The following is a 275,713-nucleotide window of genomic DNA, read 5'->3' as shown; positions in this document are numbered from 1 at the left end:
GCTCTCGGTAACTTCGCGGACACTGAACCGTTTAAGATTTAAAGACAGGTCATCGTGTATTTCGTGAATTTGATACATTCTTCCTTGTTAGCCTATGACTTTACTAAATTCATCGCTAGGTGAAAGCTGCAAGTAAGCAGATTGCCCACTAGATGGCTCCTGCGGTGCCTTCCATTTGAAAAATAACAGGAAAAATGCTGGAAGACTAAGGGACGATGACAATGACGATCACGGTAATCTCAATTTTTATCTTTCATTCTAGTCAACCTGGAAAATACTAGACTATATTAAATGTCTACCACAGTCATGTCAACGCTCTTTCAAACAAATGACTCGTTTTCCGTAACGACCTAACGTTATTGCTGCTATTTCGTTGCGATAACAGCTGCTAGATTTGTGCATGCAGCATTACGTTCGCTAGAAATGGCAGGAATGCCATAATATTCTTTGGCTTTATAAGAAAGTCACGCGTGCTTGAGAAATACTTCTAATTACATCTGTTATATCGGGCCGTTATAGGGCAGATTCGCAGCTTGGCCAATTTTTCCGACGCCCTCTTTTATTTCCCCATAGATCAACTGGTAGAGAATATCCGTGATTGTATCGCACATCGTGTCAGAATCGATTTCAATAAAGAGTCGTAAACGACTTGCCATATTTCGCAAGTTTTCCCTGAGATTGAAAGAACCTAGGGAAAGTAGAGGACGTTTTATTGGTGTCGGTCGCACCAAGACAAACGGTTGTGGCGCTAACGTCTCGCAGTGCAACGACAGCGGCAACGCGGAAACAAAAACCCAACGTAACGATGGCCGTCGGCCATTGAAATATCACCGAAAATAAATAAATTGAAGTAAAAGAAAAAAATAGGAAAAGAAACATCCACGCCGGCGCGAGCCACCTGAACTCAAACTTAAGCACAAGATTATTATTTTCTCAAATTTCTTTGCGGCTCGCTGTATTTTATTGATGACGGCCGACTGCGACATTGCTATATACGGCTGACGGGCAATCTGCCGCGGTTATATTCTCATCGGAATTCCGAGTAATACGACTATCTTTATATCTTTATTGGGCTAGAAAATATGTGGCGCGTGCGTAAATAACTTATACGCCCCTTTCCTCGCTCGTTCTCTCCCTGTCGTTCACTCTTATTTCATTTTATGGCATTATAATGACATGGTATATAATTCTGCGTTTCAAGGCATGGCTCGATGTCAAGCGTTGGCCCTAATTAGTCGAACCCTAGCGTTGCGCGCAGCCCCACGCAAAGAGAAAGAAGAAGAAATAAATGAATAACAATTGGGGAGCAAAGATTTGGCCATGAAGATTGTCCACCAAACTTATAGGGATGTTCATTATAAGCCATCAGTTGCAGCTTCAAATATTGTTATAACAACCGACAATGAATTTCTACACTTTGCTCATTAATTTGCATTCCACGTATACACCTGATGTATAGAGCCAATTTGCGGAGGGCTTAGTTGGACGCAGTGACTGCGTCAACGAGGAACCACCTTTTTTAAAAAAAAAGTTCCGTGTTGTTCCGGCTAAAAGTGGATCGACTACTTAGTTTTTATTTGTCTCACCACCTATAGATTTTCCTGTCCTTATTTATAAACAAACAAACAAACAAAAAATCACACACTTTGACAAAAGGGACATCTATATACCATGTTTGGCAGCCAATTATTTCTAGCTGGGTTTTTGTCCGTGCGACTCGTCTCATCCTCGATCAAACGGTGCATCAATCTTAATTGCTGCAAAACTGGTTTAGGCTGTCGTTTTCCGTGAAATGCAACACATTCAAACGTTCGCTCTAAGGCCGTTGGCATCACTCGTTGTTTTCAACGATTCCGGATAGATTTCTTGACCGTGTAATAATTCAACCATCGTTTGACGTCTGCTGTAATGGCCAGAACGAGGAATGTGTTACAGAACGAAGTGAAACAATCAGAACGAGAAAATGACAAAGCCCTCGGTGTGTATTGAGTTTTCGTTGAACGATGGACGATTATCGGGAATTCCATCGCCTAGGACTCAACGGTAATATGTAAAAAAGGAAAAGAAAAAAAGAAAAAGAAAAAGAAAAGGTTTCGTCTCCTGTCTGTTGTTATTCGAATCGATCACGACCCGTAGGGGTTGCATACGTCGCGCTGTTGGCGGAAAGATTTCAAATCTTTCAATCGTTCTTTTTTTTTTTTCCTTTCTGGTATGATGTTTGTGATTGCGATATACTTTGTTTTTTTGTTTTTTATTCAATATATATTCAACGACATAGTGTCATAGACCCTGCATCGGTGTTAAGTGCTACGCATCGATCATAGTTGCATGCCGAAGAAAATAACAGGATGAAATAACACGACGACGATGGCGTTTTAAAAAATGTTTATAGTTCTCTCCGATTGTGACGCATCTTAAGTTCCCTAAAGCAGCGATCACCAGTGTTCAGTTAAGCGCCTTATAAAGGGATATGTGCTGGGCATTGGCCGAGCCATTGTTGCCAACAAACGTCCAATAGTTTCCAGAATGGTATATTTGCTTTTATTGTTATACGAGTTGGAACTTGTAGATAACGAGGGAGAAAAAAAAAAATTGAGAAGTTAAGTAGATCATGTGTTTATGCAGGAGCAATATAATATCGAAGATGTGCATTATTTCTCGATTGCAGGAAAGAAAATTGGAAAGCAAAATGGCAAACATCAAGAGCTATTCAAATTTGTTTGGGAAGTCTGATACCATTATTCAACATGATCTTTGAATGAAAGGGCACTGAAAAGAATGGCCCATAAAACAAACACCGCACATAGCGAGCATGAAATTGTATTATCTACACTAAACGCCATCCACTATAAATACAGTATATACAAACGCAACACTTGAGCAATCGATCAAAACTAATCGCTAGATGAAGACAACTGATTGTCGCTTACTGCATTTTTGTTTTCTTCCTCTCCCTATATTTTGTTTGGCTATATTGTTTTCTTCCTTCCCCCTTTTTTTATTTTTTCCATCCGTTATCGTTTTATAATGCGCCCGGGCCAGCAGTTGTTTCGTGTTGATCTCACTAGTTTGAAGCAAACGCTCGCAAGGGAATTATAGATGTACAAAAATGACGTATACTCTACACACATACACACACACACACACACACACAAAATGAAACATAGATATATATATATATACGTATACACTGCTGTTTAAAAACTAAAAAAGATAACACAAGAGAGAGTGTGCATTAACGGCTGCAAGCCGAATCGTATTATAAGCGCCAGATAGACATCAAGAATTGTTGGCAGTGTGTGAACGCTTTTGACACGCTGTCTTCCTTTTATTTTTTATTCTTCTCTATACGCTTCTCCAGAGCGGATGCTGCGCCCCGGCTTTGCCTTTTCATCTTATACAGCGTTAGCAACGTATAGATATAGGCCTGTATATACGATGTGTGTGTGTGTGTATCTATCCACTGATCTGCGACCATTTCGCTGCTGCCGGGTCACGTGTGCGATAAATACGTAGCGGCCGTAAGGATATACCTTACGTCACACGTCGGTCGCGTGACCCCCCCAACGGGTGCCTGTCTCCTCCCCCTCTTCTTCATCTGTGATCCCCTCATTGTGTAAGTGTAATCGAATTGGAATCATTTCCTACCACCAACACCGTCCATTTCCCCCATCTCCCTTTTGTGTGAGGATGTTTGGTTCGGCAACAATGGCATAATAATGGCCATCAACTGTAGTGCGGTCGGCTTCTCTGTCGCCATTTTTCGCACTCTCAATCTCGTCTGTCTTGTTATATAAACTATAGGCCTAACCTTAAACAGAGAGGGAGGGAGGATGTGAGCACATCGTGAGCTAATAATGTTGAATTATAGTTGCTACAAACAAACAACTGAATCAACTTCTACAAGGTTGTTTTTTAATAAAGAGAATAGTAACAGGCATAAAAGACGAGTTCATTAGCGTCGTGAAGGAACAGCTGATTATTGTTATGTTATAGCGATGCTTAAATGGCTACCGGTCACAAATGTTGGAATAAACGGCATTTAATGATCTTATGTACATCTGTATCGATTTCATAGTCCATCTTTCTTCTGCTATGTAGCCATTCTCTCACGCCACTTTGATTTTGTTCTATCCTTTTTACTCATTTCTCACTTTTGGCTGTCTTCTGTTGCCTCGGTTTCTCATTGGTATTTAACGTCCGTGCTGCTGTGTGTATAGTCTATGTGTGTGTGTGTGTGTGTGTGCGCGCATAGCCTTAATCAGAGACTTTGATTGATAGGATTTCCGTGCGATTAGCTCACAGCTCGACTGGATATAATCCGTCAGTCTCCCTCTTTCTCTTTTGTCTGTTGTGTTCTCTCTAATACATCAGCCCGGCAGTGTGTGTGTCATGCTGCTGGTGTTTATATACATAAAAGCAGGCGCGACGAGTCCTTCGCCTCTTCGTTACGGTCTTGTCTGCGTGTACGCCGTGTTGACTCTTGACTCTCGCGGCTAAGAAAACGCTTAAAGAGCAGCTTATCAGTCGCTGTGCAGGCGCCGTCGGCATTTCGGCCAGCACATCCATCGCAACCGTCTCTAAAGCGCAGCAGTAGATTGACTTGCTAATTCACAGCAACGGGACACAGCAAGACGGTGACAGTCTGGACTTTGAGTAGTGGCCTCTCTGTTTTTTTAAATATAGGATGTATAACCCTATAGCAGCCTGTGTGTATACCAAAGGCTACTGTATATTATGCGCAAAGATAATGAATTTCTGCACGAATTATCGCTAGTAGGTCTACGTTGATTCCTAATAATCGAGGATTCGATAACAAATTATTTGAATCAATCGATGTGGTTGTATATGAGATCATCTTTAACGAAACAAAAACAAAAATGAAAGTATTTCTATTGTTATTATTATTATTATTTTTGATTTGATTTGATTTTTTTTTTCACTTTAACGCGGACGGTGATGCGGGGGCGAAACGGCGGATCTAATTGCGTTTTCCAGCTCAACGGAGCGAGTAGGTAACAAAGTTCGCACGCTCGGGATTTCATCTCATCTCGACTGACACCTCCGCCGCCCCCCTCCCATATATATATACGCATCCGCTTTATCCATCCAGCCTTTCCCCTCCTAGCCCCTCTCCCCCCACCCCCTATCAAACTATCATTTCCCTCCTCGTCCCCTTCAAACTTTTTTTTTCTTCTTCTTCTTTCTATTCCTGTATAGCTGGTGTCCATAACAAGCTTCCAGCGAATCCGTTCAACCTCTAAAAATGTATAACAGACGTGAAAAAAAAAGAAAAAGAGGCCCTTTTATTCGCTAGACAGCCTCGACAAAAACGCCAGAAATAATCATCGTAAAAAGATAACGGAGCAGAACAAAAGACATGTCGTCGTACAGCCCCCCAGTCGAAAGGGATGGCACCGTGCGATATATCCATTTAGAACGCTTGTTTACTGCCAACACCCAAATAGGAAACGATTCTGGTGACGTTGCGGCAAAGACACACGCGCATTTTTCCGTGTTATGTGGGAAACTGCTGATGGCTGGCCAAAATAAAAAAGAAACGTTCGATTTTGATTCCCTCCCAGCTAAAAAAAATATTTCAAGCAATAGATGGCACTGTATTTCTTTTTTCTATTTCCAAAAGCCCCCCAACAAAAAAAAAAAAATTATGGAAAATTCGATAAATAAAAATATGTTGGTGTTTCTCCCAACACATCGATGGAAAAGAAAAAAAGAAGAAAAAAAAATGTTTACCTTGTAAGCGTGAAAGTAGAGGCAGCTTTACAGCCCTGTATAGCCGGTCCAAACGACATTCCTTCGTTAGTGCTGGGCAAAACCTTCCGGGGTTAACAGATCGGGACCGAAGGTTTTTCTTTACACACAATGCCCCTCTTGTGCTGCTTGTATACACACCTGGACTATGTCTAGAAATGTCAAGGCACCTGTTAGACCCTTATTGCCTATTTAATATAAATAAGATTATATGCGTTGCCTATACTATAAGGGATAGGATTTTATTCTTTATATGCTGTTATGCCATCATTTGAAACCTACCGTCTTTTTCTATTTTATATGTGTATATATTCATGCGTCAACTTGGTGCTTTTACTGCCGATAGCAGGTAGACGTTCATTCCGTAAGAGTTAAACAATTTGAAGAATTCCCCGAATCTTGATGCAAATGCAGGATATATTTGTTGTGTTCCTTCCCAATAAATTACTTATACCGTAGGGTAAAAAAAAAAATAAAATGCTTGAAGTGTTTTCAGTGGTCGAACAGCAACAGTCGCACATGTTCTAATAGCGGAAACAGCTGTCGGCCCTATATATATATAGCTGTTGATATATAGCCCTCTCTTTTCTATTCTTTTCTATTTCAATTCTTATCCGAATATATTTTTTTGTGTTGTTTTACATTTTCATTCATGTTCATAGAGCTGATTTGCCGAAATTCTAACTATTTCCACGGCAATAATTCGTATTTTTCCCAATAAAAAAAAATATATAAATATATGTATCAAGAAGAACCGGGACTCTGGGGCCAGCGGCACGTCATGTGAATGTCGAGAATTTTTTTTTTTTTTCTGCGGCCCCACCAAATAACCAAAGCTCCACTACCTTAAAGTACTATACGCTGAAATGGATGAGGTATACGCAAAAGAGCCGTGAGAGAGGAAAAAAAAAAAAAAGAGGAATGTCATTCAAATTTGGAGGTCCACATTTCATTCGATGACAAAAAAAAGGACCACCAGCAGTTTCGCAGATGATGGGATTTTTTTTTTTTTTTTTAAAGTCCTTATGTAATATATAAACGTATACGTATATATATATGCTTTAAAGGGTGGTTGGGTGGGCGAGGGGTGGTGAGAAAATGAAATGGATGGGAAAAGCGGAGCCAAGTTCAACGGGAACAACGTCGAGATGGGCTCTCGGTTTGTTTTTATCCGTTGGACACACATTATAAGCAGCTTAAGTGTTATGATAGGGACACAATGGAGCTGACGTTCGCTTCGTGCTACCATCAGCCATAATGGTTGTCTCTCTCTCTCTCTCTCTCTCTTTCTCTCTCTTAGAGCTGCTGACTTTCGTTTTTCCAGCGTGCGCAGAGCAAAAGTTTTATATCCTCGGCCATTGGTGTGATGATGGCATCGGTCGAGCGACAAAAACAGGATTTGCAACAGCGAAATCTCTATTCTTGTCTCTGTGCCCTCCTCACCCTCCTTAACTACCCTCTGGCTTTTTCTCTTAGTTATTTTTCCACCATTTTCTTTCGACTGTGTGTGATGTCTGTGTATTTATTTCTTATATACGTACGTACTATGTTTTTCTTTTGGAACGCGGGCGCGTTAACTCGGGTCGTGTGCCCGTCGTTGATAAGCTTCCTATCTCTCACTCACCATCCTTCTCTTTCTCACTCGTCTCCATCAACTTGTGTACCGCATATATATAGGCCTATGTTATGTGTACACATAACAACCAACAACCACGTTCGTATCCCTTAAATCAAGGCATTTAGCATTGGGTCTATATAAGCCTATTTATGGTAACACAGAAGACCCTCGCCCTTTTTTTTTATTATTATTTATTTATATATCATTATTCAAAAAAATATGTTGATAAAACCTGACACGTGAACTCCGTCGTACCGATCTAAAGAAAAGCTAAAAAAAAATTAAAAAAATCATTATTTTTTCTTTCTCCTAAAGATTTGCGCTCGAAATATTTCGATCGATTGATTCGCCGCTTGAGCAGCTCCATATCGACCTGATTCTCAGCCGGGATCTTTAGGCCTAAATAGCCTCCCTATCTATCATATAGCTGCTGTGTAGTGTAGATATCGCATTTCTAGCGCCCCTTTTTATTCACCATTTTTTTTCTTTCCAATACAAACATAGGGCTATAGTGTACAGTGGCCGTATATTATATAGGCCAAGAGGGTTTTGATGTGAGAGCGTAGAGGAAATTCCGAGCCATGGTCGGAAAGGAGTTTGGCGCCCTGACGATGGCAAGCCCATGGCTGCGACGCGACTGATAAGAAACAGAGAGAGCAGCAAGTGCGGGCAAAAGCTTCGCAGCCATTTGGCTGCACGAATGGCTGCCACTTTGGCCGACCGACCAGAAACGATATAGTCTCTGCGACCGAACGCGTGAATATCACGCCCTTTTCCAACACCCTCCCCCTGCTCTTATAGTGTTTAGATACACAACAGCACCCTCCCACGCTATATGTATATATGCGATCTGGCCCAGCTTTTCTCATCATCACGTCGTTCCAAGTATTGTTGCCTCTATATAGATGTCAGATGCCTTTTGTGTGTGTGTGAATTCTAACATCACAGTCTAAAAAAGGGAGGGGCAGATTCACAAACATTTTCATGAGGGTATTGAGGAGTCGAGGAGACTGCTGATGTGCACTGCCTTTTTTTTAACATCATCGCGTATGTAGAAGAGCGAATTGTATTGTATATGCTCTTGATTGCACCTCACTTGATAAGGACCGATCGATACAACAGCGTTCAAGTCCATACTTTATTCATTGAAACATGTAAAATTACGATGATGTTGAACCCCTTTTTTTGTTTTGTTTTGTCTATTTTTTGATCGAACCCGCGTCTTCTCTGGGAATGAGCTGGTCTCAGAAAATAATTCGATCCTGGTGGGAAAAAAAATAGCCTCATGTTCCCTCATTAGGCATTTCTTGCAGCATATATAGACATTCTATCAGCTGTATATATAGTTTTCTTTTAATTCAAAATGATCTCGTACATTACGCATGTGTGTACACAGGCCTGTGCTTGTTGTGTAATACACAAAGAAACGCAATCAATATTTGTGTGTGAATAGCACGACGAAAACAAGAAGGAGAATAGCGAACCATTGTTCCGATCACGAACGGAAACTTGATGCAAGGGGGTTCAGAAAGGAGGGCTCTTATGTCAATATTTTATTGATTTAATTACGACAATAACCTTATTATATACTATGCAGTCTGCTGCGTTGATGTTGGGCGTGTGAAGTTGAAGAAAACTTGAATTTCATCCGCTTCATCTCAAGAGGTCAAACAACGTTTGATGATTCCATTTTTTAAAAATGAATTTTTTCTTTTTTTTCTTTTTCTTTTGTGTTATCGAGCTGCTGCTGCTGTTCTGCGCAAACATCGTCAAAGATGAAGAGACACGGCGCAGCAATAAGCGGTCGGGCTTTTATCGATCCTAGACGCGGGATTGGATATATAGCCCTGGCCAGGCAAACTATATGATAATACGAGTGGCAGGAACTCACGCATGTGCATCGCATATTCCCAAAATGGCCGTTTTTTCTTCTTCTTCTTTCTTTTCCTCCCCTTCCTGTGTGAGTCAGCTCACTCAATTTCACGAGATGCCGAATAAAAGAGAGCCCCCCAAAAAAAAAAAGAGCTAAAGAAGAAAAGGAGCCACATAAGATTCTAATCTGATTCCACTTGGCTACGCTATGTCCCGACATATAACCCCCTCGTCCAACCATATAGAATAAATAATTAAGTCTATATATATACATATAGATACGTTTTATGTACACGCATTTTTATTGCCAACATTCTCTTTCCCTGTGTCCTACTGTATTTATATACAAAGAAACACAAAGAAGAAGAAAAAAAAAATGGCGAGAAATATACACATTAGACGGTACGTACCGCTGTTTGTTATCTTGCGAGTTGGATGACTTTCATAGTTCATATATCTTATGGCGGACTCGACTTAAATGCACATTGTTTCTTCTCCCCATCGTGTTTATAGAACAGTGCAAAAGACAAAAACTTTGCCATATAATAAGATGGCGAACAGTGGGGGAATATAAGGGGAGTGAATTAAAGAGAGAGGATATATAGGTTTTCATTGTTCTTTTTACTTGGATGCGTTGCTTCCGGATGATACGCACCAAAAGGAAGGATAAATCCCGCCCTTAATGTGCATATTAGAATACATCCTCGTCTTGCTTATATATGACGATGTTGGTCGTATACACGTTATATTATATCAACACAGTTTATGCTGTTGCGTAATGAGTAGTCTACAGAATGTATATCTCTTTCGGCGATCTTTCTTCTTTTTCTTATACATATTTTCACGCTTTAGTAAATAGATGGATCGTTCCAACACGTATATTATGGCAGTGCCATAGTCTACGCCTACATCGTTGCCGTATACATCAACACTTCCTCTCGTGGGTGTGGCCACTAATACTTTTCATTAGGATACCACGGTGAAACGTGCTGTTGGCTGGCATCACGCAAGATTGCATCGCTTACGAAATGAACGGCCACGCAGAATATTATACACAACCAACCGTTTTACAAAAAAGAAAAGAAATAATATTTACACGTTCAGACGTTGTTACACCTCATTTACATTTTTGCATATAACTAAGCTAGTTAACTAACATAACCTTCATATCAGCTTTTTTTGGCTAGACATTTCTTGTCAACACAAGCAGAACTAATCCATATAGCATTCTCCTATATAATTTCTTTCTTTAATATCAGTTGTTTTTCTCTTGTGTTTCTCATTTGATTTTTTTTTTGTTTACAATACGCAACCGAACAACTGGTCAAATATAATTCAGATTCGAAAAACGATTGGCTCTGTAGATTCCAGCACACGATCAGTCGTTGTTTTCTGTTCGTTTTGTTTTTGTCTTTTGTTCTGTTTTGTTTTCGTTTTTTTTTTTTTATTTGGTTGTGTATAGCCAACAAACAGTGCAAAAGCCGGACTTGTTGACACAAATGAGATGCTGGACGCAGCTGCCTGTTTAGTGGTTTTTATTCATTAGCTCTTGTATATACAGAGAGCCGGTATATACTATGCTGTGGAATGACGTGAAACCTGGTGGGACTTATCGGCTATCCGCGTGTTGGCAGCCAACGGAGAGAACACGATAACGAAATAAAAACAAAAACATAACCAAGAAAACCTGCCGCTTATTTCGTAACGGCCACGTCCGCACTGATTGATGATTCCCGTTTGCCGTCCGTCTCTTACATATATACAATATAACGTTCATCGGCTATACAACCCAAGTTGGTAAAATGCTTAAATTGCTATTTGTTTCTTTTGACCGAAGCGTTTGTTTACAACATGCGCAAAAACTTCCGCTATCGTATCGGCCAAAACTATATTCAAATATATGCACACAAAGGATTCGTGATGAACATGCACATCAGAAATAAAGAAAACTTCATGATTTGTTTGTTCAATGGCTGTTGCCTCGCTATATAATATAGCTGCTACTGTATATGATTGTTTAAAAGATCGACGTATAGAACTTATAACTTAAGTCGAGGCCTATATAGTGACGTGATATAGAGAGCGTTTAGTATAAGACCTAATGCAGTTCGGGAATAATAAAATGTACATCATTCACGTTCCATTTTCCTGTTTGGAAGAACACTTTTCTCTGTATATATATGTCTAATCTATTTATCCTCCGTCAAGGAAAAATTTTCAAAGATTACCATCACCTGATTGTGTGCATATAAATGTGGGTCGGTACGTTCCGTCGTTATATCTCTCTCTTTTTTTTTTTTCTTCTCCGTTTATATATACATGCATCAGACATCGCGGGATACATATCGGCGGTGTGTGTATGAACGACATGCCGCCGCCCGGTTCACACGCATCAGTCAGCGATTCGGATCAAAGTCGATTTATTTCTTTTTTTTCAAACGTTTATTTCTTTTTTTTTTCTATAGTTGTTGTTATTGTTATACTCACGTTGTTGCTTTTCGAGTCACAAGTCTTTCTCTCTGTCTCTCTCTCTCTCCACGACAGTCATATAAGGTCGAATATGGAACCGCGACGGCTCGTTATCGAGCCATTGTGTCGGCAACACACACACACACTAGCATAGTCACAAACGGAATATAAATGCATCGGAAATCAAATGGAGAGGGGGTTGCATTTGAAAAACGAGGGGACTTTTCACCCATTTTTTTTTTCTCCTATTCTTCTTCATGTTTTAAATAGTACAACCATATTTGATTTTACAAGAAGAAAAAAAAAAACTGAGGCTGACACGTGCTTGTGCGAAGCGCGCGACTCAATCCGGTTTGAAAATGTATCGAAACTATTTGAAGGCGGAGTTTGGTCGTGGAAAGGAAATGATTTAAAAAAAAAAAAAATTGTATTTATTTATTTATTTTTTAAAACTTTCTATCGTGGATCTTGCGACATTTAAACAAATCGAATCGAAATAAATTAACAAGTCTCTTCTCCTCCCCCTCCTATTTTTTTTCCTATTTCCTATTCTCTCACGTATACACAAAGCTCACAAATTTATGTCACCGGTCCTCCCCCCCTCTTTCTTTCCTCTCCGGGCGGCACGCCGCTCGATGCCGCCCATTTTTTTTTTTTTTTCAAAAAAAAAAAAACAAAAAACAAAAAACACTAAAGCTTTAAAAATGTATATTTTTATTTATTTAATATTTCTATTTGGTTGTTGTTTGTTTGTTTTCCCCCCCGAAAGTCTTTCTTTAAAAGTTCCATTCTTATATAATACTATACACGGTAATATATCTATACACGTCTCATGTGTTTTGGCTTTTTTTTTTGCCTTTCTCGTAGGGCTGCGTACGTGTGTGTGTGTCTGTGTTTGAATTCAGTTTTTTTTTTTTTCGACCATTAAAAATAAAATTCAGGGAAAAAAAAGGGCAGAAGGGACGAAAAACTTTGGGGGGCTGTTTGTGTTGCGCAGCGGAGGTTGTTTGGACGAAGAAATAAATGACCAGTCAGAAGCTTCTAAAAAAATAATAAAAAAAAATAAAAAATAAGAAGCCCGAAAAGAAGGGAAAATGTCACCCCCCCTATTTATATACACACATACGTATATATATGTGTGTGTATGTTCGTTTTCCGAAAGAGAAGGGTCTTTTCTTTTCCTATAACATTAACGTAAGGTCGATGGTGAGCTTCTTCTTCTTGTGTTTCATAAGTTTTTTTCTTTTTTTTTTTTTTATTATTATATTTTAAAAATTTTTTCCTTTTTCTCCCGGTATTTATATCGCTTGTCACTTGGACTTCGAGACCGGTTTTTTTGTTTTTTGTCTTTTTTTTTATTTTTAATTTTATTTCTCTCCCCCCTACGCTCTTGCCTTTTGCTCGCCAGTGTTCCTCATTTCGTCCGTATATTAGCGTACACGTTGTTATTTTTGTTTTGTTTTTTACATCGATGTGCTGTGTCTTTCCTCTGCAATGGCCGCTCCTTCTCGTAAGAGCCTTTATAAGAAAAAAAAAAAAAAGGTATTTATTTTTATATATAGGACCTGTGTAGGTCTATATACTCTGTTGTCTCCTTGTTTTGAAGGCGCTTTTTTTTTACATTAGAAAGTGATGTGTGTTGGTTCTCTAATCTGAACGAGATTATGCAGACAAGTCAGTGCCTTTTTTTTTATTTTATTTTATTTTTTCAAATCAATTTCTGAGTTTTTTCGAATTAGTTATCGATATGTATATAGAAGAAGCCCGTGCTGGTTGTTTCCCCGCCTTTTGGATTCAATCTGGGGAAATGATGATAAGCTCCACCAGATGTTCACACACACACACATACACATTCCGTTATACGATAAAAGCTCTTATATACGCAATGTCGTAATCTCAATATAGAAAAGACAATACAAAAGGGGACGAGTTTATTATCGAAATGTTCCCACTTGTTTGTCTGTTTCTCTGTCCGCGTTTCCCTCCATAAAACAAAACAAAATGGAACATGTCGGACTAGAAGACAACGTCATAACGGGGCAACTTGCCAATGATGTGCCATATATTACAAAGAAAAAAGTAAAAGAAAGAAAGAAAACTATTGGCCACCACTTGACATATACCTGTCTTTCGCTGTCTATATTACCGGAGGGAAAGGGGACTGTATATTGCCGAGACGTGTTTTCTTTTTCTATATCTGCCTTTTCTTGCAAAAACGCAGTATACTTTCGCTCTAGGCATCTATAATATACATACAACATACATAAATATATATACGTGTGTGAAATGCGTATATAGGTCTCTCTGCGCGCTGATTGGGTACCTTTGATGTTATAGCCTTTTCCTTTTCTTTTTCTTTTTTTTTCTATACCTATTTTTTATTATTTTTCCTTTAAAAAGTCCTTCTTCTCTCACACATACAAAGTCACAGACAGTCTGGACCCCTTCGTCGCATTGCTGACCGGACAGGTTTTTCTTCTTTTTCTTTTCTTTTTTTCTTTGAGTTTCCCACACATTCCCTTGTCCTCCTCCTCCTCCACCCTGCGCATAGTTACACACGCACAAATGAATAAAGTAAAGAAAATAGAAGAAGAAGAAGAAGAAGAAGAAGAGAGAAGTCAACTAAAAACGAACATTTTGGCGCGACAGTTCATTTGGAACGGTGTCACAGTGTCGCAAGCACGCAGACGAAATGGATCACCTACCGTACATCATTCCAGGAACGCTCTTTTTTGTTTGTTTGTTTTTTTTTTTTCTTTTCTTTTGCTTCGTTTGGGAAGTTTTGCCTTTCTAATTCTTCTTCTATGAAAGTCAAACCATCTCCTTTTTGTTTTCATGTTCTCCTGGCTCTCTCTCTCTTTTTGAACTGTGTTCTCACCCGTGTTTGATTGTTTCATTTTGTCTTGTTTTGTTTAATCCTTTAGACGTTCAAAAAATTTGCATTCGTGATGACGACCGGTCCCAATGCGCCGGGAGAAATTACGACGCGCGTCGAAAGATTGAAATATATTATTTTCTTTTCTTTTTTTTTTAAATCCTTTCTCTTGACCGTTTTCTTCTTCTACCGCCCGCATGGGCCGGTTTCGACTCACCTTCTCCAATTATAAAAACGAGATTTCAATTTAAAAACAAAACAAAAACAAAACAAACAAATAAAAACAGAATTTTAATAATAATAATAAAAAAAATAAAATAAAAATAAACAATACGCCCCAGACCAAACAAATAGATATACTCGACAAAGTTTTTTTTTCTTGTTCTTTTTCTTTATTGTTCCATGAATTCTTAATCTCTTTTGTTCCCGATTTCCCCAAGACAGGCGACATAATATATAACTCAAGACATTTTCAAACATGATGTCTCTCTTTTTCTGTCCTCCATATATATATAACTGAACATATTTATACAACTTATCTATACAGGCTAAAACCAAAAAAAGTGTGGACTTTTTTTGTGTGTGTGTGTGTGTGTTATTGTTGCCTTTTTTTTTTCTTCTCTAGTTGCGGGACAATAGACGTGCGCTGAACCCAACGCCGGTATATATACGAAGAGTGGGGGATGTTTGTTTGCTGTTTGTTATGTATATGCAATGTAAATGGGCAAAGCTTATATAAAAGTTATGGGTCTATAATATACAGAGACGGGCAGACACACAAACCAATAGGTGAATCGAACACCCTTGGCTGAAAAGAAAGACACGGTGGCACAATATGTACATCAAAAACCGACAGTGGGTGTTGTGTATATATTTCTATAGGCTATGTGTGTTGTTTGTATATAACACATCAGCATCGCGTGGAGAATAGGCAAATATAATAGCGACCGACGAACAAAACGAAATGTCACCTAAACTATTATTACATCGGGGGAAAAAAAAAGAGCTCTCCATTTTTTTTTTTTGCACCCTTTGTGTGTATATGATGTAATTTGTCAAGTGACCACCGAACGGCTTAACTTGATATAAATACGTGTCTATAATTATAAGGCAATAACAATCATAAACATTTTTCGTTTCTCAAATGTTCTTACAAATGTTGCCACGTGTCCTGTATTCAAACAGCAGTTTAGCACCGCACAAGCCAATGTTGTTGCGCAATTAGAGACTTAAAAATGAAACAATAAAACCTGTCATAAAAAGAAGTCCATCCACATTTCCCGACCATCCAAAAACACAACAACAACAACAACAACAACAAAAAACGAGTTGTTGAAAATAATAAGTCATTGCCGTCGCAACAATGCCAAGTATTTGTTGTCCCCCGCATTTTTATAAACCATTTACAACCCAGTTGATATATACTGTATAAATATATACACACACACAACAGTTGTATCTATATGTATGTAAACTACTCCCGATTGCCAGCTGTTATCTTTCTGCCCACACTATATATACACATTGGACTGTCTCCACGGCCGTTTTTGCTGTGACACGATGGCTCCCTCAACTCCTTTTCCCCTCCCATCACCTATATGGTGGCCATATCTAAAAGTCCGTATAGTAGCCTACACAGTCGTCAACCTGAAAAAACCGCAGATGCTGTAATCTAAACGGCAGAAACTATATGTCAACGTATATAGGTCTATATATATATATCGTCCGCTTGAAAAGGTATATATATGATGCAGCAGGAGTTTTAAACGATTGGCTGTATCTCTTTTGCCCCTCTGTGTGACCTGTGTGTGTGTGTCTATATATCCTTTTTTGTTATTGACACAATATATATATATATAAGTACATGCATTTATGCAGCAGAGATTGGCTTTTTAAGCAAATGTTTTTCGGGATGCTGCGGCTGTGGCACCCGTGGGGCCATCGGTCGGGGAGGGCACAGTTTTGCTATTCAGCCAGCATTGGGGAGGAAAGAAAAAGAAGAGTCCTCTTGTATTTATTTGATAGTGTCTATATAAATTGAGTTGCGATGGGTATAATATAAGTATATACATCTCTCTCTTGAGAGAGAGAGAGCGTGATGGTGAATTGCGTCATTGTTCAACTCATTTGCATTGGCATTGCTCGTCGCCAAAATCGAAAAGAGTCGACAAAAACAAAAATCTTTTGTTCGATTCATTTTATTTTCTTCTTCTTTTCTTGTTTTTCTCACCATCATTTATTATATAGACGCAGCATTCTTGTTGCCAGTTTTTACACAGTAGAACCGGTAGCCCTAACATGGTGTCAGAGTGCGAAAACACAAGACGAAATGAATATATTAAAAAAAAAAGGGCGGAAAAAAGGGGAGAAACATGCGAAAATTGACTGCCTCTATTATGGAAATTTTATTTTTTTTTTAAAATGTGGGGGAGTGAAATGAAATAGAAAAAAAAAACAGGAGTGTCGTCAGAGTATAGAAGCTATGACTGTACAGGCCTACTGGAGAAGCAACCCCCCTCCTCTCATTCCTCTGCTACACACACACACAAAAAAAGAAAAGAATTGGGGGTGGTGCCCACAGCTCAGTGGGCGGTATAGGCCTGTGTTTAGAAAAAAAAAAAAAATAGGGAGACCCTTTTTATTTTCTTGCCCATAAGTCCCACTATTTTATTTCATTTTATTTGCTTATTTTATTTCGTTCTGTGTGTTGTTGTTGGGTCGTTGGCGCAGATTAGTATAGGCCCATACGTATACACGTATATAGCAGCAGCTCTGAATTGTTCAGCTGCTCATCGGAACAATAGGAATTTATATACAGGCGCGTGGCTTGATGGCCACTTCTTTTTATTATTTCTTTTATAAAGCAATTTTCTTTTTTTTTTCCTTTTTTCGTTTTTGTTTGTTGTGTTCCTCCTCCTTCACAGAGCGACAAGACCCACCAAAAAAAAGGTGAAGGCACATAACCTATGTGCGTTCGATTCTTTAAACTATCGTGCTGTGGAATTGTTATTCTTTTTTTTCTTTTTCTTCTTCAAAGTGTAACAATAGGCACCTCTGACCTCTAACCGATTTGAAGGGGGGGGTAAACAAAAAATGGGTAGTGCTCAGTGGGCGCCATCATTTTGACGCCAACCCGAAAAAGAAAAAAAAAGACTTTGAATAGAAGAAAAAAGCCTTTCCTTATATTCTTGTTTTGTGTATAGTTTGTTTATTTTGTGTTTGTATACGTATATATAACTGTTTGAAGGACCCCTGTCTATGATGTTTTGATTATTGATCAATGACTGAACTTGTGGCCCTTCTTATTTCTTTTCTTTCTCCCTATCCTATTCATAGTGGAATTTTGTGTGTGTTCAACAATTTGTTTGCCGTGTCAACTCGACTGAATACAATGATTATTACACACTGTTCATGTATAGATTCCTGCAAACATCACACACACACATAAAACTAAAATATTATCGAACAGGTTATAGACTTATCGCTTATATAATACGGGAGAATGGCGGAGCAGACCTTGTTGTTTGCCATTTTTATACATGTACAGACATGTTCACTTGATTATAGAACACTGGCCTCTGATATATGCGAACTCGGGCTGCGAGCCGCACGGAACCGTTACGACACGTTAAAAGCCTACAAATAAAATAAGATAACGCTGTATAATCTTGATGCGCTTATAGAGCGTTAAATAATATAATCGGGCATGTATATATAGACTGTATATTATGTTTGTCGCTATTTTACCATTGAGGTCCAAAACGCGTATCGATTTCCGCCGGAGTCTTATACATTTAGAATCCCCCTGTTTTTATATACATACGTATTGAACAAAGTGTATCTTAGACGCACGTATGGGCTATATAATTGAAGGAATGAAACCAGCGAGAGCATCGGAGCGCATCTAAACCCATTACTTTCAAGTCTGTGATCTCATATATATATAGTGTATACGTAAGGATTTGATTTTATTTGTGTTACTTACTGGAGACCTGGTCCTTTTTAACCAGCTTTCTTTTTATTCGGCGTCTTATCGAGCACGGGCTGGATCCTATACGGTGTCCGAGAAAACGGGGGCAAAAACAAGTGAGCCGCTTTAATATTTTTTCTACAAGTTCGTTCGGCTGTATGATAATATAACAATCCCCATCGAGTGAGGATATATGGCTAACGAGCTCGCATTAGTGTGTAACATAGAAAATGTGATACCTCCACTATACTCTTGTATAGAGGGATGTTTTTAAATATATACAACAGAAGCGCACAAGTTTGTCGGCTCATTGATCCGCACGGGCTCTCCGTTTACGCAAAAAGGCAGAGGGTCTCTAAAGCTTTGGTCTATTATATCTAACTAAAAAAGACAAATCTTTTTTTTTCTTTCTTTTCCAGCGATTTGCATTTGAATAAATGAAAGATTGCCAAAATCGGCGAAGAGAAGCAATGGAAGCGCAATAGGAAAAACATCGACCTGACAATGTGTTTACATCATTTATGTAAGACCCAACAATAGCAAAAAGAGAAATTTTCAGCCACTATAAGTTGCTTCCCTGACGTCCTCCTCTTGTTGTGCTCTCCTACATTTGTTTCGATGAATATTATAATAATCATAAGCAGCTATACATGGCCCTATACACTCTGAAGGTGTGCATACGTGTACACATCCATAATTCTATCGTGTACATACATGTATATAGTGTGTGCGTGTCATTGTCGAGTGTAATCGCCGTTCGATCGCATCTTTTGAAACCCCCTACAAGTTCGTCTATTGTCGAGTTTCTTTCATATTTTCTTCCTTTTTTTTCTTCTCCAACGTCAGAGAGAGAAAGAGAGGCCGAGAAAAATAGATGGAACGCGGTGAGACTGGAGAGCTGATCGAGGTAGATGGGAGCGACGATCCAAAGAAGAGCAAAGGCCAGTAGTTCATCTATCAGAGATCGTCACTACTGATACATTCACGCATATGGTCCACAATCCTATATATGTGCTACAGTCTTTATCTACTTCATTTTTTCTTTTTCCCTTCTTCTTCTTCCACTTCTTATACATTTCGATCATATTCAAAAGGCGTGTGTTTCTTTATTCTTCCATCAGCCTAAGAGGGGTAAAAAATCGAATATAATAGAGTGACAACACAGCAGCAGTAAATTGAAAATATAAAAAAAAAACGGATAAGAAGGAATAAATATATATATATAGAGCGTCCATCTGTCGCGATGCGATAGGCTCTGCTATTTTCCATGTAAGTCTTCCTTTTTTTTCTCTCTCTTTCGATAAGAGAAATTCAAATGTATATATTCGTCATTGTATGGGTGGCAACAGCAGCAGGATCTTATTATATTTGGGACTGTGATACACAATGAAAGAGACCTATACACGGTAAAAAGACACCACAATCTGATTGCCATCCAACTGGTCGCGCGCCCGCTTCATGTACTTTTTTTTTTCTCTTTTACTTAATGCACACACCAACGAACGGCTGCATATATTTATCAAGAATCTGATGTATTATCTTCCTTTTTTTTTTTTTAGATTTTTTTACTAAGCGCTTCCCCCATTGGCTGCTATTTGTAGGCCTATATAGGAAACGCTCTATAAAGAGCCTATACGTAACGACCATACGACACTCTGTTATCATTTCGTTTTCCTATTGGAATTTCAGTTTTATTTTGGAAGGCCTATAAAAATAAAAAAAATAAAAATTCTTTCTATGTAGCGGTCGCAGCATCTGCCATCTTCATTTTGTAATGACAAATGATTATCTCTGGAATGTTGTTATATATAGAAAAAAACAAATATGTATAATAAGATCCACACACAAAAATGCGCGTCTCTCGAGTCCCATATGTTGAAACGAGAAATGATTCTAAATGGATCACCAAGCGAGACTGAGTCTAACTTGACAACCGGCAAATTTCATTTGACTGCTGCTATGATGGGATTTGATTGTCATATATATATATATCACGGATATACATAGTCAAATGTGTATACATCATTTAAAACCAAAAAAAGGCAGTGGTTTAAGTAAAAATAAAGAATATTCCCAAAACTATTTACAAAAATAAAGATGCAACCTTCGTTTAGAGGCGCAACATTTCGTGCGGGACCGACAGGAAGGACGGAAAGGAATGATTGAAAAAAGACAAACGGAGAAGAACGCGCTATGCGCAACGGAGCGCATCCGGTTTCCGTCCGTGTGTCTATATGTACAGTCGTTGTGTGTGTGTATATAGAGCCTATACAGACACATCATCATCATCATCCAGTCGCGGTATATTGTTCGGCATTATTACGCATGGCGAGAGAGCGACGTCTCGCGTCGCTGGACTTTCGCAATGCGCCACACAATCCCACGAACGACGTTTGGCCCAACCAAATAGATATCCCATGTTAGTCTGCAATGTATATATATGTTGCATACCCCCATATCCAGCGAAATTTCATTTATAAGAATTTTTTTTTTCTTTCGAAAAGTAAAACAAATAAAAATGAATATTTTTTATTCGAAAATATTATTATGCATTTTTGGGAAACAAAAAAAAAAAAAAAAAAAAGAAATGAAATGAAAGGAGAAAATAAAAAGAAGAATCAAATGGAATGAAATAAAAGAAACAAAACAAAAGAGAAGTAAAAAAAAAAAAGATGGAGAAAGGAAGGTTTGATAGCATCGCTATTTTAGCTTAAGCTATTGGCCCATAAGACAAGAGGGAGTGCTGCTGCTGGGAAAAATATATAAAATAAAAGGACGCAGAACAACACACACACACATATATATCGCTCGTCGTCCCCCCCTTCTTCTTCCTGCGGAATAGCCTTCAAGTCTGGCCGTCGCGTCGAGCAGAGCAGCCTCAACAACACACGTACTAGACAGCTAAGGAGAGGAAGAAAAAAAAGAGCAGCTTCTATGCGCTTTGGTTTTAAATCCCCCGTCGAGAGTGTCTTTCTTTTTCTTTATTTTCGCCAAGAAAAAAAAACCACCACGTACACATACTATAACGCCCATTGTCCCGTCCCTGTCTCTTTATTGATGGGCTATATGCACAGCCAAAAAAAAAAAAAAAGGGAAAAAGAAAAGAAAAAGAGCCAACAGCTCAACTTATTCTTAAAACAATCAATGGAATTGCTGGCCATCACCGCAGACTGGCGACGGACCTTCTGTTTTTTTTGTTTTAAATAATAAAAGAATTTTTATTTTTCAATCCTCTTTCTTCACCACTTCCCGTCCGACTTCCGAATTTTTTAAAATCATATCCCCTTTTTTTTTGTGTTTCCCTCATCAACGTCGGAATCGCTCGAGACCAAAAAAAAAATGCCACTTATTAAGATTGCAGTCTATATGGACTTGTGCGTGTGTCCATCATCCCGCTGACAGTTTCTCTCCTTCTTCACTGACTGGCACAGTTTTGTTTTATTTGCCCACGACCCCCAATCGCGAAGAAAAATGGCTATAGTAGACTAGATATATTTGCCTATATCAATCGCAGGCTTTTTGTTTTTTGTTTTTCCTATATGTATAGACATTTAAACTGGGCATCGTATAAATGTAAAACAAACAAAAAAAGATGACTGCCTTATCGTATGATTGTCTCTTTGTCCTTAATAGTATCACATATATAGACATGTTGATGCTATTGGTCGGCAAGATGGATATCGCTACCTCTTTTTGTTTTGATATTTTTTTTGTTATTTTTCATAGGTTAATAAAAATGAATTGATGTTGAGAAAGATGGCCAAAACATTGGAAGAAAAGAGAGAGAGGAAAAAAAAAATCATCCGAGTTTCATGGTCGACTATATTAGCGTTAGCAGATAGCCGCACTTGGTTATATGTTACATATAAAAAGGACAAATTGAGTTGTTTTTTTGAATGGAAACAACGGACATTTTTCCGCGCTCAATTTTGCGCGCGCCAGATAACGCCGGAATGTGATGCAATCTGCAGAGCTTGAACTGCTGTTTTTGTTGATTAAAAGAATTTTTTAAAAAAAAAAAAAAAGGTAAAAAGAGCGAACGATTTTATATAAAAGTCCTCCATTATGCGGGTACGATCAAAACGTATACGACAGTTGACACGAATGTTCTTTGTTTTGTTTTTTGTTTCGCCTCTTGTCATCATTCTTTTGATTATATATATACGCAGACATTCGAAAGATATACACACGTACATCGGACGAAAGCGTTATATATATACATTGATTACTTAATAGAAATAGCTGATGCAGAAGTGCTGGTGGAACACCGTATAGTTGACACATCCTCCGTTTGGTCGACCGCGGTTTTGAAGAGACACGGCGCCGTACTGTCTCTGTATATACCGTCGCTGATGTCACGAAAGGACATAGAAACAATAGCCCCGACAAACATCAGGAAAAAAAAAAAGGGATCGAACTCTGCATAGAAAAAAATGCCAAACTGTAAAAACAAAAACTGAACGACTTACACACAAAAAAAAGGAAAGAGAATTCTTGATCTTGTTGTTCATTCTTCATTCTTCTATATCGAGTTTTCGTGATCAATTGAAGACCACACGCGAAGCTCCCGAAACAATTTTTTGTTGTTGTGGTTTCCTTTATATACAACGAACCACTCGCTTTCCCGTTTCAGCTCAACATCAAGAAGATCGATATACCACGAACTTGTATTTCATTCCACTCCAATGGGCCCGCGCTGTCAATGGCGTACCGGTACAACCAACATATCTCGACAGTTTCGAGGAGCTCTTCTTTTTTTTTCTTTTTCTAATATTCCAAGAATTGATTATTATTTGATTTGATTTTTTAAATTCGATCCAAAGTTTTATTTTATTTTATTTTATTTTTTTGCTTTTGTATTGCGTCAAGTTTAACACAAGACACAAGAGAAAGGAGAGCGCGCCATGTTGTCTCATTTTCAATTCTATTTTGGCCTCTCTCTCTTATTTCTTATACGTACAGTACATACACACACAACTCATTGGGCTTTATTTATTATAATATTATTTTTTTCAATGTTCAATTTTCTATTCTATGCCAACAACATTGTTCGGGTCACGAAGTAGGACGTGCTCTATCACATGATCGACCCGGACCAAACAAGCGCGTCCGTGCCCCTCTCCAAAACATCTCGCCCTTTGACTATTATATTATTCTCTTCTGTGTTTCTTCTTCTATCACTTGTTAATAACTTTTGATTGTGTCTGCCAGTGGGAGTTTTTTTTTAGGGGGGGGGGGGTGCTTCTATAGTTGATATATATTGGGTCCCCCCCCCACTCCTAAAAAGAAAATAGATTTACTACATAGGGGTGGGCGATGTCGTTTTTTCTTATTCAAGTGGCAACGCAGATGATTCACGTCTTCCAACCGCATTGAATTCTCTTTCCAAAAACAAAAAACAAAAATGAAGATTCAATCCCGACACAAAATAGACCATGACTATAAGAGATGAAGAGCACGCGATTGTCTTTCTTTTGTGATTCAAATTTTGTTCTTATTCAAGGAGAGTTATATTATATGATTTTGCATCTATATAGCGTTGCGTAAGAAAGAGAACAACGCAAACACAACCCACACACAGGTGAGGTGATGAAGAGGGAAATGATTAAAGATGAAAGTTGCACGATGATTTCAATTGACTTTGCAAGTCCCCCCCTTTTTTTGTGTGAGCACAAGTGCCAGTGTGTTTGTGGAAAGCCCTTTATCCTTTGGCTGTCTCGTCAATTGTGTGCCATTGTACGTCCGTTTTTGTGTGTGTTTAGTTTAAAAAAAAAAAAAAAAAAAATGGCTGAGGACTCCACAGAAAAGAAAGGTCTACTACATACAGAACAATATAATAAAAAAGTTGTGAGCGTGCCCGGTGGTTTCTTTCCTTATTTTCCTCCTCATATACTTTCAAGCCTTCTTGCCAGGCTCTTTATGTCTACCAATATATATAGCCGTGCCGTATGTGACAAGAATTGTGTATATAGTAGGAAAAATCGAAAAAAAGAATAGGGGGTTGGAGGTTGGACTATACAGACGAGCTTTCTCACCAAGGGGGGGGCTGGCTCCTTGTCACAATTCGCCCTCCCTCTTCTCTACACCCCCATCAAGTCGAATGTTATATAGTTTTGGCTGACAACGTCCTTCCACATAGCCTACCATTGGTTATACAAATGTTTAACTCAAAGAAAAAAACTCGCAAAGGTCGGTGCGGGCTGATGTAACACAGAAAACAAGAGAACAAAAAAAATAAAAGAGAAAGAGAGAAAACAATGGGTCAGGGGAAACGCTTGACCAAACAGTGCCATTAGTCACTATGGTTACCTCATGTGGTGGGTCAGTGAAAAAAAAGGGAGTGGGAAATCGGTGTAGGAACAAGAGACACCGCTGCACTTACAAAAATGGCCGCCGCTCTTTTGAATTAAAATTAGAGAAACAACTTTAGTTTGAAACATTTTTTGTTTGAAATCGTTTTAGCTTGTATATATAGATCGATTGTTTTGCACGTTGCATCGTCCCTGTTGATTACAGTCAATAAGGCAGGTGTATATTGCGATGGACAAGATTCTATTCAAATCGTTTTCCCCTTCATCTCCTTATCCGCCTTCCCCCTCCCCGCCATTGAATTCTTGTGAATATTTTTTTTACTTTTATCAGGGACAACTCATCATCGTGTTTCGTTGGAGGCCCATAGAGAGAAAGGTGGAGGATGTATTATAGCCTTTAAACAAAAAAACAAAAAAAGATGAACATCGCACGTTGGCACACATCGAAAGGTGTGAGAGATGATGAGGAAAAAGAAAGAAGGAGGAAGAAAACAACGTTGGTCGTCACACATAATCAAAACAGCCATCGCGTTAAGGGATTATAGGAACACGATGATTGGCCTCTAATTGAATGAAGATACGCCTCCCCTCTTGATATTTTCTTTTTTTTTTCTTCTTCTTCTTTTCTAATCTCGAGTCTCGTAAATCAAAAGCATCAAGATCGTCCGAGTCCGTCAAAATATTGGATTTACGACAGTGTCGTATAAACGCGGGGAGAGATAGAGAGCTGGATATCAACTTGGATATCCACCTCGAGTTTGTGTGATGAACGCAGCTGCAGCATGCGATTTATAATTACAAGGTGGACGGGGGGGTATTCATTAGTGTGTGGCTTGCATGTGTTTATATTCCAATCAAATAAGAAACAAATTTCAATTGCAAATGACAAGAACAGCAGACGTGCGAAACAGTTGCAATTTGAAGTCTGAGTGGTCAGCAGCCTTGATCGATTGCAACAGCAGCTAGTCGTGATTAATTCATTTCTATATCTCTTGAATCCAATCTGAAATGAAATAGAGTCGCGGTTCTCGAGCGCTGCGGTCGGTTCTTCTGGGAAGTGTAGACTCTTATTGCCAAACTTCTGTTTATACATGCAGAGTAGATAATATACGTGACTGGAAAGCCAACCACAGGCGCAAATGACGTAACGGTAGCCGCGTCATGTGATGAATTCAATTCAATTTGATCACAGTCAATCTACAATATAAAATAGGAGGAAAACGAATGAAAATATCAAATCAGCTGATTTAGAATGTGCCACCCATGACTGATTTGAGCGAATATTTCTCGCATTTTTCCTCACATTGCGCCTGTGAATCTTGGACACGGCGATGACGTGCGGATGTGATAAGATTTAATTGATATACACTGTGCCGACAGCAACAACGGAAAAAGGGAGATGCAGCATCCCCCCCAACCCCCAAAAAAATGAATGTGTAAAAGACACAAGGCCGCGTTCGCCTACTGTTTATTTACATATGCGTATACAGCCGTACACGAAAAAAAATATATTTATACATGTATTCAACGGTTAGAACGACAGGGTCCATTTTGGTCAGCATTATTGGCACGTTTGCATCTTGATAACGTTTGAAACGCGCATCAACCACTAAAGTCCCGGAGCTGACACTTGAAGCGCCGCTCCCTTTGCTTTTTGCTGCAGTGGCTCTCGGCCAACCAAATAATAAGCCATTCTTTTTGCCTTCCTTTCTTGTTAGTAAAATAGGCTACACAGAAAGACCTGGAAAAATGTAGAGAACATCATTGGGAATTCATCGTGATGCTCACGAGGGCATGACAGAGCCAGCTGAGCGGAATATTTCAATCCGGTTGGTGGCTATTCGAACCAGTAGCCGGAACACTAGTCATCATTATAAGTCGTCTCCTGCAGCGCCATTTTTTCCAAAAATTTATTTATTTTTTTAATTACAAAAATCTATAATGCCTCACTGTCTGCTGTACATAGTCCCCCCCTCCCCCACCATTTTTAAAAGCTCTTGTTTTCTAGAGAAGAGATCCCCGGGGTCGCTTGCTTGTCTTCAACACCTTTGCACTCCAAATATTGACAGTAGAGAAGACAAAGGGGATATGGTCCTGGCAGTCCGCACGTCCAATGCTGCCCAGCCATCGTATATATAAGAAACTGCATTATAACTGTAAAGATTAACAGACCCTATATACAGCTCAACAATCTGTGCTTTTTTCATTTTCTTTCAATTGAAAGAGCACGGGCGCGACGAGACGAGACGGAAGTGAATGGATGAATCTCTTCTTCTTTTTTCCCTCTTCATAGGCCATCGAGTTAAGCACACAACCACCAAAGGGTTATACACACACACACACACAAGCTTCTGAATAGCCTTTTTTTTTTTTTTTTCAGGCCTCATTCAGCAGCCAAGTAGCAGCCAGCAAGATCCCATCATCATCTTTTGGTCCTTTTTTTTTTCTTCGTCTTGGTGGGGGGCTAATGCCCAGTGTCGCCGTGCTTATATTTTTGTACACACCCCCCTCCTCTATATTCACCTGGAAAAAAAAAAAATGGTGAGTTTTAGGCCTATGAATGTGGATAGGAGACCCTGGAGACTTGAGGTCCCATTTATTTTGTGCTGGAACAAAAAGTGTTTTTAAAATATAGTTTTTTATTTTGTGTTTCTTTCTTTGTGGTCTATTGGGCTGTGTATAGGCCACTGTGTGTTTGATAGGCTATGGGGTCATATACACATCTATGCGCAGTCCCATCAATTTATATACCTATAGAGCCTTTATTATGGTCAATGCGTATGTGTACATCAGCCAACTGAAGCGCTTGTTGGTTTTCCATGACTGACTTAAATCTGACTCTAATCCTCTTGTTTGGACTGTTGGTGAACAACAGGAAACAATGTAGTCTATATACATTTTGGATATATATATGGCTATAATAAATGGGCAGTATATTGTATACGATCTCTGATGGAACTGGGCGGATGGCACAAGTAATGGAGTCACGTCTAAAGAACAATGCCATGTGCGCTGTCTATAGCTGAGAGTACGATGACATTTATGTTGAAACTGTATAGAAGGAAACAGACTGGAAGGTTACAAACTGTGTTAATAATGGATGCCTCTGATTGATCGACGCAGTCTTAGATCTTATGCCGACGCGATATGCAATCGTGTTTTTTATTTAAAAAAAAAAGGCGTTGGCTCAATATTTCGTCCCAATCTTCATCGCGATTCGTCAAAGCAAAAAAAAAAACATGTTTATTATGGATGCAAATACATCATTTAGCGTACAGCAATTTATGCAGTATATAGAAGAATGTAAACATAAATTCATTTTTGTTTTTTAAATAGATAAATTGATTCGAAAAGTCACTCACCCCACTCGCCAAAAGGAAAGGAAAGGACAAGCTTACATATATACACGAAGGCCAACGAATCGTGCTGTTCTATATAGGATGCGAGATGACGGGGCTAGAGCAAACGTTATCTCTCTCCCAGGACCTATATAATAGAAGTTGGAGAGACAAGAGACAACGAAGAGAAGGGGGGAGAAGGAAAAACAAAACAAAAGAATTGTCACAGTTTTATAGATCCATGGTGGCTTGGTCTTTACTACATTCAGGAGTAATAGCCGCACGGCTGGTGCTCTACTCCGTCCGGCCCCAAAAACTGTTGAAAATTCAAAAAAGAAAAAAGGGGGACACATACAGTTTGATAGTTGTAGACGCATTTCATGCATACATAGCCGCCGTTTGATGTTATCTGACGACGGTCACTATATATATATCTTAATACGCATTCAAACTGTGTATATATATAGAGCCTAAATAAAATATAGGCCTACATGCAGTTCTTCGTTTCCCTTTTATTTTTTTTTATTCTCTTTTGTTCAAACGTGCTGCACGCAGGGCCGTGAAACATACGACCATACTGTGCTGTATATGTATTTATTATTATTATTTACTAAATGCACCACCAACATAGGTAGGCTATATAGTAGCACCAGCTGTCTGTTTATACATATAGTGTGCCCAACACTATCAAATAGAGCAGCCTATTATAGGCTATATCTAAATAGATATATAAATATGTGTTTTAATTCGAAGGAGACTTCAACTTGACTGAGGCAGTTTAACACAAATAGACACACATGTATACAATATATTACTATGGCGTCTAGTATAGTCTAGTATAGTATATATAAAAGAGAAGAAAGAAAGAAAAAGAAAAATTAAAGAATATAAGATGAGGGAAAGAAGAACGGGCGAGAAAATCGAGAAAGGTATAAGGGGAAAAAAAAAAACGGGGAACTTTATCAAGGTTCGGGATCGGTGCTGCTCCGTCTTTTTCTCTTTTGGACAGACGGGCCAGCAAGCTAGAGCTGGAACGCGAGACAGAAAAAAAAAAAAAAAACGTGGAACATGTGCCATCTTTCTCCCTTATTCACCCACCACCCTCTTTCTTTTAGTCTTCAACAGTAAACAGCTATACGTGTGTACGTTCCGTATAGGACATGTGATAAATGTTTTCTCTGTAACGTTCGAAATAACATTCGAGTTCTTCTTTTCTTTTTTTTTTTTTGACATATACTGCCCTTTTGCCTTTTTTTTTTTCCTTCCTTCTTCTTGTGTTTCCTTCACTGTGGGCCCCCCTCTCTTCTTATATATATAATACATATATATATACTGTGCTGTATTCGATCTACAACTTTCTCTTCCGCCTGGCCGCTAATATTAATCGATTGCAATTGGGTTCAAACTGCTGATTACCTTTGCGATTAGATTAGCCCTTCGTCGTAGATCAATCTGTCTCCGACTTCGGGTCCACACTATATATAACAACGATATAGTAGCCCAGTATACTATAGTATATACGTATAACTTATATATATACGTTTACAATGTCCCCATTTAAAAACAATAATAAAATCTATTAGAGTCGTCCATACAACTGCGCAGTTTCTATTGCAACACGTTGCATCAATTGGAAAGCCCCAAAAAATGTAAATGTTTCAAAACTATGATTGCCGCCATTTTTAAAAAAATGAAATTCAAAAATGTTGAATTGAAGCCTTCATGATTTCGGTGTGTGACTGGCCGTGTGAAATGCACGCATGCTAATAGTGATGAGGGGGGTTGTGTCAGAGAGAAGGATGGACCAAAAACGAATAGATGGATGAAAGAAAAAATAATAATTCTAGAAGTGAAATGCCGCTGCCTTAGGGTTGACGTCACTCTCTTGTCTCGCCATCTCTCTTTGATGCATAGTCCTCCTCGGCTTACCGGATAAAATATTCTTCTTTTCCCTTTTCTTAATGGACGTTTAACCTTCTTTTCTTCTGCTTCTCTTTTTCCCGAACTATTTTTTTTTTTTGTTGTTGAAGAAAATCAAATAGCAGCCATTTGCCGAGAGCTGCTAGAATATAAGAGTGTGTTTATTATCATACATCCACCAACGACGCGTACATTTAAGAAAGAAAAAGAAAAAAAAAGAAAAGAGGAGGAGGGTATATAATACAATAGAAGGAGATGGCCACTTTGTGCTGCCACTGCGTCCGCATAAGCGATGGCAGTCAGCAAGACGAGTGAACTTATAAATGGTGGCATGTACACACACACACACATTGACCTTAAACTGACCTGGCGGCATTGGATAGAGAAAACAGTCGGGCCGTTTAAGAGCGGAAAAAAAAATGTATTTAAGGCGAGGCAGAGGTTATATATTGTATATGTACAGAAAGGCAAATGATGGGGAAAGAGCACTTACTTGCCAATCATTGCTGCGGTGCAACATGTCAAAAGGCATGAAATACTTTCTTATATACATTCACTTGCTGTCCATCCCTTTTCATCCTGCGTATAGACCCTTTACATACCGCCAACATTTTTGTCTTTCTCTCTTTTTGACAAGAGAAAATAACTCGCATCTTTATCCGTCTATAATATAAACTTCCCCCTCCGAAGTTGATTTCCCGGTTGAGATTAAGACGTTATATATATCTTCCGTACTGATCAACTATCTTTCCCCCCCCCCACACACACACATGACCTTTCTCCCAATTTCTTCTATACTTTTCCAACTACTCGCCGCGTCTTTTAAAAACAGTAAAAAAAATAAAAAAAATTAAAAAAATAAGAATGTATTCATCATTTTATAGACTGGCATATTGAGAGGTATAAATCGATTGGCTGCGAAACGATTCGATTCGGCAAATTTCCACACACGATGCCGCAGCACGCGAAACACAAAGGGCTTTATGTAATAATATCTATCAAAGTCTTTTGTATATATATGTACTGTATACCCATTCTGACTGTGTGTATGCATCATACATATATAATCCATGCCGTGTATAGGCCATAGAGAGTTTTGGGAATGAGCTGCTGGGTGCTGGAATATATACGGAACTTGCATTCTTTGCGGGATCTCTTGCCGCGCGCGGCCACTATAACGCAATGACATTTACTGCCCTCATAGGCGAGCGGGGATATCATCATGATGGATGTCAACTCTTCATCGTCCCTTCCTCCATGTATATTATATATACTGTATACGCCATTTATGCATAAGCTATAGCTCGGACCTTATAGGCTATATATATACGAGTAAACATCCAACCCCGACTGATTTTGATTACAGATAATGCCGGCCATAGAAGACGACCCGACTGTTTGTTGCATTTTTGTTTTTAAACATATAATGCACGAGCATATATATATATATCTAAGACTATATGGAAAAGAGGCTTCTATATACACACAAGAGTTTGATTTTTGCTGCGTGAGAAGGACGAAGAAAGGAGGCCCTGGCGATATGCGATTTCTACCGCTAGATAAGAGATAATATAACATCCGTATTAAATTTTATGTGATGTTGTCGTTTCCTCCTATATAACCTCAACTCCCCCCGTCTTCTGTATGTATGTATATGTTTGCCCATCTTCCTCTTTTTGTCTGTTTTCTCTGTTGGATATATGCGTTTTGCTGGCTCCTGCTGCTGCCGTTGTTTTCTTGCTCTCGCTGTTGCAGCTTCTGCTATGTCGCCTGATGGAACGTTGACATGATGCATGAGCTAGAAGTTCGTCTTTTCCCCTTCGTTATCAAGACGAGATATCACCGTTTGTGCTATAGAGTTTCTTCTTCTTCTTCTTTCTCTTTTACTTCCCAGAGTTTTCAGCCATCACATCGCTGCTGTGGACATTTTTTTTTGTTTTCCTGCTTTCCTTTTCCTCTCGCCCTCTTCTTTTTTTTTGTTTCCCTCTTTCTTCGTCGTCTCTTTTTTTTTAAGGGGTGGTTAGTTTTCTTTCTCGCGTTCTGGAACTCCGTGACACGGTGGTTGGTTAGTGAGCGGCCAGCACGCAAATCAACAGAGCGACAGTTTGATTGTATCCGATATGGCATCAGAGATGAGACAAGAACAAAAAACAAACAAAAAAAAAAGGATAATGAAATACAAATCTAAATATTAAAAAAAAAAAAAAACAAACAACAGATACACACACACAAACATACAGAAAAAGAAAAGAGAAAAATATATAACCGTCACCCCCCTCTGACGCTACCGAAGCGACCGCAACACACGACGACACACGAAGATGGAATAAATAAGGAATTAAACTATACAGGGTAAATAGACTGATGTATACGCAGAACCAGAATAGGACAAGAAAAAAAAACAAATCAAGCAAAGAAATTCTTTTATTTTGAAAGAGACAAAACAAAAGGGGAAGAGAAAACGCGGACAGCCACTCGACATAGTTTGTTCTCACGATCGAATCTAACTATATATAATAGATGAAGCCAAAAAGATTGTGTATACAAGCGACAAGAACCTTTGACAATCCACCAAACCACGAATTAAAAAGAAAAGACTTGGCATTCTCAAGGATATAAGCAATGGATGTACAATAAACACGTCGAATAATGAGCAAACACGCGCACGACCGCAAGAGTTCCAAACGCAGCGTCTATATAGTCTACCTATAGACTATATCAAACAAAACAAAATGCTAGAAACAAGTTTTTTTTTGTTTTTTTTTTCCTTTTCCCGTTGATCCCGTTTGTATATATATAGTCTACTCAATTATATTTACTTTGTATAGTTTATACATTTTAAGGGTCGCATATATACACCACTTTATATTATTTATGTGGTAGGCCCTATATAATACACGATTGGCTTTGTTGCTATATAGCCTACGCCGGCCTTTTGTATTATAGCATCAGGTTGGTTTTGCTTTTGTTTTTTGTTTTTTGTTGTTGCTCTTTAACATTTCAGATTTTTCCGATCGATATTATGTTGACCAAAGTCGTGCGTTCCACTATATACATGTACAGCCTATCTGCTATATAGCCTATATATAGGTCTATAGTCTATATATATAACAAACAGGAATAGATGGCGTTTAACGACTAATCACTCGACCGCTTTGAAGTCTATATCTCTTGAAGAACATCAACATGACTTTGATTAATCTCTCGGTGTAAATGTATACTATACACATCGCTCTTGTACACATTTCACACGCGTCCTTTTATCGCCGTGCGCGTAGGCCTCTTTTGTTGTAGTGAATCTGACGTTATCATTAATGTCTCTGCTTGTTGCCGGAATTTTCTTATTCCCTTTCCGTATAGAGTGCCCGATTTAGTCATCAGATATAGACGTGTCTAAACGGAGATTCTTCCACAATTTTGTTGTTGTGTTGTTCATAATTGAATCGAATGTCCAATCATTTCTATATACTGAACCTTAAAACAGTTTTTTTTTTTTTTAAATTCTATCGGATTGTGCGCTGTTCTTGTTTGATGTGTCTGTATATATATATTTGGTGCTGCTCTTCGTATTGATCGACACGTCGGTGTATAGGGCAAAGGATCACGAGAATATAGCGCGCTAGAATAAAACGCGGAGAAAGAGAAAAAGAAAAAATCAGATGTGTTTGTATGAATCTTCCGGGAAAACCCGGCGGAATCGAATGGCAGAATCTGTAACGATGCAGATAAGAACGTTCGCTTGATGCTATAGTTCCCTCTCGATCTCTGCGCCCCTCGACACGACTTTTCTTTTTTCTTTTTAGCTTTTCCCTCTCTCTCTTTCTCTCTATACCAACCCATCGCTGTGTATACAGTTCAAAACTTATTTTTTCTCGGGATGAAGGATGGATAATATCCGTCCCGCTCTATAAGAAGAAGAACGAAAGGCAAACGAAAGGGAAAAAGAAGAGGAAAAAAAAAGTAACATGATGGGTCCCTCTTGTGTATCGCGAGAATAAAAGAAGAGGGAGAAAAATAAAGAAGAAGAAGAAGAAAGAAAAAAAAAAAGGGACGTGTGCCTTCTAGGATTGGCTGCAAGCGGAGCGGACGGGCGTGACTTGGAGACTGATTGGGAGCCGGTAGGAGATAGTGGGGTTGGTTGTCGACCGAAATCAGCCCCGCCTGGTGGTCAGGGTTGGAGCCAATGACAAGAGGAGCGACCGTGGCCGTGCCATGGAGGCCGACTTGGTCCGATGGAGGCTGATCCGAGCTGGTCTCATCAGTTCGGCCATCGCTTCCGACAGCCGAGGAACACACTCAACGGAGCTCTCTTATAATATATACACTCGTCTGTCTCTCTGTTCCAGTACGATTCAACAGCAACCCTATCTCTATCTCGTATACTCGTTACATCGTTTGACTCATTCCATCTTCAGATCTTAACCAGCACTCACGGCTGCCAAATCTATTTGGTTGACACTACACAGTTATTCATTCGTTTGGTTTTTGGGTTTGGGTTTTGGTTTTTTTTGCGCGCGTGTGTGTGTTTGTGTGTGCGTGTAACTCTTTTTTCAAATCTGTGGTGACTTGATCTTATTAGTGACTCGCCATTCGTCGTAGTGATCATATTTTGGTTTGAAATTGTATGCGAATTTTGAATCGTTCGTCTGAGTTCGTCGTCCGCCATGGAGATGAACGCGGTCGATCAGCGTTCGTGGTACGAATTGGCCGCTTCGCAATCCCGCCACCACCAGCAGGACGGTGGGCCCAACGGAGGCGGAAGTCTGCAACAACAACAGCAACAGGAACAGCAGGAAGTGCAGGATATGTTTTTCCCTGTCGGTCTGGATTCGACCGGAGCGGCCGCCTCGTCCAGTGCTAACAACGGCTCGCCGCAGCAGCGCGCACGCCAGCAATATTACCAGCAAGTCCATCATCACGCCGCTCAGATGCATTCGGCTTACAACACGGCCGCTGCCGCTTCTCACGGTACTTCATTTAATTTTCTCTCTATATAGACCTATATAGGCTAATAGCGTTCGCATCATTTGAATGATGCATATATTTTTTTCTCTCTCCTGATGGCCTTTTTTATTTATTTATTTGTGTTGGGCCCATCCAATGATCGATGTGATCTTGACGTGATTGATGCGCCCGTGAGCTTAGCCCCACCCTACACCCCTATCTCATTACTATGATGAGTTACATATTGAAATATGTAGACCATAGGTCTATATAATATATTTTTTGAAAAATAACAGATTAGGGGGAGTCATGACATTTGCCTTTATAATTCCACTTTTTTTTTTTTCAAATCCCTTAAGGATTTTGGGAAGACATAGTTCTATCACTGGGTATTAGATTATAGTTGGTTTATATAGTCTACCCTTATGGTCTCACCCATCTTTTTTCTTTTCATTAGTGAATGGCATAAAAGAAATGAAATAGATTTTCCAACAGCTATTATATAGAGATGTTGCGTGCCGTTCGACATTCAACAACACACAGCACACACAAAAAAGGGAGAGGACAAACTCAAATGAAAAATGAAACGAAAAATCCTCTAACAGAATACAACTGGACTGTGTGGGTAATATGTCCGCGAGCTTTTAAGCAGCCAACGCTGGCTCACGCACTCATAAAAACCGTGGCACCGTGTCTATGCTCTTCGACTTTGAGGTCCCATCGTCAGCACTATATAGCGTATATATATATAAGCCATCGCCGCATGATAACCAGGAGTTTATGTATATGTATAAGGAAAGAAAAACTCGACCAACAACGAGACAATAGTTATACAACGAAACGATATATAAGAAATAGCGGGCATATAAATATTATATATATACATTTTTTTTTTCTTAAGAAAGAAGCGAATGTATAGAATAAGAGTCTAAGGTATGGAGCGATGTCATATAAGTGTTTTTTGTTTTGTTTTTCCTTCAAAGAAAATATATATATATTACGATGGCGGACGAGAGCAATTCCGTCTAAGCGCCGCCGGCGGCCGGTCTGTCCTTCTTGCGTCTCATCTAGCCTATAAAAACATTATAAAAAAAAAATAAATTCTCTGTTCACCGCCGCGCTCTGTTGTTGACATGGGAGAGCGAAGAGCAATCCTCCTGAGTGAGGAAAAGAGGAACAAATATAAAAATGGGCTTAGGTACATAGGGTCCGCTTGTTTCTCTTTCTCTAAAGACCTGTACGCATACAGACAGGTTGAAAATGTGTAGCAAATGATATCGGAATTCCATTTTGGCCGACTTTATTATACATTTTTGTGACCACTAAATAATTTGGCAATGTAGCCTTGAACATTTCGAACGCTCAGACACTTGAATTTTGGAGAAGAAAAAAATGGCGGATAGATAAGACTATGGAACGCGAAACAAAAAACAAATACATAAAACAAGCGAAACCTGACCAAACTCGTTTATCGTTCAATACGTACATTTTAACTGAGGGCGTCAAAGAAAAGGAAAAAACAAAACAAAAAAATTCACTATAGAGGAAACGCGTGTGCACTGGTGTCGATCGTGTACAATCGATTCGGGTGTATGACGATGAAGAATAATCGAATGTCGCCCATTGGTGTTCAGTCAATTCGTCAATTGGCGATACAAATCATCATACCATAACTGCGGCGTCAGACGGTCGCCAAGGCGTCGTCTCAACAAACAAAAGAACGTGAAAAAAAAAACAGGGGAAAAGAACATGTTCCTTATTTTTGACTTCCACCCGGCTTTTTTATTTGTTTTGTTTTGTTTCTTGTGAGACACACACACACACACACAAAAAGAATTTTGTATACAAGAGCGGGGGAAAAAAAAATAGACTTTACAGACGTAAGGATGAGAGGAAAAGAAAGAAAAAAAAAAAAGAAATTGAGATCGAGGGAAATGCGGGCGCCTGTTGGTTCCGGCGGCGTCGTCATCGTCCGCTGCCCGCCGTCAGTGTCACGACAGCATTTCAACTAGCGAAGGGTGTGAGAGTATATAAGACGTATGTTTCCCGGATAGAAGGGTGGATTGTCCTTCATTGTGACTACGTGTATGTGACATAATGTGAGGCCGGCGTTAAAAGTGCGCAACAACAACGAAAAAATACAAACAAATCAACGTTGTTTTAGGTTGTTTTAGCTCTTCGAATGGACATTGTTGTTGTGCTCACAGTTTAGACAGCAATAGAAGAAGTAGCAGCCTGCTGTATATATATAGGATGTTGTGTAATCGTCATCGTATAAGCAAAGGAAGAAGAGGAAATCAAAGTTCATTTCCCGAAAGCGGAGGTTCCATTTCCGCCTTGTGAGGCGGGAAACGGATCGCGTCTCTTCCTTCAATCCTCGTCGTATTCTCTTATAATATAAATGCCGACACAAGAGCCAATCTCTCGTGAAGGTTATCTTAAATGACGTTACAAGATTAGGTCCAACGTTTTTCCAGCTGACTGCATATCCATTTACAAAGTAATAGTATAGATCGTCATATAATCTTAAAGCGTTTGGCGTTAATTACTGGACGATTAGATCATTTTAAAAAAAAGGTGTTTGTTTTGTTCTTTATTTTCTAATTTGTTGTTGTTGTGTCTTCGTGTGCATAAATTAAAAAACAAAAAAACAAAAAAAAAACAATAAACAAAAAACAAAATTCTTATGTAATACTCATCATCATTTATATTAAACCTCCAGCCGCCCGGATGTCGAGCAGCCAGATGTGCCGGCCACACTTTGGCGTGCCGGTGCCGACCCTGCCGTGGCTGACGCCACACCCGACGCAGGCCGACGCCAAGTCGATGATGGCGCCACACCATGCGCATCACGCCCATCATCATCACCACCATCCAGCGCACCATCCGTCGGCTTGGTCTCCTTTCGCCGCCAGCGCCGTGGCCGCTCAGGCCGCGCAGCAACAAGCGTCAGCCACCGGTGGATCGTCGTCGTCATCGTCCAGCGCAAAAGCCACTCATCCGCATTCTAGTCCACACTTGCTGACCTTCCCGCCCACTCCGCCGGAGGATGCGGCCACGGAATCGGCCGCGGCAGCCGCTGCGGCCGCTGCGGCCGCCACCGCCGCCGCCAACCAGGAATTCCAGCACCAGCAACAGCAGCAGCAGCAGCAACAGCAGCAACAACAACAACAACAGCAACAACAAGAGCGAAATAATCTGTCCGGAGCTGTGGCCATGGACTTGGCCGGCGGGTCGTCCAGTCCAGTCGACAACAAGTCCTCATTGTCCAGCTCCTTTTCGTGTTTCTCTTCGCCGAGTGACTTGAAAATGATGAGCGGATTCAATCACTCGAGCGCGGCCAACGGCGAGAATCACAAATCGAACGCTTCCGGGGGCCAGCACGGAAGCGGTGGCAGCGGCAGCGCCAACGCCAGCAGCGTTTCTGGACTGATGTTCGCCGCGGCTGGATTCGCCGCTGGATCTTCCTTTCCGGCGTGTTCGGTGGCCGGAAAGCCCCGCGAAGGTAGCCACAGTCCGGTCAATAATAACGGCAATGCATTCGCAATCCCGGCGTCTGTTTCCCCAGCTTCATCCACCTCATCCGCATCCTCTTCTTCCTGTTCCACCCCCGCCTTGCCCACCTCTTCGGCCTACGGTAGTTTGCCGCCGGCGCTGACTCCGCACCAATCGGCAGGAGGTCAGCAACAGAATTCCGGCGGCGCTAGCGCCAGTTCGTACTCGTACGGCGGATCGACACCGACGGCGGCCGACTACTCGGCCGCCGCGGTGGCCGCTTACGGCGCCGCCGGATTCCATTCGGCCGTCCATCATCATTCGCATGCACATCATCAGCAGTCGGGCTCCATGTTCAGCGCCAAATCGCTCCACCACCACCACCACCAGTCGGCCCGTCCGCGAACCAAAACGCGTTCATCCGCCGGTAAACAAAAGTTCACAAACAAATGGCCGTTCAAAAAGTTCTTTTTAACTACCCCCTCCCCCCGCCCTGCTTCACAAAAAAAACAAAAAACAAAAAACTAATCTCACTCACCTCGATGACTATAGTTTCAAGCAGCACTTCAAGCTTATTTGTTTTTTGTTTTTTTAAATGTAGGCCTAAATAACATTCCCGTGAAATATTCTAACTGGGCTCTATTGGGTTTCATTTTTGACATTCCGGCTGCTTATATTTACATAATATATTTTTATTGCTGGTGGTGGATCGGTGCATAATGGCCTAACATTTTCCTCCCTTTCTCCTAACTCATCGCTCGTCCAATTTAAACCTTTCATTTTTGCCAAACTCAACTGAACAGACGTTATATATTAGGCCTTCAATCAAGAGGAATCTAATATATACATCTATATACGTTGATTCTCTTATTCGCGCCTATATACATTTCTTCCGGGCAAGTCCCATCCATCGCTATACATAGTTGCCATCAGATGGATGGATGGTCATCAGCTATATAATAGCCTATATACTTCTCCTATTTTATATTCTTTCATTTCATGTCAATATCTCCTCAAGCGTTAGGCTCAAGTTCCGGAGAGGCGAGGGGAAGTTTGGCTCGCGCTCCAAATTCGATCAAGCCGAACGCCCCCCTCTCTTTGTGTGTGTGTGTGTGTGTTTTGTTTCAAGCTATTGCGCATTACATTGTGTAATAGATATAGCCTATACACACACACAGTGAAACAGCGATTACGACGAAGGGTTTTTACTTCTTGGCCTTCACGTCATATATAAAATAACCAGATACAACAACAACAACAACAACAATAAGACTAGGCTATATAGGGGAAAACAAATCATCCGCATCTCCCGCACGAACATTTCCGGCTATGTCTGCTATGTCTGCTGTGTTATCGCTTCCTCTGTTTCTCCCCCCCTTTTTTTTTCTTCTTTCCTGGAACGCTTCTATCTGGAATTTCATTTTCATCGAATATAGGCCAACACTTTTGGTATAGTATATCAAGTTTCTGGATTGATCTGAACCGTCGTCTATAAATGAAGAAACAAACAAATCAATACGTTTTTTCGTTTCATTTCTTTCGTTCTCTTCAAATGGAAATTCAGCCCCCCCTCCCCCCCCCCAAATTAAATCAGGATACATGAAAAGTGGACTTGTGTTGACAGAAAGAAGCCCAAATATGAAATTGAGGCACGCGAGTCAAACGACGCGCCCTTTAACCCCGCGATCGTGAACTCATCGTGCACCTTTTTCAAAGCGCTGATTGTGAGCCCTTTTGACCTCTCGATGGCATCAACCTTCGCTTCTTTTTTTTCTTCTTCTTTTTAATTCAATGCACGGGGCTTTCTTCTTGGAGTGGCGCGCGTGTGGTCTGTCGCAGCACTTTCTGTATCTCTTGTCTTAATATTCAGCTCTCTTTTTCTTTTTCTTTTTTTTAAATATATTTTTATTGCTGGCGTCCGCGCCATCATTGAAAGCGGTTTCGTGTATAGCCAAGTTCTTACGTCATTCTTTTTGTTTGTTTATTTATTTATGTTCTCAAATATTGGCCTTTCTCATTTGTGTGTGTATTTCTCTCTGAATTCTACATGGGGACCGAAAAACAAAACAAAAGAGGGTCGCGAATGTGTCAACTGCGGCGCAACGTCGACGCCGCTGTGGAGGAGGGACGGCACGGGCCATTACTTGTGCAACGCTTGCGGTCTTTACTACAAGATGAACGGGCAAAATCGACCCCTCATCAAGCCCAAGCGCAGACTGGTAAGTGTAAGTCAAATTCCAATTATTTTATATTTCATCTCCTACCAATTGATGTCCCCCTAATCAATTGAATTCAATTGATTTTCACCCAATCAATTGAATTCAATTCGATTGGCTTGAACTCTTTCGTATTCCTCACTTCTCATTTCCTTCTTGCCACTTAACTCTCCGTCCATTCCGACGGCAACGCCGTAACGACAACGCAAGTTTTCGAAAAAGTGAGTCAAATCAAGTCCTCAACACTCGGTTTCATTCAATTCCGACGGCTATAGGGCACAGAGTATTCAGCGAAAATCAATTCAAAAAAATAAATAAATAAAATCTTGGAATCAAAAACGTATGCAAATGACCAACCGAAAAGAGAGAAAAAAAAAATCCTGTCTGCGTTAGAGACGGAAGAAACAGCTGGCAAAGAAATGGGGAATGAATAAAGAAAGACAGAATGAGTATATAGCCTATACTATATAGACGAATGGAAAGCTGTGCAGGGATAGCCCCGGTCTTTTTTCTTTTTTGTTGTTTTCGGGCGATCGTTTCGATACGATAAGCACATCCGCCGTGACAAGGCAACCATGGACCTCAATCCCCCCCCCTCTCCTGTTCAATTTTCTACCCTCCCCAAAACGTCTCGCTCTTTGGCAACGTTCAGCCATTCGTGTTTTGTTTTGTTTTTTTGTGTGTCGTTGGGTTGTTGCCGCAATTCACGATAGGAACTGGCATCGCCTAAACTGACGTGAAACGCCAAAGAAATTCGAGAAATTACGAAATCCGTAAAAGTTGAACGTATATAGACGAAAGACGCTGCGTGCAACTCCTGGCCAATAGAGTTGTCAATCGAGCAGCCAATTTGAATCCATTAGGAAAGCGTCCATACATTTTCTTTGGATGTTTTGTTCTTGTTTCACCTATAGTCTACCTCAGTTGGCCAGGCCTGATGTCCAATAGGCCCTTAGAAAAAGAAACAAAACAAAACATGGGGAAAGAGAGCCATCTGTTACAACTGTCAAAGTCAAAATGCGTGATGGCCTTGTGGCGCAAAAAAACAAAAAAACGGGAGTGTGTTGCCATGTTTGTTTTTTTGGTCGCGTTTCGCTGAGAACCAACCGAATGCTCGAACGTGTGACAAACGCCCAACATGTGCGTGGCCAGTTAAAGAAAACCCAAATGCTTATTTATGTATAAAATATATATACTGCATATATATTTTTTTTAAGTTAAAAAAAAATAATAATAATAAAGAAAATTCAATTAAACATGCAAAAAAAGAAACACGACACCCGGAAAAAAGAAAAAACCAAGGGAGGGGGGGAATACGTAATGATTTGTTTTCATTCGAAACTCGTTTGAGGACCTATATACCCTCCTTCAAAAAAAACAAAACAGTTCTGGACATGGCGAAGGTCGAACCGAAGTGACTGCAAGTGTGGAATAAAGGTGGAGTGGGAAGGGGGGGAGGCTGGTTGTGTCAATTGCATATAATGCCGTTTTGCTTACACAGCTTATATGTTTCAGCGGGGAGGCTTTACGCAGAGTTCAAGGGTCAAGTGACGTTAACGATCCACCAGGTACATCCAACTCCCCCCCTTTTTTTGGAGGGGAAGGGGGGCCTATAAGGCGGAGGCGACATATTTCCCAAGTATATGCAGGCAGTAGCTTCAACCCGTCCGGCCAAAGTGGCTACCTGCCTACCGTACAACTTATTTGATTCTTTCCTATTTAGCATATGTATAGACTAGTGTTGTACACCTTCTCTGAAGAGGTAGGGGGGGAAGTGAAATTTGTGGGAGGTTTTTTGCCACTATAGAAGGCCTATATAGTCAGCTGGTCATTTCCATATAGTTTTGTCTGTGTGAAAATAAAAAAGAAAGAAAACAAAAACGATAGTTTTCTTATTCGAGGTGGGTGGCGCTTCTGTCGACCCCCCATCTATAAGAACATGAAAATGTTCCATTTTTTTCTTCTTGTGGTATAGACCCTGTGGTCTGTTTTTGGTTTCTTCTGCACGTTGAAAGAAAAAAAAAACCTAAAAAAGAAAACAATTCAAAATGCAGTGAAACACAGCAGAGATCGACACGAAAAAGCGATGGGTGTTAATAATAAAAAAAATAAATAAATAAATAGGAAACGAAGGGCAATTTTATGTATGTAAGGGGTTGTCAGGGATTTTGCGCCAAGTTTTTATCCCCGACGGCTTCGATATCGGGGCCCTCCTACCTGCGAGCTTCTTTAAAAAAAAAAGGGAAATGTTTAGACTTGCATTCGATTTCTATATTCGTATATCGTATATTAGCATATCTCTCACTGCTATTGTTTCGGGGCAAATTGATATCTGAAAATCAGCTCTCGTGCGCATGCTGGAACACACACAGACACAGGCTGTATACGGAAGGCCTACATCGTTTTCTATATAGCAATCGAAATTGAATGAAAAGAGTTCGAGTGCCTTTCTATATATACTGATGCGTAGCCCAAACGATATAAGCTTTTCTATTATAATTGGAAGACGGTTTAACCGCCCTGTTGTCACTCATTTAATTACACTTTCAAAACTGGCTTTCCTGCTATTCTATAATTAAACCATGTTTGGCTTTCGAATCGATCACGACCATGAGCTGTTGGCTAACTACCCCCCCACACAGCACAAACACACACAAAAGAATTGTTTTTTCTTTATTCAACGAGCCACATCTTGCATCGTCGTAATCGATTCGTTTATATTTGTGACATTCTCGACTTGACTTAACTGGCATCTCCTTTCTATTTGATTGTGTAGTCGGCGGCGAGAAGAGCGGGCACGACATGCGCCAACTGCAAGACGACAATGACGACATTATGGCGACGTAATCACAACGGAGAGCCGGTCTGCAACGCTTGCGGACTCTACTACAAACTGCACAACGTAAGTCGTTTATCAACTTTTGCATCTCCTGTCTCTTCTTTTCATTTTTAATTCATTTCGTTGCTTAACTGGTGTTTTCTAAAGCACAACCATTTCAGCACTATATATTCAATGGATGTATATGCCGTACGTTACACGCATACGCTCTCGTATATATACCGTTATCGTTCATGCGCATTATAGAGATGGCGGCTAGATATATAAGTAACACATGATGGTTAGGTTCTATACATAGTAACTACACAGCCCCTTATTCCCCCAAATCTGCCAACATTTTTATTTCATTCATTTATTTGGTAGTTTAAACATACGAAGAGTACGGATTGAATTGTACACACAAAGCGTCTAACTTGTAAGAGTCCTTATCTCATTTTCGATAGAGATCGAGGGGTTCACCCCCCCAATGTCGCATTGTGGTCGATTTAATTGCTATACAATCTTTTCGTCTGGTATTTGCCCAATGGCTTTGTCAACGTATATCGACGAGCTTGTGAAACATTCACTCATCCATTCAACAACAACAACACACACAAAAAAAAGAACTTCGATTGAAAAGAAAGAAACAGATAAAAAAAAGGGGGGAAGAAACCCTGCGGATTTATTCTTTCAATCTGCTTTTTTTTTCCCTCTTCTTCTAGTATAGTTATAGCATTTAGCCCTGAATAATATACAGAATGTGTAGCCTATACACACACACAAAGTCTCGTCAGAAAGGCTGTGTAAAGGCGATACTCGAACATGGGTGACAATCCGCATATAGATACACACAACAAACCGTCCCTTTATTCTTTTCAATTGCTACTGGAATTGTTGAGGAAAAAAATTTAATAAAGGGCCGATATGGAGGGGGGTATATAGATCCTCCTAGATCTATTTTGGCCTGGTCAATGGACGGCCCAATCAAAAGCCTGACTATACTACAAGAGATGGGAGTTTTTTATTTTATTTTTTATATTGATAGGATACGTATATTATGTATAGCTTTTCTTGGCCCGTTGTTTTGTTCGTGTATGTACACAACAATTTTCAAGTGCTCTGCTTTACGCGCTCGCGCCGGATTTATTTGATTGTGTGGCATATGCTTATGGGACTATCTATAGGAGAAGCATAGATAAACGAACAAACCCTCGTCTCGACAGTGGCCTACCTCTTTTGAAATTGCTGTACGGGACAATTTTTCGCTTCAACTCATTTTCCTTTTTCTGTTTTCTATTTAGCCGCTTATATTTTTGAAGGAAACATTTGATTTGTGTGTCGAGCTTCCGAAAAAAAAAAATGGGCCTAAATTCTGATGGGAATTTTTTGTTTGGGGGAAAAAAACAAAATCTGTTTGATCGGATGAAAATAAATAATGATAAAGAAATAGAAAAAAAAGAAACGGAAAAACAGGGACCTGGCAGCTGTTGTTTTGCGCAGAGAGCAGATGACATATAGTAGCCAATGTTAAAGTCGATTTATTCTTCGGGTACTATATTTTGTTCCTGCGGCCTATATCCAGTCGTTCTACAAGCATCAACTGTTCGATGAAAATTAAATCAAGTGGAACTCGAAATCGTGAGCCTGAAACTTCTCTCTTGTCTAAATCGTTGTTTGAAAAACAAAAAAGGAATTGAAGTTTCAAACTGCACGGGGGCCCCGCGAACTGGATTCCCTTGTCAAGCTCTTACCCGACACATTTTTTTCTCTTTTAAACCCCCCAAAAAAAAAAATGTTAGAAAAGAAAAAAAACAAAAACAAAGTTGCATTTTCATCCTACGCATACACACACACACACACTCACAAGTTATAAAACAGATATAGCGGAGAGGTCGGTCCTATCGTCTTCTCTTTCATTCTTCTTCTTTTTCTCTTCTTATACATTCTTAATCGGGAAAGCTGCGTGAATCGTTGGCTGCCGCCGCTGTAGCACGCCGCCGTGTGGGCCTGATTTATTCCGGCCAAAAACAGATAGACGAAACATCCAGCCTAGAAAAGAGAGAAGGACCTCCTGAGGATTTCTCGTTTTTTTTTTTTTTTTTTTATTTATTATTATATATTTTTTTTTCATACGTGTCTACTCAAACGGAGCCAGGAGTCAAGAGAGGTGCGCTAGAGCTATCTGCGCACAAGCGCCTCTGTTCTGATTTATTATTCGCTTAGTAATATCTTGTGTATGTACCAGCATATATAGACGTGATTTATAATAGAACTGTGCTTGATAGGCAGATTTCTGTGCGCTCGCGCACTACTATGTGTCTACGACAAGATACGTTCAGATTATAGACGGGCACAGCAACAACAACAACAAGAAAATGGAGAAAAGAGAGCGCGCGCGCGCGCGCAATCAAAATGACGCGACGCATTCCTATGTGGTCGGAATGTTTCTCCATTTTTTTTTTCCTTCATTCTTCTTTTAAATTAAGAAGAAAAAAAATTGGTTATATTACTCTCTATATTTTGTTGTTGTTGAATATAGCTTTTTTTTGTTGCTTATATGCACACACACACCATGTAATTCAGCTATTCGCTGGGACAATAGGTGCCGTTCCTTTCGGGGTCATGCAACGAGACGAGATGTGAGTTGGAAGAAAAATAAAAAAACTTAATGAAATAGAGTAAGACGAGTAAGGCGAAAATGCAGAATTCGGAATAGCCGGAAATTCCATACATCGTTGGAACGCTCTAACTCTCGCAGGAACGCTGTTGGTATAGAGGAAAAAGAAGGAAAAAAAAAGGGGAAATCATTTGTTGTACATACGTAGACGAGTAGAGAGGGTCCCTTAAAACAAAAACAGACGCAGCCAATCAGAACGGTAAAACGTCGTGACGTGACCGTTGTGAATTTTCGGAATAAAAAGAAAAAAGAAAAAAAAAATGAAATATTATTATACGACCTCCCTGGCTCTTTCTCAAAGTCTATACGGTATATTATAAGGAGATAGCGATCAGCATCCGGTTTCCGGCTTCTCTCTTAATGCTTAGAAAATTTGGGTTTTTTTTTCTTTTTACTCCATCGCGTCTAAGTGTCTACTTCTTTCGTGCGGCTGTTCCTCTAAATCGGAAGAAATTTAATGTGGATAAGATAAAAGAACAATAGAAAAAGTCTGTATGTAGGTTGTATATAGGACAATACCGATATAGGAGCACAGCCGGATTAATCCGCCAACGACAGTTCTAATCGCAAGAAAGAACAAACAATCGTTAAAGGAAAAAAAAGAACCTGTTTTTTTTAATACTTGAAGTTTATTCAATTTCCCCCCCTTTATTTCATTTTTTTATTCTCTTTTATATTGAGGACAAAGACAAGCTCTTCCTTCTTCCGAGACGAAACAAATCGCATTGGAATGTTCGAGATATATGTGCACAAGAAAAAAGAAAGCAATCATATATAAGAGCATCAAAATCAAAGAGTTTTGCTGAGGTGCACACACTTTGAAAAGAAAGAAAGAAAAAAGGTTGACAGTGGTAGACAACATGTAGAGAAAGAGAAGAGGATAAAAAAAAACACGAAAATTAGGACCACTCACCTGAGTCTTTTTCTTTTCCATCCACTCTTCTTCTTTCTTAACATTTTATATTGTACACTGTCTCAGAGTGGGAGGTATATATGCGTACATTCAAACGCAGATAGAAATGAGAGAGAGAGGGGGGGTCTATAAGAGGAATACCCCCACACACACACACAAAAAGTGGCTGAAGTGGATTGGCGCCAGTTGATACTTTGACCCCGTGTGTACAAGCCCCCGTGCCCGCATTATATAGAACCCCTCGTATATATATAAGAAACAAGGCGCCTTGCTGCTCGTTCCTTGATTTTTTCTTTTTCTTTTTGCCCTGGAATATACATACAATATATAATATTTTATTATTATTTAAAGCAGCAATGTCTGACTTCCATCTTTTTTCTTTTTCTTTTCCTTCTTATTTCTCTTTCAACTACCTATTTTATTTTTTTTTTTGAATTTTATTTTATGAAGCGTCATTTTCGTGAGCTGCTGCTACACGTTAAGAAATGTCAATTCATGCTTCAGCTGCACCGGCGCCGAGCCGCCCCTTTTTTTCTTTTTCTTTTTCTTTTTTTTCTCTCTATGTATTGTATATACATGTGTATATACCGCATATTTAGTCAGCTATATAATATAAATAAATGTAACAAGAATATAGAAACAGTGGAGGTAAAAATATAAGCGCCTGGCGCCCTCATCATTAGCAGAGAGCGCATTTTAAATCATTTTTTTTTCTTTCTTTTTTTTTTGGAATAGACATTTTAAAAAAATTGATGGTTGGTTGCTTTCTGTGGCTTTTTATAGACATCAGATATTTTTTATTTATTTATTTTTTTTTCCTAGGCCTTGTGTGTGTATGTACAACAGCATTAAGATGTCGCCATTCCGTCTTGCTCTTAATACGGAACCTAGACGGACATACGAACTAAAAAAATCAGACAGCCGCGACAGTTTCTATTTTTTTGTTGTCTGGAGACCTTGTGACCTCTCTTTGCCTTCTGAATCCTTAAAAAAAAAGGGCTACATAGTTTTTGAAAAAAAAAATTTTCTTTTTTCGGTAGCCCCCCCATTTCTCTTGGCATGTCACTCTTGCTTACAACTAACATAAAGACTATGAAGGAAAAAAAAATGGGAAAACATGTCCCCCATATTCATCAAGAATTTTTAGAAGGTTCAAATTCTCAATCTCTATAAGCCTAATGTTTTAGTTGAAGAGAACAGCGGCGATAATTAGCGCGCACAAGCGCATTTCCCTCGTCTGGGAATCCTTTTTTTCTTTCTTCTTCTTCGATGTTTTGGAATTTTTTCAAGTGGTCATGTCCATCACATTCCGATGGGAATTTTTGGTTTTTTAAACGGACCATTTGATTTTTCCTGCAGACTCTTCTTCTTTTTTTAAAATAATAATAATATTTTTTAAGAGGACTTGTTTAGTGTCTGAAACAGCTCAACGCATCAACAGATGCGTGATGATTCGGAAGTGGTGAGCTTCATTACATCATCGTTCTCGCCTTGTTTTCATTTTTATATTGCAACGCTTTTTTAAACGCATCACAATGTGATTACGACCAGCGCGCGCGCGCGCGCTCCTTCTTCTCTTCTTTATATTGTTATTATTATTTATTTATTTTTTTTTGTGGGACGAATGGATCTCTGAGAAAAGCAAAAATGAAAGAGGGGGGTCAAGCGCCATCCAATTAGCGGGCCCAGCGGGTTGCGAGCGCCCACGGTCCGGGGGACTCCAAGACCCCAAATCAAGTAAAAAAAAAAAATAATAATAAATAAATAAAATGCTATTTTTAAAAATATACATATAAAAATTAAAGGAATGAGTCGCCAACACTTTTAGAGAATCTCGTATGTATAGCCAACAGCGGCAAAAAAAACAAGTTCTTTCATTTTGTTTTTGTTTTGTTCTTTGTTTTTTATTTCAAAAAAAAAAAAATTCAACGTAACTCTGGATTTTTTTAAGATGATGCCCATGGAGGTTTGCTCTTCTTGTAGATCAGCCCGTGAGGCGCGCGTGCTCAAATTTAAAAAAAAAAAAATGCTTTTTTTTTTAAATCTTGAAGATGGTGAACCCCGTTGGGTTTCTTCTTCTTTTATTTTTTATTTTTTTCTTAGGAAAAAAAAAAAATTATTATTTGATTTATACGGTGAATATAGAGTTCATCTAGGCGCCTCTGGAAATTACCCACACCTTGCCTATATTTTTGTTGTGCGTTAACACCTATTTGAAAAAAGGGGAGAAAAAAAATCCAATCAAAAGGAAAGAATTTTTTTTAACTGAACCTAAAAATAAAAAAAAACCTTCGAAAATTCTGTTTACCTTAAAAAGAAGAACATAATCTCCCCCAAAAAAAAAAGGGATTGAAAAAAATTGATACGAGGAGTTTGTCGTTGGAAAAAGACCGTCAGTTGCGGTCACATCTTGATTTCTTTTCAAAATAGTATAAACAAGACGCGCCTTGTCTCCAAAGGCGCTGACACCACATTTGGTATCTTTTTTTTTTTCTTTTCTTTTCTTATGTATATAGACCTCTTAAATCCCGGTGTAGCGCAAACATTCCACTCACGTTTCTGTGCTGGTTGATTGAAACAAGAAACACGTTCGACCACGGACCAACCTAAACTTTTCTTTTATTAAGCCATACCTCATTCCTTATATAATATTCTCTACAAGAATTGAATGAAACACAAACACAACTCTGTCCTCATATTCAAATGATTTCGCATGGTTTCTTAAAGGTGATTGAAATCCATTAACAGCTTCATTCTAATAGAATCATTTCTCTTTTCTCTCCCTTCTTCTTCTTCTTCTTCTTCTTTGCATATATAATCCATCCTAATAATCCCAAATGAATAGACGAAGGGGGTGAAAAAAAAAAACTACAAAAATGAAATAGTTTAGCGATGTATTTATACCCGTTCGGGTCACGGGTCGAGTCACGCTCTTCTTGATATTTATTTATTATTGTTGTGTGTGTGTGTGTGTATATTTTTATGAGAAACAAAAGAGAAAAAAAAGCAAAAATCGTTTTGTTTTTTTTTCTTTCCTCGTTACCCACTTTCCCGCTCGTTTGATTTATGATGATTCTCATTCTTCTTTTATTTTTTTCTCTTTCCCCCAACTGGCGCGACTACACACGTTTAAAACAAAATCCCAACATACTGCCGATTAATCCGGATGACTGCTGAATTTCAGTTTTCCCTTTTCTTTTTCTTTTTTTTTTTTCGATGGGATAACACATCAGGCCTTTGCTATATAGTCAAGCCCCGTCGTTCGGTGTGTGTGTGTGTGTGTCGGGGTTATGGCCGCGGTCAGTGGCTCCTGCTCCTGCGCTCTGGGTATATTTCCATTAGTTTGAACGGCAGGAGGTCGGCACTGCTGGCTGTAGCTCTAGACTTTGCTACAGACGTACAAGTATACAGGGAAACAGAAGGGCGAAATAAGACAAAACGTGGAGATAAATATTTAAAAAAAAGAAAAGAAAAAGAAAGAAAGAAAAAAAGAGTATAATACGAGTGCAACTGTATATTCCAAATGGTGCCAGGGCAATAATAATCGATTGTTTATTGATTCTGTTCCCAATGTTTCTTATAAATACTGTATATGTGCTGTGTACTATACATATCGTCTTGAAACCCCCGCGTTCTATGTAAAAATCCGATGGAAAACTTGCTGGATTTTTTTTTCCTCTCTTTGCTGATCAGTGAGACGACCCCTATTTCCCTATCGAGAATAAGCACAAAAAGCCAGGCACGATTGAATTTAACAAATGGCCCAGCGAATACAAATGGGCCTCACATATATTTTTCAAATCAGCTGCTTCTCTTTATATTTACATTCTGCTTTTTAAAATCAATTCGTCCGTTACCCCGCAGATGTATTCGCCGTATACCGACCGTCTTAAGCTATTGATTTCTCGATAAAAAGTGAAGGCCTCCTATAACGTTTCGAGCTTTCTGACGCGCATAATGTATTTAGCTAAGCAGTTATATATGAATCAGAAATAACAGGAAAGGTTTTCGGCAATACCGTCAGTCACAGTTGGAGAGCAAATACCCAGTTTCAAAGCCTGAAACATTATACATTGAACTATCAATCTTCTCCTCTGACAGTTCGAATTTCGCGCGCCTGCGCGGTCAGTGGCTTGTCACACCGTCGTGTGGGGCCACGCCTTGAAACGTTTCAACGTCACAAAGCCACTGCCCTTTTCTGTCGTTTTTGTTTTTTTTTTTTTTTATTTAGAGGGGAGGTTTGCTTAATTATTCATCCGATGTTTCATGGTTCAAAGACAATTGAAAGAATGAACAAAAGGATTCAAAAACGAATGAACTTGGCTTGAATGTCGTGTTGGGAAACGAGTCCTGAGTGTCGCAGAGGGAAAACCTAATATACATCTACTCACGCGGGACCACCCGCACTGCCAAAGTATTGGCTCGGTAATCGGTAACATTTCAAAATGAGATTTAAAAAAAAACAAAAAAACCCAAAGATTGAGAGCAAACGAGTTTGTGCAACGATCAGTTCGTGACGTGTTTATTTTTTCTTATATCTTTATGGCTATACACTACGCGATGCCTTTTAACAGTATCGCCTTGTCGCTTGACTTTAGTTACATCTACTAATTGGTCCTCATTTTCCAATCATCTGTCCGGGGCGATGATTGGGAAGGAGGGGGGAGCGAGTCGAGTAGACAGAAATACCCGAAAATACCGGCCAAACAAGGTGGTAATTACTGGCCGACACAAAAGCATGTGGACCAAACGTCTTCGTTGCTTGTCGTTTCTTTTTTTTTTTTTGAATGGAGAACTGCAGACGCCATCGGATGGACGGCGGCAATCAAATTGCCTCTCATTCCATTTTCCTTTTACCTCTGTCTTTCTTATTCACCTTTAGACTGGAGAATTTAATTCTATTTAAATTTAAAATAAAATAAAATAGAAATAAATAAGGGGAGACAATAACAGAAGTGACTTTACACTTCAGAAACTCCGGGGCTGTTCTCCCTTACTCTCCCCACAAGCGACTTTGTAGGTAAGGGAGGGTTAGAAAACAACATGGCAGGAATATATAAAAAAAAAAACACGTTTTCCCTTGCTCTTTGTTCGTATTTACACGTATTGGTTGACCTTGTTAACGCTCGGTTGGACCAATTAAGGCTTTTGAATATAAGGTGTGCGCTGGAGAACTGACGCATGTACATCTATACTCTTTATCCCATACAAAACGCAAGCGAATTTGGGTTTTCTATTCTTCTTTATTGTTGGTGTTGTTTGGTTCTTCACTGTCCTTCTTATTTCTTTTTTTTTCTTTCTTTCTGTTGTTATCTGCGATAACAGTTGGCAGTCGGTTTGTCGACCGTTCGGTTGACACGTTCCAGTCGTGTGATTTTCCAGTTCTGAAAGCCCTCCCATTTTATTTTTTTCCTTTCTGCCCGAACATTGGAAAATCCGTTGTTTTGTTTTTCTTTCTTAAATTATATTATTATTATCATCTGTTTGTTTGTCTCGTTTTGAAGGCAAAGGGTGGGCCAAGTCTTTTATTACATTTGATATAATTTCTATCGTTTTTTAAAAAATATTTTTGCTTGCGCTCGTGTTCTTGCGTTAGTAGAAATGTTGAACGACAGTCACGCCGCTCTTTTTCCGGCTCTCCGTCGCCAATGCAGCCGACGCCCGCCAATAGCCGCCACAAGAGAACAAAAGAGCCGATAGATACAAACGATTAATTGATTTTTTTTTTTTTTCTTCTTCTTTCTTCAAAAGATGGCATTCATCTTTATTCGTGCACAGCTTTTGTTTTTTTGGGGTTTTTTTCCACGACTATTTTATTTTGATTGTATTTTACTTGTTTTTTTCTTTTTCTCTTCATTCTTGGGGTTCAGCGGACATTCCAAAAGAGAACCGTCGGAGTCTTGAACAAAACAAAAAAAATGTGTTCTTGATAAATGACATAAGAACAATCTGGCTTGGAGTTGCCATAGTTTTTTGGTTTTGTTTTGTTTTTTTATAGTAGGTCACGCCATCTTTTCACGCGCCACTACGTTTGGAATGGCTCCGACATTGTGGAATTTGACCACTTTTTATAGTTCAATTTTTATTTTATCTTTCGAGTATTCCATCGGAATTGAAGAATTCTTTTTTTTTTTTAAGTTTACGTTTTATTACAACTTCATTTTTCAATTGGCACTCCAAATAATATTATTACGTAACAATTTCATCGATAAATGCATTCTGTTCCACTTGATTTCCGTTCGTTGGCTGGACAAAATCGCTCACGATAAACTATAATAATTCCATTCGTGATTAACTATAATTAACTAAAAAATTTGCGTTTTCTCTTTAAAAAAAAACAGGTGAACCGCCCGTTGACGATGAAGAAAGAAGGCATCCAAACGCGCAACCGCAAACTGTCTTCGAAATCGAAGAAGAAGAAGGGCTCCATGTCGTCGTCGGCTTCCGCTTCGGCCGGATGTCACCTGGGCAGTTTCCAAGACGTCATGTCAATGGGAGCGGGTAGCGCACTGGACAAGGCGGCCGCAGCGGCTGCGGCTGCTGCGGCAGCCGGATTCCCGAGTTTCGCGGCGGCGGCGGCCGTGGCCTCAGCAGCCGGCGCTTCTTCCGCCATGTCGCACTACGCCGTTTACGCCGGCAACGGCCAGATGCACCACTCTGCCCACCACCACCCTCATCACGCCGGTCTGAACCATTCGGCGGCCGCGCAGATGGGCGGCTTCCATCACCATGGCAGCCCGTCGGGACCGCCTCCGGGATCCATGGCCATCCACCACTCGATGGGCGGTATCTCCTCCTCCGCCCTCGGCTTGGGTTCTACCTTTAATTCAATGGTACGCTATCAAAATAGATTACCCGTCACGCTTTCTTCTTGAAGACTTTGATGGCTCTATTCGAGCCCAATCGAACACGATGATAACGAGCTACTTGACAGTAGCCATTCGTCCCCATGTCGAATTTCCAGATGGCATGACGTAAAAAATACATAGGGGCGTTCAAAAACACGGGAAATTAATTAAGAAGAAAATATAAATAAACAAACAAACAGAACCTCTTGCTATGGAAATGATTGAATAAAACATGAACCATTTGATCTATTGCAATATGTAGGCTTCCTGGCGGACGGATTTCAGCACTTAAACAATGAGGCAACGATGAATCGAGGAATCCAGTAAGGGACGAACGTCGCCACACAAAAACTCCACCGTTCTCTCCTCTTTTTTTTTTTTTTCTTCTTCTTTTCAATCGAAAATAATTCGCACACATACCATTACAATGTTTACTTTGTTCCACTTATATACACAACTATTACACCGGATTCATCACGACACACACTCGTCCTTTTCTATATATATACATACAAAAATAATAATAATTTTAGAGTAATAACAATGAGCATTATCGATTTATGATGTCCTCTTTCCAACCGCCCCCCCTCCTTCCCGTGCTATATAGACATGTGTATTATACAATTTTTTTTTTTTCAATTAGTCGGGAAAACAAAACAAACAAAAAAAATAAATAGTGGAAAAGATAAATGAATGAAGCCATATATTATTAGTGTTTGGCTATGTTAAAAATAAAAAGGGAAAGAAAAACGTATACATGTAAAAGCATATAGAGACAAAAATAGTTTGTAAACAAAAAGAAGAAATCAAATTCGAATGATCAGCTGTTTCAATACATATTCGAAAATGACGTCGGATCTTTTTAGTTCACAAACGAAAAAAACATAAAAGACATTTTTCTTTTTGTTTTGAAAAGAAAAAAACAAAATTTAATGTACGGCCTGTAATTTCCTCATCTTCATTTTTGTTTTGTTTGAGCCTATACTCTTCATTTGCATCTCTTCCAAAAGATTGATTTGTTTATTTTACTTTTGTTTTCATTTTATTTGCTTAATTTTTTTTTTTGCTTTCCATATGCATCCTCTTTTCCCACCCCCCTTCACACATATATTACGATATATTCCATTTGTATACGTTATACCAAGGAACTATAGCAGCATCCTCCCGAGAACTGCCGTGTACGCCCCCCCCCTCTCTTTCCCTTATACCCATCACTATACTATATAATTATTATTATTAAATGAATAAAGCCCACGTGCTGTGTATGGATGTATCTCTGTGTGTACGAGTGTGCATATGTGCGTGTAATATAAACGTCAAGAGCTTATCGTTAGCGTCTGTTTTAAATCCATCATTCGAAAATACATCATTCAATAATGCAATAATGGCTCGGCTTTTATTTGATTGAGTGAAAGTGCGGCGCAATTCCGAAATAATAAACGAAAAAAAAAGGAATGGAGTTAAAAAAAAATCGACAGGATCACGAAATTTGTTGACATTCCAAAAAGAAAATAAATTGAAACAAAACAAAACAAAATAAAATAAAAAGCTTTTCAATTCTAATGGCAATTGACACACATTCGCGTTTCGGTCGGCATGCGTTGATTTCTTCACGCTGCGATGTCCTAATGGATTACAAACTGAATGATAAAAGTAAAACAGGTGACTGCAATCAAGGTATAGGATAATATACATAGTCTATTACTATCACTATATATGTGGCTGATTATATAATACACTTGCGTATGTGCAGCACTCGATGTTGACCATTCCCCAACGTGTTTTTTTCGCGTTCAGCTGTTTCTCACGACTCGATTCTATACGTATATATAACACCCAACAATAATTTATGCCTTTTTCTTTTGTTGTGTCTTTTGCAAATGAACGCATTAATAACACTAGGAAATTGACACGCAAGAAGGGAGTGAACTCACTTGTACACTTATACTGTATAGACAACAAAAACTGTGGCGACAAAAAGGAAAGCCCTCGTTAAAAGAATTATTCATCGTTGTGAATCAACTATAGAAAAAACAAAAAGAAGTGATGCTTACTGGTTTCAACATTCCCGTTTCTCGTTAGAATTGTTGGTGTTGTTCACCAGCTGTCCCAAATCTGCATATTACGCTTTGCATAATTCATTCGTGTCCTTTTTATTCGTCTAATATCAACGTGAAAGCGCATAGACTATACGGATTGTATACGAACCGTCATCACCTGTTAAATCCAGCACTTGTGTTATCTCTTTGTTTATACATATATATACTGCGCACGACGATCGAAAGCCACCAAGATCAGATAACTCGGCCATCCTGTGACATATATTTTTGTTTTCTTTTATACTCCTATATGGAATGATGTTTATGTATATTTGCATTGTTATAGACGCAACGACAATCGACACCGTTTGCTTTATCCCGTCGCACTATCTTCACTGCGGTCGATAGTTTTGCAATAAGTTTGAATAAGTCGCACATAGATAATAGAATTCTTGTGAAATAACAAACAGAAATATGAAGAATGAAGCGATATATAGTTGTGACAATGTAAATACACTTGTCCTTTTGCCGTGTATTCATCGATAAGCGTTCACGTTACAGATGTGTAGGCCCTATACATTTTCCGTTCGTTTAGCAATGAGAAAAATGGAAAATGGAGACGGCGCACTGCGGCGAAGACGCCGACAGTCCATTACTCGCCCTTTCAAAAGAGGAGAATAAAAAGAACATTTTTCGAATAGATCGATGGGCGCAAAAGAAGAACACCACACGTCTATAGAATATATACGAAAAGAAAAGCGCAATGGGGGGAAGTCGAACAGCAGCAAACAAAAATGTGCTATTACCCCGTATACACAGAAAGAATATGAACATTCGGCCCGCCTGTTATAAAGTTGACAATATACAACACACAAGAGAGGCACCTCTTTCTTTTCTTTTTTCAAGCCAAACAAAGGAATCCGTATAATCTGAAATACTACATACATGAATACAGCACGGAACATATATATATACAAGGTGATTCTGTATAAGAGTGTCATTCAACATAACAGGTCTGGCGAGACAATCTATTCAGATGCAAATGTCATCCAAATTCATTCTTCATTCGTTCTATTCTTTCGATGCAGCCAACACGACCCGTGTTTTTCTTGACCTTTTTCTAACCGAGTGCGCAAAAGAATCCTGCTTTTAAATTGGCTTTGAAATGGCGTACAAAACAACAAGGGTCACGTTGTTTAGCAGCTATGCAAAATAGAAATGGTTCACCATTTGACACGCTATATATTCTTGTACATATATATAGGACAAGATGATGCGCACCATCGACCTGTCACCTTCTGTCATTACACATTCGCCCTTCTTTTCTTTTCAAATTTTATTCGAACAATGGTCTATTCTGTTTGGCTCGCGTTCTACACGTCCATTGTTTGTCCAGTTTTCGTCCGATATAGATAGAAACAGGAACAACGTGTGACACAAAGCGGGGCGCAACAGAATTAACAATCTATTCTCCTATACACGCATCTCCTCGCATTTAGATTAAGATTCATTTTTTTATTATTTTTCTAACAAAAGAAAAATGAAGCGAAGACGTGAAAAAAATTGGAGATAAAATAAAATAAATCTGAAAAGAAAAAAAGATGACTATAAACTGATTAGGGAAATCTCTCGTGTTTGGTACGGTGCCCATTGCGCGTCATCTTGCGGTTCATCATCGACATTCAAAGGAACGAAAGTTACGAAAACTTGATTCTAATCGACGTCAATGCTGTCGTGAATTGAGAAAAAAGGAGGTGTTGCACATTTATATTCACACCTTGTAGGGCCCCATTTCTTTCAGGACTGTCGGCATTGCGGTTCTTTTTTTTTTTTAAATATAAACTCCTAATACCCTCGTGGGATGTATAAACAGGGCGTGAGGAATCTGACAGAATTTCGGCAACGATGAATTCAAAAAGATATGAAAACGCGCCAACTTTCGATTGGGAAAAGAATAATAATAATAATTGAAAAAAAACAACATTCTTTTATAATGTTTCAATCTAAACTCGATTATCCGTCCTTTATATATAAATATAAAGTCAAACGATGTCCCCATCACTATCTCAGCTTTTGTTGGACAAATGTAAGGCCAAAAGCGGAAGTTATTATATATATTTTCAAAGAAACTTTTCTCTTCTTCTCTTATAACTTAACGGGTGTATAAGATTGAATGTCTTTGCCGCCGCCGTTGTGACATGTCCTCCTTTCTGGCATTTGACAAACAAAATCAAAACACATCACACACACACACCGTATACTTATATATATATACAGGGCTGCAACATACAGACTACATATATATATAAAAATAGAAACACCATGTCGCCATCGTGGCCAAAATAGCGCGTCTGCAAGTTAAAAAAAAAGAAAAAGAAAAAAGGAAAAGGACAGCAATTGTCATCGTCAAGAGCGTGTGCGTTATCTCTGCGCGGGTTTAGACGACGACAATATATAAGAAAAGCAAGAAAGAAGACGAAGGGGAGAAAAAAGAAAAAAAAAGTATTGAAGTTGGTAGGTTGTTATTGAAGACGGCGCCCAGAATCTTGTTCCTTTCGCGTTCCTTTTTTTTTTATATTTCTCGTTGATGCACCGACGCCGCTAACGTTCGCTTCTTTTAAATCTTCGTTCTACTTGTCCCCTTTTTTTCTTTTTCTTATCTCATTCAAACCACACAGCCAGCAAGGAGAAATCCGACACGCACTTCGGGCCCCCTTCTTTTTTTTTTTTTACTTCTTCTTCTTTATTTTGTGGTTGTTCTTATACATATACGGCATATCTTTATATGTATACACTTGCCTCGTTTTCTTTTCATCATTTCTTTTCAATATATAGTTGATGACTGCCCTGTAGCTTCCCTCTTTCTTCTTCTTTTTAATATGGAAGGCCGTCGTCTGGCTGGTGCATGTCCGTCAGTGCGTCTTGCGGAATCCCGGGCCGTTAGTGTTTCCAAACAAACACCGTGTGGCGCCATCATCATGTGTATATACACATACAAGAAAGAAAGAAGAAGAAGAAGAAGAAAGAATAACAAGATGACAACATCATCAGAAGCTCTTGGCACACAAACGGTGCCATTTTCTTGTTGTTATCCCCCCCCCCATTTTCTTATATATACTACGGTATATGCATCTTTTTTTCTTTTTCTGGATGTCGATCTTAATGCGCTTCAATTTGTTACTGTTCACAACAGAAGGCCAAAAGGGATTGTATATATATAGTCTATATTGGGCTCTATTATGTGTTGGTGCCGCACGGGTGCGAGAATGACGACGCCAGCACTCCGCGATGTCCAAACAAGTGCATCTGACGCCACATTGTCGCCATCAATTTTGCCTCTTTCCATACACCGTTCATTCATATATTTAACACGGCGACCATGCATCAACAGGATGTCTGTATTCTTTTTTTTTTTTTTTTTTTAATCCGTGTACAATTGCACAATGAAAACAACACGAGGTGTCGGCCTAACTCACGCGCACCCGACGACACGGATGAGTCTATTCTATCTACGATTCGCGTATTGTTACGTTACGTGTAGCTCAATTAACTCGATTGATCCTTTTCTGGCTAAGTATTTTATTTTTTATGTTTGTTGGATGGGACTTGTGCTTGTTAGTCCTTTCTTTCATTATCATCAATTCCAATCAAAACACGGTGGTATAGAATGCTTAAAACCCCTCAAAATGGCCGTGCGTGGGATTGCACGAAAGAGGAAGAAAGTAACATTGTAGCGATTAAAATTATGTTAGCTATACAACAACAAAAAAATAATAATAATAAAAATAAAATCTGATGTCTCATTCATTTTAATAGCCATAATCGCACCTCTTTCTTCCAATTTTATTTTCATTTTGCCCACCCTTCTTCCTGCATCTAATATAGACGCACGATTTCCTATATATTATTCATTCGTCTGTTGAATTCTTTTTTTTTTCTACTTTCCCTTCCGTGTGTATATGCGTTTTGAAGTTGAAAGACATCTAATTATCTATCGATTATCGCGCCCAATTTTCCTCGCCTTACACATGCGCCTACCTATTTCGACCTATGTTCTAATCATGACTCTTGAGATTTTTATTGTGTAAAGTATTTTTCACTGACCTCCAATTGTCATATTCACCATAGTCCTCGTAATCAACACGTTCCAAATATTATTTCCCCTATAAAATTATTTCGTGGCTCTATACATTTCATCCCCCCCCCCCTACCGCACGTTGCCATCTCACGTCAATTTTATTTCTTTCATTTTCAACATAAATTTTTATCTTTGCGAAAATATATAGGGAAAGACATTCCTCAGCATCACAACTCTATTATTGTGGAATGTTTCATTCGTCAATATATATAAGAGATATTACATCAGCCGTGATTGGTGGATATTTTCGCTCCAACAATATCGTATATATACCATTAAACAAGAATAATATAGCCACACACAAAAAAATTTGGGTGGAAATAAATAGACCCGTGAGGCGAGTACAAATAGCATCTCGCATATAGGAAAGGCCATGGGTCCGGCTCGAGGCAGGTGGGCCGTTCGGACATAATCGTTGGGCCAGTTTTCTCGGTCGTTTATTTTTCACACGTCGGCCAAGTTAAACGACGATGGCTACATATATAACATAAAGCTTCTGATAGACACTCTGTATATAGACGAGGGGTTGAGTGGCAAAAGAAAAAGGGGAAAAAAAAAGGCCATAATGCAAGACGTGAAATGATTTGCATCATCCAAAAACGGTGCCGTATATAACGAAACGCTTGGGAAATAAAGAAGGGCTCGCGTTCTTACGTGTAACGACCGAGCCCACCACTGTGACGTTGATTGGGGACTTCTAATACATTAAGTGCGTCTTATTGCCTTGTTGTACACATAGCCAATCGTTTGCCTCCCCTCAACTTGACTATATATATAAAAATATAAAATAAAAAACAGAAAATACATAACAAACGCTTGGGGAATTTCGATTTTTCTTTTTCTTTCTTCTTTTTTTTTCTCCCCCTCTCGCGTGAAATGCAACGGTTATAGACGCAAACATTTCGTTTGCACTTAACATGAAGTATGGCATGGTACTCAATAAATCAATAGGGGGAACCAACGAGATATCGGATCAATCGAGAATTCTACGTCACGTCGTTTCGTATAGTCTATCGACGAAATATAAATAAATAAGCATCCGATCATTCGATAATGACGGCCAGAAATAAATGTAAATAATCACATAATAAGTGAGTTAAGTTTGAAGGAAAAAAAAACAAAAAGAAAACCACAACAACAGCAAATTGATGAAAATCAAAACGTATATTAATAGTTCCATCTATAAGAATTATTATGGATAAAACTGAGAGAATAAAGCAATAAAAACATTTAAACCCAAAATTTAAAAAAATAAAATAAAAATAAATAAATAAATAATAGACATACTTTTAATAACTAACCAAAGGGAAAAGCATATGTATCCTGCCGTGCTGGACAAGCGGAGGAGGAGACGGATTGTCGGACAAGCGAAGGGGAGGGGATGGAGTGTGTGTCGCGCAGGCGGAGTCAGCCATCCAAAAATATAAAATAAAATAAAATAAAAACTGACTGATGAGGTGAGTGAAGTCACCGCCGGTCAAAAAAATAATAAAATAAAAAATAAAATCTTATTCGACGAAAGAGAGAGAGAGAGAGAGAAATGAGACGAGCAAACATCGAACATACAGGAAAAAAAAAAAGAAAACGACACACAAATCAAAAAATGGAGAAAGAGAATACAAGATACGAGTCAACCAGCAAACAAGACGACAACAGAAAAATCAGGCAGAAACGACAAGAGAAAAAAATATATACGTATATATATATAAAATAAACACACACGTCCACGAAATGTCAAAAACAGTCAGCCAGTAGTGGCATAAGAAAGACAGAAGAGAGAGTAGCCCTCGACTCCCGCAGAGAGGCCATCAAAGCCATGGGTATATAGTTGTTGTATATAACTGCTCGCAAAATCCCCTCCCTTATAAGGTAACCCAAACGTTAGGCCTTTTTTTTCTTTTCTTTTTAAGGAGACCTGCCAAAGTTTATGGGGAAAGACAAGCCAAAAAAAAAAAAAAATCGACACGAAAAAATCGGATTTTTCTATCCGCTGTGGGGCGACCAATTAAAAGGTTAAGGGCGTGAGAAACGATGGGCCCAACACGCCAACCTTCCTACAACTACTAGGACTACTGCCCCACACACGTTAAACGAAGGGCATCAACTCATCAAACATTTAAAAAAGACAGGAGAACCCCCCCGAAAAAAATAAAAAGGCAAGAAAAGCTCCCCCCTTTTGGAGGGGGGGACTTGTAGGTCTACGATGTATGATGTATATGTTCCATGATGTACGTGTTTTTACCTTTTTTTTTTTTACTTTCTTTTTGCTAGTTGGTCTAAACAACAACAAGATGGAAACGAAGAAAAGAAGACAATCTTCTTCAAAACGCATAGCACATGCATATTAGAACCTCCCGTTGTTCCAGCCCACCCCCGTGCTGCTGGTGCTTCTGCTCTGCTCCCTTTGGCTACCTATAAGGTAGGCCAAGCTCGGCCAGAGGTCCCCCCCTTTTTTTTTCCCTTGTTCATTCTCCCGTCTTATATAGTCTCTATGTTTTGAATTTTTTTAAAAGAACATTTTGCTCTTTTTTTTTTTTTTTGCTGCGGAATTTCCATTAAAAATGGAAGAGAAAAAAGGTTTTTTTTTTTTTAGCTTTCCTTGTTTTCTTCCCCCTTTCTTATTTTATTGCTATGTACTTTGAAGACTGCACGCTGGTGTATCTCTGCCCCCCCCTTTTCAAAACAAAAAACGAACGACCTGTTTTGCAAATGTCGTTCTTACTGCTACTATACACACGATGGGCAAAAGGTGAGAAGGGGCGACATTTTTCTGCCAATAATATGTGTCTCGCGTACATATATATTACCCCCACCAGGCAAACCATCCATCATTCAGGAGGGGGATGGGGGGGAAGGAGCTCTGGCCTTTATTTATATATATTTTTTATTTTTATAGTACGTCATTAATCCCTTGTGCGCTTAACTATACTACTGATGAATCATCATTTCGGATAAGTGCGCCGTCTACCTCAATATATACCTGGCCCGTGTCTTAAGAATGTGTTCTCTCTCTCTCTCTCTCAACTGAGGAATGCCTCGCTTTATGATGTTGGCTAACGTTTTCCTAAACATTTTAACATCGTCTATATACTATAGCAAGTTGAAGTCAAATGGTTTCGTATTGCCACAACAACATTTTTGTTTATTTTTTTGCAATGGCATTTTTTTTTTACAGACAACTGAAATGACTGGCGACCCTTTCGCTAGTAAAAAAAAGAAACCAAACAATCACGAAATATAAACGTTTTTTGAAAATATTTTGGTTTCTTTTCTTTAACTTGAATGGCCTTTGGAAATGAACAAGCTAACCGTTCACGAACGAAACTGGTAAAACACACACAACAGCCAATGTAAATACATAAAGAAAGAAAAGGAAGAGACAGGTGCCAAATTACCGAATGTATTCGAAAGCGAAATATTTTCGAAATGATGGGGGGGGGAATAGATATACATACAAGAGCCAACAACATTGGCCTGATTGGATTGAGCATCCCTCGTGTTTAAAAAAATAACCTGCCGCCTCATTAGTCGGCTGCAATTTCTTTTCGCCCCCAACAGTCGAACACGCATCACATGATTGTTGGTAAAAACCGCTATTGTATATATATTTGTTTATTTATTTATTTTTTCTTTTCCATTTCGCACGAAGTCAATTCGCTGGTGCCCCGTTGTCGGCGCCCATCGATTGGGTCGTAGAGGTGCTAGAAAACAAACTGGAAAAACATTTTATTTCTCTTTATTTTTATTTATTTTTTCTTAACCGGCGCTCGGGCTTATATACAGTTGCATGGCGTATAGCGGCGTCGCTGATGATGAATTGCTCTTAATCACACGTTGCGACTGGCTAACAAGGTTTTTTTTTTTCTTCTACAAAACCGCTTGACCCTCTCTCATCGTGTGAATGGGGATAGACCTGGTTAGAAACCACAAGTCTATACAGACAGAGGAGAAAAATAACGAATTAAAAAAAAAAAAAAAAACTGACCGTTTCTTCTTCTTCTGTGGGCGGTACGCCCACTAAACGGCATATACCCCGCCGGGTACAGTACCCATCATCATCAAATAGCAATGTTTTTGAATCACCTTATTTCTTATTTTCCTATTTTCATTTTTATAGTTTTTGTTTTTTGTTTTTCTCTTTTCTCATCAGTTTTGACGTGTGTTTGTTTTAAAAACTTGGGAAAACAGAGGCGATGTGGCGAAAATTGAACTCATTTAAAATTTTTTTTGAATAATCCAATCTCTTTCTCTCTCTTATTATTCTAAAGAGAAATCCGCAGCATTTTCGAGACCACGAGCGATTTTCAAAACCTGCGTAAAAGTATGTGCTCTGCATAACACAGCCCGTGAGCGTATGGCCTTTCGAGATCAGCCCCCATATCTTTAGCTGTATAGACTCTGTCCAGGATTATATAGCCGTAAGGTGAAGGGCTATTTCCTAAGACCAATTGATTTACATATCAAAAGATGGTGGTGGAATGCTATACGATCACTGCGTGACGTTTGCTCCTACGAAAAGGAAAGAAAAGGGAATAGACATCACGAAGAGAAAGAGGGCGAAAGCGAGATGGATATAACATAGAAAAGAACAAAAAAAAAAGAAAAAGAAAATGATAATCTTACACTCCACTAGAAGTGTGTAAAAGCGCCCTCTTTTGTTGCTCTTCCATGTTTGCATATATGTGTGCTGTGCGTGTTGGGCGGGGTGTCCGATTACTTTCACGTCTATTTTCCCGCATTTTTCCCCACCATTTCACAACGGTCACGAAGATTTTAAAAAATTGATATTTGTGTTGCAGGACACGAAAAGCGATGGACATTTTATACCCATCGATATTATATCAATAAATAACAACTATACTATATATATATATCTATTAATATATATAAACACGCATGCTGGTGGGCCGAATTCTTGGCTCTAGCTTCTTGTCTGTTCACCATTCAACAATGGAAGCAGAGAAAGGACAAGAAGAAAAGAAAGATTTATCGTGTTTATTGAATGGAAGAGTAGGGGGATAACAAACAAACATATAGACCTATACAGCAGGACTATAACAATGCCACTCTTATAGATATAACATTTGATTTCTTATGTATTTCTCGCTGTTCCCTTTTTTTTTTTTTTCTTCCTGTTTGTCGTGTGTAGTTTTTTTTTGTTTTGTTGATGTTATTGTGTTGCGTTGTCCCAAACCAGATTCGAAGAAAAGAGAGGGGAAATAAAGCAAGAGAAACAGAGACGTTTAATTGGCCCCTTTTTTTTCAATTCAATTTGAATGCATTTCTCGCATTCCGGACATCTTCTTGGACTCTCGTTGACATTCCAGTGCAATTGGGGGAAGAAGGAACAAAAAAAAGATGAGCTCATTAGTCTTTTTACGCCATAATGGCTGTAGAACAACTACAACCTAAATTCCCGAAATTGAAATCATCGAGAGTGAATTATACCAATAAATAATTGCATTTTGTCCGGTGGATGTATACCGAGTTCAATAGCCCGCTTAATCCCCCCCTTCAATGAAAGCGCATAATTTAGCCATTCATTAAACAAAAAAAAACAAAACAAAAAAGAGGGCAGGTTATTATATACGCCGGTCTACTTGTATACAATATGCACCAACAGCCGGGAGGGATCCATCTGCGCCTCGAGTCCATTGTAATCCTTTCGCGATGACCTGGAATATACAGCACACACACATAATATATATATAAAAGAATAGATTCCGTAAATGAACACGGGACTTTAGTTAGAAAAAAAACCCAAAAAACTAGGCGATTAATATGAACAGCTCTCTTCCTGCTGCGGTTAATGACATGCCGCGTACGCGCGCTCTATTCGCTGTTATTCTTTATTTATTGAATGTGCTGTGCTGCGTTTATTCCGTGTACATGGCGAGCGCTTACGCAATGGCCACTTGAGTTTAAAAGGTGGAAAGAAAAAAAAATTAGATTTTTTCAAAATTTTTCTGTTTATTACTTTTTTATGCGTTAAATATTAGACACACTTGCGCGCGTCCTTTATTGGCCGGCCCGTTTTGCAGCTCGTTACGAAGCAATGCGCCTTTTGTACAGTATATATGTATAATTTTTGGGTGTGTAGCAGCAGCAGGTTTTTTTTTTCCTTTTTTTTATTGGAGCCTTGCAGCAACGTTAGCGTGCACTCTGTACGGGTGACTTATATGTCAAGTCGTCTCTCCTCATTAGAGATTCAAAGCAGGTGCGCTGCTTGTTCATTGTTCCCTCTCTTTATTCCCATCTCACCTTTTTTTTTTTTTTCTCTTTTCCCTCTTCTTTTTTTTTACTTTATTTATTTTTAATTCGTGTACTTTTTTTGTGTTTTTACCAATGTGTTTCTCACGAAGGAGACAAAGAAGAAATGGTCGGTGGAAAGCGATGGGATCTATATACGATTGTTGTATACTGTAGGTGTTGAACTTTGAATAAACAAACCCAAGCAACTCTTTACGATTTTCATCGGTGATCCTGTCGCATTGATAATTGGATCTCCTGGAAGAGAACCTCGTGAGAAATCACCGAGAGTTAGCCAACAATAAAAAAATAATTACGATTCGAATAGCGGGAATTTGTAGAGGAAAAACAACAACAACAAAAAAACTCAAGAAGTGAGGAAATATCTATATATGCATATAACTATTATACACTGCAAAAGTAAGCGCTATACAAAGAGAAAAAAAAACAAAAAAAAAATACAAATTATAATAAGCCCAAAGTCATTAATCTGTCGAACCGCAAGGCGCTGCGGCGGCACCTGCTCGATTACAAAATTCACTAATGAACTTGAATAGTTGCATGGATAATTATACAGCCGCGTCTACATAGGCCTACAGCCTCCCTAACAAGTTGGAGGCAGACTAGGGTGGTAAATTCCCGCGATCGTCGATTCTCTTTTCTTTTTTTCTTTTCCCCCTTCGTTCTGACCTGTTCGAAAATCTGTGATGGCCGCATAAAAATTCAAACGCCTGGACAACACCAGAGAAAAAGCCAACAAACGAGCTAATACATCGTTTTAATCAGGACCCGCCAGGTCGGCAGCGCGTTCCCGTAACGAACGGCCGGCGCACTGCATCCAATAAATACACGGAATTATTTATGCACACACCAAATTCCATGAAAAATTGGTTGTGTATAAATTTGGATTACATCATCTGACGTGCACACTATAGTCTATACTATACACGTTATGAACACTCAGCTAAATACGCGCAAATGCCAGCATTATCGAATGCCCACCTCAAAAATTGGATTTCGTTCCAAATGTCAACTGCATTTTCTATCATTTCTATACAAGAGCATCAAAAGTCATCGCGTGGTGGACGGTGATCTTTCTTTCGGCCATCCTCGCAGTTTGCTAGTGGCGGTGATGATGAAGGATGAATAGAAAAAAAAAAAAAGAAAGGGGGGGAGATGAAGATTAACCGCAATGTTTGTCTTGTGTGTATACACAGCATTCAACAGCCATAAATTACGCTGCGTGTGTGTGTCTATATGCCGAGCCAAGAGAGAAAGAGGAAAATGCCATAAGACAGTGGATGGAGGGGGGAAACCCTCTCGATCAGAAGAACACGACCACGCCTACCGGTGCCTCCTCCTCTTCGAGCCATGATGAACACACTCCATCTCTCTCTCTTTAGGGTCCTTTCTTCTTCTTCATCGTTCTTCTCTTATTCTTCTAGCGCGTTCTTCTTCTTTTTTTTATGACTTTATACTTTCTATATATGTATATGAGCACACGGGCCTACTCGACTGGTGTAGGCTCCGTTTCGAAACGCAGGCGAGACACAGCTATAGCCAACGGAGGTGTTGTAAAGTCACGAAAGCTGCAACGGAAAAAAGTGCTGGACGAAATCATAAAGACTGGCGTGACACCGAGCCCAGCTCAAGCGTCTTTACGTGCAGCGTGATGCAGACAAGTCAGAAAATTAATGTTGAAAGAGGGGATAAATAAAAAAAGGGGGGGGGGGACGATGAAGGATGACGAAAATGAATAGGAATAAACGACGAGCGAAGGAAAGAGGCGAGTAAAAGAAAACAGCTGCCAGCGTTTGCGCATTCGATCAAACGTTAATGGACGGCCAGCGACGTTCTAATGACAGCCTCGTTGCAATTGGATTATTATTGATACATTTCATCATTGAAACAGACCGGCCGTTTGACTTTCGTTGCTCTTTTGCCAACACGGCGCGCACGCAGTCGCTTTACAATTGGAAACGCAACGGACGGGACCACTAAGAGGCGAGACCGAGCCAAGCAGTCACGAACAGGTATTAACGTGAAATTAACCATTGTTTCCCACACCCAACAACAAGGCCAACAGCAACTAAAAAGGCCTCGATATGTACACACACACACAGGGCAAAACCTATATCCAAGTTATAATCATCTCTGACGTGCCAGCCTTCCTCTTCAATTTCGTTTTCTTCATTTTCTCTTGTGAATGCCATTTGTTCATCAATGGGTAAACAAGAAATAAACCCCTCAAAAAAAAATGAAACAAAACAAAACAAAAAAAAAAAAACATCTCATTTTCTTTTTAATACTTTATTCTAATATCCAACTATCTCTGATGTGTTACCATCTGGATAGGCCTAATAAAACAGTAATTAATTATTAATCATGTGTATAGTCTAGTCTATACAACAATCGAAATGATCTAATCTAAACAATGACGAACTAAGAGTCAAACGGGATGGATATCAGCTATAACAGCTCTATATGAATCCACAAACGTGTGTCACGTATATAGGATATAACGTGTCGAACGGGGTATAGATACGTACTTATCGGCCGTGTTTCCTCACGTATACAGATGCGCGCGCTCCAATTAGCTCGACACAGCCCGGGCTATAATAATTGGCAACTGATGGCCGCCCCCAAAATCTTATCAAGAAAAAAAGCCGAGCAGGACAAACACGGTATATATACAAACTATAGATGATTCTAACCTGCTGGTCGAAATCTAATCAAGCCGGTGAAAGAAAAGAGGAGGAAGACGGGCTTGTATGTAAACGAAATGAGAAAGCAAAAAGAAAAGAAGTGGTGATTTTGCTTTTCTCTTTTTATGTTTCACTTGTGTTCTTTTTTTTTTTTTCTATTTTGTTTTGTTTATTTATTTACCTTTTTTTTTCTGTTTCCTTTTTGTTTTCTCTCATTCCTATACTCGATCGCCTCGACGCGCCGGCGATGGTGTAATGATATGCAAAGTTGCGGTCTATTCTTTAACGCGCGGGATTGCCGAACACAACAGACAACAGCACGGTCTCTATCTTTTTTTTTTTTTCCTCTAATTCTTTTTTCTTTTCTCATTTGATTTTTTGAAAACTATTTCTCGGTCATTCTCCTTTTTTTTTTTTTTCTTTCCTTCTTTACTTCCATTTTTCTTTCTGAAACCTGCGCGCACGACGAATGTTGGCGGCGCGCTGGAACGTGCTCTTATAACAATCACGACAAGCTCTTTATTATTATTATCATTCTCCCTCCTTCCAGCACTACCGGCTCTATATAGTGGAGTCCATCTATTTTAATTTCTCTACTTATCTATCTTTCGTTCGCCTTGGAAATAAGGATGCAAGTAAAGAGGTGGTGGGCTTGTTATTCGCTCCGTTTTTTTTTTCCCCTGTGAGGCCTGTTATAGTTGCTCGAGACTTGAGAACAATGTCCTCCTATAATACAGTTGGATTGTTCTTCACTCTTTTCTTTCTTTCCCTGCGCCATCAAGAAAGCACGGCTCGTTCATTATTCAAACGACCGGCACGTTTCTTGTTGCTTTCTTCTTCTTCTTCTTCTTCTTCATCACAAAAGCGCACACGCAACACTTATATTTACCGAGTCCCAATAACCGCTTTATTCGGTTTGCCAAGACGATGGGACTTGATGGCTTGACCACATCAAGACAAAACACGAAAAACAAGTAAAAGAAAAAAAAAAGAAAAGGAGATTGAAAAATTATGAAGAAAGTCGAGGCGTTTCTTGGTGCCAAAGTTTAGATGAATTATTTTCTAGTAGGGACGACATTCTTCAGCATGTCATTTAAAAACTGTCCCTATCTCTTTTGTCTTTTCTTTTTCCTTCTTCATCATCATCAATTGCTGCCTAGCGTTGCTCTTTTCATTTTCCCGTCTTGTTATTTTTCATTTTGTTTTTTTGGTCCAGAACTCGAACGCATGTGTCCAGCGCACGTAAGCACGACAGCCATCAAAAACACGGGCAAAAAACAAAAAATACTGAAGACGCATCGAGTCGGGCGAACGTTGCAACCGTCCTGTCTAAGCGCCATCGTTAGCCAATCGATCACGATTGAAAAACTGAAAAAGAAAAAAAGAGGAGTAAATAAAAAAAAACAAAAAAAAACAAGAGAATAAGAAAAAGGAAGACAAAAAAAAAAAAGAGGTTTCTGTCGAATGAGGTGACGTTGGTGGGCGTTACAAAGACAACAAAAACGTTTGGAATAGAGCGAGAAAGAAAATTGGGTTCGATCTCTCAGTCGAAGAATAAAAAGAAGGATGTCGTGCTACGGATCGGAGCGTTAGATATAACACAACAACAACAAAAAGAAAACAATGAAAATAAGCAGAAAAACAGGGAGGTGGGGGAGAAATAAGGTAACACGGAAACAAGTTCGAAGACCTGGCGACATTCTCCGCTCTTTGGCCATCATCGATCATCATGCAACTCGCACACATGACCACACACACCAACCTATAGCTATATATATATATATACTGCTGTATAGTACGAGGACTTCAGCGTGACATCTATGCCTTCTGTCTCTCTCTCTTCCTTCTCTGTCTATTATTTTTTTTTCCCCTTGTTCGTTCTCTGCCTTTCTTTCAGATGTTTATCTCACCTGGGCACAGAATTGTACGCACTCTCCACGCCATCGTCGCACGCCCTCTTTTTCTCTCTCGAAGACTATGTGCCTGATGTCAGTTCTCTTTCCGTTTCTCTTCGTTTCTCTCTCTTTATTTTTATTTCTTTTTTTCATCAATTTATTTCTTTTCTTTTTTTTCTTTTTTAAAGACTGCAGCGACCAACAGCAGCTCTCGTTGGCCGAGCCAGAGAATAAACCGTCGAAGCAATGTATTTTTATTTTTTCTCGTGTTCTCTTCTCCGTGAAAGAAAACAAGCCAACAGGTAACAGCTTGCGCGCATAAAAGTATAGAAAAAGAATTTTTTTTAAAAGAGGAACCAAACAGGTTATGTTTTTTTTTTCTGTTCTTCGAAGACCACCTCCCTGTCATTTGAATACGCGTCCACCGTATAGTCTCTCTCTATGCGTCATGCGTGTGTGTGTGTGTGTTTGTTTCCCACTTTTTTTTTAACGATTCTTTTAACTGCGCGATGCCGATGTCAACTCGACAGTCAGCGATCAACTCCGCCAAAAAGTTTAGCAATACACGCTTCTCTGACTTTTCTTTTTCTTTTTAAATTTACCCTCCCTATACACATTTACCTGTAGCATGTTAGTGTGCTTATCGATGGGGACACATGGAGGCCTTTTGCGCTGATGTGTCTAACAGCAGTCTGGTCGTCATACCATCAGCCGCTCCTTCGTAATGGCACTACTTTGGCAATGCCAAAATTGACTATATACCAAAGTCAAAAGAAAAGGAAAAAGGACATTTCATCTTTGTCTCGTTTTGTTGGAAAACAAAGGAAAATATCAGAAAATTTAAAAAATAAAAATAAAAATGCGATGGAGGGAAGACCCGGGGACGACAGTGTGTGTGAGAAAGAGAGAACCTGTCTGGTCAACTGTCCGTTTCCTGTTTTTCTTAATGATCTAGCAAAGAGCGAGCAAGCAAAAAAAAAAATAAATAAATAAAAAAAAATAAAAAAAGATAGAGAAAAGTGTCGTTGTTTCTCAACTTACGGTCCACCAGCCTTGACAAGCCAAGCTGGACAAGTGAGCAGCCTGGGCTATTCCGTGCCAGTGGCTTTGCAGCAACAGGTCAAAACTCAGAAGGAACCTTTTTTTTTTTTTTTTTAAGATGTAAAATAAATAAGAATAAAAAAGGAAAACAAAACAAACAAACACAAAAATCAATGAAAAAAAAATAATACAACCAAGTGAAAAAAAAAGAAGGAATAAAAGTTGACGAGCGGAGGGAGAAACAAAAAAATGGCGTACAACACGCAAACACGACACAGGTAGAGGAAAAATAGGCGCTGCCACCGATAGAGCCCTTACTGTTTGGCTCTTAATGGGCGAAACGAGAAAACAAAAACATATAGACAGACCGAATATGTCACGCAGAGGTATAGAAGTTGGAACAATCGAGGAAGCCGCCCTCATTATCTCCGAGCAAAAGGAAACCAACCGGAACTCGTTTTTTTTTAAATATTATTATTATTATTTCTCCTTCGCCCTTTTTTTATTTTGTTTTTCGTGTCCTTCTTTGGCTTTGTTTATAATAAGCCCGATGAAATTCTTCCATTTTCCTTATTAATGGCGAACTATTTGAGTCTCCATCTTTCGTCAAAAAATTCATTCTTTCACTCGCTGTTTTTTGTTTTTTGTTTTTTGTTTTAGTTATACTCCAATGATGAAAGGAATCATGGAACATAATTTTGTTGTTTGTGCTTCACAAATGAACTATTCGGAAGAATTAAAAATATGTTTTTCACGTAGCTACTTGCTTTCGCTTTTAATTCTGAATTTTTTTATTTGTTTATCTGTTCGTTGTTTTATTGGAGTTTATTTATTGTAGAGGAGCGAATTATGTTCCCTTTCTTAGCCATTTGGATATACAAGTTAGTGTCCCAATCAGTCTATGCTAATGCAATATTGATTATGTTTTCTTGGTTCCGTACGGTTATTAATTTTTTTCCTGAGCTATTGATGTGGTTATGTTTGTTGTTTTTCTCTTTTGTTAGTTTCTTTCTCACTACTCACTTTTTCCTTTCTATCTTTTTGTTTGTTTTTTTTTTCTTTCTTCCCAATTACTTGTAATTGCGGCTCGTTACCACTCCGGCGCCAGCATTGCCTGCAACCGGCCATCTCTATACGGTATGTAGACCTGGTGAATATATATATAGAGCTATATACAGTGAAGGTAGAGTGAGAACCGCTGGGCAATATATAGAGTGAGAGTAGAAAATCCATTAGGTCTGCATAGGCCTATACACTATGTCTACAGTCTTTTGCCTCTACTTTTCTTTAATGCTTCACACATTCTTATACGTTCAACTATGCCTGTGTTTACTATATACCTTTCGGTTCAACTGTATACCTTATTTCGCTTTCTTCTGTTCTCCAAAGACCTGCCAAAAGAGCAAGACCCAAAAGAGGAAAAGAGAATAATGTCGTGCTAGAGACCTAGTCTACTCTGCGACGGATAGAAGAGCAGTTTATGCAGGGCTGCAGGTAATCAGACACGGCGCCCTAGTCAATTGTTTAGTTCGTCTGCTGGCTTTAGTGATGTGTCTGAGAGCTTTTTCTGCCTTTTGACTCGCGAAAAAAAAGGGGGCAACATAAATAACCGTAAAAATATATTTTTTTTTAAATGTATAAATCGGGGCTCGTTGGTCAAAATGAGCAAGAGACAGTTGACCCCCCAGCAGTCCAATCGAATGTGCCCTACGACTATTGTCTTACCTTCTGCCAGCCTTTCTCCTCTTTTTAACTAAAACAAATCCTTTTAACGACCCGCAGGTATAATGGCAACAGCTGAACTTGCACAATTACCTTTCTATATGTGAGCCAATACCTCATCGCACAATCGATTCGAGACACGGCAAAGGTTAACTTGTTAATGGTGAAATTTCAAACAATTGTCTGACATGCATTAAACGTTAGTACTTTAGTATTTTGTTTTTATGTGAAAGGAGGGTGATAACCTATTAATAAAAAGATAATGCTTAGATTACTGCAGTTCTCATCTACTTGCGACGAGTCCTATTTACCACAGCCAAAAATTTCATTTAGTTTTTGGCTTTTTTTTTTCTGCTCTTTTTGGGTTCTTAACAAGAAGAAAATGGAGCGCCTGGTTGCATCCCCCTTTTTGACGTATGGAGGTGGAGGATAGTGAATTCATAACGATGTCTACGCCTCTTTATCACGAGCGCTAAGTGGGCTTTGGCTGCGGCTGTGCGCCGCTCTCCCGGGCTCTTGTCTGGCAACCATTTCGCCGGACGTTTCGGAACGGACGATGAGATGAGCCAAACTCTCGAAGCGAAAACATTTTTGTGTGTGTGTGTGTGTGGATGACAGAATCGTTTGGTACCACCTCTTCTTTCCCATGATTTCTCTTCAAAATTCCGAAACCATTTCAATTCTAATTTTTTTTTAAAAAGTAAATACCCAAACACACGAGAAAAAACCAAATTATTTTCACTACAATCATTTGCCTTGGCGGTACGCTCACTTTTTAGGTATGTCGATCTCGCCTATTAAAGCAATCACGGGTACACGTGTCCATATGCAAGAAAAGAAAGAAAAGAAAAAAGCTAAAACGGACAAGATTAGACAGAAAAAAAAAAAAAAAAAAAAGGCATCAGTGGAGCTGATGCTTGTGTAAAGAGTCGTAAAACAATCGCTGCGATAGGAGATCAATCAACTCAATAGGCATCTCGCTTGATGAAGCTACACATCTTTTTTTGAAGTTTCTTATATGCCGTATATAGCTATGGCAGTTTCGTGTATATTTATTTGTCTTCTTCTCAGTTATCAGGTGTGGGTCTCAACGATCTAATCAATTATGGTTGCGCGAGCGCGCGTGTGTGTTTTCGACTGGCCGTAGAAACGCTACGACTGGTAGGAGACAGAGAAAGAGAAAGAGAGAAAAAATAAAATAAAAACAAGAACGAAGAAACTCGAAACCTCGATGAAAAAAAGCGATTGGGGCGCTCGATTTCTCAGGAAAGTGCTGCCGCTTATTATGAACGCTTTAGAGGTTTGTCGTCTTCTTTCTCTCGTTGCCTCTGAACGTGCATCTTCATCGTAGTGACAATGCCTCAAGCTCATATAATAAGCCTTCTTTTCCCCTTTTTTGTTTCTTTTCTTGTCTCTCATCTTTGCCTCTCTTCGCTGCTTTTTCTTTTTCCACTTCGCGCCCGATTGTTCTTTCTTCCCCCCTTTTTTTTTGTTTATCTCGACATGACACTCCCGAAGTCGAAAGAAACTCCATAGACGGACGACTCTATCGTTGGCACGCCGTCCGTCTACCAACCGTGTAGGTTGACGCAATCCGATGTCTTCGCTTGGCCAGCACGATATGTTGAGAAATGGATAAAGAGACATGACACAAAGCACAAAGAGGCACGCACGAATTACAGAACAGTACAGAAGGAAAAAATCACGCCGGAAATTTAGATGGAAACCCCGACTACCGTTACAGAGATAACTTTTTAGTAGAATAAAAATTAGGTGATTTGCAGCTGGTTGAGGATACTTGCGGATCCTACTCTCCTACAGAGCAAAGGGAGCAGCTAAAAGGCGAAACGATGCGATTGGCTATCAAGTGTATTGTACAGTTGAAACATGGGGGAGAAACAGAGAAAATGAAGTCAAATCGCAATGAGCTTGCGATCTAGCTGAGGCTGGAATCGTAGAAGTTTGGCATATTGAGTCAACAAGTACCGCCAATAACACTCGATGTCGCTCATTTTCAAATGGTTCCAGATCAGCTCATGCCCTCTAGCGGCGATGCGTGAAACTAGGTCGTCATTTTCCTGGGCAAAGCGGACGAGCCGCAATAAATCGTGTTGTGTCGCGCTACTCGGCACGGGAATGTAATGCACCCAAGGTTTCAACGCTGGATAGAAGAATTCGACCCACTCGTCACCGACATGAAATACGAGTGATTTGCATAGGAAGAGATGCTTGAAGCGGAAACTAGCAGCCACACCTCTGTAGTTGAACAAGTACTTATAGGAGCAATGGTCTTCTAAACTGACTTCTTTAGCCGGCGCAGCACCAAGGGTGTCCTTAAACATGCGAAAGTAAAAAATAGTTATGTTCTTTCATAAAACTATAACCAATTGGAAATTGAAATTAATTTGTGTAGCTACATACGGCATCTGATTTCCAGGCCTGATTTTTCGTATATTGAGCGTCGATTAAATCCGGCCTTTCACGCGAGAGTAAAATCAATGGGTCTCTCTCAGAGCTAGTTCTTGATCCTCGGAAAAACGCCTGTGATTTCTTCTCATTCCAAGGATATATGGCAGCCGTTTTATCAATTGAGATTCTGTGCTGATCCCAGCGTCCCAAGCCCTTGGGATACAGACTTATAGCTGGGCCTCCTTCCCAAAAAGTCCAAGCAGGATACATTATGTCAAGATAATCTTTCGTCTGTCCAATACAAGGAGTCTTTATACATGCAATTTTCCATTAATATACCTTTAATTCCTATAAACTTAACTGTACCTTGCTAAATGAAAATATTGGTGAAAGTTCCCCGAAATGACGACTAACTTGGGGCCAATCCCTGCTATTGATGATCAGTTCCATATCTGGCAAATCTTTTATGATTTTAAGTATAAAATACTCAACGCCTGAACATCGGGAGGGGAACAGGCAATAAGGTTCGCGGTAAAGTTTGTGTCCAATGATTTGGTACTTCGTACCTCTATTTATTAAAAAGAAAAGAAAATTTTTTTGAATAAAAAAAAATACATACAGAACCCTAGCTATGTTTTAAAATATTGTGCTGACACCACAATCACAAGCTTTCGTATGGTAATTATGAAACATTGTTACCCTTCCCTGACCTAAGGTCATACTGGTAATAGTTCTGGTTCCATATTCTGCCAACATCCAATTAACAAGGGATAAAAATTCACGGCACACATGTACAAACAGCAATTGTTTATATTAAACATTGAATAAAATTACCTGTCTTTTGAATTCTCGAGCATAATTTTTGTTATTCCAATATGTTGAAACACTTTTAAGTCTTCATCAACAACAGGAGTAAGGCAGGAGCAGTTTTGAAACAAACATGATTCATAGTCTGCCAATGCCTTCAATATTGGTTTTGTGAATTCACTCCACTTTTCACTGTTTTCTGAATGATTTGCAAAACAAGTAAGGGAATACAGTTTAAAAAACTAACTAATGGCTATACATGGTTGGAAAAGGCAAATAGCAGATTAAGACATATAAACGAATTAATTTTTCTTCAAAAACATATTAGTTTGCCTAGCTAGCCATGTCATTACCGTGAAAATCAAAATTTTCGCCTTCATTCTGTTTGCAATCTTCTTCTTTGAAGCAATATCCGTTTTCTTGTTTGACACATCTCACTATTCCCAGTTTGCAAATAAATAACAAAATAAAGATTTGGACGAATGAGTTGAAATTAGTAATCATTTTGAAACGAACATTCCATTGCTTTAAAATATCAACACACAATTATTTTTCTGCAATTTTGCTACGTTGCAAGATGTACAGTATCCTGCACAAAAAGGTGAACACCGATTTATTTTGAAAAAGCCATCTGTGGGTAGAAACTATTAATAGTTTACCTTTTTAAGGAGAGGTAGGGCGGTTTTGCAACTTGGTCTCCACGAGACGGTCTCGAAGGGTCGAGACCGTCACCGCTACATCCCAGTGGGACTATTCCGGCCCTCTGATTGGCTCTCTCCTTCTCCTCACCCTAAAGCCCCTCCACCCCTTCTGCTTGTGGTGTGTGGTGTGTGTGGGGCGTGTGTGGATTTTTTCGTCGGGCTGTCGCCTTCATTTGTTTATTTTTCGTGTGTTTATTTATACTATTTATGTTTACTTTTATTGTTTGTAATTGATTCTAATACACTATTTATACCTTTATTATTTTTGAACATTTCCTGAATTGGAAAAGTATTACTAGGGTAAATAAATCAAAACCCCCCTTTTTTCCTATCTCCCCCTGCATTCGAAACCCCCCCTGGATTTTTTTAAATTTTGCAACGCAGCATCCGAAACTGGTCTATTAGATTTATTGTGAATTATCACCCATGGGCAACTGGGCTGGTGTGGGCCGGAGAAAAACGGTTTCAAAACCCGATTTTGGGAGAATCGGGAAAACTATTAGTCCAAAAGTTTTAACAATTATAGGAATGGACATATCTTGATAAGATCTATCCATTTCTGAAAAAATATTGCTTAAAAATTACTTATTGGAAGAGTAAACCGATTTGCCATTTTTCAGGTAGGTCGGTGCGGTTAAGCGGGTATCCGGTAATCCCCACCCCCAAATAATACGTGAAATTTAAATAATTTTTTGCGGGAAAATTATAATACGAAAATTAATAAATTTTACAGAAATGGATAGCTCTTGACAAGGGCTATCCATTTCTGTAAAATAATTAAGATAATTTTCATAAACAAAAAAATTTTGGACAAGACGTTTTTTGTAGTTTTTGCGCTCTAGAGATATACTCGATCCTATAGACTTAAGGGACAATTTTCATTGTTTTTAAAACTTTTTTTGTATAAATATTTTAAAATAAATTATATAGAAATGGATAGCCCTTGTCAAGAGCTATCCATTTCTGTAAAATTTATTAATTTTGGTCTTATAGTTTTCCCGCAATAAATTCTTGAAATTTTACTTATTATGGGGGGGGGGGGTAACCGGATACCCGTAAACCGTACCGACCTACCTGAAAAACGGCAAATCGGGTAACTCTTCCAAAAAGTATTTTTTAAAGCATCATTTTTGCAAAAATGGACAGGTCTTATAAAGATATATCTATTCCTATCATTTTTAAAATTTTTAGAATTATAGTTTTCCCGATCATTACCTGATCGGGTTTTGGAACCGCCAGCCAAAGTGCCTATGTCCCAATTTACACTAATTTAAGAAAACACATCGGTACTTAATTCAGTCTATTATATAAAATGAAAAAAACAATTGATATAAGTAAAAATGTTGTATTTTTAAAACTTAACAAACAGTAAACAATAAATGTAAATAATATAAATACACAAGGAAACAAACAAATCAAAGCGCGAACTCCATTCCCACGGAAAACCACGCTGTGTGTATCAGGAGAATGTGGGAGCGGGAAGCAGAAATACATGGAAGGGTATAAGGGTTGAGAGAGCCAATCAGAGGGCCGGGATAGTCCCACTGGGATGTAGCGGTGACGGTCTCGACCCTTCGAGACCGTCTCGCGGAGACCAAGTTGGGTTTTGGCGCAAAATCATCATAAGGGGGGTTGGGTAATGTCATTCCAGACACCTTTTTTTGCCCTAGGTATTAAATGTCTGGAAAAAAGTGTAGACTGTATCCAGAGTAATAGAATACTGGTGTAGCCACGGCCATGTTAACTCCCCCTCTCGGATTATTTCCCAAAAGTTGTTGCCAATTTCGCGTATCGATTGTGAGAAAATGAGGCAAGATATCGATTTAAGTGTCCCATAACCGTAACTGCCCACCTATGAATTGAGTTTTAAGGGTTGTTATTTTTCTACTCGCATTTTTCTACTCACACCAGCTAGCCCTACTTTAAACTTTAAATCAGTGCATTAGATTTAGAAATGTCAGGTAGAAATAAATGCGTTGTTCATCCTTGTCCTGATACCTACAATTCATCCAGGGAACTGAACTGGCTATTCAATCTCATTTTGAAGATCTCAACCACATCTACATCCACGATTCATTTGAATTGTGTTGTGCCAAAATTGCTGAGTTACACACTGTTCCACTTTTCTGTGACGAACACAGAGACTATAACCTAAAATACCTAGTAATGGAGTATGTAAAGGTGCGTTTTCATTTAGAGAGTAAGCGACTTAGAAAATTGTTGGTGTTGCAAGCCAAATCCAAAGTGCAAACGAACTTCAAAATAGCTAAGAATTCTTAACAGTTAAGATTGTTTTGATATTAAATTTGTATGTTTATGTGCTTTTTAGTTTTGTGAGGGCGCGGTTGACTTCGTCTTTGGTGATGGTAGAGTTGAGTGGGTTTCTGTTGGTGGGTTTTGGGGCTTTTTCTATCGATGATTTTATCTCGTTCTTTGTTGACTGGTTTGCGTTTCTTTTTGCGTGGATAATTATTCTCCTTTTTGTTGCTTCTTGTTTCCGCCAGATCAGCCTTTTGTCGGTTGAGAAGGGGTCCGATCTCCAGTCAGCGAGTGTGCGGCGGGTTTCTTTGACATGGGTGTTGCAATCTGTGGTCCACCATGGTTTGGATTTTTCTTGGTTGATTCGGTGAGTTGGTTTGGTCATTTTGAAGAAGCTGTGGCTGTTTTCGATGAGGGTGTTGCTGAACAGGTCGTAGGCTTCTTATGGGTTGTCTATGTCGACAAGTCTTTTATTGTTGAGATTGGCCACTATTGCAGCGTTCCATTCGTGCCAGTGGTCGTCATTCACAATCCATTTGGGGGGGGGGATGATTGGATCCTTGGCGTTAGTCTTGTGTTGGTGATGACCGATAGGTGATCGCTGCCTAGGTATGGGCCTAGGGATATTGATGCCTCGCAGGTGATGTCGGCCGTGGTGATCATGAGATCAATTGTTGAAGTTTTGCCTGTTGATGGGTTGATGTACGTGCCTAGTGAGTGGGGGGTTATGAGAGTGGCTTGAGGGGATTGAAAAAGGGCGCTGTAAATTGATTTGCCACTTTCGTTCGGGGTGGTTTGGCGGCTCCAAGATTCATGGTATGGGTTGAAGTCTCCGCCTATCAGGAAGTGGTTGTCCTGGTCGATCAGCGTGCTGATTTCTTCTTTTGAGCAGTCTCCTTTGGGGCAATATGCAGAGATGATGTCGAGGGTGCCAAGGTCTGGGGTTATGATGGAGACTCCGACTGCTTCGATTGTTTCTGTGTTGATGATGTTGAGCTGAGTGTATGGGATGGATTTGTTGATGAATATTGCTACTCCGCCTCCAAGTCTGTCTGCCCGATTTTTATTGATGATGTTGTGGGATCCAAATTTAACTACCTAGTTGTTATTCCAGAAGCTTTCACAGATTAGTACTATTGAGGGGTTGGATGATGAGAGGTAGTGACGGAATTCTTCTAAGCGGGCCTTTGTTAAACCACGCGAGTTCCATTGGATGCAGGTGATGTTAGGCACGACTGGATTTTTGCTTTTTTCCTTTGTCGGCTTGGCTGGTTGTTCTGGAAGGTATTCGGAGTGCGTAGTTTTTTCTGACTTGGATTTGTGATGGTGGTTCTGCTGGGCGTTTTATGCTGGCTGAAGTTGACTCCATGTGGTCATCTTCTTTGTCTTGTGGCTCTGCTGGTCTGGATGGGAGCCTGGATGTTAGGAGGTTTTCGAGTTTGTCGAAGCGGGCGGCGAAGGTTTCTTCAAACTTTTCTATTCTTTGGTTGTTGTGTTCAGCGTTGGTGGAGAGTTTTTCTACTTTTCTCTCGATTGGTTTGATGGTTTCGCTTTTTAGGTTTTTCAGCTTTTCTTGGAGTTTGCGGATGTCGGCTTTCTGGCGGTCGAACTCCTCTTGTTGCGCTTTCGGAGGTGTGGCTGCAGCGGTTGGGTGGCTGGTGACGGCGCTGTACGTTTTTTTGATCTTGGAGCGAATTTCCTTTATGGTGATATCATTGCCCACATAGCACAAGGCAGTCCGTCGGATGTCCGACAGATGTCGTGGTCGGATGTTGAGTACATCTTTTTTATATCCTCCGGACAGCCCGATATCCGATTTGGATGTCGTATACCGGCTATGAACGGCCGGAGTTTCAACAATTCAGCAACCGGGCAAGACCTATACAGATCATCGGGTGCCGTAGTTACCGACTCGAAAGAAAAAGCAAACCTTCTGATCGAGACATTCCTTGGCGAGGAAAACGTCCGCCCCACAACCAAAAGAGATACCGATATCGCAATAACAGTTGCGTTGGAATCAGAGGAAGGTAGTAGCCTGAACTCCCCGATCACTACTGAGGAAATCAACAAGGCCCTTACAAAACTAAAAAGCAACGAATCAAGACCAGATACAATCCACAACAAGATGCTCGCGAACATATCCCTCACCAATCGTGAATTCCTGCGACACCTCTTCAACATTCTACTGTTCCACGGTATCACCCCACAGGCATGGAAAGAAGCAACAATAATCCCTATTCTAAAAACAAACAAACAGCCAAACGACCCGACATCGTTCCGCCCAATTTCCCTCACATCATGCCTCGGTAAAATTATGGAGCGCGTCATCAACAATCGTTTAAGCTGGCACCTAGAAACCCGGAACCTTCTACAGCCCACACAGGCAGGCTTCCGACCAGGTAGAAGTACCATCGATCATATAATATCTCTAGAGAACGATGCTATGATGGGCTTTAGCAACAAACTCTCGGCGTTTGTGGTCTTCCTCGACATTGCCAAAGCATACGATCGCACCAACACTAACGGCGTCCTCTTTAAACTTAGCAAGATGAGCGTAAAAGGGAAAATACTAAAATGGATCAAATCCTTCTTAACAGAAAGGACAGCAAAAGTCAGAGTCGAGAATCAATTCTCAGACGCCCACACTCTTACCAAAGGAGGCACAAGGATCAGTCTTAAGCCCCACCTTGTTCAATGTCATGATGAGTGACCTCCCAAACCCTCCTCGAAGCATCACTACTCTAACATACGCCTATAACGTTGCAATCTACACTAAAGCAAAAACCGCACACCAAGCCGAACAATCCCTCCAACCTTACCTCGACAAACTTTACAAGTGGGGGAAAAAATGGGACCTAGAATTCTTGGCAGAAAAATCCACCCTCCTTACCCTTTCACGCTCACGAAAGTGCCCTAGTAACCCACTCCTATTCATACATGGAAGACGCATACCAGCCTCAACATCCGCAAAATTCTTGGGCATAACTTTCGACAGAAAACTATCATTGCGGGCCCACATCGACGAAATTGTATCCAGCTGCCTGAAAAAGAAGAATCTTTTTAACATACTTATTAATCATAGATACAGCCCCGATACCCACACACTGGCAACCTTGTACAAAACTATTATCCGAAGCAAGATCGACTACGGCATAACTGCCTATGGGGGAGCCAGCGCATCTAACTTATCGAAAATTGATGTAGCCACCCGCAGCATCCTCCGCTTGATTCTCGGTTCTATCAAATCAACACCAACGGAAATACTCTACTCGGATCTCGGGATAGAGCCTACCAAAATACGCATGAGCTGGCTAGCGGCACGCTACGTCATCAAATTAGGCAACAAACCCCTAAATTCGACGTACAAACTGATACAGCCTCACCTCCCCAACCCGAAAGTATGGCCACCAAGAAGCATCCCAACCATGTCTCTCGAGCTCAGAGACATATCTTCACTTGACTGCACCCGATTTTTATTCAAGGAAGACCCGATGTACACACACCAACGTAAATACCACCACCCTGGTCTACACCGCCTCATAAAACACTATGGTTCCCTATGAAGAAGACAGAAGCTATCGAAAACCCAGCAAAAGCCCGTGAGATTTTCCACAACATAACCGCCCAAATCCCGCCATCGTCATGGATTGGATACACAGACGGCTCAGTCAACTCGGACTCAGCAGCCTGTGCCTTCACTTTCCCCAAGATAAATGTATACGGAACATTTTTCCTCACCAAAGGTTCCAGCATTTTATCAGCCGAGTTGCATGGTATAAAAAAGGCACTCGAAGCAAGCTACCACCATGATACCACCCCAGAGGAAGTCTACATTTTTAGCGACTCTAGAGCAGCCTTACTGGCAATCAATGCCACATCCAAAGATAGCCAAAACCCAGCCTTACTAGACATATGGGATACGGTTTCGCATCACCGGCTAACCATTGCACCACCGTTAACATGCGAGGCAAAAGGAAAACATGGGGCCGTATGGTGTGGCTCAGGTAAACCCCCCTTCATTGTCCCCTCTCCCATGGGTACGCGCAATCCCCCCGCCCGACCTTCTTCTGGCCGGCTTGGGAAGCGCGTCAGTTTCGTAAAACTTGAAACTTTGTACGCGTTTTACGGACACTCCCGCTCATTTGCAAACCCTAAACCCTATATTAAAAATTATCAGCGTAAAAAGATCTACAACCGTATCAATCGTTTTTGGATTAGAGAAAACTTGTCTTGCTAGGTAAGAGCCTCCGTGGCATACTTGATTAGGGATGTGAGCTCGATATATGTTGGGCAAAGTTTAGACTCTGGGGTGTGGCCTTGGCTGTGACAGTTAACGCATTTCTGGGAGCATGTTACCGACGGATCGTGAGCCTCCCCGCAGTTTCTGCATCTGGTGTCGGGACTAGAGCAGTGATTCTTCGTGTGTCCGATTCTCCAACATTTTGCACATTTGTATGGGTTGGGGTAATATGTTGAAACTGTGAAGCTCAGGGCAACAATGGTCACTCGGGTAGGCACTGGTCGGTCGAAGGTAATGCATTCCGTACCCATGGGTTCTTTGACGCCATTCGAGGTTTTTTCGACTTTACGGCGCCTTGGTGACAGAGTGCGTCAAGCAGCTCGTCTTCTGATTCTGACAGAGGGACCCTATGAATGACACCTTTTTTCCCTGTGGATAAATTGGGTAGACTGGCTTGGATGGATCTGTTTGCTGCTGTAGACAGTTTTAGGAGGGCCTCTTGTTGGGAAAAATTGACAGGAAATATGAACAGGTCTCCCCCACGCGGTGTATCTCAGTGTTTTGGCGTTCCAACCTGGCAGATGATGTCTTGCACTATTGTTTTGAGTTCGGTCATGTCCATTTGTCGGAAGTTTGCCTTGCCATCGGTGACTCTGAGGATAACAGGGTGTACATTTACCGGGATTAAGTGTTGAAGGTTGTTGGTGAGGGGCGGCCAGTCCTCGTCTCTGCCCTCCGCGTATGGTCTTGAAGTCGGGCTGTTAATCGGTGGACGATGTGATGACATTTTGAGTAGGTTGATTGTTGATTGAGGTAAGTTGCGTGTGGTTGCCGTACCCTTTGAGGGCCGGTAACCACAAGGGGGTTTGTGCAACTTCGTCACTATGGGGGGCGTTTTTTTTTTTTTTTTTAATAGATCTCTCGGTATGTGAGTGTATTGAGACACAACTTACTCGTTCGCTGGTTAAAGGGCAAGTCCCCACGCAGTTTTAGTTGTTTTTTTTTTGTTGTTGAATAGGTGCTTTCTGCAGACGGGGTCGATGTCTCGGGTGTCTGAGAAAATCTGGGCCTGATGCCCAATATCACCACCAGGGTTTGTAACGGGTCTGTTGTGGAGTAGACGATGTTTGGTGCGTCGTCATGCTTCAACCACGGTCTAACAGGAGAGGTAGACAAACGCCATAAGAGCTGACTGGCTCAGTAGGGTGGGAGGGTTCCATGGCTTTCCGCTAGGAGCGCCACGAGCTGAAAAGGGCTAATGCGAAAAGACAAAAAAAATATATCGTGCACCTCAGCATCGCTCAAGCATCTAGAATGGCGGGTACAGGATTAATACGAACTAGAAAATAGTGTTATACAAAGTTTAAAAAGATTGGGATAGGCTTCAAATCTTGGTTTTATTGAACAGTTGAAAAATTAAAATAGGAATATCACAAATTAAATTGAATACAACATGAATAATACAATTGATGTAAAAGTGAACATTGAAATCAGTTATTTTTTTTGGCAGTTATTGACACCATTTTAAAATAAACCAGATGCTGACAGAATAATAATTTATAATAATTAGTCAAGAAGCCTGACAGCACGGTTGACAGCTTGAGCGACCAAGCAGCCAAGCTTGCTGACTGCTGAGGTGCACGATATATTTTTTTGTCTTTTCGCATTAGCCCTTTTCTGCGCGTGGCGCTCCTAGCGGAATGCCATGGAACCCTCCCACCCCAGTGAGCTATCCCAGCTGATGCCAGGGATAGCGCGTTTGTCTACCTCTCCTGTTAGACCGTGCTTCAAAGTTTGTTTAGATGATCAGGTGCAGTTTGGATTTCCAGAGGAATGAGACTAGAGCGTAACGGATTTGGAGTTGTTTACTTTTGTCCAGTGACATGTTCAAGCCTATGAGAGTGTTGACATCCCAGGTAAGTTTATTTTCCATGAAGAATTGTTTGATTGGTGCATGGAGATTATAATAGAGTTTGCATGTTGTAAGGACGTGCTTTGTGTCTTCCAGTTCAAGGCATCCATGTCGGCATAGTGGAGAGACATCCATGTCTAGCTTGCTGAGGAAATAGTTGAGCTTATTGTGGCCCGATCTGAGTCGATGGAGGGTAATAGAGATATTTCTGATGGGATGGTGATGCCACTCGAGGACACCCAATCTGTCCCTTGAGTTGAGACAGGTTTTACCAGAGTGTTTCAGCTCGGTGAGTGTTTCTGCTAACCATTTTCTCTTGTATTTTTCAATTAATTCAGATGCCATCAGGGTGTTGTTGATTTTGTTGGTGCATGGGATGTCGGCTAGGTTACTTGCCAACCTGTCAGCATCTTCGTTGCCAGGAATGCCAATGTGGCTGGGGATCCATGTAAGGTGAGTGTAAGTTCCTGCATTTTTTAGGCAATGTAGGAGATTCCATATGTCATGTATAATAGGGTTGTGTGAGTGAGTTGTGGCTGCTTCGATAGCCATCAAGGCTGACTGTGAATCAGTAAAGATTTGTACTTGCGTGGGTCCAGGGTCTAGGTGGTAGCAGGTTTCAAGGGCTTTGAATATACCATGTAGCTCAGCAGTTAGGATGTTAGACCCAGGCGTGAGATACCAGGCACCTTGTTCTTTAATTTCGGGAAAGGTGTAGGCGCATGATGTGGAGAGCGATGAGACGGAGCCATCTGTGTAGCCTTTAATAGTTGTGTGTGGTAGATGTTTTAAGGCGTGGCTCATCTTTGCACGGGCTTCACTTTGATTGACTTGTGCAAACTTCTTTGACATTGGGAAATAGGACGTCTTATGAGGAGCAGAAGACCATGGCGGAGGAATTTTTCTTTGGGCGAAGTAGTCGGGGAGCGTTTTGAAGAGATTAGGATCAAGAGCAGCTAACTCGCTGAGCATTGGAGAAATGTTTGGAATTCTTCTGGGGGGCCATTCCTTGGGGTTCTTGATGTGGTGATAGGCCGGCTGATATGTTGAATTGGTTGGTTTTTTGCTCAGTTTTATTAGGTAGCGTGCTTTGAGCCATTGGCATCTTTTTTTGAACGGTTCAAGTCCTAAATCTGCATATATGATGTCCACTGGTGTGGATTTGAAAGCCCCCAGGATCATCCTGAGGATTCCACGGCAGACTATGTCGATTTTTGCAATGTTTGTTGAGCTCGTTCCTCCATAGGCAATAGCGCCGTAGTCCACTTTGCTGCGTACGATACTTTTGAAAAGTGTCGTTAGTGTGTGGATGTTAGGCCCGAATTTTTTATTGGTGAGAAGGATGAAGATGTTCCTTTTTTGGAGGCAGCTGGATACTACCGTATCAACGTGGGCAGACCAAGTTAATTTTTGGTCGAAAGTGAGGCCAAGGAACTTATTCTTTATAACGTTAGGAATGCGGTTGCCATGAATAAACAGCAAGGGGCCGGGCGGAGACTTGCGGGCGCGTGACATGGTTAGTAGGGCAGATTTTTCAGCTTGAAATTCTAGTCCCCATTTACCACCCCATCTGTACAGCTTGTCTAAATAGGGTTGTAGGAGATCTTCCGCGTCGACTGCGTTTTTGGTACTGGCGTAGACGAGTACGTCATCTGCATACTGAAGAGTGTAGGCGCCAGATGGGGGGGGAGGCAGGTCTCTCATCATGACGTTGAACAGGAGAGGGCTGAGGACTGCTCCTTGAGGCACTCCTCTGGTGACTGGTTGTGTTTCTGATAGGTGATCACCTATTCTTATCCGAGCGGTTCTTCCGGTAAGGAAGGATTGAATCCATTTTAGTATACGGCCGTTGATGCCGAGACATGCTAATTTGTAGAGGACGCCATCGTGTTGGGTGCGGTCGAACGCTTTCTTTATGTCAAGAAATATGGCAGTTGTAGGACGACCACTACTAAATCCGATTTTGACGTGGTTTTCTAGGGCCACGATGTGATCCATGGTACACTCGCTTCCATAAATATGTAGGCCACCGCCCGCGGGTTGTACCGCTTCAAATATACCTTTACGGAATGTTTACTTAAGCTTGTGAAAGGAAGAAAATAAACTTGAGGGATGGGTCAGCAAAACAAAGTTTTTTATTTTAGCGGAAAATTTTTTGTTACAGTGTTTTAGGCAAAGATCAATATTTCGTCCACCCCCCTTCTTCATTTATTACTTCTTGAAGTCGCCGTGGCATACTTTCTATCAGGCTTTCGATATACGTTTCATTACGCATTAACTTTTGCCATTCAGAATTTACTAGGGCGTATAACTCGTCAGCTCCATTTGCGTCGCGTGCGTGAAAAGGCAATCCCTGTTCATTTCTCGATTTGTTGAGGGCAACAACAAGATGACCCCACAAATTTTCGATGGGATTCATATCAGCTCCTTTCACGGGCCAATCGAGAGCAACAATTTCCGGGTGTTCAACTAACCATTGTCGGGTAGTGCGGGAATTATGGACAGAAGAACTAATAAAATATAAAAAAATAAAGTTATCTGCATTATGATTATTATTGTTGTTATAAATACTTGTCCTGAACAAAAACGACAGGTTCCCCATTTGGATATGCTTGGCGAATGTAAGGAAGTAGAGTTCCTTCTAAAACATTCGTTATGTATTGCGCTGAAGTTAAATTATTTTGAACGCGATACAGTGGCGTTAAGCCACCCAACCACACACCACCCCACACGCTTACAGTTGTTCGTCCGCTTCTTTTTATAGAATAGATATTCTTTTTGTTGAATCTCTCATTCTGATGTCGCCGAACGCGGATCTGACCGTGTGCTGCCGATGACCACGATTTTTCATCAGTAAAAAGAACCCACCTCCAAAATTCCACGGGATAGTCAACGTAGCGCCTAGCAAAATGTAGTCTTCCGGCTCTATGTTCCGGAGTTAGAATGTCTTTTATTGCGGCGATTCTAGATTGTAAACCCGATTCATTCAATCGTCTTGAAATAGATTGAATCGATAAGAAATTTATGCCGGCTTTAGCCGCGACGTCAGAAGAATTATCAAAATTATTTATAGTGGCTATAAATGAAATGGTAATTATTAATAAAATTTAGTAAAAAATTAAAATTATTCATTAAGACGATCATACACCTGAACATGCCAACAAAAAATCTTCATTTTCGGAAGTCAATCTTGGAGCCCCTTCATCATTAGCATAAACCTTCAGATTTCTGTCTTCGTTATATCTTTTGATCCACAATTCCACTGATTTTCGATGAATTTGTAATCTACGCGCGATTGTGCGCTGCCCTATGCCGTTTTTATGAAGTCTAATTATTTCAATACGAATTGCATCAGTCAATCTGTAAGATTCACGGTGAAATTCTTCATGCGGACCAAAAACTCGCCCACCTACTCTTGCCATTTTTAACACAGTGTAGCTTTTCATATTTGTAAGAAAAATTTTAAGGAAAAAAAGCCTTGAAATAATAGCTTTTTTGGTTTTCATACTCATCCCATCATTATTTTGGTTTCATATGTAACCCCTTCCTACTCTATTGTCGAATATACCATAAAGGCGCGCATAAAGGTATTTTTGAAGCGGTACAACCCGCGGGCGGTGGCCTACATATTTATGGAAGCGAGTGTACTCCTGCCAGGGCGGAAGCCTGCTTGAGTTGGTGGGAGCAGGTGATTCGACTCTAGGTAACAGCTAAGTCTATTTTTGATAACCCGTTCCATTACCTTACCAAGGCAGGAAGTAAGGGAAATAGGACGGTATGAGGAAGGGCTTTTTGGCGATTTGTTAGGTTTTGGTATGGGTATAATGACCGACTCTTTCCATTCGAGTGGGACTTCTCCGTGGTCTAGTAGGGTATTGAACATGCGGCGCATATGTTCCCGGTTTTCTTTGTTGAGGTTTGTGATCATTTTGTTGTGCGTAAGGTCTAGGCCTGTGGCATTGCTTTTTAGATGTCTGAGACTTTCTTCGATTTCATTTAGGGTGATGGGAGAATTGAGCGGGTTAGGCTGATTGCAGGTAATGGCTTTGTAAATTTGTTCTTCCAAGTATTTGTTTTTTGCGGGTTGGGTGTCTGATCTGTCAAAGAAGGTGTCAAGAAAGATTGTTGCCTTTTCATTAGGGCAGGTGATGGGTTCGCCCGCTTTGGACAGGAGATGGTTGTTGGTAGCCGAAGGATGGGTAGCCCCGCTACTCATAGCTTTCGTGAATGATCAGAGGGTTTTACAGCTTTTTTTTCGAGTCTAGATTAGATATAAATTTTTCCCAGGATTTCCTTTTTTCTAGAAGGATGGTTTTCATTTTGATTGCTTCAGTCCTACGCCAAGCCATTTTTTTTTCTTCTGAGAACGGATCGTATCTCCAACATGAAAGTGCTTTTCGTGTGGCTTTCACCGCAGCCTTACAGGACTCGTTCCACCAAGGTTTGGTGGGTTCTGATGTGGTTCGGTGAGATGGTTGGGTCATTTTAAAATAGGTGTGGCTAGCCCCGATCATAGCTTCCTTGAATTGATGGTAGATAAGTAGGGGAAGTTGACAGTTAGCAAATTTTTCAGAGGCAAGTGTTTTGTTGATTTCTGCGTTCCATTTATGCCAATTAGACTCTTCAAATTTCCATCTAGCTGGACCAGTGGTGGGTTGTTTTAGTGAAATTTTGGTTTCGACGACTACAGGTATATGGTCACTGCCTAGAAAGGGCCCTAGAGTGACTACCGAGTCGTTTGCTATAGCGGTTGAGGCGATAGTGATGTCTAGTGTTGAAGTGCGACCAGTGGATGGGCTGATGTAAGTAGCTAGTTGTGGTGGCGTGATAAGTGAGATAGTTGGGATTTCAAGGAGCGTACTGTACAGGGATTTTCCGCTTTTGTTGGGTCTTTGGTTTGAGCCCCATAATTCGTGGTGCCCATTGAGATCACCCCCGATAATAATGTTGTTTTTGGAGGAGCTGAGCTGTTTCAGTTCTTCTTTTGTGCAGTTCCCTTTGGGGCAGTAGATGGAGAAGATGTCAATGCTACCGTATTTGGTATTGTGGATGGTGATACCAATGGCTTCTGTGTTAGGTGTGTTTTTTGAGGCGATCTCGGTGTAGGGAATGGCGCGGTGGACAAGGATGGCTACTCTGCCCCCTGGTCTGTCAGTGCGGTTTTTTTAAATTAAGTGATAAGTGCGAAATTTAACAGAAAATTTATTGTTCCACAGCGTTTCGCAGAGTAACACCACGGACGGTTTATTTAAACTTAAAAAATTGCGAAATTCTTCTAAGCGGGACTTTGTTAGGCCCCGCGCGTTCCATTGGATGAGTTTTAGTTCCATTATTTGTTTTTACTTGTTGGCCGGTTGTCTTTGTTGCTTGAGGCTTCTTGGCGTGGCGCAGGTGTAGACATATCGTCCCTCCTAGCGTGTATCTGCGATTGTGAGCTTGTGTTTTTTGGTGAGCTGTGATTAGAGTTGCTAGATTCAGAGTCCGAGATAGACAGGTTATCTGAGTCCGTTTTAGGGGCTGGGAGGCGGGCAAGAAGAAGCCGTTCTAATTGATCAAATCTGTTGGCGAATTTATCTTCGAAGGTGTCTATTCTTTTGTTGGCCTTCGAGGCCTCTGTGGCCACATGATCTACTTTTGTTTGAAGTGTGCGTATAGTTGAGTTTTGGAGCTCATTGAGTTGATCTTTTAATTGATTAATGGTTTGTTTTAGGGTTTCTATTGCAGAGGAAGTTGGCTGGTGAGCGGTGGTAGCTGTGTTCCTATTGACGGCCGCGCTGTAAGTTAGACCGATTTTAGTCTTCGCATCTGAAACGGACACGTCATTATCTGTGGCGTATTTTATTAAGGCGATCATCTCGGATTAGGCTGGACACTCCTTAGAGTCAGAGGGATGATCATCGCTATGGCAGTTTACGCATTTCTGTGTACAGGGCTCCGAGGTGTTGTGATACTGCCCGCAAGTCTTACAATTTTGGTCTTTACTGTTGCAGTGGTTCCTGGTATGTCCTAATTTCCAGCACTTGACGCATTTGAAGGGACTTGGGTAGTACGTATGGAGCTTGAAGCTCAGTGCTACTAGCGTGACTCTAGTTGGGAGCGGTCCTTTGAACGTGAGGGCTACTGTTTCGGATGGCACCCTTGCGTCGTTAGATGTTTTAGTGAATCTTTCTACTTTTGTGACTCCTTGGGGGCCAAGGAGATCAAGCAAGTCAGCTTCAGATTCGGAAACGGGGACTCTGTGGATGATGCCTTTCCGTCCGGTCATAGAATTAGGGAGGGCCGCTGTAAGAGTGCGATTGGCTATCTTGGAGATCTTTAAGAGCGCTTCTCGTTGCCCTATGTCTACTGGGTACACGAAGAGGTCCCCTCCTCGTGGACAGTCAGAACGTCTGGGGTTGCCTACTAACTTTACGATTTCGTTGGTGAAAGCTTTTAGCTCTGCCATATCCATTTGGCGGAAGTTTGCTTTCCCGTCTGTCAGCTTTAGGATTACAGGTGGGAGGTTGATCGGGGTATTTTTACCGTGATGGTTCCCAATTGTCGGCCATTCTTCATCGCTGTAAGACGGGAGACTGCGTTTTGCAGGGGGGAGGGGGGTGATGGTACATCTTATCGCAGTCCGCGTGGTAATTCCGTGTGAGCAGGAGTAGGTTGCTTAACCGGGAACAGCTGGTGGGGTATAACCTAGGCTTATGCAACCATTGTCCGTTGTTGGGGTGTGGGAGAGCAACTGTGCAAATTTTTTTTTTTTTTTTTTTTTTACTTTTCCTTTTCCACTGAACACTTTCTCTGTAGGATACGCCGACCCATAGGTAGGGGTTCGAGTGTAGGAGCGGTACTGAGCAAAATTTTTTTTTTTTTTTTTCCTTTTTGTGTTTTTACTACTTTTCACTTTTCTACTTTTCACTTCACTGAAACTTTCTCCGTAGGATTCTCTGACCAATAGGCAGGAGTTGGAGTATGGGAGCGGTACTGAACAAAGATATTTTTTTTTTGTCTCTTTTTACTAGGGCGCCAAATAGGAGAGACACGGACACAACCGAGTGGATCCAAGGATCAAGGCGAACTCCAGTTTTAGTTGGTATAGTTACTGTTTTCCAATTTTGTTTACATAAGAAATAGTGACATCTAGTTTTTGAATTTTGAATTAGAAAAAAAAAAAGGTACAGGGGCCATCTGTTTTCCAAATGTTGAAGCACCCCAAACAGTACAAAATGGCCGATTATTGACTTTGTTATATACGAAAAAAAGATTCTAGTTGTCACATAGTTTAACAATTAAGACAATAAAATGGCGTGCATTATCATTTGTTACCTTTGTCATAATTTAAATCTACTAATTTCAGCTTAAAAATATCGTTAATGCTGTTTTTTTGCTTTCCTTCATTCCTATTGGTGGAAAAAATTCCAATAAACCTTTTCGGTTTCCTATCTGGAGCAGGAGCCTATTGTAAGTTGTGCTGCGTTAAATGCCCCTAAACCTTCGGTAATTTAGTAAACTAAATCCCTCAGGGAAAATCGGCAGATGCATTTTTATACGACGGTAATTGCACAAGTAAGCAAACTTTCATCTTAGAAAAATAAATGCCACTATTTTATTTACTAACAAGTACACGACTACGCATGACAGAATAAGAAACACGGAAAAGTAACAGTGTTCTCGAACATATTTATACATCGGGTTGATTAGAGAATTAACGGAAAACAACAAATTTGAAAAGCCAAGGGTCTTTATAATTAAAAAGAATATAATAATTTACCAAATAAATAATGCGAAATCTTAAAACGAAGGATCATCTACGATGACTTAGTTTCTTATATCCAGTCACCAGCCCTCCACAAGAGGACTTGCATGTTCTGGTTTCTCTCCGATACGTATCCAGATGAACTCTTATTAAAATGCGTCCATGAGCCATAACGATGTAAGAGATTTCGATAGCCTTTGCCAATAGTTGCCACTAGAAGAGATTGTTTTTCTTTCTCTTTGTCATACGAACTCAGAGGAAGAATTACACGGATTTCATCTTCGTATGGGCGGAAAACAGTTATTGGGCGCAGGGATGAGGCTTCAGCCACGATAAGGCAGCCCCAAGTTGTTCCTATGTACAGTTCTCTTCCTTGCACAGCTAGGCTTGTTACCTGAATTTAAAAATTACGTAGAGTAATTTGAAAATGGTATTATTTGTTATTGAGAGCGTTTCACTGCTTACTTGGCATCTTCCTGGACTAAGATGCTCCTCGATACTAATCGATTGGAGCGATTCAGAACAAGGAGCTATAATTCGTTTTTTCGGCAACGAGATAAAAATAATCAATAATTATTGAATTTTACGTGAAATCCATAAATAAATAAACCGAACCTAGCTTAGAGCAGTCCAGACGATGGAGAATTCGTCGGGTATTTGCACACCAGCGATAGACAACACACCCAGGGTAAACATACGACCATATTACAGAACTAGTAGTCTCGATGACATTTTCGTTTGGCATTTCTTCTTCATAGTCAAAGGAGTCTACATGATTTTCGATAATCAGATTGTCGACAGCCACTATTTGGAGCACTTCAAGACCGGGTAGAACAGGGTCGTAATGATTGATCAGCTCTTGACCGATCACTACGCCTTCTCCTAAGGCGAACACGCATATGCTGCCTTGTGATTGCCCACACCACAATTCTACTTTCCTAGATTTAAATTGTAAATAGAAAGTACAAAAATCGTTTCGATACTATATTTGGTTGTTTTGCGTGTTACCCCCTGGAAGTTGAATAAATGGCCGCCATGCAGTGTAGTGGGGCACCGCTTCCACCGAGTCCGAGTTCGGTCATAACAAACGTACCTTCACCTTGAGTCGACGTTAGTGGGATGAAGTCATCCCGGCATAGAAATAAACGGCCATTAGCCAAGGCAACCGCTACTCGATGTAACGAAGGTAAATGTATCAGACGTCGTATAGAGGCAGTGCAGGAGGAGTCTGGTTCAAGGGAGTAACGAAAAAGACATTGATATGTCCTTGTGCTAGATGAAAAAGCCGTCATTAGAAGAACATTTCAAAATAGAATACACAACAAAATATAGTAAAATTTGCACCTGAAGCAGAAAATTTGCCCCCGAGCATCTCCAAGCCAAACGGATTCACCGACCAGACAAGCCGCTGTAACGGGCTGATCGATCTCACTTTCAAGCGTATAGTAATCCAGCCAAGACCCGCAGCCGTTGGCAATTTCAGGAGGCTGACTTGACGCAAGTAGCAGGTCAACCTAGAATAAACGTGTTTGTTTTAATTAGCAACCAATAATTTTAATTAGCAAATAGAAATGAAGTGCAACTACAATCAACTCACCTGGCATGCCGTACTGCTTAACCAAAGCTCATGAAGCGTTTCTTCCGAAGAGTTAGGCACAGGAACAGCAATGCCGTCAGTACAAAATCCATTGTGATTTAAAGATACCACATCCAGGAGATGGGTAAATTCTGGTGCCGAGGCAATAGATACAATCTGGGAAGCAGTAGGCCTGTCTTTTGGCTGTTGACTCCAGCACAAAACCATCAGATCTAGTAAATACACGGGATGGGTTGCATCCTGGGAAAAATAAATTTAATTAAAATAATTGTGAAAGAAATAAAAAAAAATAACTAAATTTACCCGAGGTGTTATCGAAGGTCTGCCTCCTTCCAATATGAATTCCTTCACTGACTCGTGGCTTTCGAAAGGCTGACGAAGTGTGAGCAGCTCGTATAAGAACATTCCAAAAGAAAAACAATCCACCTATCAGATTCCCATTTCACGAAAAAGAAAAACTAGACAGTTTTCTAAAAATGAATATCAAAAGTCAAATAGTTCGTACTTTGTCGGTGTACTCCTCTTCGCCATTGAACCGCATTATCTCAGGAGCCATGAAACCTTCCGTTCCTCCAAAACCTTAAATATTTTGGAACTAATAAATCAACTTCAGTTTTAAAAACTTGCAAAACTATTACCTTTTGCGCCAGTAGGCAGTGAAATCCGGGAAATGCCATAGTCAGCCAATTTTACATCCACTTTCACTTCAGGCTGCCTTTCATCGGGACTAGGTAACGACCATACTAATACATTTTCTGATTTGAGATCACGATAGATGATTCGTTGTTGGTGCAAGTATTCCAGAGCTTTAGCAATCTGGAAGACATTTCAACGTGATATAGCGGCGCACCGTTAGCAGTAAAAATATTTTAAGGAATTTAACCATACCTGAACTACGATTTGCTGAATGACAGAGAGGTTTAGTTTTGCCCCAGATCTTCGAAAATTTCTTAAATTTGAATCCAAAGCTCCTAAGGGTGCGAGGTCTAAAACCAATGCTAGTGGTTCGGTGCACAAACCAATGAATGGAACGATATTCGCATGACGCAGGGTTAGTAGGATAGCCAATTCCTGCCTTACAGTACAGTAGGCCTTGCAGGCATACCTGTATCATCAAATATTTTTAGATGTAGCTACCAAACTAACAAACACGAGATCAAGGCAGAACTTACTGTAAAGGATCTCTTTCCCATTGGCTGATAGCTGCCTGAAATTCAATCAAACATTACCATTATTAATATCAAGACCAACAACAAATTAACGCATTGCCAATTTACTTTATAAATCTGTATAACAGAAGATCTGGCTTCATGTCCAGGATCAATAGGCTGAAGCATTTTTACTGCTACTTCTGCATTGGGGTTGCCGTTAATGTTTGCAGTAGCTCGATAGACAAAACCAAAGGCACCCCGACCAAGTAGACCTCCTCTTTTAATGTTCTGACCGTTCACAATGTTGCGTTCACCAATGTCCATAAACATCTGTTGCAAGGGCAGACCACAATACATATTAATCAATATAGTTTCTACCACCAACCAACATTATTATTTTCTTTTACCGTATCGGGTGCCACTTGAGCTAAATGAATGTCATTGTGAACCGGGCAATGTACGTGACGATTTCCATGGCTCAGCAAAATGCATTCTTCTACAGTGAAAGAGTAAACTGTTTCTGAATGCGAGGAGTGTGACCGTAAAAGCTCTTGAATGTTAGAATGTTCTTCCGTCGAAGTTTTCCGGCTAAAATAAAGCAGATTTTGTAATAATCTAATTTAATATAGTTTTATAATCCTTTGTCGGTGTTACCTTAACACAGGAGATTCGTGACCTACACCAGAGTCAGCACCTTCTGATCGGGCACTATTACGCGAACCGCGCGCAACTGGTTCCGTTTTTAGAGGAAAAAACTGGTGATTTTCTTGTGGGCGTTCATGTGGACTGTCGGCTGGGGGATTTAATCCACAGAGACACATGGGGCATGGAACCAACCGCGTAACAAGATATTTTCCTTCAGAAGTATGTACAAATCTGGTACCTGTTGATAAAATATGAAATTTTTTTAGAGAGTAAGACCATGACTGCCCATTAATAAAAACACGGTTTACCTAATATCGGATACCAGTCTTCCAGAAGAGTATCAATATGATCAACGGAGATCGTCAAAAGTTTGGTAACGCTTTAAAGGAACAAGAATTGAATTAAATTTGAAAAATTTTTCATTTTTGCAAGTTACCTTTCAACAGATGGTTCTAATGCAAAGGTTTGATAGCCTTGAACAGAAACTTTTTGAAATGGTTGTCCTTCAGGTCGATCAAATATTGGCTTACGTATTGCAATGGTCTCGTTTGGAAGAAAGATTTCAATCATAGCAGCCGAAGCGGTATCCAGTTCAGACCAGTGACCCTCTTGTTTGGCAATATATCTGAGAAAAATAAAATAGAAATTTGTATATTAACGATTCCAGTTATACAGACTTTTATTAACTGACCGAAACGCCCGATAATCGAATGGACTGACACCGACGCGATTGGCCACTTCTTTAATTCGAAGCAAAGTAGTACCGAGATAGTGTAACTCAATGCCGGTCTGCCAACAACGCCATTCAGCTTTCCACTCCAAAGTATGTGTCAGATCTGCGTCAACCTATCGAGTGAATAAATTTTTAATGAAATAAAAGTAATCGTGTTCGAACATCTATCGAAGACAACATACGTGTCTGGGAATATTGAAGTAAGAACGGAGCGTATCGACAATGCTATCTTCGGCTAACAGCCGCGTTATTAGACGCGACCAAAACCCTGTTGGCACGTATGAAAGTAGAAGCAAGCGATAGATCGCGGTCTCCATGTCAGACTGGAAGCTTACTTCACATTTTCCATCCGTAACTTCAAAAATGAACAGTATTTATACAACCAATCCTTAAAATTGATGGAAAAATGTTATTAAGTCACTTGTTTCTTCAGACGGAAATCCTTTGTGCCCCTGGGCTGCTGCCGAACCAGGTCTTGAGGGCATCGACACAGCCCTGTTAAATCTCGGGCCCTTTCTCGGTCGCATCGCCCTACCCCTTGACCGGACTGGAATCTACTCAAAACCAAAAAGATACCATAAGACTTTAAATTTAAATAGCTGTAAATAGTATGTACATTAACCTTCACACGAACGTCAGAGCCAGGTAAATCATATGCTGTTTGATCTTCAGTAGGTAATAATGAGGGAATAAGTAAAGTCCTTGAGTCCCAGGTCAACGCTACTTCAAATTTGTTAAGTAAATTGACAACATAAGCTTGAGCTTCTGCCGGAGCGCTGGTCGATGAGCGAAAAACAAGCTGTAAATCCTCCAACCTCATAATACCTGTAATGAGGGACTGCTAGAATTCAGAATCCAAGTATAAAACTATAAATTTAGGAACCGTTTGGCGCAAAGGGATTAATTTCTCTGATGGTGACTACATGGGCAAGCATGTCGCACAGCCACTGTGGGTCTAGAAAATATAGGTCTTTCAGGGTTGCATCTTCGTAGTGAAGCATCACTCCATTTTCGTGAAGAAATGCGGTAGCCTTAAATGGAAAATCAACAAAAATAACACAAAGGAAGGCGCTTGGATTAAAGAATATGAGCGGACTTGATTCAACTCAGCTGTATCCCTGAAGGACATTCGAAATCGGGAATTCATGATGTGCGCAACGCCAACACGATATTCCTCAGCAGAAAGAACAGGATCACGACCGCAATTTTTTTGTTCAGTGGCTAGAAGACCAATAACATCCTCTAGAGCCAAATAAGTTGCCGGAATACGCTGTTCCAACATGCGTTCTTTACTTCCTAGAGACACAGACGAAAAATCACAGTTCAATATAAAATGGGGGAGGGGAGTAAGAGTGAAGAAAATTTTAACTCACCTGGAAGTTTTAGGCTAAAAACGGCGTCATAAATTAGGTTGCATAAAAGTCGAACATTATGTCTGGTACGACAACTGATCTCTATGGTATCTAATACTCGAGGTAAACCGCATTTTTCCGCGTCCACCACATTAATAAAACTTAAACAAATTTGAAAAATACTTAGACAACATATTTAAAAGAATTGGGGTAATTTTTTGACAAGGACTATTTTTTACCGGTCACGAACAAGCTGTTGGAGATCTTCGGAATAGGATGAGGGGAAGGTATCCTTGACCAAATCGTAATGGGTTCCCACAATTAGAACAGGAGAATTAGGCGCTCTCGCCTAAAATAATTGCCTAAACTTAAGACACGAAAGAATAACGGTAACAAATAGTTTATCTCTCACCTGAATATTGACTAGCCAGTGAAAGATTTCGTCAATTCCTTTCACTCCATCAGTTATTCGCCATAGGACTAAATACAGACTTCGTTTAGACAAAAAGTATTGGTGAGTGGCATAATACTCTTTTTGACCAGCAAAGTCCCAGGTACTGAAAAGGTGATAAAACGAATTTATTTTTTGTGAAACAACGTTACAAACCCAAAGTTTAGATACCGGAAAGTGACTGGGCCGTGCCCTTTAGCTTTCTTGTCGTAAGTCCAATCACCAATGTCGACGCCGACAGTGGACAAGTTTACTCCACGGGGCGTCCGAGAGTGTATATTCCTGTTGCCCATTCTTTTTGCCCAGTGCTCTGGAGGTTTCTTTTTATATGATCCTGTGCCTTCTTGGCGTAGCTGTTCCAGTAACGAAGTTTTCCCGATACCTTGGACGCCGACGAGCATGAGCCTTAGGAATTTTGGGTGTTATTGGTTATTAGTACACAGTCGTAAATTATCTGAATGGTAAAAGTACTTCATTCGGGCGTATGGACGTGCATCTTCTAAGATGGATTTAAGATACCCCACGACATCCATTGTCTTGTATTTCTTGCTTTCAATCATTGAACGTAATGGTTCTTGTAAATTGCATCCTCTCACGTTCAAATTCCACAATTTTGACAACAATCCCATTCGCGGTGGCAATTCGACGATATCTAATATATATTTTGAATATTTGTGACAAAAAAATATTAGAATAAACAGATTCAAAGTGTAAGAAGATGAATACTGACCAGGATTTCCACTAACGTTGAAAACGGCGAGATTGCTTAGTTCGTGGATAACATTTGGTATTTCTCTGATCCTATTGTTGCTTATATCCAATGCACTCAAATTTGGGAAGAGTAGTTTGGATTTGTGAGCAGACGAAACGAGGGTATCCACATCCTCTTCCAACCCCTCATCCATCCACAGATGGATTCCAGTCATCTGATTATCTCCGAGGACCAAAGTACGTAAACCCTCCAATTTGTGATGACGCCGGTGTGCACACGCAACCACCTTTGAAGATTTGTGAAATTTCCTCCCTATAACAATTTCGAATATAACCACTTTAAATTCATGAGTTCGTAACGACTACCCTCACCTTGGGTTACTGGCGTTTTGGGTGGATTGCGATCAATTCCGGCAAAGCAAGTTATGGTTGCTGATGAAGACAAAAAAGGTGATGAGGTAGATAATGGGGACATCGGTTCATCTAGCTGAAGAATGTCCCAGTTGGAAAAGGGCGGCCAATTTTCTATTTGATTATGAGACAAATCTAACTGCTTCAAACCGTGAGGATAGTTAGATAAAGGTCCAATGTCAGTTAATCTGCAAATGGAGATATTTTGACCTGTTAGCATGCGCATAGTAAGTGTGGTGATCCATAAAGGTATCCATCTTACTTGTTGAAGCTCATGTTTAAGCGGACAAGATTGACAGCTATACAAGCTAATGAAACCGGGACGCTAGAAAAATTGTTGTGTGCAAGATTAAGATGAACGAGCTGTGAACACGATTGAGGCATGTCATCCATATCTGCCGGAAGAGTTTCATTAATATCTACTGTATGGCTCCATAAACTATAAAAAGGGAAGAAAAAAGAAGAAAAAAAAAAAACACGATTAACAACTTCCAATCAAATGATGCGTTTTTTTAAATCTAATCCTACCTATCGTGCACTAATTTCTGGGGAGTAAGGTTAAAAGTTGCCAGCTGCATGCTTCGCATCATTCTGGCGTCTCCCAAGCTGTCTTCGTCAGAGAAAGAAAGGTTGAATTTATCTGGAGTTGATTTATTCGAGCGCGGCGCCGAAAAGTCCAGTTTCTTTCCAGAATCACCACTACTGGTTAGATCGAAGGCTACGTCCGTTAGAAAGTTGGGAAGATCAACAAGTAAATTGAACGACGCATTCATCTCTTTCAATTTCGGAGCTGTCCACATGTCTATTGGAATATGTTGCAGTTTGTTGTTGGATACATCCAAAATAGCCAGCGAAGGAAGCTTGAATAGAGCATCCGGAAGGAAATCCAATCTAAAACGCAAAGTACAGAATTAAAAACAGAAAAACGAAAAATCATTAAAAAAATTATAAATAAGGAACTGGAGCTAGGCCTTGCCTGTTATCCTGCAACAGAAGTTCTTCCAGTAAAGGACAATTATATAATCCTGATGGCAGACGCTCAATTTTGTTTTGCGCGACGTTGAGATGCCGGATACTTTGCAATTGTAACATGCATGGTGGTAGCTCTACGAGAACATTGTTGGAAAGATCGATGCGTGTAATAGAATGGAGGGCAACGTGATAAGCACGCGGATGCAGTTTCATTTTGGGGTTGAGGCTAACAGCAGCCTCACTCAGCCATTGCGGCCTAATGTATTCAAGGCATTGCTGCCCGTGCCAATTTATCATAACGGCGTTAGTGGGAAAAACTTGGCTTAGTGACGCAAAGCCGCGGCTTTCGTTTGGCGATCCTGCTTTTTTGTTGATGGAATTTTCTCGATCAATATGTGATTTAAGAGCCAGGAGTTTGGATGTTATAATATCGTCTTTCGCTTGAACTGCCACATACAGTGCTTTGCTTTCCAGGTCTCGAGCACCATGTTTAAGAAGCAGATCAATCATTCCTAAAAAGGAAAAGAAATTTTAATCCAAGTTAACGTAAAAAATAGCGATTAAATACCCATGTCACGTTGTCTGACCGCCTCTACCAGCACGGAAGATCCCGTAAAAACATATTCGTCTAGGGCCGTCCGAGAACGTAACTTTGACAGCTCTTCTTCGTTAAGATATATGGTGAGATTCGGATTAGCACCTGCACCCAATATAAGGGAGGCGATGGCAAAGTGTTTGCTCTTGACAGCTGCGTGAAGGGCCGTTTGTGTCCCATGATCGCAGTAGACGTCTACGTCGACGGGACTTAATGTCTGTTGAATATTGGCAGCTGGAGTTGCTGAGTCTGGTTTTAAGTTAACGTTCAGACGGGACATTAAAGCTTGAATCGAGTCTGAAATCCGTTTTTTGGCTGTGATCGATTCGGTCGCCGACAGGACGGTTGTTGTCTGGTCGTTGGACTTCAACGTTTTCCCTTTGACGCGATACTTTAAAATAAGCTCCACCATTTTCAGGTTCCCCATATAGGCAGCGATATACAACACAGTTTGCCCTACGGAACCGTATCATGAGAAAATTTAATCATTAAAAATGTATGGGTACGTACCTGACACATCTTTTGCATTGATGTCGAAAGGAAGTTCATATTCATAGTTCCCTGTTTTGTCAGTGTACTTTTTCATTATACTCGAAGGGTACGGGTACTTAAGTAGAAGGTCCAGCACTTGAACGTGTCCCTGAATACAGCATCCATGGGAAGGAAACCATTTTTCAACTGTGGGAGTTTGTACCAATTCAGGAAATTTCTGTTGAATGTGCAGAACAAATTTGCAACAATCCAGTTTAGATTTAAGCAAAAAAAAAATTAAATTAAGTTGGCGCTTACTCTCAGTAGCAATTCTACAACTTCCTTATGGCCATTGTAGCATGCTATATATAGGGGAGAATATTTTGTTACAGGATGAACTCTTGCGTCCGCGCCATTGGCAAGTAATAAATGAACGATTTCTCTATGGCCAATTTCTGAAGCCCTGTAAGGTAACGCCGAGAATTGCTAAAAATTCAATAATTTAAAAACATCACACTAACTTGAACAACAATGTGTTTGATCCTTCCACCATCATATTAATGACAAGCTGCAAATCTTCTTTGAGCTCCTTAAAGAGCTTGAGCATTAAGTCTGGACTGCCTTCAATACATGCTTTTAACAATCCATTGAATATTTCAACCCTACAAGCTTCCTGTGTTGACTGAGCTGTTTTTAAAGCTGAAGCACATTCTATGTGACTTCCTTTAAGTGCCAAATCTAATGGTGAAAACCCCAGGCCATCTCGAACATCAATGCGAGCATCATGAGACAGCAAGAGACGTAGGTTGTTGACATGGCCATATTCAGCAGTTACATGCAATGATGTCTGAGAAGAAAAAGAATTCAGTTGGCAGGTACAGGATACTTTAGGTTTTAAAGAATGCACAACTTACTCTATATTCTCCTCGAGGCCCACACGGAATATTTGGATTAGCTTGAAGAAAACACTATTTTAAAAAATCAACAAATACACAAAACTTTGGATATTTTTTTACCTCCTGACTGAAGTAATATTCTTAGGCAGCTTGAGTTTTCTGTTGTAGCAGCTGCATGCAATGGTGTTCGACCCCATGCATCAACTCCATCAATATGTTGTAATTGATCAGCATGAAGAAGGTCTTCTAATAATTCTGCATTATCCCAAAGTGCCGCCTGAACAAAAACGAAAAGCCAAACTCGGAATTACAAGGATTATACCATAAGCTTTGTTGCAGCCAACAGCCGTTAAACTAGTGCAAACCTGGTGTAACAAGCGTCCCGGGAAATCTTCCAAATCATCAGAGTTTGGACTGCTCGGAATACTCATGCTTGAGAATTGAACCAAAGAAAGCCGAGCCCAAGCACAGTTGTCATCACTGACAGAATTGTCAACAACCAAACATGGTTTCTCTCAATGTGTTCATTGATCAGCTGATGCAGGCACACTTAATGAAGAAGGCCTCTAATACCGAACATAGCTCTGGGCTCTGGTAGCAGCACCTACCAGGAGTTGTGTTCTGGTGTTTTCAATCAAGTGAATCAACGAACACAGCACATTCGAAGCACAGGCATGATGGTATAAATAAAAGGGCGCGTATGCCTATGTGGTGACCAATTATCAACCATATGTTGCAAAGCTCGAAGCCCTTTTGGTAACTCGCCTAAAAGACTAAAGAGTGAAGAGTATACATGCCTAGGAAGCTACGATCAAGCCGTAGGACAGACAGTGCACAGTCATTCCGCCCAGTTCCGCCAGGGAAAAAAAAAATTTCAAAACCCATCACGCAAAACAAGAGGGAGTTATGCGGCCATCCGCATTAAAGTAGGCCTTGGATTGACCTGCGCTTTAGGACGTCGTCTGGGGAACATTTTGTTTAGTTTACAAATCACTAGGGTTTGGTTACCAGAAAAGGTGGGCGTTACGTCAGGTTATCCCATAAATCTGCATTCTCTTTATCACACTAAGAAAAATGGTAGGTCATATGAAAGTATCAGCTGAAGTGTAATTTATTTGTTATTCTGTATCTTAGCAATCTTCCAATAGTGAAATAGAAGAAACTCTCAAACGAATCCAATCTCACAAGGGAGTCATTGGAGTTGTTGTTATTAATAATGAAGGTAAACACTCATTTGTATTGAACAGTAGATATAAAAAAACTTAATTTTTTTACTTTCTAGGCATTCCAATCAAATCAACTTTAGACAATGCAACTACTATCCAATATGCTGGTTTAATCAGTCAACTAGCTGATAAAGCTTGTAGTGTTGTCCGTGAGTTAGATCCAACAAACGATCTAACATTCTTTCGCATCCGAACTAAGAAACATGAAATCATGGTAAGTCGGAAATTAAAGAGTTTTCATAGTGCTGTTAAAAGTAAAATTTGCTCTGTTAGGTTGCACCGGACAAGGAGTATATGTTAATAGTTGTTCAAAACCAGTCAGATTAATTTTATTCATCGGTACAGTTTATCTCAATAAATTTCTTCTTGGGCAATTAATCCAAACCATTATGATCATATATTTTATTTTTTAAAGAAATTTAGCTTTAAAAAAAATAGTGATATTGGTGTGGCAAAAAAAACATCCCTGTTGAGAAAGAATCAGAGAATGGTTGATAAGAATAGATTTTGCCAACAATGGCAAAAACTATTTAACTTACTATGGTGGTCAATTTGGAGTCTAATGAAAACAGATGAATGAGAAAATCTATTCCTAAAGATTGTCTTTTGAACTTAAGACATTGATTCATCTGAGGAAAGAAGATGTAGCCACGATGTATAAACATGATCACTGCCGTAAGGTTCTTTCCGCATATGACACACCTTTTTGTCATGCATTAGACCATAAAATATTATTGGGTGTGCGACTGTAGTAATTTTTGACCTTATCTTTCCAACTAAAATACCCAAAATTCCAATATCCCTATCAAACCTGTCTGTATGGCTTCATTAGAGAAACGTGACGAAATCGAATAAAGTTCTCTGGTTCTATTGGGAAGAAAAAAAATTCTACTTTTACGTTCTGTCGTTGTCCAGCCTGAAAATAAGAAAGTGTAAGAAAACGTCGTGCTCAATGTGTGAAATTTGACATCATTAACACAATTTTTTTTTCTTTAGAAAAAATTCAGCAGCGGATGCTGAATTGCTGATAAAATATTTTACTCTTGCGGAAAATGAATAGATCACAATAATCAAGAAGAAAGTGCGTGTTATAGAAACTGGCAAAAGTAGTCTAATGTGAAATTTTGCAGACATTTGGCTCCCAGCCGACTTACTAGAATTACATCTTGATGAATATGTGGGCGGAGTTCAATCGAATAGAGAAAGGACCAGAGAAATGATGTTTAACAGCGTAATCACTATAGGTGATTCTCACTGCGCTCCCCATTTGCTTTCTATGTTTCTGTTTGCAGTCATCCAGATGTTTTGTTTTATATTCTTTAAACAATTTGTAGAACCCATTGGGATCCTTTTTGGCATATATAGGCATTTTCTGACTCATACAGATGATAAAAACATGTTTTTTTCCGTTCACCAGCGCTCTACTATCACTCTCCTTTCCTTAATAAGCCCACTGGTTGTAAGTAGGTAGGACGAAAATCCAATTTTTATTTTGGCACATATTATTCGTGCTTTATCGAACGTAAAGCGTCCTGGAAATTGGAGAAGGAGGAGACACTAAGTTTACCTTTATATTTTTGAAGTTACTTCGATAATACAAGAATCGATCATTCAAGCCAGTAAACATCGTTTTCATCTTTATGTAACCAACGAAAACGAAGGGAAAAAATAAAATGTGTGGATTCCATGTTTAATGTCGTTGTTCAAAAAATCTGTGATGATGCTTTAACGGTTTTCGTAATTTGTTTTTGATATTTTTATTTTTACCCAGCCATTAGCTTATGACAGTTATAATCAACGTGGGCGTTACAATAACTTGATATGGTCTTGAAATCTTACTTTACAGTATTAGTGATCAACAAAAAAGTTCGGTGAACACATTGAATTTGTCATCTCGTCAAGGACAACCCTTTTACAAAAGACTTTGGAAAGTTGTGCTTTATAAGTAGAACTTTGTCGCAAGAACGGAATGTACTATGTTCTTTGATTTCAATTCTTTTTTATTATTTAAAAAAAAATGTTTTTTTATGTTTTTGGACTTTATATGGTGTCTCTGTATGAAGGGTATACACAGATTAAAATGCTCCACAAGTTCCTCCCTGAGCGCGGGCCGGATTACTCTATTTTAAAAAAAGGGGGGTAAAACTGTTAAAAGTCTGCCTTTTACGAATCTTGGTGAAAAGTAAGACAGGATCACTGACCTCTGGTTTATCGAGTGGCTTTGAAACACTTGGGCGGCCACGCTTGGTCTGTTTAAAAAACGTTGTGAAAACAAGCTCCGCTACGATACCCGCAGTGTAAACTATGGGAACACCATACACCACGGCGGAAAAAAGGACCGATGGGGCCGACTGTAAAGAGAACAATTTAAAAATTTTGTGAATTTGTGAATTGATACGAAAATGACGACAAAATCAAACAGCAACGCCAAAGTTTGGCGTGCATTCAGAAATGCCAAAAAAAGGAAGAGGTAAAGGTCATAAAATGCTTCTACCAGTTGACCCCAAATAGAAAATTTTGTGAAATTTTTAAAACATTGTTTCATTTTTCTTTCTCCAGAGGCATCAGAAAAATACTACGATGAATAACTTACCTCAATAACTTTGCCAACAATGCTTCTTCCAACTTGATGATCAATCGCCATTTTTTAATTGATATTGTTGTATGTATTTACTTGAGTACACTTCCCAGCTTGCAACCTGGTATGCTACCTGCTCAGGTTCCTTCGAAAGACTGGTGTCCAATGTTGGAACACAGTTTTTTTCCTAGACCTGAATAGAAACTAGCGGAGCTGTGTCTCACTACAGACATCAAGGTAGGTTTAGTAAACCTCTGGTTCATGCCTCCAGCATCTCGTTCTACCGGTATTTCTCCCATGAGAGGTTCCTGATAGATAACGGTAAAAACAAGGTATGAGAATGTTTAGTTCGTGCTGTGTTTTGTTTTGTGCAAAAATGCTGTTTTGAAGAGAGTTCCAAATGAGACTCTTTAACTGGCCAAAGTGATACGTACGAGCTCAAATATCAATAAGTTATTGTTTAAAAATTGTTTTAGTTGCTTGATCTTATTGCACCATTCTGTGCAGAGTTTTATGGAAATGACTCGATCACGTCGACTTATTTAAGTCCAGTGAATTTCAATAAACACGAGTTTTCATAATGAAACTTTGCTTCTATCTAGGGTCATGTGGGTCAGCCAAAAGCAGTCCACTACAAGCTACCAGTATATCGTGCTGCTAAAATTTAGCCTCTCCGCTGCTGCGATAACCTGATGATCTAAATCTTTTTTAGAACGCCAGAATTTTGTCCTGAAAAGAAACATAAAACAAAACAAAAAATCCTGTCGTGAGTTTTAATCATTCGACTTCGGTTGCTCATTTCTTTTCTTTTGAGGCCAAGAAACGGGAGTAAGCAGCAAGTGCTGTTTCTCTATTGCAAAGTAGAAAAACCTGTTAAACTGGAGTGGAGTAGACTTATCGGGTTGCCAGAAGAATTCAAAGTTAGTGGACGAAATCATAATGTAAAAAAGAAAAGAGGGAAAAAAAACACGAGTTTCAGGCGAAAATAGTACAGGCTGACAACTCTTACTACATCGCCGTACTTTCCCAAATTCCAAAGTTTCTAAATAACCGCGGTTAGGATATTTCAAAAGACAACGAGGAAATATGTTTATATATATACATGTTCCTAGGCAGGAATCATACCGTATGCGGTAAACCTTTACTTTACTTAACGGATACAGCGTTGAACAAATGGAGGCTAGAGGTTCAAATTGTGTACCGTAATCCATGCGCAAAGTAGGTCAGCTTTTGTTTGGCTCAGAGGTGAGCTTAACGTAGTATGAAAACAGCACATTATAGAAATAAATTAAGCTATCCTACGAACGCGAGAGAGAACACAAATTATTTCGTTTAATTATATTCTTCGAATCACCGTTCCCAATCGTTTTTTGCATTGGCGTTCAAACGCGTACATTTTGGCCTGAGCATGAGGCAACATTTAAAAAACAATAATAAGTTAGGTAATTACGTAATGGCTTATTATGAAAAATTGCTAAAATAAAAGTAGGATAACTGTAATGAAAAACTCTTTTTATCATTATAAAACTCCAGAAATGTAAACTTTTTGATTGAAAAGAGACAGTAAATGACATTTCAGCTAACAATTTATCCGTAGCCCACTGAAGGATAATTGATTCTAGCCATATATAAATCTGCAATGTCAAATGGCTGTTAAACATCCAGTGAATCAATTTTTAAACAACTACCCACTATTATCTGCCAACGATGGTTCAGTGAATCATAAAACAAGAAGACAAATTTAGGTATAAACTAATAAAAACTTTTGGATCGCACATACAAATCTGTTGAAATAGGATGGCTGTAGAAATCGTTCGACCACTAAACTCCAACCCAACTTCTTGTTCGTGCGTTGCTCACGAGATGGTCTGTGAGAGCACGTGTGGAACCAAAGAAAAATGAGCCCTCACCACAGGTAAGTTGTTTTCTTTCTCTTTTGAGTGAGTTATTGTTTTCATAAATATAGCAGACGAATGGGATTCCCGAGGAAGCGGAAGAAACTGGACAATAAAAAAAGGGGCTCATTTTCCAACGCTGTCAGCTCTAAGCCTGTAATTCATGTTGACTTTTACTCATTTTGACCACAAACAAAGTAACGGATATAAAAGGAGTTCCTCGCATTTGGATTATATTCATAACTCGTTGGTTTAGTGCTTTGTCTCACTACCATCTTATACTGGATGTGCGTTCTATTGTAAAGCTTGTCTGAGAACATAAGGACGATTAACAAACGAAGAAACATTCAAACTTTTGAATCTACCTACCCTAATTTAAATGTGTTTTTTTTCCCATAACGGGGTAATCATATCTTTACATAGCCAAAATATCACTAGAAAATAGTAAAAAAAGGTCATCAGCCTTGTAGTTTTCACGTTAACGCAGATGTTTCCTCCATTATTTAAAAAAAGAATAAACCTTAAACTTTAATGGTTGCGTTTTTACAATGATTTTTCGTCCTGAAAGTTTTTATATTGCGAAAATCTATTTTTACCCTCATCCCTAATATCCCCCTCCCCACACACACACACACAAACGAATATTCTTTCAACTGTTTAAGTGGTCTTAACATGGGAGATAGCAGACTAAGCTAAGTCATCGAGACTCCATTACCGAACGACAGACATTACCAATTCAACCCGGTTCCAGACAAGTGACACATGCAGGTTAATTGTTTGTGATCAATATAGAGGCGAGCTTAATTACCTTGTTTCAGATTCATGTGAATTTGGAGGACAAATTCTTTATTTCTTAATGGGTGTACATTCAGCAGGATGTTCGTCATTAGCAGACATTCCTTTGGCAGAAAGAAAAAAAGCTCGCCATTTTGGTTTAATGTTGTCAAACTACATAACCCAATAAGAAAAATATGCATGCTCTTAGTTTTTTCAAATCTCTCAATGCCCTTGAAAAAATGTGTAATTCAGAAAGAAAGAAGAAAAAAAAACGAATACGGTAAAGACATTTTTGAAAATACTCTTAGGTTCTTCTTAGAATAACAATTTAAAAAGGCTCCAGAAAGCCAAACAAGAAAAAAATGGTTGCACAGACATTGAGTTCATGGAAAAGAATCACGATAAAAATCTCTTTAGCAAAGAGAAGACGTGTGTAATTCCACTGAAAGTCGAATGCTGGAAAACCTATGAGTCTCGATAGGCCGTCTCAAGGAAAACAAAATAGGAAAAAAGGGAGGGGGCTATTCTTTGGGGAGGTACTCCGAAAACCCTGTCCGCCATGATGGCTGGTATACATTTTCTCGTAAAAAAAAAGTGATTCCCATTTCTGATGTTGACTTTGCCTTCTTTTTCCCCACCATTCTTTGAGAATTGAGAGACAGAAGAGAAAGGATGTCCGCTCTTCCTCTCAGCAACTTCTCAAGGTCAAGGTCGAGAATTTGCTCCAAACTTTTTTTTTTAAATAGAAATTATGAACATTAATTCGCCCAGTCGCCTGTGAATTTAGTTGTCTTGACCAGTGAAGCGCAATTTCTGTTATACTACCGGCGTAATAAACAAAAAAGTAAAGAAAAAAAAAAAATCATTTGAAAGCAAAAATATCGTGGGAAACGAATCGAATTCATTGCAACGTAGCACGCGCTCAGTGGTTCAATCAACTTCCACCGGTGGAAAAAGATGCAAATCGCCGAACCGGAAAATGTTTCATTTCTTAACTGTTGGCATTTTATTTTTTGAAAGCAGAAGCCTTGTTGCTAACTTAAAATACTCATTAGATGCAAGCTGTTTCTTTTTCTTTATAGGAGAATAACGGTATCACGTGAAGAATGTTCTCGAATTCGGGTCATCCGACGGAGGACGTCGGGTGATGAAACCGCAGGCAAACCTGAATGGTGAAATGACGTGCCCAGGTAAACGAAGCGAAAGAAAAGAAAAACGTACGAAATGAAGGTAAGTTTTGAAAGTAGACGAAGGAGCGAAAGGTATACATTTATACATTAACAGAAAGAGCCTCGAGCTGTTGGCTGATATTTTCCTATCCCAAAGCTCCACGGGATAACATCAGTGGATACTTTTTGTCTCCGAACTGGGGGTTCGCTTCACCCTTGGGAAACGATTCGGATTTAGAACTGTGTTCGTGTGTCTCACATGCATGGTCTATCAAATCGGAATGTGTCCATTGCCTGGAAGTAGAAATAAAAGCTTAAGAGGAATGACCAAAATCCAACCCGAGGTCGTGCTGTTGGTGAAGGGGGGAACCCCTGAAACGTGGCTTGACAAATTGGGAGATCATCCTTGATACTATCGTATTTTGCATCGATGGCGAGATGAAACAATTGTTGCATACGAGAGGCTCAATTGTAATTGCTTTTTTTTTATTTACTCTTGCTTGATATGTTGGGGTTATCGTATCTGATCAGCCATGACTGAATACAACAAGCTAAATGACGTAAATGAAGCAAAAATAACATCAGGAGAAGAACGCAAGGCAACGTTGCAAGATGAGATAAAAATTTCTCTAGTGATTCGCCATCTAGCGGATAGTGTATGCACTTTCTTCTTCTTATTTTTTACCTGTGTGGCAAAATAGCCCAACCCCGGAAAATAAACCTGTGGAGCTTTGTCGTTTCAGTCAGTGTACCGGGGGCTGTCATCTAACTCAGGTGTGGCTGTATAGTTGTGTGGTGGTTTTCTTGGGGTTGTTTGTTATTATATTTTACCTATTTCGCTCAGTGGTATTCCTATTTTATTCGGGGGGGTAATTCTTCAGTTTTGTTCTTGCTACTCGTGGATGTTGTTCGTTTTATGTCGTGTTGCTCCCAAGTTCTCCCAAACTCGGCAAAAGTACCATCCTTCGACACGTTCGGGAAACTAAAAAGAAAAAGAAGCACAAAAAAAAGCGACACAACAAAAAGAAATACTCTCTGCCAAGCTGAACCGTACGCCATTATAATCTCAAAACACCTGGATTGAAGATCTTTTTGTCTGTCAAAAATTCGTCTATATTTTTCATTCTTGCCCGGTCTTCTTCTTGGAGCCGGCTTAGAATCGTTTAGGTCGTATGTTTATTAGCTTTGCTGTTGTGTGTCGTGTGTTGGAACGTTAAAACGAAAAGGAAAAAAAAGGAAATCGACGTGATCGTTATCTATCGAAGATTCGCTCCACCAACGTTGCTACTGGACTTTAGTTTTTGACCACACTTTTTCACCCCCATTCGTAAAAAAAACAAAACAAACAAACCTATTAGCCAACTTAACTCTAACACCAAAAAGAAGAAGATAATCTGTGGCTATGGCGACGACGTACTTGAGCGTGGTTCACCTGGCCACTGCTGGTCTCAATGGTCCACTGCTCGGTTCTGACGAGGAAGAAATTGTTCTAATCTGCCTGGTCGTTGTCAACATCCAGACCAACCAGGTAAACAATTACAACAAGTCATTTTTATAATTTTTGGTTGGGCTTTTTTCACCTTGGAGGTCATAATTTGTGTTTACTAGAAGTAGCTTTTAAAAAAATGATAAGAAACAATTGCCACTCTCTAAAGCCCCGCAAGTTTTCTTATCATTTCGCCTCTCACTTTAAAACTTAACGAAACACAAAACTAGGTGGAATGCCTTTCTTTCTTACCTGTTGCTGCTGTGAAGCACTCGAATCCAAGATGGCGCCCTAGTGTCGTGACCACCTGTTTTTCTTTCTCCCCCGTCTCTGGAGCCCTTTCTTTTTTTTTCTTTTCTTCTTCTTTCTATTCGGTTGAGCGAATGTTGGACCAACCGTTTGGTCTAGAGACAAACATTCAACACAAAATAAAAAAAAATAAAAAATTTGAAGAAAAATGGTGGTCTCCTTCAATATTGACTTGGTTAGAGTTAGCACAGAAGATAGGTAGGGGAAAAAAAGGCTCTTGTGTTGATATATGGTTCACTGATGTGTATTTAGGTACAAGTCTTTTGGCCCTCCCTTATTTCTTTCTAGTCCTACTCGTTGATAATAGATGTATACATTGTGTGTACGTAACGTTTTTCCTTATCATTTTCGTAGGCGACAATCAGGAGTTTGCTCGTAAAATCATGCGTCAACGCTAAATCCCAATAGATTATTGTGAACACACACTAATCTTGACTTTAAAAAAAAACGACAGCAATCTTGATTGAAGTAATCAACAAGTTCGTTTATACGTACACAGTCCCTGATTTTAAATTCTTAATATGTCACGTTCACCGATGAATAACTTGTTGAAAATCGCGTCACAGTAGTTCACTATTTGTTAATAAGAAAAGATAACTTTGCAAATGATTGCAGTGCATCGGTTGTAATCTTTAATTGTCAACTTAAATTGGGTAAAGTCGTTCTTTTTAAAACTCGTGTTGCTAGCCAACCAAAAAGTTGATTCGTCACCTTTTATGGGAATTGTATTCCCCCGACCAAAGGCTTTTACCTTGCGACAGGTTTTTTTTCCTCGTTTATAACAAAATTATCCTCTCCTTCTTTTTTTGGTTGAACAGGTTGCATTTTTATTTAAAAAAAAAAAATAACCATCAACTTTGCATCGATTTAGGAATTTTTTTTTTACCCCTTAACGTTGATGACCAACAGTCGCCAGTTTAAATAGAAATTCAATGAGGAAGAGACGAGTTCCTTATTTTTTTTTTGGTCTCATTTATTTCCATTTATTTTTCCTTATTTTTGTAGTTTAATAGCAAAGAACAGCAGCAGCTCAGGGTTGACTGACCCGTGTTTTCAATTGTTTGCCGGTGTGACGAGTTTTCTTTTATCGTCGGCGGCGCTGTTTATTATGTTTTATTTTATTTTATTTTTTTAGAAAGTCTTACCTCAGTTTTTCACACTGAAATTGCGCGTACTCTAAACACAGAGACAATTTTCATCGCTTTTTATTCACCTATTGTTTGAGGGTAAAAATTGTTGTTCTTCTGTTGAATTAAAGGGCCTTGCCTACCCTTGTAAAACACAAAAACAAAAAATTACTATTTACCGTGCGTGTGTGGGTTTTCGGCAATAAAAAGGCACATTTCGATTAGGACGTCATTTTCGATCATAAGCTAACGGTACATTTGTTCGTTCAACGTGAAGAGGTCGCACAGATGCAACACGATTTCGACCTCGCCATGGTCTGGTGGTTGGCACTCTTTGTCTTCCATTGAGCTCGTTCGTCTTCCGCCAATGACGTCATGCAGCCTGTATGGGAAAAAAGAAAAAGAAAATTGTATATTTCATATTTATGAAAGAAGAAAAGAAAATAAAAGACAAGGAAACATTGAGCTATCACACATAACGGCGGTCTTCAAGGCCGCTGGAAACCGGGGCTACCTTTAATTACCTTGCGGCTTGAGAACACGTAAAAAAAAAATGTATGTATATGAGAATATTGTCGTGCAAAGAATGCGACCTTCAGTCATTTGATTATTTTCTGTGTGTCCAATGTGGTTGCTTTAGTTTGCGCACTATTTGGGTGGCATTTCTTATGTGTTCGTGTGTGTCTCTTCCACGGTCGTCGAGGATTTTCTCTTTGGAAATACCGTTGCTAATGGCAAACCGCTGGGATTCAATTTAGTTTTTTATTGGTTTTAATCACGCTCAAGTTGCTACAGATTCAGTGACCGGGTCGTTCATATCTTATATATATATATATTTCTTCTCTTTCTCATGTTCACAGGTGGTGACCGTGCAAGACTACTGGGTTAAACCGCGTTCGGCTGATATCAACGAGAATGTCCTTTCTGAACAAGCCAGAGAAGAAATGGGTCTCTCTGAGGAACTCATCCGTACCAAAGGCAACTCGCTGGAACAAGTCCTGTCTCAGGTAAGCAGCACAACACACACACACACACACAAAAACACTGGAATTTTATTTTAACCATCCTCTATCCAAAAAAACCAAACCTGTTTGGTGACTTTGACGCATGCGCTGTCCGAGAACTCTCCCTGGTTTGACGGTGTCGATACGTACCACCACTATGGAAGAAATAAGAAAAAATGTATTTAAAAAAAACAACAAAACAAAGTCGGCATCGTTCCAGGCCGCCAACATTTTTATTTAAAAAAAAAAGAAAAGAGAAAAAGAAACAGGAAAGACGAGCGTATCGTATTTGTAATGGATGCACACCTTTCTTTTTCTTTTCTTGGTCTAGTCGTCGACAGTTAAATTACTCACCTCTTTAACTGAGTAAGAAAAGGTAAACCGATAGCGAAGGTAAAACAATCGACGTTCAAGTCGTTTCACGCTGCAAAGTAAGAAATGATTGAATTCGAAATTCGTGTGTAAGAAGAGAATCGTGCGTCACCCCTGTCGTGAACACAACCGTAAATTGTTCCAGTAGTAAGATGATTTTAGTACTTTCGAAAAAGAAAAAAAACATTGGTAGAACTGTTTGGAGCGCGGCTTCATATTTTCGAGAAAAAAAAAAAAAATTATGCATTTTAATTCTTTTTTCTTTCTTTCTCACTTATACCTCGAGGCAACCGTCATCCCGTCATTCTTCCTCCATCTCACTTGGCATTTGCTCCGAGTCTTTTTTTTTTGTTTTTATTATTATTATAAAAGATTAGAAATAAAATAGGGAGATTTATAAAAAATTAATAATAATAATAACAAAAAAAAAAAAAAAACTTAGCTTCAAGGTTTTATTCTTTCATTCTCTCGTTTGGTAGCAAACACACAACATAATATACTGTACCCAATAACAAAAAAAAGCACCAACCGAAGTTTCACCGATTCACGCCGCCACCGAACATTACGTACAGTGCTCGACCTTTTTTTTTTTTTTTTATGCGTGCAGAAAAAAAAAAGGGGAGAGAGAGAGAATATGAAGAGGCAGAAATTCATTTTCCACTGTGCGTCCCAGCGTAAATGTTAGATTGGTTAGCCACGGGAAGCTTCTTTTTTTTTTCTTTTTCTTTTTCTTTTTCTTTCTTCTTTGTAGCGATTTAGTCAGACACGCCAGATGGTTTTTATTTTAACAAATTGCAGTACACAAGGTAAAAGAAAGAAAAAAAAAGAACAATTGCACGGGGGAGGGAAGTACGAAATGAAAACGGTCCCTGAAGCATTATGATGGCGAATTGTTATTTCATTCTTGGGTTTTTTTTTTTTTTACGATCTCTGCCAACCCAAAATGAAACGCGCTAATGGAAAGATGGCGTTGACGTCTAAAGTGTGAACAGATAAAGTTGGACTCGTTTGTTTTCTGTTGGGATCTGTTTCAACGTAAAAAAAAAAAGGGGGTGGAAATGTAAATACAGTTGGTAATGCAGCAGGTGAACTATTGAATTAATGTTTACCAACTCTATCCCTCCCCGCTTGTGTGGACGTATATGAACAGGTGTTTATAGTCGGATGTGCGTGAATCTGTTGGCACCAGATGCATCACTCCACAGATATTCTAGTATTGTTTTTACACCTGAATTTTTTTTTAGATCGTTCAGTTTAGTTGAATCAACAACAAACACAAAATTTATGTCGATTTTTTTTTATATGAATGGTTGGGTTTTTTTCCTTCCCTCCCAACAAAAAAAAAAAACGTGAATGGATGACACGCCGATGGCGCAAGGAAATCTATTGTGACCACATCCTGGTGCTTGTTGTAATTTTTAATTCTACGGCCACATACGTCGAAAATTTGTTTTTCCCCCTTACTTTTTATTTTCCGTTCGTACACGATTCCCCCCTCCCTTTTTGAAAAAAAAAATAAATAAAAATGTTCTTGTTCAATTACCGTTCAATGAAAAGAAGGGAAAATGCGATCATGAAATGGTAATGAGATTTCAAAAAAAAAACTGGGTGAAATGGAGCACATGACTGATAGGTCCCTATTTCTTTCTAACTCCAATGTTTTCTTATTTATTTTACTGTTAATTACTTTTTCAATTATTTTGAACAACAATCATTTTCTGTTTTTTTTTTTTTTTTTTTTTCAATGTGCGCGTGTTACGTAAAAGACTGGCCGACTTTCTCGAGTCATGACGGAGAAACGTGCCTGTCCAAATGGATATGATTTTTATTGTTATCTCGGAGGGGTTTACCTTTTATTTTTATTTTTTTTTTTTTAAGTAACAACAACAACCAAAAATGATTGGTATACGCCATGCGATAATGAGATGTTATTTTTTTTTCAAAAAGAAGTTTCCGATATTGAGTTCAGCCCTTAGAGGAGAAACACGTCGACCGGTGATGGATAGACTGCCAGAAAAATCATGGAGAAGGCCGATGAGACAGTAGTAAGATTTTTCGTAGCCTAACATGAAGGACATAATATAAAAGAAAGAGAAGAGGGAGAAAAGAAAATAGGGAGGCCATCGACCGTCATGCCGATGAAAGAAAAACCCACTAGGCAATATAATAAAAGTGAAAGTTTTTCTTTTGCTTGTAATGCGGGACCGAGAGAGCTCAAGGTTTGAAAGATGTCTCTAAGCGTGCACGTGGCGTTTGGAAACGAGGCCTGTCTGTTTTACTTTTTGCGTACCAACTATTTTTATTTATTTATTTTTTTTTCGAAACACGAATGGAGAGTGTGGTTGTTCATTCGTGCAAGCAGGTTCATTGAACGCATCCCACCCCGCCATTCCGGCGAAATATCTCTCTCTCTCTTGTTCATGACTTTCATTGTTTATTTTTCTGTGAAACAGGTGGACAGTTTTCTGCAGAAAGTGTCGACTGAAGTGGAGCAGAAAACGGCGAGCCAAGCGGCCAACGTCGTGATCGTGACCGACGGCCAACTCCCTTTACGCCAATGTTTATTGCCCGAGACGTGCTCGAAAGGCATCGCCGATCCACCGGCCATTTTTGGCCATTTTTACGACTTGCGCAAAGAGTTCCGAAAAGGATTCCCGAACGCGCCTGAAATCAACTCCATTCAAGACATGATGAACTGTAAGTTACAATTTTTTTCTTTTCTTTTCTTTTTTTATTCAAATTTATGATCCGCTCATCTTTCCCTCGTGCGATTATAGAAAATCGCAGGCCCTTCTTTTTTTTTTCCTTCCAAGTTCAAGGTGGAAAAAAAAAAATTTTTTTTAAAGAGTCACGAACACAAAGTTTACAAGAAGGGGATGGGAAAATGTATTTTTTTTTTTTTTTCTTCAGTTTTTTAAAGTTACCGGATGAAGGTGGAACAGAAAAAAAAAAGTGGGGGGGGGGGTGTGTGTGTGATGGAGAAGAACTTGCGCTGCGGTTGGGTGCGAAGGGTGTGGCCTCATGGCCGAAGGCGATTTTCGCGAGGTAACCTCGATAGCACGATGGTTTGCGCAAGTTAAAAGCAAATAATATCGGAGGGAGAGAAGAAAAACGAATTGATGAATAAAACCGAGATTTAACTTTCTAATGGCAACCATTTCACAATTACGAAACCACATCCTCGAATTCAAAAACCTAAAACTCGCCAATGTAATTATCAACAATTATTCATTTATTAAAAGAAAAAAAAAACGTGTTTTTCTAGTTGGAGTGGGGGGGTTAACTATGGCTGTAGATCCGGGCAACGCCTAAAAAAACAAAAAAAACACTCCCTTCTTTAACAATCCTGTTTGGCATTTCTTTCTTTCTTTTTTTGGGGGGGTTCATCGTTCTTTTCTTTAAAAAAAAAAAAAATTCCCGAACGGGTTACCATAAGAATTGATGATAGTAAAAATCCTTTTTCTTTTTCTTTTGAAAACAAAAAACACAATATCCGACCTTGGCTACGTGATTCTTCGCTCTGCTATTTTATGGCCATTTATAGTTTTATTTCCTTTCTGAACGATATTTATTTCAGAGGGGGAATTTTGCCGAGATATCTATCAAGTCAATGTGAAGAAAAACATTGGCGCGTGACGGAAGCAATCTATTGATTGCCGAAATGGATGAGTGATTCGGTCAGAAGCCCTTCGCTCATAAATGGAAAGAAACTGTCACTAAACGCGTTTAGCTCTTTAAATTGCGTTCTTTTTTTGTTTACAAGCCAATTAGAAGAAGGGGAGAAAAGAAAAAAAGATGGAGGACAATTGTTGTCTTTTACCCAGGTATTCCTTAGTTGGCGTTCCAACGGTTTCTTTCCTCTTCTTGGTAAAAGAGAAAGACGGGATAAAAGGAAAGGTATAGAAAAGAGAAGAAGAAGAAACAAACTTTTCCAAGGACCTTATTCGCTTACCCCACGGCTCTCCCCTTCTCTTTTTCAAGCTTATTCAACTCACCTGCCCAGAAAGAGAGAGAGAAAAAAACAAGACTTTTTTTTTTATTTTTTTTCCTTTTTATTCTGTTGGGTTTGTTGGGTATCTTTTGTGTTCCATTTTTCTTAAGTCATCCTCTATATCTCGACAGTTAAATCGGCTAGTCAAATTTTATTTCTTTTTTTTTTTTGGTTGAAGCTATTGAAAAAAATTAAAAGAAATAAATAAAGGAAGAGGAGGGCTTTTTAATGTGAATTAAACGAGCCCATTGCTGATGTATTACTTTCGCTATTAGTTGGCTGTCGATGCCATTTAATGGCTTCTTAAGATTGGAACGACGACCTTGTTCGAAAATAGAATGGCAGAAAACATTGTTGTTCATGCATAAATTGTCTTCTGGAACACTCGAACATGGCCATCCACCCCGAAGGGATTTTTTGTTTAATACCTTTATAAATAATTCCTATATATATATATATATATTTTTGCTGGGTTTTTCCCTACGCTGCCGGCAAAGTTCCCATTCCAGGGAAGCTTCTCACCTTCTTCTCTTTCCTTTGGCTGGGAGACATGCTTCGTTGCATTTTTTTTTTTTTTTACTTAACATCTAGTCCTCGTGATATTCATCATACACACACACTAGAAACTTGTTTTCTTGTATTTTCTCTACCTCCCGGCCTTTTCCGTTGAAATCATCATAAAAATTTCCATTTCCTTCTCAAGGGCTTCTAAAAAGCCACTTTTTTTTAAATATTATTATTTTTTTTATTTACTGGTCTTGAGCCTTTTTTTTCGTGATTGAGGGGGGATACCGTGCTGAAAAAGACTTAAGCGCATCGTTGGCAATGACGAAGCAATTTGATATAGATTTTAAAAAAAGGGTCATTCTCTATTGTGTTAGCCTCATTTGGTGTCGCAAAAGACACGATCGTAGCTTTTGAAAATCTTTTTTGTTTAATAAAAAAAAAAAAAAATGGTGAGAAACTTGCAGGTACTTGGTGGAACCAACATGTTGTGGTTGAACGCGTTGCCGAGTCTCTTCCCAAAAAAAAAAAAGAATCGATCAGAATGGGATTAGAAATGAGGGTAGATGCGGTTTCTAACTACACCGAAGGTTGTCTGTACTTTGCTCGGAGATAGAAATGCTAGAAGCAGACGCTAACCCATTTATTTTTTGACGAGCATTTTCTGCGTTCCATTACATGTTCATGGAAAATATTTTTATTTTTATATGTTAATTATTTTTGCTGTAAATTATTCTCGTTTCTCCCGCTGAAATATCGTGAGGAAATTTCGGAAAAACAAGTACCCGCTAGTTTAAATTCTTTGGGCAGGGTAATTAGGAATTTTGTTTTCCCCCTTCGTACTTTTGATGGTGGTGTTTAAAGTTCCCCAGTCTCTGACGCAATTGGCGTTTAATGTTCTGTGTACATACGTAAAAGTTTCCTCCAATAGCGCAATCGATCGATCCCGTATTTTCAACCTTCGGTTAACGGGTACGACGGTACGATGTAAGAACAAAATATTTATGAAAAAAAAAAAGGAATAGAAATCATGAAGAGGGTTGTTTGTTAGCAATGCCGGTTATTCAGAACGGATACCCTTATGTCGTGCCATCAGTCCCGCATGGAATTTCAATTCTCTTGTTTGTTATTCTTTCTTTTTTTTTTCAGGTTTGTTTTGTTTGCTTTGACCGCGGAAATGCTACCGCTTTCCGCGAGGTAAAAATACAAACATTTGAATTTCCTGTATTTTTATGTCAGAAAAAAAAAAAAAAATCAAGAGACAGTTAGTTGCCGATAAACGGAAAAAGTCCACTCCCAAAAAAGACAACTATTAACATTAGGACAAGAGTTCTGTATGTCCGGTAACTGGCGGGTCGTTTCCCCCCTTTCGTTCTCATTTTAATGAGTCGGCCATGTTTCTTCGGTTGCGCAAGAAAAGCTTCTATTTGTTATTCAATCCGTGTCGCACCCTCGTACGTTTTGTCGAGTCACACGTTTTAGGTATCGTTTCGTAAAAAAAAAAAAAAACAGTTTTAGTTCTTGTCGCTGCGGCTAGATGGCGTTGACATTATAACAGGGAAACAAAAAGAAAACCCAAATGAAAATTGTCGCCGTTTATTTTTTTTCCCCCGAATAATTCTTTATTCACGCCGAGCTCTTCATCAAAGCATTGGAAAAATAAAAATAAATATGTGTCTTTTAAAAAAGATTGTATTCCTCGATAACAACGTGAATTGATGATCCCAGCTTTTCTACATCCGCTTGGCAAACGAATTTGAAACGCGAAGAACTTCTTATCTTGATTGAAAAGAAGCCAAAAACAAATATTTCGATACATAAATCGTGGGGTTACAAAGACTTTGTTCATTTTCTTATGTATGTTTTTATTATATTTTTTTATCATTTTTTTGTGTTTCGTTTAACCTCGTCTATCGACGCCTCAACCACAGATGGCGCCAAATGCGGGTGTAATTCAAAGCCGGTCACTTCAGTCACTCGTATAGGGGGACGGCCTTGATTCAGCCGTTGAAAAGAGGGAGAGGAAGAGAGAGAAAAATGATACATTTCCCCCAACTCCCCATTTTCTGATTTTTTTTTCTTGTGTCTTGTAGCACGCAATTTTTCACTGCAACCAAGTGATTTGTGATGTTACTTAAAAATGAATTGAACAAGATTGTGTGAACGCAACCACGTCTGCCATTCTCTCATCACCGACATGCCTAGATGCCTAGAGAAAATGGAGACGAAAGGAAGGGCTGGCAACAAGTGGTATACAGCTGGATGCGAATTATGGCTCTTCACTTTGCTCTCCCCCCCTCTCTGCTCCCCCCATTCGTAAAAAGCTAAAGAAAAAAAAAAAAGAAAACTGCTGGCCGGTTGCTCTCTTTTGGAATTGATGTCTGGACGCGGGTTACTTGAGACGTTCTTATCAAACCCGTGGAAGAAATTGCCTTTTTCCCTTCAGGATTTGTGTTTCAAAACCGAGTTTTTTTGTTGTTTTTTTTTAGACGTATGTGTGTGTGCGTGTTTTATAAGCAAAAAAAAAAAAAAAAACCAAACGAGTGTTTGTGATGTGGTCTTTTGTTTGATTCAAAACAAATTTTTTTTTTCAGATCTGAACTTGGAGCCGGAAGAAACAGCTGGTGTAGTTCAACAGAATGCCACGAGGAGAGAGGCACAAGACATGGGACGCATTCTCCAACGACTTGTGAAAGAAGGTACACAAACTCACATTGTGTTACTCGTGCTATTACAGCACACCTCATTTCTTTTCGCGATTGATTGTCATTTCTTAATTCGTGGCCGCCATTTGTCGTTCGCATGTGGACACGCCAACAGGTCACAAGTTCGACAATCCAGAAACGATCCATTTGCGATTGGAACCAGGCATTTGGTGAGTTTTTTTTTTCTTTCTTTCTTTTCATTTTGTGCTTTCTCATTATTTGAAATCAATAGTTGTCGAACAACGAGTTGTTATGTGTTCAATGTTAGTTTAGCCTTTGGCTGGCTGATAAGCTGATAACAGTGTTCTGTGTGCACTTCATTTCGTTTGGCCCTTTTTGGCTTGTTTGCTATCGGCGTCATGTCGACTGTGTGGAAAAGCTCTAAAACTGTCACTCACATTCGAGACTTCTGAACGAGATTTAATTCGAGCTCGCATTGATATCGTTTATTTGGTGATTTCAACTAACAGTTCAATTTTTCTTTCAGTTCGAAAGATGAAGAAGTAGACAGCAACACAGTTGTACGAGCACGTGGTCTACCTTGGCAATCGTCGGATCAGGATATCGCTCGATTCTTTCGCGGTCTCAACGTTGCTAGGTAATTCATCTCTTCTTCATTTCCCCTTGCAATATTGAATTGCTCTTTAGATGATAACTATTATCAGTCGTGCTGATGGTGCACGCCATTAAAAAACAACAAAAAAAAATACGAGATCGTGTGTTTTAGTTGCAGGCTGTTTGTTGTTGCGAAAAGGGGAGAAAGTTCATCAACGATGTTTTGGTGAAAGCTGACGTGTGCAAGAAATGCCTTTTTTCCGATATTTGCTTCGCTCTGCTTCCGGTCAAGTTGGGGGTTACTGAAAGACGATATGCCACTGAGAGAACGATACGCACACAGCTCAACAACACACACCACATCGAAAATCCGTTTTTTTTTTCTTCTCTTTCTAAAGTGGACAGCCCATTATTTGATTTCTTTCATTTCTCTTTTCTTTATTTGTACGATGGGCTTTCTAGTTTGTTTAGTTGCCATTGTATATATGTTAGTTTTTGGGGTGGTTTTCCCTAAGCCTGGACAAGAGATAAGATTAAATTAAAAAACGACTTGAAGAAGCAGGTTTCCTAAAAAGGACATTTGAGTTAGTGGCAGCAGCAGCAAAAAAGAAAAAAAATGATGGGCAAAAGTGGGAGTTTTGAGCTTCTTTTTTTTTTTGGGGGGTGGGGGGGCGGGGTATGCGACTGATTAGAACACAGAGAAGTTGAACGTGACCCATCATCTGTGATACAAAGTCCGTTGTGTATATTTTCTAATCTAAGGATAGAAAGAGAGAGAGAGAGAGGAAAGAAATCCTCGCGGGCACTAGCAACTGAAAAAGTTTATCTGATATTTATCCACCCTCTTGCCGATGATGGCACATCATCCGCATCTTGACATCTTGGATGTCATTCTGTTCGTTGGCACTGCCAGTCAGGGTCGCAGTAGCTTGTGATTTTCAACTATCGGTTTCTTTTTTGTGCAGTGGCTTAATATCTGATACAGTTTTCCTACCAAAGTGGTTGACGTTCGTTATTGTAACACGACGTGACCCGAATCCGCGTGTGTGTGTGTGTATGTGTGTGTGTGTGTGCTTGTTCGTGTGGAACAGAGTCGGGTCCCGTCGTTTGGCGTGAAGTCACTAGTTTGCCATTTGATGCGGATTTCCCTTTCTTTTTTGTTTTGTTTTTGTTTTAATAATTTCGGGGGAGGGGGGGAGTGTTCTGAAAGTTTGCAGTAACATTCGTGACTGTTTTGTTTGTGTGTCTGAATCACAGTGAACGGGGAAAAAAAGATTTTTTTTTTTTTTTGAAAGCGGAAATTGGTTGATAGCCGATCTCTTCGATTCAAGTGTGTGGCCGACTGGCGCCATCTAACCTTGTCGATAATAGAAAGAAGAAAATTTATTTATTTTTGGTTGTTGTTTAAATTTTCGAAGAAGAAAAGAAAGAGAGAGCAGCCATGTTGCCTGCTGCTAGCTATTTTCTAATGCCTAGTCCTTACATTCATCCTCAACCCGCTCATAATAACAGGGGTGGAGTGGCGCTGTGTTTGAGCGCACAAGGAAGGCGGAACGGCGAAGCTCTCGTCAGGTTCGTTTCATCTGAGCACCGAGACATGGCTCTCAAACGGCACAAGCATCACATCGGACCGCGATACATCGAAGTGTACAAAGCAACCGGAGATGACTTTATCGATGTGGCTGGAGGTATGACGTCATAACTCATTTTTTTAAAATAATTTAATTGCATACAGTTCTTAATCCAATTTGTTTTTCGTTTGTTTCCTTTTTGCCAATTGAAGGTAGCAACAATGAAGCGCAAAACTTTTTGTCGAGAAGTGGCCAAGTCATCGTGCGCATGCGTGGATTACCTTATGACTGCACGGCAAAACAAGTCGTAAGTAACTCTTCATTTAAAGACAATTAAAACAAAAATCAAGTTTCATGGCATTTGTTACTGCGTTAGGTTGAATTTTTCGAATCCGGTGGCGAAGACGTTGGCTCTACTGTACTAGACGGAGATGCCGGTGTTCTTTTCGTGAAAAAACACGATGGACGAGCTACGGGTGATGCCTTTGTCATGTTTGCTACAGAAGAGGAGGGCTCTAAAGCATTGGCTAAGCATCGTGACATAATCGGCTCCCGCTACATTGAACTCTTCCGGTCGACAACAGCGGAAGTCCAGCAGGTTGAATTCGATACTTGGAATGGATCAATTAAAACAAGTTGTAACAACAATTCTAACTGTACATTTTTTTCTTTTTTCTTTCTTTCTTGTTTTAGGTTTTAAACCGGTCCATGGATCCGCGTACTTACGAAACGCAAGCTCCGTTGATTCCACAGTTGCCACAGATGCCTCTCCTACCGCAACAGATGATCACGTCCGGAACGCGAAAAGATTGCATTCGTTTGCGTGGCTTGCCTTATGAGGCCCAAGTGGAGCACATCCTCGAATTCCTCGGCGAACATGCCAAGAGTATCGTCTACCAGGGAGTTCACATGGTCTACAATGCCCAGGTAAGAGCTGAAACTTCAATTTCTTCGATTTGGGGGCTTATTTTGTTTCAATGGTTCCATGGTATCATACATTCATTTTATTATTTTTTTATTTTTTAAAGAATCCTTTTTTTAAATTGTTGGTTTGCTATACATTTATTCTGCATTAGCTACGTTAACTAAAAATGTAGATGGGGGTGTTTTGACAAATGTGTGGTGAATGAAATCCTCCAGTTTTGACCTGACCCTCTTTTTGTTGTGTCATTGACGCGGCGGCTGCTGCGCGCTGTTTTTGGTGATTGTGTGTGTCACGGTGGTGCTAAATTGCAGGGTCAACCTTCGGGCGAAGCTTTCATCCAGATGGATTCTGAGCAGAGCTCGTTCCAAGCGGCCCATCAGCGCCATCACCGCTACATGGTGTTCGGCAAGAAGCAGCGCTACATCGAGGTGTTCCAGTGCTCCGGCGAAGACATGCACGTCGTGTTGACTGGCGGCCTGGCTCTTCCGTCGACTCCTGCCACACCGAAGGCTCTGCTCTCTCCTGGTATGTTGCCCTGGGACCAGCTCAGCAGTCCCGCTGCAGCTGCTGCCGCCGCGGTGGCGGCTGCGGCTGCCGCTTCTTCTCCTTTGAGTAACGCCCAAGCCCAGCTCCTGCAAGCTCAAGCCCAAGCTCAGGTTCAAGCGCAGGCAATGCAGGAGCAGGTGCAAGCGCAAGCTCAGGCTGTTCAGATTCATTCAGTCCAGGCCCAGTTGGCCGCTCACGCACTCAAACAGCAGGAGGGACTATGGCTCATGGGCTTGGCTCCACCTCCCTCACCTGCCACTTCCAATCCTTCACTAAGTCGACCGCCTCCTACCCCGTCTACCTATACGCTCTCTTCTCGCCATTCTAATCCCAGTTCTGTCGATCGCCAGCATCGGTCGTCTGCCGGACCCATCGGCGCTCAATCGCAGCAGCCACCGCCTTCTGGTTTGGGTCTCCTCGGTCAAGGTGGCGTTCGCTCCGCTCCTTTTATGCAAAATTCTCACCAGGCATTTCAGCACCTGGGCCTTGGCATGGGAGGGCTCGGAATGGCAGGTCTGGGAATGGGTAATTTAACAGTTCAACAAGAGTTGGCCGCCTTGCAACAGTTCCCCATGCTTTCTGCCAATTTTCCGGGTTTGAATTTCGGCCAGATTGGCGCCACTAGTAATGGGGTCGGCGGTAGCGGTGCATCTGCGGCTCCGCCGTCGTTGAATCATCCGCACCATCCGCTATTTTTGCTGGGTCTTCAGCACGGTCAGAATCAACTTGCGCGCAACAATCAGGCCGGTTTGGCTAATGCCCTTCAGGCAGCCAAAGCGGCCGGTTCGTTCTTTCCCGGTATGTCGTCGCAACCGGCCTCCAATCAGTTGGGTGGTGGATTTAAACGTTCGTGGGAAGCCGCTTTTCAGCAACAACAACAACACGCTGACGCCTCTCAAGCCGTGGCAGCGGCTGCCATGGCTGCCGCGGCTGCGGCAGCAGCAGCCAAAAGGCAGTGGCCACCGCATTTGGGTGGCGCTTCCGGTACCGGTGCTGGCCCCTCCTCTTCTCTCACCTTCCCTTCATCCATTTATCCTGCTTTGTAGTAGTTAATTTTTTTTTTTTTTTTTTGGGGGTCATGTTGGATTTTTTTTTTTCTCTTCGTTGTTCCTTGTCGTGGACTTGTATAGACGGGTTCATCTTTTTGTTGTTGTTTTTTTTTTCTTGACATTGCGCACCCATTTTTCCTTATTTGCGTGTCGTTGAAAATTATTTGGCAGATAAAAAAAAACCCTGGAGACTTAATTCGTAGTGGTAATCAAAATGGGAACTTGTATAATTTTTCTTTTTTTGCGAGTCTGGTTACCCCGTTTATTTTTGCATGCCGGGCTTTATCGAGTTGACATTGTTGTTGAATTTTCCCCTCTTATTCCCGTGGCCTTTCAACAAAAACAAAAACAAAGAAACACTCATCAACATCCATTTCTTATACCCCGCCCCGTTTCTCTTTCCTTGGCTCACTTGTCCTTTGTCGCAAAAGAAAAACATTCCGTATCCTTTCTTCTTATTTTTCTTCTTCTCAGAAATTTATTTTGCTTTGTGTCTGAGCCATCAGCTCGATTCGGAATTGCAAGACCCGTAGTGATTTTTCATTTCAAATAATTGTCTTTAAACGTTCCATTATTCCCGAATTTCTTGCCTTTACGGTTTTTTTTGTTTTGTTTTTTGGTTTCAATCTCCTCCCATTTCACATTTTTGCGGGTCGCTTTTCAAATTATCATTTGCCGCGCAAACGTAAAATGCCCTTGTAGAGTTGATGTACCAGTTGATTTCAGATAGCCCTATATTAATTCTAAGAATAATTTTTTCTCTCTAAATCTGCATTCACTTCACTTGAGTTATCCCCTTAAGATGTGAGTCACTCTTGGGAGACCTTTTTTCCTCTTTTGTTTTCTTATTTTTTTAACCCCTCGCTCGTTCAGCTTGCCAAGTATGTCGATACTAACGTCGATGACGACGACGACTGATGGGGTTGATGCAGTGTTTGTTCCACATGATTTTTTTTTGGTCCTATCCTTACTTTCCGAATATTTGAAACTAACCTTTATTCTATGTGGTCTGATTTTTCTGTGCCCGTTCTCACTTCACTCTCTCGCTCTCTCCATTGCTTCCATTTTTTTTTTTCGTGACTCAATTTATACCTAAAACACGGACATTTACGCACAAACACACGTGAGATACACACACACACACACATACAGACGTTTTATATGTCCATTAGAAACGGTGCTGGCTGTTTGTTTTAAGTAAAAAATAAAACAAACAAACAAACAGAAAAAAAAAAGACACAAATTTGGGAGGGCGGAGAGGGAAGATCCGAATTTCATTTGTTTCTTTTCTCCCGTTTTTTTTTTTCTCTTCTTTTGTTACCTCCTTGTGTTTCTTCTTTCCTCATTCTTGACGTGGCCTTTATTATATAGATCTATGGGATCCAAAGAGAAACCACGGCGTGTATGGCTTACTATTATTATAATCAGTCCCTCTATTAAACCAGATACGACCATCATAACACATCCTCTTTTTTTTTTTTCTTCCCCCTTTTTTCAATTTATAATACACATTTTTTTTTTTTTTGTTTAGTGGCACTTGATACGTGTTGAGACTAAATACGTGGCTGTAGGGTCCTTAAACTGGTGTGCCCTGGGTTCCTTTTTTTTTCCATGAAAAAAAACAAAACATTCAAACACATTTTCTTCCCTCGACCTCAGTTTGATTGGCGGATAATATTAGGAATGGTTCAGCTTGTTATTTTATTTTATTTTTCACGGGTTCATAGTATTTTTATTTAGCAGTATTCTTTTGATCCATTTCTTTCGTCTCGGGAAACTTTGCACTACGTTGTTTATTTCATTATTGATTGATTTTAATTTCCGTGTTTTGCTGGGGTGATTCGATGCCTTGCTCCTTGATTTATTTTAATCGTCGCTAATTTTAGCTCCACAATTCGAAACCCCAAATTTTGAATTCGGTTGAAGCCGTTTCCTGTGCATTTGCAGCTGGAAAAATCGAATTCAATCGAATTTCGTTATTTAAAAAATTAATCATAATAATAACAAAAGCATGAAAACTCCCTGCCCTTATATCTTTCCTGTCGGCTTTATGAACTTTTATTTTTATTTTAGTTCATTATTCGATGGTCGTTTTGTTTTGTTTTTTTGGTTTTTTTTTTTTAAATCCTCGGTTAATTTTACCATCTTCATAGCTTGAAACTCGGAAATTCAAGATGGTGCCTCAGTTCTGCCGTCCGCTTGTGCCGTCCATTCCATTAAAAAACAAAAACCCATTCAATGTGATGGTGAATTGGGGGAATCAATTGGGCTTAATATTCGCATTGCTGAGTTACATCCTCTCTCCATGTGCATCTGGTGGATTCGGTTGTGTAGTGAATTTCTTCCCTCCACGCCACAACAACTGGCAATTGTGATGCAAAAAAAAAAAATCGTTTGGGGCAAATGTAGCAAGTATTGCGTAAGAATTTCGGTGGTCGTAGGTACATGATCTCTCACTTTGAAACAACTTACAATTGAAACACTACACAGACACACACAAACACTGACACACCACTTAAGAGCATTCGTTTTTTTGTTTTTTTTTTTTATTGTTTTTAATCTTTTTGCTGTGGTCAAAGGGCCAACAACCAACTACCTGGAGAATCTTCGGTTGTTTTTATTTCGACGATTTTTAATTTTAATTTGTTGTGTGTGTGCTCTTCTCTTTTTCGGTTGGTTTGTTTATGTTTGGTGTATCGCTATGTTGATAACGTTGTTAGACTGCGCCGACTGTCCTCTACGGGCTACTTCCTCCTCCTCAAAAAAACAAATTTTTTTGGTACAAGGTGTTAAACAAAAAAAAAAACGCAAACAACTTACTGGCAAGACACACCCAACGTATGGTAAGGGCAAGTTATACGGCTATGGCTATTTGCTTTTCGACGTGGTATGGTAAATAATGTTGGCACTTTTGCCTTTTTTTTTTTTTTTTAAGTTTTTTTTTAAAATTATTCCTTCAATGTAATGTTTGTTTAATTTCTTTTGACTATCACCTGGTCTGCATTTGGTACGCACACTCTTCTGTCTTTTTAAATGTGTGTGTGGGGGGATTTTTCCCATTTATAGACGACGCATGGGGTTGTTTACTTTTCGTTTTCATTATATAGGAAATTTCAATTCGTCACAAAAGTATTGCGATTAATCTCAACATTTAATCACTTGTTCAATTTACATGTTGACTAATACCAAAAAGTAAAAAAAAAAAAAAAAGAATCCTGGTGGTTGAGACGAACTGCATGTTGTTTTCTATGCGCACGTGTGTCATGGTGAAGGGGGTAAGTCGATTCTATTTCGTTTTACTTTTTTTTTTTGCTCTTATTTTCTTTTCTTTAAAAAAAAATGTATCGACTTTGTTATACGGAACTTTTGGTTACAGTTGGGCACTGGGTAAATCTTTTTTTTTTCATCTCTATGGATTTATGTGCCTTGCAATGTTTTAATTCTACCTCTATGCTAATTGCTGCTATGATGTTTTGACACAAGGCTTGAATCCCTATTCTCCATCACTTCAACAAGATTTGACGTAGCGTGAACATTGAGCAAATTTTTAAAATGTTTTGTTTAAATCGATGGAAATTTGCACAGTCATGAAGTTCATGTTCTCTGTTTGGCGTGAATCTCGTAGGTGGAACGCTGTTGCCTCACCAGTCCTACGGAACGTACCCGTTTGGCCAGCCGCCGCAAATCATACCGGCCGTTAGTCCGTTGACTCCACGGCCACAACCTTTGGATTTCCTCCCATCTTCTATTGGCCTTATCCTTCGCCGCCCGTCAGCCCAACCAACTACTACGGAACGGCCAATGGATCGGCCGCGACCGCCGCAGCCGCTGCCGCCATGTCAGCCGCCGCTGGAGGAGTGAACAACGGCTCAGGTCTACCTGCTGGTACCTTGGTAATCATGCGGGGGCTTCCCTTTACCGCATCATGTTCGGACATTCTTCAATTCTTCTCTGGCTTCTCCGAGGTTAGGGGACTTTCATCCGACAAAACTCTTCTCTCTTTCTTTATCTGATTATTATTTTTTTTCACTATCTTTTTTTAACCTTTGAGAGAACTTGTTTGAATTCCATCTGGCCTAAATCTACCATCATGGAAGATCAGAACGTGAGATCTATAGGGAAAAAAAATCTCAATTTTATTAACAATTTAAACATCGGTGATCTGGGGCCGGTCAATCGGTTGGCCCACGAGTGCATAGTTTGGTGGTGTGCGAGTTAGACATTACGGCCGGAACGGTGCCGCAATGATCTATTCACCTGGCCACATGGCTTTAAAATGAATCATTTCACTAAATGACAATTTCGTTGGAACCGGCAGTTTTAATCTCTCTCCCTCTCTTTCTCTTTCTCTGTGTTTCTATCTCGTTTCTGCGTAAGATGATTAACAACTTCCTTTTGAAGTAGTGGGGTTTTACGTTTCTCATGGTGATTTTCACTTTTCCCTTTTATCATTGCTTTTCGTCAATCCCACCCGCTTTTATTAACATATCGTTGTACGGTGTGAAATCGGTTTAACTTTGACATGTGAAAATGATGGTTGACGCATTTGATTACAGTTGACGCCAGATTGCATCCAAATTCACCGCAACAATGACGGTCGTCCTTCTGGGGAGGCGGTCGTCAATTTCCCGAATAGAGCCGAAGCCGAGAGAGCCATAGCAGAGAAGAATCGCCAAAACATCGGTACGCGTTACATTGAACTCTTCATGACATAAACACCAAACTCTATACCAGGCGCATCATTTAACGATAAAAGTGGAGAGAAGAGACACTAGCGAAAAGTAATTCCACCGCCGCCAATGGATCAGCACACTCCCCTTGCACCTCGGTCCCTTGAACCAAATTACTTTCATTTGACAACTATTATCATCCTCTGTGGATGTTTCTCAAACGAATACGTCTTGAAACTATCGAAGTTTAATTCACAAAAGTAGATTTTTTTTTTTTTAAATTTTTTATTTACCTGTAATTCAATTTCTACCTTCATTTTGGCAATAACTTTTTCTCTTTTTTTTTTCCACTGGGGGTTGATCGTGCAAATCTGGAGTCGCCACGACAACTCCAACTAACCCAGCAAAATTGTCCCGCACTCCGATGTGATGTTGATAGAATTTTTCGATTCCCCCTTTTTTTGTGCATACGACAATGCGATCATTGCCCACGTCATCTTTATATATATATTTTTTTAAACTGTTTGCCGAAGTTGGTGAAAAGAAAACGTCTTGAATCTTGCCACTAAGGCATTGCAGTTATGACACACAAAGTCGATCTAAGAGCGTCTTCTTATAGCGTTTATTTTCCAATCACGTTTCGTAGCTAGCGTACATCAATCGCCTGCTCATCATATAGTATAGTGTTTGACAGCTCTTCTTTCCGTAGTTGTTGCGGACTGAACCATCATAATTTATGTTTTCTCCTACTCGTTTTTCTTTTTTCTTTCACATTTTCAGTTCAGAATGTTGATTGATTGAACTAGAGGCAGATTGGCAATCAGACAAGAAGTGCGAAAGCTTGAGTTTCCCAACCAAATATGTTTTATCTCAAAGTTAAAACTTGTCAAAGACAGTAATGCGGAATAGGAGTACTTTCTTGAAGATGGTTTCGTTGAAAAGAAAAGATACTTGAATAATAATATCGATTTTTTTTTTCTAAAGTTTATTTTTCATAGTTATATATTTCTCATTCCTCCAATATTATTTCACTTCCAATTAAAGAAAGAAAAAAAAGTTACGACTTCGTGCAATAACTGATTCTGCGTTTGAAACATTTCAGATTTGCCATAGTACTTAAGATGAAAATTTAAAAAATCTTATTGATATTGATAACCAACCGATGGACTATTTTGCTGTCGCAAAAGGAAGAGCTGTTAGGTTGCGAGTAATCATCGTACATCATCGACCGCTGCCCTTGTACGTTGTTGCATGTCAAATGCTAGTTTATATAGATTTTCATTGATATTATCTTTGCCTTCGTTTTCTTTTTATTACTTCTGCACTCCACCCCTCTTTTTGCCCTACTCGAGGCTACAGAACGAGCCAACTCTTCGTGTGTATTTGTTTTGTCACGTGTCTTTTTGCAGCAATGAATTACACATCTCTTGAACGAAACTTGTAGTACTTGTTCTCGCTTGTTGTCTGAGGTCTAGTTTCTAGGCTGACCGAAAAACAAAGCCGTCCTGAAGTATAAGCATGCGTAAAACCCGGACGTTAACTTTGTTATATATATAAACCCAACAGGACGTATTTTGACGTCAACTATTACTTCAACTTTTCAGTGAACTTGTGTTTTTGCATAAACTGTCCGGTTGGTGGTTGAACTAAGTGACCGTTTTGGCGACAACTGCAATGTGAGGTTGAACTGAAACTCAATGGTTCCCGGTGTTCACGAAGTTCCCGATAGTCTTGGAGAAAAATAAAATCACATAGTTTAATCAATGTTGAACGATGATTTCGATTAAGTTATTGGTTTTCCCGTTAAACAAGGCGTTTTTTAAATAAATGAAAATTAAATACTGTTAGCGCACTTACTTTGTTTTTCACAATTAGTTCAAAAACTATAGGGCCAATTGAAAAATAAACTTGATTTTCGTGATTTTCATTCAATTCTGATTCGAAATCATGTATTTTAGGAAAAATTTAAAATTTTGTCAAAAATGGAAAAGTGGGTGGGTCCGCTGGGTCGTTAACGATAACGAATAACGAAATTTTTCGTTAATATATCCAATTTTGGCCTGAATTAATAAAACGAATAACGAAAACGAAAGAAAATTTTTGTGGGCAAGTTTATCTTTTTTTTCCTCTTGTTATTTAATAAATTATTCTGTTCAGTGGCGATGTTGACTGTGAAAGTGAACTAAATTCTTTTTTTTACACCAACATCTAATGCTGGGGCCTAATCTAGGAAACCGCTAAAAATGGAAAAAGCAAAAGAAAGACCTGTACAAAAATTATCTCGAAGTTTTGAAACTATATAACGAGAAAAATAACGAAAAACATAATATACTAAATAACGTATTAAGTTAACGATTACATAAAAAAAAAAATATTTAACGAATAATGACAAAGATGGAAAAAAAAATAACGACACAATACTAGTAAAGCCTTCCCGTTTTTTCAAAATCTGAAAAAAACGACATCTCTTAGAGTTCGACAAAAAAACAAAATATTTTTTTGATGTAAGGAAAATATTTGTTCCCCGTAAAATCAGTCGTTTTTAATTAAACGAAACCAAAAAATTGCTGGCGCGCCAGCATTGCTCATTTGTTTTACACGTTTATTCGAAGAACTTTAAACCCAACGAGAAAAAAAATCTGATTTTCGGGAATGCTGTTGAATTCTGAATCAAAATCGTGTATTTTAACTTGATGTAGAATTTAGTAAAAAATGGGGAAATTGGACGGCCACAGCTTTCTTTATAAAAATCCCCAGTCATTGGCTGTCAATAAACATGTATGCAACTGCTCCCGTGTTACCTGGGCACATAACTAAATCAGTTATTGAGAGTATATGCTTAAAGTGGCAACACAACCGGCAAAACAACTAGAAATTCAACAATATATTGTGAAACAGAAAAACAAATTGTGATTTTATGAAAAAACGTTTATTTTCCGGAATCGTTTCACTGGAACAAGGGGTAAACATTTCTTTGCAGGTTGTGTCTATTGCCATATGGCTAATTCGATTGGAGTGGGACGAATACAGATATGAAGATGCCATTGAATATGTGTCCTAGCTGCATGGAATATAACATTTTTGCTAACTTTCCTTTCATCGTATTTTTGGTAAACATTTCGAAAGAAACTAGTACGAATGTTTAGCAAACCATGTCACTGCCAATGTTGAACTAATCTTTCTTAACGACCGTAGTCTTTTCCAGCAGAATGACTTCCATAAGCTCCCCTTATCGGCGCAGAATGACCTCCATATCCTCCACCCCTATGCGATCCGTGGCCACCGTAACCTGCTGCCGATGCTGCATGACCTCCATATCCTCCGCTGGTTGGCAAAGCATGACCACCGTATCCTCCGTTCATTGACGCAACACGACCACCATATCCTCCGCTCACAGGTGACGCGTGATTGTTGCTGTAGCCTCCACTCTTAGGCCGACGGACCGCTTGACTACTGCCGTACCCTCCACTCGCAGGAGAAGGATGCCCTCCGTATTCTCCACCAACTGGTGCACCATGTCCATCATACGCACCACTAACGGGGGCAGCATGACTACTGAAATGCCCTCCACCCACGGGTGATGTGTGACCACCGTATCCTCCGCTGATTGGCGCAATTTGACCTCCGTGCCCCCGCTCACGGGTGTTGCGTGGCTGCTGTGGTGTCCTCCTATCATCGGAGAGACGTTGCCACCGTATCCTCCATACGTCGAATGGCCAGCGTGTCCCGAACTCATCGGTAATGTATGACCACCGCCATGTCCTAGACTTTGTTGGCCACCTGATAATTATACAAATTCATAACTTGATTTATAAAATTTTGTAGCTGTGAATATCTATTTTCTTTGTCCTGGTTGGTCTCGGACGTGCAAGGAGCATCACTTACCATAGCCGCCGTAACCACCTCCACTCCCGCCGCCTCCTCTTCCTACACATCAAAATCAATAAATAGATATTGGATCTAATCTTCGAAATATTACTAAAACTAATAGAATTTTGTTGAGTTTTTTAAACCTTTTTATGGGCGTCGGATGCCGAGAAAACCAAAGCAGCTACCAGCAACGTTGTCCACTGCAAAATGGAACAAATTTGAATTAAAACCAAAATCAATGATATTTGCTTTTACAATAGAATCAAACAAACCATAACATTGGAGAATGAGCACATTTTGATGAAGATTGCGTTGCGTTAGAGATTGGTATTTGCAAATGCACGGTTTGCAACTGAAGAGCAGTAGATTTGCAGCGGCCTTTTTATATCGAACGCCGAGAAAAAGACCTTCGGAAACGTCAGCAAAAAAAAAAAATAAAAATAACAAATTGTATAAACTGCTCGTGCAAAACACGTCCGCATCGCCTAGAACTGTGGTGTTGCCAATGCCACCCCCGTCTCACCTTCAAAAAAACAAAAGGAATGGTGCGAACAAAGAGAAGAGACGAAATAACCATCCATGCGAGAAAAAAAAGATGTCAGTTCTTCACGTTTTGTGACCAAAAACCTTCAGCCATCCCCTCTTTTAATATTCCTTAATAGATTTATGGCGCGGGAATTCCCAAGACCAATGCTTAAAAGTACCCTTGTTGCTCATTGTTTTATTTGTTTTGCATCCACGGATTGAAGGAAAAGGCTTCTTCCGTGACATGGGTAACACACACTGACAGTTAGCAGATATGCGACACCCCACCTTAAAATCAGCCTTTTAATTATCATGTTTACTTACCTTAAAATCACTCCATTCAGTCAGCAGTAATTCGCAGTAATGAGGTTACCTAGAAATTGGGTAAAGTCTCACGGTAAACACTTTTACCTATTGAAACGCCTCGCTGCAGACTACAATGAACTTTGAATGTATCAGACTTTTACGTTTACTATCAGCCAACTAACAAAAGAATTTATCGTAGTATAGGGTAATGACAGTGCAATGTCATATTTATTTCACGTAAGGTATACAACACGCAAGCAATGAAACTACAGAGAACAAAGCACGTAAATATACATAACTGTGGATTTTAAAAAACCTTTGCCGAGACTCGGAACTCGCAATACCCGCTTATGCAGCCGGTACCTTAACAATTAGGCCACGTAATCTGATAGTATCAATCAAATAAGGTTAAGAGTTAAAGAAATCAGCATAACATTCAGTAACAAGGATAGTAATGAGGTCTGGTAATATCACGGCAAAAACTTACGTCTATGAAAACATTCGTAACAGACCATAATGAACTCTGTATGTGTCCGACTTGTATATCAATACAATCTACAAAAATTTGTGCGTTCCGGCTTTGATCCGTTCGTTGCAGTTGCACAGAAATTGCTGGTTTTGTTTAGAACTAAAAGGACGAAAAAAAATCATAATAATAATCATATAAATTTGTTTTTTAAAGATTACGAGAATGAAAAATTATTAGTTTTTCCGTATTCACCCAAGGAAAGGTGTCATCTTCCGACAACCTGTTACGCTAGATCTATGCTTCTACGGACCAAGCACATGATGAAATTGGAAGAACTTCACCATTGATGAACCGTCCATTCGGCCTCAGGACATCCGCAATATGTCTCGAAAGCATGCAACAGACTCGATGATATATCACACCGCGAATGATGGCCATCTCCTTCTCGACCTGCATGCCCGGGAGCCTCTGCTATTCTTGCAACCCATCGACTTTGTGTGGACGTGGCATACACAACCTGATGTCCTGACAACGTTCTCCTCTAGAACACGGTTTTAGCTTTGTCTTTCAGCTTTGCGGGAACAGTGACGCTCATCATCGAATGCCCATGTCTTCCAAACTACAAGAGCACACTGTTCCACAACCTAAACTTGAATGCCAAGCCTTATATACCGCTAATTTAGCACAGAAAATAAGTGGTTGACACTTAGCTCTCGTCCCAAGATTTTCATTGAAGAAAAAAAATCACCAGGTAGAGGGTAATTCTAAAAAATGAACTACATTGAAAATCACCTAAGCAACATAGTAGTGAAGATTTTAACTAAATAAATGAAAACCGTATTGATAAAATTTATATTTTCTACTACTGAATAAAGCTCTGGCACTACAGCAGTACATGCGCTGTCATGCTCCGAATTCCAGCTGATCATCACATGCTACGGACTGCCGCAAGACTTTGCGAGATAACCTGCGGCTACAAGCCCACAGTTTACTCCTTGCGCATTCGGGGTCCGCATTTTACCTTTTTCCAGATTCCATGTCATTCATTTCTGCAGTTTCATTGTTGAGGCAAAGATCAATTTATATTTTGTGGTTTAAATCGATGTTAAGTGGAAAAGCGTTTTCTTTCACAGCTGACTAGCGAGTATGGTTAACATTATACCCATGATAGCAATAACACTATAAATGAATGAATGATTGAGCTGTCAGAAAAATCTAGATTTGACGGAAGCTTGTTTTCGTATGCCGATTTCATGGTCACTATAAAGTAGATATAATAATTATGCAACTTACATTGAGCCTCAAGATGGAATTGTAAAACCTTGCAACACCTTCTACCATCTAAATCACCTAATATATCTAAATCATGTACAAGCAATCCTGAGGGCACACTTTTTACTGGTAGGTAAAGATAGGTGATATATTTAAGTACAGGTAAAGATGCAGTTTAAAATTGTGTTGAAAATGTGAGTTTTTGCAAATGTCGGTGCATTTGATCCTCATTTTCTTTTTTGGTAACATCTGATCGAGGGGTAGTCAACTCGAAAAAATATCCGTACACCCCCGTATTTTTAAGGAAAAAATATGAAAAATATGAAAAAATATAAAAAATATGAAAAAATATAAAAATATAAAAATATATAAAAATATGTAAAGTTTTAACACGAAAATTAATGTTTTTAACCGTCTGCTAAACATCGTGATTGAGATTTTGAGAATCGGGACTTTGTTAAAGCTTAAAAATGAATGACGAAGAAACTGACAAAGAATTAGAAAACTTTTGGGGTTTACTGAAAGAAAACCAAGTTATTGTCCCACTTAATCTGAAACACATTCTATCCACGAACAATCTAGTCGGCATTCGAGTTATGGCCGAAATCAATGACGAAGTAATTAAAGAACTTGAAAGCTCCGTAAGAGAAATGGGAAATGTTGACATTGCAAGCAAAATGAGTGAAGAAGACAAAGTAAAACTCTTTGGCCCAATTTATAAATTATGTCCTGACAAATTTAAGTTTTCTATTGGTGACAAAATGGTCTTACGTGTTATACAGAAAGTGAGTAAAGAACTTGAGGCTAGTTTCAAAGTTGTGACAAAGATTAAAGACCCTGCTCCTACTATAAAAGGTAATTTTAGACATTATAATGCATATTTATATGTTATGCTCAACATGTTACTACATCACTATTTCTATGCATACATTCAGATCGTACAATGCCAACCAAAGATTTGGCACACACAGAAGGGCAGCAGCATACATCATCCGTGGCAAACAGTAGGCCTAAACCTTCAAATGAAGAAATCAGAGCACTAGAAGGGAGACTAGAAGACTGCATTTTACGTTGGGGGAAAAGAAAGAACATGGAGTGTGAAAATCAGTTCAGAGTGGCTGGAAATACTGTTACGTGCAAATTTAAAACATCTGCTTCCACCTTCTGCAACAAGACCTACAAGTTACAGCAAAGTAAGGAAGGATCCTCCTGGCAAATCTCAAACTTCACTAACCACATAAATGCTGAACACAACAAAACCAAGAAAGTTTCCACAGCGAGTCCAACAACAAATCAAAACCAGGAAGAATCAACTGCTATTTCTACACCCAACAGTGGAAATGAAGTTTCACGAAAAAGGAAATCTACTACTTCAGGTATTACATTATTTTGTTCATTACTTATCCAGCAAAAACTTAAATTGACACAAGAATTGTTCCATGTTACGACGAAATCGCAAACTATCTTCCTAATATTTGAAATATTTTGCTTTCTTTAGTTATTGATCTTGCTGCTGGGGACGAAACAAATGATAGTAACGGTGACGATGGAAGTGGATATCACAGCCCATCAGAAATTTCTTCACCATCAAATGATAATGGTAAGCCTATTTGTTTCCAATAAAAAGTTGTTATTGCTTATTCGTGCTAATTCTTTTATTTACAATTTTCTCAGGTAACTTTGATTTTGAAAAAGGAAAGTCGACTGCACACAAACATCGAAGCAAAAGATCCAACGAGACTTCTATGTTGCCATCGTCGTTGAATGAAGAAGATAATAGTAAGAGTATGTGAGACAAACAGACTGGAGATGCCGTATTGCCGCACAGCAACTCCCGTCATAAATCATCTTTAATCAATTGGAATAGTAGACTCGATAGACGGCAACTCAAATTAAGAAAAAGTTCTTCACAGCCCCAACAAAGTCGCATTTCTGACTATTTTGAATTCGTTAACAAACTTGACGCGGAAATTTGCCTCCGCAAGGAAAACGAATTTCTTCGTTCAAAAATTCAAGAAATGGAAAAAAAATTCGCCTCTCTTAATCAAGAAAATCCTCTTGAAGTTGCTGGTCAATCTCTTTTAACTAGAATGATGCGGCAAGCTGTAAAACAATTTGGAAAGAAACCTAAAGGGTTAAGACACGACGACGTTGTTCTTGAACATTTCTGTATCAATGTTTGGATCCTTGGAGGCCGTCGTATCTACGAGATCTTTCACAGCAACTTTATTGGAATTTTTCCCTCGCCTTCAACTATACAAGACCGTCTTCGAACGTTTGATCTCCCATCCCAAGACGGCATAAATTTCTCTGCCGTGGTGGAATACCTCAAAACAAACAACGCCCCCCCAATCGTCGTGCTATCGGCGGATGCAACTGGAGTTCTCGGATGCGTGGATTACCACGAAAAAACTAATTCACTGGTTGGTTTTTCAGCTCCATTAAAAGACAACGGGTTTCCCGATTTAGATGTATTCATTGCCCGGACGACCGAAGATATCGTGAAACAGTTCAACCAGTACGACAGAGCCAGGTAAGCATTATTTTTGGTTCAGAAAAGTAAAAGTTATTGAGCATAACTTAATTGATGTTGATGTGATTTTCTTTCAGTCTCGTCATGATAGGGATGATTCAACCACTTCTTGATGGGTTATCTCCTCTTCGTTTGTTTTCTTTCGGCACCAACAGCAAATATACTTCTATTGACGTCAACAACCGACTCAATTTTGTGGCTTTGAAACTTAAAGCCTTTGGAATAGAAGTTGCTGCTTATTCAGCTGACGGCGACTCACGTGAAATGAAAGTGATGAGAAATCGTATCCGCCTCGGAGCTTCTATACCGCCTTCACCACAAGCTTCATCTGACGTACATTCCAGCCATCCGAGCCATTCAACCGAGCATCCAACTGGTCTTTCAATATCTGATCCCCACAGTCTTCGAAGAAGTTTCCCTTTCTTCGTATGTGATTTTCTTCCCAGCTGTATTATCTTTTTCCAAGACGTTACACATCTAGGAGCAAAGTTAAGAACAAGATTGAACAAAACCCAAAAATCTATTCCATTGGGAAACTTTATAGCTACTACAGCTCACATAGTCGCTCTTCAAGAGATCATAGGTAAAGATCGACATGGGCTAAGAGTTGGAGATGTGCTTCTTGAGGACAAGATGAATTATGATGCGGTTCGTCGCCTTTCGAAGCCACACGTTCGTGAATTGTTGTCTCAATATGTGCCAAAATCTGAAGGGACTTGTTTTTATCTTGAACTTATGGATAATTCAACATCCAGTTATCTCGATAAGAAACTTTCCCCCTTAGATCGTGTTTATAGAATGTGGAAATCGGTTTTCGAGCTCCGATACTGGCGTTACTGGATGAGTTGTGATAATGTATACCCTCTTGGCAATCACTTTATTACTTTGAACGCATATTTATGTGTAGAGATAAATGCCCATGCTTTAGTTATGTTGATAACAAAGCTAAGAGATACCCCTCAACTCTTCAAGCCGTGGCTCTTTTCAAGTCAACCGTGCGAATCCTATTTCAAAGCTTGCCGTTCATTCACTCCCGTAGGAAGCACACAGCTGAATTTTACCCTACTAGATTTCATTTATAGTCGTTGTAAAAAAGTTGATGTGGCATTACGGTTAACTGCACTCGGACATTCAGACAACATCGTATACCCAAGGCATGTTAAAAACCTTGAGCGATACGGCGGTTCTGAGGAGAGTTTTGTGTGCAATATTCTTCCGTCAACAGATGAGATAAGGGTTACTATGGACAGAGCGAGAATAGACGCAAAAGCAGCTTTGATGAAATTAGGGGTTGATGTAGCCGATCCTGACGATCGGGTGTTTGCTTTTGATTCACGATTAGCTGCCAAATTAAACGAGCCTTTGGAGAATCCAGCCCCAAAAGAAGACGATGTTAATGAATTTGACGAATGTGAGGAGCTTGAAGACGAGGGCAACGATCCATTAGATAGGAATGTACTGGATGAATATGAGCAAAGTCTACTTAATGTGATATCTGAAGGACAATTAAATGACTATTCTTCATTACTGGAAAAATGTGTCTTGAGAAACGAAAATAGTCCAAGACCTCACAATGACCCAGAAAATGTAATTCATAATAGTGCATTTGTTGTTGTTACAAGAAGTAACGGATCTCAAGTCGCGTTTAAAAAAGGACTGTTGTATGGATGTGTGAAAATGGAGTGAAAAAACAAAGTAATGACCGTTCTAAGCGGGTAACTCAGGGACACAATTTTTTGTTAGCAAAAAAACTGATTGTTCGAGTAGTTGAAAAAGAAAAATCCGAATAGGAGATTGGTGTTTATTTGCCTGTGAAAATAATTCTAAAAAGAAAAAATCTCGAGTTATGGTTGGTCATGTACTTTCCTTAAGTTTAATTAATGCTTCCAAAAAGATTCGACGAAGCCAATTTATGATTGGAAAGAAGGTGATAAAAATGTGGGCGTTATTTGTGATTGGTTTATACTAGATAATAAAAAGCAACGAATTTCTGGTCTTTTAATTGAGCAAGCAATGTTTTCCCATGGATTGCACCCTTGTGAATATTATGTATGCAGTGTACCTTCCCCTACATTCTCTGTATCTCAAAATAAATCGGAAGTGCGTCTTTCAAATGAAACAGTTGTGTCCCTTCAGGAATCAATAAAATCATATTCTGTGTGAAACTGCCTGTTCTTATTACTTTTTTCTTGCTGTGTTTAATCATTATGAGGGGTGGGAAAAAATGAAAAATATGTGAAATACGAAAAAAATATGAAAAAATACAAAAAATATGAAAAAATACGAAAAAAATACGAAAAATATAAAAAATATGAAAAAATATAAAAAATATGAAAAAAAATAAAAAATACCAAAAAATATAAAAAATACCAAAAAATATATTTTTATTTAAATATTCGTACACCCAAATCATGAGTTGACTACCCCTCGCATCTGATGCATTTCCCTAGCCATCTACCAAGAATGCATACATAAATAGGTATTGTAAGGGATATTCTTATTGAATTCTCAGATTTTTACATATACAGTATATTTGATAAATGTACATTTATTTTTCATGTTGTAAAAACATTCTTTAAGGGAACGACAGGCAAAGTAAATAACATTGAGATTTGTTTTAATGCTTAGTGTAATATTGTGTATTTCGTACAACAGGAATCAACATGAAAACATGAGGTATAAACTGGAGATCGGTCATCCACGACAATTAGGTGGTCGACATATCCCTCCCGAACCGCAACGATATTCTTAGCTGTCCTCTATTTCTATCTTGCATTCCAGGACAGCTATCGCCAAACAATTAAATGAATTCTTCAATTTCCCGTGATTTATTTCAGATGATGACAAATAATATTTTTGTTGCTGTGGCAGACACGTTAAAACTTCCGTACACTGCGACGGTCTTCGGTTGGCATGGGCGCCAGAGCCTCCAACAGATATTACGGCGGCAATCTTTTGCAAAACTTTTCAGCACCAACTATTTGTCATGCGGCTCGAAGCCTAAGTGCTTCATCTAATTTTAATTACAAACGCCTTATTTATCGCTGTTCACTTTAAAGTCTCCGGTAAAGCAGGTTGGGCAACCAGTGTCTCACCGATCACCAATCAACACAATAAAATGAAATGACCTGCCAAAAATAGGAAACAAAGTGTAGTTCATGTGCATTACTCTCCATGTTCGTCAATGTGCCGTTAATTAATCAGCGTATTCTAACCAATTATACCTCCGAGAGATAGACAACTATATCATAGCAGGTCTAAGCTGAGTTTTATCCGGGACTAGAGAGTGAAAGGACCATACTATCATTCTACTTTGCGGGATGTGGTTCACAAAATTCACAGCCGAATCTGTATCTCAGACTAAAAGGACACGAAAATGTCTTTATTTATATATAGTTTTATAGGCACTCATATGTCACCCACTGATGGTTCGCTTCGTTGTCAGGCCTTGAAGTCCAAATGGTCTCTGTTGCCCCAATCGTTTTTTCGTGTGTATGCACAAGCAGCTATTATATCTGATTTCTCTAAATCAGGGAAACTGCTGAATAAAAAATTCTAAATACAGAAAAAATAATAAAAAGGAAACGCGGAACAGGGTCTCTTACTGGATCTCGACGCTTATGCCTTTCTTTTAGAACTTAAGAGGCAATGTGAAGAGGACCCAAATTTCTTGAAAAATTCTGGTTCGTCGGGAAACCTCTTCACATTAGCCCAAATTGACATAGCCATTGAAGGGCGGCACGCGGCAATCCACGGCAGACAAAGCAAAATATTAACCAACTGGAGCCAATATCTTCAATCATGGCGGTACATAACCGGAAAAATCAGTCAAAACTATCATTTAAAAAAATTCGCCAATTTTCAAATCGAATCAATCGAATAGCAACAACAGGCCAAACGAATACAACTTATGTTACTTCAAGGAGAGGCGACGACTGGCGACAATGTTGATAAATGAAATGACAGTTGCAATGAACTGCTTTTTTGGGCCAGCTTTGGTGTCTTTTTGTCGTCGCATACGGTTATTACCTAACTCAAATCGATTCAGTAGTTTTTGGGACGTTGATGTGCAAGGATATATCAAAGCTTTAAAGGACACATGTTGTAAAGATAGCGAATTCCTCGTAAACGAGGGAACAGGCGACAACAGGTTCACTCAGCCTCAGCTAGTGCTTTCGCTTTTAACACGAAATGCCGTAGTCCATGGCAAACGGCAACAAGTGCTGGTAAAATGGAAAGTGTTCATAAATTCCTGGATATACGTTCTGAGAAAAATCGCAAAATATGAACATGCCGATCAGCTTAAGCGAATTTTTGATTTTATGTACGGGATTGACAAGTAGTATGGCGAAGAATCCCGTAGTAGTAAGGAACATATTTTTTTAGACTTAAGCTCACCTGCCGTGCTTTCGGTGGTAGCAGCCAGACCAAGTAGGGGAGACTGGAGTAAGCCGGGACGGTGTTTGTTTTCCCCCTATATCTCCCAAACTAATCATTAAATTAATTTATTATTTTGTTTTTATGTATTCCATACTGTAAAGTACCCCCCATATTTTTTATATAATTTAATAATAAACCATTTTTCATATAAGACATTTAAAGTTTTCTTATATTCGTGGGAGGAGCCTATTTTGAGGGGTAAGTGAGGACACTAGGGTGGGTGGTGAGGGACGTCCTCCGTTTTCGTCTTAAAATTCATTAAAAAAATTTGTAAAAATTGAAATAGCGTCCCACTGCATAGACTCTATAAGTTAATAAATGTTTCAATTTGATTATTGTGTTAATAAAACTTTTTTCTTATATGATAAAAAACCCTTATTACAAGATAGGTGGGGGTTGGGCTTATTGTAATAGATTAATATACTGAATAATCGATTGCTTTTTATCATTGTAAGGAACAGTATTGGCGTCATGGGCTCGGTGATGAGTGATGGGCTTGATGGCCAAACCCGCCCACTAATGTCCCATTTTAGTCAACAACAACTGTCCTGATTTCCCGATAAAGACTATTTTTTTAAACGTTAATATTATCTACAGTAATTGATCGAAAATTATAATTTTTGTTTTTAACGATAAAGAAATGATTAAGCTTCATTTCCATATTAAATTTACAAGCCGTTAATTATTAATAATAATTTATAATTAACGATAATTAATTTTTCTTTTTAACGATAAAGAAATGATTAAGCTTCATTTCCATATTAAATTTACAAGCCGTTAATTATTAATAATAATTTTAATAATTAATAATAATTAATTATATTAATTACAAACGTTAATATTATCTACAGTAATTGATGGAAAATTATAATTTGTGTTTTTAACGATAAAGAAATGATTAAGCTTCATTTCCATATTAAATTAACAAGCCATTTGCGATTATTTTTTTCTAGAAACATTAATTGGCGGAGACAAAATTAACTAAAAAAACCGTTTTTTTAGTTTTGTCAATAACTGTATCAGTTATTGAACCAAAGTACTCAACCAAATTTTATCCCAAAGTAGATTGTATGTATCTAAATAAAAGACTAAAAAAATTTTTAATTTTAATAAAATCTACTATTTTTCCCCCAAATGTCTCTCTTGACCCGGTGTCCCGGCATACTCCAGTCTCCCCTATTGACAATCACCATCGCAATCTGTTTGCAACATATATTGCTGTCTATTCTAGGGTTTGCTTCCATCTAAGAACCTGGTGAATAAACCACAACCGGTGTCAGAACGTCCGGTCCAACCTCCTCTGCCTGGCAGAGCTTTTAAAATTATAATTACCAACTCTCCTATGAGTAGCTTGAGTTATTAGTTGCGTGCATTCACAAAATTCTGTACGTACAGTAATCATCATTCACTTTGAACGCTTGTGCGTTTTACCATAAGCGCCCGTGTTAAAAGCGCACGACTCCGACCCGCTTATTCTGGTCAAACGTATAATTGCTTTGTTTTTAAAAATATTTTCTATTTATTGGTGAGATTGAAAAAATTTTCTGATTGCTGGTTTTCCCATCAAAGTAAAACCAGCTATCTTTGAACATGGTGTTTCTTACATGTTAGCTTATGGAGAAAGGGTGTTTTTATTTATTTAATTGTACACAAACAGCTTGAACCATTTGCACGCCGTTTGTTGGCATTGATGCGGATTTCATTCCTCTTTAGATGCTAGAAATCCCTGGTACTAACTTATGAAATGAATTCCCTGAATTAATTTTTTTTTAAAAATTTTTTAATTTAAAAAAAAATGAAGGGGGTCCCCCCCCTGCATACTCCCAGTACCACCCTCTACTTTGTACTTACAAGCGCGCGCTGAACAAAGGTTCAGCGGGTGGTACTGGGAGTATGCCAGAGGGGGACCCCCCCCCCAATCCCTAAAAATTTCGTGTGTGTCAGGAAAAATTCATTTCATAAGTTAGAACCAGGGGATTTCTAGCATCTACAGAAGAATGACATCCAAAAGAAAAGTATTAGTGCATAAGCCGTTTGTCATAAGTACAATAAAAAAAAAAAAAACCCCTTTTCCAAAAAAGTAACATGTAAGAAACACCATGTTCAAAGATAGCTGGGTTTTACTTTGACGGAAAAACCAGCAATCAGAAATCAAAAAATTTTTCAATCTCACCGCTAAATAGAAAATTGTCTTAGCTATTAAGCGATATAAATGTATAAGAAATAGCTTATATGTTAGACTAGAATAAGCGGGTCGGAGTCATGCGCATTTAACACGGGCGCTTATGGTAAAACGCAAAAGCGTTCAAAGTGAATGATGATTACTGTATCTGTGTGTGTGTGTGTTTATCTGTGTGTGAAATTTTTATACCTTTGATCGACCTTTGATGTAAATTACCTAGTCAAAATTACCTCTTGTGTGCATGTGTGTGTCTGTGTGAGTATGAGTGTGTTTAGGTGCTATAATGTTTTGGCTATAGTTAAAAATGCACTGCTTTAAACTTCAAACAAAAATGTTTTTGTCTTTTATTGGTGTTTGTTGGGGGGAGGGGGTAAGAAGGCAAAGGTAGCCTTCTTAGATAAGCGAAAAGGCTGCGGTGAAAAAAAAAACCTTTTTTAAAACTCCAGTCAGTGTGTTGAAGTAAAAGGTGATGAAGTGAAATGAACGAAAGTGATGAACTTTATTCAAGCTGTATTTGAGCGGGGAGGGAGTCTTTGATACACGCTAGACAAAAGGAGACTGGATCTGTGAGCTTCTTAGTTAGGGTGGGATGGAGGCTGAGTTGCCAGATGTGGCGTCATCACACGCCCTTTTTGACGAGCAAAACATACAGTAAAGTGTGTGTTTGGCTCTCATGGTACAGTATCCTGCACAAAAATCCGAACACCGATTTAATTTTTTAAAGCCACCTATTGGCGGGGTAAAGGGTTTTTTGTTTTTTAGACGGGGTGATGAACACATAGGGCAGGGTTGGGTAAGTCTAGACCTTTTTTTTATGCCTTAAGGTATTACGCTTTAAGGCAAGTAACAGGTCGGGACATTTTTGCAACCCCCAGGGTGGTGTGTTTTTTTACGACAGTTGGAAATGTTGAACACAAGCTGTGTAATACTGCTTACCCAAATAAATTAGATAGCTGCCTGTGCACAATTGTGTCGATACCGATGGGATATGTGTAGAGCCTCTGATTGCGACGCCGTAGATCAGTGTTCGATTCGCAATAAGGAATTGAAAAATATTTGGTATCGTTATAATATTCTTCATTCGAATTTGCTGGGAATATTAATTTCTCTAGAACGAAGAAGATTATTGTTTTTAAAATTATTTAATAAACAAAAAAAGCAAATATTGCTCGATGAAAATTTGTTTTATATATGAACGGGATTTTCTCGTAAGTTATCCATATTAACTCATCACCTGATCTGGAATCGAACACCGTTCTCCAGCATCACATTCAGAAACGCTACACCTACGCCATTGACAGCGACATAAACATTTACAGGCAGCTGGAACATAAGCTAAATTGTTTCGGTAAGCAACATTACCAAGCCCAAGGCCTAAATTTCCAACTGTCGTTTTAAAAACACACCACCCTGGGGTTGCAAAAATGTCCGACCTGTAACTTGCCTTAAAGCGTAATACCTTAAGGCACCTTTTTAAAATGTCTAGACTTACCCAACCCCCTGTCGTGTCCAATACCCCGTCTACCCTCCCCTTAAAGAAAAACAAACAAAAAACCCACTACCCCGCCAATAGGTGGCTTAAAAAAAATAGTTCAGTGTTCCGATTTAATTTTTTTAAAGCCACCTATTGGTTGGGGGTAAAGGGTTTTCTTTTTGGTTTGTTTTTCTTTAAGAGGGAGGGTAGACGGGGTGATGGACACATAGAGCAGGGTTGGGTAAGTCTAGACATTTTTTTAATACCTTAAGGTATTACGCTTTAAGGCAAGTAACAGGTCGGGACATTTTTGCAACCCCCAGGGTGGTGTGTTTTTTTAAACGACAGTTGGAAATGTTGGACTTAGGCTGTATTATATTCTATACCCAAATAAATTAGATAGCTGCCTGTGCACAATGCTGTCAATACCGATGGCATATGTGTAGAGGCTCTGATTGCGACGCCGTAGATCAGTGTTCTATTCCCGTTGCGGAATTGTGAAAATATTTGGTATCGTTATAACATTCTTCATTCGAGTTTACTGGGAATATTAATTACTTCAAAACGAAGATGTTTATAATTTTATAAATTATAAAATAAAAAAAAAAGCACATATTGCTCGATAAAAATTTGTTTCATATATAATCGAGAATTTCTCGTACGATAACCCCAATTACTTAACACTTCATCTGGAATCGAACACCGATCTCCAGCACCACACTCAGAAACGATACACCTGGGTCAATCCGCGCGGATTTGACAAATTCGTTGCGCGACCAAAACTCGGATTTCGTTGAAATTTGGTAAGTGAATCAATAAATATGTTTAAAATTTATTGGCCAAAGGATTTTTTTTTTGCGCAATTAGGGAAAAAGTTACACCAAAATGAAAATAAGATTTTTTCATTTTGCCGTAACTTAGGATTTTTTCCGCGTTTTCATTTTTATTTATTTAAGACTAGTTTTTATTTCTCTATTGATTTTTGAATAGGTACGTCTTATTCAGTTTTTCACGCTCTTTTTAATGGTATTTTTTTGTTTAAAAATTTTTAAATTTAATTACGTCATTTAACTTTTAAATGTTCAGAGTGTGTCTTACAAAAGTAGACCTGAACAGATTCGCTTCTGAGATTTATTTGTAATTTTTGCACTAAAAAAAAGAGGACATATATGTCATGATTTGACCATGACTACCCCAGGCGGTCTTGGCGGATTGGTAAAAAAGGGGTGACAGGGTAAAGGGATGAGTGAAAATGGCCACCGAAGCCAATATTTTACATCAAAATAGGGAGATTTCAAACAATTAAATCGGCACTATGGAGAATTTAACCCTAGCGAAAAAAATAGAGCATATACTATGATATGTCCTCTTTTTTTTAGTGCAAAAATTACAAATAAATCTCAGAAGCGAATCTGTTCAGGTCTACTTTTGTAAGACACACTCTGAACATTTAAAAGTTAAATGACGTAATTAAATTTAAAAATTTTGAAACAATAAAATACCATTAAAAAGAGCGTGAAAAACTGAATAAGACGTACTTATTCAAAAAACAATAGAGAAATAAAAACTAGTCATAAATAAATAAAAATGAAAACGCGGAAAAATCCTAAGTTACGGCAAAATGAAAAAATCTTATTTTCATTTTGCTGTAACTTTTTCCCTAATTGCGCAAAAAAAAATCCTTTGGCCAATAAATTTTAAACATATTTATTGATTCACTTACCAAATTTCAACGAAATCCGAGTGTTGGTCGCGCATCGGATTTGTCAAATCCGCGCGGATTGACCCACCTACGCCATTGACAACTGACCATTGACACTGAATGTGATGCTGGAGATCGGTGTTCGATTCCAGATGAGGTGTTGAATCATTGTGGTTACCTTACGAGAAATTCTCGATTATGTATGAAACAAATTTTTATCGAGCAATATGTTCTTTTTTTTATTTTATAATTTAAAAAATTATAAACCCCTTCGTTTTGAAGTAATTAATATTCCCAGCCAATTCGAATAAAGAATGTTATAACGATACCAAATATTTTCGCAATAGACCTCCTGCACCCTGCGGATAGCAGGATTCTTGTAGTCCGACAACGCTGTCGGCAGCCATCTTAAGAAAACTCCACCCTTTTGGTACACAGGCTCTTATGGAAGTATTTTTTCAAAGTGATTTTTGTCTTAACTGGATTACAATTTCGACCAAAGAAAAATAGTGAAAAATACTACATAATTCAGGTAATCCGTAGAATGTAAGTTTTCCACTATTGAAGTAGTGGAAGTCATATTAATTAAATGTTTTGTGCAATCCATATGGGCATTGTTTATATATATAGGACCCACACATGTATAGTTTACTTGTAATTTTTAACATTTTCCCACTGAAACACTTGGTAATTGATTTTTCCAAATTATTTAGATTGTCATGTGCGAGGAGGAATTTGTGGAAAATGCTGTAATCCAATTATTCGACCTTTCCAACTATTCTGATAGTTTGCCAACCGAGGCAAAAGAACGCTATCTTTCGTAATGTTGCTATTATCTTCCTTCTTGCGTTGGGTATAGTTTGCTAAAGTGTTCATAAACATAGCCTCTGCAACAACAATACAATAATAAATATATGAAATGTCTATGAACTTGTAATGTATACCTCTGTTGTAGGTATACAACACTCTTCTTTGTAAACGAGTGCTATCTGTGATAGCTTTGTTTAATGATAATGAAGGAGCCCAATCTGGGTGATTTTTCTGTAAATAGTAGCTTGGTTTTCCTATGACAGTCAAATAAGCTTATAAATGGTTATGAGTAAAGTACAATATTTGGAGCTTACCAGATGCAAAATGAAGATTACACACCAAGTGTTTTGTTTTGATGTTAGCATCATTGATGTTTAACCTAGCTAACCAGAGTTCTCTTCTTATTGCTGAATAATTATTGAGTCCGATGGGTATCTGTTGTCTGGAGAGACAGGAATACCAAAGAACCGTACGCCAACTGACTTATCTCCTATTCCATTGTTAGGACACCCTTTGACAACACACTTCTTATAGAACTTTGACATGTTAGGGGATGCCCTGTACAAAACATTTAATTAATATGACTTCAACTACTTCAATAGTGGAAAACTTACATTCTACGGATTACCTGAATTATGTAGTATTTTTCACTATTTTTCTTTGGTCGAAATTGTAATCCAGTTAAGACAAAAATCACTTTGAAAAAATACTTCCATAAGAGCCTGTGTACTAAAAGGGTGGAGTTTTCTTAAGATGGCTGCCGACAGCGTTGTCGGACTACAAGAATCCTGCTATCCGCAAGGTGCAGGAGGTCTATTCAGTAACGGGAATCGAACACTGATCAACAGCGTCGCAATAAGAGCCTCTACACATATGCCATCGGTATTGACAGCATTATGCACAAGCAGCTATCTAATTTATTTGGGTATAGAATATAATACAGCCTAAGTCCAACATTTCCAACTGTCGTTTAAAAAAACACACCACCCTGGGGGTTGCAAAAATGTCCCGACCTGTTACTTGCCTTAAAGCCACGTTCAGACTACAGCCTTTTTGAGCGTTTTACGTACTACGTATAACGTTTTTACGCTCCGAGTTACGTAGCTGGGAACGGAAGAGTGTTCAGACACAACGCTCTACGTAGTACGTAATACGTAAACTCAAAACGTAGTCAAAACGAAGTCAAAACTGAGCGTACGTAAAAATGAGATTGATCTCATTTTTACATAAGTTTTTGGGACGTTCTACGCACTACGTAGCCAAAATCTATTACGCTTGTCTACATTCTTTTGTTTTTTCAGGTTTTCTCTCCTGTTTATTCATTCTGGGATATGTCAGGTGTAGAATTGTAAATTTAATAATTAATTTTTTTAATTTTTATTTTAAAAATAAATATGGCGCCTACTAAAGTTACCAAAAAGAATTCCCCTAACAAATTCAAGTTGCCCCCCAAAAAATCACCGATAAAGAAAATCAAAAAGTAAATATTATGTCATGAAATCTTTTGCAACTATTTTGGTTTATTGCTTATTCTATTTTAGGTCTTCAAGAAATTAGTCAGAAGAAGAACGTTTCGTCCTCAGAACATCTATCAATAAATATAACAAAGAGCTACAACAGGTACAAAAATCTACAGCAGACGCTAGAATCTCCGCAGAATCTAGCCTACTCTACGTAAATTTGACAGTGTAGTCTGAACAGTCTACGAACACATTTACGTAAATAGGGCTCCGTAAAAAACGCAGCGAAATTTACGAAGTACAAACGTTAACTTTTAACGTTATACGTTATACGTTATACGTAGAAAAGAGCTGTAGTCTGAACGATACTTAAAGCGTAATACCTTAAGGCATAAAAAAATGTCTAGACTTACCCAACCCTGCCCTATGTGTCCATCACCCCGTCTACCCTCCCTCTTAAAGAAAAACAAACCAAAAAGAAAACCCTTTACCCCACCAATAGGTGGCTTTAAAAAATTAAATCGGTGTTCGGATTTTTGTGCAGGATACTGTACAGTATCCTGCACAAAAAGGTGAACACCGATTTTTTTTTAAAAAGCCATCTGTGGGTAGAGAATATTAATAGTTTACCTTTTTAAGGAGAGGTAGGGTGGTTTTGGCGCAAAATCATCATAAGGGGGGTTGGGTAATGTCAGTCCAGACACCTTTTGTTTTGCCCTAGGTATTAAATGTCTGGAAAAAGTGCAGACTGTATCATCGGTAGACTCCCCTACCCCCCGGCTAAGTAGAACAATTTTTGCAATACAAAATAGTCTTTCCATTACTCGTTATTGTCATTATGGGGTCGGGTAATCGGGTAGCATATGGAATTAATGCTCCTGTTTGTTAAAATCGTTCTGCAACACATAGGAGAACGCAATCTCTGATCGTGGTATGTGACTCATGCGTTTAACTCCTGATTTTCTAAGTTCTTTGCCATCTCGTGAAACATTCAGTACAGTCTCATAAGAAAGAAAACAAAATTTAGACGTGCTGGAACCAAATCCATGTAAAACAAAACAAAGTAAACTTTTACGTCCATAACCAACAAATTGAATGTTAGGCTTTAGTCTTGGGAATTTCCGTGCAACAAATCTAATAGAAACATTGAAGGAGAGGGCGGCTGAAGGTTGGTGGTCACGGAACGTGAGGAGCCAACATCTTTTTTCTCTCGCATGGATAGCTATTTCCTCACTCCCCTTTGTCCGCAACTTCCGTTTGTTCTTCGGAGGTGAGATGGAGGGTGGCATTGGTAATACCACAAGTCTAGGCAATGATGGCGAGTTTTGCACGAGCAGCTTATACAATCAAATTTCTTTTTTACTGACACTTTTGAAAGTCTTTTCATGCTTGCCCGATATAAAAAGGACATTGCAAATCTCTTACTCTTCAGTTGCAAACCGTGCAGTTGCAAATACCAACCTCTAAAGCAATCTTTATCAAAATGCCCTTATTCTCCAATGTTATGGTGTGTTTAATTCTATATTCTAAGTAAAAAATTCAATGAGAAGTCAGCTTTAACTCTCGGTAACGAGGGTGACTAGGAAGCTTGATAAAGTCGTGGTAAATAGGCTACTTTTATCTACTGAGGCGCTCGTTGCAGCCTATAATGAGCTACAAATATATCCATTCACGTTTATAATCAGCCCAAGAAAAATACTGTCAATCCTATTCACAGGCTGTATAGCGATAGCAAAATGTCCTGGTAGCATTTGGTGAAAAGTGAAACAAAAGAAAGTAGGAAAACAATGGCTCAATCGGGCTCAATGAATGCATCCTGAAAGAAATCATCAGATCTGGTATCGCTGCCGTCTCCAGATCATTGTTCAATGAGAGTTTCGGTGTTTATAGCTTTGTTGGATATCAAAAATATATATGTCCGTGATTAACTTGTGATAAAAAATGTAGGACAATGAAAAAAAACATGAAAAAGGCTGTGGACATGTTCTGGCCAGGCCACGACGTGCACAGTACTACTAGCTGATACCGACAAACCGCTATATGACCAAAGGCTTGGCTGTTGCGGAAAATTTTAAAGAATATAGCAATAGGATATAAAGAATTTTGTTTAATCTTTGATTTTGTAGGCACTGATGTCCCCACGCGATGGTTTTCAGGATTTATGGACATTTCGAATATGATATAACGCTTTGATTTCCTTTCAACTTTTCGTTGGCCTGCAGGTTGATATAGGATAAACAAAGATGTACTATGGCCTATTGACAAAATGAAAAGTAATTCAGTTGTGAAGACATAACAATGAACCGCGTTCTTCGTTCATAGACTCGGAATATAAATGTGAAATATTCTTACCGCTGCGGTTCCAATAAAACAAAATGCTAATTTCAAATGAAATGCGGAAAATCTGCTTGGTGAAAATTTATTCCTGCTGAGTACACCGTCACCGAGAAAGTAAGGATAACAACAATTTCAGTAACCTGAACCATACAGCGGAAGAAAGGAGGAAAATAAAGGGCTTAAATGGCATTCGAGATAATGGCATCAATTTTAACGCTATCAGTATGCATATATAGTGAAAAGTCATAAAATGGTTTTATTAATTTGCCAAGTTGTTTTAGGGAAGTCCAAGTAAGAGGCTCAAAACGTCAAGTCGTTGGGGTTTCGCAATCCGACTGTGTGGGACGTCGGTTACTCACGGACATGAATTGGACGAGAGCCGACAATATCACCCAGTTCTCGAGAGTTGAATGTTGCAACCAGTTTGCGCTCACCGTTAAACCGGGGAAGGAATTTTTGAACGAAGCTGATCATCTCTCCCGGTTTAACGTCACTAAAGAATAAAAAAACAAAATCACATCTTCAGTCAAATGTTTCCATTATGTCGTTATTTTTGTTAATTCACCGGTATTTGACCGTTTGGGCACGAACCAGACCCGATCCTTCAAATGAAAACTCACACTCCGTCAGGGTAACTGGCACTGGATTCATGAACGAGAAAGTAGCAAAGCATTCCTGGCCTATCTGGGGATTTCCTCGCACCTGGTAAACGGAGGTTATTTTTAGCATTGAAATTATCTGTTTCCTGAAACACAAACATTTATGGGCTTATGTAGTTACCTGAATATCCAACTTTGGTTTCTCCAGCTGGAAGTCGTCTTCTGCGCTGCACGATTGCTTAGTCTCTTGCACTGAAGCCATGGCGAACACCTTAATGTGACCGTAATCGACAACTCGTTCACGGTATTCTTCCCAGCTTATTCGAAGTTGCATAGTTTCTCCTGTTTGAATTTACAAAAATTAGCTCAAGATACTAGGCTTTCCAAACATTAGAAAGAAAGAACAAAACACTGACGGCTTCCTGGTTGAAGGACAAACTGACGATCGCTACGGCCAAGTCGGCGGGCAGTGACTCCTGTGTAATAGACAGAATTGGCACATAGGTATGCCGTGATGGTTCTCGTTTCTTGAGAACGGTTCTGTGAAGTGGTATTGACATCGAATTTTGAAATACGGAGCTGAACAGACTAATCAGAATTTAAGAATACCTGGATGAGAACTTGCACATTAAAAGGCTGTCCCCATGCAACTTTTTCTTGCTCAACCAAGTCGAATTGAACGTCTTCATTGAGAGTTCGGGAATCAAAAATGGGCTGGGCTCGATCAACACTTCGGGCTGCGTTCATGGCTGACATACGATCAGCCGCTGTTTTCCCTGAATCAGCTGGATAGCGTGATTCATCGTACCAGGGTTTACGGGCGATGTCCATTGCACTTGGACGACGCACTGAAGTTCCTGGATATTGGATCACATCTCTTTCTCTATCTCTCCTTTCCAGATACGGTGAAGTCATCCCTTGGTCTTTGAAAGCGAGCCGTTAATTAAATTGTCGAAGAAAAAGAAAAAAAGAAAAAAAAAAACTGTAGGAAATTACTAAAGAGGGAATTGAAACATCCGTCAGATTGTCTTTGGTAGCGAGACGTGTTGTCGAGAGTCTTGTAAAGACCAGTGATATCTTCTACATCAGCATCGCTGACATCATCGTCAGCTCCCGGTCGCTTGGTCAGAATCAATCGCCCAACCCTATTATCAGCTACTGATTTCAGTTGCTCAAATAAATTTGTGAAGTATTTGTTTACTGATAATTGTTCACAGGGATCTTCTTGAATCCCCAATGGGATGTCTCGTCTTCTTGGAAGTGGGTGACTTCAGCGTTGATTTCCGCGAAAAGCTAACATCAAGTAGTAAAAGAGTTAGTTTCTGAAGGTATTGGTTAAATTTGAAACATAATACATATGGAGTATCAAAAGCAAATCCAATTTCACCACGACGGACAGACTCAACCGAAGACGGACCTCGACGGAAACCTTCGACGGCCAAAGGACCTCGGCTTTTTGGATCAGCTAAATAAAATAACAGAAATTTAAAAAATTTAGTGGAAAACCGAAATCATTGGATTTCTTTAAAGAACCTCCGGTGCTGTTCTGTCGACATTGAGGAGGAGGAGTCGGATCAACTGCCTGCCAGCCATTGTAACCGGTTTGCAGATCGGGCCGTGACATCCATACTTCAGTCCTTTTAAGTCAACCAACAAATCAGTGAACATCCTTTACGTCAAATTGTGTATCTCTTGCACTACCAAGCGTGGAAGTTCCACAAGGCATCTTGATTGTCGCCATCTGGGCCACCTTTCATCTCATCTCCAAAGACATCGAAATACTTGTCGACCGACAGCGTGTGATTTGTGTCGCGTGCAGAGACGAAATTGGTAACGGGACGGGAAGGAATACCCAAAGCGCGGAAAACTGTTTTTAATTGTTAAATGAATTCCTAAAATACTTAACTTTAAACCTAGTCAAATATCAGTACTAGAAGTAGCCACGGCTGCGAAAACCCAGCACTGCCCGTATTTGACTGGCTTAGATCCATTGCGTAGATAATGTTCGAAGATTTTGGAGCTTCCTGTCCATACCCATGGACAAACTCCGTCTTCAAACGAACCTTCCCATTTGCCTTCCAGTAATCCAAAGCCTTCGTTCGCATTGATCTACACAATCAATACGAACATTACTATGATAGCCTACTAGAAACTTTGAAAATGATGTTGATTACGATTGAAGCGATGGCACGGACAACTTGGACAGGATTGCCTCTTTCCGTTGGGTTGAGACCGGATTGGCCGAGCAAAAGTTGAGCGGCTGGTAAGGCCACGTCGGAAAACTGTCCGTAGATCCAGCGACGGCCTTTAGGTCGGTGATGGGTACCAACAAACACCTTGCCCGTGTCGTTCATGAGATACTCTCTACGGAGTTCCTCATCGTCCAAGTACACACAGTCCTCTGTTGCAATGTATACAATAAACATTTTTAGTTGGGCTTGTCTAATCAAAATATGATGATGAAGAAGTCCAACCTCGACAAAACGGATTGAACAAGACGTAAATGTCGTCTTTACAACGGAATTCGTCAATGCGGGCACCCGGCGTTGTCGTGGTAGTTTCGATGTTCACTCGCCATAATCCGACTAGTGCGTTTGCAGGAATATGAACCTGCAAATAAAAGAAGGAAAAATTATGATTAGTTATGGTAGTAGCATATTCTAATTAGTTTGAAATGATTTTACTTGACAAGAGATATTGAAACCCTCCTGTTGATGGATCCGCATGTCCCATTTCTGTGGAGCTCGGGTGAATTCACGTTGATTCATGTGGAAAGGCAAAACCACTTTGCTTCCCTTGGTGACTTGGGGATTCGGGCCTAACCAAAAGAGAACAAAATATTAAAGCTATCGTTTCGTTGAAAATCGCTAGAGTATCATTTTCATTGTGCTACCGAAAGTAAACACTGCGCGTAAAACGTCACGACGCGGATCGAAATTGCGGTCCTTCATCCGCACAGCCATGAAAAACGGCTGGCCACGACGAAGAACTGCTGTAGACGGCGAAGAAGATGAGTGATAATCCATAGAAGTCATTGACGCCATATTCGTCATCGACCTGGACCTAGCCATGGTAGAAGGTGATCCAATATCCTGTTATTTTGTGCAACATTAGTTTAGTGAAACGCCGAATAGCTGATGGATACAATGAATTACACGGCCAGAATCAAGAACGACTTCGTAGCGATCGGTCCGGTGTTCCCTGGCATTGTCTCGAGCAAACAACTCAACAGAATCGATCTTCAAATTGTCTGAAGGCACTTTGTTCGGAACAGATGAAAAATGTGTCAAAAATATTGACTTCAAAATTAGAAATTGGAAATTAATTAGAAAATACTTCCGTCGGTTAGTTTTTCCTCGACAGCTCGTTCAGCGCGGCGACGTCTGTCCAAGTCTTCGGCGTAGTGCGACACCAGCGATGCACGATAAGCCGCACTGTTGCCACCGGAACGGGCACTCGCGTTGTTCCCCATGCCATCTTGATCGGCGTTACGACGAGCAAAGCCCGACGAATTGGCCAAATTGTTCAATCCTGAATTTCCGCTCATGGAATGACGTAATAAGGCTGTAAAATTGTTTAGTGTAAAAGATAAATGGCTTTCACAATAATTTCTATAGTAGCTAATTTTTGATCCAGTTACTTGGTGATCCTTGTTGATTCATCATCGAACGACGTAACATGCCTGAATTGTTTTTTGATGTTAGAGGAGATGACGGCACTATTTTTAAAAAGCCGATTATTATTATTATTATTTTTTATTTTTACCTGGAGAGCCAGATTGATTCAGTGGAGAACTCATTGTGCTTTCGAGGAGAAAAAATTGCAGAGAAAACAAAGTTGTGGTCGCGTTGAATCAGCGGAAATGGCTCAGTATAGCAGTGCCGACGGAAAGACGTATGCCCTTCAAGATTGTAACAAAATGAAGTAGTTTCAGATTGTTACATTATTGAAACATCATAACTGGTATGTTGGGCACCAATTACTAAACAAATTGTCGGATTAACTTATGGTTAAACGAACTACGGTACATGAGTTTTTTTGGGAGAAGAGATCATCTCTTATGATTACAAAATCAATTACAAATCAGAGAAACGAGTACAAAGTAACTAACCTTAAAGTTCCCTGTGATTTCGCTACTACAGCAGAAACAAGACAATTCTATCCTCCGTCTACGTTCTCTATTTATATTCTTTTTGTCACATCAATGTAGCCTTAAAATTTTGAGCTTATTTAGAGAAATGAAAATCTTAACAGATGCATATCAAGTTACGTCAGGGTACGATTATTTCAGTTTCCAGTTTCCAGTCCTACTTGGCTCATGGGTATCTGATGTCATCAGGTCTCTCCCCGTGTACCATCTCACGATGACTATTTAGGCTAGTCTGGTCACGCTTAATTGTTTCAAACTGAGTGGTATTCAGTGTTGACGTAATTTTATCCCATCGCCAGAGCTACCGTGACATTAAAAGTAGCATAACTACTGAACGAAAATGCAAGTCGAAGTTGCAATGGCTCCGAGTGCGTTTGTAACCGGTCTACAGTCTAAAAACCAGCAAAGTTACCAGCTCAAGTTATTCGTTTCTTTTGAATCGCGAGAGTGGATGTACCGCTCGAACTGTTCTATCTGCCGTATGGAAATCTTATAATCAAATGGTATTACAACTGAATTGCCCCATTTCTATTAGTTAAAGGAACAAAGCCGAGTTGGAGAGCACGCTGGCTTTGCTTTCCAAGGAACAATTTGCGTTAGACCCTACATGTACGCGCTTCAATATAGTATCTTATTCAGCATTTTTAAAAGTCGAGACTGCAACCAACGTTTTCAAACCAAGGTTTGATAAGTTCAAACTAATTTGTATAATCCAACGCTTTTTAATTTTTCCTTCCCAAGACTTCGTGTTATACGTAAAAAGTAATCCTCTTGCTTAAGTTGACTATGTTGCTAAATGTTACCTAAGTTTCAAATTATAATAGGGAAAATTGGAAGAGGGAATGTAAAGCGGATTGAATTCAGTCTCAAAGTCTTTGTCTAGGTAGTTCCGGGTGTTTCCCCTCAGCTGACTATAAAACACGCTATAGGTCTAGTCAACTTTCGGCTAAGCAAGTTACTAAACAACTCCAAATGCAAAAAGATATTACACGGTCCACTGATGGTCCAACCTCTGACTAGGTTACATTACTTTTATTTGGATCCAACAGATTCAACTGACAGATTATGCAGTAGACACTGCTATACTCTGGAATTCACACTGGACACAAGATAGCCACAATCTGATACACAATACATGTATGCAATTACTGACCTGTTAACTGTGCACAGATCTAAATAAGTATTGGTATTCATTAATTATGAAAGAATTTTAAAAAATGGTATCAAGTATCGCGGTTTAATGAATAAAAAACGTGTATTTTCAGAAAATTCGTTTTATTTAGATCAAAGGACGGCAATTTCCAGACTGGAAATTCTTCTTTTATCGACTGGTTAATTCAATTGAAGTGGACGGATTGCAGATCTTGGGACGTTATTGAAGCTTTTTTCTAACTGCCTGGAATATAAAGAAAGGCCAATATTTTTCTGAGCATGAAATTGTTAAGAAATATTTCGAACAGCAACGGTTACGAAAGTGCCGCAAATCAAAATATGCCATTGTAACAAAATTATGCTACTGCCATTGTTAAACTAACCTTTTTTAACGACCGTAGCCTTTTCCAGCAGCGTGACTTCCATAACCTCCACTCATCAGTGCAGAATGACCTCCATATACCCCGCTCATTTGTGATCCAGGGCCACCGTAACCTTTGGCTGCCGATGCTGCATGACCTCCATATCCTCCGCTGGTTGGCAAAGCATGACCACCGTATCCTCCGTTCATTGACGCAACATGACCACCATATCCTCCGCTCACAGGTGACGCGTGATTGTTGCTGTAGCCTCCACTCTTAGGCCGACGGACCGCTTGCCTACTGCCGTACCCTCCGCTCGCAGGAGAAGGATGCCCTCCGTATCCTCCACCAACTGGTGCACCATGTCCATCATACGCACCACTAACGGGGGCAGCATGACTACTGAAATGCCCTCCACCCACGGGTGATGTGTGACCACCGTATCCTCCGCTGATTGGCGCAATTTGACCTCCGTACCCCCCGCTCACGGGTGCTGCGGGACTGCTGTGATGTCCCCCTATCATTGGAGAGATGTGGCCACCGTATCCTCCATGCGACGAATGGCCAGCGTGTCCCGAACTCATCGGTAATGTATGACCACCGCCATGTCCTAGACTTTGTTGGCCACCTGATAATTATACAAATTCATTACTTGATTTTTAAAACTCTGTAGCTGTCAATATCTATTTTCCTTGTCCTGGTTGGTCTCGGACGTGCAAGGAGCAACACTTACCATAGCTACCGTAACCACCTCCACTCCCGCCGCCTCCTCTTCCTATACATAAAAATCAATAAATAGATATTGGATCTAATCTTCGAAATATTACTAAAAATAATAGAATTTTGTTGAGTTTTTAAAACCTTTTTTATGGGCGTCGGATGCCGAGAAAACCAAAGCAGCTACCAGCAACGTTGTACACTGCAAAATGGAACAAATTTGAATTGAAAACCAAAATCAATAATATCTGCTTTTACAATAGAATCAAACAAACCTCAACATTGAAGAATGAGCACATTTTGATGAAGATTGCGTTGCGTTAGAGATTGGTATTTGCAAATGCACGGTTTGCAACTGAAGAGCAGTAGATTTGCAGCGGCCTTTTTATATCGAACGCCGAGAAAAAGACCTTCGGAAACGTCAGCAGAAAAAATAAAAAATAGTATTAACTGCTCGTGCAAAACACGACCGCATCGCCTAGAACTGTGGTGTTGCCAATGCCACCCCCGTCTCACCTTCAAGGAACAAAAGGAATGGTGCGAACAAAGAGAAGAGACGAAATAGCCATCCATGCGAGAAAAAAAAAGATGTCAGTTCTTCACGTTTTGTGACCAAAAACCTTCAGCCATCCCCTCTTTTAATATTCCTTAATAGATTTATGGCACGGGAATTCCCAAAACTAATGCTTAAAAGTAACTTTGTTGCTCATTGTTTTATTTTTTTTGCATTCACGGATTGAAGGAAAATAAGGCTTCTTCCGTGACATGGGTAACACACACGGACAGTGAGCATAGATATGCGACACCCCACCTTAAAATCAGCCTTTTAATTAACCTTAAGAGGTTTGCACAGTCCTAAAATTCATTGTCAGCGGTATTGCACTTATATTTGCTAAAAGTGTTTAGTGCCGTCATTCGTAGGTGTGAACTCGTCGGGAAGAGGATCACCGTCCATCCAAGGATGTTCCGACATCTTATTAAGTACTAGAAAGCCAAAACAAACCGCAGTTATCCACATCTTTGCAATAAGTGTGAAACAAGCTGCCTTAACATACAGCTCGTGTATACGTAATTTCCACGAATCGTGTTAATCTTCTGGCTAAACTTAAATTGCAATTCCCGGATGAGAAGGCCACTGCCTTATCCATTAGGTCATAGAGGCCAATAATATTACTCCAATGAGCAGCAGTAATTCGCAGTAATGAGGGTAACTAGGAAATTTGGTAAAGTCTCACAGTAAACACTTTTACCTATTGAAATACCTTTTACCTATTGAAATGCCTGCAGACTACAATCAACTTTGAATGTATCCACTTTTTACGTTTACTATCAGCCAACTAACAAAAGAATTTATCGTGGTATAGAGTATTAACAGCGCAATGTCATAAGTCTATTCATTTCACGTAAGGTAAACTGCATGTGAGCAATCAAAATCCAGAGAACAAACGTCTTTACGTAATAATGAAAAACTGTAGATATTTAGGTAAAAGAGAGAATTGGGACAGCGTTTGGGCAAACAGTCTTCCTTATGGAGAATGCATGTAAAGCCGATCTGCTAATTTTGGACAAAAACCCTAATTCGTGGGACACTTTTTCTAATTTGGGACAATTATATTTTTTAAAACTAATTCATTCATTCGATTCAGTTTTTAATTCTAAATCGATTTGCTTAAGACACCAAACGGGATGCAATAGAAAAATATTGCGAAATTTATGATTTAAAAAACCAAAACAAACAGCTGTCAAAACGAGACTTCGTCTGTACAGGCCTGTGTACTTGCAATAGAGGCAATTCACATCGCGGTTTCGCGTTTCAATTGTTTCGATGTCCGCCATTTTCTCTGGTTGTTTATGTCATGTTTGGCGTTGTCTGTATTGGCTGAAATTACGAATAACATTAGAGTTTGTAATGCACATTTTGTTCTAGGTAAGTCTCGACAAATTTATTAATAGTGAATGTGTCTATCTAATTCTTCTATTTGAAATCACACAGGAAAACCTTTTTACTACACTGGAGAAACACACCCAGACTGGGCCCCATCCCTGAATCTTGACAATATGTATGTTAACGCTAAGTCAGCCATGGATAGAGAGTCAAGAAGAGTAATTTTAAATGTTCAAAGAGGTAATAAAAATTATGAAGTATAATTTATTCATACGTTATGACAATTGTTATTAACTACATGCAGCATTTCAAGAAATGGTACAAGAGCCCGAACAAGTGCCAATTGAAAATGTGCACCTTAATGAGGAAGTGGTTAATATTTCATTAACTGAAGGTCATGAAGAACTTTTCCCTCCACTGTGTACTGAAGCTGAATAATAATTCTATAATTTGACCGTCACTAGTAACAGAAGAGTCTTGATCAGATAATGGCTCCAGAATTTCTATTTCAAATATTTCTGTGTCACCCATGACAGCCCTACAGAAAAGATTTTTTTTAAATACAAGAAATGTGATCTGGAAACAGAAATTGCTACACATACTAACCAAGATACGTAGCAATTAACTGACACAAAAAAAATTAAAAAAAATAAAACACTGATTCACAAAATCCACTTTGTATTGGGAAACCCTTTCAGCCAATACAGACAACGCAAAACATAACATAAACAACCAGAGAAAATGGCGGACATCGAAACAATTGACACGCGAAACCGTGATGTGAATTGCCTCTATCGAAACTTATGTCAACAAAAAAATATTTATTTTTTATAAATTTATATCATACTGTTCTCTTTAAGTAGCCAATAGGCCATCATATCATGGTAAAAAACAAAAAAAATAAACGTGCCTGGAATTTTCGAGAAAATAGCATAGAAATTGCCGCAAGTATGCCGTAATGTTCAAGTTATGAACCGAAAAAAATCACCTAAAATTTACTATGTCCTAGCCAGTATTAAAGTAACCATGTTCCTAAAGTGTATCTTTACAAGGCGGTAAAGTGTGTTACTACTGCAGGCCAACAATATTAATCTAATTGGTGATTGATTTTGAATGCTTTTTTCCATAAGCACCCATGGCGCTAAATCTGGACAGCAGACTACGTAAATATGGATAAATTGTACATACATTGCTGTTCGTATGGCAGTGACACAGTGGTAGAGTATTAGTCTTTGAATTCTACAGTCATTGGTTCAAATCTGATTAGTGATAGAATATTATTGGGTATTTAAATTTTCAACTAACTTTTTATTAACCATAAGGATTTCTAATTTTTTTTGCCACACATTGTTACTTCACCAAAATCATTTAAAACTAAAATTGTTTCAAGTAATATTGACATCGCCGGGTGGTCTTAAAATTCATTTATCAATCGGAAGAATTCATAACCAAAGCCAGCTAACAATATTCATCTAATCTGCAATCGCAGTTCTAATAATTTTTTTACATCAACTTCCATGACGCTAATTTGGGACAGCAAACTGTACACTAAATGGCTCGTCATTATTTTAAGTTACGTTTGCTGTGGTGCTGGCATGGTATAGGAACATGGTACCGACGCGTAGATGAGAGAGCGTAAATAGGACGAAAACTGGAATCGTCAAAATCGGCAACTCTGGCCGGGTGTGTAGCGGAGTAGTCTATTTTAACATGGGGTCTTATGGGACTACCCCCTTTGAAGCCCTAAATTTATGTACTTAAAATTGTTTTTCAATTTCTAACATTTTTTATCGTGCGTAGAATAATTTTTTTTACAAAGTACATTTTATTAATTATAATTGAAAAATGTAGAAATAATTAAAAAAAAAAAACTGTCCAAGAATTTTGAACCTTCCTAAACTTTCCACTTCTGCTTTACTGTTCCACATTATCGGTTAAGTGTGGAATTTGTTTATTGGAATTTTTGTTCCGAAGAGCTCTGTATGTGTCCGACTTGTACAGTATCCTCCACAAAAAAGAGGCACCCCCCCGGTAGCCCAAAAAATAAAAATTACTTATGAGCGCTAGATGGCATAGTTTTTAATTGCAAAATACAAACAAAAAAAAAGCATGCATTTTTTTTTTGTTTTGACTGCAAAAACGAGACGGTTGCCATGATTTCAGTATTTTTTGCTGCGAGCAAAATTTGGAAAACGGAGAATTAAAGAAAAAAGTCGGGGAAAGCCTAACTTCTGAATTGTTACCTTTCCCCCACCCCGACTTTTTTCTCAAGTTTTCCGTTTTCCATATTTCCTCGCGACATGAAAACTTATTGGGAACCATGGCAACCATTTTAAGCTGTGTGATTTCGACGGACGCGAAAGATTCCCGAAAAAAAGAAGAAGATTTTGCCCATACACAGACCGCTTGGCAAAATCTTACTGAAAAAGACGCTTATCGTAAAAAATTAGCGAATGACAAAAAGACTTCAATTATGCTTTAAAGCTATCGGCTGGTGGAAGAAATATTAAACATATTTCATTTGTCAGTTTGTTTAAATTAAATAAATCCTCTTTAAAAAAAAAATTTTTTTAAATGTTTTCTTAGATTTATTTTCTAAATGCTATAATTTTATCCGTTTTTTAAAATCGTATGTAACCAACAAGTTTTCATGTTGCGAGAAAATATGGAAAATGGAAAACTGAAAAAAAAAAGTCGGGGTGGGGGAAAGGTAACAATTCAGAGGTTAGCCTTTCCCCGACTTTTTTCTTGAATTCTCCGTTTTCCAAATTTTGCTCGCAGCAAAAAATACTGAAATCATGGCAACCGTCTCGTTTTTGCAGTCAAAACAAAGAAAAAAAAAGTTGCATGCTTTTTTTTGTTTGTATTTTGCAATTAAAAACTATGCCATCTAACGCTCATTAGTAATTTTTATTTTTTGGGCTACCGGGGGGGTGCCTCTTTTTTGTGGAGGATACTGTACATCAATACAATCTACACAAATTTTTGCGTTCCGGCTGTGATCCGTTCGTTGCAGCTCTTATACCTAGGACAATTAGTAATTTGAAATTTTTTTTAGCACTATTTATACTTACTTTTTAAAACCCGTACAAAATCGTACTGTGGGATCACAATTAAATTTGCAATTGAAAATTAGAAATGGGAGTCTAATTGTAAATATTTTATTGTTTTGATTATATGTAATCATACTTTATATGTTAATAAACGTGTCTTTCAAATTTAAATGTTTTTTATGTAGATTTACTATTCTTTTTTAAATTTAGGGGTTACTCAAATCGGTTAAACGTCGAAATTTTTCGCCGTGTTTAACACAGCGCTTATGGCGGTACGCGTTATCTTAAAATTAATGCTGCATATAAACGAAATAATATTAAAATCCTCATATACTCTTGTTTTTTAGCCCATATAACCTAGTTTACTTTGCTTTTATTCGATTTTATGAGAATAACACAGCAGAAAAGTTATTTACATTAGAAAAAACTACCCTTTTTCAAATTTCCCAAATGTTTTACAACACACCCGCCGGGTGTGCGTTTATATGCAGCATTAATTTTAAGACTAAAATTTCGACGAATAATTTTAAGAAAAAATTTCGACGAATAATTTTCAGAAAAAATTTCGACGCGGAAACCGATTTGAGTAACTCCTAAATTTAAAAAAAAAAGTAAATCTACATAAAAAACATTGAAATTTGAAACACACGTTTATTAACATATAAAGTTTGATTACATGTAATCAAAACAAAAAAATATTTACAATTACCCCCATTTCCGATTCTAGGAAACCGCTGAAAATGGAAAAAGCAAAAGAAAGACCTGTACAAAAATTATCTCGAAGTTTTGAAACTATATAACGAGAAAAATAACGAAAAACATAATATACTAAATAACGTATTAAGTAAACGATTACATTAAAAAAAATAATATTTAACGAATAATGACAAAGATGGAAAAAAAAAATAACGACACAATACTAGTAAAGCCTTCCCGTTTTTTCAAAATCTGAAAAAAACGACATCTCTTAGAGTTCGACCAAAAAAACAAAATATTTTTTTGATGTAAGGAAAATATTTGTTCCCCGTAAAATCAGTCGTTTTTAATTAAACGAAACCAAAAAATTGCTGGCGCGTCAGCATTGCTCATTTGTTTTACACGTTTATTCGAAGAACTTTAAACCCAACGAGAAAAAAAAATCTGATTTTCGGGAATGCTGTTGAATTCTGAATCAAAATCGTGTATTTTAACTTGATGTAGAATTTAGTAAAAAATGGGGAAATTGGACGGCCACAGCTTTCTTTATAAAAATCCCCAGTCATTGGCTGTCAATAAACATGTATGCAACTACTCCCGTGTTACCTGGGCACATAACTAAATCAGTATTGAGAGTATATGCTTAAAGTGGCAACACAACCGGCAAAACAACTAGAAATTCAACAATATATTGTGAAACAGAAAAAAAATTGTGATTTTATGAAAAAACGTTTATTTTCCGGAATCGTTTCACTGGAACAAGGGGTAAACATTTCTTTGCAGGTTGTGTCTATTGCCATATGGCTAATTCGATTGGAGTGGGACGAATACAGATATGAAGATGCCATTGAATATGTGTCCTAGCTGCATGGAATATAACATTTTTGCTAACTTTCCTTTCATCGTATTTTTTGGTAAACATTTCGAAAGAAACTAGTACGAATGTTTAGCAAACCATGTCACTGCCAATGTTGAACTAATCTTTCTTAACGACCGTAGCCTTTTCCAGCAGAATGACTTCCATAAGCTCCCCTTATCGGCGCAGAATGACCTCCATATCCTCCACCCCTATGCGATCCGTGGCCACCGTAACCTTTGGCTGCCGATGCTGCATGACCTCCATATCCTCCGCTGGTTGGCAAAGCATGACCACCGTATCCTCCGTTCATTGACGCAACACGACCACCATATCCTCCGCTCACAGGTGACGCGTGATTGTTGCTGTAGCCTCCACTCTTAGGCCGACGGACCACTTGACTACTGCCGTACCCTCCGCTTGCAGGAGAAGGATGCCCTCCGTATCCTCCACCAACTGGTGCACCATGTCCATCATACGCACCACTAACGGGGGCAGCATGACTACTGAAATGCCCTCCACCCACGGGTGATGTGTGAGCACCGTATCCTCCGCTGATTGGCGCAATTTGACCTCCGTACCCCCCCCTCACGGGTGTTGTGTGACTGCTGTGGTGTCCTCCTATCATCGGAGAGACGTTGCCTACGTATCCTCCATGCGTCGAATGGCCAGCGTGTCCCGAACTCATCGGTAATGTATGACCACCGCCATGTCCTAGACTTTGTTGGCCACCTTATAATTATACAAGTTCATAACTTGATTTATAAAATTTTGTAGCTGTGAATATCTATTTTCCTTGTCCTGGTTGGTCTCGGACGTGCAAGGAGCATCACTTACCATAGCCACCGTAACCACCTCCACTCCCGCCGCCTCCTCTTCCTACACATCAAAATCAATAAATAGATATTGGATCTAATCTTCGAAATATTACTAAAAGTAATAGAATTTTGTTGAGTTTTTAAAACCTTTTTTATGGGCGTCGGATGCCGAGAAAACCAAAGCAGCTACCAGCAACGTTGTCCACTGCAAAATGGAACAAATTTGAATTAAAACCAAAATCAATGATATCTGCTTTTACAATAGAATCAAACAAACCATAACATTGGAGAATGAGCACATTTTGATGAAGATTGCGTTGCGTTAGAGATTGGTATTTGCAAATGCACGGTTTGCAACTGAAGAGCAGAAGATTTGCAGCGGCCTTTTTATATCGAACGCCGAGAAAAAGACCTTCGGAAACGTCAGCAAAAAAAAAAAAAATAAAAATAACAAATTGTATAAACTGCTCGTGCAAAACACGTCCGCATCGCCTAGAACTGTGGTGTTGCCAATGCCACCCCCGTCTCGTCTTCAAAAAAACAAAAGGAATGGTGCGAACAAAGAATAGAGACGTAATAACCATCCATGCGAGAAAAAAAAAGATGTCAGTTCTTCACGTTTTGTGACCAAAAACCTTCAGCCATCCCCTCTTTTAATATTCCTTAATAGGTTTATGGCGCGGGAATTCCCAAGACCAATGCTTAAAAGTACCCTTTTTGCTCATTGTTTTTTTTTGTTTTGCATCCACGGATTGAAGGAAAAGGCTTCTTCCGTGACATGTGTAACACACCGAGGGGTTGGCAACTGATTTGAATCTCGTACACCCTGTCGAGAATCAGTTTAAATCTTAAGCCAAAATTTTGAATCTAAGCCAAAATGTTTGAATTTAAGCCAAAATATTTGAATCTAAGCCAAAATGTTTGAATCTTAGCCAAAATTTTTGAATCTAAGCCAAATTATAAATCTTAAGCCAAAAACAAGTGCGAATCTTAATTAAACTTTTGTGAATGTTAAACAAAATTAAAGTTTTTAAAATAAAATATTAGAAATTACTTGCGTTCTTAATTAAAATAATGTAGTTTCAATTCATAGAGATAAGTTCTAATCATATTTGCTTAGGCCCACCGACTCTGTGATGCCTGTATATCGATTTCGAATGATCGATGATCTGAAACGTCAAAAATTGTCGTCTGAATAAAGACACTCAATAGAAATAAGACAAAATGAGTCAAGCAGAGAATGTTTATGACACTTTTGAAAAATGCGGATTAAATTTGCCCATTCACATAAAAAATCTTCTTCAAAAGCTAGGCTATAGTAGCTTTAGATCTTTTGCTCAAGACCAACCTATCGATAATGATAAACTTCAAGAGATAGAAGACAATATTAGGATGCACGTAGCCAGCGCATCTATGATTAATAAATTAGAAAAGCACGAAAATTCATCAGCAGAAAAAATCAATTTATTTGGAGAATTGTTCTACGAAAACCCAAAGCAGTTCACGTTCTTACCTGGAGAAAGATCATCTATTATATCCGCAGTAGAGCTTTGTGCAAGCATACTAAAGGAGAACAAAATCCCAGTCTTACAAGTGAATTCCATGTTTAGAAAACATTCTTCAGTAGCATCTTCCCTAGCAGCAACTAGACCTCAGCTGGCTATTGACACCACCAAGGGCAACGCTCAGCAGTTCCTCACAAGCAGTAACGCAGCAGGGATGAACCAGCTTCCTATATCCAAAGGACGTAGCCTACTAGAAGCAGCAAGTAATAACTGGGTCCAACGCTTCAAACAAACAAATAATCTCAACTATACCTTAGAAGATTTTACTGTATGTGAAGAAACCAGAAAAATAGTTTGCGAACACAAGGATCATTTCAAAGCCACCACAATCAGGATGGTGTTCGACGATAAAGGATATTGGAAAATTTCTAATTTTTCAAGACATGTTACAGTAAGTAGGCTAAAAATAAAGCATTTGAGTTAAATAAAACATAATAACAATTCTTTTACCTAGGACTATCAGTCAGCACTGAAGCCGACTGGACCATCAGAAGAAAAAATTGTCAACGTAGACATAATAGACACTAGCAACAGTGATGGTGGGAATATCAGGAATGAAACTAAAACAAATGGAAATAAGGTAAATAGTGATGATGAGGTACTATAAACAATGCAAACGAATGGAAATTTGAACTGCTAAACCCTTGTTGACACTTTTTGCAGGAAACTGTTTCTTTACCGCCAGCGCTTGCTGGTGCTGGTAATACCAAAAGCACTGATGAGCCATCCTACAAGATTCAGGAGCAGGGAACCAACAATAAGGGACTCCAGAAGCTTACTGATGGATTAGGTAATAGTTTGGTATCAACATTTATTGACTAAGACTAAAAGTATTAATTTCTTGTTGTAGGATTTCGCTTCAGCAAAAAATCCACCAGTAAGAGTACCTATAGGGGAGACCGGGGCTAGTTGGCTTAGGGGTAAGTCGCTCTTTTGCGTATTACTTGGCGCCACTTAAAAATTAGAGTTTTTCAGGATAGCCGAGGTGTTAATTAATATCACTAGATGGTCTGTACAAAATTTTAATTTTGTCTGCACTTAAATGCTGACGTTGTACTGCAAAAACCGTTTTACGCTTCGCCGCGAACTTTTTTTTCCGTGCATTTTTCTTTTTCAGAAATAAGGTATGTAGTTGATGTTAATGAAATTTTTTCTTTAGATACCTTAGTCTTTTAGCTAAGGGTCAGTCAATTCTAAAATTCAATATAATTTATTTTTAAGTAAATATTTTAAAGAAAACAATGACCCCTACCCATGGGGTAGGTTTTTTTTTGGGGCAAGTTGGCCTTCCCACACAGCACATTTGGTTCCCCAGGACCTCCCAAGATCCTCTTAATTTCCTCCTCAGTCTTACTTGTGAGCTTCCTAAATTCCTCTAAAAACCATCTTTTTGGTTACCTGGTGGCTTCCTGATAACCTCCTCAGTACCTCTCTCACCTTCCCGAGGATCTCCCCATAACCTCCCATAATGAAACAAATTAACCATATATATACCGGCTAGTATTCCGTACCCAGCTCCGATTTTCAGCAATAATTGTTATGATAAAATGAATACATATAAACAAAACACATTTTTCAAATGTTTTATTTATTCATCAACTACATTTGACTTTTCAAATTCTGCTGACAGTGACGAAACCACTCGGTTACTTGATACTGCACTTTAACTGTAGTTTTCTCATCACCAGCAAGGTCTTTGTTACCGAGGACGGCACCTGTAGTACATTGCAAAATTTGTTACTATTAAGCCAGAATAAATTTATCTTTATCGATCTTTACCAGAGATTGCAGCATAGATATTCTTCAGATCAGAAAATTTAGCTTTCTCGATTCCTTTTGAGGATTTTCCCGTCCAAGTGAACTTAGTTCCAATTTCGTATGAGAATAACTTTTCCATTATTGCATAAACCGTTTTCTGGAGATTTATTCCACCGATTCGGAGCAGCAAAAGGATCTGAAAAAAATTAAAGGTTGCAAACGGAAATAATAAAAACTGAATATTTACTGTTACCATTGGTTGTCGAGATTGTTGGTCCTTCATTGAATTTTCAAGATGTTCAATAGCATCGAACGAATCCAAATGCAAAAGCAATTGCTGTTCATTTTCTTCGATTCTTTGTATTGTACAAATACACGGTTTCGGTCTCGAGTCCAAAAGATCGTCGATTTTTGCAGTCATTTCTCGAAATTGGATTTTTAAAAATTCCAAACTTCTTTTAGTGTAGTCTTGAAATACTTAAAAGATGAAGTACCAAAAAATGGATTACATTAAATTCAGTTTTAATAAAGAAATTGTTGAAAAAATCACCTGGTTCACAAATACTGTTGATGTCACGTTCAACTTGAAACTGAGACAAATTAGCAACCTCCACGTTTTGATATGCCTCCCGACGCATTCTCCTTATGTGAGCCTGAGATGTGCTGCTAGCAGTATTAACCCTTTTCATTATCAAATTGACCTTGAATAAATTGATGTTGACGTATGACGTTGACGACCAAGTTGTTTTTGTAACTATGATGCTGCAAGCCTGCAACACTGATAACAAAAAAAATTAATACAAATTTTGACTGTAATTCTTTTAAACTAATTTACCTCTAACTTAGAGCATCAATGCACTGACAAAACAAGAGTTCAGAGTGAGTAGAGCATGGAGAATTAAGTAGACTGTACAGTTACGGCCACGAGATTCAAATTTCAATCCTGATGATAGAATAGTTTTGCAATGCCAAGAGGAATTTTCACTACTTAAATTGATTTTTTAGATAAATTACCAAGGCAAGAATATCAGGTAATTCAATTCCAGAATGCAGCAATAGTTGACGAAATCCACGAGAAGATGTAATCCACTTTTCAGTTGAAGAAAACGATATCCAGAAGGCGAACTCGACGAAGAACGAAATAAAATGACTGCCAATTTATTTTTATCTATTTATTTATTTTTGGTCTACAAATTATTCTATTCCCGACCGTCAGAGATGTCAGCAATAGCGACGCAGAACGTCAGCCACTGCAACACCAGCCACTGTTGTATAACAAAATTACCCTTCCGCACAACTAACGGGAATGTCAGCGGTAGCGACGCATGAACGTCAGCCACTGCAACATTAGCCGTTGTTGGTTTACAAAAATGCCCTTCTGCACAACCAGCAGGGATGTCAGCGGTAGCGACGCATAAACGTCAGCCACTGCAACACCAGCCGCTGTTGTTTCACACACAAAGAAAAAGCGCGCCAAAATACCCCACACAACACAAAGCCGAAAAATAAAAAATAAATAAAAAAAATAAAAAAAAAGTAAATAAATAAAAAAAAAGGCTGAAATCTACTTGGAAACGACCTTTCGACGAATTACCAGCAGCAATTGAAAAATACACAAAAAAAATGCAACGAGAAATGTCTATTCACCGATCCGCCATGTTGGTTTGGCGCCAAGAATGGGAAGAATCCGCCACAAAACCCAGCAAATCGGGATGAAATTCGCTCCCAAACACCCAAATGCCACGTTCAGCGACAAGATTTTCTTCCGGAGAATGTCGATGGATGTTGAAATCTGCCTCAGCAAGCTGGATGTTTCCGATAAAGCCGAATGATCAGTTTTAGCAAGGGGTCACCACGCCGTCGCAGCCACGGGAAGCGAGCACTCGATCCCACTTCTGACACCAAATGTCGCCGGATGGCTGGGAAATTAAAGATAAAGTCACTGTTCGGCTGGATCACTCGCAAATTTAGTGTATTCCACACCTTGACGGCACAAATCCGGTAAGGTAAAACACAAAAGAAACAAAACTGAAATGTTGGAGGACGATGCTCTTCTGCCTGCTCTGCTCTACGTCTCGCGCCCAACTGCCGGTCTCTCCTTCCCTAACGCGTCTTCTATCGTTCGCCACCTAGCGGTCGGAATTGGGACTATCCCGTACCGCCACAATAGCGGCTAAGGTTGAAAAAAGAGTGATTGATCGTTTTACGTGTTGCCAGCACATCAAACGATTTCAGTTAACACAACACGATGCTGCATATACAGCTGAATTACGGATGGCAAAGTGATGTGGTGGATGCTATTTGTAGAAACAATTAAGAAATAATTCAAATAAACGAAACCAAAACAACAAAAAAAAATTCGCAAATCAAGCGAAAATTAAGAAATACTGATAAAATCTTACCATACAAAAGGCATCCTGAAAACATTATAAATAGAACAGCGTAAATTTTACGAATGATGCCGTATACGCAAATCCGATAACCTTCCTCAGGACAACATTGGGAGGTCTAATAAAAGCTTGGGAGGCCAAGAGCCTATTGGGAGGGTCCCAAGAGGAAGCTGTGCTGTGTGGGTTTTGTTTTAGCTTCTGACCTTGTTTATTTGTTTGTCAAAATCTTCTGTTTTTTTAGTGTTACACGAGGATGAGGAACTATGTACGAAAAACTGACAGGGGAAAAACGCCTAGTGAGGTTATCGAAAGAGCAATTGATGTTGTTCTTACAGAAGGAAGAGGAATAACTGAGGTTGGAGAAATGTTTCAGATTCCCAGAAGAAGTCTTGCTAGATACGTAGACAAGAATAAGAATGTGCTACCCTGTAAACAAAAATATGGTTATTCAAAGATTCGTCAGGTAAGAAATACATTGAGTTTAGGCTACAGGCATAGTAAGTTAGGCTAATGAGTGTAAACATTTTGTCGAACAGGTTTTCACAGATGAGGAGGAGGCTATACTAGTGAAATATTTGCATCGAGCAGCAGATATTTATTTTGGATTGTCACCACTGGACGTTAGGAAACTAGCATTTCAATTGGCCACCAAAATGAACATCAAAATTCCCTTGTCGTGGACTACAAAATGCTTAGCTGGCCCTGACTGGTTTAGCTCATTTCTTAAGAGACATAATACCACAGACAACGAAGTGGAAGACTGCGATCGCCTATACTGGCCAAAGGGCGATGCTCGTGACTGCCACCAGGTTCGCGTCGTATGTTCTAGGCCCGTTTCTTAAAGAATTTTATTATGTCCCTACTGATCAGATGCTTTACACACCCGGGGTTTGTGAGGAAACTATTGCATCAAATTTTTTTATTTTTATTTCTTAATCACCTGTAGCCCTTTGTAAAATCCCTTGAATTATTTTATAATTTATGTATAACTTAGCGGTTAGGAAATAAATTAATGTTCAACACACCCTTTTTAACAATTTTTTCTTCTATTTATTATAAATCGTGAAGCGCTGTACTTATATGTCAAATCGGAATAAAGCCTAAATTGGGCGCGAATTGGTAGGGGCATAAGTTATAGTCTAGCACTTTTAGTTTCCGAAAAAAAAAAATATCCACCTGTGGAAAAAAAAAAGTTATTTACGAACCGTTTCTGTCAAAGGTGACTCTCAACGGCCTCCGAGTCACTATCCTGAGTACTGTAGACATTGTTGGACTTCTCTTAAAAGAGAATTACAAGTATGTGTTAACTGGCAAGCTAAATCAAGAATGCATTGAAGTGTGTTATGTTTAAAGAAATTTTCGAGAAATCAATTCATAATTTTTTTGCATGTTCTAGCGCTTCTTTGGAATTATAAGAATGAGTGGGCGATGTGGCGATAAGCCTACGATGACTTCGTTTTTGGAGTTGTTTCGACTTCTAACACTCTATTACCCAACAAAACAATTTTTGCGGGGTTCAAACTGTGAGGAAGAAGAGGAAAAAAGTGAAGTACTGACATCGTACCATACATGGATGAAGATAAATTTTAACAACAACAAGAAGGAAATGAAGGAAAAGAAAGAATACTTTAGAGACATTCTTTTAAAAGGAATAGAACGGGAAATCAATTTGTCCAATGTTGCGGCAATCAATTCCGAAGAAGACAGCACTTCACTAAACCTTGATGAATCTAAAATGAACATCCTTGATTGCGACATTATGTATTACATATGTGGATACTTAGTTCACTCATACAGGAAAAAGGGGAAAACAACTAATTCTTCGTTTTGCAAACATTGTTTGGAATCGGTTGATGTGAGTCCAGAAGAACTCCCCCAAATTTTCGGCTGCCCAATTAACTAAAATCAAGAAAAAAGGAAAGTTAATTTTCGCTTCTTCCACCATGTTCCAGTTAATTTGTAAAGTCGAAGAAGCTTTTTTAAACTTAACAAAAGGAAATCGTGTATTCCTAAGAGACGCCTTTGAGGCTGTCTTGGTTACATTATCTGCCGAAAAATTACCATTAATTGGTTGTACGGTACACCAAAAAGAGCTGATGACAGCTGTAATCTTCCAGTACCTTATTTTACGATTTCGATGTTTTGCAAAAAAAAAATGATTGCTATTGTTGAAAAAAAAAAATCTGAAGCACACGCAAGAATGAAGACAAAAAAAATTACAAAATTTAATCGGCGATGATTAAATTGTTATTATAAACATCAACTGATTGTGATACAGAAATAAATTACATGTGATAAACATCTACGTTATATTTTTTTTTTTAGAAAACTAGAAATTAAATAATTAATCAAACTAGAAAACAACTACATTGACTGGGTTTGAAACTCTTGCACTTCGCGCACAATTTAGGATTTGACATATAAGTACAGCGCTTCACGATTTATAATAAATGGAAGAAAAAATTGTTGAAAAGGGTGTGTTGAACATTTAATTATTTCCTAACCGCTAAGTTATACCTAAATTATAAAATAATTCAAGGGATTTTAAAAAGGGCTACAGGTGATTAAGAAATAAAAATTAAAAAATTGGATGCAATAGTTTCCTCACAAACACAGGGTGTGTAAAGCATCTAATCAGTAGGGACATAATAAAATTCCTTAAGAAACGGGCCTAGAACATACGACGCGAACCTGGTGGCAGTCACGAGCATTGCCCCTGAGCGTCCTCTCAGTCTTATGGGGCTGATCGCAGTCTTCCACTTCGTTGTCTGTGATAATACTTTGTCAATTAGGAAACCCGAGGCTACCTCCTTGGCAAGAACATCATCTTTCAACAAACACAACTGCGACGCCTTTTTTGACAATTACGAGAGATTGTTGACAAGAGAAAACATATCACTTGATTGTGTATGGAATATGGACGAGACTGGTGTTACAACTGTCATGCCACCTGAAAAGATCGTTGGTCGACGTGGCCAAAAGCAAATAGGTTAGAGGACTATAGTATTAGTTTGCAGTTATTTATATTTTATATCATCTTTGAAACTACTTTTCTATAGGGGCAATCGTTTCGGCAGAGAGAGGGACTTTAGTTACCGTTGTTTGTGCAATTTCGGCTTTAGGAAACACAATTCCCCCTTTTTTTGTTTTTCCAAGGTAAATTTATAGTCTTGAAAGCAAGCAGTTTGTGGTATTAATTGATGTTATATGAAAAATAGAGTGAACTTCAAAAGATTGTGTTATCTGAACAGCCGCCCAACTCTAAAGCTGATGAGTTCAAGAAAAGCAAGCCAGCAAAGCGGAACAAAAAAGAAGTCAAGAAAAAGAATCATTTTGCCCAGAATGCGGAGGGCGTTATTCCACCACTAAAGAAGATTGGATTCGTTGTAGAATTAAAAAATGTTGCTTATGGGCGTGCGAGTCGTGTGTGGATGACAGAGGAGAAGATGAAAATTCATACGTGTGTTCAAAGTGCTCTGCAAAGATGTAAGGCCAACTTGCCCCGACTTCACGGGCAACTTGCCCCACTTACGGGGTAAGTTGCCAGCTGAAAGTGTCCGAATAAAACTGTTTTTTGGGCAGAAAGTTTTTCTAAATTAGCATTTTTTTTTACGCTACAATTTAGATAAGATAACAAAGCATCAGCTAGGCCATAAATGTTATCATTACAGGAAAAATTACAAGTGGTAAGACAGGGTGTGTAAAAACCAGGCCAACTAGCCCCGGTCTCCCCTACATGGCGGAACAAGAAACAACAAGGAAACATGATGTAAAAACTGGAGATACATCACCCACGACAATTAGTTGTCGACATATCCCTCCCGAACTGCAACGATTTATAGCTGTACTTTTTTCTCTATCTTGTATTCCAGGAGTTAAAAATAAAAGTAGTTTGACTGAAAATTAAGTATGCGGTAAACGTTTTGAATTAAAGATGGGTTAATCGTTTATTAATCCCAAACTGCAATGGTGGAAACAGTTTTCGTAAAGCACCAAGTTGTTGTCGTTAGGCTTATCATACCTATTGTGGATATTCTGCTTGTTAAAATTGAACATAGTAACAGAAGGCAAACATTCATAACCAGCATTAGGTTATCATTCGCACAGCTGATTGATTCGCACAGCTGATTCGCAAAGCTGATTCGCACAGCTGATTCGCACAACATCAAAGCTGTTTGACCGATATGAAACCAAAAATATATAAAATATAGGCCTTCGTGCTGTATTCTTTTCTCTGAACATACAATATACCACCATTTTTAATTTTTTTGCCATCGGTGAACACAATATTTTTGCCGTCCACGAACTTAAAGATTTTTGAAGACCTTCAAAGCCAAAGACTACAGAAATATAAATCGATGATAAACAGTCTGAAGCCAACAATCTCCTTGTGGATTAGTCAGTGGTTTTTAACATCTGTATAGCCACGTCAAGAATTTCGTAGCATTATGCTGTTGTTTGGTGTCACATTATCTTGGAATATCACTCAAAGACGCACCTAATAGTATTAGAAAGACCAATCCAAGCTAGCTGAAGAATAATAATAACTTTTTTTTTGTGCTATTCACCCAAAAGTTATGGCAACGTGCAGAACAAGAGTATGTTTATTATTACTGCCCAACTTCCGGATGATATATTAATAACTACATTTACTTGAAATTGACATAACATTGATGAACAATGTTTGTTTAATTTTTTATTTGTGTTCATTTGAAAATAAACGAAAATCTTTATGCTTTTTCCCTCTTATTCACCCATATTTCAACCGTTTTTCTCTTATTCGCCCATATTTTCACCTTTTTCAAGATGGCTAGATTACTCTTACCACTCTTATTACTTATGCAGGCGCTTTATTTTTTTTTTGCTTTAGTTCCTCATTCGAAACTTTCTTTCATAAAGATGAATTGGCTAAGGATGTTTTCCGTCTTTTCCGAGGAAGAAGGAAGAAGAGCAACTGTGATTACCACTGAGATGCTTGTCTGCATGAACAGCCATTTCGCGCCTGCTCTTCAATTTCTGGCAAATCCACAGGGTCTCTTACTGGATCTCGACGCTTATGCCTTTCTTTTAGAACTTAAGAGGCAATGTAAAGAGGACCCAAATTTCTTGAAAAATTCTGGTTCGTCGGGAAACCTCTTCACATTAGCCCAAATTGACATAGCCTTTGAAGGGCGGCACGCGGCAGTCCACGGCAGACAAAGCAAAATATTAACCAACTGGAGCCCATATCTTCAATCATGGCGGTACATAACCGGAAAAATCGGTCAAAACTATCATTTGGAAAAAATTCGCCAATTTTCAAATCGAATCAATCGAATAGCAACAACAGGCCAAACGAATACAACTTATGTTACTTCAAGGAGAGGCGACGACGTGGCGACAATGTTGATAAATGAAATGACAGTTGCAACGAACTGCTTTTTTGCGCCAGCTTTGGTGTCTTTTTGTCGTCGCATACGGTTATTACCTTACTCAAATCGATTCAGTAGTATTTGGGACGTTGATGTTCAAGGGTATATCAAAGCTTTAAAGGACACATGTTGTAAAGATAGCGAATTCCTCGTAAACGAGGGAACAGGCGACAACAGGTTCACTCAGCGTCAGCTAGTGCTTTCGCTTTTAACACGAAATGCCGTAGTCCATGGCAAACGGCAACAAGTGCTGGCAAAATGGAAAGTGTTCATAAATTCCTGGATATACGTTCTGAGAAAAATCGCAAAATATGAACATCCCGACCAGCTTAAGCGAATTTTCGATTTTATGTACGGGATTGACAAGTAGTATGGCGAAGAATCCCGTAGTAGTAAGGAACATATTTTTTTAGACTTAAGCTCACCTGCCGTGCTTTCGGTGGTAGCAGCCAGACCAAGTAGGGGAGACTGGAGTAAGCCGGGACGGTGTTTGTTTTCCCCCTATATCTCCCAAACTAATCATTAAATTAATTTATCATTTTGTTTTTATGTATTCCATACTGTAATGTACCCCCCATATTTTTTATATAATTTAATAATAAACCATTTTTCCATATAAGACATTTAAAGTTTTCTTAGATTTGTGGGAGGAGCCTATTTTGAGGGGTAAGTGAGGACACTAGGGTGGGTGGTGAGGGACGTCCTCCGTTTTCGCCTTAAAATTCATTAAAAAAATTTGTAAAAATTGAAATAGCGTCCCACTGCATAGACTCTATAAGTTAATAAATGTTTCAATTTGATTATTGTGTTAATAAAACTTTTTTCTTATATGATAAAAAAACCCTTATTACAAGATAGGTGGGGGTTGGGCTTATTGTAATCGATTAATATGCTGAATAATCGATTGCTTTTTATCATTGTAAGGAACAGTATTGGCGTCATGAGCTCGGTGATGAGTGATGGGCTTGATGGCCAAACCCTCCCACTAATGTCCCATTTTAGTCAAAAACAGCTGTCCTGATTTCCCGATAAAGACTATTTTTTTAAACGTTAATATTATCTACAGTAATTGATCGAAAATTATAATTTTTGTTTTTAACGATAAAGAAATGATTAAGCTTCATTTCCATATTAAATTTACAAGCCGTTAATTATTAATAATAATTTATAATTAACGATAATTAATTTTTCTTTTTAACGATAAAGAAATGATTAAGCTTCATTTCCATATTAAATTTACAAGCCGTTAATTATTAATAATAATTTTAATAATTAATAATAATTAATTATTTTAATTACAAACGTTAATATTATCTACAGTAATTGATCGAAAATTATAATTTTTGTTTTTAACGATAAAGAAATGATTAAGCTTCATTTCCATATTAAATTTACAAGCCATTTGCGATTATTTTTTTCTAGAAACTTTTATTGGCGGAGACAAAATTAACTAAAAAAAAAACCGTTTTTTTAGTTTTGTTAATAACTGATACAGTTATTGACATATGTATCTAAATAATAGACTAAAAAAATTATTAATTTTAACAAAATCTACTATTTTTCCCCCTACTGTCCCTCTTGACCCGGTGTCCCGGCATACTCCAGTCTCCCCTATTGACAATCACCATCGCAATCTGTTTGCAACATATATTGCTGTCTATTCTAGGGTTTGCTTCCATCTAAGAACCTGGTGAATAAACCACAACCGGTGTCAGAACGTCCGGTCCAACCTCCTCTGCCTGGCAGAGCTTTTAAAATTATAATTACCAACTCTCCTATGAGTAGCTTGAGTTATTAGTTGCGTGCATTCACAAAATTCTGTACGTATCTGTGTGTGTGTGTGTGTTTATCTGTGTGTGAAATTTGTATACCTTTGATCGACCTTTGATGTAAATTACCTAGTCAAAATTACCTCTTGTGTTCATGTGTGTGTCTGTGTGAGTATGAGTGTGTTTAGGTGCTGTAATGTTTTGGCTATAGTTAAAAATGCACTGCTTTAAACTTCAAACAAAAATGTTTTTGTCTTTTATTGGTGTTCGTTGGGGGGAGGGGGTAAGAAGGCAAAGGTAGCCTTCTTAGATAAGCGAAAAAGCTGCAGTGAAAAAATAACCTTTTTTAAAACTCCAGTCAGTGTGTTGAAGTAAAAGGTGATGAAGTGAAATGAACGACAGTGATGAACTTTATTCAAGCTGTATTTGAGCGGGGAGGGAGTCTTTGATACACGCTAGACAAAAGGAGACTGGATCTGTGAGCTTCTTAGTTAGGGTGGGATGGAGGCTGAGTTGCCAGATGTGCCCACACAGCACATTTGGTTCCCCAGGACCTCCCAAGATCCTCTTAATTTCCTCCTCAGTCTTACTTGTGAGCTTCCTAAATTCCTCTAAAAACCATCTTTTTGGTTACCTGGTGGCTTCCTGATAACCTCCTCAGTACCTCTCTCACCTTCCCGAGGATCTCCCCATAACCTCCCATAATGAAACAAATTAACCATATTATACCGGCTAGTATTCCGTACCCAGCTCCGATTTTCAGCAATAATTGTTATGATAAAATGAATACATATAAACAAAACACATTTTTCAAATGTTTTATTTATTCATCAACTACATTTGACTTTTCAAATTCTGCTGACAGTGACGAAGCCACTCGGTTATTACTTGATACTGCACTTTAACTGTAGTTTTCTCATCACCAGCAAGGTCTTTGTTACCGAGGACGGCACCTGTAGTACATTGCAAAATTTGTTACTATTAAGCCAGAATAAATTTATCTTTATCGATCTTTACCAGAGATTGCAGCATAGATATTCTTCAGATCAGAAAATTTAGCTTTCTCGATTCCTTTTGAGGATTTTCCCGTCCAAGTGAACTTAGTTCCAATTTCGTATGAGAATAACTTTTCCATTATTGCATAAACCGTTTTCTGGAGATTTATTCCACCGATACGGAGCAGCAAAAGGATCTGAAAAAAAATTAAAGGTTGCAAACGGAAATAATAAAAACTGAATATTTACTGTTACCATTTGTTGTCGAGATTGTTGGTCCTTCATTGAATTTTCAAGATGTTCAATAGCATCGAACGAATCCAAATGCAAAAGGAATTGCTGTTCATTTTCTTCGATTCTTTGTATTGTACAAATACACGGTTTCGGTCTCGAGTCCAAAAGATCGTCGATTTTTGCAGTCATTTCTCGAAATTGGATTTTTAAAAATTCCAAACTTCTTTTAGTGTAGTCTTGAAATACTTAAAAGATGAAGTACCAAAAAATGGATTACATTAAATTCAGTTTTAATAAAGAAATTGTTGAAAAATCACCTGGTTCACAAATACTGTTGATGTCACGTTCAACTTGAAACTGAGACAAATTAGCAACCTCCACGTTTTGATATGCCTCCCGACGCATTCTCCTTATGTGAGCCTGAGATGTAATGCTAGCTAGCAGTATTAACCATTTTCATTATCAAATTGACCTTGAATAAATTGATGTTGACGTATGACGTTGACGACCAAGTTGTTTTTGTAACTATGATGCTGCAAGCCTGCAACACTGATAACAAAAAAAATTAATACAAATTTTGACTGTAATTCTTTTAAACTAATTTACCTCTAACTTAGAGCATCAATGCACTGACAAAACAAGAGTTCAGAGTGAGTAGAGCATGGAGAATTAAGTAGACTGTACAGTTACGGCCACGAGATTCAAATTTCAATCCTGATGATAGAATAGTTTTGAAATGCCAAGAGGAATTTTCACTACTTAAATTGATTTTTTAGATAAATTACCAAGGCAAGAATATCAGGTAATTCAATTCCAGAATGCAGCAATAGTTGACGAAATCCACGAGAAGATGTAATCCACTTTTCAGTTGAAGAAAACGATATCCAGAAGGCGAACTCGACGAAGAACGAAATAAAATGACTGCCAATTTATTTTTATCTATTTATTTATTTTTGGTCTACAAATTATTCTATTCCCGACCGTCAGAGATGTCAGCAATAGCGACGCAGAACGTCAGCCACTGCAACACCAGCCACTGTTGTATAACAAAATTACCCTTTCGCACAACCAGCGGGGATGTCAGCTGTAGCGACGCAGAACGTCAGCCAGTGCAACACCAGCCACTGTTGTATAACAACAAAAATACCCTTCCGCACAACTAACGGGAATGTCAGCGGTAGCGACGCATGAACGTCAGCCACTGCAACACTAGCCGTTGTTGGTTTACATAAATGCCCTTCTGCACAACCAGCAGGGATGTCAGCGGTAGCGACGCATAAACGTCAGCCACTGCAACACCAGCCGCTGTTGTTTCACACACAAAGAAAAAGCGCGCCAAAATACCCCACACAACACAAAGCCGAAAAATAAAAAATAAATAAAAAAGTAAAAAAAGTAAATAAATAAAAAAAAGGCTGAAATCTACTTGGAAACGTCCTTTCGACGAATTACCAGCAGCAATTGAAAAATACACAAAAAAATGCAACGAGAAATGTCTATTCACCGATCCGCCATGTTGGTTTGGCGCCAAGAATGGGAAGAATCCGCCACAAAACCCAGCAAATCGGGATGAAATTCGCTCCCAAACACCCAAATGCCACGTTCAGCGACAAGATTTTCTTCCGGAGAATGTCGATGGATGTTGAAATCTGCCTCAGCAAGCTGGATGTTTCCGATAAAGCCGAATGATCAGTTTTAGCAAGGGGTCACCACGCCGTCGCAGCCACGGGAAGCGAGCACTCGATCCCACTTCTGACACCAAATGTCGCCGGATGGCTGGGAAATTAAAGATAAAGTCACTGTTCGGCTGGATCACTCGCAAATTTAGTGTATTCCACACCTTGACGGCACAAATCCGGTAAGGTAAAACACAAAAGAAACAAAACTGAAATGTTGGAGGACGATGCTCTTCTGCCTGCTCTGCTCTACGTCTCGCGCCCAACTGCCGGTCTCTCCTTCCCTAACGCGTCTTCTATCGTTCGCCACCTAGCGGTCGGAATTGGGACTATCCCGTACCGCCACAATAGCGGCTAAGGTTGAAAAAAGAGTGATTGATCGTTTTACGTGTTGCCAGCACATCAAACGATTTCAGTTAACACAACACGATGCTGCATATACAGCTGGATTACGGATGGCAAAGTGATGTGGTGGATGCTATTTGTAGAAACAATTAAGAAATAATTCAAATAAACGAAACCAAAACAAAAAAAAAAAATTCGCAAATCAAGCGAAAATTTAGAAATACTGATAAAATCTTACCATACAAAAGGCATCCTGAAAACATTATAAATAGAACAGCGTAAATTTAACGAATGATGCCGTATACGCAAATCCGATAACCTTCCTCAGGACAACATTGGGAGGTCTAATAAAAGCTTGGGAGGCCAAGAGCCTATTGGGAGGGTCCCAAGAGGAAGCTGTGCTGTGTGGGTGGCGTCATCACACGCCCTTTTTGACGAGCAAAACATACAGTAAAGTGTGTTTTTGGCTCTCATGGTACAGTATCCTGCACAAAAAGGTGAACACCGATTTATTTTGAAAAAGCCATCTGTGGGTAGAAAATATCAATAGTTTACCTGTTTAAGGAGAGGTAGGGCGGTTTTGGCGCAAAATCATCATAAGGGGGGTTGGGTAATGTCAGTCCAGACACCTTTTTTTTTGCCCTAGGTATTAAATGTCTGGAAAAAGTGCAGACTGTATCATCGGTAGACTCCCCTACCCCCCGGCTAAGTAGAACAATTTTTGCAATACAAAATAGTCTTTCCATTACTCGTTATTGTCATTATGGGGTCGGGTAATCGGGTAGCATATGGAATTAATGCTCCTGTTTGTTAAAATCGTTCTGCAACACATAGGAGAACGCAATCTCTGATCGTGGTATGTGACTCATGCGTTTAACTCCTGATTTTTTAAGTTCTTTGCCATCTCGTGAAACATTCAGTACAGTCTCATAAGAAAGAAAACAAAATTTAGACGTGCTGGAACCAAATCCATGTAAAACAAAACAAAGTAAACTTTTACGTCCATAACCAACAAATTGAATGTTAGGCTTTAGTCTTGGGAATTTCCGTGCAACAAATCTAATAGAAACATTGAAGGAGAGGGCGGCTGAAGGTTGGTGGTCACGGAACGTGAAGAGCCAACATCTTTTTTCTCTCGCATGGATAGCTATTTCCTCTCTCCCCTTTGTCCGCAACTTCCGTTTGTTCTTCGAAGGTGAGATGAAGGGTGGCATTGGTAATACCACAAGTCTAGGCAATGATGGCGAGTTTTGCACGAGCAGCTTATACAATCAAATTTCTTTTTTACTGACACTTTTGAAAGTCTTTTCATGCTTGCCCGATATAAAAAGGACATTGCAAATCTCTTACTCATCAGTTGCAAACCGTGCAGTTGCAAATACCAACCTCTAAAGCAATCTTTATCAAAATGCCCTTATTCTCCAATGTTATGTTGTGTTTAATTCTATATTCTTAGTAAAAAATTCAATGAGAAGTCAGCTTTAACTCTCGGTAACGAGGGTGACTAGGAAGCTTGATAAAGTCGTGGTAAATAGGCTATATCAAATTTTATATATGTCCGTGATTAACTTGTGATAAAAAATGTAGGACAATGAAAAAAACATGAAAAAGGATTTGGACATGTTCTGGCCAGCCCACGACGTGCACAGTACTACTATAGCTGATACCGACAAACCGCTATATGACCAAAGGCTTGGCTGTTTCGGAAAATTTTAAAGAATATAGCAATAGAATATAAAGAGTTTTGTTTAATCTTTGATTTTGTAGGCACTGATGTCCCCACGCGATGGTTTTCAGGATTTATGGACATTTCGAATATGATATAACGCTTTGATTTCCTTTCAACTTTTCGTTGGCCTGCAGGTTGATATAGGATAAACAAAGATGTACTATGGCCTATTGACAAAATGAAAAATAATGCAGTAGTGAAGACATAACAATGAACCACGTTCTTCGTTCGTAGACTCGGAATATAAATTTGAAATATTCTTACCGCTGCGGTTCCAATAAAACAAAATGCTAATTTCAAATGAAATGCGGAAAATCTGCTTGGTGAAAATTTATTCCTGCTGAGTACACCGTCACCGAGAAAGTAAGGATAACAACAATTTCAGTAACCTGAACCATACAGCGGGAGAAAGGAGGAAAATAAAGGGCTTAAATGGCATTCGAGATAATGGCATCAATTTTAACGCTATCAGTATGCATATATAGTGAAAAGTCATAAAATGGTTTTATTAATTTGCCAAGTTGTTTTAGGGAAGTCCAAGTAAGAGGCTCAAAACGTCAAGTCGTTGGGGTTTCGCAATCCGACTGTGTGGGACGTCGGTTACTCACGGACATGAATTGGACGAGAGCCGACAATATCACCCAGTTCTCGAGAGTTGAATGTTGCAACCAGTTTGCGCTCACCGTTAAACCGGGGAAGGAATTTTTGAACGAAGCTGATCATCTCTCCCGGTTTAACGTCACTAAAGAATAAAAAAACAAAATCACATCTTCAGTCAAATGTTTCCATTATGTCGTTATTTTTGTTAATTCACCGGTATTTGACCGTTTGGGCACGAACCAGACCCGATCCTTCAAATGAAAACTCACACTCCGTCAGGGTAACTGGCACTGGATTCATGAACGAGAAAGTAGCAAAGCATTCCTGGCCTATCTGGGGATTTCCTCGCACCTGGTAAACGGAGGTTATTTTTAGCATTGAAATTATCTGTTTCCTGAAACACAAACATTTATGGGCTTATGTAGTTACCTGAATATCCAACTTTGGTTTCTCCAGCTGGAAGTCGTCTTCTGCGCTGCACGATTGCTTAGTCTCTTGCACTGAAGCCATGGCGAACACCTTAATGTGACCGTAATCGACAACTCGTTCACGGTATTCTTCCCAGCTTATTCGAAGTTGCATAGTTTCTCCTGTTTGAATTTACAAAAATTAGCTCAAGATACTAGGCTTTCCAAACATTAGAAAGAAAGAACAAAACACTGACGGCTTCCCGGTTGAAGGACAAACTGACGATCGCTACGGCCAAGTCGGCGGGCAGTGACTCCTGTGTAATAGACAGAATTGGCACATAGGTATGCCGTGATGGTTCTCGTTTCTTGAGAACGGTTCTGTGAAGTGGTATTGACATCGAATTTTGAAATACGGAGCTGAACAGACTAATCAGAATTTAAGAATACCTGGATGAGAACTTGCACATTAAAAGGCTGTCCCCATGCAACTTTTTCTTGCTCAACCAAGTCGAATTGAACGTCTTCATTGAGAGTTCGCGAATCAAAAATGGGCTGGGCTCGATCAACACTTCGGGCTGCGTTCATGGCTGACATACGATCAGCCGCTGTTTTCCCTGAATCAGCTGGATAGCGTGATTCATCGTACCAGGGTTTACGGGCGATGTCCATTGCACTTGGACGACGCACTGAAGTTCCTGGATATTGGATCACATCTCTTTCTCTATCTCTCCTTTCCAGATACGGTGAAGTCATCCCTTGGTCTTTGAAAGCGAGCCGTTAATTAAATTGTCGAAGAAAAAAGAAAAAAAGAAAAAAAAAAAAACTGTAGGAAATTACTAAAGAGGGAATTGAAACATCCGTCAGATTGTCTTTGGTAGCGAGACGTGTTGTCGAGAGTCTTGTAAAGACCAGTGATATCTTCTACATCAGCATCGCTGACATCATCGTCAGCTCCCGGTCGCTTGGTCAGAATCAATCGCCCAACCCTATTATCAGCTACTGATTTCAGTTGCTCAAATAAATTTGTGAAGTATTTGTTTACTGATAATTGTTCACAGGGATCTTCTTGAATCCCCAATGGGATGTCTCGTCTTCTTGGAAGTGGGTGACTTCAGCGTTGATTTCCGCGAAAAGCTAACATCAAGTAGTAAAAGAGTTAGTTTCTGAAGGTATTGGTTAAATTTGAAACATAATACATATGGAGTATCAAAAGCAAATCCAATTTCACCACGACGGACAGACTCAACCGAAGACGGACCTCGACGGAAACCTTCGACGGCTAAAGGACCTCGGCTTTTTGGATCAGCTAAATAAAATAACAGAAATTTAAAAAATTTAGTGGAAAACCGAAATCATTGGATTTCTTTAAAGAACCTCCGGTGCTGTTCTGTCGACATTGAGGAGGAGGAGTCGGATCAACTGCCTGCCAGCCATTGTAACCGGTTTGCAGATCGGGCCGTGACATCCATACTTCAGTCCTTTTAAGTCAACCAACAAATCAGTGAACATCCTTTACGTCAAATTGTGTATCTCTTGCACTACCAAGCGTGGAAGTTCCACAAGGCATCTTGATTGTCGCCATCTGGGCCACCTTTCATCTCATCTCCAAAGACATCGAAATACTTGTCGACCGACAGCGTGTGATTTGTGTCGCGTGCAGAGACGAAATTGGTAACGGGACGGGAAGGAATACCCAAAGTGCGGAAAACTGTTTTTAATTGTTAAATGAATTCCTAAAATACTTAACTTTAAACCTAGTCAAATATCAGTACTAGAAGTAGCCACGGCTGCGAAAACCCAGCACTGCCCGTATTTGACTGGCTTAGATCCATTGCGTAGATAATGTTCGAAGATTTTGGAGCTTCCTGTCCATACCCATGGACAAACTCCGTCTTCAAACGAACCTTCCCATTTGCCTTCCAGTAATCCAAAGCCTTCGTTCGCATTGATCTACACAATCAATACGAACATTACTATGATAGCCTACTAGAAACTTTGAAAATGATGTTGATTACGATTGAAGCGATGGCACGGACAACTTGGACAGGATTGCCTCTTTCCGTTGGGTTGAGACCGGATTGGCCGAGCAAAAGTTGAGCGGCTGGTAAGGCCACGTCGGAAAACTGTCCGTAGATCCAGCGACGGCCTTTAGGTCGGTGATGGGTACCAACAAACACCTTGCCCGTGTCGTTCATGAGATACTCTCTACGGAGTTCCTCATCGTCCAAGTACACACAGTCCTCTGTTGCAATGTATACAATAAACATTTTTAGTTGGGCTTGTCTAATCAAAATATGATGATGAAGAAGTCCAACCTCGACAAAACGGATTGAACAAGACGTAAATGTCGTCTTTACAACGGAATTCGTCAATGCGGGCACCCGGCGTTGTCGTGGTAGTTTCGATGTTCACTCGCCATAATCCGACTAGTGCGTTTGCAGGAATATGAACCTGCAAATAAAAGAAGGAAAAATTATGATTAGTTATGGTAGTAGCATATTCTAATTAGTTTGAAATGATTTTACTTGACAAGAGATATTGAAACCCTCCTGTTGATGGATCCGCATGTCCCATTTCTGTGGAGCTCGGGTGAATTCACGTTGATTCATGTGGAAAGGCAAAACCACTTTGCTTCCCTTGGTGACTTGGGGATTCGGGCCTAACCAAAAGAGAACAAAATATTAAAGCTATCGTTTCGTTGAAAATCGCTAGAGTATCATTTTCATTGTGCTACCGAAAGTAAACACTGCGCGTAAAACGTCACGACGCGGATCGAAATTGCGGTCCTTCATCCGCACAGCCATGAAAAACGGCTGGCCACGACGAAGAACTGCTGTAGACGGCGAAGAAGATGAGTGATAATCCATAGAAGTCATTGACGCCATATTCGTCATCGACCTGGACCTAGCCATGGTAGAAGGTGATCCAATATCCTGTTATTTTGTGCAACATTAGTTTAGTGAAACGCCGAATAGCTGATGGATACAATGAATTACACGGCCAGAATCAAGAACGACTTCGTAGCGATCGGTCCGGTGTTCCCTGGCATTGTCTCGAGCAAACAACTCAACAGAATCGATCTTCAAATTGTCTGAAGGCACTTTGTTCGGAACAGATGAAAAATGTGTCAAAAATATTGACTTCAAAATTAGAAATTGGAAATTAATTAGAAAATACTTCCGTCGGTTAGTTTTTCCTCGACAGCTCGTTCAGCGCGGCGACGTCTGTCCAAGTCTTCGGCGTAGTGCGACACCAGCGATGCACGATAAGCCGCACTGTTGCCACCGGAACGGGCACTCGCGTTGTTCCCCATGCCATCTTGATCGGCGTTACGACGAGCAAAGCCCGACGAATTGGCCAAATTGTTCAATCCTGAATTTCCGCTCATGGAATGACGTAATAAGGCTGTAAAATTGTTTAGTGTAAAAGATAAATGGCTTTCACAATAATTTCTATAGTAGCTAATTTTTGATCCAGTTACTTGGTGATCCTTGTTGATTCATCATCGAACGACGTAACATGCCTGAATTGTTTTTTGATGTTAGAGGAGATGACGGCACTATTTTTAAAAAGCCGATTATTATTATTATTATTTTTTATTTTTACCTGGAGAGCCAGATTGATTCAATGGAGAACTCATTATGCCTTTAAAGTGAAAAATAAAATAAAATATTTATACAGTATATAAACTAATTATTGATGGTTAGAATCAGAAAATATAGAACAGTATATAGCAGTGCCGACGGCAAGTCGTTTTCTATTAGACCGATTAAAACAAAATAAAGTGGCTCGACATTGTTATTCGAACCGTTAGTAGCTAACCGATGAAAATTAAGGTATGATCTAACTTTAAAGAAATAGTCAGACTGAATTGTGATTCAACGAACTACCCGATTTATTGTTTGGAGAAGAGATCATCTTTGTGATGGCGATTACCTCAAAGTTTTCTGGGCCAACGACGTGTTTTCGCTGCTACTGCAAAAACAAGACAATTCTCTCTTCCGTCCACGGTCTCTATTTATATTATTTTCATATCTAGGTTGTATTAGAACTTTGATATAATTTTAAGAAATGAAATTCTTAACAAATGCAGATCAACTTACGTCAGGATACAAGTCTCTCTGGTTCCGGTGTACAGTCACACTTAGTCCATACGTATCACATTTCACAGGTCTCTTCCCGTGTCGCTCCTCACGCTGATGAAGTTCACAATCTGGTCACGCTTAATTGTTGCAAAGCGAGTGGTATTCAGTGTTGAAGTAATTTCATCCCATCACCATGGCCAATGCGACATTTAATGTTGTTTAGTAGCATAAATACTAAACGAAAACGTAAGTCGAAGTTGCGATGGCTCCGAGTACGTTTGCAACCGGTCTTCAGTCCAGAAACCAGCAAAGTTACCAGCTCAACATATCGTTTCTTTTGAATCGAGCGATTGCATGTACAGTCCCGCTGTTTTATTTTCCTGGAGGAAAACTCTCAAAGATTTCATCCAGATAAGTTTTTCCCGTTAATTATTGGTTTCCTTACGAATTGTGCCTCCTTAAAAGTATACAGCCAACCTAGTTATATGACTTGATAATTTTTTCTTATAATCAAATTGTATATTATAACTGGATTGCTTCATTTCTAGTAAACGAAACGGAGCTGAATTGAAGGGCATGTTGACTTTGCTCTCGAAGCAGCAATTTTTGTTACCTGTACGCGCTTGAAAATCCCTCGTTCAGTTTAAAAGAAGTTGAAACCGATACCAAAATCCACATTCAAAATGTTGATCAACCCACCGTTTCAAAGTTTGATAAGTTCAAAATAATTTACATCACTCAGTGCCCTTCCGTTTTCCCTTTTTTCAACCCCAAATTTTTGTGTTGCATGAAAAGGAATCCTCTTTTTTAATTAAATCACTTCGTTAAATAAGACAATCAAAGGTTTTAATTATGGTAGCGCAAATTAAAGCAGGAAACACGTCGGCCTACTTTTACGTACAGTATTTCTATTGCTGCTCTCTCTGTTCTTTCAACGTCTGCTGATTGACAATTGATGCACGATTGTTGCACAGTTACAGATTACTGTTGTCATAAGCATGGCTGGAATTTGACGAACGAAAAACAGATTCGGCTGTCACGGTGCTTATTTTGCCGCACTTACCATGTTTTCTCGAGAGCTACAAAGCGAATTTAATCCAGTCTCAGTGTTCTTGTCTAGGTAGTTCCGGGTGTTTCACCTCTGCTGACCATAAAATCCGCTATGGTCAATTTTCGTCTGACGAAGTTGCTAACCAGTAGTAAACTTGGTAAATCTGTCTACCAATGGTAAACAGATATTTCATGCATCCTCTTCTAGTTAGGCCTACAGAATCAGACTCTGCTACCATAGAATTCATACTCGACGCAAGATAGTCACAATCATCATATATAGGCTGTTAATAAACATGTAATGCAATTGGTGCCTTGTTACCTGTGCACAGATCTAAATAAGTATTAGCAGACTTTTGATTGAGGTTGGCGTGCAGCTCACAAACACAACCCATAAGTTGGGAAACAGAAAGAATAAAAAAAAAATAAAAGAGAGAAAAACAGTAGCTGCTACGAAAAAAGAAGAATATCGCGGTTTTATGAAAAAAACGTGTATTTTCCGAAAATTCGTTTAATTTGGATCCACAGACGGCCATTCCCTGATGGGAAATTTCTTTTTCAACTGATCAATTCGACTTAAGTGGGTGGATTGCAGATCTCGAAAAGATTGAAGCTTTGTTCTAAGGCCTGAAATATGTAAAAAGGCCATTTTTTTTCTGAGCATCCATTATAAGTTGTAAAGAAATATTTCAAACAGCCACTGTCACGAAAGTTTAGCAAATTAAAATATGCTAAAATGAAATTATGACACCGCCATTTGTCAAACTAACCAGTTTTTAACGACCATAGCCTTTTCCAGCAGCGTGGCTTCCATAACCTCCACTAGTTGGTGCAGAATGACCTCCATATCCTCCACTTATTTGTGATCCGTGGCCAACGTAACCTTTTCCTACCGATGCTGCGTGACTTCCGTATCCTCCGTTCATAGGAGCTACATGACCTTCATATCCTCCACTGGTTGGCACTGCATGGCCACCGTATCCTGTGTTTATTTGAGCTGCGTGACCACCATGTCCTTTTCTTGCTGGCGCTGAATGACCCCCGAATCCTCCGTTCATTGGCGCAGCATAACCACCATATCCTCCGCTCACAGATGCAGCGTGATTTTTATTGTAGCCTCCACTCTTAGGCCGACGGACCGCTTGACTACTGCCGTACCCTCCGTATCCTCCACCGGCTGGTGAACCATGTCCACCATACCCACCACTAACGGGAGAAGCGTGACTACTGGTATCTCCTACACCCATGGGTGATGCGTGACCACCGTACCCTCCACGTATTGGCGCAATCTGACCTCCATACTCTCTGCTCACGGGTGCTGCTTGACTACTGTGGTGTCCTCCTATCATCGGAGAAATGGGGCCACCGTATTCTTTCTGCGATGAATGGCCACCGTGTCCCGAATTCATCGGTAGTAATGTATGACCACCACCGTAGCCTAGACTTTGTTGGCCACCTAAAAATGATAAAAATCTATGACATAAACAAAAAGATATATACAATTTCGCAGCCGTGAGTGGCTGTTTTCCTTGAGGAGCAACACTTACCGTAAACACCATAGCCTCCACCATTACCACTGCCTCCTCTTCCTATCATCAACAAATAGATTATAAGATTTAATTTTTGAAATTTTATCGAAACCAGTTCAGCTTGATTGAGTATAGACTATCATTAACCTTTTTGTGTGCGTCCGATGTTGAGAAAACCAAGACAACAACCAGCAACGAGGCCCACTGTAAAACGGAAACAATTTGAATTGAAAACCTAAATGAAGGCTATCTTCTTGTAAAATAGAATCGAACAAACCATAACATTGGAGAATAAAGGCATTCTTATTGAAGATTCCGTTAGGGATTGGTATTTGCAACTGCACGATTTGCAACTGAAGAGCAATAGGTTTGCAATGGCCTTTTTATATCGGGCAAAAATTAAATGACCTTCGAAAGCGTATAGAAAATTGATTGTGTAAGCTGCTCGTGCAAAACTCATCATCGTCTAGAATTATGGCGTTATCAATGCTACCCCAGTGTAACCTTCAAGGAACAAAAGGGGTGTTGCGAACAAAGGGGAGAGAAGAAATAGCTATCCATGCGAGCGAAAAAAAGATGTTAGTTCTTCACGTTTTGTGACCACTAACCTTCAGCCATCCTCTCCTTCTACGTCTTTTGACAGTTTATGGCACGGAAATTCCAAAGACCGCAGCTGAAAATTAAACTTGTTGCACATTGACTTGTTTATTTTTGCTTTCCCGGACGGAAATGGCTATTTCCGTGACACGCGTAACATTCACGGGCAGTGCAGGTATGTAATATCCCACTGATATCAGTGTTTTAATTGACATGACTAGCTACTTATTTAAATTCCACAAAAAAAGTGACATTTCCATTTAAACACAAAATTGGAAAACGATAAAAACTGAAAAGAGGACCAACGGCGTTCCTTGATTTTCCTTAGCCCACCAAAGGTATTTCATCACCATTTACTTATTACCTTTCACTTTCTATCATCAGCCTTGCCAACCTAGTTTTTTGTTGTCGTGGGCAATAACAACGGATGGAGTGAATCAAACTTCATGGCCTACATCAATAAGTCACAATCATAAAATCACAATCAATTATTATAGGAATACTATTAGCCTTGCTTCTTGTTGCCAAGTGTTGGATTTGTGTGCATACAGAGTAATTTTTCACAGACGATAGTTTTTTTGTTTTTTTTTTTCATTTGAACATTTGGTTATTTTTGCCGTCATCATGTTCCTGAATCTATTAGCTATTGGTATTAGATTGACGATTGCGTTTCCGGTGATCCACCACCTTTTTCAGGGCAGAATTGAAATTTTTTATTTTTACCGCCTTGGAAAAGGCTGCACAGACTGAAGGGTAATAAATGGAACAACAACCTTTCTTGTATATGGTTTTTACGAACATTTGAAACTTTCCAGTAGAACACTTGAAGTGGGCAATTGTCTGGTAATCGTTGCTGGCATTCTATGATTATATATTATTGGTGAATTCAAGTTTTTCCATAGACTCCATTTGCTGAAATTGAAAGTGCTGCATCATGAGTTAATGACGTTTTATTCCTGCATGTATATCAATCCAAAGAACTGGCCGATAATCCTGTAGGAGAAAGCTATTTATTATTGCTGCAGAAGTTTGGACAATCCACGGCCATAAACAGAAATCAATGAGCCTCGCAATGATCCTCTTCACGGCCCCAATTTGCATGCATTGGGGGAGTCGACGGTATTGCATTTCTGTTCGTTTAAAGGGCTTATCGTCATCTTTCGTGTGTGTGTTCTCGTCCAGATGAGGATCAACGCGAGTCCTCTGATGATGGCAGCGAATGTATAGGATGTTATGACCTATGCGCAACAGTGAGCAGACTTCGTTTACAGATAGATTTTGTCCTTAACTAAAAATCCTGATAAAGTTTGGGTTTGTCAACATTTTTCTCTGTAATCAACACACGGACTTTATTTCAGCGCTTGTGGTTTTTGTTTTCTCTCTCAATTGAAAGCGAAAAGACTCTATCAAGTAGGCTAGTAGAGTGACGAGGAAAATCGTATAACTTGCTATTAGGCCTGGCATCACAATCTTCTATAGAAAGCATTGCCAAACATAAACGACTAGACTGCGCAATTATACATATCTTGCAACATCCCAACAAGTTACCTCTGGCGAGACTCGAACTCGCAATCCCCGGCTTAGGAGGCCGGTGCCTTATCCATTAGGCCACGGAGGCTACATTTGATAATTAGAGAAGGTTTGAAATGAATTAAATCAACCTTAACTCCAGGGATTAAACATTTAGATTATTTGCATCACACACTCGGCTCACACACAGTCACACACCATAAGCATACAAATGACGGAGTAAAATAAATATCTAGTATACTCTCCTTGCGCCATATACATTGTAATTTGTTGGGGCGATTTGAAAACAGAAAAGCTTCCGTTTGAGACTGAGACAATTAGATAAGGATGGGTAAGAAAACCATTTTGCATCCAGGAAAAAAATGCGAACGCCATTCTTTTTTGAATTTTTCGTTCCATGACTCATTTCCGCATGCAGACTACGCGCAATGACACAGGTAAGCGTGGGGGATAGGTGACATTTTCAATAAAAATACGGCGAAAAAAAAAAAAAACAAATTGTAACAACATAATATAGCCCGTAAGAATATTTACCTAAAGTGAAAGCGAATAGTAGATGGCTTAAATAAGTTTGTTTTGACAGGCAACTGTCGAACTTGGCAAGGAGCATTTTATAACCTTTTTACCCAAATAGAATATATCAATAGACAAAAAAAATTATATATATAACAGTAGGCTAGGCTAGAAATGTCCTTCTTATTCGTTATTCTCTCTACCCAACAAAATATAGCGAATATCATCTTGGAAACTTTTCCTTTTCAAAAGAATTGGCCTTAGAGGTTCCTAGGGCATTGGGTAGTGATACCAAAATGGTTAAAACGGCCGATCTTTTTCTCTTTATGCACATTTTGCAGTAATTTACATTGTTTTTCTTTGCTTCAACAAGTTTATTATAACATCATATTGAGAAGAATTTTACTTGATGTCCCGTCACCTTTACACCCAAATGCTTGCATTTTGCCATGGTCATACGTAACTGAACGCCAACACCCAGGAAAGAGTAAAAACTGATAAAACATTGTTGATCGATGTTTGGTTTCTTTTTTGCAGACAAGCTTCAGCATAGACCATAGGCGGTTCAAATCGTATATGAAATTGTGATCCAGTTAATGTAGCGAGTAACTCTGGTGTACACGCCTGCAAATCTAGGATCAGCACATCCCTCACCAAAGTTGGTGATGCCTATTTGAACACCTTCAACCAGCATGGGACCACCACTGTCACCCTATCGATAGAGATTAAACATTGCTTGATGTTAAAAAAAAAAAAAATACGGCACAATAACCGAAGAAGAGACTAACCTGGCAAGTATCTTTACCGGGAGCTGCAGCGCAAACCATGTTGTTAGTAATTGTGTTGTTTATCTTGTTGTATTGCAGATTGCAAGCTTCGTTCGTCAAAACAGTGACGGTAGCCTTGAGCAAATCATTGGAATTGCTACCACCTTTGAAATAAAAACAAACGTACTTTAATCAGCAGCTTTATTGACACGGAAATGGAAGGTAGTTTTTGAGACACCTTCAGAAGTGTCTCCCCATCCGACAATTACGACTTGCTGGCCAGTATACGTGCTAGTGGTGTAGGCTGATGGAAGTTTGACTAGTCTGACGTTTTTGATTGGGTAGCTAAGGCCAGTAGGGCAATATCGTTATCCTGTGATCGTGTTAGTAATATTTAAGACAACACTCGATATCGCTTAATATTTAAAAAAAAAATGGATGTAAGGTTTAAAAATTCCTTTTGAATGCTTACAATGGTTTTGTTATTGTATAGGGGAGAGTGGGGCTAGTTGGCAGGAGGACAAGTTTGCAATTCTTAATTTAGACGAATTGTGTGAAAGAGGTTTTATTGAAATAATTCATAGTCAAAGATGTTTATCGTGCCCACATTTGTGCAAAGTTTTATAAATTTATCCCAAATAGTTTAGGAAATAGAAAATAACGAATTTTTTTGCGTCAAATCCACAATAGTTGCGTGCTTGGTATTCATCAATTTTATCTTTTCTTGGTATGCATATCATTTTTAAAAAATATTAGTTTTATAGAAAATTGTGTCCTCTATCGAACTGTAACAATGGATTTGTTTTAATCAATTATAAAGGAGTAATAAAAATTTTTTTTTGAATAAACCCCGGGTTGGGGCAAGTTGATACATTGCAACATGGGGCATGTCGGCATAGGCATTATACATGCATATGTATAGAGTACATGGCCTGTCAAAATGTCAGGGAATTGTAAGTCGAATTTTTGCTAGATATGACTTATGGTGAACAGTGGTAGAGGAGAGTGGGGGCAATTGAGACACAGGGCAATTGAAACAAAAATTGTTTCTCAAGCCGTATAAGAGGAATTTTCTTGAAAAAATTAGGGTTAATAGAATGAGGGGGTTTACAAGTTTAGAAAAATTTACGAGTTTTTGTATTCAAAACTTTTTAAGATATCTTGAAAAAACTGTTTTTTGTTCTCCGTCTGTTAAATTTGCGTTTTCAATTTTTTTGTTTTAACCACTAAAACACTAGAGGAGAGTGGGGGCAATTGAGACACAGGGCAATTGAAACAAAAATTGTTTCTCTCACCGTATAAGAGGAATTTTCTTGAAAAAATTAGGGTTAATAGAATGAGGAGATTTACAAGTTTAGAAAAATTTACGAGTTTTTGTATTCAAAACTTTTTAAGATATCTCGAAAAAACTGTTTTTTGTTCTCCGTCTGTTAAATTTGCGTTTTCAATTTTTTTGTTTTAACCCCTAAAACGCTAAGATTTAGTAATCAAATTAGTTTCAGATGATTTGCAATTCATTTTTCTACAATTTAATGTCATTTAATTTTTCCCTGCATTCTTAAATAATTTTAAATGTAACGATGACCCTATTGCAGGGCAATTGAAACACTTTGTTTAAATTCCCTGTCTGCGAGTGGTTGCATTTTTTTTGCAAGTATTTGACGTAATTCATTTAAACAAATGTAAATCATCATGTTAACACAACTATAATACTTGTATTCGCTGTTTGGGATTTATTTAAAAAAGCATGTTGCTTAATGGTTTTTTTAAAATTTAATTATTTAAATATTTTAAACTAAATTACGATCTACTTTAAGCATATTTTAGAAATCTGTAAATCGCATTGTACCTAATGGTAAAATTTGATCACACTAGCAGTTGTGGCTGCTGAGATATCGTGATTTTCATTTTATGTGGGTATGAAGAAGCTTCCTTATGGGAAAACCCACGTTGCAATTGCGTCGACACACCGTTTCAATTGCCCTGCTACCATGGCAATTGAAACACTCGAAGCGACCTCAGTTTTTTACAATTTACAACTTTTATAATTAATCTTTTCTCATAAAAAAAAATATCGTTTAGTAGCTGAGATAATAGGCTAGAATTCTATATAATTTTTATATTAAATTTTTCAGTTTTTTTTTCAAGAAATACCAAAAACCAAAAAGTGTATCAATTGCCCCCACTCTCCCCTACGCTTTATTGATAAAATTAGTTTCAGATGATTTGCAATTCATTGTTCTACAACTTAATGTCATTTAATTTTTCCCTGCATTCTTAAATAATTTTTAATAATTAAATGTAACGACGACCCTATTGCAGGGCAATTGAAACAATTTGTTTATATTCCCTGTCTGCGAGTGGTTGCATTTTTTTGCAAGTATTTGACGTAATTCATTTAAACAAATGTAAATCATCATGTTAACACAACTATAATACTTGTATTCGCTGTTTGGCATTTATTAAAAAAAGCATGTTGCTTAATGGTTTTTTTAAAATTTAATTATTTAAATATTTTAAACTAAATTACGATCTACTTTAAGCATATTTTAAAATCTGTAAATTGCATTGTACCTATTGGTAAAATTTGATCACACTAGCAGTTGTTGCTGCTGCAGCCTGGTCTCCCTTAACGTCAAAAACAGTTTTGACTTGCTTACCAAGCCAATCAGAGGGCCAGAAATCGTCACGTGACCGTTGCCTGTCAAAACTGCTTATGGCAGCCTGGTCTCCCTTAACGTCAAAAACAGTTTTGACTTGCTTGCCAAGCCAATCAGAGGGCCAGAAATCGTCACGTGACCGTTGCCTGTCAAAACTGCTTATGGCTTCATGGCGGAAAGGCCGTTTAAGGCCGTTTTCCTGGTTTTTTCAGTGCTTTCAAATGAATTTAACTTTTTGTACGACATACAGGTAAACGGTGTCTCGCGCCGTGTGGCGCTTCGACCGTGCTCGGAAGGGGCTGCGTTAACGTCGCCCCCGGAGGGGGCCCCCGACGTTAAACGCAAGCGCCCCTCCCTCGTGAACGCTAAAGCATGAAAGCACAGAAAAAAACAAGAAAAATGGACTTCTGACCATGAAGTTATAGGCAGTCTTGACGTCAAAAACAGATTGGACAGGCAACGGTCACGTGACGTTTTCTGGCCCTCTGATTGGCTTGGAAAGCAAGTCAAAACTGTTTTTGACATTAAGGGAGACCATGTTAGGCTGCTGAGATATCGTGATTTTCATTTTATGTGGGTATGAAGAAGCTTCCTTATGGGAAAACCCACGTTGCAATTGCGTCGACAAACCGTTTCAATTGCCCTGCTACCATGCAATTGAAACACTCGAAGCGACCTCAGTTTTTTACAATTTACTACTATTAAAATTAATCTTTTCTCATTAAAAAATATCATTTAGTAGCTGAGATAATAGGCTACAATTCTATATAATTTTTATATTAAATTTTTCAGTTTTTTTTCAAGAAATACAAAAAACAAAAATGTGTATCAATTGCCCCCACTCTCCCCTATTGGTTTTCATTAATTATGAAAGAATTTAAAAAAAAAGCTATCGAGTATCGTGGTTTAATTAATAAAAAACGTGTATTTTCCGAAAATTTGTTTTATTTAGATCAAAGGACGGCAATTTCCGGACTGGAAATTCTTCTTTTATCGACTGGTTAATTCTATTGAAGTGGACGGATTGCAGATCTTGGGACGTTATTGAAGCTTTTTTCTACCTGCCTGGAATATAAAGAAGGGCCAATATTTTTCTGAGCATGAAATCGTTAAGAAATATTTCGAACAGCAACGGTTGCGAAAGTGACGCAAATCAAAATATGCCATGGTAACAAAATTATGCTACTGCCATTGTTGAACTAACCTTATTTAACGACCGTAGCCTTTTCCAGCAGCGTGACTTCCATAACCCCCACTCATCAGTGCAGAATGACCTCCATATACCCCGCTCATTTGTGATCCATGGCCACCGTAACCTTTGGCTGCCGATGCTGCATGACCTCCATATCCTCCGTTTGTTGGCAAAGCATGACCACCATATCCTCCGTTCATTGACGCAACATGACCACCATATCCTCCGTTCACAGGTGACGCGTGATTGTTGCTGTAGCCTCCACTCTTAGGCCGACGGACCGCTTGACTACTGCCGTACCCTCCGCTCGCAGGAGAAGGATGCCATCCGTATCCTCCACCAGCCGGTGCACCATGTCCATCATACGCACCACTAACGGGGGCAGCGTGACTTCTGAAATGCCCTCCACCCACGGGTGATGTGTGACCACCGTATCCTCCGCTGATTGGCGCAATTTGACCTCCGTACCTCCCGCTCACGGGTGCTGCGTGACTGCTGTGATGTCCTCCTATCATCGGAGAGATGTGGCCACCGTATCCTCCATGCGACGAATGGCCAGCGTGTCCCGAACTCATCGGTAATGTATGACCACCACCATGTCCTAGACTTTGTTGGCCACCTGATAATTATACAAATTCATTACTTGATTTATAAAATTCTGTAGCTGTGAATATCTATTTTCCTTGTCCTAGTTGGTCTCGGACGTGCAAGGAGCATCACTTACCATAGCCGCCGTTACCACCTCCACTCCCGCCGCCTCCTCTTCCTATACATAAAAATCAATAAATAGATATTGGATCTAATCTTCGAAATATTACTAAAACTAATAGAATTTTGTTGAGTTTTCAAAACCTTTTTTATGGGCGTCGGATGCCGAGAAAACCAAAGCAGCTACCAGCAACGTTGTACACTGCAAAATGGAATCAATTTGAATTGAAAACCAAAATCAATGATATTGCTTTTACAATAGAATCAAACAAACCATAACATTGGAGAATGAGCACATTTTGATGAAGATTCCGTTGCGTTATAGAGATTGATATTTGCAATTACACGGTAAGCAACTGAAGAGCAGTAGATTTACAGCGGCCTTTTTATATCGAACGCCGAAAAAAAGACCTACGGAAACGTCAGCAGAAAAAAAAAAAAAAAATTGTATAAACTTCTCGTGCAAAACACGTCAGCATCGCCTAGAACTGTGGTGTTGCCAATGCCACCCCGTCTCACCTTCAAGGAACAAAAGAAATGGTGCGAACAAAGAGAAGAGGCGAAATAACCATCCATGCGAGAAAAAAAAAGATGTCAGTTTTTCACGTTTTGAGACCAAAAACCTTCAGCCATCCCCTCTTTTAATATTCCTTAATAGATTTATGGCGCGGGAATTCCCAAGACCAATGCTTAAAAGTACCCTTGTTGCTCATTGTTTTATTTGTTTTGCATCCACGGATTGAAGGAAAAGGCTTCTTCCGTGACATGGGTAACACACCGAGGGGTTGGCAACTGATTTGAATCTCGTACACCCTGTCGAGAATCAGTTTAAATCTTAAGCCAAAATTTTGAATCTAAGCCAAAATGTTTGAATTTAAGCCAAAATATTTGAATCTAAGCCAAAATGTTTGAATCTAAGCCAAATTATAAATCTTAAGCCAAAAACAAGTGCGAATCTTAATTAAACTTTTGTGAATGTTAAACAAAATTAAAGTCTTTAAAATAAAATATTATAAATTACTTGCGTTCTTAATTAAAATAATGTTGTTTCAATTCATAGAGATAAGTTCTAATCATATTTGCTTAGGCCCACCGACTCTGTGATGCCTGTATATCGATTTCGAATGATCGATGATCTGAAACGTCAAAAATTGTCGTCTGAAATAATTTGAATAAAGACACTCAATAAAAATAAGACAAAATGAGTCAAGCAGAGAATGTTTATGACACTTTTGAAAAATGCGGATTAAATTTGCCCATTCACATAAAAAATATTCTTCAAAAGCTAGGCTATAGTAGCCTTAGATCTTTTGCTCAAGAACACCCTATCGATAATGATAAACTTCAAGAGATAGAAGACAATATTAGGATGCACGTAGCCAGCGCATCTATGATTAATAAATTAGAAAAGCACGAAAATTCATCAGCAGAAAAAATCAATTTATTTGGAGAATTGTTCTACGAAAACCCAAAGCAGTTCACGTTCTTATCTGGAGAAAGATCGTCTATTATATCCGCAGTAGAGCTTTGTGCAAGCATACTAAAGGAGAACAAAATCCCAGTCTTACAAGTGAATTCCATGTTTAGAAAACATTCTTCAGTAGCATCTTCCCTAGCAGCAACTAGACCTCAGCTGGCTATTGACACCACCAAGGGCAACGCTCAGCAGTTCCTCACAAGCAGTAACGCAGCAGGGATGAACCAGCTTCCTATATCCAAAGGACGTAGCCTACTAGAAGCAGCAAGTAATAACTGGGTCCAACGCTTCAAACAAACAAATAATCTCAACTATACCTTAGAAGATTTTACTGTATGTGAAGAAACCAGAAAAATAGTTTGCGAACACAAGGATCATTTCAAAGCCACCACAATCAGGATGGTGTTCGACGATAAAGGATATTGGAAAATTTCTAATTTTTCAAGACATGTTACAGTAAGTAGGCTAAAAATAAAGCATTTGAGTTAAATAAAACATAATAACAATTCTTTTACCTAGGACTATCACTCAGCACTGAAGCCGACTGGACCATCAGAAGAAAATATTGTCAACGTAGACATAATAGACACTAGCAACAGTGATGGTGGGAATATCAGGAATGAAACTAAAACAAATGGAAATAAGGTAAATAGGGATGATGAGGTACTATAAACAATGCAAACGAATGGAAATTTGAACTGCTAAACCCTTGTTGACACTTTTTGCAGGAAACTGTTTCTTTACCGCCAGCGGTTGCTGGTGCTGGTAATACCAAAAGCACTGATGAGCCATCCTACAAGATTCAGGAGCAGGGAACCAACAATAAGGGACTCCAGAAGCTTACTGATGGATTAGGTAATAGTTTGGTATCAACATTTATTGAATAAGACTAAAAGTATTAATTTCTTGTTGTAGGATTTCGCTTCAGCAAAAAATCCACCAGTAAGAGTGTTGAATATGGTTGAATATAACAAGGCAACAAACTGGGAAGAGCGGCAACGCTGCACAGGGAGAGAAGGGGTAATCCAGAACTTTCTTGTACGTAGACAAGACGGTGTGGCGTATGGTACTCTTGAGAGTAATACACAGATTCCTTTTGCTACAGTTTACTCAAAGTGTGTTAGTTGATAACCAACAGGTTATGGGCCCAGCTATACGCGTAGCTATATTTTTTTTCTTTCGTTCGTGTTTTTTTTTAGTTCGGAAAAGTGAATTGAACTGATCTTCGGCGATGGAAAAGGATGGACGCCGCCATGTTGGATGGTGCCTTGATGGCAGAAACTACGAATCATGGAAGTTCGGGATGAAATTGGCACTACAAAGTGATGAGCTCTGGGGAATTGTTGACGGGACTGAACAAAAACCTGATGTGGTAAGAAACAGTTATTATTCTTTGTTGTGTTTCTTGCTAGTTATGTGTTGATGGAAATTGGTGGCCAGCAAGGCCATGAGGCTATGTTGTCAGTATTTTTTTTCTTTCCTTTGCTATGGTCTGAGTGAACATCTACAAGACAGTTTAGTGTTTTTCCATATCGTGATGATATGAGAGGGATTCCACATTATGACAATGTGAGAGGGATTCGGCATTGAGAGAATTTGAAGAACCGAGTAGAAAGCTGGTGCTTTTCCACATTGTGACAATGTGAGAGGGATTCCGCATTATGACAATGTGAGGCCGAGCATGGACATCAAAAAAAAAAAAAAAAAAAAAAAAAAAAGCTAACCAGCCTTCTTCTTTTTTTTTTCTTTTCTCCTCACTTCAGAGACGCAATGATGCCCAAGCCATTGTGAATGCAGCTGATATCACCAATTGGGAGAAGAAAAACACCAGGGCAATGCAGAACATATTCGGAGCCATTAAAGAAGAACAATCACGAATCCTGATGACCTGCAACTCAGCCAGAGAGATGTGGATCAAACTAGTATCTGAGTATGAAGAAGCTGCCGCTGATAGCATACCATTATTGTGGACCAAGTTTTATGGGTGCACCTTTAGGCAAGGCCAGAGTGTCTCAAGTTTTTTGACAGAACTAGAGCAAATTGCATTTCGTCTGAAGAGCCTCAACATAGCCATTGATGACGAACAAATAATGGCAAAAGTCCTCATGTCACTACCTGCAGAATTCCGTGTCTTTGGCTTTGCTTGGGAAAGTACACCCGTCGCTGAGAAGACTCTAAAAAGGCTCACGACCCGTCTCATTACACTCGACAAGAGCATGAGAAATGATGAAGAAAAACGATCAACTCCTGATGCAGCATTTCTCAGTAAGAATAAAAACGGCGCTGAACCACATGATGAAGAATCAAGAGAACGTGCTCTACCTGCCCAGTTCGATCGTGGAAAACGAGGCCATCCTTCTCATCAACAGTCTGGCGCAACGAAGGAATGCTGGGAGTGCAAATCGACGACGCATGTCAGAGCTCAATGTCGTAAATACAAACGCCGGCGTGAAAAAGAGGAAGACGAAGCAGACCGAAAAAGAAAACGTTTTGATCGGAACGACAGAAGAGATAGTGATCATAGCAGAGACCAGAGAGACAAAGACAGACATCGCCGTGACGACAGCAGAGATGAAAAGGACTACCAAAAAGAACGAAAGGGGTACAGCTATACATCCTCGACGGATCGCGAAGTCAAAAAGCCGTCAACATGGTACGCTGACTCAGGTGCTACTCAGCACATGACGGACAATAGGGCACTTCTGACCAACTTTGTACCCACTGGACCAGAGAAATGGTCTGTCTCTGGTATAGGAGAATCAAGTCTCACTGTAGCAGGGCAAGGAGATGTTATTCTTACTGCTACAGTGAATGGTGAACATCTGCACGGAAAGATGAGAGGAGTCCTCTACGTCCCTGGATTAGGTATCAATCTTTACTCGATTGGTACGGCGACTGATGCAGGCCTCAAAGTAGTCTTTGACGACGACACTGTTTCTTTCTCTCAAGACGATGTCGTCATCATGGAAGGGAAGCGAGAAGGAAAGAAAACTTTATATCAACTCAACATCCAAGCAAAGGAGAATCACCATACTGTTGAAAGGGCACTCTCTGCTGCTCAAGTTGCCTCTCTCTCCTTATGGCATCAACGTTTTGGCCACCTCAACCACAAGACTGTCCTAAGGATGGCAACATTGGGGAGTGTCGCTGGACTCGCCCTTTTCAATGACAAGCTTCATCTCTCTACCCACTGCCGAGGATGTCTCCTGGGGAAAATGTCACGTACATCTTTCTTGTCTACCCGCACTAGAGGAACACACGTTGGAGATATAGTCCACTCTGATGTGTGTGGCCCCATCCAAATATGCACACCAAGCGGAGCAAGGTTTTTTGAATCATTGTGTAATTTTATCACAACAAATTTTGTTCATTTTTTTTTCTGTTTTGCTTTTAAGGTTTTTTGTGACATTTAAGGATGATTTCTCGAGCTTTTGTGATATCCAACTGCTGAAACGAAAATCTGAGGTCCCTGAAGCATTCATGAAGTTCAATGCAAAGATGAAGGCTGAGACTGGACGAGAAACAAAGATCCTTCGCTCTGATGGAGGAGGTGAATATTGCAGCAAGGATTTTGAGAATTGGCTGGCCAAAGCTGGAATCACTCATCAAGTCACTCCGCCTTATACCCCTCAACTGAACGGAGTTGCCGAAAGAACAAATAGGACGGTGATCGAGTCAGCACGGAGCCAGATGTACGGGAAGAAAGTTCCCCTGGAACTCTGGGGATTGGCAGTCCTATGTGCAGCTTATGTTCAGAACAGGGTGATTTCTAGTACTGGGAAAATAACACCTTTTGAACTCTGGCATGGAAAGGAACCGGACGTGTCACACTTGAGGACATTTGGTTCACCAGCTTTTACGCATATACCGGATGAAAAACGAAGGAAACTTGACCCGAAGGCTACGGAAGGAATCATGGTGGGATATGGCGATTCATCCAAAGTGTACAAGATATGGGATCCGGTGACCAGAAAAATCATCACCAGCAGAGATGTTGTATTTGAAGAAAACCTCAACCATGAAAACTCTTCTGAGCTACAAGAGCGGGAATACTACTCACTTCTTCCATTGTCACCTGATGAACAGATGCCTGAGTCTCTGCTGGACGAACACATTCCTACGGATCAATCTGATGTGAACATGGGGGCCGATGATGGAGCTTCCCAACCAAATGATCCCGTCATAGATGGACTAGGGGAGGCTGATTTAAACGAAACGAATGGAGAAACGGAGGATGAATTTTTCCATGGTTTTGAGCCAGTTGCTGATCCAGTAGGTCACCTCCGCCGGTCCCTGAGAACTGCAAGGCCATCAGAAAAATATCTTCTCTACCGTGGATATCATGCTACAGCACCTGGACATCGAACATCGACTGATCAGCCAGAAAAGAAAATTTATGGCAAACTAAACATCACTTTGAGTGCTGCCCTCTCATCACCGCAAGGACCTCTCTGGAAGACTGCCGTCGAAGACGAACTTAACTCACTTCATAAGAATGAGACGTGGGAACTCGTCCCACTGCCACCAGGACGCAAGCCTATCAAAAGCAAGTGGATTTTTGAGCTCAAGCCCGGCTATGATGGAGTTGCTGAGCGCTACAAGGCCCGGCTCGTGGCCCTTGGCTGCTCTCAGCGGGCTGGACTGGACTATAATGAAACATTCGGTTTGTTATTCGCTAATTAATTTTAATTTGTAATTTGTTTCATATTCGTTTCTTATTCATTAGCTCCGGTTGTCAGACTATCCACTCTTCGGATTATCCTAGCTCTAGTTGCCGTGTGTGATCTTAGCGTCATCCAACTAGATGTGAAGACGGCGTTCCTCTATGGACGTCTTGAGGAGGAAGTCTACATGTGCCAGCCGGAAGGCTATGTGGCCTACGGCCGTGAGGCTGATGTCTGCCGGTTGATAAAGAGTATCTACGGACTGAAACAGGCCCCCGAGTATGGAATATGGAGCTAAATGACGCTATAGTTACATATGGCCTCACTCGCTCTCAGCATGATCAGTGTCTTTACTTCCGTCTTCAAGGGGAGGAATGGATGGCGGCCCTGTTCTTCGTTGATGACGCTATTGTATGTGGAACCAATAACAAGGCACTGGACGACTTTGTGACATATCTCAAGAAAAAGTTCGAGCTGAGGACTCTTCCTGTAGGCCGATTCCTGGGTCTCACAATCAAACGAGACAGAAGCACACGCACGCTGAGTCTCTCCCAACCCGATTTTGTGGACGATCTTATGGCAAGATTTAAAATGGAAAGCTGTCACCCAAATGTGATTCCTGCTGAGCCGGGTCTACATCTCAGTTCTGCTATGTCCCCTAAAAACAAAGAGGAAGAAGAAAAAATGAAGGAAGTTCCGTATCAGAGCGCAGTTGGAGCTCTTCTGTATCTCTCAACCACGACACGGCCTGATATTGCTTATGCTGTGAGCAAAGTAGCACGGTTCAATCAGAACCCAGGGTCTCAACACTGGATTGCTGTCAAACGCATTATTCGTTATCTTGCCGGAACCAAGGATTATGGGATAATCTTCTCCTCAACAAAAGAACAAGGAGCGCTGGGATTCACTGATGCTGACTATGGCGGAGATCATGACGACAGAAAGTCAACATCAGGATGCATCTTTCTCCTAAATGGTGGGCCTATCTCATGGTTCAGCCGCAAGCAGGAATGCACAGCCACCTCTACAACCGAGGCGGAATTTGTGGCCGGAAGTGAAGCGGCCAAAGAGGGAACTTGGATCAAGTCACTGCTGGAGGAGATCGGGCAAGGAAAACCTGGTCCCATCACATTATTCTGTGATAATCAAGGGGCAATTAAAGTAGCATACAACCAGGAAATGCATCGGAAAATGAAGCATATCGCCATCCGATATTGGTACATCAGAGAAGCCCAAACTAACGGAGTAATAAACACCAGCTATGTGAGCACCCAGGAACAACTAGCAGACACCTTCACGAAGCCCCTGCCTGCTCCACGTTTCAAATACCTTCGTGACAAGATTGGTGTTAGTGATGTAGGCGCTCTGTAAAGGCGGACACAGGGCGAGCCTTTGGATTTCGTGTTAAGTTTTTTTTTGTGTGTTGTTGTCTTCTTTGATTATGTATGATGTAAGCTTATGGTCGCCAGGATTGTCGAACATAAGGATTTCCGACACAAGGATCGGTATCTTTTCCAGCATACTTTGTATTGATGTCATTGTATTGTCTTCATGTCCTGTGTTTCCTCAGTTTGAGGGGAGGTGTTGAATATGGTTGAATATAACAAGGCAACAAACTGGGAAGAGCGGCAACGCTGCACAGGGAGAGAAGGGGTAATCCAGAACTTTCTTGTACGTAGACAAGACGGTGTGGCGTATGGTACTCTTGAGAGTAATACACAGATTCCTTTTGCTACAGTTTACTCAAAGTGTGTTAGTTGATAACCAACAAAGAGTACCTATACATGGCGGAACAAGAAACAACAAGGAAACATGATGTAAAAACTGGAGATACATCACCCACGACAATTAGTTGTCGACATATCCCTCCCGAACTGCAACGATTTAAAGCTGTACTTTTTTCTCTATCTTGTATTCCAGGAGTTAAAAATAAAAGTAGTTTGACTGAAAATTAAGTATGCGGCAAACGTTTTGAATTGAAGATGGGTAAATCGTTTATTAATCCAAAACTGCAATGGTGGAAACAGTTTTCGTAAAGCACCAAGTTGTTGTCGTTAGGCTTACCTATTGTGGATATTCTGCTTGTTAAAACTGAACATAGTAACAGAAGGCAAACATTCATAACCAGCATTAGGTTATCATTCGCACAGCTGATTCGCAAAGCTGATTCGCACAGCTGATTCGCACAACATCAACGCTGTTTGACCGATATGAAACAAAAAATATATAAAATATAGGCCTTCGTGCTGTATTCTTTTCTCTGAACATACAATATACCACCATTTTTAATTTTTTTGCCATCGGTGAACACAATATTTTTGCCGTCCACGAACTTAAAGATTTTTTGAGACCTTCAAAGCCAAAGACTACAGAAATATAAATCGATGATAAACAGTCTGAAGCCAACAATCTCCTTGTGGATTAGTCAGTGGTTTTTAACATCTGTATAGCCACGTCAAGAATTTCGTAGCATTATGCTGTTGTTTGGTGTCACATTATCTTGGAATATCACTCAAAGACGCACCTAATAGTATTAGAAAAACCAATCCAAGGTAGCTGAAGAATAATAATAACTTTTTTTTTTGTGCTATTCACCCAAAAGTTATGGCAACGTGCAGAACAAGAGTATGTTTATTATTACTGCCCAACTTCCGGATGATATATTAATAACTATATTTACTTGAAATTGACATAACATTGATGAACAATGTTTGTTTAATTTTTTATTTGTGTTCATTTGAAAATAAACGAAAATCTTTATGCTTTTTCCCTCTTATTCGCCCATATTTCAACCGTTTTCCTCTTATTCGCCCATATTTTCACCTTTTTCAAGATGGCTAGATTACTCTTACCACTCTTATTACTTATGCAGGCGCTTTATTTTTTTTTAGCTTTAGTTCCTCATTCGAAACTTTCTTTCATAAAGATGAATTGTTTAAGGATGTTTTCCGCCTTTTCCGAGGAAGAAGGAAGAAGAGCAACTGTGATTACCACTGAGATGCTTGTCTGCATGAACAGCCATTTCGCGCCTGCTCTTCAATTTCTGGCAAATCCACAGGGTCTCTTACTGGATCTCGACGCTTATGCCTTTCTTTTAGAACTTAAGAGGCAATGTAAAGAGGACCCAAATTTCTTGAAAAATTCTGGTTCGTCGGGAAACCTCTTCACATTAGCCCAAATTGACATAGCCATTGAAGGGCGGCACGCGGCAGTCCACGGCAGACAAAGCAAAATATTAACCAACTGGAGCCCATATCTTCAATCATGGCGGTACATAACCGGAGAAATCGGTCAAAACTATCATTTGGAAAAAATTCGCCAATTTTCAAATCGAATCAATCGAATAGCAACAACAGGCCAAACGAATACAACTTATGTTACTTCAAGGAGAGGCGACGACGTGGCGACAATGTTGATAAATGAAATGACAGTTGCAATGAACTGCTTTTTTGTGCCAGCTTTGGTGTCTTTTTGTCGTCGCATACGGTTATTACCTAACTCAAATCGATTCAGTAGTATTTGGGACGTTGATGTGCAAGGGTATATCAAAGCTTTAAAGGACACATATTGTAAAGATAGCGAATTCCTCGTAAACGAGGGATTCGCTAGATTCGCTAGATTTGTGGGAGGAGCCTATTTTGAGGGGTAAGTGAGGACACTAGGGTGGGTGGTGAGGGACGTCCTCCGTTTTCGCCTTAAAATTCATTAAAAAAATTTGTAAAAATTGAAATAGCGTCCCACTGCATAGACTCTATAAGTTAATAAATGTTTCAATTTGATTATTGTGTTAATAAAACTTTTTTCTTATATGATAAAAAAACCCTTATTACAAGATAGGTGGGGGTTGGGCTTATTGTAATCGATTAATATGCTGAATAATCGATTGCTTTTTATCATTGTAAGGAACAGTATTGGCGTCATGAGCTCGGTGATGAGTGATGGGCTTGATGGCCAAACCCTCCCACTAATGTCCCATTTTAGCCAAAAACAGCTGTCCTGATTTCCCGATAAAGACTATTTTTTAAACGTTAATATTATCTACAGTAATTGATCGAAAATTATAATTTTTGTTTTTAACGATAAAGAAATGATTAAGCTTCATTTCCATATTAAATTTACAAGCCGTTAATTATTAATAATAATTTATAATTAACGATAATTAATTTTTCTTTTTAACGATAAAGAAATGATTAAGCTTCATTTCCATATTAAATTTACAAGCCGTTAATTATTAATAATAATTTTAATAATTAATAATAATTAATTATTTTAATTACAAACGTTAATATTATCTACAGTAATTGATCGAAAATTATAATTTTTGTTTTTAACGATAAAGAAATGATTAAGCTTCATTTCCATATTAAATTTACAAGCCATTTGCGATTATTTTTTTCTAGAAACATTAATTGGCGGAGACAAAATTAACTAAAAAAACCGTTTTTTTAGTTTTGTTAATAACTGATACAGTTATTGACAAAACTCAACCAAATTTTATGCCAAAGTAGATTGTATGTATCTAAATAATAAAAAAATTTTTAATTTTAATAAAATCTACTATTTTTCCCCCTACTGTCCCTCTTGACCCGGTGTCCCGGCATACTCCAGTCTCCCCTATTGACAATCACCATCGCAATCTGTTTGCAACATATATTGCTGTCTATTCTAGGGTTTGCTTCAATCTAAGAACCTGGTGAATAAACCACAACCGGTGTCAGAACGTCCGGTCCCACCTCCTCTGCCTGGCAGAGCTTTTAAAATTATAATTACCAACTCTCCTATGAGTAGCTTGAGTTATTAGTTGCGTGCATTCACAAAATTCTGTACGTATCTGTGTGTGTGTGTGTGTTTATCTGTGTGTGAAATTTTTATACCTTTGATCGACCTTTGATGTAAATTACCTAGTCAAAATTACCTCTTGTGTGCATGTGTGTGTCTGTGTGAGTATGAGTGTGTTTAGGTGCTGTAATGTTTTGGCTATAGTTAAAAATGCACTGCTTTAAACTTCAAACAAAAATGTTTTTGTCTTTTATTGGTGTTCGTTGGGGGAGGGGTAAGAAGGCAAAGGTAGCCTTCTTAGATAAGCGAAAAAGCTGCAGTGAAAAAATAACCTTTTTTAAAACTCCAGTCAGTGTGTTGAAGTAAAAGGTGATGAAGTGAAATGAACGACAGTGATGAACTTTATTCAAGCTGTATTTGAGCGGGGAGGGAGTCTTTGATACACGCTAGACAAAAGGAGACTGGATCTGTGAGCTTCTTAGTTAGGGTGGGATGGAGGCTGAGTTGCCAGATGTGGCGTCATCACACGCCCTTTTTGACGAGCAAAACATACAGTAAAGTGTGTTTTTGGCTCTCATGGTACAGTATCCTGCACAAAAAGGTGAACACCGATTTTTTTTTAAAAGCCATCTGTGGGTAGAAAATATTAATAGTTTGCCTTTTTAAGGAGAGGTAAGGCGGTTTTGGCGCAAAATCATCATAAGGGGGGTTGGGTAATGTCAGTCCAGTCACCTTTTTTTTGCCCTAGGTATTAAATGTCTGGAAAAAGTGCAGACTGTATCATCGGTAGACTCCCCTACCCCCCGGCTAAGTAGAACAATTTTTGCAATACAAAATAGTCTTTCCATTACTCGTTATTGTCATTATGGGGTCGGGTAATCGGGTAGCATATGGAATTAATGCTCCTGTTTGTTAAAATCGTTCTGCAACACATAGGAGAACGCAATCTCTGATCGTGGTATGTGACTCATGCGTTTAACTCCTGATTTTTTAAGTTCTTTGCCATCTCGTGAAACATTCAGTACAGTCTCATAAGAAAGAAAACAAAATTTAGACGTGCTGGAACCAAATCCATGTAAAACAAAACAAAGTAAACTTTTACGTCCATAACCAACAAATTGAATGTTAGGCTTTAGTCTTGGGAATTTCCGTGCAACAAATCTAATAGAAACATTGAAGGAGAGGGCGGCTGAAGGTTGGTGGTCATGGAACGTGAGGAGCCAACATCTTTTTTCTCTCGCATGGATAGCTATTTCCTCTCTCCCCTTTGTCCGCAACTTCCGTTTGTTCTTCGAAGGTGAGATGGAGGGTGGCATTGGTAATACCACAAGTCTAGGCAATGATGGCGAGTTTTGCACGAGCAGCTTATACAATCAAATTTCTTTTTACTGACACTTTTGAAAGTCTTTTCATGCTTGCCCGATATAAAAAGGACATTGCAAATCTCTTACTCTTCAGTTGCAAACCGTGCAGTTGCAAATACCAACCTCTAAAGCAATCTTTATCAAAATGCCCTTATTCTCCAATGTTATGTTGTGTTTAATTCTATATTCTTAGTAAAAAATTCAATGAGAAGTCAGCTTTAACTCTTGGTAACGAGGGTGACTAGGAAGCTTGATAAAGTCGTGGTAAATAGGCTATATCAAATTTTATATATGTCCGTGATTAACTTGTGATAAAAAATGTAGGACAATGAAAAAAAACATGAAAAAGGATTTGGACATGTTCTGGCCAGCCCACGACGTGCACAGTACTACTAGCTGATACCGACAAACCGCTATATGACCAAAGGCTTGGCTGTTTCGGAAAATTTTAAAGAATATAGCAATAGGATATAAAGAATTTTGTTTAATCTTTGATTTTGTAGGCACTGATGTCCCCACGCGATGGTTTTCAGGATTTATGGACATTTCGAATATGATATAACGCTTTGATTTCCTTTCAACTTTTCGTTGGCCTGCAGGTTGATATAGGATAAACAAAGATGTACTATGGCCTATTGACAAAATGAAAAGTAATTCAGTTGTGAAGACATAACAATGAACCGCGTTCTTCGTTCATAGACTCGGAATATAAATTTGAAATATTCTTACCGCTGCGGTTCCAATAAAACAAAATGCTAATTTCAAATGAAATGCGGAAAATCTGCTTGGTGAAAATTTATTCCTGCTGAGTACACCGTCACCGAGAAAGTAAGGATAACAACAATTTCAGTAACCTGAACCATACAGCGGGAGAAAGGAGGAAAATAAAGGGCTTAAATGGCATTCGAGATAATGGCATCAATTTTAACGCTATCAGTATGCATATATAGTGAAAAGTCATAAAATGGTTTTATTAATTTGCCAAGTTGTTTTAGGGAAGTCCAAGTAAGAGGCTCAAAACGTCAAGTCGTTGGGGTTTCGCAATCCGACTGTGTGGGACGTCGGTTACTCACGGACATGAATTGGACGAGAGCCGACAATATCACCCAGTTCTCGAGAGTTGAATGTTGCAACCAGTTTGCGCTCACCGTTAAACCGGGGAAGGAATTTTTGAACGAAGCTGATCATCTCTCCCGGTTTAACGTCACTAAAGAATAAAAAAACAAAATCACATCTTCAGTCAAATGTTTCCATTATGTCGTTATTTTTGTTAATTCACCGGTATTTGACCGTTTGGGCACGAACCAGACCCGATCCTTCAAATGAAAACTCACACTCCGTCAGGGTAACTGGCACTGGATTCATGAACGAGAAAGTAGCAAAGCATTCCTGGCCTATCTGGGGATTTCCTCGCACCTGGTAAACGGAGGTTATTTTTAGCATTGAAATTATCTGTTTCCTGAAACACAAACATTTATGGGCTTATGTAGTTACCTGAATATCCAACTTTGGTTTCTCCAGCTGGAAGTCGTCTTCTGCGCTGCACGATTGCTTAGTCTCTTGCACTGAAGCCATGGCGAACACCTTAATGTGACCGTAATCGACAACTCGTTCACGGTATTCTTCCCAGCTTATTCGAAGTTGCATAGTTTCTCCTGTTTGAATTTACAAAAATTAGCTCAAGATACTAGGCTTTCCAAACATTAGAAAGAAAGAACAAAACACTGACGGCTTCCCGGTTGAAGGACAAACTGACGATCGCTACGGCCAAGTCGGCGGGCAGTGACTCCTGTGTAATAGACAGAATTGGCACATAGGTATGCCGTGATGGTTCTCGTTTCTTGAGAACGGTTCTGTGAAGTGGTATTGACATCGAATTTTGAAATACGGAGCTGAACAGACTAATCAGAATTTAAGAATACCTGGATGAGAACTTGCACATTAAAAGGCTGTCCCCATGCAACTTTTTCTTGCTCAACCAAGTCGAATTGAACGTCTTCATTGAGAGTTCGGGAATCAAAAATGGGCTGGGCTCGATCAACACTTCGGGCTGCGTTCATGGCTGACATACGATCAGCCGCTGTTTTCCCTGAATCAGCTGGATAGCGTGATTCATCGTACCAGGGTTTACGGGCGATGTCCATTGCACTTGGACGACGCACTGAAGTTCCTGGATATTGGATCACATCTCTTTCTCTATCTCTCCTTTCCAGATACGGTGAAGTCATCCCTTGGTCTTTGAAAGCGAGCCGTTAATTAAATTGTCGAAGAAAAAGAAAAAAAAAAAAAAAAAAAAAAAAAAAAAAAAAAAACTGTAGGAAATTACTAAAGAGGGAATTGAAACATCCGTCAGATTGTCTTTGGTAGCGAGACGTGTTGTCGAGAGTCTTGTAAAGACCAGTGATATCTTCTACATCAGCATCGCTGACATCATCGTCAGCTCCCGGTCGCTTGGTCAGAATCAATCGCCCAACCCTATTATCAGCTACTGATTTCAGTTGCTCAAATAAATTTGTGAAGTATTTGTTTACTGATAATTGTTCACAGGGATCTTCTTGAATCCCCAATGGGATGTCTCGTCTTCTTGGAAGTGGGTGACTTCAGCGTTGATTTCCGCGAAAAGCTAACATCAAGTAGTAAAAGAGTTAGTTTCTGAAGGTATTGGTTAAATTTGAAACATAATACATATGGAGTATCAAAAGCAAATCCAATTTCACCACGACGGACAGACTCAACCGAAGACGGACCTCGACGGAAACCTTCGACGGCCAAAGGACCTCGGCTTTTTGGATCAGCTAAATAAAATAACAGAAATTTAAAAAATTTAGTGGAAAACCGAAATCATTGGATTTCTTTAAAGAACCTCCGGTGCTGTTCTGTCGACATTGAGGAGGAGGAGTCGGATCAACTGCCTGCCAGCCATTGTAACCGGTTTGCAGATCGGGCCGTGACATCCATACTTCAGTCCTTTTAAGTCAACCAACAAATCAGTGAACATCCTTTACGTCAAATTGTGTATCTCTTGCACTACCAAGCGTGGAAGTTCCACAAGGCATCTTGATTGTCGCCATCTGGGCCACCTTTCATCTCATCTCCAAAGACATCGAAATACTTGTCGACCGACAGCGTGTGATTTGTGTCGCGTGCAGAGACGAAATTGGTAACGGGACGGGAAGGAATACCCAAAGCGCGGAAAACTGTTTTTAATTGTTAAATGAATTCCTAAAATACTTAACTTTAAACCTAGTCAAATATCAGTACTAGAAGTAGCCACGGCTGCGAAAACCCAGCACTGCCCGTATTTGACTGGCTTAGATCCATTGCGTAGATAATGTTCGAAGATTTTGGAGCTTCCTGTCCATACCCATGGACAAACTCCGTCTTCAAACGAACCTTCCCATTTGCCTTCCAGTAATCCAAAGCCTTCGTTCGCATTGATCTACACAATCAATACGAACATTACTATGATAGCCTACTAGAAACTTTGAAAATGATGTTGATTACGATTGAAGCGATGGCACGGACAACTTGGACAGGATTGCCTCTTTCCGTTGGGTTGAGACCGGATTGGCCGAGCAAAAGTTGAGCGGCTGGTAAGGCCACGTCGGAAAACTGTCCGTAGATCCAGCGACGGCCTTTAGGTCGGTGATGGGTACCAACAAACACCTTGCCCGTGTCGTTCATGAGATACTCTCTACGGAGTTCCTCATCGTCCAAGTACACACAGTCCTCTGTTGCAATGTATACAATAAACATTTTTAGTTGGGCTTGTCTAATCAAAATATGATGATGAAGAAGTCCAACCTCGACAAAACGGATTGAACAAGACGTAAATGTCGTCTTTACAACGGAATTCGTCAATGCGGGCACCCGGCGTTGTCGTGGTAGTTTCGATGTTCACTCGCCATAATCCGACTAGTGCGTTTGCAGGAATATGAACCTGCAAATAAAAGAAGGAAAAATTATGATTAGTTATGGTAGTAGCATATTCTAATTAGTTTGAAATGATTTTACTTGACAAGAGATATTGAAACCCTCCTGTTGATGGATCCGCATGTCCCATTTCTGTGGAGCTCGGGTGAATTCACGTTGATTCATGTGGAAAGGCAAAACCACTTTGCTTCCCTTGGTGACTTGGGGATTCGGGCCTAACCAAAAGAGAACAAAATATTAAAGCTATCGTTTCGTTGAAAATCGCTAGAGTATCATTTTCATTGTGCTACCGAAAGTAAACACTGCGCGTAAAACGTCACGACGCGGATCGAAATTGCGGTCCTTCATCCGCACAGCCATGAAAAACGGCTGGCCACGACGAAGAACTGCTGTAGACGGCGAAGAAGATGAGTGATAATCCATAGAAGTCATTGACGCCATATTCGTCATCGACCTGGACCTAGCCATGGTAGAAGGTGATCCAATATCCTGTTATTTTGTGCAACATTAGTTTAGTGAAACGCCGAATAGCTGATGGATACAATGAATTACACGGCCAGAATCAAGAACGACTTCGTAGCGATCGGTCCGGTGTTCCCTGGCATTGTCTCGAGCAAACAACTCAACAGAATCGATCTTCAAATTGTCTGAAGGCACTTTGTTCGGAACAGATGAAAAATGTGTCAAAAATATTGACTTCAAAATTAGAAATTGGAAATTAATTAGAAAATACTTCCGTCGGTTAGTTTTTCCTCGACAGCTCGTTCAGCGCGGCGACGTCTGTCCAAGTCTTCGGCGTAGTGCGACACCAGCGATGCACGATAAGCCGCACTGTTGCCACCGGAACGGGCACTCGCGTTGTTCCCCATGCCATCTTGATCGGCGTTACGACGAGCAAAGCCCGACGAATTGGCCAAATTGTTCAATCCTGAATTTCCGCTCATGGAATGACGTAATAAGGCTGTAAAATTGTTTAGTGTAAAAGATAAATGGCTTTCACAATAATTTCTATAGTAGCTAATTTTTGATCCAGTTACTTGGTGATCCTTGTTGATTCATCATCGAACGACGTAACATGCCTGAATTGTTTTTTGATGTTAGAGGAGATGACGGCACTATTTTTAAAAAGCCGATTATTATTATTATTATTTTTTATTTTTACCTGGAGAGCCAGATTGATTCAATGGAGAACTCATTATGCCTTTAAAGTGAAAAATAAAATAAAATATTTATACAGTATATAAACTAATTATTGATGGTTAGAATCAGAAAATATAGAACAGTATATAGCAGTGCCGACGGCAAGTCGTTTTCTATTAGACCGATTAAAACAAAATAAAGTGGCTCGACATTGTTATTCGAACCGTTAGTAGCTAACCGATGAAAATTAAGGTATGATCTAACTTTAAAGAAATAGTCAGACTGAATTGTGATTCAACGAACTACCCGATTTATTGTTTGGAGAAGAGATCATCTTTGTGATGGCGATTACCTCAAAGTTTTCTGGGCCAACGACGTGTTTTCGCTGCTACTGCAAAAACAAGACAATTCTCTCTTCCGTCCACGGTCTCTATTTATATTATTTTCATATCTAGGTTGTATTAGAACTTTGATATAATTTTAAGAAATGAAATTCTTAACAAATGCAGATCAACTTACGTCAGGATACAAGTCTCTCTGGTTCCGGTGTACAGTCACACTTAGTCCATACGTATCACATTTCACAGGTCTCTTCCCGTGTCGCTCCTCACGCTGATGAAGTTCACAATCTGGTCACGCTTAATTGTTGCAAAGCGAGTGGTATTCAGTGTTGAAGTAATTTCATCCCATCACCATGGCCAATGCGACATTTAATGTTGTTTAGTAGCATAAATACTAAACGAAAACGTAAGTCGAAGTTGCGATGGCTCCGAGTACGTTTGCAACCGGTCTTCAGTCCAGAAACCAGCAAAGTTACCAGCTCAACATATCGTTTCTTTTGAATCGAGCGATTGCATGTACAGTCCCGCTGTTTTATTTTCCTGGAGGAAAACTCTCAAAGATTTCATCCAGATAAGTTTTTCCCGTTAATTATTGGTTTCCTTACGAATTGTGCCTCCTTAAAAGTATACAGCCAACCTAGTTATATGACTTGATAATTTTTTCTTATAATCAAATTGTATATTATAACTGGATTGCTTCATTTCTAGTAAACGAAACGGAGCTGAATTGAAGGGCATGTTGACTTTGCTCTTGAAGCAGCAATTTTTGTTACCTGTACGCGCTTGAAAATCCCTCGTTCAGTTTAAAAGAAGTTGAAACCGATACCAAAATCCACATTCAAAATGTTGATCAACCCACCGTTTCAAAGTTTGATAAGTTCAAAATAATTTACATCACTCAGTGCCCTTCCGTTTTCCCTTTTTCAACCCCAAATTTTTGTGTTGCATGAAAAGGAATCCTCTTTTTTAATTAAATCACTTCGTTAAATAAGACAATCAAAGGTTTTAATTATGGTAGCGCAAATTAAAGCAGGAAACACGTCGGCCTACTTTTACGTACAGTATTTCTATTGCTGCTCTCTCTGTTCTTTCAACGTCTGCTGATTGACAATTGATGCACGATTGTTGCACAGTTACAGATTACTGTTGTCATAAGCATGGCTGGAATTTGACGAACGAAAAACAGATTCGGCTGTCACGGTGCTTATTTTGCCGCACTTACCATGTTTTCTCGAGAGCTACAAAGCGAATTTAATCCAGTCTCAGTGTTCTTGTCTACATAGTGTTCTTGTCTAGGTAGTTCCGGGTGTTTCACCTCTGCTGACCATACAAAGTTCGCGTATTCATCTAGGTCCATTTTATAAAAAAAAAAATTATAAAAAAAATTTTCGTCTGGAACATATAGTTAGCTAAACACGTAGTAATGGTAGATTCTGTCTACCATTTCATAAAATAGATATTTGCATCCTCTTCTATCAATCATTGGTCCTATCAGAATCAGTTTTTTACTCTGTCTAACCACTAGAATTCATTACGAAGTTTACCCAGTAGTAAACTTAAATCTTACGCAATTTTCATGCATTTTTAGTTAGTCAGAATCAGCCTCTACCATAGACTGTAGGCTTTAATAAACATGTAATGCAATTGGTGCCTTGTTACCTGTGCACAGATCTAAATAAGTATTAGCAGACTTTTGATTGAGGTTGGCGTGCAGCTCACAAACACAACCCATAAGTTGGGAAACAGAAAGAATAAAAAAAAAATAAAAGAGAGAAAAACAGTAGCTGCTACGAAAAAAGAAGAATATCGCGGTTTTATGAAAAAAACGTGTATTTTCCGAAAATTCGTTTAATTTGGATCCACAGACGGCCATTCCCTGATGGGAAATTTCTTTTTTCAACTGATCAATTCGACTTAAGTGGGTGGATTGCAGATCTCGAGAAGATTGAAGCTTTGTTCTAAGGCCTGAAATATGAAAAAGGCCATTTTTTTTCTGAGCATCCATTATAAGTTGTAAAGAAATATTTCAAACAGCCACTGTCACGAAAGTTTAGCAAATTAAAATATGCTAAAATGAAATTATGACACCGCCATTTGTCAAACTAACCAGTTTTTAACGACCATAGCCTTTTCCAGCAGCGTGGCTTCCATAACCTCCACTAGTTGGTGCAGAATGACCTCCATATCCTCCACTTATTTGTGATCCGTGGCCAACGTAACCTTTTCCTACCGATGCTGCGTGACTTCCGTATCCTCCGTTCATAGGAGCTACATGACCTTCATATCCTCCACTGGTTGGCACTACATGGCCACCGTATCCTGTGTTTATTTGAGCTGCGTGACCACCATGTCCTTTTCTTGCTGGCGCTGAATGACCCCCGAATCCTCCGTTCATTGGCGCAGCATAACCACCATATCCTCCGCTCACAGATGCAGCGTGATTTTTATTGTAGCCTCCACTCTTAGGCCGACGGACCGCTTGACTACTGCCGTACCCTCCGTATCCTCCACCGGCTGGTGAACCATGTCCACCATACCCACCACTAACGGGAGAAGCGTGACTACTGGTATCTCCTACACCCATGGGTGATGCGTGACCACCGTACCCTCCACGTATTGGCGCAATCTGACCTCCATACTCTCTGCTCACGGGTGCTGCTTGACTGCTGTGGTGTCCTCCTATCATCGGAGAAATGGGGCCACCGTATTCTTTCTGCGATGAATGGCCACCGTGTCCCGAATTCATCGGTAGTAATGTATGACCACCACCGTAGCCTAGACTTTGTTGGCCACCTAAAAATGATAAAAATCTATGACATAAACAAAAAGATATATACAATTTCGCAGCCGTGAGTGGCTGTTTTCCTTGAGGAGCAACACTTACCGTAAACACCATAGCCTCCACCATTACCACTGCCTCCTCTTCCTATCATCAACAAATAGATTATAAGATTTAATTTTTGAAATTTTATCGAAACCAGTTCAGCTTGATTGAGTATAGACTATCATTAACCTTTTTGTGTGCGTCCGATGTTGAGAAAACCAAGACAACAACCAGCAACGAGGCCCACTGTAAAACGGAAACAATTTGAATTGAAAACCTAAATGAAGGCTATCTTCTTGTAAAATAGAATCGAACAAACCATAACATTGGAGAATAAAGGCATTCTTATTGAAGATTCCGTTAGGGATTGGTATTTGCAACTGCACGATTTGCAACTGAAGAGCAATAGGTTTGCAATGGCCTTTTTATATCGGGCAAAAATTAAATGACCTTCGAAAGCGTATAGAAAATTGATTGTGTAAGCTGCTCGTGCAAAACTCATCATCGTCTAGAATTATGGCGTTATCAATGCTACCCCAGTGTAACCTTCAAGGAACAAAAGGGGTGTTGCGAACAAAGGGGAGAGAAGAAATAGCTATCCATGCGAGCGAAAAAAAGATGTTAGTTCTTCACGTTTTGTGACCACTAACCTTCAGCCATCCTCTCCTTCTACGTCTTTTGACAGTTTATGGCACGGAAATTCCAAAGACCGCAGCTGAAAATTAAACTTGTTGCACATTGACTTGTTTATTTTTGCTTTCCCGGACGGAAATGGCTATTTCCGTGACACGCGTAACATTCACGGGCAGTGCAGGTATGTAATATCCCACTGATATCAGTGTTTTAATTGACATGACTAGCTACTTATTTAAATTCCACAAAAAAAGTGACATTTCCATTTAAACACAAAATTGGAAAACGATAAAAACTGAAAAGAGGACCAACGGCGTTCCTTGATTTTCCTTAGCCCACCAAAGGTATTTCATCACCATTTACTTATTACCTTTCACTTTCTATCATCAGCCTTGCCAACCTAGTTTTTTGTTGTCGTGGGCAATAACAACGGATGGAGTGAATCAAACTTCATGGCCTACATCAATAAGTCACAATCATAAAATCACAATCAATTATTATAGGAATACTATTAGCCTTGCTTCTTGTTGCCAAGTGTTGGATTTGTGTGCATACAGAGTAATTTTTCACAGACGATAGTTTTTTTGTTTTTTTTTTTCATTTGAACATTTGGTTATTTTTGCCGTCATCATGTTCCTGAATCTATTAGCTATTGGTATTAGATTGACGATTGCGTTTCCGGTGATCCACCACCTTTTTTCAGGGCAGAATTGAAATTTTTTATTTTTACCGCCTTGGAAAAGGCTGCACAGACTGAAGGGTAATAAATGGAACAACAACCTTTCTTGTATATGGTTTTTACGAACATTTGAAACTTTCCAGTAGAACACTTGAAGTGGGCAATTGTCTGGTAATCGTTGCTGGCATTCTATGATTATATATTATTGGTGAATTCAAGTTTTTCCATAGACTCCATTTGCTGAAATTGAAAGTGCTGCATCATGAGTTAATGACGTTTTATTCCTGCATGTATATCAATCCAAAGAACTGGCCGATAATCCTGTAGGAGAAAGCTATTTATTATTGCTGCAGAAGTTTGGACAATCCACGGCCATAAACAGAAATCAATGAGCCTCGCAATGATCCTCTTCACGGCCCCAATTTGCATGCATTGGGGGAGTCGACGGTATTGCATTTCTGTTCGTTTAAAGGGCTTATCGTCATCTTTCGTGTGTGTGTTCTCGTCCAGATGAGGATCAACGCGAGTCCTCTGATGATGGCAGCGAATGTATAGGATGTTATGACCTATGCGCAACAGTGAGCAGACTTCGTTTACAGATAGATTTTGTCCTTAACTAAAAATCCTGATAAAGTTTGGGTTTGTCAACATTTTTCTCTGTAATCAACACACGGACTTTATTTCAGCGCTTGTGGTTTTTGTTTTCTCTCTCAATTGAAAGCGAAAAGACTCTATCAAGTAGGCTAGTAGAGTGACGAGGAAAATCGTATAACTTGCTATTAGGCCTGGCATCACAATCTTCTATAGAAAGCATTCCCAAACATAAACGACTAGACTGCGCAATTATACATATCTTGCAACATCCCAACAAGTTACCTCTGGCGAGACTCGAACTCGCAATCCCCGGCTTAGGACGCCGGGTGCCTTATCCATTAGGCCACGGAGGCTACATTTGATAATTAGAGAAGGTTTGAAATGAATTAAATCAACCTTAACTCCAGGGATTAAACATTTAGATTATTTGCATCACACACTCGGCTCACACACAGTCACACACCATAAGCATACAAATGACGGAGTAAAATAAATATCTAGTATACTCTCCTTGCGCCATATACATTGTAATTTGTTGGGGCGATTTGAAAACAGAAAAGCTTCCGTTTGAGACTGAGACAATTAGATAAGGATGGGTAAGAAAACCATTTTGCATCCAGGAAAAAAATGCGAACGCCATTCTTTTTTGAATTTTTCGTTCCATGACTCATTTCCGCATGCAGACTACGCGCAATGACACAGGTAAGCGTGGGGGATAGGTGACATTTTCAATAAAAATACGGCGAAAAAAAAAAAAAACAAATTGTAACAACATAATATAGCCCGTAAGAATATTTACCTAAAGTGAAAGCGAATAGTAGATGGCTTAAATAAGTTTGTTTTGACAGGCAACTGTCGAACTTGGCAAGGAGCATTTTATAACCTTTTTACCCAAATAGAATATATCAATAGACAAAAAAAATTATATATATAACAGTAGGCTAGGCTAGAAATGTCCTTCTTATTCGTTATTCTCTTTACCCAACAAAATATAGCGAATATCATCTTGGAAACTTTTCCTTTTCAAAAGAATTGGCCTTAGAGGTTCCTAGGGCATTGGGTAGTGATACCAAAATGGTTAAAACGGCCGATCTTTTTCTCTTTATGCACATTTTGCAGTAATTTACATTGTTTTTCTTTGCTTCAACAAGTTTATTATAACATCATATTGAGAAGAATTTTACTTGATGTCCCGTCACCTTTACACCCAAATGCTTGCATTTTGCCATGGTCATACGTAACTGAACGCCAACACCCAGGAAAGAGTAAAAACTGATAAAACATTGTTGATCGATGTTTGGTTTCTTTTTGCAGACAAGCTTCAGCATAGACCATAGACGGTTCAAATCGTATATGAAATTGTGATCCAGTTAATGTAGCGAGTAACTCTGGTGTACACGCCTGCAAATCTAGGATCAGCACAGCCCTCACCAAAGTTGGTGATGCCTATTTGAACACCTTCAACCAGCATGGGACCACCACTGTCACCCTATCGATAGAGATTAAACATTGCTTGATGTTAAAAAAAAAAAAATACGGCACAATAACCGAAGAAGAGACTAACCTGGTAAGTATCTTTACCGGGAGCTGCAGCGCAAACCATGTTGTTAGTAATTGTGTTGTTTATCTTGTTGTATTGCAGATTGCAAGCTTCGTTCGTCAAAACAGTGACGGTAGCCTTGAGCAAATCATTGGAATTGCTACCACCTTTGAAATAAAAACAAACGTAGTTTAATCAGCAGCTTTATTGACACGGAAATGGAAGGTAGTTTTTGAGACACCTTCAGAAGTGTCTCCCCATCCGACAATTACGGCTTGCTGGCCAGTATACGTGCTAGTGGTGTAGGCTGATGGAAGTTTGACTAGTCTGACGTTTTTGATTGGGTAGCTAAGGCCAGTAGGGCAATATCGTTATCCTGTGATCGTGTTAGTAATATTTAAGACAACACTCGATATCGCTTAATATTAAAAAAAATGGACGTAAGGTTTAAAAATTCCTTTTGAATGCTTACAATGGTTTTGTTATTGTATAGGGGGGAGGGGGTAGTTGGCAGGAGGACAAGTTTGCAATTCTTAATTTAGACGAATTGTGTGAAAGAGGTTTTATTGAAATAATTCATAGTCAAAGATGTTTATCGTGCCCACATTTGTGCAAAGTTTTATAAATTTATCCCAAATAGTTTAGGAAAAAGAAAATAACGAATTTTTTTGCGTCAAATCCACAGTAGTTGCGTGCTTGGTATTCATCAATTTTATCTTTTCTTGGTATGCATATCATTTTTAAAAAATATTAGTTTTATAGAAAATTGTGTCCTCTATCGAACTGTAACAATGGATTTGTTTTAATCAATTATAAAGGAGTAATAAAAATTTTTATTTGAATAAACCCCGGGTTGGGGCAAGTTGATACATTGCAACATGGGGCATGTCGGCATAGGCATTATACATGCATATGTATAGAGTACATGGCCTGTCAAAATGTCAGGGAATTGTAAGTCGAATTTTTGCTAGATATGACTTATGGTGAACAGTGGTAGAGGAGAGTGGGGGCAATTGAGACACAGGGCAATTGAAACAAAAATTGTTTCTCAAGCCGTATAAGAGGAATTTTCTTGAAAAAATTAGGGTTAATAGAATGAGGGGGTTTACAAGTTTAGAAAAATTTACGAGTTTTTGTATTCAAAACTTTTTAAGATATCTTGAAAAAACTGTTTTTTGTTCTCCGTCTGTTAAATTTGCGATTTCAATTTTTTTGTTTTAACCCCTAAAACACTACGCTTTATTAATAAAATTAGTTTCAGATGATTTGCAATTCATTTTTCTACAACTTAATGTCATTTAATTTTTCCCTGCATTCTTAAATAATTTTTAATAATTAAATGTAACGACGACCCTATTGCAGGGCAATTGAAACAATTTGTTTATATTCCCTGTCTGCGAGTGGTTGCATTTTTTTGCAAGTATTTGACGTAATTCATTTAAACAAATGTAAACATAGGCGTAGAGTTCTCTAAATCCCGGGTGGGGCGGGGGCCAAACAAAAATTACCATCCCCCTCCAGGGCCCCAAAAATTTGCCCGTAGGCTATTAAAAAATTTCAACCAACTTTCAAACTGTTGAAAGTGAAACTGTATTGAAACAACAAGCGCATGGTGCATTGATTCATAAGGAGGAGGACAAGGATTCAAGGAATGAAGTGTTCTGGATTTTAGATAACTGGATTAATAAATAATATTGAATATTGCACCTGCTTAAGCTTAACAAAAACATTAATTCCTCAGAGTCAATTGGCTTTACATTTGACTTTGCAATGGGAGCCCTAATTTGGAAGCCTGAGTACAAATTTTGCAGTAAACTTTCAAAGTTTCTATACGGTATTCTATCCACGAAAATGTCTCTGTCCATTTCGGAATGAACCGCCGTCCATAAGGCTTTTGTTTAGATTTTGATGCAGAAGCTTCTGCAACAGCACGAGCACAAGCACAATGAGATTGACTCAAAGGTATTACATCACTCAGGCTATCTGAAACGAATAAAGAGCTATGAGCTGACAAATTGACAATGAATGGTAAGAGCTAAGAATAAAAAAAATAATGTTACGAGTAAAAATACCTTGGTCTGTTAACCCAGATGGTACTGGTTCATTAAAATCTTCGTGAACGTCAACTATTTCTTCACTGTTACTACACGGGGATACTGTAACAGCTGGTACTGATGGAAAATCAGAACTGTTTTTCTTTGATCGGATAACGAATTTATCCATTTCACCATAAAAACTTGCAAACGAATCTAAATATTACACGTCACTACTCACTTACATGACGTAAGACGTACACTATTACACTAGTAAATCACAAACACTATGGCTGTTCAGCAAGCCACAAATTTACTGAAACACTCCGCAGTTTTCACGTGCATTGTGCTCTAATAACAAGGAAAATTCAACTCTAGAAATTTGAAAGAGCAGAGCACAAGAGAAGTAAAGAAATAAACAATAGGTGTCCCAGCGTTGCCAGTTTAAATTTCTTATAGCCAACACGTCTACTACTCTACTTTAATATTTTTCAGTAAAATAGTAAAAAAATATGGTTTAAAGACGAAAAAGCGTAATTATATTTTCATTTGATTTAAAAAATACATTTTTTGGAGGATTTCCCGGTGGGGCCATTTTTTCTGGGGGGGGGGCCCCCCCCCCCCACGGTGTCTACGCCTATGAATGTAAATCATCATGTTAACACAACTATAATACTTGTATTCGCTGTTTGGCATTTATTAAAAAAAGCATGTTGCTTAATGGTTTTTTTAAAATTTAATTATTTAAATATTTAAAACTAAATTACGATCTACTTTAAGCATATTTTAAAAATCTGTAAATTGCATTGTACCTATTAGTAAAATTTGATCACACTAGCAGTTGTTGCTGCTGCAGCCTGGTCTCCCTTAACGTCAAAAACAGTTTTGACTTGCTTACCAAGCCAATCAGAGGGCCAGAAATCGTCACGTGACCGTTGCCTGTCAAAACTGCTTATGGCAGCCTGGTCTCCCTTAACGTCAAAAACAGTTTTGACTTGCTTGCCAAGCCAATCAGAGGGCCAGAAATCGTCACGTGACCGTTGCCTGTCAAAACTGCTTATGGCTTCATGGCGGAAAGGCCGTTTAAGGCCGTTTTCCTGTTTTTTTTCAGTGCTTTCAAATGAATTTAACTTTTTGTACGACATACAGGTAAACGGTGTCTCGCGCCGTGTGGCGCTTCGACCGTGCTCGGAAGGGGCTGCGTTAACGTCGCCCCCGGAGGGGGCCCCCGACGTTAAACGCAAGCGCCCCTCTCTCGTGAACGCTAAAGCATGAAAGCACAGAAAAAAACAAGAAAAATGGACTTCTGACCATGAAGTTATAGGCAGTCTTGACGTCAAAAACAGATTGGACAGGCAACGGTCACGTGACGTTTTCTGGCCCTCTGATTGGCTTGGCAAAGCAAGTCAAAACTGTTTTTGACATTAAGGGAGACCATGTTAGGCTGCTGAGATATCGTGATTTTCATTTTATGTGGGTATGAAAAAGCTTCCTTATGGGAAAACCCACGTTGCAATTGCGTCGACAAACCGTTTCAATTGCCCTGCTACCATGCAATTGAAACACTCGAAGCGACCTCAGTTTTTTACAATTTACTACTATTAAAATTAATCTTTTCTCATTAAAAAATATCATTTAGTAGCTGAGATAATAGGCTACAATTCTATATAATTTTTATATTAAATTTTTCAGTTTTTTTTCAAGAAATACAAAAACAAAAATGTGTATCAATTGCCCCCACTCTCCCCTATTGGTTTTCATTAATTATGAAAGAATTTAAAAAAAAAGCTATCGAGTATCGTGGTTTAATTAATAAAAAACGTGTATTTTCCGAAAATTTGTTTTATTTAGATCAAAGGACGGCAATTTCCGGACTGGAAATTCTTCTTTTATCGACTGGTTAATTCTATTGAAGTGGACGGATTGCAGATCTTGGGACGTTATTGAAGCTTTTTTCTAACTGCCTGGAATATAAAGAAGGGCCAATATTTTTCTGAGCATGAAATCGTTAAGAAATATTTCGAACAGCAACGGTTGCGAAAGTGACGCAAATCAAAATATGCCATGGTAACAAAATTATGCTACTGCCATTGTTGAACTAACCTTATTTAACGACCGTAGCCTTTTCCAGCAGCGTGACTTCCATAACCCCCACTCATCAGTGCAGAATGACCTCCATATACCCCGCTCATTTGTGATCCATGGCCACCGTAACCTTTGGCTGCCGATGCTGCATGACCTCCATATCCTCCGTTTGTTGGCAAAGCATGACCACCGTATCCTCCGTTCATTGACGCAACATGACCACCATATCCTCCGTTCACAGGTGACGCGTGATTGTTGCTGTAGCCTCCACTCTTAGGCCGACGGACCGCTTGACTACTGCCGTACCCTCCGCTCGCAGGAGAAGGATGCCCTCCGTATCCTCCACCAGCCGGTGCACCATGTCCATCATACGCACCACTAACGGGGGCAGCGTGACTTCTGAAATGCCCTCCACCCACGGGTGATGTGTGACCACCGAATCCTCCGCTGATTGGCGCAATTTGACCTCCGTACCTCCCGATCACGGGTGCTGCGTGACTGCTGTGATGTCCTCCTATCATCGGAGAGATGTGGCCACCGTATCCTCCATGCGACGAATGGCCAGCGTGTCCCGAACTCATCGGTAATGTATGACCACCGCCATGTCCTAGACTTTGTTGGCCACCTGATAATTATACAAATTCATTACTTGATTTATAAAATTCTGTAGCTGTGAATATCTATTTTCCTTGTCCTAGTTGGTCTCGGACGTGCAAGGAGCATCACTTACCATAGCCGCCGTTACCACCTCCACTCCCGCCGCCTCCTCTTCCTATACATAAAAATCAATAAATAGATATTGGATCTAATCTTCGAAATATTACTAAAACTAATAGAATTTTGTTGAGTTTTTCAAACCTTTTTTATGGGCGTCGGATGCCGAGAAAACCAAAGCAGCTACCAGCAACGTTGTACACTGCAAAATGGAATCAATTTGAATTGAAAACCAAAATCAATGATATTGCTTTTACAATAGAATCCAACAAACCATAACATTGGAGAATGAGCACATTTTGATGAAGATTCCGTTGCGTTATAGAGATTGATATTTGCAAATACACGGTAAGCAACTGAAGAGCAGTAGATTTACAGCGGCCTTTTTATATCGAACGCCGAAAAAAAGACCTTCGGAAACGTAAGCAGAAAAAAAAAAAAAATTGTTATAAACTTCTCGTGCAAAACACGTCAGCATCGCCTAGAACTGTGGTGTTGCCAATGCCACCCCGTCTCACCTTCAAGGAACAAAAGAAATGGTGCGAACAAAGAGAAGAGACGAAATAACCATCCATGCGAGAAAAAAAGAGATGTCAGTTTTTCACGTTTTGTGACCAAAAACCTTCAGCCATCCCCTCTTTTAATATTCCTTAATAAATTTATGGCGCGGGAATTCCCAAGACCAATGCTTAAAAGTACCCTTGTTGCTCATTGTTTTATTTGTTTTGCATCCACGGATTGAAGGAAAAGGCTTCTTCCGTGACATGGGTAACACACCGAGGGGTTGGCAACTGATTTGAATCTCGTACACCCTGTCGAGAATCAGTTTAAATCTTAAGCCAAAATTTTGAATCTAAGCCAAAATGTTTGAATTTAAGCCAAAATATTTGAATCTAAGCCAAAATGTTTGAATCACGTCAAGAATTTCGTAGCATTAACCACTTCCTTCGCTGCTCGGATTTTTTACATGCGTAGGCATTGCCACTAACTTGAGCTAAGAGGCTAGCTAGTTCTTCCTTTTCTTGCTGCAAAGATGCGATTTGATTTTCCAGCTCGCTCACCGTTGCGTCGTAATGAGCTTTAACTATACTATATGGACCTTCTTGATCTTGAGTCATTTTATTGACCACTTAAGAGCCAACTGGGCGTTAAGCTCCTTCAAAACGTTACTCAAAGCCGCTTGTCTGAGTGCCATGTCAGCTCCCAACTTTGACAGACGCCTGCAATACGTAATTAAGAAATGATCATTCAGCCAAGGCTAGTGATAGTGTTACAAATGATCAGTTCAAAAAATCATATCTAGGTGACTCAGTCGATTCGGAATCACTGTCTTTGTTTTCTTTGTCGGATGCGAAGCAACTTTGCATGTCGTGGTTGACATGTTCAATTTTGCCCTTCCTTTGGACATCATGGATTTCATCAATTTTTTATTTCAAATTCAACGTTTGCTCTATTGCTTTCGGGATACTCAAGTCGCCAGTAGCATTAAGAGTTTGATTGATGGCTCCAAGCGTTCGGTCCAAGTTTACGGCTTGCATCTAGAAATTACAATCTATTATCTAACTATAGCAGCTAGCCGATTTTTTTGCGAAATACCTGTAATTCTTCTAGCCTCTGTTTCATTTGCATGTTTGCAGCGTCTGCCAGAAGAGCTTTCTCGCACATATTTGTGTTTTCTTCCAACTCCAACTCAATAGATGTATTTTCTCTTCTTCTGCAAATTTAAGTTGCTGACAAAGTTGTTCAACTTCAGCAAAGCTTGTACTTTTGTTACTATATGCTACCAAAAGCTGCTGGATTTCAGCTCGCAGTGCCATAACTTCTACCATTGTCGGGTCTCGATTAAAAATTGTTTTGTTTTTTATTTTTCTGGCGTGGTCAGCATATCGCAGCGTGCTTAGTGATTCCTCGTAGTTCGAGTCGGCTGGACCAACGCAGGCAATCATCAAAGTATGAGAATTACCGCCTAGGAAAAAGCGCGTATCGTTAGATTGTTGCCATACTACTATTACTTCCTGTAAGTGTCAAATTTCAGCTTTAAAAAAAAAGAGGTTAAGAATACCATGAGAATCTTGAGAAAGCCACGTTAGTTTAGAATCTCTACAAGGAATATGCCTAGGATTGCTTTCGTATAGCGCACTAATGACATTTCCTAAAGACAGCAATTCTTTGTTGATGTTGACTCCTTCTGCATATCTCTCCCCAACTGCATCCGTTTTACTGGCTCTCTCAGATCCCGCGACATAAACCAGATGAAATTTTGAGGTTTTACGATTGACGCACTGTCTTTGATTGTTGATCTAGAAAAGTAAATAAAATTCGTTTTATTTACTGCCATTTCTGTACGAGTGTATGAAACGTACTTGATTTATGGTAAGAGTAAAAATAGCGTGCGATCGACTGCTTTGGTGATTCATATCAGTTACTCCCGTGAGCCGGTTCAACGAACCATTCAGTAGGCACTTTAATGTTTCTTCCCATTTGGAAACTGGAGTTTTAGTTAGACCATTAATTTTGATTCCACTTTTAGGATCTTCTCTGATATCTACTTCTTCATTCCAAGACTTTGACAAAAGGTTGTATAATTTATATATAGCTAGAGAAAAATAAAAGTTAGTTAAAACCAATTAAAATGAATTTTTTAAAAACTGCACCTCAAGATAAGAGACATTGATGTCAAATGTAAAACTTGTATCTTCTCCCATTTTGTGGAATAAATCTTTGACTGCCCGTTGGATGATTCAACTGTTTTCAGATAGAACTGCACTTGTGGTACTCACCATGTCAGCAGCTCCCATTGAAAATGTTTTCCCAGAGCTCGTTTGGCCATAAGCCAAAATGATAACATTGTAACCCTTGAATATTTTCCCATTACCTTCATAACAGCAGTTTCATAAACTTGTATCTGGCTTTCCTCTGGACCGAACACAGAATCATAGGTGAATGCTTCCGTAGAACCTTTGACTGTCACCTGTGGTTGATTCAGCCATTTGGTAATAAAATGTTGGGATCCCTCTGTTATCTCTTTGGGGACTAAAGGCTGTATTCTCACCACCTGCAAAATAAAATCCAAATGTTAGCACCAAACACATAATTACGAGGCAAAAACGAAACGTGCCACTCGAACTGGTATAGCTTTGTCACTCATTTTTACTTTACAACAGCAATGAACTTTGTTAACAAAAGAAACGAACCTTAAAATAAAACTGCGTACCCTTAAGCCACAATATTGACAGCCTTAAACAGAAAAATTTTGAAGCTTTCTATAAAATTTCAACCCGATTTAAATTACTTAGTACAACACATATGCTTGCAACCGCCCCGCCAAATTTATTCTTCAAACCTTTCACTCCTTTTTCATTTTTTGAATAGCACAGTTGCAACGTGCACATATCGCTACATGCAGAGAACCCCTATTGCTTCCCCTACCAATTCCTACGAGAGTTTTTCTGGGGTGGCACTTATCCCTCCGCCGCTGAATGTTTTGGCCCTTGTTTTGGGCACGTATGGCGTGCAATTTTTAAAAAAGCACGTGGACCATCGACGAAACCCTTCCATGGCCCCGGAGCTACTCAACTTCGTCGTTCGTCGAACATCACTCAATCATCATTGTTGTGACTGTCCGAGACTCCGAGTAGATGTGTTTCGTTTCTCTGCATAATAGCTAGTTCTTGGGAAACTTTCAAAATCCCGTATTCTGAAACCAGGGTTACGCGTAGAAGGCAAAGTTTGTAGAGTTCTTCCAGACAACCAACAAAAGTAGCTCTCATATTTACTGAACAAGGTAATTTTATTATCATACCGTTTTTATATACGCTATTTGTCTTTTATATTATCGCCCGTTGTTGGCGAATTCTATATCCTTTCAAGTCACTTTTGCCTTGTTCGTTTCTATTGCGACGAAGCAAGTGTCCGCTTTTCAAGGCAGCGTTAAATTTTAAACATTGACAAGTCAATTATGCATCGGACTACCCCACGTAACTTTTGCTAAACTCATCCTTGATTTTAGATGAAGCTTAAAAAGCATTCATGGTTCCATTTGAATCCACTTCTCAGCATAATCGTAATCTTTCGATCGTTTTTTTTTTGTTCCTTCACAGATTGAGGTAAAGCGTTGCCTAACTGATGCACTAAGTAACTTTTTTTTTCTCAAAATAAATTTAGGTGGCTCAACGTACGTGGCTAATCTACTAAATCGCAATTAACCTTACAAGATGCAAACGAAAAGTCATCTTTCTCCTTTCTGCCGTGACGCGACGTCAGTGAAAACGGTGTCGTCTCCCAACTTTCTCCAGTCATGTTTCGGTACGTTGTTCACCCTTCTCTCAATTCTGTGTTATTTGCTGAGTGTGTTTCGTTCACAGAAATGCAATGGTAACACATAAATAAGCCAAAGCAAAAAAAGATGAAGAAGTGCATCGCGGCTTTGTTCTTTATCGGTTGCACTGGCTCACGTGGTTTGCAGTATTCTGTTTGCTTGTGCTGTTTGGACTCTTCTCTGCATCCACACACTTTCACTTTTATAGAAGAAAAACAAAACGTGCATTCACAAATAAAAACCAGTGCGTCGAAGAAAAGACGACATACAGTCAATATCATTAAAAGAGGTGTGTCTTATTTCAGTATTAACCTATATTATTCTATATTCTAAGGGAAAATGTAGAAACAAACAAATTCTTACCTTTGTTTTAAGGTAGTGCCTCGTAAAGTTGAAGCTTAAGAAATTATGGAATCTTCTTACACGTGTGGACTCTGTTGGCTACGTGTCACTTGTCGGACAGGAGAGGTAAACTTGGCTGACACAATAAATCAAGTGGCAATGTACGAAACGCTATTTTCTTTACTGGACACTGCACCAGACCAGACTGCACCTGTGCTGTTTTGGTGTTTTGGTGGACGTCAAAATGGTGACTGTCAACTGTTTTTAGGCGCTATCTTTTTCGTAACTGATAGTTGAATTGATTTGAACAACAAATTGTTAAGAAAAAGGTGGTTCCCTAACTCCCTATTATTTTCCCTAACGCACTTAGCCTTACTTGTGCAGCCTTTATGCCGTAGAGATTTATACTGTTTATTCCCAAATGCTCACCGTATGGCAGATGGTCCACAATTTAATGTGGCACAGCACAACCTCTATGGGGAGTGATCGGCACCGCCTATTCCTACCACTCCAATAATAATACGTCAGTAACATCCCTTTTATACATGTAAATAGATGCCCAAATTTCGATGCTGCAAGCAATGCTATTTTTCAACCCATTTTCGTACCTTCATTTAAACCAACAGCCTTAAATTCACAAAACAAATAATGAACTATGTAGTCTATGTGCATCTCGTAATAATGGAACAATTGTTTTCTCCTTTGAAGTGAAATCAAACAAATAAAGCGAGATGTTTGGCAGAACAGTACAGTTTGCTACAGACCATTTATAAGAGGTGTGCCTTATTTCATTATTAACCTTTGTTATTCTATATGCTATGGAAAAATTTAGAAACACACATTCTTACCTAAGTTTTAAGGCAATAACCTCGTAAAGTCGAAGCTAAAGAGATTATCTTTTTACACGTATGGAATCTGTTGGGTTCTTGGCACTTATTGTCGGATAGGCGAGGTAAACCGGGTAAACCTTTACTACATCAGCAGTAAGTTGTAGGTCTATGCGCTTACACAGTTACACTTGTTCAAGGAAAAGTAGAATAATTGCTTCTGAAATTGAACTTGATGGAAGCATTGGGCCTGTCGCATGACTTGTTGGTTGAACCCCGGTAAAAGTTGTCGATCTGTTTATGGGACAGCGGTGATAGCCAATCGTCCCATGCGAGGTATTTCCAGCATGCATCACATTCGTCATCAAATGGCGGAGGAGCATACATGCTGTCGGTATTGAAGGGAGGATTGAACTTCCGTGTATCAAATAGACTGGTCCACTTATGTAATCAGGATACGAATTCCGTGGCCAAGCGTCGAATGTCATTTCATACTGACAGGGTTCTGCAGAATCAAATTTGTTGTTTAAATTTGGAACCATGGACACAAGATTAATGCAATTTTACTTGGTAATCTTACAAGTCCATTAATTTCATCTAAATCTTTTAGTCCACACCTCTTACTGGTCCAAAGTTGTTGTAATGGTGAGAAGGAAATCCCGAATTAGGACTGCGTCCGAAAATAGAGAAATTGCCCGATTTGTGGTAGGATTCGACAATCTTTGCAAGATTGTAAATATTGACATAGATATCATCATCAACTTTTAACAAGAAGCCAATTTTAGGGCAATTAGTGTTCATCCAGTTCAGTAATCCTGCCATTTTAAAAGATAAGCTTCTGTTAAAGTCCAAAATCTCTATTTGAAGGATATCTCCATGAACCATGCTTTCCCTTTGCTTTGCGGAGAATTTGTTAATAAACTGAATTGTCGCAAAAGTAAAGGGCTGGTTAATAACGAGAGGTACAGTTAGGAACTTACCTTGTTACACTTACAGTGGGTTGGACGCAGAGTACAACTCTCATAGCTCAAAGAAGAGGTTCCCAAATGACCGACAATTGCCGTCGGCCGAATTTATACGTAGCAGATTAAATGGTGGAAGCAAAACATGTCACCACAATTTTTTAAAGGAGATGTCGTACGCGTGCTTATAGTAGGGAGTCAAATTGCATGCATCGCAAACCTGTATTTGAAACCATGGCCAATTGGAATTAGCGTATTATATTACTTTAGCCTTACAGACGTTTCCCCACCTTAGTTTCCCCACCTTAATTGCATCGTACGATGCAATTAAGGTGGGGTAAGATTACTGGCTATTAAACAGTTTTCTATTCGGAATGCCATAGGTGTTTTCCATTTTTGTTGTTTATTTTTATATTAGATTTTCCATTTTAGCACAACTGACCCCCAGTGTTTCACCACAAAAAAAATCCATTGTATGAATCGGGTACTTTTTAAAAAATAGTTTTTCATTTTTTTATGTTTAGGTAACTACGGCGGTATATTGCTGTTGGCGGTTGCCCTTCTGATGGCAACATTAATCACAGGTGTAATGATGGGTTCGTCTCCATCGTACACAATTGATACGCCCTACTACGCATATCCGCGCATATCACGTATCCACTGACCACAATGAGTCATCCGAGTACTAAACGACCAAAGCTTCGAATTAGGGCTCGGCCCCGATTTCAAATTAATCGGGGACACCGAAAACCCTCACCGAAAAATGAGGTTCGGGGACGGTGCGGTGCGGTGCAAGCACCGCACCGCACCGCACCGAATAGAAATTTGCCTGAGGTGGTGCGAAAAACAACAAATGACGCTATGGTTGACTTAACACCGGAGCTGTCTCCTGATAGGTCATCTATAATAAATTGCTCCTCATAGGTCAATCAGGACCACGTGACTAGTGTGACATTTGTGTTTGTTGTCAGTCAATGATGAGTGGTGTGTTTAAGTTGTTTAGTTTATTGTTACTTATAGTTTGAATCAAATTGGACTCGTATTTGTTGTTTTTTAAGTATTTTTTTTATCAACCATTTAGTGAATTTCAACAGAAATGCCACCAAAGAATTCACAAGGGCATAAAAGATCTTTGTCGGCTTTGTCGAATGTTTCAAACGTTAGCTCACCAAGTAATAATTTTAAACTTGTGATATTACTCTTGCATGAATACGTTTCATGATAAAGGAAATAATTCTGTGATACAGAAATCCGTAATTCTTATGAAATTTAGTTTTCCTGGTTGATTGGAGCCGAAAGGTTTTTTTTTCCCATTCAACCTTATTTAAAGATTTTAAGACACGTTATATGACATTAAAAATTTTGATAAATAAAATACCTAATGTGTATTCATTATAATTTGTATATGTTTAATTACGTAGTAATTATGTATTCTTCAAATAACTTTTTTTCTAAGTTATCCTACACAAGCTATTAGCGTTGTCTTACTCTTATGTATTGAATTTTGTAATTGCTTTCCTTGAAATCGGGGATTGCACCGAGCACCGCAATCACCGCACCGAGCACCGCAATCCCCGCACCGCAGAAAATTTCACCGCACCGAATCGACTAAAAAACTCCCCGATTAGTGCGGGGCCGAGCCCTACTTCGAATACAACCCCACAGCCTCTTATTATACCACCACATATTTCGCTTCAACCTAGTACAGCACTGAAGCTTATGAATACTATGCTGCTTAAGTTACGACGCCGAAGCTCTTGTTGACTAAACTACAAGTAACACCAGTCCGAGCTACCAAACAGAGGCTCCAAAATATTACACTACCAATGCTCCAAAGTACAACCTACCCAAAGTGGAATTTTACAACCCAACTTACACCACACCCAGCTACCCGTACGAACCCGACAATTTTTTCTTCTCCGAGCTATACTTCCCACCCTTGATCCGAACTTTACTTCAATAAAAGCAGTAAAGAATTTACTAGCTCTAAACCGCTCGAATCTTACTGCACTGAAGCAAGCCAAACTATTCTGCCTAACCTAGCCTATTTTCTACGTATACCCTACAAATGTCAAGTATTCACAAACGCAATAATCGCAGATCGAAATACAATCCGAGTAAGAACTTTTTTTTTTGCATAAAACATTTATTTGCTCAAATACGCTCAAAAACAAGGCAAACGAACAACAATTCATGGAAACAAGCACCGCACACGGCTTCGTCGGAGGGTTTGCACTCGGTCGTTTTCCTCGTCATCTTCCCACCGTCGAGATCGTTTCGGTAATACGGGCTTACGTCTCAGTTCTAGGGACAAGGGAAGACATGCAACTCGCCTCAGACCCCGCTCACAAGTGAGATCGACTCGATGAGCTGTCCGCCCTTCTGGGCCAGATTATACTTGTCGTATAAATTCAAGGCTTGATTTCTGGTGGTTACCCAGAACACTCAGAGGACGTCCCTTGATACTATCATGTGAACGTCTTGATATCGCATGTCTCGTGGCCTGCTACCTTTTCCTGGCCACACCATTTTGTCAAGAGCGACTTGAAAAGAACTAGTCGTAGGGCAGTCGAAGGGCGAAACCTTCCGGCACCACACACCACGCTGTTCATTTCAGACCTCAATCGGTCACTCGTGATTGGGTAAGTAAAGTGAAGGAAGAAGAGTGAAAAGAAATATGTAACGGAAGGATTTATGAGAACTAGACAGCCGAAAACCGATCGGATCAAATCCTGGCCCTATATATTAAAGAATATATTAAATGAATGAAATATTAAAGTGAATTAATAGATGAAGTTGTCTGTTGTTTTGATTCAGCTAACTACGGCGCGATGCTGCTGTTGGTTGTTGTTTCTTTGATGGCTGGTGTAACCATGGGTGGACCGATGGGCTCGTCTTCATCAGGATACTACACTACTCCGGCGCCTTACTACACGACAACATATGCTGCTCCCAGCTACTACACCGGGTCACCTCAGTACTACACGACCAAAGCGCCAGAGTATTACACAACAGCCTCTTACTACACCACTACGTATGCTGCTCCGACCTACTACACAGAAGCCCTAAAGTACTACTCACCTCCAAGTTACTACACAGGGGCCCCTGCTTATTACACGACAACTTACGCTACTCCAAGCTACTACACTGAGGCTACCAAATACTACGCAACAAAGGCACCGGAGTACTACACAACGACTTACGCTGCCCCAAGTTACTACACCGCAACTGGTCCTTCATACTACGTGGAACCTAGCTACTACACCACAACTTATGCTGCTCCGTCTTACTATGCTGAGGCTGCTGAATACTACACCACTAAGGCTCCCGAGTACACAACGTATGCTTCGCCAAGTTACTATACCGAAGCCCCCAAGTACTACACTACAAACTATGCTGCTCCAATTTACTACACTGAAGCTACCCAATACTACACCACTAAGGCCGCTGAATACTACACTACTGCAGCCCCGGAGTATTACCCCAAGAAAACTGAGTACTACACCACACCTTACGCAGCTCCAGCCTACTACACTGAGCCCCCAAAGTATTACCAGACTGAGGCTCCGCAATACTACACCACGAAGGCCCCCGAGTACTACAACAAAAAGTATTCTGCTCCCAGCTACTACACCTAGGCACCCAAGTACTACTCAACTCCAAGTTACTACCAAACTGAAGCCCCCAAATACTACACCACAAAAACGCCAGAGTACTACACCACCACTTACGCTGCTCCCAGTTACTACACCGACGCTCCAGCCTACTACCCAACATATGCAACCCCATCTTACTACACTGAGCCACCAAAGTACTATTAATTGTTAAGATTGTGTTGTCCATCTAGCTCGATGAAGTGTCAATTAGATTTTGTTTTATCATTGGCAGTCCTCGTTCCAAATTAAGTATTTCCTTGATATATATTTATGCATTCCCTAGTCGTTCCATACCATTGTGGTTACTCAATGAAATGATAAATAAAAATGTATATCGTTACCTAATCCATTATTGTTTCTATTCTTTATCAAATAAGGTGGGTGAAGGCAATTTCAATTTTACTCTGAACAGCTTTGTAATTCTGAACATTAATTTACAGTTTAATATTTTAGAGTTATATTATAAACATTTGTGAATCTGTTTATGACATTATATCTTCAGATACGTAGTACAGAATATTGACTTCATTCATTACGTTAGCCCATTGGCATAGAGAATTTATTGAGCATCTTTAAATCTCTTGTGCTGTTTAACCTGAAATTTCTAATTTAGGGAAATGCTTAAATATTCGGACTAGATGTTAGAAGTTTTAGTTTGCCAGTTTGAATTATAGTTCTTGAAAAAAAAAAAAAAGGGTTGCGCTAAGTACTTGATTGACTTGCTATTTTAGTAACCTCCAGACCTGCCCCGGACGGAGATCATATTGCTGTACTATATGATCCACATCGTGACATCAGCTGAGAGCTCTTACCTCTCTATTCAGTCTTGCATTGCAATGGGGGGCCAATCCCATTCCAACGCTTCACCTTTCGAGTTGTAATTGCTTAGGGGAGAGTGGGGCTAGTTGGCAGGAGGGCAAGTTTGCAATTCTTAATTTAGACGAATTGTGTGAAAGAGGTTTTATTGAAATAATTCATAGTCAAAGATGTTTATCGTGCGCACATTTGTGCAAAGTTTTATAAATTTATCCCAAATAGTTTAGGAAATAGAAAATAACAAAATTTTTTGCGTCAAATCCACAATAGTTGCGTGCTTGGTATTCATCAATTTGATCTTTTCTTGGTATGCATATAATTTTTAAAAAATATTAGTTTTATAGAAAATTGTGTCCTCTATCGAACTGTAACAATGGATTGGTTTTAATCAATTATAAAGGAGTACTAAAATTTTTTATTTGAATAAACCCCGGGTTGGGGCAAGTTGATACATTGCAACATGGGGCATGTCGGCATAGGCATTATACATGCATATGTATAGAGTACATGGCCTGTCAAAATGTCAGGGAATTTTAAGTCAAATTTTTGCTAGATATGACTTATGGTGAACAGTGGTATGCATTAGAGGCCAAAATTTGGCAAATTTTAAATGTTTTACTTTATACGATGTTCACCTGTGAAATGTTTGCCTGAATTATATATATTTTTTTTAATTTTTTGCATTTAAGGCTATTAATCTTTATGTAAGTTATCACAACTTATTTCTGAGTTTCCCACTCTAAAATAACTATAGGATTTTTGTTTATTGTAATGTTATTCTAGTTTGTTTACAACATCAACATTTCACTGAAATCCGTATTTGAAATACATGGGGCCAACTTACCCCACTACCACTGCCAACTTACCCCGTTAGTGGGGCATGTAGGCAAATTTTTTTTAGCTTTTTGAACGTTGATTTCGATATGAATTCTTCAACGTAGATCAAATAAAAAAATAGCACAAGAAAGCTGGTTATCTGAGCTTTCTTTTACAATTTTTTAGGTGTCAAAATATGAAAAATTAAAGAAACCAGAGAAGAAATAAAAAAAATTGTACCAACTAGCCCCACCCTCCCCTACAGACTCTTCCCCACTCTTCTCGATTCCATTTCGAGTGCTATTGTATAATTCTTAATTATGCAGTACCATTTGAGAAAATAAAACGCAAATAGTTATTCGGAACAGAATCCGTTTATTCAGGAAAAAACTAAAAGAAAATCAACACACATTCGAATATTGAAAACGGGTAACCGACGTCTTCCCTTGCAGCGCTCCTTTAGAATTGCCCGACTCATTCCACGTAAAGGTAGTTGATTCACGGCCGCGTTCATTAAGAAAACATGTATACTTTCTTCCAACTCCTTCTTCCGGTGGTTTGTAAACAAGTGTCGAAGATGTCGGCATGCACTTTTGACGAATATAAGTGCAGTAGTCTATTACAACTGGATTGCCCCATTTCTATTAGTTAAAGGAACGAAGCCGGGTTGGAGAGCACGCTGACTTTGCTTTCCAAGGAACAATTTGCGTTAGACCCTACATGTACGCGCTTCAATATAGTATCTTATTCAGCATTTTTAAAAGTCGAGACTGCAACCAACAGAACCCACATTCAGAATTTGGATCCAACCATCGTTTCAAGGTTTGATAAGTTCAAACTAATTTGTATAATCCAACGCTTTTTCATTTTTCCTTCCCAAGACTTCGTGTTATACGTAAAAAGGAATCCTCTTGCTTAAGTTGACCATGTTGCTAAATGTTACCTAAGTTTTAAATTATAATAGGGAAAATTGGAAGAAGGAATGTAAAGTGGATTGAATTCAGTCTCAAAGTCTTTGTCTAGGTAGTTCCGGGTGTTTCCCCTCAGCTGACTATAAAACACGCTAAAGGTCTAGTCAACTTTCGGCTAAGCAAGTTACTAAACAACTCCAAATGCAAAAAGATATTACACGGTCCACTGATGGTCCAACCTCTGACTGTGTTACATTACTTTTGTTTGGATCCAACAGATTCAACTGACAGATTATGCAGTAGACACTGCTATACTCTGGAATTCCCACTGGACACAAGATAGCCACAATTTGACACACAATACATGTATGCAATTACTGACCTGTTACCTGTGCACAGATCTAAATAAGTATTGTTATTCATTAATTATGAAAGAATTAAAAAAAAATGGTATCGAATATCGCGGTTTAATGAAAAAAGACGTGTATTTTCCGAAAATTCGTTTTATTTAGATCAAAGGACGGCAATTTCCGGACTGGAAATTCTTCTTTTGTCGACTGGTTAATTCAATTGAAGTGGACGGATTGCAGATCTTGGGACGTTATTGAAGCTTTTTTCTAACTGCCTGGAATATAAAGAAAGGCCAATATTTTTCTGAGCATGAAATTGTTAAGAAATATTTCGAACAGCAACAGTTGCGAAAGTGCCGCAAATCAAAATATGTCATTGTAACAAAATTATGCTACTGCCATTGTTGAACTAACCTTTTTTAACGACCGTAGCCTTTTCCAGCAGCGTGACTTCCATAACCTCCACTCATCAGTGCAGAATGACCTCCATATACCCCGCTCATTTGTGATCTATGGCCACCGTAACCTTTGGCTGCCGATGCTGCATGACCTCCATATCCTCCGCTGGTTGGCAAAGCATGGCCACCGTATCCTCCGTTCATTGACGCACCATAACCACCATATCCTCCGCTCACAGGTAACGCGTGATTGTTGCTGTAGCCTCCACTCTTAGGCCGACGGACCGCCTGACTACTGCCGTACCCTCCGCTCGCAGGAGAAGGATGCCCTCCGTATCCTCCACCAACTGGAGCACCATGTCCATCATACGCACCACTAACGGGGGCAGCGTGACTACTGAAATGCCCTCCACCCACGGATGATGTGTGACCACCGTATCCTCCGCTGATTGGCGCAATTTGACCTCCGTACCCTCCGCTCACGGGTGCTGCGTGACTGCTGTGATGTCCTCCTATCATTGGAGAAATGTGGCCACCGTATCCTCCATGCGACGAATGGCCAGCGTGTCCCGAACTCATCGGTAATGTATGACCACCGCCATGTCCTAGACTTCGTTGGCCACCTGATAATTATACAAATTCATTACTTGATTAAAAAAATTCTGTAGTTGTGAATATCTATTTTCCTTGTCTGGTCTCGGACGTGCAAGGAGCAACACTTACCATAGCTACCGTAACCACCTCCACTCCCGCCGCCTCCTCTTCCTATACATCAAAATCAATAAATATATATTGGATCTATTCTTCGAAATATTACTAAAACTAATAGATTTTTGTTGAGTTTTTAAAACCTTTTTTATGGGCGTCGGATTCCGAGAAAACCAAAGCAGCTACCAGCAACGTTGTACACTGCAAAATGGAACAAATTTGAATTAAAACCAAAATCAATGATATCTGCTTTTACAATAGAATCAAACAAACCACAACATTAGAGAATGAGCACATTTTGATGAAGATTGCGTTGCGTTAGAGATTGATATTTGCAAATGCACGGTTTGCAACTGAAGAGCAGTAGATTTGCAGCGGCCTTTTTATATCGAACGCCGAGAAAAAGACCTTCGGAAACGTCAGCAGAAAAAATTAAAAATAGTATAAACTGCTCGTGCAAAACACGTCAGCATCGCCTAGAACTGTGGTGTTGCCAATGCCACCCCCGTCTCACCTTCAAGGAACAAAAGGAATGGTGCGAACAAAGAGAAGAGACGAAATAACCATCCACGCGAGAAAAAAAAGATGTAAGTTCTTCACGTTTTGTGACCAAAAACCTTCAGCCATCCCCTCTTTTAATATTCCTTAATAGATTTATGGCGCGGGAATTCCCAAGACCAATGCTTAAAAGTACCCTTGTTGCTCATTGTTTTATTTGTTTTGCATCCACGGATTGAAGGAAAAGGCTTCTTCCGTGACATGGGTAACACACGCGTACAGTGAGCAGATATGCGACACACCCCACTTTAAAATCCGCCTTTTAATTATCATGTTTACTTACCTTAAAATCACTCCAATCAGTCAGCAGTAATTCGCAGTAATGAGGGTAACTAGGAAATTTGGTAAAGTCTCACGGTAAACACTTTTACCCATTGAAATGCCTCGCTGCAGAGTGCAGACTACAATCAACTTTGAATGTATCCAATTTTTACGTTTACTATCAGCCAACTAACAAAAGAATTTATCGTGGTATAGAGTATTAACAGCGCAATGTCATAAGTCTATCCATTTCACGTAAGGTAAACCGCATGTGAGCAATCAAAATCCAGAGAACAAACGTCTTTACGTAATTATGAAAAACTGTAGATATTTAGATACCTCTGGCGAAAATAGAACTCGTAATCCCCAGCTCATGCGAACGGTGCCTTATCCATTAGGCAATATAGGCTTTTTATAACAATAAAACAAGGTCAAAAGTTAATGAAATCAGCATTAACTTTCAGTAACAGGGATCACAATGAGGTCTGGTAATATCACGGGAAAAACTTACGCCTATGGAAACATTCGTAACAGACCATAAGAGCTCTGTATGTGTCCGACTTGTACAGTATCCTCCACAAAAAAGAGGCACCCCCCCGGTAGCCCAAAAAATAAAAATTACTTATGAGCGCTAGATGGCATAGTTTTTAATTGCAAAATACAAACAAAAAAAAGCATGCAACTTTTTTTTTCTTTGTTTTGACTGCAAAAACGAGACGGTTGCCATGATTTCAGTATTTTTTGCTGCGAGCAAAATTTGGAAACGGAGAATTCGAGAAAAAAGTCGGGGAAAGGCTAACCTCTGAATTGTTACCTTTCCTCCACCCCGACATTTTTCTCAAGTTTTCCGTTTTTCATATTTTCTCGCAACATGAAAACTTATTGGTTACAGACGATTTTAAAAGACGGATAAAATTATAGCATTTAGAAAATAAATCTAAGAAAACATTTTAAAAAATTTTTTTTTAAAGAGCATTTATTTAATTTAAACAAACTGACAAATGAAATATGTTTAATATTTCTTCCACCAGCCGTTAGCTTCAAAGCATAATTTAAGTCTTTTTGACATTCGCTAATTTTTTACGATAAGCGTCTTTTTCAGTAAGATTTTGCCAAGCGGTCTGTGCATGGGCAAAATCTTCTTCTTTGTTTCGGGAATCTTTCGCGTCCGTCGAAATAAAACAGCTTCAAATGGTTGCCATGGTTTCCAATAAGTTTTCATGTCGCGAAAAAATATGGAAAACGGAAAACTTGAGAAAACAGTCGGGGTGGAGGAAAGGTAACAATTCAGAGGTTAGCCTTTCCCCGACTTTTTTCTCGAATTCTCCGTTTTCCAAATTTTGCTCGCAGCAAAACATACTGAAATCATGGCAACCGTCTCGTTTTTGCAGTCAAAACAAACAAAAAAAAAAGTGCATGCTTTTTTTTGTTTGTATTTTGCAATTAAAAACTATGCCATCTAGCGCTCATAAGTAATTTTTATTTTTTGGGCTACCGGGGGGGTGCCTCTTTTTTGTGGAGGATACTGTACATCAATACAATCTACACAAATTTTTGCGTTCCGGCTGTGATCCGTTCGTTGCAGCTGCCCGTGTAATCGCTGGTTTTGTTTAGAACTAGGGACGAAAAAAAAGAAAAACATTAAAAAAGTTTACGAGAGTGAAAAATTATGAGCTTTCCCGTATTCCCCCAAGGAAAGGTGTCATCTTCCGACAACCTGTTGCGCTAGATCTATGCTTAATACGGAGCATACACATGAATGAAACTGGAAGTATTTTACCAGTTATGAACCGTCCCTTCGGCCTCTGGACTTCCGCAATTAATCTCGAAAGCACGCAACAGACTCGATGATATATCACACCGCGAATGGTCATCTCCTCCACGACCTGCATACCCGGGAACCTCGGCATTCTTGCAACCCTCGACTTCGTGTTGACGTGGCATATACAACCTGATGTCCTGACAACGTTCTCCTCTAGAACACGGTTTAAGCTTTGTCTCTCAGCTTTGCGGGAACAGTGCACTCATCATCGATTGCCCACGTCTTCCAAACTACAAGAGCACACTGTTCCACAACCTAAACTTGAATGCGAAGCCTTATATACCGCTAATTTAGCGCAGAAAATAAGTGGTTGACACTTAGCTCTCGTCCCAAGATTTTCTTTGGAATAAAAAAAAATTTTTACCGGGTGGAGTTTAGTTCTAAAAAATGAACTACATGGGAAATTGCTTAACTAACATAGTAGTGAAGGTTTTAACTAAATAAACAAAAACCATATTGATAAAATTTGTATATTCTGCTACTTAGTACACCTCTGGTATTCCATGCTCTATCATGTTCCAAACTCCAGCTGATCATTACATGCTACGGACTGCTGCACAAATTTTTGGGCCAATCTACAGCTAAAAGTCCGCAGTTTACCCGGTCCGCAGTCGGCGTCCGCCTTTTACTTTTGCCCAGATTTCATTTCATGCATTCTTGCAGTTTCATTGCTGAGGCAAAGATTACTTTATATTTTGTGGTTTAAAATCGATGTTAAGTGGAAAAGCGTTTTTATTTCACAGTTGACAAGCGAGTATGGTTAACATTATATCCATGATGATAATAACACTATGAATGAATAATTGATTGAACTGTCATCTGAAAAAATCTAGTTTTGATGGAAGCTTGTTTTCGTATGCCGACTTTACGGTCGTTACAAAGTAGAGAAATACAAAGAATTATTATGAACCTTACATTGAGCCTCAAGATGGAATTGTAAAACCTTGCAACACCTTCTACCATCTAAATCACCTAATATGTCTAAATCATGTACAAACAATCCTGAGGGCACACTTTTTACTGGTAGGTAAAGATAGGTGATATATTTAAGTACAGGTAAAGATGCAGTTTAAAATTGTGTTAAAAATGTGAGTGTTTCCAAATGTCTGTGCATTTGATTCTCATTTTCTTTTTTTGTAACATCTGCTGCATTTCCCTAGCCATCTACCATCAAGAATGCATACATAAATATGTATTGTAAGGGATATTGTTATTGAATTCTCAAAAAGACATACAATTTTGGATTCAGGAATCAACATCGTTGTCACCTGGTTAGAAGTAAAGAACAGAAAGTTTTTTTAAAGGTTAAGGAAATATTTGTTGAATGTCACAGTTAATATCCAAATCTTAGAAACTTCTCTGGATGAATCATTATTTGCACCATATAGCTTAATGTTCTTTAGGAACGAAACAATTAAGTACATGCAAAACAAGTAATTATTTTCATTTTTCAGGTAAAACGTTTGGTGGAAAAGTAAAAGACCACTACAGTTATGCTTTGGTTGTGTTGGCAGGCAGATCTAAGTTGATGCACACAGTAGTAGTGTTCAAGCCAGATGCTCTGCAGTGTATTAATGGTGATGTTGTGAAAGATCTGCTTTCATTTTTCTCTCAAAGCTCTAATAAATGCTACCCACTACAGGTGGAAGAGCCTTCCTCATCAGGGATCGAATAAAACCGTTACGGACTCATAGAACTTCAAATTATACCTATTCGTTCTTTGCATGCGCACAGATTTTTACATAGATGTAAAATCAATAATACATAATTTTTTTAAGATTTAAGAGTAATTTAAAGGAAATAAATAAAGTTTTAGTTCTCAAAATACGTTGGCACGCCAGCACTGCCGCTCTGTTTTCTACGTTTATTTAAAAAACTATATAAGCTTCACCTAAAAAAAAAACTTGCGTATCGTGATTGTTGTTTAATTACGAATCGAAATCATGTATTCGAAACTAAATCTAAATTTTAGCCCAAAATGAAAAAGTGGGAAAGCGGGTTCTACCTAGCCTAAGAAAAACACAAGGATTTGATCCAGATAAGTCTTTCCTGTTAATTTTGTGTTTCTTTAAAATTTATGCCCGCTTATAAGTGTAGTACCATCCCAGTTGGAAGATTACTTAGTTTTATTGATTATCAAATAGTATTATGACTGGATTGCCACATTTCTATAGTATAAGGAACACAGAGACTTCCGAGTTACCGATCGCTGTTGCCAGCCTGAAACATGCCAACCTGTTAATACCTGTGCACAGATCTTGGTAGAGTATTGGTATAGTATTGACCTAAGTTGGCGTAACGCAGCTCACAATAGGCTACGGTACGTAAGTTGGAAAACGGAAAGAATGTAAAAAGAAAAATAAAACAATGGGATGAAAACAGGAAAATATAGCAGTTTAATAAAAAAACGTGTATTTTCCGAAAATTCATTTCATTTGGATCAAAGGACGGAAATTTCTTGACTGGAAATTTCTTCTGACGAGTGGTTAATTTCAATTAAATGGTCGGATTGCCGATCTCGAGACGCTACTGAAGCTTTTTTCTAACTGCCTGGAATATATAAAAAGGCCATTTTTTCCTGAGCATGAAGTTGTTAAGAACTATTTTAAACAGCAACTGTTACGAAACTTTAGCAAATCCAAAAACGTATATCATTATAACAAAATCATGTCACGATTAATATTGAACTAACCTTTTTTAACGACCGTAGCCTTTTCCAGCAGCGTGACTTCCATAACCTCCACTCATCGGTGCAGAATGACCTCCATATCCCCCCCTCATTTGTGATCCCTGGACACCGTAACCTTTGCCTGCCGATGCTTCGTGACCTCCATATCCTCCCTTCATCGGAGCAGCATGACCTCCATATCCTCCACTTTTTGGCGCAGCATGACCACCGTATACTCCGTTCGTTTGAGCTGCGTGACCACCATGTTCTTTTCCTGCTGACGCAGAATGTCCCTCGAATCCTCCGATCATTGACGCAGCATGACCACCATATCCTCCGCTCACAGGTGCAGCGTAATTGTTGCTATAACCTCCACTCTTAGGCAGACGGACCGCTTGGCTACTGCCGTACCCTCCGCTAACAGGAGAAGGATGACCATCGTATCCTCCACCGATTGGTGCACCATGTCCACCATACCCACCACTAACGAGGGCGGCGTGACCATTGACGTGCCCTCCACCTGCAGGTGATCCGTGACCACCGTACCCTCCGCTTATTGGTGCAATTTTACCTCCATACCCTCCTCTCACGGGTGCTCTGTGACTGCTGTGTTGTCCTCCTTTCATCGGAGAGATGTGGCCACCGTATCCTCCATGCGACGAATAGCCACCATGTCCCGAACTCACCGGTAATGTATGACCACCACCGTAGCCTAGACTTTGTTGGCCACCTGATAATTATAAAAATCCATGACATGATACATAAAATTTTGTATATGTCTATTTTCCCTGACCTGATTGGTCTCGGACGTTCAAGAAGCAACACTTACCATAGCCACCATGACCCCTTCCAATCCCACCGCCTCCTCTTCCTATACATAAAAAAAAATAAATAGGTTATTAGATTTAATCTTCAAAAGACTACTGAAACCAATAGAATTTTATTGAGTTTTCGAAACCTTTTTTGTGTGCGTCGGATGATGAGAAAACCAAAGCAGCTACCAGCAACGAGGTCCACTGTAAAAAGGAACGAATTTGAATTTAAGTCCAAGATTAATTATAGCTACTTGTACAATAGAATCAAACCAACCATAACATTGGAGAATAAACGCATTTTGATAAAGATTGCTTTCGAGATTGGTATTTGCAACTGTACGGCTTGCAACTGAAGAGCAGTAGATTTTCAACGGACTTTTTATATCGAATGCCGAGAAAAGACCTTCGAAAGTGTCAGCAGAAAAGAAAATTCATTGTGTAAACTGCTAGTGCAAAACTCGTCATCATGACCTATACTTGTGGTAGCCTATTACCATTGCCACCCTCCGTCTCACCTTCGAGGAACAAAAAGAATGTTGAGAACAAAGGGAAAAAAAAGAATAATAGCTATTCACGCGAGAGAAAAAAGATGTTAGTTCTTCACGTTTTGTGACCACTAACCTTCAGCCGACGTCTCCTTCTATGTTTCTTTGTAAATTTAATGCAAGGAAATTCCCAAGACCAAAGCTTAAAATAAAAATTTGTCAGCCGCTTCTATGTAGCCTTCTGAAGACGAATTTTGTGGTCGATTTCATTTATTTTATTTTATTAGATTGATATTTTTGATTGATTTGGTTTAGTTTTGATTATGGTTGATGGTCGCTACTAACGACCAAACATGAAGTGATCGGTATACATGCCCTGTGAAAGTGTTGAAATAAGTCCTATGCTAGTCTCCGCGTTCTTCAACGACAGCCAATTCATGTGGAATGAGTTCTTCGGAGAATATTTGGCCGTCCAGGAGAACAAAATCAAGTTATTGACGGTTATTGGTTTGCGTAACAAGCACTATATTACGATTGTTTGGGCAGAAAAAGTAAAGCAATCTTCCATACCGATTATTGCAGTTGCATCGTCAACATCTCATCGTTGAATAATACTTGGATACTTGGAAGAGTATCCAAGTACACCTGTGTTAAATGTTTTGAAGAAAGTTAACTTATATGGAATTTGTGTATAATCTAATATTTGCCACACATCCATCCAAGGTTGATTGTAGCAAGCATATTCAAAGTTTAGAAACACGATTGCGTTACATCTTTATGATATTTCCTAATATGTGTCCACATTTTCAAATCAAGTTGCAACGGGATGTGCTCACTATTGAATTGTTTTGCATTTGTCGATGGACGGCAACACCGTTGTTTTTGCAATCATTTTCAAACGCTGAAAAAGTTTAAAAGCCAGTAGCTTCTCGTCAGTTGACCTTCACTAGCATTTACTATTGCTTTAAGTTCATTACGTTTTTTAACAGTTAATTTTTACCAACCAACTTTGAGGACTGTAATTCCTGAAGAAGCGAATAAGATTGTCGGTGGAACTCCTGCCCTAGAAGGGGAATTTCCTTACCAGGTAAACATGATATCTACAGATATAATCGAATTAAAATCTAAAAAACCGAATCAAAACTATTTTTACGTTTTTTACAAGTCTTATGTGATTACAAAACCTTGTAGCCTATTTTACATTTAGGCTTCTTTGGATCTCAGTATTCGTACGTGTGGCGGAACTTTGATTTCCACTTCCATTGTCCTATCAGCAGCGCATTGCTTCGAAGGGTAAACTTATTGCACAAACAATGCTGAGTACCTCCCACACAGCACCGGGCTGTCTTTAAGACGTCCTGAAGATGTCCAGTTGTCCCGAGTGGGGATGTCCAAAGGATGTCTTTGAGCTTTCTTAAAGACTCCTTACTTGTGTCCCAATTGACCGGGACAAGTACTATTTTTAGGATGTCTTTCAGATTAGCTCAAAGACTTCCTAAAGACGTTCTTACGCCATCTTACCACCGTCTTAAAGACATCCTTATGACATCTTTAACATGTCTTCCGGTTAGCGTGAAGACTTCCTAAAGACGTTCTTACGACATCTTGCCGCCGTCTTAAAGGCATTCTTGTGCCGTCTTTTACATGTCTTCCGATAAGCCTAAAGACTTCCTTAAGAAGACCTAACGACAGTTTTCGAAATTTACAAAGAAATCCTTTGGTCATCTTTCTGATGACATCTTAATGATATCTTTATGACTTCTTAAAGCCATCTGTTTGTCATCACAAAAAAATTTCGCAATGTTTGCGGGATTGTTGGCTTATTTTTTATTTGGTCCTTTTGTCAGTTCTTAATTCATCTGCACATATTTATTATATTACAACATGTTTAAGACGCTTTGACATATATTTTTAAACTGTATTAAGACAAGATATTTTTCTTACGTAGATTGTTGGATTCGAACTGCAGACCTCTGACTTCTTGGCTCAGTATCCTAACCATTATGCCACTTTAGTACATAAACAATGAAATCAAAGTACTTATTGAACTGACCTATGGATTTGTTACTTAGGTAGTATCATTGTCAAGTCCCGACTTAGTCTTGCTCATGGATATATTTAAGAATTTCTTTTTTAGTCTTCGACAGCTTTATCCAAAGGTAGTCCTGGACGGACATCTTAAAGACATCTCTATATAGTCCCAAATTGCTTTGGCTATAAGTGTCCCCTACAGGACATCTTAAAGTCATCTCTATATAGTCCTAAATTCCTTTATTTATAACTATCTCAAAGAGGACATCTTAAAGACTTCTTTATATAGTCCTTAATTTCTTTGTCCATAACTGTCCCCTACCGGACATCTTAATGACATCTCTATATAGTCCTCAATTACTTCGTCCATAATTATCTCTTATAGGACATCTTAAAGACATTTTTATATTGTCCTTAATTTCTTTGTCCATAAGTATTCCTTACAGGACATCTTAAGGACATCTTTATATTGTCCTTAATTGCTTTCTCCATAAGTGTCCCTTATAGGACATCTTAAAGACATCTCTATATAGTCCTAAATTGCTTTGTCCATAACTATCCCTTAGAGGACATCTTTAAGACATCTTTATATTGTCCTTAATTGCTTTCTCCATATGTCCATCTTTATTTTGTCAGGCAGGTCCCTGTCCCAAAGTATCCCCGACAAGACATCCAAAAGACATCTTTTTTTGGTCTGGCATGCCCTTGTCCTAAAGTGTCCCCGACAGGACATCTTTAAGACATCTGTTTGTAGTCCGAAAAGGCCTTGTCCAAAAGTATTCTTGACAGTACATCTAAAAGACATCTTTTTTTGTTCTGTCATGCCCTTGTCCTAAAGTATCCCCGGCAGGACATCTTAAAGACATCCTTTTCTAGTCTTTTTTTGTCTTGTCCCAATAGTAGGCCTGACGGGACATCTTATAGACATCTTTTTTTTGTCATTCATGTCCCTGTCCCAAAGTATCCCCAACAAGGCATCCAAAAGACATCTTTTTTTGGTCTGGCATGCCCTTGGCCTAAAGTGTCCCCGGCAGGACATCTTAAAGACATCCTTTTCTAGTCTTTTTTTGTCTTGTCCCAATAGTAGGCATAACGGGACATCTTATAGACATCTTTTTTTTGTCAGTCATGTCCCTGTCCCAAAGTATCCCCAACAAGGCATCCAAAAGACATCTTTTTTTGGTCTGGCATGCCCTTGGCCTAAAGTATCCCCGGCAGGACATCTTAAAGACATCCTTTTCTAGTTTTTTTTGTCTTGTCCCAATAGTAGGCATAACGGGACATCTTATAGACATCTTTTTTTTGTCAGTCATGTCCCTGTCCCAAAGTATCCCCAACAAGACATCCAAAAGACATCTTTTTTTGGTCTGGCATGCCCTTGGCCTAAAGTATCCCCGACAGGACGTCTTCAAGACATCCTTTTTTAGTCTTCTTTTGTCTTGTCCCAAAAGTAGGCCTGACGGGACATCTTAAAGACATCTTTTTTTTGTCAGGCATGTCCTTGTACCAAAATATCCCTAACAAGACATCCTAAGGACATCTTTTTTTAGTCCGGGATGTCTTTTGGACTACCGGATATCCTTTGGATGTCTTAAAGATTACCCGTTGCTATGTGGGCTGTTCTGGAATAAAAATAATGAAGGGATCTCGTGCTCTTTTTTGAGAAACATGCAACTTTTGACTAGTTTTTTCAATTGTCGCCTTTATAACTTCATTATTTTATTCAAAAATATTCATTCTTCCCTATTTTCTTATAGTCTTAAAGCTGCCTCTACCAGTGCTTTCACGTTGACCGTCAACACAACGAAACTAAATGGTGGAATCGGTGCTATCACGAGAGGAGTAAGAAAATTCGTCGTGCACCCCTTAGGGGAGGGTGGGGCTAGTTGGTACAATTTTTTTTATTTCTTCTCTGGTTTCTTTAATTTTTCATATTTTGCCACCAAAAAATTGTAAAAGAAAGCTCAGATAACCAGCTTTCTCGTGCTATTTTTTTATTTGATCTACGTTGAAAAATTCATATCGAAATCAACGTTCAAAAAGCTAAAAAAAATTTGCCTACATGCCCCACTAACGGGGTAAGTTGGCAGTGGTAGTGGGGTAAGTTGGCCCCATGTATTTCAAATACGGATTTCAGTGAAATGTTGATGTTGTAAACAAACTAGAATAACATTACAATAAACAAAAATCCTATAGTTATTTTAGAGTGGGAAACTCAGAAATAAGTTGTGATAACTTACATAAAGATTAATAGCCTCAAATGCAAAAAATTAAAAAAAATATACATAATTCAGGCAAACATTTCACAGGTGAACATCGTATAAAGTGAAACACTTAAAATTTGCCAAATTTTGGCCTCTAATGCATACCACTGTTCACCATAAGTCATATCTAGCAAAAATTCGACTTACAATTTCTGACATTTTGACAGGCCATGTACTCTATACATATGCATGTATAATGCCTATGCCGACATGCCCCATGTTGCAATGTATCAACTTGCCCCAACCCGGGGTTTATTCAAATAAAAAATTTTATTACTCCTTTATAATTGATTAAAACAAATCCATTGTTACAGTTCGATAGAGGACACAATTTTCTATAAAAATAATATTTTTTTAAAATTATATGCATACCATGAAAAGATAAAATTGATGAATACCAAGCACGCAACTATTGTGGATTTGACGCAAAAAATTTCGTTATTTTCTATTTCCTAAACTATTTGGGATAAATTTATAAAACTTTGCACAAATGTGGGCACGATAAACATCTTTGACTATGAATTATTTCAATAAAACCTCTTTCACACAATTCGTCTAAATTAAGAATTGCAAACTTGTCCTCCTGCCAACTAGCCCCACTCTCCCCTATACAATAACAAAACCATTGTAAGCATTCAAAAGGAATTTTTAAACCTTACATCCATTTTTTTTTTAATATTAAGCGATATCGAGTGTTGTCTTAAATATTACTAACACGATCACAGGATAACGATATTGCCCTACTGGCCTTAGCTACCCAATCAAAAACGTCAGACTAGTCAAACTTCCATCAGCCTACACCACTAGCACGTATACTGGCCAGCAAGCCGTAATTGTCGGATGGGGAGACACTTCTGAAGGTGTCTCAAAAACTACCTTCCATTTCCGTGTCAATAAAGCTGCTGATTAAACTACGTTTGTTTTTATTTCAAAGGTGGTAGCAATTCCAATGATTTGCTCAAGGCTACCGTCACTGTTTTGACGAACGAAGCTTGCAATCTGCAATACAACAAGATAAACAACACAATTACTAACAACATGGTTTGCGCTGCAGCTCCCGGTAAAGATACTTACCAGGTTAGTCTCTTCTTCGGTTATTGTGCCGTATTTTTTTTTTTTTAACATCAAGCAATGTTTAATCTCTATCGATAGGGTGACAGTGGTGGTCCCATGCTGGTTGAAGGTGTTCAAATAGGCATCACCAACTTTGGTGAGGGCTGTGCTGATCCTAGATTTGCAGGCGTGTACACCAGAGTTACTCGCTACATTAACTGGATCACAATTTCATATACGATTTGAACCGCCTATGGTCTATGCTGAAGCTTGTCTGCAAAAAAGAAACCAAACATCGATCAACAATGTTTTATCAGTTTTTACTCTTTCCTGGGTGTTGGCGTTCAGTTACGTATGACCATGGCAAAATGCAAGCATTTGGGTGTAAAGGTGACGGGACATCAAGTAAAATTCTTCTCAATATGATGTTATAATAAACTTGTTGAAGCAAAGAAAAACAATGTAAATTACTGCAAAATGTGCATAAAGAGAAAAAGATCGGCCGTTTTAACCATTTTGGTATCACTACCCAATGCCCTAGGAACCTCTAAGGCCAATTCTTTTGAAAAGGAAAAGTTTCCAAGATGATATTCGCTATATTTTGTTGGGTAAAGAGAATAACGAATAAGAAGGACATTTCTAGCCTAGCCTACTGTTATATATATAATTTTTTTTTGTCTATTGATATATTCTATTTGGGTAAAAAGGTTATAAAATGCTCCTTGCCAAGTTCGACAGTTGCCTGTCAAAACAAACTTATTTAAGCCATCTACTATTCGCTTTCACTTTAGGTAAATATTCTTACGGGCTATATTATGTTGTTACAATTTGTTTTTTGTTTTTTTTCGCCATATTTTTATTGAAAATGTCACCTATCCCCCACGCTTACCTGTGTCATTGCGCGTAGTCTGCATGCGGAAATGAGTCATGGAACGAAAAATTCAAAAAAGAATGGCGTTCGCATTTTTTTCCTGGATGCAAAATGGTTTTCTTACCCATCCTTATCTAATTGTCTCAGTCTCAAACGGAAGCTTTTCTGTTTTCAAATCGCCCCAACAAATTACAATGTATATGGCGCAAGGAGAGTATACTAGATATTTATTTTACTCCGTCATTTGTATGCTTATGGTGTGTGACTGTGTGTGAGCCGAGTGTGTGATGCAAATAATCTAAATGTTTAATCCCTGGAGTTAAGGTTGATTTAATTCATTTCAAACCTTCTCTAATTATCAAATGTAGCCTCCGTGGCCTAATGGATAAGGCACCCGGGGTATTGCGGGGAATTGCGAGTTCGAGTCTCGCCAGAGGTAACTTGTTGGGATGTTGCAAGATATGTATAATTGCGCAGTCTAGTCGTTTATGTTTGGGAATGCTTTCTATAGAAGATTGTGATGCCAGGCCTAATAGCAAGTTATACGATTTTCCTCGTCACTCTACTAGCCTACTTGATAGAGTCTTTTCGCTTTCAATTGAGAGAGAAAACAAAAACCACAAGCGCTGAAATAAAGTCCGTGTGTTGATTACAGAGAAAAATGTTGACAAACCCAAACTTTATCAGGATTTTTAGTTAAGGACAAAATCTATCTGTAAACGAAGTCTGCTCACTGTTGCGCATAGGTCATAACATCCTATACATTCGCTGCCATCATCAGAGGACTCGCGTTGATCCTCATCTGGACGAGAACACACACACGAAAGATGACGATAAGCCCTTTAAACGAACAGAAATGCAATACCGTCGACTCCCCCAATGCATGCAAATTGGGGCCGTGAAGAGGATCATTGCGAGGCTCATTGATTTCTGTTTATGGCCGTGGATTGTCCAAACTTCTGCAGCAATAATAAATAGCTTTCTCCTACAGGATTATCGGCCAGTTCTTTGGATTGATATACATGCAGGAATAAAACGTCATTAACTCATGATGCAGCACTTTCAATTTCAGCAAATGGAGTCTATGGAAAAACTTGAATTCACCAATAATATATAATCATAGAATGCCAGCAACGATTACCAGACAATTGCCCACTTCAAGTGTTCTACTGGAAAGTTTCAAATGTTCGTAAAAACCATATACAAGAAAGGTTGTTGTTCCATTTATTACCCTTCAGTCTGTGCAGCCTTTTCCAAGGCGGTAAAAATAAAAAATTTCAATTCTGCCCTGAAAAAGGTGGTGGATCACCGGAAACGCAATCGTCAATCTAATACCAATAGCTAATAGATTCAGGAACATGATGTCGGCAAAAATAACCAAATGTTCAAATGAAAAAAAAAACAAAAAAACTATCGTCTGTGAAAAATTACTCTGTATGCACACAAATCCAACACTTGGCAACAAGAAGCAAGGCTAATAGTATTCCTATAATAATTGATTGTGATTTTATGATTGTGACTTATTGATGTAGGCCATGAAGTTTGATTCACTCCATCCGTTGTTATTGCCCACGACAACAAAAAACTAGGTTGGCAAGGCTGATGATAGAAAGTGAAAGGTAATAAGTAAATGGTGATGAAATACCTTTGGTGGGCTAAGGAAAATCAAGGAACGCCGTTGGTCCTCTTTTCAGTTTTTATCGTTTTCCAATTTTGTGTTTAAATGGAAATGTCACTTTTTTTGTGGAATTTAAATAAGTAGCTAGTCATGTCAATTAAAACACTGATATCAGTGGGATATTACATACCTGCACTGCCCGTGAATGTTACGCGTGTCACGGAAATAGCCATTTCCGTCCGGGAAAGCAAAAATAAACAAGTCAATGTGCAACAAGTTTAATTTTCAGCTGCGGTCTTTGGAATTTCCGTGCCATAAACTGTCAAAAGACGTAGAAGGAGAGGATGGCTGAAGGTTAGTGGTCACAAAACGTGAAGAACTAACATCTTTTTTTCGCTCGCATGGATAGCTATTTCTTCTCTCCCCTTTGTTCGCAACACCCCTTTTGTTCCTTGAAGGTTACACTGGGGTAGCATTGATAACGCCATAATTCTAGACGATGATGAGTTTTGCACGAGCAGCTTACACAATCAATTTTCTATACGCTTTCGAAGGTCATTTAATTTTTGCCCGATATAAAAAGGCCATTGCAAACCTATTGCTCTTCAGTTGCAAATCGTGCAGTTGCAAATACCAATCCCTAACGGAATCTTCAATAAGAATGCCTTTATTCTCCAATGTTATGGTTTGTTCGATTCTATTTTACAAGAAGATAGCCTTCATTTTGGTTTTCAATTCAAATTGTTTCCGTTTTACAGTGGGCCTCGTTGCTGGTTGTTGTCTTGGTTTTCTCAACATCGGACGCACACAAAAAAGGTTAATGATAGTCTATACTCAATCAAGCTGAACTGGTTTCGATAAAATTTCAAAAATTAAATCTTATAATCTATTTGTTGATGATAGGAAGAGGAGGCAGTGGTAATGGTGGAGGCTATGGTGTTTACGGTAAGTGTTGCTCCTCAAGGAAAACAGCCACTCACGGCTGCGAAATTGTATATATCTTTTTGTTTATGTCATAGATTTTTATCATTTTTAGGTGGCCAACAAAGTCTAGGCTACGGTGGTGGTCATACATTACTACCGATGAATTCGGGACACGGTGGCCATTCATCGCAGAAAGAATACGGTGGCCCCATTTCTCCGATGATAGGAGGACACCACAGCAGTCAAGCAGCACCCGTGAGCAGAGAGTATGGAGGTCAGATTGCGCCAATACGTGGAGGGTACGGTGGTCACGCATCACCCATGGGTGTAGGAGATACCAGTAGTCACGCTTCTCCCGTTAGTGGTGGGTATGGTGGACATGGTTCACCAGCCGGTGGAGGATACGGAGGGTACGGCAGTAGTCAAGCGGTCCGTCGGCCTAAGAGTGGAGGCTACAATAAAAATCACGCTGCATCTGTGAGCGGAGGATATGGTGGTTATGCTGCGCCAATGAACGGAGGATTCGGGGGTCATTCAGCGCCAGCAAGAAAAGGACATGGTGGTCACGCAGCTCAAATAAACACAGGATACGGTGGCCATGCAGTGCCAACCAGTGGAGGATATGAAGGTCATGTAGCTCCTATGAACGGAGGATACGGAAGTCACGCAGCATCGGTAGGAAAAGGTTACGTTGGCCACGGATCACAAATAAGTGGAGGATATGGAGGTCATTCTGCACCAACTAGTGGAGGTTATGGAAGCCACGCTGCTGGAAAAGGCTATGGTCGTTAAAAACTGGTTAGTTTGACAAATGGCGGTGTCATAATTTCATTTTAGCATATTTTAATTTGCTAAACTTTCGTGACAGTGGCTGTTTGAAATATTTCTTTACAACTTATAATGGATGCTCAGAAAAAAAATGGCCTTTTTTCATATTTCAGGCCTTAGAACAAAGCTTCAATCTTCTCGAGATCTGCAATCCACCCACTTAAGTCGAATTGATCAGTTGAAAAAAGAAATTTCCCATCAGGGAATGGCCGTCTGTGGATCCAAATTAAACGAATTTTCGGAAAATACACGTTTTTTTCATAAAACTATATTCTTAATTAATATTCTTCTTTTTTCGTAGCAGCTACTGTTTTTCTCTCTTTTATTTTTTTTTTATTCTTTCTGTTTCCCAACTTATGGGTTGTGTTTGTGAGCTGCACGCCAACCTCAATCAAAAGTCTGCTAATACTTATTTAGATCTGTGCACAGGTAACAAGGCACCAATTGCATTACATGTTTATTAACAGCCTATATATGATGATTGTGACTATCTTGCGTCGAGTATGAATTCTATGGTAGCAGAGTCTGATTCTGTAGGCCTAACTAGAAGAGGATGCATGAAATATCTGTTTACCATTGGTAGACAGATTTACCAAGTTTACTACTGGTTAGCAACTTCGTCAGACGAAAATTGACCATAGCGGATTTTATGGTCAGCAGAGGTGAAACACCCGGAACTACCTAGACAAGAACACTGAGACTGGATTAAATTCGCTTTGTAGCTCTCGAGAAAACATGGTAAGTGCGGCAAAATAAGCACCGTGACAGCCGAATCTGTTTTTCGTTCGTCAAATTCCAGCCATGCTTATGACAACAGTAATCTGTAACTGTGCAACAATCGTGCATCAATTGTCAATCAGCAGACGTTGAAAGAACAGAGAGAGCAGCAATAGAAATACTGTACGTAAAAGTAGGCCGACGTGTTTCCTGCTTTAATTTGCGCTACCATAATTAAAACCTTTGATTGTCTTATTTAACGAAGTGATTTAATTAAAAAAGAGGATTCCTTTTCATGCAACACAAAAATTTGGGGTTGAAAAAAGGGAAAACGGAAGGGCACTGAGTGATGTAAATTATTTTGAACTTATCAAACTTTGAAACGGTGGGTTGATCAACATTTTGAATGTGGATTTTGGTATCGGTTTCAACTTCTTTTAAACTGAACGAGGGATTTTCAAGCGCGTACAGGTAACAAAAATTGCTGCTTCAAGAGCAAAGTCAACATGCCCTTCAATTCAGCTCTGTTTCGTTTACTAGAAATGAAGCAATCCAGTTATAATATACAATTTGATTATAAGAAAAAATTATCAAGTCATATAACTATAGGTTGGCTGTATACTTTTAAGGAGGCACAATTCGTAAGGAAACCAATAATTAACGGGAAAAACTTATCTGGATGAAATCTTTGAGAGTTTTCCTCCAGGAAAATAAAACAGCGGGACTGTACATGCAATCGCTCGATTCAAAAGAAACGATATGTTGAGCTGGTAACTTTGCTGGTTTCTGGACTGAAGACCGGTTGCAAACGTACTCGGAGCCATCGCAACTTCGACTTACGTTTTCGTTTAGTATTTATGCTACTAAACAACATTAAATGTCGCATTGGCCATGGTGATGGGATGAAATTACTTCAACACTGAATACCACTCGCTTTGCAACAATTAAGCGTGACCAGATTGTGAACTTCATCAGCGTGAGGAGCGACACGGGAAGAGACCTGTGAAATGTGATACGTATGGACTAAGTGTGACTGTACACCGGAACCAGAGAGACTTGTATCCTGACGTAAGTTGATCTGCATTTGTTAAGAATTTCATTTCTTAAAATTATATCAAAGTTCTAATACAACCTAGATATGAAAATAATATAAATAGAGACCGTGGACGGAAGATAGAATTGTCTTGATTTTGCAGTAGCAGCGAAAACACGTCGTTGGCCCAGAAAACATTAAGGTAATCGCCATCACAAAGATGATCTCTTCTCCAAACAATAAATCGGGTAGTTCGTTGAATCACAATTCAGTCTGACTATTTCTTTAAAGTTAGATCATACCTTAATTTTCACCGGTTAGCTACTAACGGTTCGAATAACAATGTCGAGCCACTTTATTTTGTTTTAATCGGTCTAATAGAAAACGACTTGCCGTCGGCACTGCTATATACTGTTCTATATTTTCTGATTCTAACCATCAATAATTTGTTTATATACTGTATAAATATTTTATTTTATTTTTCACTTTAAAGGCATAATGAGTTCTCCATCGAATCAATCTGGCTCTCCAGGTAAAAATAAAAAATAATAATAATAATCGGCTTTTTAAAAATAGTGCCGTCATCTCCTCTAACATAAAAAAACAATTCAGGCATGTTACGTCGTTCGATGATGAATCAACAAGGATCACCAAGTAACTGGATCAAAAATTAGCTACTATAGAAATTATTGTGAAAGCCATTTATCTTTTACACTAAACAATTTTACAGCCTTATTACGTCATTCCATGAGCGGAAATTCAGGATTGAACAATTTGGCCAATTCGTCGGGCTTTGCTCGTCGTAACGCCGATCAAGATGGCATGGGGAACAACGCGAGTGCCCGTTCCGGTGGCAACAGTGCGGCTTATCGTGCATCGCTGGTGTCGCACTACGCCGAAGACTTGGACAGACGTCGCCGCGCTGAACGAGCTGTCGAGGAAAAACTAACCGACGGAAGTATTTTCTAATTAATTTCCAATTTCTAATTTTGAAGTCAATATTTTTGACACATTTTTCATCTGTTCCGAACAAAGTGCCTTCAGACAATTTGAAGATCGATTCTGTTGAGTTGTTTGCTCGAGACAATGCCAGGGAACACCGGACCGATCGCTACGAAGTCGTTCTTGATTCTGGCCGTGTAATTCATTGTATCCATCAGCTATTCGGCGTTTCACTAAACTAATGTTGCACAAAATAACAGAATATTGGATCACCTTCTACCATGGCTAGGTCCAGGTCGATGACGAATATGGCGTCAATGACTTCTATGGATTATCACTCATCTTCTTCGCCGTCTACAGCAGTTCTTCGTCGTGGCCAGCCGTTTTTCATGGCTGTGCGGATGAAGGACCGCAATTTCGATCCGCGTCGTGACGTTTTACGCGCAGTGTTTACTTTCGGTAGCACAATGAAAATGATACTCTAGCGATTTTCAACGAAACGATAGCTTTAATATTTTGTTCTCTTTTGGTTAGGCCCGAATCCCCAAGTCACCAAGGGAAGCAAAGTGGTTTTGCCTTTCCACATGAATCAACGTGAATTCACCCGAGCTCCACAGAAATGGGACATGCGGATCCATCAACAGGAGGGTTTCAATATCTCTTGTCAAGTAAAATCATTTCAAACTAATTAGAATATGCTACTACCATAACTAATCATAATTTTTCCTTCTTTTATTTGCAGGTTCATATTCCTGCAAACGCACTAGTCGGATTATGGCGAGTGAACATCGAAACTACCACGACAACGCCGGGTGCCCGCATTGACGAATTCCGTTGTAAAGACGACATTTACGTCTTGTTCAATCCGTTTTGTCGAGGTTGGACTTCTTCATCATCATATTTTGATTAGACAAGCCCAACTAAAAATGTTTATTGTATACATTGCAACAGAGGACTGTGTGTACTTGGACGATGAGGAACTCCGTAGAGAGTATCTCATGAACGACACGGGCAAGGTGTTTGTTGGTACCCATCACCGACCTAAAGGCCGTCGCTGGATCTACGGACAGTTTTCCGACGTGGCCTTACCAGCCGCTCAACTTTTGCTCGGCCAATCCGGTCTCAACCCAACGGAAAGAGGCAATCCTGTCCAAGTTGTCCGTGCCATCGCTTCAATCGTAATCAACATCATTTTCAAAGTTTCTAGTAGGCTATCATAGTAATGTTCGTATTGATTGTGTAGATCAATGCGAACGAAGGCTTTGGATTACTGGAAGGCAAATGGGAAGGTTCGTTTGAAGACGGAGTTTGTCCATGGGTATGGACAGGAAGCTCCAAAATCTTCGAACATTATCTACGCAATGGATCTAAGCCAGTCAAATACGGGCAGTGCTGGGTTTTCGCAGCCGTGGCTACTTCTAGTACTGATATTTGACTAGGTTTAAAGTTAAGTATTTTAGGAATTCATTTAACAATTAAAAACAGTTTTCCGCGCTTTGGGTATTCCTTCCCGTCCCGTTACCAATTTCGTCTCTGCACGCGACACAAATCACACGCTGTCGGTCGACAAGTATTTCGATGTCTTTGGAGATGAGATGAAAGGTGGCCCAGATGGCGACAATCAAGATGCCTTGTGGAACTTCCACGCTTGGTAGTGCAAGAGATACACAATTTGACGTAAAGGATGTTCACTGATTTGTTGGTTGACTTAAAAGGACTGAAGTATGGATGTCACGGCCCGATCTGCAAACCGGTTACAATGGCTGGCAGGCAGTTGATCCGACTCCTCCTCCTCAATGTCGACAGAACAGCACCGGAGGTTCTTTAAAGAAATCCAATGATTTCGGTTTTCCACTAAATTTTTTAAATTTCTGTTATTTTATTTAGCTGATCCAAAAAGCCGAGGTCCTTTGGCCGTCGAAGGTTTCCGTCGAGGTCCGTCTTCGGTTGAGTCTGTCCGTCGTGGTGAAATTGGATTTGCTTTTGATACTCCATATGTATTATGTTTCAAATTTAACCAATACCTTCAGAAACTAACTCTTTTACTACTTGATGTTAGCTTTTCGCGGAAATCAACGCTGAAGTCACCCACTTCCAAGAAGACGAGACATCCCATTGGGGATTCAAGAAGATCCCTGTGAACAATTATCAGTAAACAAATACTTCACAAATTTATTTGAGCAACTGAAATCAGTAGCTGATAATAGGGTTGGGCGATTGATTCTGACCAAGCGACCGGGAGCTGACGATGATGTCAGCGATGCTGATGTAGAAGATATCACTGGTCTTTACAAGACTCTCGACAACACGTCTCGCTACCAAAGACAATCTGACGGATGTTTCAATTCCCTCTTTAGTAATTTCCTACAGTTTTTTTTTTTTTTTCTTTTTTTTCTTTTTTCTTCGACAATTTAATTAACGGCTCGCTTTCAAAGACCAAGGGATGACTTCACCGTATCTGGAAAGGAGAGATAGAGAAAGAGATGTGATCCAATATCCAGGAACTTCAGTGCGTCGTCCAAGTGCAATGGACATCGCCCGTAAACCCTGGTACGATGAATCACGCTATCCAGCTGATTCAGGGAAAACAGCGGCTGATCGTATGTCAGCCATGAACGCAGCCCGAAGTGTTGATCGAGCCCAGCCCATTTTTGATTCCCGAACTCTCAATGAAGACGTTCAATTCGACTTGGTTGAGCAAGAAAAAGTTGCATGGGGACAGCCTTTTAATGTGCAAGTTCTCATCCAGGTATTCTTAAATTCTGATTAGTCTGTTCAGCTCCGTATTTCAAAATTCGATGTCAATACCACTTCACAGAACCGTTCTCAAGAAACGAGAACCATCACGGCATACCTATGTGCCAATTCTGTCTATTACACAGGAGTCACTGCCCGCCGACTTGGCCGTAGCGATCGTCAGTTTGTCCTTCAACCGGGAAGCCGTCAGTGTTTTGTTCTTTCTTTCTAATGTTTGGAAAGCCTAGTATCTTGAGCTAATTTTTGTAAATTCAAACAGGAGAAACTATGCAACTTCGAATAAGCTGGGAAGAATACCGTGAACGAGTTGTCGATTACGGTCACATTAAGGTGTTCGCCATGGCTTCAGTGCAAGAGACTAAGCAATCGTGCAGCGCAGAAGACGACTTCCAGCTGGAGAAACCAAAGTTGGATATTCAGGTAACTACATAAGCCCATAAATGTTTGTGTTTCAGGAAACAGATAATTTCAATGCTAAAAATAACCTCCGTTTACCAGGTGCGAGGAAATCCCCAGATAGGCCAGGAATGCTTTGCTACTTTCTCGTTCATGAATCCAGTGCCAGTTACCCTGACGGAGTGTGAGTTTTCATTTGAAGGATCGGGTCTGGTTCGTGCCCAAACGGTCAAATACCGGTGAATTAACAAAAATAACGACATAATGGAAACATTTGACTGAAGATGTGATTTTGTTTTTTTATTCTTTAGTGACGTTAAACCGGGAGAGATGATCAGCTTCGTTCAAAAATTCCTTCCCCGGTTTAACGGTGAGCGCAAACTGGTTGCAACATTCAACTCTCGAGAACTGGGTGATATTGTCGGCTCTCGTCCAATTCATGTCCGTGAGTAACCGACGTCCCACACAGTCGGATTGCGAAACCCCAACGACTTGACGTTTTGAGCCTCTTACTTGGACTTCCCTAAAACAACTTGGCAAATTAATAAAACCATTTTATGACTTTTCACTATATATGCATACTGATAGCGTTAAAATTGATGCCATTATCTCGAATGCCATTTAAGCCCTTTATTTTCCTCCTTTCTCCCGCTGTATGGTTCAGGTTACTGAAATTGTTGTTATCCTTACTTTCTCGGTGACGGTGTACTCAGCAGGAATAAATTTTCACCAAGCAGATTTTCCGCATTTCATTTGAAATTAGCATTTTGTTTTATTGGAACCGCAGCGGTAAGAATATTTCAAATTTATATTCCGAGTCTACGAACGAAGAACGTGGTTCATTGTTATGTCTTCACTACTGCATTACTTTTCATTTTGTCTTTAGGCCATAGTACATCTTTGTTTATCCTATATCAACCTGCAGGCCAACGAAAAGTTGAAAGGAAATCAAAGCGTTATATCATATTCGAAATGTCCATAAATCCTGAAAACCATCGCGTGGGGACATCAGTGCCTACAAAATCAAAGATTAAACAAAATTCTTTATATTCTATTGCTATATTCTTTAAAATTTTCCGAAACAGCCAAGCCTTTGGTCATATAGCGGTTTGTCGGTATCAGCTATAGTAGTACTGTGCACGTCGTGGGCTGGCCAGAACATGTCCAAATCCTTTTTCATGTTTTTTTTCATTGTCCTACATTTTTTATCACAAGTTAATCACGGACATATATAAAATTTGATATAGCCTATTTACCACGACTTTATCAAGCTTCCTAGTCACCCTCGTTACCGAGAGTTAAAGCTGACTTCTCATTGAATTTTTTACTAAGAATATAGAATTAAACACAACATAACATTGGAGAATAAGGGCATTTTGATAAAGATTGCTTTAGAGGTTGGTATTTGCAACTGCACGGTTTGCAACTGATGAGTAAGAGATTTGCAATGTCCTTTTTATATCGGGCAAGCATGAAAAGACTTTCAAAAGTGTCAGTAAAAAAGAAATTTGATTGTATAAGCTGCTCGTGCAAAACTCGCCATCATTGCCTAGACTTGTGGTATTACCAATGCCACCCTTCATCTCACCTTCGAAGAACAAACGGAAGTTGCGGACAAAGGGGAGAGAGGAAATAGCTATCCATGCGAGAGAAAAAGATGTTGGCTCTTCACGTTCCGTGACCACCAACCTTCAGCCGCCCTCTCCTTCAATGTTTCTATTAGATTTGTTGCACGGAAATTCCCAAGACTAAAGCCTAACATTCAATTTGTTGGTTATGGACGTAAAAGTTTACTTTGTTTTGTTTTACATGGATTTGGTTCCAGCACGTCTAAATTTTGTTTTCTTTCTTATGAGACTGTACTGAATGTTTCACGAGATGGCAAAGAACTTAAAAAATCAGGAGTTAAACGCATGAGTCACATACCACGATCAGAGATTGCGTTCTCCTATGTGTTGCAGAACGATTTTAACAAACAGGAGCATTAATTCCATATGCTACCCGATTACCCGACCCCATAATGACAATAACGAGTAATGGAAAGACTATTTTGTATTGCAAAAATTGTTCTACTTAGCCGGGGGGTAGGGGAGTCTACCGATGATACAGTCTGCACTTTTTCCAGACATTTAATACCTAGGGCAAAAAAAAAGGTGTCTGGACTGACATTACCCAACCCCCCTTATGATGATTTTGCGCCAAAACCACCCTACCTCTCCTTAAAAAGGTAAACTATTAATATTCTCTACCCACAGATGGCTTTTTATAAAAAAATCGGTGTTCACCTTTTTGTGCAGGATACTGTACAGTATCCTGCACAAAAATCCGAACACCGATTTAATTTTTAAAGCCACCTATTGGTGGGGTAAAGGGTTTTCTTTTTGGTTTGTTTTTCTTTAAGAGGGAGGGTAGACGGGGTGATGGACACATAGGGCAGGGTTGGGTAAGTCTAGACATTTTTTTATGCCTTAAGGTATTACGCTTTAAGTATCGTTCAGACTACAGCTCTTTTCTACGTATAACGTATAACGTATAACGTTAAAAGTTAACGTTTTTACTTCGTAAATTTCGCTGCGTTTTTTACGGAGCCCTATTTACGTAAATGTGTTCGTAGACTGTTCAGACTACACTGTCAAATTTACGTAGAGTAGGCTAGATTCTGCGGAGATTCTAGCGTCTGCTGTAGATTTTTGTACCTGTTGTAGCTCTTTGTTATATTTATTGATAAAAGTTCTGAGGACGAAACGTTCTTCTTCTGACTAATTTCTTGAAGACCTAAAATAGAATAAGCAATAAACCAAAATAGTTGCAAAAGATTTCATGACATAATATTTACTTTTTGATTTTCTTTATCGGTGATTTTTTGGGGGCGACTTGAATTTGTTAGGGGAATTCTTTTTGGCAACTTTAGTAGGCGCCATATTTATTTTTAAAATAAAAATTAAAAAAATTAATTATTAAATTTACAATTCTACACCTGACATATCCCAGAATGAATAAACAGGAGAGAAAACCTGAAAAAACAAAAAGAATGTAGACAAGCGTAATAGATTTTGGCTACGTAGTGCGTAGAACGTCCCAAAAACTTATGTAAAAATGAGATCAATCTCATTTTTACGTACGCTCAGTTTTGACTTCGTTTTGACTACGTTTTGAGTTTACGTATTACGTACTACGTAGAGCGTTGTGTCTGAACACTCTTCCGTTCCCAGCTACGTAACTCGGAGCGTAAAAACGTTATACGTAGTACGTAAAACGCTCAAAAAGGCTGTAGTCTGAACGTGGCTTTAAGGCAAGTAACAGGTCGGGACATTTTTGCAACCCCCAGGGTGGTGTGTTTTTTTAAACGACAGTTGGAAATGTTGGACTTAGGCTGTATTATATTCTATACCCAAATAAATTAGATAGCTGCTTGTGCATAATGCTGTCAATACCGATGGCATATGTGTAGAGGCTCTTATTGCGACGCTGTTGATCAGTGTTCGATTCCCGTTACGGAATAGACCTCCTGCACCTTGCGGATAGCAGGATTCTTGTAGTCCGACAACGCTGTCGGCAGCCATCTTAAGAAAACTCCACCCTTTTTAGTACACAGGCTCTTATGGAAGTATTTTTTCAAAGTGATTTTTGTCTTAACTGGATTACAATTTCGACCAAAGAAAAATAGTGAAAAATACTACATAATTCAGGTAATCCGTAGAATGTAAGTTTTCCACTATTGAAGTAGTTGAAGTCATATTAATTAAATGTTTTGTACAGGGCATCCCCTAACATGTCAAAGTTCTATAAGAAGTGTGTTGTCAAAGGGTGTCCTAATTAACAATGGAATAGGAGATAAGTCAGTTGGCGTACGGTTCTTTGGTATTCCTGTCTCTCCAGACAACAGATACCCATCGGACTCAATAATTATTCAGCAAAGGGATCATTCACAAAATACTTTACGCGAAAGGGGGGAGGGGTCGTTGGTTTTGTTACGCTTTGTTACAAGGGGGGGAGGGGGTTCCATAAAATGTTACGTACCAGAACAATTATTTCGTGGAACTTTTAATTTCTGCAGAAAAAGAAAAAAAAAATGCTGTTTAGCTTCTTTTTTTGTTGTTGTCATGACAACTGTTGTGTGCTAAATGGTATTTTCTCCATTGCAGTCATTTTCTCTCAATTATATGATTCTGGTTTTGGAGGGGGGGTTTGAACATTTGTTACGTATTTTTAGGAGGGGGTAGTAAACTTTGTTACGGACCGTTACAAGGGGGGAGGGGGGAGTCAAAAATTGACAAAAAATGCGTTACGTATTTTGTGAACGGCCCCAAAGAAGAGAACTCTGGTTAGCTAGGTTAAACATCAATGGTGCTAACATCAAAACAAAACACTTGGTGTGTAATCTTCATTTTGCATCTGGTAAGCTCCAAATATTGTACTTTACTCATAACCATTTATAAGCTTATTTGACTGTCATAGGAAAACCAAGCTACTATTTACAGAAAAATCACCCAGATTGGGCTCCTTCATTATCATTAAACAAAGCTATCACAGATAGCACTCGTTTACAAAGAAGAGTGTTGTATACCTACAACAGAGGTATACATTACAAGTTCATAGACATTTCATATATTTATTATTGTATTGTTGTTGCAGAGGCTATGTTTATGAACACTTTAGCAAACTATACCCAACGCAAGAAGGAAGATAATAGCAACATTACGAAAGATAGCGTTCTTTTGCCTCGGTTGGCAAACTATCAGAATAGTTGGAAAGGTCGAATAATTGGATTACAGCATTTTCCACAAATTCCTCCTCGCACATGACAATCTAAATAATTTGGAAAAATCAATTACCAAGTGTTTCAGTGGGATAATGTTAAAAATTACAAGTAAACTATACATGTGTGGGTCCTATATATATAAACAATGCCCATATGGATTGCACAAAACATTTAATTAATATGACTTCCACTACTTCAATAGTGGAAAACTTACATTCTACGGATTACCTGAATTATGTAGTATTTTTCACTATTTTTCTTTGGTCGAAATTGTAATCCAGTTAAGACAAAAATCACTTTGAAAAAATACTTCCATAAGAGCCTGTGTACCAAAAGGGTGGAGTTTTCTTAAGATGGCTGCCGACAGCGTTGTCGGACTACAAGAATCCTGCTATCCGCAGGGTGCAGGAGGTCTATTGCGAAAATATTTGGTATCGTTATAACATTCTTTATTCGAATGGGCTGGGAATATTAATTACTTCAAAACGAAGGGGTTTATAATTTTTTAAATTATAAAATAAAAAAAAGAACATATTGCTCGATAAAAATTTGTTTCATACATAATCGAGAATTTCTCGTAAGGTAACCACAATGATTCAACACCTCATCTGGAATCGAACACCGATCTCCAGCATCACATTCAGTGTCAATGGTCAGTTGTCAATGGCGTAGGTGGGTCAATCCGCGCGGATTTGACAAATCCGATGCGCGACCAAAACTCGGATTTCGTTGAAATTTGGTAAGTGAATCAATAAATATGTTTAAAATTTATTGGCCAAAGGATTTTTTTTGCGCAATTAGGGAAAAAGTTACAGCAAAATAAAAATAAGATTTTTTCATTTTGCCGTAACTTAGGATTTTTCCGCGTTTTCATTTTTATTTATTTATGACTAGTTTTTATTTCTCTATTGTTTTTTGAATAAGTACGTCTTATTCAGTTTTTCACGCTCTTTTTAATGGTATTTTATTGTTTCAAAATTTTTAAATTTAATTACGTCATTTAACTTTTAAATGTTCAGAGTGTGTCTTACAAAAGTAGACCTGAACAGATTCGCTTCTGAGATTTATTTGTAATTTTTGCACTAAAAAAAGAGGACATATCATAGTATATGCTCTATTTTTTTCGCTAGGGTTAAATTCTCCATAGTGCCGATTTAATTGTTTGAAATCTCCCTATTTTGATGTAAAATATTGGCTTCGGTGGCCATTTTCACTCATCCCTTTACCCTGTCACCCCTTTTTTACCAATCCGCCAAGACCGCCTGGGGTAGTCAAGGTCAAATCATGACATATACTATGATATGTCCTCTTTTTTTTAGTGCAAAAATTACAAATAAATCTCAGAAGCGAATCTGTTCAGGTCTACTTTTGTAAGACACACTCTGAACATTTAAAAGTTAAATGACGTAATTAAATTTAAAAATTTTTAAACAAAAAAATACCATTAAAAAGAGCGTGAAAAACTGAATAAGACGTACTTATTCAAAAATCAATAGAGAAATAAAAACTAGTCTTAAATAAATAAAAATGAAAACGCGGAAAAAATCCTAAGTTACGGCAAAATGAAAAAATCTTATTTTCATTTTGGTGTAACTTTTTCCCTAATTGCGCAAAAAAAAAATCCTTTGGCCAATAAATTTTAAACATATTTATTGATTCACTTACCAAATTTCAACGAAATCCGAGTTTTGGTCGCGCAACGAATTTGTCAAATCCGCGCGGATTGACCCAGGTGTATCGTTTCTGAGTGTGGTGCTGGAGATCGGTGTTCGATTCCAGATGAAGTGTTAAGTAATTGGGGTTATCGTACGAGAAATTCTCGATTATATATGAAACAAATTTTTATCGAGCAATATGTGCTTTTTTTTATTTTATAATTTATAAAATTATAAACATCTTCGTTTTGAAGTAATTAATATTCCCAGTAAACTCGAATGAAGAATGTTATAACGATACTAAATATTTTCACAATTCCGTAACGGGAATAGAACACTGATCTACGGCGTCGCAATCAGAGCCTTTACACATATGCCATCGATATTGACAGCATTGTGCACAGGCAGCTATCTAATTTATTTGGGTATAGAATATAATACAGCCTAAGTCCAACATTTCCAACTGTCGTTTAAAAAAACACACCACCCTGGGGGTTGCAAAAATGTCCCGACCTGTTACTTGCCTTAAAGCGTAATACCTTAAGGCATTAAAAAAATGTCTAGACTTACCCAACCCTGCTCTATGTGTCCATCACCCCGTCTACCCTCCCTCTTAAAGAAAAACAAACCAAAAGAAAACCCTTTACCCCACCAATAGGTGGCTTTAAAAAATTAAATCGGAACACTGAACTATTTTTTTTAAGCCACCTATTGGCGGGGTAGTGGGTTTTTGGTTTGTTTTTCTTTAAGGGGAGGGTAGACGGGGTATTGGACACGACAGGGTAGGGTTGGGTAAGTCTAGACATT

The 275,713-nt window shown here is 39.2% G+C and overlaps 29 protein-coding genes, 10 long non-coding RNA genes, 1 other non-coding gene and 5 pseudogenes across 56 annotated transcripts; 17 read left to right on the top strand and 28 right to left on the bottom strand.

Moving 5' to 3' along the window:
• The first annotated feature begins 34,392 nt into the window (after nt 1–34,392).
• On the top strand, nt 34,393–55,383 carry LOC116921974 (GATA-binding factor 2). Of its 3 annotated transcripts, none has more exons than XM_032928338.2 (6): nt 34,393–35,113; nt 37,812–38,594; nt 40,658–40,809; nt 43,577–43,702; nt 53,550–54,041; nt 54,319–55,383. In XM_032928338.2, the coding sequence occupies exons 1-6, from the start codon at nt 34,810–34,812 to the stop codon at nt 54,346–54,348; spliced, it is 1,887 nt and encodes a 628-aa protein (XP_032784229.1). In that variant the 5' UTR covers nt 34,393–34,809; the 3' UTR covers nt 54,349–55,383. The 3 variants fall into 3 exon arrangements, with proteins under 3 accessions (XP_032784229.1, XP_032784228.1, XP_032784227.1); XM_032928337.2 differs by having other exon boundaries at nt 34,394–35,113; nt 37,812–39,011; nt 40,658–40,803; XM_032928336.2 differs by having other exon boundaries at nt 34,394–35,113; nt 37,812–39,011.
• Nucleotides 55,384–75,696: 20,313 nt separating this feature from the next.
• On the bottom strand, nt 75,697–77,648 carry LOC123466486 (O-glucosyltransferase rumi homolog). Its single transcript, XM_045172161.1, has 5 exons — nt 77,415–77,648; nt 77,089–77,260; nt 76,621–76,822; nt 76,267–76,545; nt 75,697–76,178 (listed from the first exon to the last, which is right to left on the bottom strand). Exons 1-5 carry the CDS (start codon nt 77,563–77,565, stop codon nt 75,759–75,761), a joined length of 1,224 nt encoding a protein of 407 aa, XP_045028096.1. The 5' UTR covers nt 77,566–77,648; the 3' UTR covers nt 75,697–75,758.
• A 2,898-nt stretch (nt 77,649–80,546) lies between these two features.
• LOC116934392 lies at nt 80,547–84,734 on the bottom strand (annotated as a pseudogene).
• A 1,325-nt stretch (nt 84,735–86,059) lies between these two features.
• Nucleotides 86,060–88,171, bottom strand: LOC123471403. Its single transcript, XM_045172637.1, has one exon. The coding sequence runs from the start codon at nt 88,169–88,171 to the stop codon at nt 86,060–86,062; it is 2,112 nt and encodes a 703-aa protein (XP_045028572.1).
• A 1,624-nt stretch (nt 88,172–89,795) lies between these two features.
• Nucleotides 89,796–91,574, bottom strand: LOC123471402. Its single transcript, XM_045172636.1, has 3 exons — nt 91,517–91,574; nt 90,597–91,316; nt 89,796–90,391 (listed from the first exon to the last, which is right to left on the bottom strand). The coding sequence occupies exons 1-3, from the start codon at nt 91,572–91,574 to the stop codon at nt 89,796–89,798; spliced, it is 1,374 nt and encodes a 457-aa protein (XP_045028571.1).
• Nucleotides 91,575–93,753: 2,179 nt separating this feature from the next.
• LOC123471191 (leucine-rich repeat serine/threonine-protein kinase 1-like) lies at nt 93,754–104,472 on the bottom strand. Its single transcript, XM_045172159.1, has 39 exons — nt 104,268–104,472; nt 104,023–104,179; nt 103,921–103,961; nt 103,528–103,853; nt 103,325–103,469; nt 103,046–103,244; nt 102,509–102,991; nt 101,945–102,452; nt 101,497–101,859; nt 101,231–101,407; nt 100,930–101,156; nt 100,577–100,870; nt 100,318–100,498; nt 100,018–100,251; nt 99,808–99,952; nt 99,635–99,744; nt 99,417–99,556; nt 99,140–99,339; nt 98,927–99,074; nt 98,666–98,868; nt 98,465–98,597; nt 98,226–98,398; nt 98,002–98,156; nt 97,747–97,935; nt 97,619–97,689; nt 97,320–97,548; nt 97,073–97,253; nt 96,792–96,995; nt 96,687–96,721; nt 96,403–96,619; nt 96,153–96,330; nt 96,020–96,093; nt 95,818–95,940; nt 95,515–95,754; nt 95,262–95,431; nt 94,926–95,189; nt 94,533–94,855; nt 94,383–94,447; nt 93,754–94,311 (listed from the first exon to the last, which is right to left on the bottom strand). The coding sequence occupies exons 1-39, from the start codon at nt 104,331–104,333 to the stop codon at nt 93,988–93,990; spliced, it is 7,695 nt and encodes a 2,564-aa protein (XP_045028094.1). The 5' UTR covers nt 104,334–104,472; the 3' UTR covers nt 93,754–93,987.
• A 169-nt stretch (nt 104,473–104,641) lies between these two features.
• LOC123471192 (dynein light chain roadblock-type 2-like) lies at nt 104,642–105,506 on the top strand. Its single transcript, XM_045172160.1, has 4 exons — nt 104,642–104,979; nt 105,037–105,124; nt 105,185–105,342; nt 105,402–105,506. The coding sequence occupies exons 1-4, from the start codon at nt 104,977–104,979 to the stop codon at nt 105,453–105,455; spliced, it is 303 nt and encodes a 100-aa protein (XP_045028095.1). The 5' UTR covers nt 104,642–104,976; the 3' UTR covers nt 105,456–105,506.
• Nucleotides 105,507–106,869: 1,363 nt separating this feature from the next.
• Nucleotides 106,870–107,891, bottom strand: LOC116934389. Its single transcript, XM_032941933.2, has 3 exons — nt 107,722–107,891; nt 107,330–107,479; nt 106,870–107,248 (listed from the first exon to the last, which is right to left on the bottom strand). The coding sequence occupies exons 1-3, from the start codon at nt 107,770–107,772 to the stop codon at nt 107,204–107,206; spliced, it is 246 nt and encodes an 81-aa protein (XP_032797824.1). The 5' UTR covers nt 107,773–107,891; the 3' UTR covers nt 106,870–107,203.
• Nucleotides 107,892–111,365: 3,474 nt separating this feature from the next.
• LOC116934390 lies at nt 111,366–112,148 on the bottom strand. 2 transcript variants are annotated; one of them, XR_004400650.2, is made up of 2 exons: nt 111,647–112,148; nt 111,366–111,543 (listed from the first exon to the last, which is right to left on the bottom strand). It is a non-coding gene; the product is annotated as an uncharacterized LOC116934390 (long non-coding RNA). The 2 variants fall into 2 exon arrangements; XR_004400649.2 differs by having other exon boundaries at nt 111,655–112,148.
• Nucleotides 112,149–112,310: 162 nt separating this feature from the next.
• On the top strand, nt 112,311–132,473 carry LOC116934387 (RNA-binding protein fusilli). Of its 3 annotated transcripts, none has more exons than XM_045172158.1 (13): nt 112,311–113,075; nt 115,330–115,476; nt 118,299–118,542; nt 122,935–123,039; nt 123,161–123,215; nt 123,533–123,643; nt 125,113–125,288; nt 125,384–125,478; nt 125,548–125,769; nt 125,865–126,098; nt 126,408–126,621; nt 131,317–131,564; nt 132,248–132,473. In XM_045172158.1, exons 1-12 carry the CDS (start codon nt 112,950–112,952, stop codon nt 131,550–131,552), a joined length of 1,965 nt encoding a protein of 654 aa, XP_045028093.1. In that variant the 5' UTR covers nt 112,311–112,949; the 3' UTR covers nt 131,553–131,564; nt 132,248–132,473. The 3 variants fall into 3 exon arrangements, 2 of the variants coding, with proteins under 2 accessions (XP_045028093.1, XP_045028092.1); XR_006645363.1 differs by having other exon boundaries at nt 112,312–113,075; nt 131,317–131,656; XM_045172157.1 differs by having other exon boundaries at nt 112,312–113,075; nt 131,317–131,584.
• On the bottom strand, nt 114,490–116,017 carry LOC116934391. The gene is made up of 3 exons (XR_004400652.2): nt 115,828–116,017; nt 115,557–115,628; nt 114,490–114,851 (listed from the first exon to the last, which is right to left on the bottom strand). It is a non-coding gene; the product is annotated as an uncharacterized LOC116934391 (long non-coding RNA).
• Nucleotides 132,474–135,274: 2,801 nt separating the features above from the next.
• Nucleotides 135,275–163,146, bottom strand: LOC123471183 (annotated as a pseudogene).
• On the top strand, nt 139,202–140,817 carry LOC116918643. 2 transcript variants are annotated; one of them, XM_045172144.1, is made up of 5 exons: nt 139,202–139,498; nt 139,586–139,658; nt 139,739–140,179; nt 140,302–140,403; nt 140,478–140,817. In XM_045172144.1, the coding sequence occupies exons 1-5, from the start codon at nt 139,274–139,276 to the stop codon at nt 140,594–140,596; spliced, it is 960 nt and encodes a 319-aa protein (XP_045028079.1). In that variant the 5' UTR covers nt 139,202–139,273; the 3' UTR covers nt 140,597–140,817. The 2 variants fall into 2 exon arrangements, with proteins under 2 accessions (XP_045028079.1, XP_045028078.1); XM_045172143.1 differs by having other exon boundaries at nt 139,202–139,658.
• Nucleotides 151,882–152,725, bottom strand: LOC123466485. Its single transcript, XR_006645359.1, has 4 exons — nt 152,573–152,725; nt 152,259–152,502; nt 152,079–152,198; nt 151,882–152,021 (listed from the first exon to the last, which is right to left on the bottom strand). It is a non-coding gene; the product is annotated as an uncharacterized LOC123466485 (long non-coding RNA).
• On the top strand, nt 154,190–155,082 carry LOC123471190. Its single transcript, XR_006645362.1, has 2 exons — nt 154,190–154,452; nt 154,507–155,082. It is a non-coding gene; the product is annotated as an uncharacterized LOC123471190 (long non-coding RNA).
• On the bottom strand, nt 155,808–160,502 carry LOC123471179 (hemocyte protein-glutamine gamma-glutamyltransferase-like). Its single transcript, XM_045172142.1, has 20 exons — nt 160,452–160,502; nt 160,106–160,241; nt 159,981–160,022; nt 159,677–159,904; nt 159,496–159,599; nt 159,234–159,432; nt 159,025–159,158; nt 158,815–158,950; nt 158,515–158,741; nt 158,272–158,449; nt 158,042–158,207; nt 157,874–157,977; nt 157,696–157,805; nt 157,542–157,633; nt 157,337–157,485; nt 156,950–157,263; nt 156,757–156,880; nt 156,522–156,682; nt 156,307–156,443; nt 155,808–156,234 (listed from the first exon to the last, which is right to left on the bottom strand). Exons 2-20 carry the CDS (start codon nt 160,137–160,139, stop codon nt 156,093–156,095), a joined length of 2,781 nt encoding a protein of 926 aa, XP_045028077.1. The 5' UTR covers nt 160,140–160,241; nt 160,452–160,502; the 3' UTR covers nt 155,808–156,092.
• On the top strand, nt 160,841–162,168 carry LOC123471188. Its single transcript, XR_006645360.1, has 4 exons — nt 160,841–160,969; nt 161,026–161,172; nt 161,232–161,252; nt 161,315–162,168. It is a non-coding gene; the product is annotated as an uncharacterized LOC123471188 (long non-coding RNA).
• A 1,348-nt stretch (nt 163,147–164,494) lies between the features above and the next one.
• On the top strand, nt 164,495–165,189 carry LOC116926788. The gene is made up of 3 exons (XM_045172156.1): nt 164,495–164,648; nt 164,715–164,846; nt 164,911–165,189. The coding sequence occupies exons 1-3, from the start codon at nt 164,573–164,575 to the stop codon at nt 165,042–165,044; spliced, it is 342 nt and encodes a 113-aa protein (XP_045028091.1). The 5' UTR covers nt 164,495–164,572; the 3' UTR covers nt 165,045–165,189.
• A 3,882-nt stretch (nt 165,190–169,071) lies between these two features.
• On the bottom strand, nt 169,072–170,402 carry LOC123471182 (keratin, type I cytoskeletal 9-like). Its single transcript, XM_045172150.1, has 4 exons — nt 170,307–170,402; nt 170,177–170,234; nt 170,049–170,090; nt 169,072–169,943 (listed from the first exon to the last, which is right to left on the bottom strand). The coding sequence occupies exons 1-4, from the start codon at nt 170,328–170,330 to the stop codon at nt 169,342–169,344; spliced, it is 726 nt and encodes a 241-aa protein (XP_045028085.1). The 5' UTR covers nt 170,331–170,402; the 3' UTR covers nt 169,072–169,341.
• A 2,198-nt stretch (nt 170,403–172,600) lies between these two features.
• Nucleotides 172,601–176,759, top strand: LOC123471186. The gene is made up of 3 exons (XM_045172154.1): nt 172,601–172,718; nt 175,984–176,205; nt 176,279–176,759. Exons 2-3 carry the CDS (start codon nt 175,996–175,998, stop codon nt 176,582–176,584), a joined length of 516 nt encoding a protein of 171 aa, XP_045028089.1. The 5' UTR covers nt 172,601–172,718; nt 175,984–175,995; the 3' UTR covers nt 176,585–176,759.
• Nucleotides 173,164–175,600, bottom strand: LOC123471184. 2 transcript variants are annotated; one of them, XM_045172151.1, is made up of 7 exons: nt 175,000–175,600; nt 174,367–174,502; nt 174,188–174,295; nt 173,903–174,130; nt 173,606–173,829; nt 173,374–173,548; nt 173,164–173,309 (listed from the first exon to the last, which is right to left on the bottom strand). In XM_045172151.1, the coding sequence occupies exons 4-7, from the start codon at nt 174,039–174,041 to the stop codon at nt 173,194–173,196; spliced, it is 654 nt and encodes a 217-aa protein (XP_045028086.1). In that variant the 5' UTR covers nt 174,042–174,130; nt 174,188–174,295; nt 174,367–174,502; nt 175,000–175,600; the 3' UTR covers nt 173,164–173,193. The 2 variants fall into 2 exon arrangements, with proteins under 2 accessions (XP_045028086.1, XP_045028087.1); XM_045172152.1 differs by having other exon boundaries at nt 174,367–174,477.
• Nucleotides 176,760–178,473: 1,714 nt separating the features above from the next.
• Nucleotides 178,474–179,060, top strand: LOC123471187 (the record flags this gene model as incomplete). The annotated part of the gene is made up of 3 exons (XM_045172155.1): nt 178,474–178,731; nt 178,802–178,898; nt 178,961–179,060. Coding segments are annotated over exons 1-3 (450 nt in total), but the record flags the coding sequence as incomplete, so codon positions are not given.
• Nucleotides 179,061–183,726: 4,666 nt separating this feature from the next.
• LOC123471185 lies at nt 183,727–185,541 on the bottom strand. Its single transcript, XM_045172153.1, has 6 exons — nt 184,937–185,541; nt 184,758–184,865; nt 184,469–184,700; nt 184,173–184,396; nt 183,940–184,114; nt 183,727–183,875 (listed from the first exon to the last, which is right to left on the bottom strand). The coding sequence occupies exons 3-6, from the start codon at nt 184,554–184,556 to the stop codon at nt 183,757–183,759; spliced, it is 606 nt and encodes a 201-aa protein (XP_045028088.1). The 5' UTR covers nt 184,557–184,700; nt 184,758–184,865; nt 184,937–185,541; the 3' UTR covers nt 183,727–183,756.
• Nucleotides 185,542–185,963: 422 nt separating this feature from the next.
• Nucleotides 185,964–196,008, bottom strand: LOC123471180 (glycine-rich cell wall structural protein 1.8-like). Of its 4 annotated transcripts, none has more exons than XM_045172146.1 (7): nt 195,853–196,008; nt 195,724–195,779; nt 195,594–195,637; nt 194,817–195,502; nt 194,573–194,746; nt 188,747–188,752; nt 185,964–186,062 (listed from the first exon to the last, which is right to left on the bottom strand). In XM_045172146.1, exons 1-4 carry the CDS (start codon nt 195,874–195,876, stop codon nt 194,823–194,825), a joined length of 804 nt encoding a protein of 267 aa, XP_045028081.1. In that variant the 5' UTR covers nt 195,877–196,008; the 3' UTR covers nt 185,964–186,062; nt 188,747–188,752; nt 194,573–194,746; nt 194,817–194,822. The 4 variants fall into 4 exon arrangements, with proteins under 4 accessions (XP_045028081.1, XP_045028080.1, XP_045028083.1 ...); XM_045172145.1 differs by having other exon boundaries at nt 194,577–194,746; XM_045172148.1 differs by having other exon boundaries at nt 194,573–194,673.
• On the top strand, nt 186,935–187,770 carry LOC123471189. Its single transcript, XR_006645361.1, has 3 exons — nt 186,935–187,145; nt 187,200–187,699; nt 187,760–187,770. It is a non-coding gene; the product is annotated as an uncharacterized LOC123471189 (long non-coding RNA).
• LOC123471178 (hemocyte protein-glutamine gamma-glutamyltransferase-like) lies at nt 188,217–192,926 on the bottom strand. Its single transcript, XM_045172141.1, has 20 exons — nt 192,848–192,926; nt 192,518–192,556; nt 192,393–192,434; nt 192,089–192,316; nt 191,908–192,011; nt 191,646–191,844; nt 191,437–191,570; nt 191,227–191,362; nt 190,927–191,153; nt 190,684–190,861; nt 190,454–190,619; nt 190,286–190,389; nt 190,108–190,217; nt 189,954–190,045; nt 189,749–189,897; nt 189,359–189,672; nt 189,166–189,289; nt 188,931–189,091; nt 188,716–188,852; nt 188,217–188,643 (listed from the first exon to the last, which is right to left on the bottom strand). Exons 2-20 carry the CDS (start codon nt 192,549–192,551, stop codon nt 188,502–188,504), a joined length of 2,781 nt encoding a protein of 926 aa, XP_045028076.1. The 5' UTR covers nt 192,552–192,556; nt 192,848–192,926; the 3' UTR covers nt 188,217–188,501.
• Nucleotides 196,009–197,717: 1,709 nt separating the features above from the next.
• Nucleotides 197,718–197,790, bottom strand: Trnar-ccu. Its single transcript has one exon. It is a non-coding gene; the product is annotated as a tRNA-Arg (tRNA).
• A 784-nt stretch (nt 197,791–198,574) lies between these two features.
• LOC123471401 lies at nt 198,575–199,364 on the bottom strand (annotated as a pseudogene).
• Nucleotides 199,365–202,841: 3,477 nt separating this feature from the next.
• On the bottom strand, nt 202,842–203,953 carry LOC123471181 (TATA-binding protein-associated factor 2N-like). Its single transcript, XM_045172149.1, has 4 exons — nt 203,817–203,953; nt 203,687–203,744; nt 203,559–203,600; nt 202,842–203,453 (listed from the first exon to the last, which is right to left on the bottom strand). The coding sequence occupies exons 1-4, from the start codon at nt 203,838–203,840 to the stop codon at nt 202,852–202,854; spliced, it is 726 nt and encodes a 241-aa protein (XP_045028084.1). The 5' UTR covers nt 203,841–203,953; the 3' UTR covers nt 202,842–202,851.
• Nucleotides 203,954–216,606: 12,653 nt separating this feature from the next.
• LOC123466484 (hemocyte protein-glutamine gamma-glutamyltransferase-like) lies at nt 216,607–221,329 on the bottom strand. The gene is made up of 20 exons (XM_045172140.1): nt 221,252–221,329; nt 220,922–220,960; nt 220,797–220,838; nt 220,493–220,720; nt 220,312–220,415; nt 220,050–220,248; nt 219,841–219,974; nt 219,631–219,766; nt 219,331–219,557; nt 219,088–219,265; nt 218,858–219,023; nt 218,690–218,793; nt 218,512–218,621; nt 218,358–218,449; nt 218,153–218,301; nt 217,749–218,062; nt 217,556–217,679; nt 217,321–217,481; nt 217,106–217,242; nt 216,607–217,033 (listed from the first exon to the last, which is right to left on the bottom strand). The coding sequence occupies exons 2-20, from the start codon at nt 220,953–220,955 to the stop codon at nt 216,892–216,894; spliced, it is 2,781 nt and encodes a 926-aa protein (XP_045028075.1). The 5' UTR covers nt 220,956–220,960; nt 221,252–221,329; the 3' UTR covers nt 216,607–216,891.
• A 1,723-nt stretch (nt 221,330–223,052) lies between these two features.
• LOC116920580 (glycine-rich cell wall structural protein 1.0) lies at nt 223,053–224,724 on the bottom strand. Its single transcript, XM_032926726.2, has 6 exons — nt 224,715–224,724; nt 224,384–224,485; nt 224,254–224,310; nt 224,125–224,166; nt 223,348–224,033; nt 223,053–223,205 (listed from the first exon to the last, which is right to left on the bottom strand). Exons 1-5 carry the CDS (start codon nt 224,722–224,724, stop codon nt 223,354–223,356), a joined length of 891 nt encoding a protein of 296 aa, XP_032782617.2. The 3' UTR covers nt 223,053–223,205; nt 223,348–223,353.
• Nucleotides 224,725–227,107: 2,383 nt separating this feature from the next.
• Nucleotides 227,108–227,895, bottom strand: LOC123471400 (trypsin-like; the record flags this gene model as incomplete). The annotated part of the gene is given in 4 exon segments (XM_045172635.1): nt 227,108–227,459; nt 227,535–227,677; nt 227,752–227,856; nt 227,859–227,895. Coding segments are annotated over 4 exon segments (432 nt in total), but the record flags the coding sequence as incomplete, so codon positions are not given.
• A 3,452-nt stretch (nt 227,896–231,347) lies between these two features.
• Nucleotides 231,348–232,753, bottom strand: LOC123471174 (glycine-rich cell wall structural protein 1.8-like). The gene is made up of 5 exons (XM_045172138.1): nt 232,617–232,753; nt 232,487–232,544; nt 232,359–232,400; nt 231,647–232,253; nt 231,348–231,507 (listed from the first exon to the last, which is right to left on the bottom strand). Exons 1-4 carry the CDS (start codon nt 232,638–232,640, stop codon nt 231,652–231,654), a joined length of 726 nt encoding a protein of 241 aa, XP_045028073.1. The 5' UTR covers nt 232,641–232,753; the 3' UTR covers nt 231,348–231,507; nt 231,647–231,651.
• A 500-nt stretch (nt 232,754–233,253) lies between these two features.
• LOC123466491 lies at nt 233,254–235,490 on the bottom strand (annotated as a pseudogene).
• Nucleotides 235,491–236,183: 693 nt separating this feature from the next.
• LOC123471177 lies at nt 236,184–237,704 on the top strand. Its single transcript, XR_006645357.1, has 4 exons — nt 236,184–236,405; nt 236,507–236,647; nt 236,707–236,949; nt 237,036–237,704. It is a non-coding gene; the product is annotated as an uncharacterized LOC123471177 (long non-coding RNA).
• Nucleotides 237,639–238,995, bottom strand: LOC116920592. Its single transcript, XR_004392787.2, has 3 exons — nt 238,810–238,995; nt 238,397–238,644; nt 237,639–238,334 (listed from the first exon to the last, which is right to left on the bottom strand). It is a non-coding gene; the product is annotated as an uncharacterized LOC116920592 (long non-coding RNA).
• A 2,592-nt stretch (nt 238,996–241,587) lies between these two features.
• Nucleotides 241,588–242,752, top strand: LOC123471172 (extensin-2-like). Its single transcript, XM_045172136.1, has one exon. It carries the CDS (start codon nt 241,623–241,625, stop codon nt 242,427–242,429), a length of 807 nt encoding a protein of 268 aa, XP_045028071.1. The 5' UTR covers nt 241,588–241,622; the 3' UTR covers nt 242,430–242,752.
• Nucleotides 242,753–245,456: 2,704 nt separating this feature from the next.
• Nucleotides 245,457–246,869, bottom strand: LOC116920583 (keratin, type I cytoskeletal 9). Of its 2 annotated transcripts, XM_045172137.1 has the most exons (5): nt 246,720–246,867; nt 246,590–246,647; nt 246,462–246,503; nt 245,755–246,361; nt 245,457–245,615 (listed from the first exon to the last, which is right to left on the bottom strand). In XM_045172137.1, the coding sequence occupies exons 1-4, from the start codon at nt 246,741–246,743 to the stop codon at nt 245,760–245,762; spliced, it is 726 nt and encodes a 241-aa protein (XP_045028072.1). In that variant the 5' UTR covers nt 246,744–246,867; the 3' UTR covers nt 245,457–245,615; nt 245,755–245,759. The 2 variants fall into 2 exon arrangements, with proteins under 2 accessions (XP_045028072.1, XP_032782619.2); XM_032926728.2 differs by lacking the exon at nt 245,457–245,615 and having other exon boundaries at nt 245,750–246,361; nt 246,720–246,869.
• Nucleotides 246,870–249,727: 2,858 nt separating this feature from the next.
• Nucleotides 249,728–250,912, top strand: LOC116920595. 3 transcript variants are annotated; one of them, XR_006645356.1, is made up of 3 exons: nt 249,728–249,841; nt 249,921–250,664; nt 250,730–250,912. It is a non-coding gene; the product is annotated as an uncharacterized LOC116920595 (long non-coding RNA). The 3 variants fall into 3 exon arrangements; XR_006645355.1 differs by having other exon boundaries at nt 249,743–250,391; nt 250,542–250,664; XR_006645354.1 differs by having other exon boundaries at nt 249,743–250,664.
• A 570-nt stretch (nt 250,913–251,482) lies between these two features.
• Nucleotides 251,483–252,999, bottom strand: LOC116920581 (glycine-rich cell wall structural protein 1.8-like). Of its 2 annotated transcripts, none has more exons than XM_045172134.1 (5): nt 252,845–252,999; nt 252,714–252,771; nt 252,549–252,626; nt 251,780–252,485; nt 251,483–251,637 (listed from the first exon to the last, which is right to left on the bottom strand). In XM_045172134.1, the coding sequence occupies exons 1-4, from the start codon at nt 252,866–252,868 to the stop codon at nt 251,785–251,787; spliced, it is 861 nt and encodes a 286-aa protein (XP_045028069.1). In that variant the 5' UTR covers nt 252,869–252,999; the 3' UTR covers nt 251,483–251,637; nt 251,780–251,784. The 2 variants fall into 2 exon arrangements, with proteins under 2 accessions (XP_045028069.1, XP_045028070.1); XM_045172135.1 differs by having other exon boundaries at nt 252,585–252,626.
• Nucleotides 253,000–253,426: 427 nt separating this feature from the next.
• Nucleotides 253,427–258,855, top strand: LOC116920599 (annotated as a pseudogene).
• Nucleotides 258,856–261,473: 2,618 nt separating this feature from the next.
• On the top strand, nt 261,474–262,910 carry LOC123471171 (glycine-rich cell wall structural protein 1.8-like). Of its 3 annotated transcripts, none has more exons than XM_045172132.1 (5): nt 261,474–261,577; nt 261,651–261,708; nt 261,796–261,837; nt 261,929–262,614; nt 262,758–262,910. In XM_045172132.1, exons 1-4 carry the CDS (start codon nt 261,554–261,556, stop codon nt 262,606–262,608), a joined length of 804 nt encoding a protein of 267 aa, XP_045028067.1. In that variant the 5' UTR covers nt 261,474–261,553; the 3' UTR covers nt 262,609–262,614; nt 262,758–262,910. The 3 variants fall into 3 exon arrangements, with proteins under 3 accessions (XP_045028067.1, XP_045028068.1, XP_045028066.1); XM_045172133.1 differs by having other exon boundaries at nt 262,685–262,910; XM_045172131.1 differs by having other exon boundaries at nt 261,929–262,910.
• Nucleotides 262,911–264,535: 1,625 nt separating this feature from the next.
• On the top strand, nt 264,536–269,227 carry LOC116920571 (hemocyte protein-glutamine gamma-glutamyltransferase). The gene is made up of 20 exons (XM_032926714.2): nt 264,536–264,596; nt 264,888–264,926; nt 265,007–265,048; nt 265,125–265,352; nt 265,430–265,533; nt 265,597–265,795; nt 265,871–266,004; nt 266,079–266,214; nt 266,288–266,514; nt 266,580–266,757; nt 266,822–266,987; nt 267,052–267,155; nt 267,224–267,333; nt 267,396–267,487; nt 267,544–267,692; nt 267,772–268,085; nt 268,155–268,278; nt 268,353–268,513; nt 268,592–268,728; nt 268,801–269,227. The coding sequence occupies exons 2-20, from the start codon at nt 264,893–264,895 to the stop codon at nt 268,940–268,942; spliced, it is 2,781 nt and encodes a 926-aa protein (XP_032782605.2). The 5' UTR covers nt 264,536–264,596; nt 264,888–264,892; the 3' UTR covers nt 268,943–269,227.
• Nucleotides 269,225–270,129, bottom strand: LOC116920593. The gene is made up of 2 exons (XR_004392788.2): nt 269,746–270,129; nt 269,225–269,685 (listed from the first exon to the last, which is right to left on the bottom strand). It is a non-coding gene; the product is annotated as an uncharacterized LOC116920593 (long non-coding RNA).
• Nucleotides 270,130–272,490: 2,361 nt separating this feature from the next.
• On the top strand, nt 272,491–273,347 carry LOC116936785. The gene is made up of 3 exons (XM_045172139.1): nt 272,491–272,887; nt 272,948–273,067; nt 273,125–273,347. The coding sequence occupies exons 1-3, from the start codon at nt 272,770–272,772 to the stop codon at nt 273,292–273,294; spliced, it is 408 nt and encodes a 135-aa protein (XP_045028074.1). The 5' UTR covers nt 272,491–272,769; the 3' UTR covers nt 273,295–273,347.
• Nucleotides 273,348–275,713: the final 2,366 nt, after the last annotated feature.

The sequence above is a fragment of the Daphnia magna genome, linkage group LG4 (assembly GCF_020631705.1).
Source record: "Daphnia magna isolate NIES linkage group LG4, ASM2063170v1.1, whole genome shotgun sequence".
In the NCBI taxonomy this organism is placed as follows: Eukaryota; Metazoa; Arthropoda; class Branchiopoda; order Diplostraca; family Daphniidae; genus Daphnia; species Daphnia magna.
Note: the sequence above shows the minus strand (reverse complement) of the source record. Positions and strands in the feature narration are given on the sequence as shown.

Excerpts from the sequence above, each read along its gene's own strand:
- LOC116921974 (XM_032928336.2), top strand. The coding sequence starts at position 34,810 with ATGGAGATGAACGCGGTCGATCAGCGTTCGTGGTACGAATTGGCCGCT. Across the intron at positions 39,012-40,657 it reads CAAAACGCGTTCATCCGCCG|AGGGTCGCGAATGTGTCAAC; the intron begins GTAAACAAAAGT and ends ACAAAACAAAAG. Across the intron at positions 40,810-43,576 it reads CCAAGCGCAGACTGGTAAGT|TCGGCGGCGAGAAGAGCGGG; the intron begins GTAAGTCAAATT and ends TTGATTGTGTAG.
- LOC116920580 (XM_032926726.2), bottom strand. Across the intron at positions 224,311-224,383 it reads CTTTATTCTCCAATGTTATG|TGGGCCTCGTTGCTGGTTGT; the intron begins GTTTGTTCGATT and ends TCCGTTTTACAG. Across the intron at positions 224,034-224,124 it reads TGGAGGCTATGGTGTTTACG|GTGGCCAACAAAGTCTAGGC; the intron begins GTAAGTGTTGCT and ends TATCATTTTTAG.
- LOC123466486 (XM_045172161.1), bottom strand. The coding sequence starts at position 77,565 with ATGATTACTAATTTCAACTCATTCGTCCAAATCTTTATTTTGTTATTT. Across the intron at positions 77,261-77,414 it reads CGAAAATTTTGATTTTCACG|AAAACAGTGAAAAGTGGAGT; the intron begins GTAATGACATGG and ends CAAATCATTCAG. Across the intron at positions 76,546-76,620 it reads CAATATTTTCATTTAGCAAG|ACGAAAGATTATCTTGACAT; the intron begins GTACAGTTAAGT and ends TGTATTGGACAG.
- LOC123471182 (XM_045172150.1), bottom strand. The coding sequence starts at position 170,330 with ATGTGCTCATTCTCCAATGTTATG. Across the intron at positions 170,091-170,176 it reads ATCCGACGCCCATAAAAAAG|GAAGAGGAGGCGGCGGGAGT; the intron begins GTTTTAAAAACT and ends TTTGATGTGTAG. Across the intron at positions 169,944-170,048 it reads AGGTGGTTACGGTGGCTATG|GTGGCCAACAAAGTCTAGGA; the intron begins GTAAGTGATGCT and ends TATAATTATAAG.
- LOC116926788 (XM_045172156.1), top strand. The coding sequence starts at position 164,573 with ATGTCATGTTTGGCGTTGTCTGTATTGGCTGAAATTACGAATAACATT. Across the intron at positions 164,649-164,714 it reads TAATGCACATTTTGTTCTAG|GAAAACCTTTTTACTACACT; the intron begins GTAAGTCTCGAC and ends GAAATCACACAG. Across the intron at positions 164,847-164,910 it reads AATTTTAAATGTTCAAAGAG|CATTTCAAGAAATGGTACAA; the intron begins GTAATAAAAATT and ends AACTACATGCAG.
- LOC123471178 (XM_045172141.1), bottom strand. The coding sequence starts at position 192,551 with ATGAGTTCTCCATTGAATCAATCTGGCTCTCCAG. Across the intron at positions 190,390-190,453 it reads TTGTGGAACTTCCACGCTTG|GACTGAAGTATGGATGTCAC; the intron begins GTAGTGCAAGAG and ends TTGACTTAAAAG. Across the intron at positions 189,092-189,165 it reads TGTCCTTCAACCGGGAAGCC|GAGAAACTATGCAACTTCGA; the intron begins GTCAGTGTTTTG and ends AAATTCAAACAG.
- LOC123471403 (XM_045172637.1), bottom strand. The coding sequence starts at position 88,171 with ATGGATCACATCGTGGCCCTAGAAAACCACGTCAAAATCGGATTTAGT.
- LOC123471184 (XM_045172151.1), bottom strand. The coding sequence starts at position 174,041 with ATGAAAAGGGTTAATACTGCTAGCAGCACATCTCAGGCTCACATAAGG. Across the intron at positions 173,549-173,605 it reads AACAATCTCGACAACCAATG|ATCCTTTTGCTGCTCCGAAT; the intron begins GTAACAGTAAAT and ends AATTTTTTTCAG. Across the intron at positions 173,310-173,373 it reads TATCTATGCTGCAATCTCTG|GTGCCGTCCTCGGTAACAAA; the intron begins GTAAAGATCGAT and ends AATGTACTACAG.
- LOC123471181 (XM_045172149.1), bottom strand. The coding sequence starts at position 203,840 with ATGTGCTCATTCTCCAATGTTATG. Across the intron at positions 203,601-203,686 it reads ATCCGACGCCCATAAAAAAG|GAAGAGGAGGCGGCGGGAGT; the intron begins GTTTTGAAAACT and ends TTTTATGTATAG. Across the intron at positions 203,454-203,558 it reads AGGTGGTAACGGCGGCTATG|GTGGCCAACAAAGTCTAGGA; the intron begins GTAAGTGATGCT and ends TATAATTATCAG.
- LOC116920571 (XM_032926714.2), top strand. The coding sequence starts at position 264,893 with ATGAGTTCTCCATCGAATCAATCTGGCTCTCCAG. Across the intron at positions 266,005-266,078 it reads GTTTCAATATCTCTTGTCAA|GTTCATATTCCTGCAAACGC; the intron begins GTAAAATCATTT and ends TTTTATTTGCAG. Across the intron at positions 268,086-268,154 it reads ATGTGCAAGTTCTCATCCAG|AACCGTTCTCAAGAAACGAG; the intron begins GTATTCTTAAAT and ends ACCACTTCACAG.
- LOC116934387 (XM_045172158.1), top strand. The coding sequence starts at position 112,950 with ATGGCGACGACGTACTTGAGCGTGGTTCACCTGGCCACTGCTGGTCTC. Across the intron at positions 123,644-125,112 it reads CGCGGTCTCAACGTTGCTAG|GGGTGGAGTGGCGCTGTGTT; the intron begins GTAATTCATCTC and ends TCATAATAACAG. Across the intron at positions 126,622-131,316 it reads GAAGGCTCTGCTCTCTCCTG|GTGGAACGCTGTTGCCTCAC; the intron begins GTATGTTGCCCT and ends TGAATCTCGTAG.
- LOC123471185 (XM_045172153.1), bottom strand. The coding sequence starts at position 184,556 with ATGCGTCGGGAGGCATATCAAAACGTGGAGGTTGCTAATTTGTCTCAG. Across the intron at positions 184,115-184,172 it reads AACAATCTCGACAACAAATG|ATCCTTTTGCTGCTCCGTAT; the intron begins GTAACAGTAAAT and ends ATTTTTTTTCAG. Across the intron at positions 183,876-183,939 it reads TATCTATGCTGCAATCTCTG|GTGCCGTCCTCGGTAACAAA; the intron begins GTAAAGATCGAT and ends AATGTACTACAG.
- LOC116920581 (XM_045172134.1), bottom strand. The coding sequence starts at position 252,868 with ATGCGTTTATTCTCCAATGTTATG. Across the intron at positions 252,772-252,844 it reads GTTTATTCTCCAATGTTATG|TGGACCTCGTTGCTGGTAGC; the intron begins GTTGGTTTGATT and ends TCCTTTTTACAG. Across the intron at positions 252,627-252,713 it reads ATCCGACGCACACAAAAAAG|GAAGAGGAGGCGGTGGGATT; the intron begins GTTTCGAAAACT and ends TTTTATGTATAG.
- LOC116918643 (XM_045172143.1), top strand. The coding sequence starts at position 139,274 with ATGAATGACGAAGAAACTGACAAAGAATTAGAAAACTTTTGGGGTTTA. Across the intron at positions 140,180-140,301 it reads AAGGAAATCTACTACTTCAG|TTATTGATCTTGCTGCTGGG; the intron begins GTATTACATTAT and ends TGCTTTCTTTAG. Across the intron at positions 140,404-140,477 it reads TTCACCATCAAATGATAATG|GTAACTTTGATTTTGAAAAA; the intron begins GTAAGCCTATTT and ends CAATTTTCTCAG.
- LOC123471186 (XM_045172154.1), top strand. The coding sequence starts at position 175,996 with ATGAGGAACTATGTACGAAAAACTGACAGGGGAAAAACGCCTAGTGAG. Across the intron at positions 176,206-176,278 it reads GTTATTCAAAGATTCGTCAG|GTTTTCACAGATGAGGAGGA; the intron begins GTAAGAAATACA and ends TTTGTCGAACAG.
- LOC116934389 (XM_032941933.2), bottom strand. The coding sequence starts at position 107,772 with ATGGCGATTGATCATCAAGTTGGAAGAAGCATTGTTGGCAAAGTTATT. Across the intron at positions 107,480-107,721 it reads TTGTTGGCAAAGTTATTGAG|TCGGCCCCATCGGTCCTTTT; the intron begins GTAAGTTATTCA and ends TTCTCTTTACAG. Across the intron at positions 107,249-107,329 it reads AGCCACTCGATAAACCAGAG|AGTAATCCGGCCCGCGCTCA; the intron begins GTCAGTGATCCT and ends TTTTTAAAATAG.
- LOC123471171 (XM_045172132.1), top strand. The coding sequence starts at position 261,554 with ATGCCTTTATTCTCCAATGTTATG. Across the intron at positions 261,709-261,795 it reads ATCGGACGCACACAAAAAAG|GAAGAGGAGGCAGTGGTAAT; the intron begins GTTAATGATAGT and ends TGTTGATGATAG. Across the intron at positions 261,838-261,928 it reads TGGAGGCTATGGTGTTTACG|GTGGCCAACAAAGTCTAGGC; the intron begins GTAAGTGTTGCT and ends TATCATTTTTAG.
- LOC116920583 (XM_032926728.2), bottom strand. The coding sequence starts at position 246,743 with ATGTGCTCATTCTCTAATGTTGTG. Across the intron at positions 246,648-246,719 it reads GCTCATTCTCTAATGTTGTG|TGTACAACGTTGCTGGTAGC; the intron begins GTTTGTTTGATT and ends TCCATTTTGCAG. Across the intron at positions 246,362-246,461 it reads AGGTGGTTACGGTAGCTATG|GTGGCCAACGAAGTCTAGGA; the intron begins GTAAGTGTTGCT and ends TATAATTATCAG.
- LOC116936785 (XM_045172139.1), top strand. The coding sequence starts at position 272,770 with ATGCGTTACGTATTTTGTGAACGGCCCCAAAGAAGAGAACTCTGGTTA. Across the intron at positions 272,888-272,947 it reads TAATCTTCATTTTGCATCTG|GAAAACCAAGCTACTATTTA; the intron begins GTAAGCTCCAAA and ends TGACTGTCATAG. Across the intron at positions 273,068-273,124 it reads GTTGTATACCTACAACAGAG|AGGCTATGTTTATGAACACT; the intron begins GTATACATTACA and ends TTGTTGTTGCAG.
- LOC123471191 (XM_045172159.1), bottom strand. The coding sequence starts at position 104,333 with ATGAGTATTCCGAGCAGTCCAAACTCTGATGATTTGGAAGATTTCCCG. Across the intron at positions 102,992-103,045 it reads CAATGCAAAAGATGTGTCAG|GGCAAACTGTGTTGTATATC; the intron begins GTACGTACCCAT and ends ACGGTTCCGTAG. Across the intron at positions 96,094-96,152 it reads ACTGCCTACTGGCGCAAAAG|GTTTTGGAGGAACGGAAGGT; the intron begins GTAATAGTTTTG and ends AAAATATTTAAG.
- LOC123471192 (XM_045172160.1), top strand. Across the intron at positions 105,125-105,184 it reads TGTTGTTATTAATAATGAAG|GCATTCCAATCAAATCAACT; the intron begins GTAAACACTCAT and ends TTTACTTTCTAG. Across the intron at positions 105,343-105,401 it reads CTAAGAAACATGAAATCATG|GTTGCACCGGACAAGGAGTA; the intron begins GTAAGTCGGAAA and ends TTGCTCTGTTAG.
- LOC123471179 (XM_045172142.1), bottom strand. The coding sequence starts at position 160,139 with ATGAGTTCTCCACTGAATCAATCTGGCTCTCCAG. Across the intron at positions 158,742-158,814 it reads GTTCAATCCGTTTTGTCGAG|AGGACTGTGTGTACTTGGAC; the intron begins GTTGGACTTCTT and ends ACATTGCAACAG. Across the intron at positions 156,683-156,756 it reads TGTCCTTCAACCAGGAAGCC|GAGAAACTATGCAACTTCGA; the intron begins GTCAGTGTTTTG and ends AAATTCAAACAG.
- LOC123471180 (XM_045172146.1), bottom strand. The coding sequence starts at position 195,876 with ATGCCTTTATTCTCCAATGTTATG. Across the intron at positions 195,780-195,852 it reads CTTTATTCTCCAATGTTATG|TGGGCCTCGTTGCTGGTTGT; the intron begins GTTTGTTCGATT and ends TCCGTTTTACAG. Across the intron at positions 195,503-195,593 it reads TGGAGGCTATGGTGTTTACG|GTGGCCAACAAAGTCTAGGC; the intron begins GTAAGTGTTGCT and ends TATCATTTTTAG.
- LOC123471402 (XM_045172636.1), bottom strand. The coding sequence starts at position 91,574 with ATGTCTACACCTGCGCCACGCCAAGAAGCCTCAAGCAACAAAGACAAC. Across the intron at positions 91,317-91,516 it reads CAAAGACAACCGGCCAACAA|GGGGCAGAGTAGCCATCCTT; the intron begins GTAAAAACAAAT and ends CTGACAGACCAG. Across the intron at positions 90,392-90,596 it reads ACCTTGGTGGAACGAGTCCT|CTATGAGTAGCGGGGCTACC; the intron begins GTAAGGCTGCGG and ends CATTCACGAAAG.
- LOC123471174 (XM_045172138.1), bottom strand. The coding sequence starts at position 232,640 with ATGTGCTCATTCTCCAATGTTATG. Across the intron at positions 232,545-232,616 it reads GCTCATTCTCCAATGTTATG|TGTACAACGTTGCTGGTAGC; the intron begins GTTTGTTGGATT and ends TCCATTTTGCAG. Across the intron at positions 232,401-232,486 it reads ATCCGACGCCCATAAAAAAG|GAAGAGGAGGCGGCGGGAGT; the intron begins GTTTGAAAAACT and ends TTTTATGTATAG.
- LOC123466484 (XM_045172140.1), bottom strand. The coding sequence starts at position 220,955 with ATGAGTTCTCCATTGAATCAATCTGGCTCTCCAG. Across the intron at positions 220,839-220,921 it reads GAATCAATCTGGCTCTCCAG|GCATGTTACGTCGTTCGATG; the intron begins GTAAAAATAAAA and ends AAAACAATTCAG. Across the intron at positions 219,024-219,087 it reads CGCAGCCGTGGCTACTTCTA|TTTTCCGCGCTTTGGGTATT; the intron begins GTACTGATATTT and ends AATTAAAAACAG.
- LOC123471172 (XM_045172136.1), top strand. The coding sequence starts at position 241,623 with ATGCTGCTGTTGGTTGTTGTTTCTTTGATGGCTGGTGTAACCATGGGT.